This window comes from Bufo gargarizans, chromosome 1 (genome assembly GCF_014858855.1).
Source record: "Bufo gargarizans isolate SCDJY-AF-19 chromosome 1, ASM1485885v1, whole genome shotgun sequence".
NCBI classification, from domain to species: Eukaryota; Metazoa; Chordata; class Amphibia; order Anura; family Bufonidae; genus Bufo; species Bufo gargarizans.
In genome coordinates, this window is record NC_058080.1 from 507151429 (window position 1) to 507439786 (window position 288358).

Consider the following 288358-nt stretch of genomic DNA (forward strand, 5'->3'; position numbering starts at 1 on the left):
CTGGCATGCTGCGTCACTCAAGCGCCAGCACATAAAATGCCGGACCTTCGTGAACACATCAGCCAGCGTCACTGCACTTCTCCTTACCGCCATCTTACAGCAGGGCAATGTTTATGGCAACACATACTCTAACCGCAATTACGACCCCAGCAAGGATAGATAACAATGCTACCATGCAATTCACCCCCATACAGCATTATGGACACCCAATCAACCATGGTTATTAAAGGACAGATGTTAACTGACCATTCCCCCTGTTACCCTGAATTCGACATTTAACCCTTTCGGCTTCAGAGTATCAAGTCGAAAGATCCATCTGAGCTCTGCTTTTTTTAAAATATTAAGTCGATCCCCCCCTCTATCCAAAGGTTTAACATGATCCAAGATCATAAATCTTAGATCATTTTCTTTATGGTTTTTTACAAAAATCCTGAGATCCAATTTACGTTAACGGCATCGGTTGACCGGGTGCAGTATCTGGACACTCAGGTGTACATTGAGGAGGACCAGATACATATGGATTTAAATATCAAACCTACGGACAAGAACACATTGTTGCATTTTTCTAGTGGACATCCGAGAAGGATGGTTGATTCGCTTTCGTTCAGTCAAATGCTCAGAGTACGGAGAATAGTTGATAAAGATGAAAATATGAAGGCTGCATTGCGCAATATGGAACAATCATCCATTGACAGGGGTTACCCTAAAAGGTTAGTAAAAAAACATGCGGATAAAGCAGGAGGAATCCCTAGAGAAGATTTGTTGACCCCAAAAGTTAGACAGACTAGTGATAGGCTGCCCTTTGTGTCTTCTTACAGTGAGTTAAGTCCCGATATAGAAAAGATAGTGAGGCGACACTGGGGATTGCTCAGCAGTGGCCATCCTGGTATAGCTGCCTTTAAGCATCCACCCATGATGGCTTATAAGAGAGCAGGGAACATTAGGGACAAGGTTGTGCACTCCAGATTGCCTGAAAAGGGTCAACTTAGACAGACATTTCTCAAGACAAAGCGTACGGGTTCTTTTCCGTGTCTGGGATGTGTGAACTGTAAACTGATGAGCAAGGGATCGGTGTTCTCACATCCAGACACGGAGGAGACCTTTAAAATAAGACATTATCTCACCTGTGACTCGTCATAGGTGATATATGTATTGTGGTGCCCCTGCAGAAAGCTCTATGTGGGTGAAACCACATGCGATATGAAAACCAGGTTGAATAACCATAGACAATCTATTAGGAACAAGAGAAGGGACCTGCCTGTGTCAAAGCATTTTTTTTAAAAAAAACCATAAAGAAAATGATCTAAGATTTATGATCTTGGATCATGTTAAACCTTTGGATAGAGGGGGGGGGATCGACTTAATATTTTAAAAAAAGCAGAGCTCAGATGGATCTTTCGACTTGATACTCTGAAGCCGAAAGGGTTAAATGTCGAATTCAGGGTAACAGGGGGAATGGTCAGTTAACATCTGTCCTTTAATAACCATGGTTGATTGGGTGTCCATAATGCTGTATGGGGGTGAACCCTGTGGAAAGGTCTTGTGTTGATCTATAGTATCATGTTATTGATTTTGTTACTCATTGAATTGCATGGTAGCATTGTTATCTATCCTTGCTGGGGTCGTAATTGCGGTTAGAGTATGTGTTGCCATAAACATTGCCCTGCTGTAAGATGGCGGTAAGGAGAAGTGCAGTGACGCTGGCTGATGTGTTCACGAAGGTCCGGCATTTTATGTGCTGGCGCTTGAGTGACGCAGCATGCCAGAGGAGACGGCGCTTGAACTCCGCCTATCGGTGACGCATATAGCATGTGTGTGGCCGAACAGCTGGTGAGTGATTGGCACATGCGCAGTAGCGAGGACGAGACGCGCAGAAGTACCGCGGACCTACACGTGAGAAGACGCCAGTCATTCATTTAGCTACACCCCCAGCAAGGTATAGAAATTATGAATGTTTTTAATGCACTGAGCACTTTTGTATTGGTCACATTGTGATATGTATTATGGGGATGTAACACGGCTACAATCTTATGGCACATGCAACATCAGTTTGTTAGTCTGTCGACACTGGTAATTGAGACAGATGAGTGAAGCGTTATTCGTCCACAAGAGGGGAGTGTACCATGTTTGTATTGGTTGATGAAGTGATTGGGAACAATCTTACTATGTATTTATACTGGCACCATTGCACTTTATGTTTCACTTGACTTGAGAAAGGTTCTGCGAGAGAACCGAAACGTTGTCTATTTTTTGACATGTGTGAATAAACTGCACATTTTTTACTTCAAGGAGTGCTGCGGACTTTCTTTATTATTTATCCGTCCTGGATCGAGGGGATCAGCTGTGCACGTGAGGAGTGCTGCCTAATCTTTTTTATGGATATATATATATATATATATATATATATATATATATATATATATATATATATATATAGATATACAGTCATGTGAAAAAATTAGGACACCCTTTGAAAGCATGTGGTTTTTTGTAACATTTTTAATAAAAGGTTATTTCATCTCCGTTTCAACAATACAGAGAGATTAAAGTAATCCAACTAAACAAAGAAAACTGAAGAAAAGTCTTTTCAAGATCTTCTGTAAATGTCATTCTACAAAAATGCCTATTCTAACTGAGGAAAAAGATAGGACACCCTCACATGTATTCCCTCTTAAATTGGCTCAGATCTCACACAGGTATATCACACCAGGTGCACATAATTAGTAGATCGTTACTCTGCATGTTGAATGAGGCTTGCCCTATTTAAACCTCAGACATTTAGTTTGGTGTGCTCCTGACTGTTGAAGTGAGAGTGAGCACCATGGTGAGAGCAAAAGAGCTGTCAGAGGACTTCAGAAAAAAGATTGTAGCAGCCTATGAGTCTGGGAAGGGATTTAAAAAGATCTCAAAAGATTTTGAAATCAGCCATTCCACTGTCCGGAAGATAGTCTACAAGTGGAGGGCTTTCAAAACAACTGCCAACATGCCCAGGACTGGTCGCCCCAGCAAGTTCACCCCAAGAGCAGACCGCAAGATGCTAAAAGAGGTCTCCAAAAACCCTAAAGTGTCATCTCGAGAACTACAGCAGGCTCTGGCTACTGTTGATGTAGAAGTACATGCCTCTACAATCAGAAAGAGACTGTACAAGTTTAACTTGCATGGGAGGTGTGCAAGGAGGAAACCTTTGCTTTCCAAGAGAAACATCGAGGCCAGACTGACATTTGCCAGAGATAAAGTTGACAAAGACCAGGACTTCTGGAATAATGTTCTTTGGACAGATGAGTCCAAAATTGAATTATTTGGACACAACAGCAGAGGACATGTTTGGCGTAAACCAAACACAGCATTCCAAGAAAAGAACCTCATACCAACTGTGAAGCATGGAGGTGGAAGTGTCATGGTTTGGGGCTGCTTTGCTGCAGCAGGACCTGGTCAGCTCACCATCATAGAATCCACGATGAATTCTACTGTGTATCAGAAGGTGCTTGAAGAACATGTGAGACCATCAGTTAGAAAATTAAAGCTGAAGCGGAACTGGACCATGCAACATGACAATGACCCAAAACATACTAGTAAATCAACCAAAGATTGGCTGAAAAAGAAGAAATGGAGAGTCCTGGAATGGCCAAGTCAAAGTCCAGATTTGAATCCCATTGAGATGCTGTGGGGTGACTTGAAAAGGGCTGTACGTGCAAGAAACCCCTCAAACATCTCACAGCTGAAAAAGTTCTGCATTGAGGAGTGGGGTAAAATTTCCTCAGACCGATGTCGAAGACTGGTAGATGGCTACAAGAACCGTCTCACTGCAGTTATTTCAGCCAAAGGAGGTAACACTCGCTATTAGGGGCAAGGGTGTCCTATCCTTTTCCTCAGTTAGAATAGGCATTTTTGTAGAATGACATTTACAGAAGATCTTGAAAAGACTTTTCTTCAGTTTTCTTTGTTTAGTTGGATTACTTTAATCTCTCTGTATTGTTGAAACGGAGATGAAATAACCTTTTATTAAAAATGTTACAAAAAACCACATGCTTTCAAAGGGTGTCCTAATTTTTTCACATGACTGTAGATATATATATATATATATATATATATATATATATATATATCTATATGTAGTTAAGGCTGCGTGCAGCCTGTAATTGTGGGTGGAGCGACCTACCCTATTTAACCCCTCTGGTGCAAGCTGGAGGGCGCCCGTTCTTTGCATTTGCAGCACCTGCACCTGACGTCACTTCCGGTCGCGTCTTCTGTCTTGTAGTCACTCCGCATCTCGGTTCGTGCAGCCGGCCGCATCGCCTCCCGCAAGTATCACCGCTCTGCGGCCCGGGCAGGTGCGCCTGCCACCGGCACTTCGTGTTCCCCCGTTTCAGCCCGGTCTGTAGCTCCACGCTGACTCCCGGCATCGCGACTGCTGCCGCAGCGAGCATCGCCCTGACGCCTCCCCCCCTCCAGGTACCGGGCCCTCCGGCGCATGTGCCGCAGTTGGTGCGGCGCAGCTGGGCGAGAGCGAGGCGGCAGGCGGGGACGGCTCTACAGGTATGAATGCTGGGGTAATGGTTTTGGCGCTACCCGGCGATTCCTTGCAGGCGCCTGCAAGCCGATCTGAAGTCATGAAGCTTGCATGCAATTTATACGTATAATCATGTTGATATGTCAATCCTGTTTTCCACAACACTGGATGGATGTACTTTTGGTTTGGACCTTCCGATCAGTAGCTATCATCTGTCGGCCGGTTCTGGGTGGTGGTGCCTGCAAGGGTAGGTTAGCGTCATGCCGTTCATGCCGTCTTTCCTGCCTACTAGGACCAGCAGCACTACCGCCCGGTCTCCAGGGGGCACCGCTTCTCCGTGCGAACGTGTCGCCGGCTGACTGCCTACTGTTGGCATGCTGCCTGTTAACCCCCGCACTGCTGGGGGAGAAAAAAAAAAAAGGGGGGGGGGGATCTTGGATTAATGCCAGATGCAGGCCCGGTCACCCTGGGCTCCTGCCAATCACGCCATTGCGTTCATCATCTTCACCCCCTGGGTGTCTGGGGGCTGTCGTATTCCTTAAGTTTAGGGGTCAGGTTCCCTGAGGCCCTGCGGTGGTGCGGCAGCCTTAAGTCATCCAGGAGTTCCATCTTCCCTGAATCGCTCAGGTATAACGTTTTTCCTGATACCGCTCAAATATCTTAGGTTTCCCGATCCACTCAGATGTCATGTCATCCCTGTCACCTCCAGGTGTCACTGGTTCCCTGATTCGCTCAGGTGTAATGTCACCCGGAATTCGCTCAGATGTAATGTATTCCCTGAATCGCTCAGGTGTTAAGTCGTCCCTAAATCGCTCAGATGCAATGTTGTCCCTGAATCACTCAATGTGACGTTTTCCTGTATTGCCCAGGTGTCAGGTCTTCCCCGCATCACTCAGGTGTAAAGGTCTTTCTTGAATCGCTCAGGTGTAAATGGCTTCCCTGAATCGCTCAGGTGCAATGTATTCCCTGAATCGCTCAGGTGCAATGTCTTCCCTGAATCGCTCAGGTGCAATGTCTTCCCTGAATCGCTCAGGTGCAATGTCTTCCCTGAATCGCTCAGGTGTAATGTCTTCCCTGAATCGCTCAGGTGTAATGTCTTCTCTGGTTCACTCAGGTGGTATCTGCCCTGAATCGCTCAGATATCATGTTTTCCCTCAAGTCATTCAGGTGCGGTGTCCGCCCGGCTTCGTGTAATACCTGAGGTATTACGTGTTCACTGGGTCACTCGGGGGTCATGTGTCCCTTGTTCGTTCGGGGGACATGTGTTCCCTGTTCGCTCGGGTGTCATGGATCCCCTTGGTTGGCCGGGCGTCTTGTGTTTCCTGTGCGTTCAGGGGTCATGTGTTCCCCGTGTTGGTCAGGTGTCATGTGCAGTATAAACCCGGGTGCCATGTGTTCCCTGAGTCACTCGGGCACGGTTCCGGTCCAGGTTCGTATGGGTCAGGGTCACACACCCTTTCGCTGCATGAGGGACTAGCTGTTCGAATAGCGGCGTGACGCTTCTCCGCAGCTCAGAGCCTTCCTTCGTTCATCACGAGGTGCCATTCCTAGGTCTTCAGTATCGCTGGAGAGTTGGCAGCGCTGTCCGTTGATTCGGTTAGGTTGCAATCCTTTCTATACCATGTTCATTCCTGTTTCCTTCTGATTCTCAGGTTTCATGTATTCCCGGATTAGCTCAAAATTTCACATATTTACCCATTCACCCAGGTCTAATTCCCCGGAGTCGCGCGGGTTTTAAGTGTTCCCTGAATCGCTCGGGTTCATGCATTTCCCTGAATCGCTCGGGTTTAGGTATTTTCCTGTCTCTTTCAGGTTGGCAGTATTTCCAGGTTGTGTGTATTTGCCTGAATCGCTCAGGTCTTTTTCCCACATGTTGTACGTATTTGCCTGAATCGCTCAGGTCTTTTCCCCACATGTTGTACGCATTTGCCTGAATCGCTCAGGTCTTTTCCCCACATGTTGTACGCATTTGCCTGAATCACTCTGGATCCTTTTTATTTGCCTGAAACGCTCAGGGTTTTTTCCAGCAGTATCCAGTGGCTCCTGTTTATCCGGTTCGGGTTCCGCATGTTTGCATTGGATCCCTGATTGCGAGGTCACGTTTTCATGGCTTCTATAGCCCATTGCCACACGAATGGCCACCTGTCATTTAACACCATCAAGCTGTATTTGGCCGGCGTTCAACACCATCAGATGCTCGACGAACCCTCTGCCAAATCCATTTCGTATCAGGCCATCAAAGCCACCCTCAGGGTTAGCGCGGCGGTCCAGGTGCGCAGGCAACCCGTGTCAGGCAAGCTTTTCCGCAGCCCTAGACGGTCTCCCTTTTGGGCACTCAGCAAGCATCACCACTAAAGCAGCCATGTACCTAGGGTTCTATGGGTTCTTAGACCCGGGAAGTTCACCTGCGGCACGGTCAACCGAGCGACCCTGCTCAGGCGACATCTCGCCTGGCATTCGGTCCACCTTATACTGTCCATCCCAGCCACCAAGTCCAACCAGGCTGGTCCTCCCACCGAGGTAGAGTTCTTCCCTACGGCCAACTGTTGGTGTCCCGTCAAGGCGCTCCAAGAGCTTCTGGCCTCACTCCAGTCTCCCGCGTTAGACGACCCGTTGCTCCCGTTCAACGGTAGCCCCCCCCCCCCCCTTCAGCCCAGTTTGTCTCCAATATCCGCACCCTGTCGGCTGGGTTGGGTTTCAACCCTAGCACGTTATCCGTGCACGCCTCTCACGTAAGGGCCGCTTCCGCAGCATCCAGTCATCATGTACCGGCACACGTCATCCGCAAGGTGGTCGTTCTGCTACGCTCAGTACATTCCCAATCCGCGAGTTGAGATTGTCAGAGCCTTTCGTTCTTTGGGCTTTATGGGTTCCATGATGCTCCAATAATACATTGCACCCTACTCTGGGCCGGTTCTCTTTGCCCACTTATCTAGGCCTTACCTTGTCACTGGGCACACTTCAGCCAGTTGGTTCAGGGCTACACATACACACTGGAAAAAGGCTCCATAGAGAGCTGAAACATTGCTGATGAGTGAATAAACCATCCACTTTTTCATTATCATCTGCAGTGCTGCCTTCTTTGCTCTACTATGTATATATATCCTAGTCTCTGCGTAGTTAAGGTATTTTACAATCGTAGATCAGTCTTTGCATGGCCCCCTCCTCACACGAGTCCCTTTTAGGCAGCTCTAAGTCAGTGTTGTGAAGTATCCTGTTGTGCAAGTCATCCTGTGGGATTAGGACAGGTTTTGTCTGTACTTATAGGACGGCAGCCATTTTGTTTCTCCTAATAGTTTCCCAGACAAAACGAGCCATTATAACTAACAAAAAGGTATTTGGGAATATATTTATAATAAAGTAATATTTAAGTATTTAAAATTTTCTTAATTCCTGGAAAACCCCTTTAAGGTGGATTTAAACGTTCCTGCGAATGCTCATTCCTGACAATTAGCCAGTCTAAAGGTGCAGCAGAAACACTCATTCATCGGGTGAAACTTTTATTCGTGCAGGCACCTAAATATTATCTTTTCTGAGCAGCAGATTGTGCTGTCTACCCAGCAATCTGCAGCCCGGAAACAATGTAGATTTATGAGGATGAGCCATCACAATAGCGACTTCTCATACTGTGGAGGTGATCACTGCATGTAAATACAGCTCTTCACCCCCACTGAGCGAGCAGCTGACTGTTGGGAAGGAACGCTTACTTCCCGACAACCTGCTGCTCCTCGGCAGGTGTAAATGCACCTTTAGGATTGTTGTGCAGAGATACCAAAGAGAACTTGACATATCAGAAATCATGGCAGCAACAAAACTTTTTAAGGGGTTGGACACTTTCTGATTACTGTAAACCATTATGTAGGATGACTATACAGAATTTACTAATATAGCCTGGATGTTCTGTTCCATTTGCTGGGTTTCATAAACTATGTGCACTTTTGAGCTGTCTGCATACAGGTCCAGTTCATAAAATGGCTGCTGATGGAGGGTCATGTGACCAGACACTTCACTTAGCCTCTCCACTTCTAACACACTGCACCTGTACTAAACCCCCAATAAGTGCTGATGGCAGGTGCAGTGTATTTGAATGGAGAAGGTTGTGTGATATGACCTATAGAGACATATTACAAACAGAGTGACCAATCCCTTTAACATAAATGACTGCCGCAGCAGCTATTTATGAGAAAGTGACCAAAGGAAGTTTGAGATCATATTCAATCACTAACAACGTGAGAATCCGCTGCTGAAAAGCCAATTTAACATTACTTCCAGTCATTTTAGCAAAAACAACCACATAGAAATGTAAATACAGTACATTCAAAACCTTTCCAAAAGACAGCTCTCTTTTCAAGACCAGATTTGCTGTGACAAGATTTCAGTCCCCCATCCATGTATTATGAATACTGGCCATCTTATCTGAGAAGACCACTGCCCTAGATGAACACTGCAATCCCATTTTGGGTGGTTTCACCATTACTAAGTAAAGTTAATTTATTACCAAATGTTGGAAATTGTAAATGTTAGAGGTTTTGCTTCCGTGCCTCTCTCTGCATGCAGGACTTTTGTCCCCGCTTAAAAATCATCTTCTGAGCGGAAACATAACGGACCCCATTATAATCTATAGGGTCCTAAGGGCTCCGTTTGACTCAGTTTGGCGTCAGTTATGTGCCTTTTCCGTCCTTTCCGTTCTCCTGCTCCTAGACGGAGAAGGAGAACAGAAAGACAGAACGGTGATGTGAACGAAGCCTAAGGGTACTTTCACACTAGCGTTTTTCTTTTCCGGCGCCGAGTTCCGTCCTAGGGGCTCAAATCCGGAAAAGAACTGATCAGTTTTATCCCCATGCATTCTGAATGGAGAGTAATCCGTTCAGAATGCATCAGGATGTCTTCAGTTCAGTCTTTTTGACTGATCAGGCTTTTCAGAAAACCATAGCATGTTGTATTTTTACCTCCGGCCAAAAATCCGGAACACTTTGACTGAACGCCGGATCCGGCCTTTTTCCCATTGACTTGCATTAACGCCGAATCCGGCGCCGTGTGTTCCGTCAAATCGGATCCAGCTTTTGCATGTTAAACCCGAAAAATGTGAAAAAAAAGTTAGTCCATAAATGGCGGATCCGTTTTTGCCAATGCATTTTTTCATTGTGATCAAAATCCTGATCAGGATTCAAATGTAATCCGTTTTCACACATTTTTCTGGATCCGGCGGGCAGTTTGAGACGAAATTGAACGCCGGATTCATACAACGCTAGTGTGAAAGTGGCCTTAGGCTGGGTTCACATCATGTTTTTGCAATCAGTTTGACGTATACATCGGGGGAAGAAAAAAATTAATAAATACTAATTCGTAGCACACCACGCTTTTCCATTCTGCAGAGTCCAGTAAAAAAAGAAAAAATGGAACTCTATGGTGACGGATGCCACTGTACAGTATCCATTTAACGTATAGGTTTTTGTGTACAATAAACTGATGGCAAAAATGTGATGTGAATCCACCCTAATACAACCAGACTAGTGCTTGCACCTGACAATGTAGCACTGACATAGTAGAACACCCCCCCCCCCCCAATGTTTAGACAGTCATTGCATTTTCAAGAATTCTTTTAGTTTAGTAAAAAGATACAAAAGTATTTATACAACATTTATTATCAAGATATAATTTATACAAAGCAAACAAGACATGAGGTCAGATGCTGACCAGACTCCCTTCTAACAAAGTCCAAACTTCAATCGTCAAAGCACGGAACGGAGTCATGGGATCAGGTGAGAATTCTGTTGGATAAGCCAGTTGATGGTCTCCAAGAGATGAGGCATCTGGTAATGTTGAGCAATATTCCGGAAGGCATCCATCTGCTCCATGAGGACCTGCAATTTAGAAGTATAGTCAAATCCACATGTTAAATTCATGAGATTTCATCAACTGTATTACATACTTGTAGGCAAGTACCTTCATTGAAATGGTTAGGCTGAAGTCTCCTGCACAGCTGCAGTATACTGGCATGTTTGCTTCTTTCACTCCTTTACACTTCAAACAGATCTGGAAATAAGAATATATAGTTGGGCCCCATGTACACAACCATATCGGTTTTGCGGTCCGCAACACAAAGATTCTTCTTGTGTGCATGTCACCATTTTATTTTTATATTTTTTCAAACTCCTGTACAAATTTTCTTATCCATAAAACAAAACGGACAAGAATAGGACATGTTCTATGTTTTTTGCAGGGTCGCAGAACGGACATATTGATGCGGAAAACAAATAGCGTGCTGTCCGCATCTTCTGCAGCCCCAATGAAATACATTTGCCTGCATCAGATATGCAAAAAACGCAGATCGGATGTGAACCGAAAATGCAGTTGTGTGCATGAGCTCTTAAAAGGGTTTTTCATCATGCTGAGGGTGCAATAAACATCTCTTGGATCTTGACAATTCCCGTACAGAGGCCTACAGATTCCTTTTCCGCCACTCTCTGCTTCCTGGTTTAGCAATGACTGACACAGGGGCATGTGACTGCTGCAGCCAATCACATGCCCCTGTGTTGGAATGTCATGGCTGGACCAAGAAGAAGAAGTGGTGGATTTACAAGGATAGTACCTTTTTTCAGTGCTTTCAGCAGTTTAAGCCATCATTATTTTCTGCCAGAAAACCCCTTTAAAAAACTAAAAATTCTATAAATATGCCCGACAGTAAACAACCAAAATAAGATCACTGCAAGTCTCACCAAATCCTGTAGCATAAAAGCCATCATCTTCTTTTGCAGCGCTTCCACTAATGACATTTCAATGTTGTCTGTGTCATACTCCGTCTGGCAGTTTGAACAAACCCACTGCGGCAACACCGATCCATCCTGTAATGGCAGCAAAAAGCAATTATGATATAAAACCCCTATAGATTACAAAAGGCACTAAAGACTGATGCAGACCTATCGACAAACCTGACTGAGAGAAGGGTCCTTGCACAAGTCCAGATCTCGGCAGAAATTACAGCTTTTACAGATGATTTCAGGAAGTATATAGGAGCGGCACGGATCCTGAAACTGTGCATCTTCTGAGAACTCCCCAACGTCAATAAGGCGTAAGAGATCCCTCTTTAATTTGTTAACCTGGTTGGTTATGTTTGAATCCAGAGAGAGAACCTAAAGAATCAAGACCGTGATAATTCAGGCGAACCATCCAACATGAGCCTTTTCTCATTCAGTCATGTAAAATATAAAATTTCAAGTATGGTGATATTAGAGGATATTTTTTTAATAACCAAAGAACATTATCAAAACATCTGCAACTGAAGTGGAGTGGGGCAGCCTTCTTCATTAAGGTTCACAGAAGGGGATCTTAAGTGAGGGATCATCCTCTGATGGGCAAATTACCTTGTGGGGAAGATAAACAAGTGCAGCTCTAATGGGACAACCCTTTTAGGCTTCATTCACACGTCCGCAGAATGTGTCCGCATCCGTTCCGCAATTTTGCGGAACGGGTGCGGACCCATTCATTCTCTATGGGGACGGAATGGATGCGGACAGCACAGTGTGCTGTCTGCATCCGCAATTGCGGAGTGCGTCCCCGATCTTCGGGTCCGCAGCTCCGCAAAATATAGAACATGGCCTATTCTTGTCCGCAGCTTGCGGACAAGAATAGACATTTCTATGGGGGTGACGGGCTGGTGTGTTGCGGACTCGCAATTTGCGGGTCCGCAACACACCACGGACGTGTGAATGCAGCCTTAAAGAATACCAATCATACAACCCAGAAAAAAGACATTCCAAACGTCTGCAACCTTTAAGCCTCTAAAATGAATGGACCTGGAAAACAGGTTTCAAATGCTGCAGGCATGCGTGACCTCCACTATATCTTGATACAAGCTCTTTTACCAGAGATGAAGAAGCTACACACATGCCAAAGTTGGGGGAAAAACAAGAGGATTAAGCGCAAGAGACAGTACATAGTCTTGCTGCCTGCAATTTAGAAGCTGCTGGGGAGTTTTTCTTAAAAAAAAAACAGGCTATGTTCTACCAATAATCTTCTGGACAGATATGATATTTAAAGGGGTTGTCTAACTAGGCAAATGTTAGATTTCCAATTAACTCACTTTATCTCCAGTGGCTGGTTTCTCACACGACCTGTGATGTCAGCTTCTCTCCCTGCTCTGATAATGTTGGTGCACAAGACAGATCTGTACACCAGAGGCCACGCCCCCTTGCACTGCCAGCTGCTGCTTATTGCTCTCTCCCAGGATTCTTAACCCCTTCAGCTGCACAGACTCGGGGCTTAAAGGGGTTATCCCACTTTGCGTTTTTATACTTACCTGCTGCCACCGCGCGTTCACTTCCTGGATTCTGGCTGGGGGCGGGCTTCATCTTGATTGAAGTCTTCTCCCGGCCACGCTGCCGCGCATGCGCAACGGTGACTTATTTCTTGCCAGTATAGTACAGAGCCAGCGTGCGCATTCGCAGCTCTGTACTATTCTGGCCGGGAAGAAGTCACCGTCGCGCATGCGCGGCAGCGTGCGCATTCAGGACAGCGAGCGTACCGGCAGGAAGAAAAGGAGTCTTCTGGGCAAGTGCGACCATCGGGATTTTGGAGAAGAGCGGTGGTCGTAACCAGGGGAGACAGAGTCACAACAATAAGGTAAGTGGGGATGAATTTTATCCTAATCGGTGGGAATTTGTTAATAAAGTATATTTACAAAAATGATCACTGTCAAATCATTAACAGATTTAACAGTGATCATTATGATGGGATAACCCCTTTAAGTGTTTACTGTGTATCTGCAGGCAGCGAGGAGACAAATGCTGGGCACAGGAGCCGATAGAGAAGTTTTCTGCAGAGCATTGCAGGTAGGGGGAAGATCCTATGTGTACTAGAGTAATTGTACAGCTAGGACTTTTAGTTCTACACATACAACATGCTGCAGAGTCTCCCAGCAGGCAGACAGGTCACTCAGGGCAGCACTTGTATTCACTTCCCTTAGCAGTGTCATTATACATCTGGGACTTGTAGTCCTACACATACAACATACTCCTGAGTCTCCCAGCAGGCAGACATGTCACTCAGGGCAGCACTTGTATCCACTCTCTTAGCAGTGTCATTGTACAGCTGGGACTTGTAGTCCTACACATACAACATACTGCAGAGTCTCCCAGCAGGCAGACATGTCACTCAGGGCAGCTCTTGTATCCCCTCCCTTAGCAGTGTCATTATACAGCTGGGACTTGTAGTCCTACACATACAACATACTGCAGAGTCTCCCAGCAGGCAGACATGTCACTCAGGGCAGCTCTTGTATCCCCTCCCTTAGCAGTGTCATTATACAGCTGGGACTTGTAGTCCTACACATACAACATACTGCAGAGTCTCCCAGCAGGCAGACATGTCACTCAGGGCAGCACTTGTATTCACTCCCTTAGCAGTGTCATTATACAGCTGGGACTTTTAGTCCTACACATACAGCATGCTGCAGAGTCTCCCAGGAGGCAGACATGTCACTCAGGGCAGCACTTGTATTCACTCCCTTAGCAGAGCAGGGGGAGGGGCAGAGATTGTTTTTATTGCAAGTAAACAAAGGGCCAGAAGAGAACCAGGGAAATGAGGAAATAGATTTGATTTATTTTTTGCCTAAAACTTGCTTAGCTTAGTTATATATCGTTGACCATCAGATTTATAATGCTATATCTTTTTTTTTTTTTTTTTCATAACTCGGACAACCCCTTTAAGTGCCCACAGTCTGCCTCCTGAAACAGAAGATTCATGCTTACCTGCTCCGGTTCTCCAATCTATCTTCCAGTTCCCGCACAGTTTTCCTCAGGTGGTGCATGTGCACTGTCACATGCACAGCTCCAGCCAATGAATGGCTTTAGCAGTGACATGCTGCCTGTGTACACATCACCGATGAAGCCAGGGATTGGCTGGAGTGTGTGACCATGCAACACCGGAGGAAAACAGTGTGGGAACAGGAAAATGGAGACTGGGGGGACTGATGCAGCATGGAGCAGGCAAGTGTGAATTTTCTGTTTTAGGCTGTGGGGGCTTTAAAAGAGAAAGAAAAAAAATAAAGAAAAAAATCTTAAATTATCGGAAATCCCCTTCAAGAATCTTGGCACTTCCAAAATCATTTAGGCCATGTTTTCACTACAATTGAACCAGTGGGGGAAATTTAATAAGCCAAGTCCTCGAGAGTTCTGTCTCAGCTTGGGACCAAATATTATAGACTAGACATTAAGCCCGTTACAATAATGGGCGCTAGAACAGTAGTGCATAAACCTTAGTAGGAACAGTCTATATTAAATGTCGCCGAGACGGCTGGCAGCCACTGGTACAGTAATGGCGGCGCTCCAAAGTGGAGAGCACAGCATAACCTGCAAGCGGCAGCAATGATTGGCCAACGCGCAGGTGTGGACGGTGAGGGAGGTGTGTGGAGCGCCATTAGATGATTTGTCGGCGGGCCGCGCATGCGCAGTTTGTATGGGGGTCAGTGTGTCAGTCCCTCGGGATCTCTTATCTTTTGTTTACCCGGATGTTCTGGTGTGGGCGAACTGAAACGGCCCTCCGACCTGCTTGCCGGCGCGATGCAGCCGCGTGTGGAGCCCTGCCACGCATGCCCAGTGCAAAACTGGTGACACACACTGAAAACAGCGCACTCAAACAGGGATTTTATTATTATAGATGTTATATATCATTAAAGTTAGCTTAGCATGATTCTGGTTTATTGTAATTCGTTCCAAATGTATCAAATTTCACACAATGTTTGCTAAATTTGGCCTTTAAATCATACTTCTGCCTTGAGACGACCAATAGGCGATGTACAGTCAGACAAAAACATGTGTAACTTATGGCAAATATATCATACATACATCATAGGTAACTGTGGCACATCTTTGACTCCCTGATCTACATTTACACTGTCAAAATATTAGCATTATACTGCCCAAAAAGCAGAAATTAATGTCAAAAAGTGAATACCTGATTACTTGGGGAAAGAAAGATTATCAGCCTCACAATCTCACCTGACAAACGTATTTGATAAACTCTAAAGCCGGATTGTTGAGGGGCAGATGGGATCCGGGTAAAACAGGGAACATTTCAGATGGCTCTGTTACACGGCGTGCTCCGGTCACTTTTTTCTGTATCTTTTGTGTGATTGTGAAGAAGTTTTGTGTAAGCTCATTTGCCACGTAATCCTGAGAAAAGGTGATGAGTCCTAGAGGAAGAAACAGGAATATGAACGGCCATGTCTGTCCTACACGGTCAGTGGTACATGGTATGTTAAAGGGGTTGTCTCACCTCAGCAAATGGCATTTATCATGTAGAGTAAGTGAATACAAGGCACTTACTAATGTATTAAGATTGTCTATATTGTCTCCTTTGCTGGCTAGATTCATTTTTCCATCACATTATACACTGCTTTTTTCCATGGTTACGACCACCCTGCAATCCAGCATTGTTGGTCGTGCTTGCACAGTATAGGAAAAAGAGCTGGACTGTGCACACCCCCACAGTCCCAGCCACCAGAGAGGCCTGAGCTTTTCCCTATACTGTACAAGCACAACCACCACTGCTGGATTACAGGGTGGTCATCAACATGGATACAAGCAGTGTATAATGTGATGGAAAAATAAATCCAGCCAGCAAAGGAGCCAATATGGACAATCACAATATATTAGTAAGTGGCTTTCTCTACATAATAAATGCCATTTGCTGAAGTGAGACAATCCCTTTAAGTCCCCTCCCTCTACTCTTAGTATTGCGGACAAAATGCAAAAGAAAACCATAATAGAGCCACAGACTACAGGCTGTCATTACATGGACTGACCAACGAGCAATCATATGCTTGCCATCTAATGGGCAGCACATACTATTTATTAGATTTCTTCATGTTAACCTAAAAACTGTAGCCTTAATTTTTGTATTAAAAGGATTCTATTAAATCCAAGGTTTTGCACTACTAAGTCTATATTGCTCAACAACGTGATGAAGTGCACACTTCTAATGTAATTCATACTTTCCAAAGAGCTTGAAAATAAAATGTGAGGTCTCAGATGTGTTTCTTACCAGGCATGGCCCCAGATTCACCCACTGTCTCTTGTGATACTTGGCTGTCCTGCCGTCGTTTTATTGGCGTACTGCCAGGAGCGTTACGCCTCAACTCTTCACGCATACTATGATAAACGGCTACAATGTATGCTGCAGAAAGAGAATTATGTAAAGTGAATACAACACATTATGTATAATAAATCCTAAAAGCCCGCAGACTTCAGCCCTTACCAGAGACAATCATTAGGAAGTAGCTCTGACATGACGCCGCCTGGGGTAAATACTGAACTATGTTCCAGTTGTTCTCCAAGCTTTCTTCCACCTGATCCTCGGGCTGTTCACTGTCTGACTGAGCATGTGTGTCATCTTCCTCATCCTCCTCACTTTCCTCTCCTTCATCGTCCTCAGATTTCTTCTTCTTCTTACCGCTCTGTCCAAAAGGAAGCCATATTCTTATCATGTGTAGCGCAGCAGGAAGGAATCAATACTCCAATTTTATGCAAACTAACCTCTCCATAGTGCACACTGGAAGGTAGCTTTCCCTTGATCCCTCCATAGTTTGCAGGGTCCATCCACAACAAAAACTCCCAACAGCGTGAAAAGGAGATGGTAAGAGAGTGAAATATTTCCTTGGTGTGGATACTGCAAAATACATTATTGGAATTACATCACCAACAGAATGGACATAAATGTATTCAAGACATATGGGCAGGTACCTACCTCTGGGTAATATATTCAACGTAAGCAACGGCATCTTCCACTCGCCGCTTCTTAGTGCAGAGGATGATGCGATTAAAGTTAGCATACACAACAGATGAGCCAAGTCGCTTAAATTCAGCAACTAACCTATTAGAGATACAATATGGTGGAGTGGTTTAACATTAGGTGTACTTCATTACAGAGGAAAATATTCTGTCATAGCATTATACATGGGGTAGGCCAAACTAAAACGTCTTTGCTTAAAAAGAGAATGTTTAGGGCTCATGCACACAACTGTGTGCCAGCCAGGCCTGTATTTCGGCCTGCAAATAGCAGGCCCGCAATATACCGGCCCTGGACGTTTTTGCACCGCATCACAGGAGCGGACCCGTTCACTTGAATGGATCCGCAATCTGGAAGGTGTGGTGTGGAATGGAGGCACGGAACCCCAAGGAAGCACCTTATAGTGTTTTTTCTCCGTAAAAAAAAGTATTGCATGCACTACTTTTTGTGGTGCGGAAAGATTATGGACCCATGGCTGTGTTCATGACTACAACTCAACGTTCAAATAAAAAACAGAACACGATGATGAAAACATTGAAATGCATCCCTAGCTTCTCAGATTTTTAGGGTCATTTATCAAACTGGTGTAAAGTAGAACTGGCTTAGTTGCCCATAGCAACCAATCAAATTCCACCTTTCATTTTCCAAAGGAGCTGCCCAAAATAAAAAAAGTGGAATCGGATTGGTTGCTATGGGCAACTAAGCCAGTTCTACTTTACACCAGTTTGATCAAAGGCCCCATTTATTTTTGCGGCGCAACATTATATAGATATGTGAAGACCTCAGGAGGAGAACATTTCAATTTTTTTTTTTTTTTTGCAATTGTTACTGCTGGATGATACTTCTGTCCACACAGACAATCGAATAATTCAGCTTTTACATGTATACAGGGCCGGCGTCATAACCCGGCATCCCCGGGCAAGTGCCGGGGCCCAATGCTCCTGGGGGGGCCCACTGAGCTGCTATGAGCACTTCCATCAATACAGATGGGAGCTCTCACTGCTGTCATTTCAGTTACGCAGTACCCCTTTGGTGGGGCCCTCTGAGCTGCAGAGACTCAGACACGCCCCCTCTACACAGGACACACGCTGCCTGAGGAGAGAGACCGGAGGGCTGGAGCTGTGAGTGAGTCTGCACTGTGACTGTTTCTTGTCTGTGGGACAGAAGGGGGGGACTCTCCGATCGGCTGCTGCTTCATTCTATTTAGTTGTATTACTGTTTCATTAAGCAGTTTGCCTCCATGATACCTGCCCCCCCCCCCCCACATCTGCCCCCCCCCCATATCCTGTCCTATCTTATCCTCATGGGGCCCCTGCTGTCTCCTTTCCTCCCTCATGCATCCAGAGCTCCTGTTTCACCCTCCTATCTCCTGTTGCTGCCCTGCACAGACCTCCTGCCCCTACTTCTTGTATGAATCCCCCTCAGAGCCCCTTCAACCTACTTGCTGTGTCCACCCCTCCTGTCCATCCAGGGCCCCTGTCTCACTCCTCTGCCTCTCATTATGGTGGCGTATGAACCGCATTCACCATAAGGACCTTCTAACGTCACAGGGTCATGTGACTGTGCCCCCCACCCCGTACTGTGCCCACTTATACCCTGCATTCTGCCCTCTTACCACACCCTGTGCAGTGCCCGTAGTCATTCCCTGTACTGTGCCCTCTTATACCCTTTTATCCGGTCACTGTATGGTGGTTTTATCATTGTATGGCGGTGTTATCACTATATGGCGGTGGTATCCAATAAATGCATGGCCATAACTGTATCCCCTTCCCTGCCCACGCCATCCTTTTTTAGACCTGGCATGAGCGGGAAAAGATACAGATTGTGGTGCTAAGGACCTTTGTGCCACAATCTGTGTCAGAAATACGCCTAAGGCTACTTTCACACCTGCGTTTAGGTGCGGATCCGTCTGGTATCTGCACAGACGGATCCGCACCTATAATGCAAACGCTTACATCCGTTCAGAACGGATACGTTTGCATGATGATGCAAACGGATCCGTTAAGACTTTACATTGAAAGTCAATGGGGGACGGATCCATTTGAAAATTGAGCCAAATTGTGTCAACTTCAAACGGATCCGTCCCCATTGACTTACATTGTAAGTCTGGACGGATCCGTTTGCCTCCGCACGGCCAGGCGGACACCCGAACGCTTCAAGCAGCGTTCGGGTGTCCGCTTGCTGAGAGGAGCTGAGGACAAACGCTGCCAGACTGATGCATTCTGAGCGGATCCGCGTCCACTCAGAATGCATTGGGGCAGTACGGATGCGTTCGGGGCCGCTTGTGAGAGCCTTCAAACGGAACTCACAAGCGGAGCCCCGAACGCTAGTGTGAAAGTAGCCTAACATAGACGTATTTCTATATAATAAATGACCCCCTAATTGTATTATTATTCGGGGGTAGGGCTAATATCTTTATAGTATATAGATTCTAGTGTATTATACTGGGCCCTGTATTTCCCAGTAGAAAATGATCCTTGGGAAACACAGTCCTCACCCCTGACCACCAGGACCAGGCAGCGCTCTGTCAGTACATGGCGGCCTCCCCTCTCCGCCACGCTGCTCCGCTGTGTACTGGTGCTTATTCTGACACTGGGGCTGGGTTCACATCCCATTTGTGCCATCCATTTAATGTATACCAAAAATATATGCGTTACCAGATGCCTCAGACTGATGCCGTACAGTGGCGTCCGTTCACCATACAGTTCCATTGTAAAAAAACATATACGATAACGTATGCATTTTTTACTTGACTCTGCAGGATACAAAAACGTGGAGTGCTGCACATTTGTATACATCAAACCGATAGGAAAAACGTGATTTGGGGGGGGGGGGGGGGGAGAGGGGCGTACTAAAATTTGCTGTGGGGCCCTGTCAGTTCTAGCTACATCACTGCACATCTCCTTCTCTCCTCCAGGCCTGGCTCACTGCTGCAGTGGGCCGGAGGAGAGAAAGAGCGCAGGGAGCTGCGGTTAGTGAATGACAGGACCACCAGCTCCCCTGCTCTCCAGCAATGATAGGTATGTGAGGGGGCCACTGGGGGGGTCATTCACCACACTGTGAGGGCCCCTTACACAGTATAATGACTTCCAGTGCCCCCCATTTAGTATAATGATCCCCATTGACCCTCCACTTAGCATAATGACCACCAGAGCCCCCATTAAATATAATAACCCCTCGTGCCCCCTCCATACAGTATAACCCCCAGTGTGGGGGCGATTGGGGGTCATTATTCTGAATGGAGGGTCACTGTGGGGTCATTATACTGTGAGGGCCCTTTACATAGTATAATGACCCCCCAGTGTCCCCCATTTAGTATAATGACCCCCAGAGCCCCCTCCATACAGTATTCCCCCAGTGGGGGCTACTGGGGGTCATTATTCTGAATGGGTGCGACTGGGGGTTATTATTCTGAATGCAGGGCCACAGGTGGTCATAATACAGGGGGGGGGGGATTGGGGGTTCATTATACTGTGTGAAGGGCCACTAGTAGTCATTATACTGTGTGAAGGGCCACTAGTAGTCATTATACTGTATAGGGGCCACTGGGGGTCATTATACCGTGTAGGAGCCACAGGGGGACATGTCAATGTAAAATAATGCCTCATGGGGGCCCACTGGGATTTATCGCCCAAGGGCCCACATGAACCTGGAGCCGGCCCTGCATGTATAGATTGGTTAAATATTAGTTTATAAGAAATTGGACATTTTACCTCCAGTACACGGGAATCACAAGCAACATTTCATCACCAAGTCTAAATCTTTATCTTACTCACTGTAGAAAGAGCTTTTTCATCATATTGTGGAGAGTTCGATGAAGCGCAGGGTCATATAGCAGTGAGGATGGGCTTCGTAGCCACCGATAGAAGTGCATAACTTGGTTATCAGCATACACATTGTGGTACTGAGTAATTTCCTTCACCCAGCCTACCACCATACTCTTCAGAATCCTGTTGTGTAGAAAACAAATCTAAGCCAAGTCATTCCCAAATAACAGTACATCTTTCTGCATCATTTTAGGGTATTTCACATGTGAATTTTAGCGCTTATTCCGAGCCAAAATCCACGTGCGGTCAGAATCCCACTGATTTCAATGTAAATCCACACAGAACTGTAGCCACACATGGCTCCCTTCAATGGGGTAAATCCATATGGGGATCCATCGGCAGCATGGTGGCTCAGTGGTTAGCACTGGTACCTTGCAGCGCTGGGGGTCATGAATTTGGATCTGACCAAGGACAACATCTGCATGGAGTTTGTATGTTCTCCCTGTGTCCCACACAGAAAAAGACATACGGATAGGGAATTTAAAGTAAGTCCCACTTGGGACAGTCAGTGATGACAAGGTCTGTAAAGCGCTGCAGAATGGCTGCACTATATAAGCATGAGAAATAAAAACTAAATCTATGGAAGAAATCCAAGGATCAGCCTTCCATTTTAGCCACAGATACAACTGCAAACACGTCAGATTTTCCCGACATTTATTGTTGAATTAACATACCATAATATAGGACAATCAATGCCTGTCAATGTCAATTCCTTGTGGATATTCAGAAGCTATATTTTGTTTATTAGATTATAATACAAACTTCATATTTAATACAGTACCTGAATGTGTTAGAGCAAAGGGCAGTCTCATCATAACTGGCCACAGAATTGGCCTGATTCCCCGTAACCATGTCCTCAAGGGATGCCTGCTGTAATACATCAAAACTGATGCCAATGCTACCAGCCCCTTCCAGGTCGTTTATATGGTGTGACTGCAGGATACTGTTTACAGCCAGGCTCTGAATATCAAGCTCCACACAAACTGAAGCAAAGAAAGAAAATTTGACTGATCACCAATATAACATTCTCATTGATTAGTGATGCACGATATATTATATATTTATTATATACACACACCTCACATATACAAATCAATTCTGAGATGCCTAGACCAACCCCAGCTGACCAGATAAGTGGCAAGGTTCCAATGCATGAGTCCAGCAATCAGACAATCCAGTACAGGATATATCCAGCATGCAAGGAGTAAACCAAAATACTTTATTCCCTTAAAATCAGGGGTCGAGTGGAGGGGGAACGCGTGGGAACGGCGTTCCTGCACTTTTTTCATGGCAGGAACGCCGTTCCCTTTCAGCCTCAAGTCCGGAGAACACGGCTGAAATCAGATTCACTTTCACTTGGTTCACAGGGGGCGGAGGCGAGGCCCTGTGTGAAGCGCACTGTGCAGGGCAGGCAGAGGGAGGAGGAGCGGCTTCATTGAGGACGGAAGTAGAGGAAGCTGTGTGATCCATCCGGACACTACACTCAGACAGCGCTGCTGGACTCTGCGGGCTGCCGCCGGTGCCGCGCGGCAGCCGGCAGTAACGTAATTAAATTAATAAATTAAACTAAGTTACTCACTCTGCCGGGCGGCTGGTCTGCTCTGCAGTGAGCAGTCAAGTGTTGGAGAGGGGGCCCGCCCACCAGGCGCAGGCGGCTTTTGTTGATTAGAGACAACAGACAAGTGTCTCGTCTTCTCACTTACTACTTTACTAGTAGACTGCAGTGTGGTCTGGAGGGGCCCCCCTAGCCGGGCGCAGGTGGCTGCTGACTGTGGCTGCTCCCGTCTCTTTAATAGATTCAAGACTGTCTGGAGGCTGGAGCAGCAGCGGCATGCACAGCACAGGCAGGCAGGCATGTCTGCCACAGGCTCCGCCCCCTCGCCCAGAGCAGTACTTAAGGACAGGTGCACTGAGCAGGCGGCATTGGCAATGAGGAGCAACTAAAAAGAAAATAAAGCAAGCAACAAAATCAAGCAAGCGGATACAGATTGGCATTTGCCAGCCACAGCCCAGTGTGACAGCAGCGCCAGGGAAGGCCAGCCGCCCAGTCAGAAGGCCCGCCGCCCCCAGCCAAGTTCCAGACTGGTAGGTTCATAATTCATTGGTTCGGGTACTTTCACACTTGCGGCAGGATGGATCTGGCAGGCTGGTCTCCCTGTCGGATCCGTCCTTCCGCTGTTTCGCCGTATCGCTGCTCCGTCCCCATTGACTATAATGGGACGGGGGCTGAGCTCTGGCGCAGCACGGCGAAAGCCGCCAGACTAAAAAAGTCCTGCATGTCCGACTTTTTAGTCCGGCGGCTTTCGCCGTGCATCGCCGTGCTGCGCTGGAGCTCAGCCCCCATCCCCATTATAGTCAATAGGGACGGAGCAGCGAAACAGCGGAAGGACGGATCCGACAGGGAGACCAGCCTGCCGGATCCGTCCTGCCGCAAGTGTGAAACTAGCCTTGTTTTGTTGTTAATGAATCCATGATCCATCCATTCCCAGTGTTTCCCACTCACTGACTTACTTTGTCCAGCATCATCTCACCCGTCCGGGCCGTCCCAGTGTACTAATAGCCCGGCCTGCGGCCCTGGTTCTGTTTGTGTTTGGAGTCAGTTGGACTGGAGAAATGTGCATTTGGAAGGGGGGGGGGGGGGGCAGTTACTGGAACCACTCGTAACTACCCCCTCCCCAAATGCACAATTCTCCAGTCCAACTGCCCAAACAGAACCAGGGCGGGCTAGTATACTGGGAAGGGTGAGATGGTGCCTGGGATGGATGGATCCGATTTAATCAACCAACCTACCAGTAACTGGTTGATTTAAACTGGATTGTGATCCATCCCAGTCTGGTAGGTTGGTTGATTAAACTGGATCGGATCCATCCCAGGCACCATCTCACCAGTGCCAGTGTACTAGCCCGCCCTGGTTCTGTTTGGAGTCAGTTGGACTGGAGAAATGTGCATTTGGGGGGGGGGGGGCGGAGGATGGGAAGTGTGCTGCCATGATGAAGGGGGGGAATAATGTGACGCGAAGGGGGTCACGACGTGACATGGAGGGGGAGAAATTTGACATTTAGGCCCGGCGGGCCTCATTGGGGGCACTTTTTACTGGCACATTAGGTGGCACTATGGGGGCACTTCTTGCTGGCACATTATTGGTGGGTATCTACTGGGGCTACAAAGAAGTGGTATGTTATATGGAGGGCTCTACAGTGGCATTTTATACTGGGACTATGGTGGGTACTATGGGGGAGAGGAATACTATGGGGTCATCTACGGAGGGCACGAAGAGGGTATTTTATGCTTGCAAAATTATTTATGGAGGACACTGAGGGCATCTACTGGGGCACTATATAGGGGCATTTAATACTGGCACATTATGGGGGGCACTAGGAGGAAGGGGGAGAGGAGCACTATGCAGCATTTACAGGGGGCACTATATAGAGATATTTTAGACTGGTACATTATGGGGGCACTATGGGAACATTAGCTCAACTGGGGGCATTACAAGAGGGTATTTTTTGCACTGTCACATTATAAGGAGAACTATTTCTACTGGGGGGGGGGGGGGCATTATGGTGGGCTTTATTACTCCCCCATGGTATGACCCCCTAGTAGCAGCACCAGGCTCTCCCTGCTCTGCTATCCCTCTGCCCCTTCTCCAAATCCTTATTATGAAATCTTTCTCATTAGGATAAAGCACAACATCAGCTCCGCTGAGCCCGCGGCCAAAGTGTGGAAGTGGCGTCCGAGATCCTCAAGGGCCAAGCCAAGTAATTGTAAGTGTTCATGTGAAATATGTTTGTTATACACATATAGCCTACACTGTGCCCCACAATGTACAGTATACCGCTACAGTGCCCCACAATGTACAGTATACCGCTACACTGTGCCCCACAATGTACAGTATACCGCTACACTGTGCCCCACAATGTACAGTATACCGCTACACTGTGCCCCACAATGTACAGTATACCGCTACACTGTGCCCCACAATGTACAGTATACCGCTACACTGTGCCCCACAATGTACAGTATACCGCTACACTGTGCCCCACAATGTACAGTATACCGCTACACTGTGCCCCACAATGTACAGTATACCGCTACACTGTGCCCCACAATGTACAGTATACCGCTACACTGTGCCCCACAATGTACAGTATACCGCTACACTGTGCCCCACAATGTACAGTATACCGCTACACTGTGCCCCACAATGTACAGTATACCGCTACACTGTGCCCCACAATGTACAGTATACCGCTACACTGTGCCCCACAATGTACAGTAAATATTTTTTTTTTTCTGTATAAAAGTCCACAAATTAAATCTCCAGACCAATTGATGAACGAGATGTGTGGGCCAGCCACAATTAAACCTATTATTGTTTTTATTGATGACTGTTTTATGGTTTTATCGATATCACTGACATGACACTCCTAGTGAGGTAGGAGGGAGGAGCTGCAGCTAGCCACTGGTGTCTTCCTCCTGTACTCTTGGAGTGATATAGGGTTAACTTAAATTCTGTATTATTAAATTCACTTTAATACTTAAAGAGGACCTTTTCATTACAATAAAAAATCTAAACTAAGCATGCAGACATGGAGAGCGGCGCCCAGGGATAATAGTAAGTGCAGTGAGATCCCTGGGCGCCGCTCTCCATGTCAGCATACTTAGTTTAGATTTTTTATTGTAATGAAAGGTCCTCTTTGACCATCCCAGGACCGCCGCATGCAGGATTGCGCCCTGGCGGCGGCCCTGTTATAACTCCTAGACACGCCGAAGCACACAGGAGCGCGCGATATGCCCCCATTGTCTGAAATGGAAATACCCCTTTAAGGGTTTAAAAACACAGTCACTAAAGGGTGGCAAACAGAATCACAAACCATATGTAATTAAGGACAAAACTTCTGGAATAAAAGGGAATAATGACTGAATATTTCCATCGTGTGTCCTTAAGGGGTTAAAATAATAGATATCTGTGTCACATCCACTGGACTGGAGACTCGTATATTAGACTAATTGTTAGATCATTTAGGCTTTTTTTTAAAAATAATTTTTGGAATAATGATAGATTTTATTTCATACAAGTGTGCTGATTTGTGGCTTACCCTGCACCTCAGTGTCACCGGACCACCCCACCACTGCCACCAGAGACAACAAAGGAAAGTTTTTCATAATAAGAGGTAATGACAGAACGGATGGGGAATTCTCTGCCTAAAGAGGTCATTTTATCAGAATATTTAGTTGTTTTTTTTAAATCTGAAAATGATTTTACACTATTTTTTAAAATTTTTATTTGTACAGAAATGAGTAAGCGGAAAACCAGCATTACGGATTTCTTCACAAAGGCATCTAATAAAAAATCACATGCTGATTCTGCAAGTTGCTCCACTCAGTCTGAGCCTTTGCTTCAGGCGGCGGTGTCCGCTTCAGAAACTATACCAGTCAGTGAATCGGCTGTAGTGGACATGGTTACTGATGTGGCTGAAGATGCCGATGTCAGTGATAACATTCTTCCAGAATGTTGGGACCAGAATCAGTGGCTAGAATTAAAAAAAAAAAGTACCCTTGGCTGTTTGTAGACAATGGTCTTTTAGGGTGCAAAGTGTGTCAGGAGGTTAAACACCTTGGAGTGTCTGTTTCACAAGGTGTATCTATTTCTAAAGAATGGAGCACTGGTACAATTACTCCATATGGCAAAACAAAAAAAATATATGTTGACCTCACTACGTAAAAAAATCCACATACATAAGATTTCAGAAGCACATGTAAAGGCAGGAGATATCCAAGCAGTATCCAGAAAGGAGATTCTGCAATCCAATATTGCAGAACAGCAGAAGCATTAGTTTGCGTCCACCACTAAGGTATTTCGCACTGCCTACTTTTGTGCGAAAAAAATAAAAAAAAAAAAAAAAAAAAAAAAATAAAATAAAATCGCCCTTTCACAGACTTCAGAGATCTTATCAGCTTGCAAGTTGCAAATGGAGCTGACTTAGGATGTATTCTCCATAGTGAGTAAACAGCAGCACAAATAGATTGCATTGCTAGTGAAATGAGAAAAAAGCTTTGCAAAGCAATTGTTGAGCAGGCTCCAAAAATTTCTGTTTATATTGATGAGTCTACAACTGTTTCTACCCATTCAGTGTTAATCGTTTATATTCGTGCCTCTGTTAACGGAAAAGCCCCAGTCACTTTCTTTCTCGATTTGCTTGATTTGCCTAAAGCAGATGCACAGTCTATTGAAGCCACTCTTCTAGCTTGTTTTTCTAAATTTGGGTTCAGTAATGACTTTCTTGCCGAAAACTGGATTGGAGCTTGCAGTGATGGTGCAAGTGTAATGCTTGGAAGAAAGTCGGGTGTTCTGGAACGACTCAGTCAAAAATATCCACAGATTGTGAAATGGCACCGCTTGTGTCATAGGCTTGAATTGTGCATTTCAGATACAATTGATTCTGTTCCTGGTCTTCATCATGTCACATCATTTTTTGAGAAGTTGTATGCTGTGTATCATCAGTCACCAATAAAATCTAGCAGAGCTCTCAGAATGTGCAAAATAATTAGAAGTACAAATTCTTAAAATTGGAAAAGTTTTTTCAGTTAGATGGGTTGCTTCAAGCCAGAGAGCTATACGAGCAGTTTGGGAGTCATATCCTGCACTACACGGTCATTTCCTGAAAGCAAGCGTAAGCTCCGCTCATAACAGTAAGCAGAAATCTGTATTTAGTGGCCTTAACAAGGTCTTGACATCAGAAGATTATTTGTTAAACCTTGCAGGGGTTGTGGATGCAGTTCAGGAAATGGGACTTATCTGAAGCGCTACAAAGAGATGACATCACACTTCCACGAGCTTATCAGCTGATTAATCGTTCAGTTCGTGCAGTTGAAAAAATGAAAGACATGCCTGGCAAACATCTGAAAGAAGTCATGGAATCTCTGGAGAAAGGGAATTTCAAAGGTGTGACCATCAACCCAGAGAGTTCAAAAGGCCAAGTGAGGATAAACCTCCCTCAATTTTATCGAAGTTTGGTGGATAATTTACGCTCCAGACTCTTTGCTTTAACTGCAAGCAAAAGACCTGCCGCTTCATCACAGTCGGGTGAATTTGAAACTCTTGTTTCTGAAATTGACATCCTGAATTCACAACGCTGGCCAATCAATGTGGACAGTCCGTGGTTTGAAGGTGAAGTGAAGTTGGAGCAGCTATGCAAAAGATTCCGTCTCAACTATGCATCCATCTGTGAAGGTTTCAGAGACTACATTGATAATGGTGGTGTAGAGATTCCTGAAAATCTGAAACCAGTGGTGACAGCAGTTAACAGTCTTCCAGTGACATCCGGTGATTGTGAAAGGGGCTTCAGTACAATGAATTTGGTGATGTCACCCATTAGGAGTGGGCTTGGCATTGAACGCGTGTCTTCTCTTTTGTTTATCAGTCTCATTGGGCCTCCTGTGCATTTATGGGATCCTTTACCATACGTCACAAAATGGCTGACCACACATCGCAGCGCAGATAATAAATCTAGGAAAGTTGAAAATCTTGCACGGCAAGGGCAACGGTTATTCCAGTTTGTGGGATATTTTGTAATTGGCTGTGTCACTGTGTTAATTTAATTTGTTCCAACTGAACTATATATATTTGTTTCATGTTAATTTTGCACTTGATTGTGTAAACTGGCACTTTACAATAAATGTTGCACTGAATTGGTTGGCAGTGGATTGGGTGAGTTCCCACACTTTTTTTTCCAGGACTTGACCCCTGCTTAAAATACATCTTCACAATGCCATCAGACTCGCGTTTCAATCTGCACAATGAATTGATCTTAGTCATACTATGATTAAGAGCATTGTACTGACCGATATGAGTTGGAAGTGAATCTGATGCCATAGTAAAGCTGTATTTTAATAAATCAATGGAATGGAGTATTTGTGGTTTTACTACTTGTGCCCTGCACAAATCGTAGACTACAATCATGTCTACATGCCTTTTGTATCAGAACAAAGTGCAATGGCAATTGCAAAACCCAGACATTTCACTGGACGCAAATTTCTGTGAACGTTAACGCCTGTCCACAGGATAACTAATTGATCAGTGGGGGTCCTACAGGGACCCCCACCAATCCTGAGAACAGGAATTCCTTATTCCTGTCCTGATGGGGCAAAAGCATGTGCCCATAATCTCCATTCATCCTCTATGGGACTGCTGGAAAGAGCATAGTACAGCACTTGGCCATCTCCAGCAGTCCCATAGGGAATGAATAGATCGGACTGCTGGAAATAGCCAAGTGCTGTACTATGCCATCTCCAGATCGGACTGCTGCTTCATTAGGATGGGAACAAAGGGGTCCCTGTTCTCAGGATCGGTGGGGTCCTAGTGGTCGGACCCCACCGATCAGTTATGTAATCCTCTTTCCTGTGGATAGACTAAAACTTTTATACATTCACACTTAAGTATTTTGGAAATTATTTTGTATCAGCATGCTTAAGCCAAAACCAGGAGTGGAAGAGAAAAAGATTTGTACCTCTTCCTAAGAAGACTTACCCCTGGCTTTAACTTACAAAAACTCAAATATAATGAGGCCAAACCCTGAATACAAGCAATTATATGGCTACCCTGTGACAAGTCCTTGTAAAACTACTATTGTCACATAGATGCACGGCACAAATTGTACAAACTTATTGCAACTGCAAATAATCTTACCTGTATTGTAACAGCCAGGATTGTTGATTTCCACAGATGCCCTCTCATCAAACTCCATAACTAGTCGGTTATCATCTGCTTCTTTGCCTCCAAGGTCAGGTCGAGAGCTTGGAGACAGCCAGAAGAGATGGTTGTGTCGTCGAAGATGCCTTGCGAAGAACAGATCCGATCCAAATGTGGACACGTCATCTGGCAGGTTGCCAACAGGAAGGTGATAATACCTAAATAACCAAAACACAACCTCAACATGCAAAACCATGATCTACCAGATTCCAACAAGAAAGGGGTTTTCTGAGATTATGATACTGATTACCTATGCTCTAGATAGGTCATCAGTATCTGATCGTGGGGGTCCAACACCCCCGACCCTCACAGATGAGCCATTTGAGAAGGCACTGGCTCTCCTGTGAGCAGTTTTCTCAGTGCTCACCAAGCACAGCGCTGTACATTGTATAGCGGCTGTGCTTGGTATCACAGCTCAGACCCATAGAAGCGAATAGGGGTGAGCTGCAATACCAAGCACAGCCGCTATACAATGTACAACACTGCGCTTGGTAAGCATGGAGAAGGCCGTGGCGCTCACAACTGCTGATCGGCAGGGGGGTTCTGGGTGTTGGACCCCCACCGATCAGATACTGATAACCTATCCAGAGGATAGGTCCAGCAGTATCAAAATCCCAGAATACCCCTTTAAAGTATAAAGTTCAGTCTTTCTAGGATTTTCCAAGACAATTAAAACTTTGTTGGCAGCTTCTCACTGTCAGTCTGCAATCTGATGCCAAGGAGAAAGTGAGAGGCAGCCCCCAAATATAAGCATACAGAAAATATCAGCAAGTTTGAATATAGAATTTCAAGGTCTTATCAAAAAGGGGGAAAAAATATAAATAAATAAAAAAACATTTACATAAAACTCTAATTTGTTGCCATTTGCAATATTACCAGTTTCCTAATACTACTGGAATCACTTGCTGTAATTCAAAAAACTCTCATATTAACTCAATATTAAACTCCCAATTACAATACAGTTCACTGATGACCCCTCCTGAAACTAATAATTTACCCATGACATCTGAAATCTAGGCCTAAATTAACAGATTGGCGAGTGTTCTTTCATCAAGCAGCCATGGCAGTTGCTAGTAATATCTAGCTCCAATTAGCACAGCACATCTTCATGAATAATGTCGCATAGCTATTAACTCACAGTGTAGTATTAGATGTGACAACGAATTCTGACAAGTTACCTGGCCATCTCAAATGCCTGAGAAAGGCAGCTGTCCAAATTAAGATAGTGGCGAATCATACGGCGGGCTCCATGGCGCTGCCAGTCCAGGACATTATAACTGATATCATCCGTGACATGTACAGGCACGAGAGGGAATTCCTCTAGGACAGGCATCCCACTTGTTAGCCTTTTAGGGGACCAGTTAGACTGCAATGCAATCAGAGTTGGACCACGTCTCTCATCCTACAGAAAACAGTGAATATACAGACATTATCCTCCATTATCTATTACTTGTTCAGTTAACTCTTTCTTGGATCTACCTTACCTTGTAGCTCACAAGTAGTCTTTGAATTGCTCGATAAACAGTTTTTAAATCAGTCTCAGCTCGAACTTCAAACACATGTTTCTCAGGGGGCAAAAGCTCAGGGTCGACCCTTTCCTGCATCGCAGTGTGTTCACTTGTATACATACTGCTAAGGTTTGGCATCTGGTTACTGCGAACCTACATGGCAGGATAAATGTAAGGAAAACGTTGCACTAAATCTTTGAGTATTATACAAAATAAGTTTTAAAAAGAAATCTTGAAAAGTAAACCTACCGTGTCAACCACAAATATGGCAGCCTTTCTCTGTGACGGTATGAACAGACCAAAGAGAGCCTTGTTCCCCTGACAATTGTGGTACAAGTAAATGTGTCTGATGCTACCTGTAAAAGAAATAAAACTGGAATTATGGTCAACTTCCCGGCAGGTAAGAAACAAAACGTTTGTCAGGATGGAAATAAAGGGTGCAATTTTATTCATGGTACCTGGCTCCAAGTAGCTGAACTGGGCCAGGGACTTCATTTCCAAATGGTCCAATTCAAAAGTGTCGGCTTCTCTACCTGACAAATGGCGGACTATTTGTTTGTTCACCATGCATACGCAGCCAAGCTGGACCACGGACCGCAGTAGAAGAGGGACCTTAAGAAAACAAAGTAAAAATGATAAAAACGTGTGAAGTTTCAGAATTACATTTTGGCTACAAACTTCAAATAGGCAGATAAGTGGCAGATGAGGTTTAACACTGATAAAATGTACGGTTATGCACATGGGTAGGAATAATACATGTCACCAGTACATACTGAATGGTAAAACACTGGGTAACACTGACATGGAAAAGGAGTTTTAGTTGACAGTAAACAACCAGGGTCAGGCAGCTGGTGCCAAGGACAATAAGATAATGGGTTGCATCAAAAAGGGGCATAGATGCCCGTGATGAGAACATAGTCCTACCACTTTACAAATCATTAGTCAGACCACACATGGAGTACTGTGTACAGTTCTGGGCTCCTGTGAACAAGGCAGACAGAGCTGGAGAGGGTCCAGAGGAGGGCAACTAAAGTAATAACTGGAATGGGTGGACTACAGTACCCAGAAAGATTATCAAAATTAGGGTTATTCACTTTAGAAAAAAAGACTCAGGGGAGATCTAATAACTATGTATAAATATATTAAAAGGTCTATACTGAGAGCCTTCTCATTTATACCCAGGACTGTGACAAAGGGAACATCTAAGTTTGCACCCAAACGTAGGTGAGGTTTCTTTACAATAACAGCAGTGATACTATGGAACTCTGCCAGAGGAGGTGATGACGTTGAACTTACTAAAATTTAGTAACTAAAAACACGGAGATGGTTTATTGCTCAAGGGAGTTATTCTGATTCCAAGATTTGGAGTTGGGAAGAAATTATTTCCTCTTACATGATGAAATTTGGCTTCTACATTAGAGGTTTTTTTTTTTTTGCCTTCCTCAGGGTCAACTTTGTAGGATAATAGACTGAAATGGATGGACGCATGCCTTTTTCAGCCTTCAAAACTATGTTACTAGTCTCCAATATACAAAGGATATACCAAATCTGCCTGATAGGTGAGGTCCCTGAAGTGGGTATGTGTACAGTATGCACACCTATATAAGATACCGCAAGTGGCAAACAGCAATTGTTAACCTTGAAAGTGCTATTCTTGGCTACCTACTTGAGTTTCGTACACTCCCTCGATGTCTGGCGCAGACAGATCAGCATTAATCTCATTGATGTGTTCCTGGTACATGTCCTCTGGTACAGAATATTCATACAAATTATACACTGTGTTAGAGCGGGGCAAGATTCTATTGACCTGTAAAAACAAGAATACAAGTTTTAAAAATAGCAACTAAACAATACAAATGTACTGCTGAAAAATAATTAGGGCAAAAAATAAGTTAAAAAAAAGTTGTACGACTTGCTCATCTCACCAATCCCTGCTGCTGCTGTTCCTGCAGGAAATGGTTGGGACTGAGGAAGGTCATCGCTGCAGCATTCCCAGCCACTTCCTGCTGTGTTAGGATGTCAGCATAAGGCCTCTTTCACACTACAGTATGTCCATTTCAGTGTTTTGCGGTCCGTTTTTCACGGATCCGTTGTTCCGTTTTTTTGCTTCCATTGTGGTTCCGTTTCCGTTCCGTTTTTCCGTATGGCATATACAGTATACAGTAATTACATTTAAAAAATTGGGCTGGGCATAACATTTTCAATAGATGGTTCCGCAAAAACCGGAACGGATACGGAAGACATACGGATGCATTTCCGTATGTGTTCCGTTTTTTTTGCGGACCCATTGACTTGAATGGAGCCACGGACCGTGATTTGCGGCCAAATATAGGACATGTTCTATCTTTTCAACGGAACGGAAATACGGAAACGGAATGCATACGGAACACATTCCGTTTTTTTGCGGAACCATTGAAATGAATGGTTCCGTATACGGACCGCAAAAAACGGACCGCAAAATGGAAAAAAAAACGGTAGTGTGAAAGAGGCCTGAAGTGCAGAGCAATGGAGATCCAGCACCATTGGAAAGGCAGTGGCAGGGGATGACTGAGGCGAGTAAGAGTCCTGTTTTTTTTTTTTTTTTTTTTTTTTTTTTTTTACACCTTGTGCAGCCCTGCGAAAATTTTTTTGTTGTTGCTCTGGACGAATCCAGACTGAAGCAATACATAGCATATTATAGATTAAATTCACAATAGAAAAGTGGAAATCAGTGGCCTACATTTTCCTAATATGGCTGCATCACGACATTGCAAATTGGCGCAATTAGGTCATTTGTTTTAGAAGTCCACAGCACCTAGCTCGCCTAGAGGAACAAATTAACAGAAACCTGGGAGTGGTTTAGTGGAAAGAGGTGCAGCCTAACGTGATATTTTCTGCAAACATTCTGCCACAATTTTTGGTGCGGAAATTCACAAGGAAATCTGTGCCGATTTTATTTGTAAACCTGCACCCATGTGCAGGTAGCCTTAGGGCTGTTTCACACGAGCGAGTCCATTGCGGTAATCGCGCTCTGTGTGAGTGTGATCCTCCGCTCTGGACTTGCTGGAGCGCACGGCATTATCATGATTTATAATGCTGCGTGCCTCTGCATGGCCTTTTTTCCCACATAATCATAGTGACATAAAGCTGTTAGTATGATTCTGTAGAAATAAGTTCAAGCAGAGGCACATTGCATTATAAATCATGATAATGCCGTGCGCTCCTGCAAGTCCAGAGCGGAGGATCACACTTACACGGAGCGCGATTCCCGCAATGGACTCGCTCGTGTGAAACAGCCCTTAAGGTTCTTTGCTGCTTGTAAATTACATAGGGAGGTTGCTAATGAAACAGGAATAGACACTACAGGAACGTAAATTTAAGTGGTACAGCCCCAACCTTTTTGTACACCACTCCATCCTCTGTTTTGGGCACTCTCTGGTTGACATAGAAAATACGAGGTATGTTGAGCTTGATACAGTGCAAATCGCTGCCAATTACTGCCCACAAGCGGAAGATTCCAGGTTGACTGCTTTCCCCAATCTGCAAAAGTTACAAGTGCTTAATATAGAGCTCATAGGTCTTGTGGCACACAGTTTTTTTTATCATAAAGCCTAACCTGCACAATCTGCCAGGGCATGTCAAGGATACTGCGAGCCGTTCGACGCAGGAAACTGCCTAACCCAGCAGCTTGGGTTTCACGGACTACACCTCCCGCTCCAGGGACTGCATCCCCATCATCTAATCTCCGCTTCTTCTGTCTTTCTTTGCGCTGACGGGCCTGTATCTCCCACTTTTTCTTGTGATAACGCAACCAAAGAAGTCTCTCTTCCTATGAAGGATCATTAGAACAATGAAAAATGCAGAAAAGGTAACCAACTTCAGCCACTGATTCTAACACAGTGGCAAATCATTCAGTTAACAAGCCAAACTCACCTTTGTGGTGCCGAGTGGAGGTGGTGAACCCAAGACCTCCCTCCAAGACTGTGTAAGTGCTACATCTTGCGAGTCACCTTGACTCTCCTCTGCTGCTGGTACACGCTTTCTCTTTGTGCTGATAGGAATAGTGGGCTGCAGACGTTTCCCTACGCCAAAGTCCTCAATATCTGCAGTTTGTGAGGAATCTGGTTGCTGCAGTTGGGCGGTGACCTAAAACATAAAAGGTAATATATAAACTGCAGCAAAATATTACATAAAACTAGTTATTCAATCTGGAAAATGTATAGCATTATTAAGAGGACATGCAAAAAAAGTCAGACAGGTGCAGATCCCATGTCTTCTCTCAATGGGGTCTCGCCATGAACATGCAACTTTGTCTATTCACTGTTATGGCATTGCCAAAATAGCTACTTGCTGCTCTCCATTCATGGTGGGGCATTGTTCTTCAGATAAGAGTGGTCCCAGGAGGTGGGAACCACACTCACAGGACTTTGATGTCATATGATAATATTATGCCATAAATGCCTCGATAGGTATAACCTTCTAATGCAAATAAATCAGAAAATAATACTTCTTTGGAGTTTAAGCAACGACCGTAGCCGGGTAAGATGTTGTCCAAGGGCTACAGTAGACTATTGCACACATTCATAAAGACTATTGTCTATACTGCTTATTGAAACAGTTTCATTACAGTTTTTATTTTTTGTTATTTACAATGTTCATCTGACAGGCTAGATCATGTGGTATTTTTATAGAGCAGGTGATTACGGACGTGACAATTCCAAATATGACAATTTTTTGGGCTGTTTCAGTTTTACATAAAAAAGCATTAAAAAAAATCCATATTCTAAAAGCCGTATTTTTTTTTTTTTTGAGCGACTGTCTTATGTAGGGGGGTCATTTTTTTGGTATTAGAGGACGGTTTGATTGGTACTATTGTGAGGTGCGTATGACTTTTTGATCGCTTGGTATTACGCTTTTTGTGATGCAAGGTGATGGCTTTTTTGACACTTTTTTTACGGCGTTCACCTGAGGGGTTAGGTCATGTCATTTTTATACAGCAGGTTCTTACGGACGCGTCGATACCTAAAATGTATACTTATTTATTTAAGTTTTACACAATATTTTTGAAACAAAAAAATAAAAAAAATTATCTTTTGTACTCACCGTAAAATCCTTTTCTTGTAGTAGGCATTGGGGGACACAGCACCATGGGTATATGTCCAACTACCACTAGGAGGCGACACTAGACATAAAAAAGTGTTGGCTCCTCCCCGTTGGGTTATACCCTCTCCACAGGCACTAGACAGATCAGTTTGTACCAAAAGCAGTAGGAGAGAGAAGGTAAGGAACCAACAACTACCGTACCGGGAAAGATCAAGAGACCAGCCCGGAGAAGCGGAAGTAAAAAGAAAAAGAAAAAAAAAAAAAAAAAAAAAAAAAACAGGGTGCTATCTCTGTCCCCCAATGCCTACTACGAGAAAAGGATTTTACGTCCCAAAGCAGTGCCTGAGGGTGGGAAAAGTACAGCCACGCCACCTGTTGGGCATACAGGTGCAGGAGAACTACGTGACCCAACAGGAGAAAAGCACGAAATAGGCAGGAAGCCTCATAACAAGGGAGCAACCCCAACGAAGCCACAGTGACGACTGCCAGCACCCCAGGACAAATGCCTGGGAGAACGACCCTGCAAGAAGGCGGCAAAGAGGAACACCCAGCTCAGTTGAAGGCTGGAGAGAAAAATAGCAGCATCGCGATTGGAGCTACCTAATATTCTAATTGTCTCAGGCGAAAGCACAAACACCCTGAGGCCAACCCCTGACGGGCCAGGGGAGCAAGGGTGAGGGAAGCCATAGCAAGGCTCACTGTGAAAAAAGCAGGACTCCCCTCACCGCAAAGCAGGTGAAGAAGTTGAAGCGCCCTATTGAGAGGAAAAGAAAAAATATAAAAGACCTGCATCCCCAAACCAAGAGACGACGAACGAGCCTCTGAACACAAAATATCGCCGAGAAGCGCAAGACCGGAGAAACTCCGGCCAAATGCAGTATAAGGGAGATGCAGGCCCAGGAAAGCCCAGCAGGGACACACTGGACTGAGGGACATGGGAGGAGAGAGTACTCCCAACAGTCTAAGGAGAAAGGTTCTACAAGCAGGAGTAAGTCCCTCCCGGAGGAGACCGTACGGTGGAAATGCAAACCATGGCACTAAACCACTCAACACCAGGCACTTGACGTGGGAGGATGGGAAGATAGAACCGAATCCCAAGAGGTCCACAAGGCTATTGAAACCCACAAGGGGAACAATCAACCAGGCCACACCCAAACAACGATCATACAGAATCTGTGTGGTCAAATGAACGGGGACAAGGAATCCAGAAAGGAGTACCCGCTATGGCCTCACAAGGAACCAGGAACTGAACCACCAGAGGGCAACGAAAACCAGAATATCCAAGAAAAAAATTAAAAGAACCACCATATAGGAAAGAATTGGCCATGGACAACTAGCCATTCTAAGAATATTGGCCAGCAATCTGCATACATTGTCCCGGGGAGGGCAAGTACAGTGGCTTGGGTTGTACCACTAAAACAGACACCCATATCATCCATATGCATAAGGAAAGGCGAAGTCGCTAGAAAAAAAGCGGGAGTGACTACACGAAATGTAGAAACCAGCTGCGACAGACATACAGAAGCCTCCCAGGGGGAGAGAGTTCCAGACAGGCGCAGACAACAGCAAGGTCCCAGGGGACTGCCCTCTGTTAGATAGTACAACTAAGCAGAGAATATAAAGGAACACCTGGACCCCAAAGGATATACGGAACCGCGTCCAATGCCAGAGCAATCAGACCCCAGAAGGATTCCACGTGGCGGAGGACATCCACCGATGGCCAAAAACTGCTGCAGCGGTCGGTACTCACTAAGCTACGTACTCCAAGAAGGAGAGGATCCAGTGGAGAACACTGTACTCCACCAGGAATGGTCCGCCCTGTAATAGAAAACAATGCGGGTACTCCTTTATAATATGGGGAACGCGGAGTGCAGCAGACCGTAGTATTTGATAGGGATGGCAATAGCAACCCTAGCACAAAAGCCCACAACACCTGGCCATGGTGTAGGGAGCGTGGTTGTATGTGCACCAGATCAGAACAGATCAGCCATTTACTGGGTACACCAGAAGGAGCACTAGACTGACAAGGTGGAGGTCGGGCTGGCCCACCCCTGCCAGATATGGTTACCATGTACTTTCCGAACCAGGATGGCCGTTGTGGACAGTGCCTTGAGAAGTACAAGGAGCACGACCGTAACGGAGTGGCAGATGTATGGAAGAACCAAAAAGGGAAGTAGCCAACATCCGCAGCACAGATTAGAGCCCGGGGAAGGAAGCACCCAGTAATACAGAAACTGTATGGGCCCCAGATTGCACCATAGGGCCCAGCACGTGGGTACTAAAAATACACGCCTAAAACCAAGGAGGGTGGAACAAAGCCACAGCATCCGGGAATGCGAACGCATTTGGAGGGAACAGGTCCTCAACCTGTAAGGTAGAAATACGGCTGTGTAGTGTAGAGATACGACCAGAGGTGCAATGGGTACAGCATCTGGAGATGGTAGAGGTACTAGATTTAAGATCAGAGTGATGTGGCTGCATGGTGCACTCTAGGACCAGAGAAGTGCAACGGCTGCCACGTTAGCAATGGTACCTATATTCCGCTCGGGAAGGGGAAAATAAGGCCGCACGGTACCACAAAGAACGACAGGTGCACACCACAATTAAGTGCAATGGCAACTGAAAGAGGCCCTCTATATCACCTGGAAAGAGGGAAACAGGGCCGCACAGTACACCACAGAGCCAGACAGGTGTAACAGCTGCAGCATCAGAGACTGTGCAGGAACTCTACCTAAGAAGGTAGTAAGATGGCTGTTTGGTGATGAGGTAGGTGCAGTGGCCACGGCAATACAAGGTGGCCTCAAAATCTCGTCCGGTAAGGGAAAAATAGTGCCGCAAGGTACACCATAAGGCCAGACAGGAGCAACGGCAACAGCCTCTGAAGATAGTGAAGGTACTCTCTACCTATAAAGGGAGCAAGGTGGCAGCCTGGTGCCCACTAGAACCAAACAGAGGCAATTGCGACAGCAATTGAGTGGCCTCTATATCTCGCCGGAAAGGGAGAAATAGTGCCGCACGGAACACAATAGAGCCCGCCAGGGATATTGGATATAGCATCAGGAGATGGTGTAGGCACTCTACCCATGAAGGGAGCAAGGTGGCTGGAAACAGACAGGTGCAATTGCTACGGCACTTGAAGGCGGCCTGTATATCTCGCCCGGTAGGGGAAAATAGTGCCGCATGGAACACCATAAAGCCAGCCAGCAATAATGGCTACAGCATCTGGAGTAGGTGTAGGAACTCTACCTATTAAAGTAACAAGGCGGCTGGAAACAGACAGACAGATTTAAATCGCCACGGCAATAGAAGCCGGTCTGTGTTCTATGGTACAGGCACTACAAAAGAACCTTTAGAGGCCGAGAAGGGTTACCAACCCTACAAGAGGCGTTTGCCTGAATTATCAGCTTGCCTAGAACATAGCCCCTGGATAGGGGAACCAGGAAGGTCAGGAAGAGGAGACCGCAATTTGTAGGTAGCGCTCCAGCGACTCCGCCAGGGATTGGGAGAGTCAGGCAAGGTTCCCATGGTTCGACAGGGAGGGAGCCCATTCAGGGGGGACCTACACAAAACGGTGGGAGGGTGGACAAGGCGACCACGTGGAAACCTCCATAGACAACGGACGCCTGTGAAATACGTGGCGATCCGATAGGGAGGCTGGGAGAGGAGGCCCTCATAGAGCAGCAGGGCTGCCCCTAGCAGGAGAGCAGAAGATGGCGACGCGGAGATAGCAGGAGCCGACAGCCGGAGGAAGAACCGCCCCTCAGAGAGCAGGGAACCTGGAGCTGGATTGGCAGGCAGGAGAGGCCCCTCCCATGCTCCCCCCACGGAGGGGAGGTGACGGAGCAAGCCCGGGAAGGTCAGAAAGTGGGCGGGGAGTTGCGGCCTAGTAGGCCCGAAAAGCCGGGGCCTAAATTAGTGGAGCGCGGCCGATCGCAGAGGTGCTCCAGAGCTGCCGCGACGAACGGGGGCCAGGTGGGGGAGAGAACTGAAGAAGCGACCCCCAGAGGGAAAAACAGAATGCCAGGGGGCTTCTGGGGCAAGGATACAGCTGAGAGATGTAGGTATCCGGGAAGGAAGGAGAGGGGGGGGGGGAAACGATGACCCTAATCTAACATACTCACCCTCAGACGTCTTCAGGCGCAGCAGTAACCACCCCCCTCGGCGGACTCAACACGGGAACCGTGGGACTGCCGGAATTCCACTGCGGAAGCAGATTTGGGGACTGGGTGGCTGCCAGGTACCGGAGTACGCGCCCGCAGGGGGGCAACTAAAGTGGAACACGATGGAGCCACCCCTGCAGCAGGCTGGAACCCGCAGAGAAGAAAAATTAAAAATAAAATAAAAAAAGTAGCAGGATGATCTGCGCAAAAAGGGCAGGTCAGGTCTGCCTCCTACGGACACTAGAACAAGACTGATCTGCCTAGTGCCTGTGGAGAGGATATAGCCCAACGGGGAGGAGCCAACACTTTATGTCTAGTGTCGCCTCCTAGTGGTAGTTGGACATATACCCATGGTGCTGTGTCCCCCAATGCCATGCACGAGAAAGAGAGAGTCTTCCATAAGGGATCCACTGATGCTTGTAGGCTGGCTGGGCTCCTTCTGACCGCGCGCTGAATAATATTAAATACCATAGGTCGGGTCCATGCCGCTGCTCCCATACGGCCTCAGTAGGAGAAGTCCCTCCCCCACTTCCGGAACGCTCACCGCATGCGTTCCAAATACCGGAAGTCAGGCTGATGCAACTTTCGGTTCGCGCGGAACAAAACTCTCCCCCCGCCTCTGTAAGTTACCAGGCAGCCAGAGAAAGGCCCCGGACTTCCTGAACACCGCCAGGAAGATCCGGCGTGACAGCATCACCTCCCGGTAATGCTGGTACTTGCCCAGGAACACCGGCTCGATACTGAATCCAGGACCCAGAAGGAGGACCCCAAATTTTGCAGGCGGCATCTAAGTGGAGACTTACGCTGCACCAGGTAACCTCTATTAAGAATGTCTTCAGGGGCTCCTGCAGCCTAAAATCTTGCTCTCCACAAAATACATACTATCCATAGGACAGGAAACAGGAACTGGTGGTATAGGGGCAGTGCCCCTCCTTAAGAGCTCTCCACAAAAGTTCCCGTTTCCTGTCCTGGATGGAGGCGGTCTCTCAAGGGTGCTGTCATGGGCGTAAGGGAAAAGTCCATTACAAATGTTTGTCATTGGATAACTGATCTGAGAAAGTTGGAACTTGATAGGTTAACAAAAGACATAAGTCTATGTCCCTATGTACTGGGGAGCTCAGTACACATGTGTTTATACAGCTCCAATAGCACTCATAAACGGAGCTGTACAAGTCCCTATGCAGTGAACCCTAACTAGTGGACCCTGCAGAAAGTTCATTGGACTGTCAGGAAGTAAAAGCAGCTCAGTGCCGGGCCCTCCATTGACCACAGGCCTCGCAGTAGCAGACACATGGTCTGTCGCTGTTCACCAGTTACTATGAGAACATCAGAATATACTCATCCCCGATTTCAGAGGGGTCTGATACTCACTTGCTTTTTTCCTTGAATTGTGAACAGTTCATTAATTCTTTTTTGTTTGTAGACATCATTCTTCTCAAGTAATTTCTTATGTAGCCAATCTGGGTGCCTTACACGGGGGACTGGATTCTTCACCTAAAACACACAAGATAGGTTGACTCCATGTCATATTGAAATAAAGACTCACATGACACAGTAACCAATAGCCAGACTGGTTTTGTAGGACACATCCAGACGCAAATTTACAAATACTGTAAAAAAGATAAATTGTCACATAATGAAGAGTTATGCAACTTTCTAGTATATTTAGCGTTCCCATTATTCACCATTTTCAAAATGCTTACTGTAAATGGGAGCATGTATATACAAAGATGAAAATCCACACAGAGCCATTCCAGGCATGCAGCTGAAAAGTGGATACGCGTTTCGCCACTCTAGGCAACGTTTGAGCTATGGTACATCCAGGAAAACTATATCCTCAGGACAAATTGATCTCTACTTTTTAAAACAGGATATAATACAATTTCCATACCTGCTGTAATGCTGCTGGAATTGTTATAATTTTTTGAATAGCGCTACCCAGACGCTCTATGTAGTAATCCCAGTCTAGAATCTGGAGAAAAAAAAACAAAAAACAATGAAATAAACCTTTCAAATAGTTTAAGAAAAAATAAATAAAAATACTAATACAACAGACTGGTAACATACCGAGCGTATGTCCAAATCCTGCAAAGATGGGTTTTTCAGCCACTTGCGTAGATAATGTCGCTTTACTCCCAACTCCGCTTGAAAAATCGCCAAAGGAATAGCTCTAGAATTAATAAAAACAAAGACCAAGATTTACATGGAAACTTAAAGAAGCTAGCAGTCCGCCATACATCACTCCTTATGTTTAGGAGTCCTTTGAATAGCAATTTGCCTTTATAGTGTTCATCAATGTAGGTCCAGATCTAAAGCCATGTTTGATGGGAAGATAACTGGGAGGGTTAACACAGTAAGATTTCCTGGTTGACTGCATCATTGCCTACATTACATCTACATTATACATGATGACGAATAACATTTAAGAAGAATGCTGGACTTTTCATGTCTTCTACTTAAAATCTAAAGCCCACATTTAAAAAAGGAGGAGATTTATCACACCCAAATGCCAAAAACTGGTGTTAAAATAGTCACATATCTGGGACTTGCAACATTTTAAATGCTATTTGAGCAAATGGCGTTTTACCGCCACCCTTGCCACTTCCAGAAAAGGGGTTATGGCAAGGGTGTGGTGTGGGCAGCAGGGCTGTAGAGTGGGAGTTGCTAAATCAGAGTCAGTAGAAATGTACCGACTTTTTTCCTTTAAGCTGCAGTCGGTACATTTCTACCGACTCTGATTTAGCAACTCCCACTCTACAGCCCTGCTGCCCACACCACACCCTTGGGAAACTGATTGGAGAGAAAGGGGAAAACAGAGGCCATCGACAATTACATCGAGATTTAAAATAAAGTCATTACAACAATGTGGGGGGGGGGCAGGGGAACAACCCTGGATTCTGGGAGTTGTAATTTTAGAACAGCTGGAGTGCCGGAAGTTGCCGATCCCTAGCTTACTGACTTATTGCCCTCACCTTTCAGTAACTGGGGATCCATCAGGCTTGCGAGATATAACGTATCGGCAACTAAGTCCAGCATCCTTAACCATCTGATCGCCAAGAAACTCCGCTAAGCGTTTGGCAGTACTAATAGATGTAGATTTTTGCTCCCCGTAATCCTCAAGTCGTCTAGACATGTTACGATTTTCAGAGATCAATTCAAACAGCTCAGAATCTGGCATGTTGGCAGCCTTACAAAAAAAACAAAAAACAAAAAGGGGGTATCAGAATATATAGAAAAATGACAAAAAGGTATGAAAACTCAAATCTTGTACATGATAAACCCACATTTTTAACCATGATGCATATTAGGTCTATGTTATGCATACAGGACTTTAGTCTCTGCTCAAAAATCATGTTCTGAGCGGACACTGAACGGACCCCATTATAGTCTATGGGGTCTTTAAGCTCTGTTACGCTCAGTTAGGTCTCAGTTATCTGCAGAATCCGTCCTTTCCGTTCTCCTGCTCCTCAACGGAGCCGGAGAACGGAAAGGAGAAACGGTGACGTGAAAGGATCCTTAGACTGTTCTGAATAATTTGGCACTTTCAAACTCTGATGTGATAAACTAACAATTCAACACAAGTTTCCAATCACCTTGCTGTAAAGCACATCCAGCCAGTAGTCCGCCACTTTGGCTACAGATGCATAGACCTCCTCCAACGTACTTCCCTTTAGGAAAGCCTCAAACACAGAGGACTGGAAAATCTTGATCAGCTGCAGTTCCCCTCTTCTCTTTATTTCAAATCCTTTAAGCTCAGCAAGTGAGCCATCCTCATTAAACACAGCATATCTAAGGGAGGAGAGGGAAGATTCCAAGCAGTCATTCACAAGACAAGCACACCTACAGCTCTAGCGCAAACTGCATAGGAAGAATGATCGCCACCACAGAGAACTTATTACTGCAGGTGACGAGCAGGGACCATCATGCCGTTATCATTGATCAGCATTTGTTACCAGGGGAATACCTGGCCATGAAAAGTGACATTTAAAGCTATGCCACGACCATAAGTGCAAGATTCCTCAAAATTTTAGCAAATTGAACTCTGAAGGTCACCAACCTTTTCTTCAACTTCTTCCCCTCTTCCTTTGATGCTGGAAGGATCATGGCAAGATATGGCCCATCCACTTCAAAAAATATACTATTTTCAGAGCGTGTTACGTATGTTAGTGTTGAGGGATCAACAAGCTCCTGGTACTGATGGTTCGTAAAGCCTTCCTAGAAAATTGCAAAATAACAAAACTCAGCAGGATATTCTCGTAAGTACTCTACCTGTTATACAGTTAGAGAGCTAATTTAGTGCAAGTACTACACAGGACATTTCTGCATTCTTGTTGCATGCTTTAGCATTGTCAGTCACAGGAGTGACCCCGCTTAGCCTATATTGATGACTTATCGGATAGGTCATTATATAGTTACATCAGCGGGGGTCCGATTCTCAGCACTCCCTCGATCAGCTGTTAGAAGAGAAAGCAGAGCTCCTGCAAGTACTGCTATCTCTTCACTGTTTACTTGCTAGCCGTTGGCACTGCAGCAGTGAGCAGGTGCAATTACAGCTCCTGTCCCATTCGCCTTAAGAAGGAGCAGTTGTAGTTACATTCCATCCCATTCAAGTGAATGGGACGTAGGAGCGGTAATTACACCTGCACATGGCTCCAAAGCCGATGGCGACCAGGTAAACAGAGAAGAGAATGCAGCACTAGCATGAGCGCTGCGTTCTCTTCAAACGGTGAAAGGCAGAGGTGCCGGGTGTCTGACCCCGCCGATCTGATATTGATGACCTGTACTGAAACCGGACAGCCCCTTTAAAGAAGTGCGACTGTGAAGGAGTTTTATAAAGGAATACCATGACCATACAAGAATTTTAGGCTGCCTGCCCGTGGCCACATCCTTTCTGCCTCCCATACGTCTCAGCAGCGCTGAGGATTGCGTAGCAGCTGTGAGAAAGAAAATAGCTGCTCACACCAAAATTACGCTGTAAAACCCGCCATGTGAATGGGCCCTTAGCCAATTTATACTGATAAGACACAGGGGAAACCACCACCTCACTGTTCCATAGTAACTATAATTAATCTCTTACTTTCACCAAGATATTGAGCATTGCGCCTGGATAGGATATGGTCACTTTTGGCTTCTTTGCATTATTGGATTTGATTACAAAATTTTCTGGAAAGCTATTTGGAAGAACACACCATATCCCATCCGTGTCCAATTCCAGAGGCCTCCTATCAAAAGAGAAGAGATGCTATGTCAAGTATAATAACTTGGGCCCAGTTCACACATCAGGCATTTAGTCAGTTATTTCCATCAGTTTTTGTGAGTCAAAACCAGGAGTGGAGGCTACTCAGAGATAAGGTTTTTGACCCGCATCTAGTTTTGGCTCTCAATAACTGGTGGAAATAACTGATCAAATAACTGAAGTGTAACCAAGGCCTTACCCTTACTCCTGTTATCTATAAGTGTGAAACAAATAAAATACTGTATGTAGTTGCGTTTCGGTCACTGATTAATAAAGCATTAGGCTATGTTTACATTGGCAAAATATACATTGGAATGATCCAACAAGCATTTGTTGTGGAATCAATGACCGAACCTCAGGTTTCCGCCGTGGTATCGCATGGTTTACATGGTGCAGATCAGCCCCATTCAATACTAATCCTTGTATGGACACTTGACAGTCTGTCAAGAATGAACATGCACACTCTTTCTTGAAGCAGTTACATTAGGCAGTTTGTTGGCATGGATTTTGGCAAAGACAGTGTGAACAAGCCTCAGTAGTCATGTGGCACTACAAACGGTAATTAAGAGCTGGCCACTTCCATATTGTGGGTTAATGATCCTTCAACGATAATGATGAAATCAGCGCCAGTTTTTTGTGTAAAATTAAAAATGATGTAACACAATTTGAACAAGAGAACAGCAGATGAACATGTTTCCCATTACGCACCCTATCTGTTCCACCAGCTCCCTTGCCTGAGTGATAATGTTGGCTCCTGTATAGCATACAATTCCAGCCATCTCCATCGAATACCAGCGAGCTCTGCAAGTAAAGGAGCACAAATGACCCTCAACACATAAGTGGCATAACATGCACTACGTCTCAACGTGTAAGAAATTGCGTTAACCGAGCCAGCTATATGCCGTTTATGCATAGAGATTTATGGCTGTAATACACTTTTATTCTGGGGTCCATATTATGGCCAAAACACCTTAAAAATCAATGGCCCCGATTTATCATTCCATTACTCCAGAATTCCAGCTTCATAAAAGTAGGGCTTTTGTGACTTTTTGCATTTGTACACCACTTTTTAAATTTATCAAACATGCCACATTGGATGGATTTGGCATAAAAGTAAGCCAAAGCATACTCAAGCAAAACTGACTTCAAATATTATTACCCTCATGATAACTTCCCCCTAATGTCTACGAATAGAACATTGTAGGGTCTTCCCACGGTGGTTGTTCTACAGTCTCTGAACTTGTGTGGTATAATCATCGGAAATAGGCCCTTAGGGTCAAGATTATCAAGTTAAAAAAAAATTGAGGTTATTCCGATTTAAACTGATGATTTATCATCTGAACGGTGGGGGTCCCGGGTGTCAGTTGTCTGAGAATGTTCCAGTGCTCCTGTAAGTTCCACAGCCTTGTCACTGATTAGGCTACTTTCACACTAGCGTTCGGGGCTCCGCTTGCGAGTTCCGTTTGAAGGCTCTCACAAGCGGCCCCGAACAGATCCGTCCAGCCCTAATGCATCTGAATGGATGCGGATCCGCCCAGAATGCATCAGTCTGGCACTGTTTGTCCTCCGCTCCGCTCAGCAGACGGACACCCGAAGGCTGCTTGCAGCGTTTGGGTGTCCGCCTGGCTGTGCGGAGGCAAACGGATCCGTCCAGACTTACAATGTACGTCAATGGGGACGGATCCGTTTGAAGTTGACACAATATGGCTCAATTTTCAAACGGATCCGTCCCCCGTTGACTTTCAATGTAAAGTCAAAACGGATCCGTTTGCATTATCATTAACAAAAAAAAAATATATATATTTTTTTTTTTGTTCATGGTAATGCAAACGGCTCCGTTCTGAACGGATCTAAGCGTTTGCATTATAGGTGCAGATCCGTCTGTGCTCCGAACGCAAGTGTGAAAGTAGCCTTACCCTAAGCCAGTGACATCAGGACCATCGGCCTTATGGCCTAGTCGTGACAACACTGGCATAGGGTAAGCAATGAGAAGGTCACCGCACTTACAGGAGCGCCAGGCCGTCTCAAACTGCTGATCCTGGATGGGTCCTGGGTGTCGGACCGTCGCTGATCAGATGCTGGTGATCTATCCATAGAATAGGTCATCAGTGTGAAAGAGCTGGATAACAGGCAGATTATAAATATGTGGATATCTGGACACGGCAGTCCATCTCACTTATTCTACAAAGAAGTTTTTGGACATTCTAGATAAAACAAATCATTCGTTCTCAAATACAACAGTATACGGTATTCTACAATGATTTTAAGGTGAAGATGGCCAAAAGATTTGGGTTATAAAAGGTTATCAAGGTTTTGCAAAGGAGGGGTTCTTAGAAAGAATATTTTAGTTCTTACACCATAGTTATAAAAACCACGTACCCCTTGCGCATGACATATCCATAGAAGGAATTCAGGATGCACTTGTGAGCCAGCTGCAGGGATTCATACAAAATCTCCATGTTCTTGCATCGCTTTATCTCGGCAGCATCTCCACTTTCAAATGCTGCAGACAATTTCTTCTTCCAAACCTGGGAAGAATGTGAAAAAGTTCAAATGTGAATGAAAGACCATACACTTGTATCAACGCTGCAAAATCATCTGGAAACGCGCAAAACCAGAAGATTTGGGAGTGTATTCTAGGGTCTCTCTGATCTTTCAGGTTCATTTTATATACTTTTCTAGAATTGAGTGATAAGTTATGTCAATTTAAATTAAGTCATATTAATGCTAGACTAAAGAAATTGTAGTGTAAATTTTCAAATTGATTTATTTTATGCATTAATAAAACCAACTAAGTTACAGAAACCAGAAAAGAAGCATTATCAAGAAGGAAAAAAAAAAGCACCTCACGCAGGAGACGTTTCCAGAATATGCATATAGTTTAATGAACTTAACACCAACTGTCACCAACTTCAAGAAACAGAAACATTGTTTTCTTATGGGTGCAGAGTTTGGATTTTACAGACATGTGAAGGGTAGGTGCTGGGGCATAAAATGATTCAGACACCATGAATTAGACTAAAAAAGGAAGCTACTGACTTCTCAAAGTTACATGGACAGGTACGGAATCCCATGAGATGTGTAGGAGGCCAGCCACGGCTGCCAGAGTTTTAAGTATGATTCAATCGTTTCTCCTACAGTAGCTGGGATTTTTTCATAGCCAGCCATTTTATCCATTCTTTGCACAACTTCAGCCAGGTTAAGAGTGTTGGACCGCCATTTAGCTGCAATGTGTATACGTGCTGCTAGCAAAAAATATTGGGCCAGCTTAAATGGGCGTATTTTAAGCTAATAAGCTCATCTCCAAGGAGACAAACTGATGGGGTCTTAGGAAAGGTGGAACCCAAAACATTAGACAAGATTGTGCATTATTTCTGACCAATATGAGCTGACTTTAGGGCATGCCCACCATATACGATATATTGATCCCACAGCATTACATCCTCGAAAACAAAGGGGTGAGACCGATGGATAGATGCGGTGTAGTCTTTTAGGTACTAAATAAGTCCTATGAAGGATCTTAAGAGAAGTCTACACCAGAGAGACTTGCCAGCTGCCTCTGGTGACAGCTTCACAGCATGTATGCCATTTAGCAATAGACCATGAGCAGTGGATGTCCTCCTCCCACTTAGTCATAAAGGGTATTTTTTTTTTTTTTTATTGTTTTATTGACAGAAATACAACAGCATCATACATTTTTGTTGCCAAATACAATGTACAAATGGAGGTTCTAAGACCTTTATGGTCCAAATCTCTTAATACAGAAGACATTGTAACCAATAACACAGTAACTGTCAGTCCCATCTCTAGCCAGCCATTGCAATGCTACCCGCCCCCTATGACATAATTTAAAGCATAGCAATGTTGATGTATACAAATGTCCCGGTACACCTACTGAGCCATGTCTCCTCGAGCCACTGATATTGCTCATCGCAATCTCAAGGTTGAATAAATAGTTTGTGCTGCCCCACACCACAATCCGCAAACTTTATCAAATTTCTGTAGTTTATTGCGATGTTTGTATACCAGTACTATGTAGGGTAGGATCTGATTTATTAGCCATTTCCACATGGTCAAGTTCGGTGTATTGGGACTGTTTCATCTCAGTGCTACAGTGTTACGTGCCAGAAACAGGGATTCCCTTAGGAATATTGTTGTATAGTGATCCCAATTATCATTCAGTATTCCTAGCAGGCAGACCTCAGGAGTGCTGTTGTGCATTTTCATACGTATACAATATCATCTAATGACATTATAACCAAAAACGAGATTTTTGTATAACTTACCAGTAAAATCTCTTTCTCGCTCTTTCCTTGGGGGACACAGAAGACCTTGGGTATAGCTCATCTCCATAGGAGGCGTGACACTAAGTGAAAACTGTTAAGCCCCTCCTCCACAGCTATACCCTCAGCCTGGAGAGAGAGACTGCCAGTTGCGTGTCCAAGCAGTGAGAAAAGGCAAAGCCCAACAAGGAACCAACAAGCCAACTACCCAACGGGTAACAAAAAACTCGGAAACTGTACAGAGAAAAACAATGAATGGGTGGGTGCTGTGTACCCCAAGGAAAGAGCGAGAAAGAGATTTTACTGGTAAGTTATACAAAAATCTCGTTTTCTCGCCCAGTTTCCTTGGGGGACACAGAAGACCTTGGGACGTTCAAAAGCAGTCCAAAAGGGGGAGGGACCACAGCACCAAGGTGAAGCACCCGAAAGGCATCAATGAACCGCCGCCCGCAAACCCAGGCGGGGCAGGCAGCATCTGCCAAAGTCAGAGTATGCACCCTGTAGAACTTGTCAAGGCGTGCAAGGTAGACCTGTGGCCGCCTTGCCCAAATGCATGGCCGAAGCCCAATGCCTCCGGCCCAGGAGGCACCGACCGCTCTGGTGAAATGAACGGTGACACCAAGACAGAATCCTGCCCTAGGTGCGGAAACCTCAGCAATAGCCAATCTGAGCAAGCGGAGGACAACCACCCTGGAGTCCGTCAACCCTATGCACAGACCTCCTGGAAACCCAAGAGGCCGAACATCTACAAGAGTCGGAGATCTCCAAGTAAAAAAAAAAACGGCAAGGCCCAAACAACGTCCAAATAGGTGAGGTGTTGAAGCGAAAGGCAAACACCACCTTCAGAAGGAAGGAAGGAAGGAAGGAAGGAACGAAGAAAAACGGGATGTAGAACAGCCCTGTCCTGGAAAAGACAGAAGGCTCGTAACAAAAAAAGGGCCATTCCGGCACCCGTCAGAGACACGACTGATACAGAGCACAACCGTACCGGACAGAAGGGGTAGAGAGAACCTCTGTAACGGCCCCAAGGACAAGATTGGAGCGCCGAGAGCTCAGTATATAGTCCCAGGGCGGTACCGAAGGACAGTACAGAGGAACCAAAGAGCCACTCCGAGGAAGAAGGTCTTGGCAGGCCCAGAGGGCCGGGAACGCTGGAAGAGGAAGAACAGCGCCGACACTTGACACCTCAAGTAAAAGACAGAACCATGGGGAGAGAAATTCAGAGTGGGGAATGCACAGCTTCCCACAGAACCCCATACAAAAAACCCTAAGCCTTACGACAGATCCTGGACGAAACACAGCCAGGAGTGGACAGTAGCGAACCCGCTGGAGTCGCCTGGCAAGCGGGCGAAAACCCAATGTGATCAGGCGCAGACCAGTAACACGGGCAGAAGGGTCGACAAAACTAGCCCCGTCGGCCCTCGAACAACGTTGTCCCGTATCCACCCGAGTGGGGGAGCAGAGGACAGATGGAAAGAACCCAAAGGATCCGCCAGATACCAGGAGAAGACAGGCAAAAGTCCATGCTGATGTAACCACGTTGTACAGCCCCGGTGTGGGAGATCAAAGGACAATCTGGATCGAAAAAGGTAGTCCCCCCAAGTTATCAAGAAGGCAAGTCTACAGCAGGACCATGCAATCTGCACTCAGCGGGAGGACAGCACGCGGTAGACTCGGTAAATAGGCACACAGCTAATACAGCCAGTGTGAACCAGGGAGACAGCACGAGGCCAAAAGGAACACCGGAACCATCCACATGAACAACCATGCTCTCCCCAGAGGGGAGGACAGTGAAAGAACAGCCTCTGAAGTCCGGCGGGAAGCCACATCGGAGTGATCCGTACCGAGCGGGAGCCAAACAAAGCCGGCGAGATAAGGCAGTGGAGACAGAGGCCGGCATAACACCCTCCAACCGAAAGGAGGAGGGGTGGGCAACAGGGAAGCCATAGGCCAGCTGAAAAGCAGAACCCGCTACACTGAGAGACGCCCGGTCCACCGCCTCGCAGAAGGCGAATACCTTGGAGAACCCAAGGCGGAGGTCCTCCGGACCTGGGTAATCGAGCACCCAAGAGAAGTTGGGTGACCTTCCAGAGAATAGCAGCCCGAACCTGGCAGCAGATCAGACAGAAGCGCAGAGGCGCCAAGAGGAAGGACTCATACCACACTGCATCCGAAGAGGAGGAAATTGCAGCAGGCAAGGGAATCGCAGTCCTGCACGAGCCAACGAAGAATTCGAGAGGCGCTGCAGACAACAGCACTCTCGAGCATGTGACCACTAGCGCAGGGGAACAATGCCGCGGGAGGACGAATGGGTACGTATCTAGGGACCACGAACACACCCCGGGCGGAAGGGCCACGAAAGGAATGAGTACCACCCAGCTAGGTGCAGTAGCGAACAAGTAGAGCCCGTCTACTTATAAAAAAGGTATATACCTTGAATACATTGGGCATTCATCTGCTGTTTGTTGGACACCACCTCAGGCCCACACAGTTGGACCGAATGAGCTCTTTAGAGAATAGTGCAAGGCTTGCTGGAAGCACCATATCCCAAGAGAAAAAAGTACATCTCAGGATAAAGGGGGGCATACGGACGAGTAGCCCCGTAAGCAGTGAGAAGGCCAACCCACCTATGGGAGGAGAAGGCATACACGGCCCAAACAACGGATAGAGCGCACAAGAAAGTCCGCCCACTGCAAAAAATAGTCACTCAGCGAAGAATCAGCCAGAGTCCAACCGTAACAATGGAAGTGCAAAGTGCAACCCGAAAGGTAGTCATGCACAAGACTAGTACGGCATGCGATGGAACGCAAACAGTCCGCCCAGAAAAGGGGGAAAATGTACCTGGCAACCACTGCAGAGGCCTGCCCAAAAAAAAAGGGGGGGATGCCAAGGCCAGTACCTACTCCGGAAAGGTATGGCATACCATACTCCGCCCAGAAGGGGGCCATGCCCATGGCCGCACATATCCAGCAGAACGCAGGAAGGTCCACTTTAGTGAAAGGGGGCATGCACAGGTTATTCTATCATTAAGTGATTGTGCAAAAATCCACCCAACACCGAATGTCGTGAGAGTGCACCACTCCGCCAATGAAGGGGGACGTGTACCAGTCCAGCACAGCATAAACAAGGACAGCCGTGAATCGTGTGAGCGTGCAAAATGCCGCCCATGGAATAATGGGGGGTCATGCACAAGACCAGCACCGTATCCAATGGAAGTGCCAGCATTCCACCCAAGTTAGAGGGCATGCTCATGACGGGCAACGCATCCAGTGAGTGCAGTATTCCGCCCAGAAATGGGGGTCATGCACATGGCCAGCCACGCATCCAGTGAGAGCGCCGCCATGGATGAGAGTGCACGTATGTCGCCTGAGGAAAGGAGACATGTCCATGGCCGGCAGCGAATCCAGTGAGAGTGCGGCACACCGCCCACGGAAGGGGGGGGGGGGGGGTGGTGGTCATGCAGATGGCCTGCAACGGATCCAGTGAGAGTGCAGTGTACCTATGAAAGGGGTTCACGCACACGGCCGGCACCGTATCCGGTGAAAGTGCAGTATTCCGCCTAAGGAAGGTTTCATGCACATGGCCGGCAGCGAATCCAGTGTTCCGCCTATGGAAGGGGAACGTGCACATGGCCGGCACCGTAACCGGGGAAAGTGCAGTATACCTCCTTATCCGGGGAGAGTGCAGTATACCTCTCATGGAAGGGGTTCATGCACATGGCCAGCACCGTATCCGGTAAGAGTGCAATATTCCACCTATGGAAGGGTTCATGCACATAGCCGGCAGCGAATCCAGTGAGTGCAGCGTCCCGCCTGTGGAAGGGGGTCGTGCATATGGCCAACACAGCATCCGGCGAGAGTGCAGCAGTCCGCCTAGAAAAGGGGGATCATGCACGAGGCCAGGCCGCAGCCAGGGAGAGTGCAGTATTCCGCCTAGGAAGGAGGGTCATGCACCTGCAGCCACCAGAACTGGAGTGGGTGACGAAGTCTGGTCAGAAAAAAATCTGCATGCACTTGGCCAGCGCCGAATCCCGGGAGAGGGCAAGAAAAAACGCCTGGGAGGCGCCGCGGCCGGGGAACACGACACACCGCCTAAGAGAGGGGGGCATGCATACAGACAGCAGTACTGAATGATGAGGCTGCCGCGTCCTGCGCAGCCCACAAGTCCAGTTATTTAAAACAAAATAATAGTATTTTTTTTTTTTTTTATTATTATTTTTATTATTATTATTTATTTATTAATATTACAGCCTCCCTGAGGCAGAAAGGGGGCCACCATACAGGGGCACAGGCCGTACAGGCCCTCAGGAGCCGGCCAGTACCCAAAGGGTTAACAGGCATCTGGCCTGGGGGCGGCGCAGCGAACCCCTGGGGGTGGGGGAACCTCCAGGCGGGAAGAATCCGCGCCTGGAGAGTTCCCGCCCCCCCCCCCCCCCCCAGAGGCCAGAATGTTGCGGCCTAGTAGGCCGTGAAGCCGGGGCCTAAATTTTAGCGTCGCCCGGCTGACCGGGGCCGCAAGTATTTAAAGTATCGGCCGGGCCTAAGCCGGCCGCGGGAGCCCCCGTACCGGTCGCGGGTGCCCAACCCGAGCGCCGGAAGTGCGCAGCAGGCCGCGAAGCCTGAACAAACTATGCAGCGCCCCGGCCGGCCGGAATGCACCGACGGCCGGCTGGGACCTGTTGGAACGCAGCGCTATCCAATGCCGGCTGCGGGAGCCCACCCGGCAGCCAGGAGAATCAGGGACCCGAGAGGAGCGTGGAGGTGCGGCCCAGTAGGCCGCGATGTCTGGGCCCAAAGTTGCGGCGTCCGGCCAACCGGACGGATGGTCGGCCGGCCTAGTTAGAGCATAGTGCGCACATGCAATGCAGACCGCGGGTGCCCACCCCGCGGCCCGGAAGAGTCAGGGGCCCGAGGAAGGAGCACCGGATGGTGCGGGCCAGCAGGCCGCGAAGCCTGGACTAAATTTTGGCGGCGCCCAGGATTACCCATGCCGTCAGGAGCGGCAGCAGGTCCTGAGCAGCGCACCGGTAAGCGCCCCCTCTTTGCGCGCGTCCTGCACCAGCGGTATGATCTATGGCGGGGAAGAGAGGAGCAGATTGCCGCCTTGCGGCACCCCAGGGACCACCCTAGGTCCAGCAGGGCCACCCTATAGCCACTCTGCTATAAGAGACAAACATTTTAAATCTGTCTTTGGTAAAGCAATGGGTAATGCCTAAACCTTGCACCTCTCCGCTCTCGGATAGGCTACCAGTATGGGGGTCAGTCACGCAGGAGACCGGGGAGGGAGGGGACGTAGGGCTGGAGAAGCCACTCTCTCACCACAGATGTCTTCACCCTCGGTCCGTTCCAGCAGGGTCGCCCCTTCAGCTACTGGCACCGTAGTGGCAGGACGCTGGAAGAGGGGCTTGGCGTGCGGGCGACCCTTGCGCTGGCGGGATGCAGGGGAGCTGGGCTGCCCTGGTCCACCTTGCCTTCTGTGGGGGAGGCAGCAGTGCGGATGACCGGCACTGGCGCAGCTCAACCCCGGGAGAAACAGAGAGGTCTAGTGCGTCTCTGTTGTCCCGTATTCTGGAACAAAAAGAAAAGAAAAAGTAAAAATCAAAAATTTTAAAACAACAAAGGAGAAAACAGCCCTGCAGTAGCAGGGAGTGTCTTGCCTCCTTGGACACTAAGCAAAAACTGGCAGTCTCTCTCTCCAGGCTGAGGGTATAGCTGTGGAGGAGGGGCTTAACAGTTTTCACTTAGTGTCACGCCTCCTATGGAGATGAGCTATACCCAAGGTCTTCTGTGTCCCCCAAGGAAACTGGGCGAGAAATGAATTTTCATTGCCTTTAAGAGGAAATCAACTTGAACTAAAGTTCTGTTATGTGTCTGAGGAAGCCAAGATGAGCTCATGGCAAGTTCAGTTTACATAAAAATAATTGTGAACATGAACGGACATTGTATTTAAACGTTATTGCTAAGGATATGGGTTTATCTATGGGGAGACACTAGCTTCCTCAGACTTCCTTCATGTCTGTCTGAAGGGAACAAGGTTGTTTCATGGATAAGCCATGACGAGATAAGAATTCATATCCTTGAGGCACACCTGCTATATGAGCTTTAATTCATATATTCATAATTATATTATATTATTTTTTTTCTGTATGGTATATTCAGTTTACAACATATTTTAACTAATTCATATAATGTGTTGTCTATGTGTAACAATGTATATCTGGTCTCCATTGACCAGAATCCTACTTATCGGGTTGCTATACAGGATACTAATCCATCTAAAAGGAACTGAGGTCCAAAGCCAAAGCTTCGGAGATAGCCAGATAGATATGACTATTCTATGGAATCAAATGCTTTGGCTGCGTCTTGTGATGCTAGTGTCCAGTCTGCATTCATGGAATATCCCAGCTGTGTAACCACCTGTACCCTTCTTATGTTCTCTGCGGTGGACTTCCCTGGCATAGAGCCTGTTTGGTCCTCATGGATTAATGATAGAATTACGGTTAAGATGAGTGGCTAAAATTCTGGCTAAGATTTTGTAGTCCACATTTAGCAGTGCTATGGGTCTATACGATCCGCAAATCGAGAGAATCCTTGTCAGGTTTGAGCAGGAGTATTACGGTGGCTTCCTTAAACGACTTCGGTAAGTGTCCAGTTTCTAGAGCTGAATGACAGGTGGTCAACACCTCGGCATATCTGGCGTATACTATTTGGGGAGCCCATCTGGGCCCGGGGATTTCCCATTATTTAGATGTGCTATTGCCTGCAGTATCTCAAAGCAAATAGGGTGATCCAATTGGGCACTTTGTGATGTGGTGAGTTTGGGGAGAGAAAAGTCTTCTAAATAATAGGTAGCCATCTCCGTTTTGGATACGGTTATATTGGATCTATACAAGTCTTGATAAAAGTGTGGGAAGGCGCTGAGAATGGTTTCTTGAGTGCTGAGTACTTGTCCCATGTGATCCCTAACTGCTAGGATCGCCGCAGAGGGCGAGTCATGCCGGAATAATTGGGCCAGCAGCTTAGCTGATTGATTTCCCAGTTCAAAAGCAGTTTGTTTCATAAAGAACAGTTTCCTATCAGCTTTAGGCCGAATGCACACGGCCGTGAGCAGTCCGTGGAACCGCGACCTGGATTCCTGTTGAGAGCAGGAGCGCACAACGTCATTGGTTGCCGACGCCGCGCGCTCCCTGCTGCCGCCACAGTACAGTAATACACTGGTATAGATCTATACCACTGAACAGGGGCGTACATACAGGGGTCGCAGGGGTCGCAGTTGCGACCGGGCCCGGCACTCCAGGGGGCCCGGCCGCCTGTGGACCCCTGGCCCCGCCCTGCAGAAGTGCTGTGCCTGCCTGTTTAACCCGGGGCCCGCCGCCCAGTGTTGCGTTTCTGCGCTGCAGTCAGTACCAGGCCAGCCCTACCCTCCTTGAGTCTCCACCCCCTGATTCTCCTCCCCGTGTGGGTGCGGCAAGCCTCTTCATTTCCTGTTACCGGACAAGACGCCGAGACGCAGCAGGGAGAAGGCACTTTCAGGAGAGCGCGAAGAAGCCGGTGCCAGTGCCTGTCCGGAAGTTAAGATAAGATTAGATTTGTAAAAAATAAAAATAAAAAAAAAAAAGTCTTCCTAATTGCTCACGACATTTATAAGTGAGTGAGTTCAGAGTAGGGTCTGCTGCTGTAGCCTAACTCTGCTATATTTCTGTAGCCTGCAACCTCTAACTGCCCAGTTGGGCTGAAACTACTACACCCAACATGTTTTGGCAGTAATAGTAAATGGATATTGGTGCAATTCTGAGCTACTAGTCTATATAATACATATGTATTATATAGACTAATAGCTCAGAATTGCACCAATATCCATTTACTATTACTGCCAAAACATGTTGGGTGTAGTAGTTTCAGCCCAACTGGGCAGTTAGAGGTTGCAGGCTACAGAAATATAGCAGAGTTAGGCTACTTTCACACCTGCGTTAGGTGCGGATCCGTCTGGTACCTGCACAGACGGATCCGCACCTATAATGCAAATGCTTGTATCCGTTCAGAACGGATCCGTTTGGCTGCAAGCAGGGTTTTGGTGTCCGCCTCCAGAGCGGAATGGAGGCTGAACGGAGGCAAACTGATGCATTCTGAACGGATCCTTATCCATTTAGAATGCATTGGGGCTAAACTGATCTGTTTTGCACTGTTTGTGAGAGCCCTGAAACGGATCTCACAAGCGGATTCAGATGATTCAGATGATGATTCAGTTTTGCACCGGGGCCCCATGGAATGTGTGTACGCCACTGCCACTGAATTACTGTATTGCGGCGGCAGCAGGGAGCGCACGGCATCATAGCAACCAATGACGCCGTGCGCTCCTGCTCTCAGCGCGAATCCAGGTCGCGGTTCCACAGACTGCTCACGGCCGTGTGCATTCGGCCTTACCTTTAAGTATTACTAAGTATTTTCTCCCTGCTTGCAGCCACTCACTTCTGTTAGCGTTCTAGAGCGGTGCACCGAGACTCCAGTTCTAGTTCTGATCTTTTAGTGTCTCTTTTGATGTAGGCTATATTAGAGTGTAGCGCCCCACGTAAAAAAAGCTTTTAATGCGTCTTATACCAGCCCGATGTTGGATTTGTTTACATGTGCTCTAATGAACTCCTGTATTTGATATGGCATCCCATCTGATGCGCCCATGAGGTTCAACCAGAATGGGTGTATATTCATTCTGGACATTACTGAGGGGACACTTCTGATCAATTTGCCAAGTACTGGTGAATGATCTGAAATTCCCCACAGCAAGTATGTTATGGACCTCAAATTTAACAATGTTGATTAATTTCCTAGTATTTAGTCTATCCTGGTTAGGGAGTTGTGGCTGCTACTTTGACATGAACATACTCTAAGACCTGGGATATCCAAACCTCCAGAGGTCATGCCATCTAAATTCTGTTAAGAATCTGCTTAGCCGTAAGGGGTTCCATGTAATGAATGGGCTTGCCACATCATTGTGGCGATCCAACAAGGGATCTAATATCATGTTCAAGTCTCCCATGCAAATTATTTTAGTGTGTGGGTGTGCCGTAGCAAAGGTGGCTGCTAGGTGTAAAATCTGCATGGAGCCAGGAGGAGGGTTATAAACGCTCAGTAAAACATAATGTACATTGTCAATAAGAGCGTGTACAAATACATATCTGCCTTCCGCATCAATAGCTAGTTCTTTCGCCTCCCATCTTAGCTGTTTATGTATTAATAGAGACACCCCCCTTGAGGAAGAGGAAATGGTAGGAGTGTTCACCATTGTACCCAAGGCTTCTTCAGAACCAGAGATGTGATAGGTGTGAGATGAGTTTCTAATAAAAGAGTGCACCATTGATCGTTTTTGTGGAGTCCCTAATCCCCTAACATTCCATGAAATAAATTTTCTACTCCGCCATGGTATCCTGGGTGTGAATATGTTGTCAGGAGCTAGACATATGTACTCCTTGACTGTAAAGTATTCGCTGAGTAAATGTTGAGTCTAGTGTGGCTCCTTTCAATACGAGACTCTAGGCCAGTGAAGCCAGGATGCCTCCATCATTGTTGATGGTTTGACAGAGGCATGCAGTAACTACTTTAATACCTCTAGTCAAGCATAAAGATATGGTAGAGGCGACCCTTAGTCAGTAGCTAAAACATGTAACAGAATGACCAGGAAGCTATATTTGAACATATTGAAAACATTTCAACTTAGCCTAGCCAGTCCGATTGCGCCATCTGGTGACCAGTCCTTAGAGGGGTTCAAGGACTCTTTCTCATCTTTGTGAGCTTCGCCTTAAGGCTAGCCATTCAGCAACTTCCCCAGGGGAGATGAAGAAAACCGCTATCTTCGTCTACCACTCTTAATTTCGCAGGATATCCCATGGAGTAGGGTATGTTGGTTTCTCTCAGCCGCTTTTTGACATCCATAAAAGGTGGCACTTTTTTTATTTTTTTTTCCAGCTCCATGGAAAGTTCTGGGAAGATGGAAACTCTGGAATCATCATATTTGATTTCTTGTCGTCTTCTGGCTAAAGCCAATATCCTCTATCTTTGCAATTAAGAAATCTTGCAAGCATGGGTCCAGGTGGGGCTCCAGGTGGCAGAGGTCTTGCTGGCACCCTGTGAGCCCTTTCAACTGCAAATGCCAAAGAGAAGTTTGCATCCGGGAAAAAAGGAGATTTTTGTATAACCTACCAGTTAAATCTCTTTCTCGCTCTTCCTTGGGGGACACAGACCTTGGGTATAGCTCAGCTCCCTAGGAGGCGTGACACTAAGTAAAACTGTTAAGCCCCTCCTCCATCAGCTATACCCTCAGCCTGGAGATAGAGGCTACCAGTTGCGTGTCCAAGTAGTGAAAGGATAACAACCAATAACGGAAACAACCAGCCAGCAACCCAACGGGGCGCCAGACCATAACCCTGTAACCAAACACAGAAGGGTGGGTGCTGTGTCCCCCAAGGAAGAGCGAGAAAGAGATTTAACTGGTAGGTTATACAAAAATCTCCTTTTCTCGCCCATTTTCCTTGGGGGACACAGACCTTGGGACGTTCAAGAGCAGTCCAAGAAGGGAGGGACCACAAACCCAAGGCGGAACACCACCAGAGCATCAGGAAACCGCTGCCTGCAAAACCAGGCGGCCCAACGCAGCATCCGCTGATGCATGCGTATGCACCCTATAGAACTTTGTGAAAGTGTGCAGAGAGGACCAAGTGGCTGCTTTGCACAACTGTTCAGCCGAGGCCCGATGCCTCTGCGCCCAGGAAGCTCCGACTGCTCTGGTGGAATGAGCAGTGACGCCAAAAGGCGGAGGTCTGCCCTTGGCTCGATAAGCCTCAGACACCGCCAGTTTAATGAAACGGGCAATAGCCACCTTGGAGACCGCCAACCCTTTGCGCGAACCCTCCGGAACCACAAACAGGGAGTCCGTGCGCCGAAAGGACCCGGTGACCTCCAAGTAAATCCTCAACGCCCTGACCACATCCAGACGGTGCAGTTCCGTTCTCTGGGGTGGGAAGGAGAGGGACAGAGCGACGGAAGGACGATGTCCTCATTGATGTGAAAGGCGGAGACCACCTTTGGCAGGAAAGTCGGGACAGGCCGAAGCACAACCTTATCCTGGTGGAAGATCAGGAAAGGTTCGGAGCAAGAAAGAGCCGCTAACTCCGACACCCGTCGGAGAGACGTGACGGCCACAAGAAAGATGACCTTGCAGGACAGAAGGCGAAGGGAGACCTCCCGTAAAGGCTCGAAGGGGGCTGATTGGAGCGCCGAGAGCACCACATTCAGGTCCCAGGAAGGAACTGGAGGGCGGTACGGCGGAACAGAGTGAGCCACCCCTTGTAAAAAGGTCTTAATTGGCCCTAGAGGGGCCAGGGGACGCTGGAGAAGAATAGACAGCGCCGAAATCTGACCCTTCAGAGAACTGAGGCACAGCCCCAGGTCCAGACCCGACTGGAGGAAGGACAGGATTGTGGGAAGAGAAAACCGGAGAGGTGGGATGCTCCGGGACTCACAGAACCCCAGATAGGACCTCCAAACCCGATAGTAGATCCTAGAGGATACGGGCTTACGAGCCCGGATCATGGTGCGGACTACGTCCGCGGAGAAACCCCGTCGCGTTAAGACGGCGGTCTCAATAGCCACGCCGTCAAACGTAGCGAGCCTAAATGCTCGTGGAAGATCGGTCCCTGAGAGAGAAGGTCTTCCCTGGAGGGCAGTGGCCACGGTGCGTCTGCCAACAGCAACATTAGGTCGGCGTACCAAGACCGGCGGGGCCAATCCGGGGCGATTAGAATCGCGGGGACGCCCTCTGCCGCGATCCTCCGAAGAACCCGTGGCAGGAGGGGAAAAGGAGGAAAGACGTACAGAAGGGAGAATTCGCGCCACGGAAGGACGAGCGCGTCGGCGCCGTATGCCTTCGGGTCCCGTGCCCTGGCCAGGTATAGGGGGACCTTGTGGTTGAATTTGGAGGCCATGAGGTCCACGTCGGGGCGACCCCAGCGAAGACAAAGGGCTTCGAACACCTCTGGGTGCAGGGACCATTCTCCCGGGTCGATGGTGGACCGGCTGAGGAAATCCGCCGCCCAGTTGTCCACCCCCGGGATGTAAATCGCAGATAAGGCCGGCACGTGCGTCTCCGCCCAGAGGAGAATGAGGGTCACCTCTTGCATCGCTGCAGCGCTGCGAGTGCCTCCCTGATGGTTTATGTATGCCACAGCCGTGGCATTGTCCGATTGGATCCGAACAGGGTGGCCCTCAGCAGATGGGTCCAGTGTCTGAGGGACAGAAGAATCGCCCTCAGTTCCAGAATATTGATTGGAAGTCTGGACTCCGATAGAGACCAAACGCCCTGGACGGACCGGGGAGGGAAAACCCCACCCCCACCCCCGTAAGCTGGCATCTGTGGTAATCACCAGCCAGTTCAGTGGAAGGAAGGACTTCCCCCTTAGAGGGATATGCAACCACCAGCCGAGGGAAGCTCGAGCCAGGGGAGGCAGAAGAAAGGTCCTGTCCAGACTCCTCAGTGATTTGTCCCAGGCCGACAGAATTGCCCTCTGAAAGGTGCGGGATCGGAATTGTGCGAACGGCACCGCTTCGAAACAGGCAACCATCTTTCCCAACAACCGCATGCTGGATCTGAGGGAAGGGCGGTGATGACGGAGGAGACTGCGAACCGACCCGCGAAGGGCCAGACGCTTGTCCGACGGAAGGCGGACCTCCGCCAACTCTGTATCCAGGAGCATCCCCAGGAAGATCAGCCGTCTGGAGGGGGTAAGGGAAGATTTGGGGTGGTTGATAATCCAACCGAACCGCGTCAGGGTCTCCAGAGTGAGTTCCACACTGCGGGATGTCTGAGAGAAGGAGGGTGCCTTGACCAGGATGTCGTCCAAGTATGGGAGAAGAAAAACACTTCTTGAACGTAGAAGGGCCAAGACAGGGGCCAGGACCTTGGTGAACACTCGAGGAGCAGTCGCCAGACCAAAGGGAAGGGCGACGAATTGGAAGTGATCGTCCCCCACCGCAAAGCGCAGGAAGCGGTGATGACATGGAGCAACCGGAACGTGGAGGTATGCATCCTGAATGTCGATTGAGGCCATGAAATCCCCTCTTTCCAGGGAGGCCACTGCGGACCTGAGAGACTCCATCCGGAATCTCTGCAGTCGGAGAAAACGGTTCAGGCGTTTTAGGTCCAAGATCGGACGCACTGAGCCTTCCTTCTTGGGAACCACAAAGAGGTTCGAGTAGAACCCCCTGAACCTTTCCGTCGGAGGCACGGGGGCGACGACACCCTTGTCCATTAGAGAGTGAATGGCCGCGAAGAAGGCGGCCACTCGTACGGGATCTCGCGGAGGACGGGATCGGAAGAAACGGTCTGGCGGAATGGACGCAATTTCGATTTTGTATCCGCAAGATACAATCTTGAGCGCCCATGCGTCTGAGATGTGGGCCCGCCATACGTTCCTGAATAGGAGAAGGCGGCCCCCCACCCGGGTGGGTGGGGGCGCACCTTCAGGCAGAGGGCTGCTGGCCTGTGGGAGCCCGTGCAGGCTGGGACTTGCGCCAGGTAGGTTGCGTCCGAAAAAACGGCTTCTTGCGTCTATCCTGGGCTGGGCCAGAGGAAGAAGAACTGGCCGCGGGTCTAGACCCGGTGGGCTTGCGAAAGGACCGAAAACGGGACGAACCAGCGCGACCACGGGGGGCGCCCATTGGCCTGGACTGGGGGAGGTGAGTACTCTTCCCACCCGTGGCCTCTGATATAAGTTCGTCCAGACGGGTTCCGAACAGGCGGGAACCCGTGAATGGTAGGCCGGCCAAAGAGCGTTTGGAAGCGGCGTCCGCCGCCCAAACCTTCAGCCAGAGTTCCCTCCTGACAGAAACTGCCAGGGCAGAGGAACGGGCAATGAGGGCACCCGCATCAAGGGAGGCCTCACAGACGAATTTTCCGGCCTGAACAATTAGTTGGGCTAAGGAACGGAGGTCCTGAACAGGGACGTCCGACCCTAACTCCCGTTCCAGTTGCAAACCCCATTCAGAGACCGCTTTGCCAACCCAGGCGGAGGCAAAGACCGGTCTAAGGGCCGAACCAGAGGCAGTAAATATGGCCTTGGAGAGGGATTCCGTACGACGGTCCTCAACAGACTGGAGGGAAGATCCGTCCTGTACAGGAATAGTAGTGCTTTTGGACAGGCGAGCCACGGGAGGATCAACCTTAGGCGGGGATGTCCACGTGGTCACAGAATCCGCTGGAAAGGGATAACAAATGTCCAGCTTTTTGGGTGTAATAAAGCGGACGTTAGGCCGAGTCCAAGCCTTGGATACCACAGAAGAAAAATCAGCGTGTATGGGAAAAACCTTGGAGGCCTGTTTGGGGCGGAGAAAGGACACGCCGGCCTGTTCAGAGCTGGGGGGGTCATCGTGTAGCTGAAAGGTATCACGGATGCTAGTGACAAGATGCCCCACCGCGGACGCCAATTTGGACGGAAGCTCTGAGTCCATGTCCACGTCCGAATCCGCCAGTTCTCCCTCAGAAAGCGTATCCCTTTGAGAGGATAGACTTGATTGAGCTCGCACGCATGGCGGAGAGAGCGAAGCATCTGGAGAAGATGTGCGCTCAACCCTTGAACGTTTCTGAGTATGCCGGGCCCTGGAAGATTCGCTGGGAGGCAGGGAACCAGTGGGGGCGGCAGAAACTGTAGTCCCAGCGGGTGCGACAGGGATTGTGGCAGCCTGCGGGAGAGGCGGTCTATCCACGAGACGGCCCACTACGTGTGTAAGGCTTTCAACCGCCTGAGACAGAGACCTAGCCCAGTCAGGGGGTTCAGAGGCACCGGGGGGCGCAGCGGGAAGCGGGCCCTGCACCGGGGCCTGACATGCAAGGCAATGCGGCTCAGATTGCCCACGCGGAAAAAGTTCCTTACAGGCGGTACAGGCATGGTACCAGGGTTTGGGGGCACCTGTGGGATCTGACATGCTGAAGTGTGGTTGTACTCTAATATAGAGACCACAAAGGGTTATAGCAGCTATGACCAGGAGGGTTAGGAGAGGGTTAACTGTCCTACCAGTGCCTCAGAAGAACGTCAGGAGATGGCCCAGATCAGCAGCAGCAGAGAAGCAGTGAACAGCAGTGAGCAGCAGAGAGCAGCAGAGAGCGCCCACAGAAGCCGAGCGATGTACACAGGAGGTTAGAGTCCCCCACCGTGTCCCAGCTTCCTGTCAGGAGTGAGGAAGCGCGGGAAACCTCAGCAGAAAGCGCGGGGAACAAGCTCCGCCCCCTCCAGCGCTTGAAATGTCTCCTGTGAAGGAGAACGTAGCTCCGCCCCCAAAATGACGCGCGGAAGCCCCGCCCCCTGCCGGGACCGCTAAGCCCCGCCCCCCGTTCTCGGCGGGAAGGGGGAGAGAGAGAAGAGAAAAATGGAGTCAGCCCCGAATGAGGGGGAGGGGGGGGAGAAAGATAGCAGCGTGGGGGGGAAAAGCGTGGGGGTGCTGAGGATGCTGCTGTGCTGCATTGTCCTGCAGATGAGCGCTCAGAATGAGCGACCACGGGTGCCCCCCTTACCCAGAGGGGTAGATGCTGCAGATAGGGACGGGGTATGGGCTGGAATAGCCATCTCACCGTGCGACGTCTTCACCCTCAGTCCTTTCCAGCAGGGTCGCCCCTTCAGCCACTGGCACCGCAGTGGCAGGAAGCTGGAAGAGGGGCTTGGCGTGCGGGCGACCCCCTAGCTGGCGGGATGTAGGGGAGCCATTGCTGCCCAGATCCTCCTATTGCTTCTGTGGGGGAGGCAGCAGTGCAGATAAGTTGGCACTGGCGCAGCTCAACCCCGGGAGAGCAGAGAGGTCAAATGCGTCTCTGGTATCCCTAGGAAAAAATAAAATAACAAAATTAGAAGAAAAAGTAAAAATAACAAGGAGAAAACAGCCCTGCAGTAGCAGGGAGTGTCTTGCCTCCTTGGACACTAAGCTAAAACTGGTAGCCTCTATCTCCAGGCTGAGGGTATAGCTGATGGAGGAGGGGCTTAACAGTTTTACTTAGTGTCACGCCTCCTAGGGAGCTGAGCTATACCCAAGGTCTGTGTCCCCCAAGGAAAATGGGCGAGAAAGTTATTTAATCCACTTATCTATAAACTTATCTGGGAGTACGACCCTCTGCTCTTTCAGGCAAGCCAATGATTCTTATATTATTTCTCCAGAGTCTATTTTCCAAGTCAACCGCTTTCTGTTTCCAGAGTTCTGCTTTGGTGTTCAGCTAGGAAATGGATCTGAGAACAGCTGCCGTTGCATCTTTAATGTGCGATATACGTTCTTCAGCATGTTGGACAAATTATGCATATCTTGACGCAGGAGGCCTAGATCAATCTTAACTTCATCCAGGTTTCCCTGTAAGGGCTGTTTCACACAAGCGGATGCCGTGCGTGGCATCCGCTCCGTGAAAGAGTGCCAAAACCCGATGCAGACTGCAGAGGCACGGAGCATTAACATGACTGATAATGCTCCGCGCCACTGTGATTTCGTAGTAAAGAGATCACAGAGAGGCACGGAGCATTATCCTGTAATGTCAGGATCTGTGAAAGGTCCTCTTTAAGGGTGGGTGCTGTTACTTGCTTAAGGGCGGGTTCATCCTGAGTGTCCACAGGAGCTGTTGCAGGGACTATAGTGTCAGATGCAGTGCTAGCTCTTGTGTGCACATTTTGCTGCGGTAGAGGAGACTGCGACGCCTCCTCTGGTTGTCTTGCGAATGCTTTCAGTTTGTCTGCTGCACTTTGTGCTGCTCACTTCAGGGTAATTCGGATACGTGTCGGCTTCCTGATGATGTCGGGGTTCCTCCAAGGATTCTGTTATGTTGGTGCTGGCTGGTAGTAGTAAGGATTTGCCCTGTAGTTCTGCGCTGGCCGCGGAGCTCAGCTCACACACATTCAGCATGGATTTCAGAGCAAGTTATGTTTTTTCGAATTTGGACGACTATTATTTTGTGGATTTCACCTTTGGAATCTATGGTAAATCTACATGCGTCTCTGAACACAACCTTTTGCTGCACTCAGCAATAGCCTCATTGACAATCACATTAACCATTCCCTGATATTATTATTTATTTTTATTAAAACCAGGGATGGCCAACCTGCGGCCCTCCAGCTGTTGCAAAACTACAACTCCCAGCATTCCTGCACAGGCTATTACTAATCGGCCTGCAGCAGAGCATGGTGGGAGTTGTAGTTTTACAACAGCTGGAGGGCAGTAGGTTGAACATCCCTGATTTAAACCAAACAAGGGATATGTTGGCCACAATTTTCCAGTCTTGAAGGACACGTATATGCTCAAGCATCCAAAATTTAGAAACAAATCAGGGTCCAGTAGAAAAGTCCTATCAGAAAATGAAGAGTATATTTCCAGGTCCGTAAATAGCTTTTCTATTACTAGCAGTCACATCTCATCATTGGGAAGAAAAAAAAATGATTAGGCCCATCTTTTCAGGGAAGGGGGCTCTGGTCAAATGATTTACAAAAGTAATAGACGAGTTATAAGGTACCTATTAATTCATGAAATTATACCTTGTGCAGTCCTTTGAACTCATATCTACGATCTCTGAAAGCGCGCACCGTATCTACATAGAAAGAGTTCTCCCGCTGACATATGGTAGTGACACGGTCTTCCAGTCTGGTGATACGAATCTTCTTGTAAGCTTTTCTACAATAATCTGCGGAAAAGAATTTGTAGATAGACCAATTTTAACTCTTTTATAAAAGTGTTAAAAGGAATGTCACAGAAAACAGCCTATTGTTTAAATCAAAATTTTATGTTAAAGGGCTTATTCCATGGCTACATGCCCATGAACGTATTTTTTGTCAGTGTCCGTTCAGTTTTTTTTTAGTGGCCCATATGCAGAAACATTCATTTCATTTCAATGGGTCCGCAAAAAAAAAAAAACACGGAAAGGACTCTGTGTGCATTTTGTTGTCGTATATGTCCGTAAGTCCTCTCCGCAAAAAGATAGAACATGTCCTATTCTTAGTTTTACGGAGAAGGATAGGCATGGTTACAATGGATCCCCCCCCCCCCCCCCCCCAAAAAAAAAAAAAAAAAAAAAAAAAAAAACACTGATGCAAAACAGATGTCAAATGGACGTTGTCCGTATTTGCGTATTCGTGTTTTGCAGACTGCAAAATAGATATGGTCGTGTGCATAACCCCTAATGCTCACGGTGCTCAGCTGAGCGCCTCTGCCCTTTTGGCTACAAAATGAGTGTTACATGTTAAGCTTTGCTCACCTGCCAGTCGCTTCTTTTCATATTTTGCTTGCTCCTCTCTTGTTAGCTCATGAAATGCTCTTGGGGGCTTCCCAGGGAACAGAGGGGGAAACTTCTCAGATTCTAACTGTTGCTGAATACGATGATATTCACTGCGGCTGGCTGGCACTGTGCAAGAAGGAAAAAAAGGAATTAAAGTGTGTATACATCTGCTTCGCATGTTTAATATAGATCGGTGTGTAGCATGAAATATAGTACACAAGGCTTTTCCATCTTTTTTCCCTCAATGGAAAACTATGGTGACAAATGCCACTGTATGGCATCTGAGGTGGCTGTTTTAACCTCAAAGCATAACACTGTACGTGTATGGAATTAGTATGCATGGGATGCGAGCTCACATGCTGACCTAGCTCCACACATGGCGGGTGTCAGCTGTATAATATGGCAGACACCAGTGAGCAGTGACCAGGATTGTCAAAGAGAGACCACTCCTTCACAGGCTCCATTTGCCTTCTGATCAGAGCCCGCTGCCTTCTGCACACGATGACGCCTATGCGCACTTCCATGGCCCCAGCCACCAGAGAGGCTGGCACTTTTTCCTATAGTGTACAAGCACGGCCACCGCTCCTGGATTGTAGGGTGGTCGTAAGCCCTGGAAACGAGTAGTGTATAATTATATAATTAGATGGAAAGATGAATGAAGCCAGCAAAGAAGGCAATATGGACAATCACAATACATTAGTAAGTGCCTTGGATTAAAAGGGGGTTGTCTCACCTCAGACAATAGGGGTATATCGCTAGGATATGCCTCCAATGTCTGATAGGTGCGGGACTCAGGAGGTACAACCCCCATTTATCTTTAGAATGAAGCCCACAAAGTGAAAGAGGGAGCATCACGCATGGGTGGCTGCCCTCCATTCATTCCTATGGGAGCGTCGAAAATAGCCGAGCGGTGCACTCTGCTATTTTCTATAGCAGTGCTCCAGACTAAAAAATAAATAACTGAACAATTTAGGAGCCAAAATTTAAATTGTCGCCAAATCGAAACCGAATCAAAATTTGGGTATCGTGACAATGCTATGCTGATCAGATCGGCGCAGGGTTGTTTCGATACCAAAATTTTGATTCGCTTTAGTCACCATAAAAAAGTATTGCTATACTCAAAAAACAAAACAGAAAACCAAAAAAAGCTGTGTGCATTCCGCATTTTATGAAACGTTTGGCCCATAATAGAACAGTCCTATCCTTTTTTTTGGGGGGTGACAAAAAAACGAGATTTTTGTATAACTTACCAGTAAAATCTCTTTCTCGCTCTTTCCTTGGGGGACACAGAAGACCTTGGGTATAGCTCATCTCCATAGGAGGCGTGACACCAAGTGAGAACTGTTAAGCCCCTCCTCCACAGCTATACCCTCAGCCTGGAGAGAGAGACTGCCAGTTGCGTGTCCAAGTAGTGAGAAAAGGCAAAGTCCAAAAGTGGAACCAACAAGCCAACTACCCAACGGGTAAAACAAACTCGGAAACAGTGTAGAGAAAAACAAAAGAATGGGTGGGTGCTGTGTCCCCCAAGGAAAGAGCGAGAACGATTATACTGGTAAGTTATACAAAAATCTTGTTTTCTCGCCCAATTTCCTTGGGGGACACAGAAGACCTTGGGACGTTCAATAGCAGTCCAAGAGGGGAGGGACCACAGCACCAAGGCAAAGCACCCGAAGGCATCAAGAAACTGCCGCCTGCAGACCAGGCGGCCCAAGGCAGCATACGCCGAAGCCCGAGTGCGCACCCTGTAGAACTCGGTAAGGTGTGCAAGGAAGACCAGTGACCGCCTTGCACAAATGCATGGCCGAAGCCTTATGCCTCCGGCCCAGGAGGCACCGACCGCTCTGGTGAAATGAACGGTGACACCAAAAGCAGAACCCTGCCCTTGGTGCGGTAACCACAGCAATAGACACTCAGAGAGCGAAGGAAAGCCACCCTGGAGGCCATCAACCCTTTGCGCGGACATCCTGGAAACACAAGAGACCGAACGCCGACAAGAGTCGGAGATCTCCAAGTAACAACTGCAAACCCAAACAATCTCCAAGCGGTGAAGCGCCCGTTCCCGGAGACGGGAAGGGGATGACCAAAGCCTCGTAGATAAGAAGGCAGATACCACCCTCAGAAGGAAGGAAGGGACGGGATGGAGAAACAGCCCTGTCCTGGAAAAGGACAGAAGGCACAGAACACGAAGGGCCACCAATCAGGCACCCGTCAGACATGATGGCAACAGAAAACACAACTACACAGGCCAGAAGGAGTAGGGAGAACTTCTACAACGGCACAAAGGGAAAGAGTGGAGCGCCAAGAGCTCAGTGTGTAGTACCCAGGGCGGTACCAGGGAACGGTACAGAGGAACCAAAGAGCCACTCTGTGGAAGAAGGTCATGACAGGCCCAGGAGGGCCAGAAAACGCTGGAAGGGGAAGGACAGCGCCGACACTTGACACTTCAAGTAACAGAGTCCCAGTCCCAGGGTCAGGCCGGACTAGAGAAAGACAGAACCAAGGGAGAGAAAAGCAGAGTGGGGGAATGCCCCGCTCACCACAAAACCCAGGCAAGAACCCTAAGTCCAACAACCGAACCTGAACGAAGCACAGTCGGGAGCGAACACTAGCGTGCTCGAAGGAATCGCCTGGCAAGCGGGAGAAAACCCAATGTGATCAGGTGCAGACCAGTAACACGGCACAAGGGTCGGAAAAAAACTCGTCTCGTCGGCCCCCGAACAACATAGTCCCGTATCCAACCGGAGTGGGGAGCAGAAGGACAGACGGAAGAAACCGGAAGGGTCCGCCCAGCAGCCGACAGATGCCAGGACAAGACAGGCCAAAGTCCAAGTCGACGTAGCCACCACAGAAAGGAGTTCTACAGTCCTGGTGAGGGAGATCCAAGGACAATCGTGACCGAAGGGTAGTCCTCCCAAGTTACCGAAAAGTCCAGCAGGACCATATGCCCAGAATGGAAAGGCAATCTGCACCCAGCGGGAGGACAGAACAAATAGGTCCGGCAAACAGGCACACAGCTAGTACTGCCAGCGAAAACGAGGGAGACTGTACGAGACCACAAGTAACACCGGAACCATCCAAGTGAACAACCATGCTCACCCCCGAGGGAGGGGGCAATGACAAAACAGCCTCTGAGGCCTGGCCGGTGCAGAAGCCACCTCGGAGTGACAAACTCAGAGAGGAAGCCAAAAAACCGAGCCGGCGAGGAAAAGCAGTCTAGACAGAGGCCGGCATAACACCCTCCAAACCGAAAGGAGGAATGGCAAACAGGGAAGCCACAGGACCGTTCAAAAGCCGAATACCTGCTACTCTGTGAGACGACCTGCACATCGCCTCGCAGAAGGCGAATACCCTGAAGAACCCAAAGTGGAGGTCCCCCAGACCTGGATAGACGAGCACCCAAGAGAAGTTGGGTGACCTACCCGAGAGGAGCGGTCTGTTCCTGGTAGCAGATCAGACTGAAGTGCAGAAGGCGCCAAAGACAACACTCTCGACCCCGACGGCTTGCGCGGGGAAGCAATGTCACGGGAGGACGAACGGGTACGCATCAAGGGACCCCGAACACTCCCCAGGTGGAAGGGCCAATGAACATGGCTGGTGCCGTCACAACGGGACCACACCAGAGAATGAGTACCACCCAGCTCGGTGCAGTAGCGAGCCAGCAGAGCCCGTCTACATATATACAAGGTATACAGCGGTGAATACATTGGGCATTCATTTGTTGTGTGTTGGACAACACATTAGGCTCATACAGGTGGACAGAATGACCTCTTCAGAGAAGAGTGCAAAGCTAGCGACAAGCAGCCTCACCCCAAGAGAAAAAAGTATGTCGCAGGAGGAAGGGAGGCATACATACTAGCAAACCGCAGGCAGCGAGAAGGCCAACCCACCCACGGGAGGAGAAGGCAAACACGGCCCAAACAACGCACAGAGCGCACAGCCACAGCATCCCACAGTATCCATGGAAGTGCAAAGTGCAACCCGAAAGGGAGTTATGCACAAGGCTAGTACAGGAGGCATGCTATGGAACGCAAGCAGTCCGTCCAGAAAAGGGGGGAGAAAGGTACCTGGCAAACTCTGCAGACGGCAAGAGTGCAAAGGCCCGCACCAAAAGGACCTAGTGAAGGGGGAAGGGGGGGCATGCACAGGATTATCCTAGCATTAAATAATTGTGCAATAATCCACCCAACACCGAATTTTGTGAGAGTGCAACGAGTAGTTAGCCAATGAAAGGGGAACGTCCAGTACAGCATGAAGGACAGCCGTGAATCTCATGAGCGCGCAAATTACTGTCCATGGAATGAGAAGTGGTCATGCACAAGGCCAGCACAGTTTCCAAAGGGAGTGCAAGCAGCGCACCCATGTTTAGAGGGCCATGCTCCTGGCCAGCAACGTATTCGGTGAGAGTGCAATGAACCGCACACGGCAGCATCGCATCCAAGGAGAGCGCGAGCACCCCGCCACGGATGGGGCCATGCACATGGCCAGCAACGTACTGGCGCAAGAACAAACACAGTCAGTGAAGGTGCATGTATGTCGCCTGTGGAGAGGAGGCATGCCCACGCCGGCAGCAAAGCCAGCGAGAGTGCGGTACACCGCCCAAGGAAGGGGGGCCATGCATATGGCCGGCAGCGGATCCGGTGAGAGTGCAAGCACCCCGCCATGGAAGGGGGTCAAGCACGTGGCCAGCAACCTACCGCGAGAGAACAACCCCAGCCAGGAAGAGTATGTATGCCGCCTGAGAGAAGGAGGCATGCTCAAGGCCGGCAGCGAAACCAATGAGAGTGCAGCCTACCGCTTACGGAAGGGAGTCATGCACAAGGCCGGCAGCGAATCCAGTGAGAGTGCAGCGTTCCGCTTATGGAAGGGGGACGTGCACATGGCCGGCAGTGAATCCAGTGAGAGTGCAGTGTTCCGCATATGAAAGGGGGACGTGCACGTGTTTCATACCCATGGCCGACAGCGAACCCAGTGAGAGTGCAGCGTACCGCCATAGAAGGGGGTTACACACATGGCCGGCAGGAATCCAGTGAGAGTGCCGCGCTCCCCAAGGAGGGGGGTCGGGCACATGGCCAGCACCGTATCAGGTGAGAGTGCAATTATTCTGCCCCAGAAGAGTGTCATGCACCTGTCCGGCATTAAATCCAGTGAGAGTGCAGCGTTCCGCCTATGGAAGGAGGGTCGAGCACATGGTCAGCACCGATCCGGTGAATGTAGCACTCCGCCTAAAGAAGGGGGTCATGCACATGGCCAGCCTGTAACTGGAGAGGCGACGTTCTGCCTATAGACGGGGCGACTACCTTTGGCCAGCACCGTATCCCGGGAGATGGCAAGGGTCCGCCTAGAAGGGGAACATGTAGCTGGCCAGAACCGCAGCCGAGGAGCGCAACATGCCGCCTACGGAAGGGGGGCATAGCGTGCGGCCAGCACTACTGCATCAGGCTGCAGCGTCCTGCGCAGCCATTCCGTTATTTATTAACTCCGCCCTGGAAGCCCTTTTTTTTTCTTTTAAAAACAGAGCCACTCTGAGGCAAGAAAGGGGCCACCATACAGGGGCACAGTCTCGTACAGGCCTACTAGGAAGCCCAGAACATAGAGGGTGTCCTCTAGATGGGAGCCGGCCCCTGGAGATGGCCGGTACCCAACAGGTTAACAAAAATCCGGCCTGGGGGGCAGCGCTGCGATCCCCTGGGGGCGGGGGACCTCCAGGCGGGAAGAATTCGCGCCGCGAGAAGTTCCCGCCCCCTCCAACCGAGGCTGGAAGTTTGCGGCCTAGTAGGCCGTGAAGCCGGGGCCTAGATTTTTGCGGCGCCCGGCCGACCGGGAGGGAGCCGGGCTGACGCATGTACTAACGGCCGCGGGTGCCCACCCCGCGGGCCGGCAGAGACAAAGGGCCGGATTGTGGCCGAAGCCTGGGTCAAAAGTTTGCGGCACCCGGCCGACCGGAAGCCTCAACAGTCAGCCGGGGCCTGCTGGAGCATCGCGCTCAGTACATGCAGGCCGTGAGGGCCTTGCGTCCGGCAGCGTCTGGAGCAGGCCCCTGGCCCTAGACACCGGTAAGGAGGGCGGGGGGGGGGGGGGGGGGGGGGGACCCTGAAGTCCAGCACTGCACCCCCTGCCCTAACGGACCAGGCGCCCGTAGAGGAGGGACAGGGCAGCCAGCGCGGGCCCCCTGTACTGAATCTGCGACCGGTAAGGGGGAGGGCCGGCATAACCCCTGTGTCAGGGGCAGCTAGGAGCGGGTCTCCGGCCCTAAAGCAGAATTCCTCCACAGCAATCCCATCCCATGCTCACCCCTGTGCAATGTCCTATGGAGGGGCAGTGTATAGTCGCCCCGCGGTCACCAGTATGGTGGTGGTGTGGGGCTATAGGATTATTGGGCAACAGCTGGATATGAGAGACAGCCCTGGAGCCAGAAAAATGGCTGTTCACCAACGACACCTCAGGGGCCAGCCTAGGTCCAGCAGGGACCAGTATGGGGGTCCAGCACGCAGGAAACCGGGGAGGGAATGAGGGGAACGTAGGGCTGGAGAAGCCTCTCTCTTACCACAGCCGTCTTCACCCTCGGTCCGTTCCAGCAGGGTCGCCCCTTCCGCTACTGGCACCGTAGTGGCAGAACGCTGGAAGAGGGACTTGGCGTGCGGACGACCCTTGCGCTGGCGGGATGCAGGGGAGCTGGGCTGCCCTGGTCCACCTTGCCTTCTGTGGGGGAGGCAGCAGTGCGGGTGACCGGCACTGGCGCAGCTCAACCCCGGGAGAAGCAGAGAGGTCTAGTGCGTCTCTGTTGTCCCTGATTATCTGAAGAAAAAGAAAAGACAAAAGCAAAAATCAAAACTAAAAACCAAACAGGAGAAAACAGAGCAGGGAGTGTCTTGCCTCCTTGGACACTAAGTAAAAAAAAAACTGGCAGTCTCTCTCTCTCCAGGCTGAGGGTATAGCTGTGGAGGAGGGGCTTAACAGTTATCACTTAGTGTCACGCCTCATATGGAGATGAGCTATACCCAAGGTCTTCTGTGTCCCCCAAGGAAATTGGGCGAGAAAAATGGCGAATCGCATGGTTTTTATTTATTTACGGTATTTGTTACGGCGCTCCACACATAGGAGATATTTTTTGAATAATTTAATAGTTTGGACTTTTCGGACACAGCGCTATGTAATATTTTTATTTATTTAATTGTTTTATTTATTTTGTTTATATATAAAATTTGGAAAGGGAGGATTTAAACTTAATATTTTAGGGTTTGTGTTTTTTTTACTGCTGGGGCTCTGATCGGAACTGCCACTGAACCACCAATGACTAATACTGAGGTGTTGGGGGCGTGGGGGGGGGGGGGGGGTTGGCACTGCGCCATCAATGAGGATAACTGACCTGTTAATACAAAATACAGGAGGCAGGTGCTGGAATCAAATAGCCGGCACCCGACCTCTATGACAGGGAGCTGCGATCGGCTGCAGTTAACCCCCGAGTTTAACCCCCCCCCCCCCCCCGTGTCTCTTCCTATTGGCGGCAGCAGCAGCACAGGGGGAGGGAGAGACTCATTCTCCACTGCGCTGCTGAGAAGAACAACAGCGCTGTATTCAACTGCAGAACTGCGGGTCTAGTCGCAAATGGCGACAAGACTAAAAAGTCTTGTCACCTTTTGTAAAGTCTAAGTCGCATTGGCGACCATTTGAGCTCACCAATGCGTTCCTTCTTTTTAAGGATGTTCCAAACAGTTGTTTTGGCCACGCCTAATGTTTTTGCCATCTCTCTGATGGGTTTGTTTTGTTTTTTCAGCCTAATGATGGCTTGCTTCAGTGATAGTGACCGCTCTTTGGATCGCATCTTGAGACTTGACAGCAACAGATTCCAAATGCAAATTGCACACTTGAAATTAACTCTGGACCTTTTATCTGCTCATTGTAATTGGGATAATGAGGGAATAACACACACCTGGCCATAGAACAGCTAAGAAGCCAATTGTCCCATTACTTTTGGTCCCTTAAGTGGGAGGCACATATGCAAACTGTTGTAATTCCTGCACCGTTCACCTGATTTGGATGTAAATACCCTCAAATTAAAGCTGACAGTCTGCAGTTAAAGCACATCTTGTTCATTACATTTCAAATCCATTGTGGTGGTGTATAGAGCCAAACATATTAGAATTGTGTCGATGTCCCAATATTTATGGTCCTGACTGTATGGCAAATGATAAGATAAGATATCTCCCATCTTTTGCGGTGTAGAGGCACAGATTGGAAGCCCATGGAAACCCTTCCATGGGCTTTCGGGTCCTTGCCTCGGCACCGCAAAAGATAGGACATATCCTATCATTTGCTGTATGTTGCAGATCACACCCATTCAAGTCAACGGGTCCGCACCACAGCAGGGAGTATGTATTGCGGCCCGCTATTTGCAATCCCCAACAAGGGCCTGGCGGTCATACAATTGTCTGTCTGAATGAGCCCTTCCTCTGACATGTCTCTTAGTAACTACTTGCATCCTTCATGTAATAATTCTGGAGCATCCATTCTTATGACTAGGTTGTGCAATTTTTATTATTGCCGCATTACAGAGGAATTGCCGGTATTCTGCAATAAAAGGTTCAACTTAAGGTCTGCCTCTGCCCAGTCTGCAGCAAGTGTCAGACTGTGCAGGGACACCCCCCCCCCCCCCCCAATTGGTGACACCCATCTGGATCTTTATTACAGAAAGCTGGAAATTAATTCTTCAACTTCTAGAAGTAATAACAGATAAAACGGCACAATGTACCAAAAACAAGTGTCACACTGTTAAAGGGTTGCAGTCACTATATTGTGATAGCAGATTGTATAATAGAATAAAGCCTTATTTAACTGTGATTATATAAAGACAGCCTAAATGTAGTTAATCTGGGAAGTTGTAGGGACTTTATAAATTACATTTACAAGAAAGCTCAGACACATAATGTGATAGTCATCTGAAATCCATGTCTCTAATGGCCAGTTTACTTCAGTCTATTACATCTCCTGTCGGCAGACACAAACACAAATTGCTTCTATTAAGGCAGACAATAAAAATCTAAACCTTCATTAAGAGAAGATGTTCCTGGTAGTTAAAAATATAATTGAAACAAATAAAATTACATCTGGGAATACCATATAGTAAATACATTAAGCGTACAGAACATAATATTGGCTTTCCAACCTGTAATTATGATGTGTAATGGCTACTGAAAAAAACAATGACCATAGAGCGTTGGCTGCTGTACATTATGACGAAACTGGAAAGTAAAGGTGTCCCTTGTAGGATTAAATCTCCCTTTACATAGACTTTTCATACATCAAAAATGCTAAAGAAAACCAGAATTTGCCTTCTAGATCTCCAGCTTGTGCTTAGGATTGCTGAGATAACCGCAGTCTAGAGATGAATTGGCGACAGGCTGATACAAGGCATCCCATTATAAAAAAAAAAAAAAAAAAAGTGCTTTGACCAATTGGATAGAACAGACAAGCTCCTACATATTCTCTTCTTATGGGGGCACTGTGGCATCTTTGTAGGAATCCAACTGGCAAATATGACCTCCACAACAATCTAAATAGTTGCAAATAGCTAAGTTTGCCAATATGTTTCAGCTGAAAATGCTATAAGAAAAAACAAAGAACCACTTACTGAACTCTCCCCTCCACTGCCAAGTCATCTTGCGTTGGCATGTGGCTCCTGGCTTGTTGAAGTCACAAGCTGCACACGTCACTTCATCAACCATGGCAGAAGGCTAGAGAGACAAGGAGGCGATACAACAGGACGTTTTACGATAAATCAGAATACAGTAAAAAAAAAAAAAAAAATAAAAATCATGAGATGTGGTGACTTATTACTAACCTGCAAACGATTGGTCAGAATGATATTGGGATACATGGCCCCGACATCCAGATGGTAAATGAGTGGGCACTCAATTCTATTTGGCACTTCTTTCAGAGAATTCAACTTTCTTTTAATCTCATCACAAACCTAAAAATAAAAAATAAAAATCTTGGTATTAAAAGGGGTTTTCTGGAGTGGCATAATGATGACTGACCCTCAGTATATCTTATTGTTGGCATCCTTCCTAACCCTGATCATCTGCACTCTGGTGAGCACTGCTGCCACTTCCTAGGCCAGTAACGTCCGGCTCATTGGTAACATGACCTAGGTACAGTTCAGTCCTATTCAAGAAAATGACCTGGGCTGCAATACCGAGCACAGCCACTGCACAATGTATAGCGCTGTGCTTGGTATGCTGTGAGGAGGCTGCAGTGCTCTAAGTACAGCGGCCACTTCAGACAGCTGATTGGTGGCAGCGCTGGGTCTTGGTCATTAGTTTCTATTCTGTAAAGATCAATGAGGATAGGTCATTGGTGTGACATTTTTAGAAAAAACAGGTACCTCCTGGAAGTTGGTGATTTCCTCCAATGGGACTTTCTCCTCCTCTTCTATAGCATGACGGATGGTCAACTCAACGCGTTGCAGAAGGAAATCAAAGGCAGCAGGGTTCTGAAAAGGACACAAATTAGGTCTTCCACCATGTATTGCCCATCATGCCTGCTCAATGACCAGCTAGTCACCCTTATAAGGCTACTTCCACATTAGCGTTTACAGTTTTGTCCCCGTTCATTATCTGGGGGGACAAAACTGAACGGAACGAAACTGAATGCACCAAAATGCATTCCGTTCCGTTTGGTTGCGTCCCCATCGCGGACAGAAAAACGCTGTAAGCAGCTTTTTTTTGTCCGCGATGTTGTGTGGAGCAAGATGGATCAGTCATGACTCACAATGTAAGTCAATGGGGACGGATCCGTTTTCTCTGACAATAGAAAAACGAGATTTTTGTATAACTTACCAGTAAAATCTCTTTCTCGCTCTTTCCTTGGGGGACACAGGAACTCTTGGGTATAGCTCATCTCCATAGGAGGCGTGACACCAAGTGAGAACTGTTAAGCCCCTCCTCCACAGCTATACCCTCAGCCTGGAGAGAGAGACTGCCAGTTGCGTGTCCAAGCAGTGAGAAAAGGCAAAGTCCAACAAGGAACCAACAAGCCAACTACCCAACGGGTAACAAAACTCGGAAAACGCACAGAGAAAAAACAATGAATGGGTGGGTGCTGTGTCCCCCAAGGAAAGAGCGAGAAAGAGATTTTACTGGTAAGTTATACAAAAATCTCGTTTTCTCGCCCAGTTTCCTTGGGGGACACAGGAACTCTTGGGACGTTCAAAAGCAGTCCAAAAGGGGGAGGGACCACAGCTCCAAGGTGAAGCACCCGAAAAGCATCAATGAACCGCCGCCTGTAAACCCAGGCGGGGTAAGGCAGCATCTGCCAAAGTCAGAGTATGCACCCTGTAGAACTCAGTAAGGCGTGCAAGGCAGACCTGTGGCCGCCGTGCCCAAATGCACGGCCGAAGCCCAATGCCTCCGGCCCAGGAGGCACCGACCGCTCTGGTGAAAGGAACGGTGACACCAAAGACAGAATCCTGCCCTAGGTGCGGTAACCTCAGCAATAGCCAATCTGATCAAGCGGAGGAAAACCACCCAGGAGTCTGTCAACCCTATGCACAGACCTCCTGGAAACCCAAGAGGCCGAACGTCTGCAAGAATCGGAGATCTCCAAGTAAAAAAACGGCCAGGCCCAAACAACGTCCAAATAGGTGAGGTGTTGAAGCGAAAGGCAACACCACCTTCAGAAGGAAGGAACAAACGAGATGCAGAACAGCCCTGTCCTGGAAAAGACAGAAAGCTCGTAACAAAAAAAGGGGCCATTCCGGCACCCGTCAGAGACACGACTGATACGGAACACAACCGTACAGGACAGAAGGATAGAGAGAACTCCTGTAACGGCTCCAAGGGCAAGATTGGAGCGCCGAGAGCTCAGGATATAGTCCCCAGGGCGGTACCGAAGGACAGTACAGAGGAACCAAAGAGCCACTCCGAGGAAGAAGGTCTTGGCAGGCCCAGAGGGCCGGGAACGCTGGAAGAGGAAGAACAGCGCCGACACTTGACACCTCAAGTAAAAGACAGAACCATGGGGAAAGAACTTCAGAGTGGGGAATGCACAGCTTCCCACAGAACCCCCAGACAAAAAAACCCTAAGTCTTACGACAGATCCTGGACGAGACACAGCCAGGAGTGGACAGCAGCGAACCCGCTGGAGTCGCCTGGCAAGCAGGCAAAAACCCAATGAGAACAGGCGCAGACCAGTAACACGGGCAGAAGGGTCGACAAAACTAGCCCCGTCGGCCCTCGAACAACGTTGTCCCGCATCCACCCGAATGGGGGAGCAGAAGGACAGATGGAAAGAACCCAAAGGATCCGCCAGATGCCAGGAGAAGGCAGGCTAAAGTCCATGCTGATGTAACCACGTTGTACAGCCCCTGTGTGGGATCAAAGGACAATCTGAACCGAAAAGGTAGTCCCCCCAAGTTATCGAGAAGGTAAGTCTACATCAGGACCATCGTCTTAGAACGGGCCACGCAATCTGCACTCAGCGGGAGGACAGAACGCGGTAGACTCGGTAAATAGGCACACAGCTAATACAGCCAGCGTGAACAAGGGAGACAGTACGAAAAGGAACACCGGAACCATCCACATGAACAACCATGCTCACCCCAGAGGGGAGGACAGTGAAAATACAGCCTCCGAAGTCTGGCGGGAAGCCACATCGGAGTGATCTGTATAGAGCGGGAGCCAAACAAAGCCGGCGAGAAGAGGCAGTCGAGACAGAGGCCGACATAACACCCTCCAACCGAAAGGAGGAGGAGTGGGCAACAGGGAAGCCATAGGACAGCTCAAAAGCAGAACCCGCTACACTGTGAGACGCCCGGTCCACCGCCTTGCAGAAGGCGAATACCTTGAAGAACCCAAGGCGGAGGTCCTCCGGACCTGGGTAATCCAGCACCCAAGAGAAGTTGGGTGACCGTCCCGAGAAGAGCAGCCCGAACCCGGTAGCAGATCAGACAGAAGCGTAGAGGCGCCAAGAGGAAGGACTCATACCACACTGCATCCGAAGAGGAGGAAATTGCGGCAGGCAAGGGAACCGCAGTCCTGCCAGAGCCAATGAAGAATTCGAGAGGCGCTGCAGACAACAGCACTCTCGACCATGTGACCACTAGCGCAGGGAAGCAATGCTGCAGAAGGACGCAAAGGGCATGCATCTAGGACCCACGAACACTCCCTGGAATGAAAGGCCAACTAAATGAATGAGCACCACCCAGCTCGGTGCAGCAGAGAGAAATAGAGCCTGTCCGGTCAGGAGGACAGAATGAACTCCCTAGGGACGAGTGCAAGGCTGGCGGCAAGCATCGTCTCCCAAGAAACAAAGGTATGCCGCAGGAAGCAGGTGAGGCATACGAACGAGCAGCCCCGTAAGCAGCGAGAAGGCCAACCCACCTAGAAAAAAGGGGGGCTCGTCCCAGAGCACCACAGCATGTACGGAATTGCAAAGTGCAACCTGAAAGGGAGTTATGCACAAAACCAGTATAGCATGCGATGGAACGCAATCAGTCCACCCCGAAAGGGGGGAAATTGTACCTGGCCAACTGCAGTCGGCAAGAGTGCAAAGACCCGTCCCAAAAGGAAGTGATGCCTAAGGCCGTACCTACTTCAGAGAAGCAGGACATACCCTATAAACCAGCAGGAACGCAGGAGGTCCACCTAGTGAAAGGGGAACATGCACAGGGGTATCCTAGCATTAAATGAGTGTGCAATAATACACCCAACACTGAACTCAGCGAGAGAGTAACTACTCTGCCAATGAAGGGGGACATGTACAAGTCCAGCCCAGCCATATAAGGACAGCCGTGAATCCCATGAGCGTGCCAAATTCTGCCCTTGAAGTGAGAGGTGGTCACGCACAAGGCCAGCACCGTATCCAATGGAAGTGCAAGCGTTCCACCCATGTTAGAGGGCCATTCTCATGGCCAGCAATGTATCCGGTGAGAGTGTAGCACACCGCCCAGGAAAAAGGGGGTAAAGCACATGGCCAGCATCTCCTCCAGGGAGAGTGCGAGCACACCGCCATGCATGGGAGTCATACACATGGCCAGCAACGTACTGGCGAGAGACAAACACAGTCACTAAGAATGCGTGCATGTCGCCTGAGGAAGGAAGGCATGCCCCTGGCTGGCAGCGAATCCAGCAAGAGTGCGTACACCGCCTACGGAAGAGGGGTCATGCATATGGCCGACAGCGGATCCAGCGAGAGTGCAAGCACCCTGCCATGTATGGGGTACATGCACGTGGCCAGCAACGTACCTGCGAGGAAACACCCAAAGACAGAGGGATGTATGTATGCTGCCTGAGGGAAGGAGGCATACCTAAGGCCGGCAGGGAAACCAATGAGAGTGCAGCATACCGCCTAAGAAATGGCCGGCAGCGCAACCAGTGAGAGTGCAGCATAATAACATAGTACATAAGTACATCATAGCACATCAGCGAGAGTGCAGCATTCCGCCTATGGAAGGGGGTCGTGCACATAGCCAGTACCGTATCCGGTGAAAGTGCAGTATTCCGCCTAAAAAAGGGGGTCATGCACATGATCGGCAACAGATCCAGTGAGAGTGCTGCGTTCCGCCCAGGAAGGGGGTCACGCACATGGCCGGCAGCGAATCCAGAGAGTGCAGCGTTCCGCTTATGGAAGGGGGTCGTGCACAAGGCCAGCACCGTATCCGGTGAAGGTGCAGCATTCCGCCTAGGAGGGGGGAGATGCACATGGCAGGCACCATAACTGGAGAGATGATGAATGCTGCCTACAGAAGGGCCGAATGCACTTGGCCAGCGCCGTATCCTGGAAGAGGCAAGAAAACCGCCTAAAAGGGGAAATGCCCTAGCAGCGACGCAGGCTGGGAGCGCAACACCATGGCGCCCGTGGAAAGAGATCATGCAGACATGCAGCATTACTGATGAGGCTGCAGCGTCAAGCGCAGCCCAATAGAAATCATGATCTATTATTATTTTATTTTTTTTTATTTTTTTTTTCATTATTTAAACTCAGCCTCTGAGGCTAAAGGGGAGCCACCATATAGGGGCCCTGAGAGACAGGAGAAAAAAGGGGGGCCAACTATACAGACCCATTTTTGGGAGCCGGCCTGCACCCAAAGGGTTAACAGGGATCCGGCCTGGAGGGCGGCGTGCGATCCCCTGGGGGCGGAGGAACCTCCAGGCGGGAAAAATTCGCGCCTGGAGAAGTTCCCGCCCCCTCCACCAGAGGCCGGAATATTGCGGCCTAGTAGGCCGCGAAGCCGGGGGCTAAATTGCGGCGCCCGGCCCGTCATACCGCCGGGACCTGAGGCGGAACGGCGCTTCAAACCGGCCGCGGGAGCCCACCCCGCGGGCCGGTCGGGATTGCGGCCGAGCAGGCCGAAGCCTGGGACCAAATTAGCGGAGCCCCGCCGACTGGCACCTGCTGGGGCATAGCCCAATGCCGGCCGCGGGAGCCCACCCCGCCGGCCAGAAGAGACAGGGGCCCGGAATGGCGGTTTGCCGGCGCGGGAGCCCACCCGGCCGGCCGGAAGAGACAGGGACCCGGAATGGAGACAGGGGCCGGAATGCGGGTTTGCCGGCCGCAGGAGCCCACCCCGCCGCCAGAAGAGACAGGAGGGCCGGAATGGTGGCTCGCTGGCCGTGGGAGCCCACCCCGCCGGCCGGAAGTAAGGGGGCCTGGAATGGCGGCCCGCCGCGGGAGCCGCGGAGCCTAAAATCTTTTGCGGCGCCCGGCCGCACCGGAATATTAGTGCTGACCGGACCGGTGCCCGTGATGGGTCAGGGGCAGCAAGGCGCGGGCCCTCTGGCCCTGAAGCAGTGGCCGGTAAGAGGGAGGGGGACCCTGAGACCGGGTCTGTGAGTGAATGCTGCCTACCTAGGTGCGAACCTCTGCAGCTCCCCAGGCATTCTTCTTGCAGGGAGAAGGGTGCCAATGTCCAATGGGAGCAGAATGTCGCCCTGTGGCAGCCAGGGGCCAGCCTAGGGCTAGCAGGGACAAAAGGGTCCAGAGGCCCTGTCAGTATGGGGGTCAGGCACGCAGGAGACCGGGGGTGGTGGGGTGGTGGGGTGGGGGACGTAGGGCTGGAGAAGCCAATCTCTCACCATAGCCGTCTTCACCCTCGGTCCGTTCCAGCAGGGTCGCCCCTTCAGCTACTGGCACCGTAGTGGCAGGACGCTGGAAGAGGGACTTGGCGTGCGGGCGACCCTTGTGCTGGCGGGATGTAGGGGAGCTGGGCTGCCCTGATCCACCTTGCCTTCTGTGGGGGAGGCAGCAGTGCGGAAGACCGGCACTGGCGCAGCTCGACCCCGGGAGAAACAGAGAGGTCTAGTGCGTCTCTGTTGTCCCTGATGTTCTGGAACAAAAAGAAAAGAAAAAAGTAAAAATCAAAAATTAAAACAAGGAGAAAAAACAGCCCTGCAGAGCAGGGAGTGTCTTGCCTCCTTGGACACTAAGCAAAAACTGGCAGTCTCTCTCTCCAGGCTGAGGGTATAGCTGTGGAGGAGGGGCTTAACAGTTTTCACTTAGTGTCACGCCTCCTATGGAGATGAGCTATACCCAAGAGTTCCTGTGTCCCCCAAGGAAACTGGGCGAGAAACTGATCCGTCGCCTTTTGACTTTCAATGGTGTTTAAGACAGATCTGTCAAGGCTATAGAAGACATAATACAACCGGAACCGTTCATGACGGATGGATGCGGTTGTATTATTATAACAGAAGCGTTAACAAATTCACAAACGTCCATGTAAAAGTGCACAAAATGTTATGTTACCAGTTACATAATGCATCTTGGAATATTATAAAGTGCAGTCCCATGTAAACGTGATGTATTTGCATCGCTTCCTATAAGAGACACTCACCATTTTGAAACGGCAAGGAATGTCACTACGGAAGACGCCAGACTCCAAAGCTTCCACATGGCCACCCACATACGTCTCAGAGTCCAGCACGTGGCCATCATTAGTCAGCTTGTTAAACACGGTTTCTTGTTTGTTAGGGAAGATTATATTGGCATGATAAGCCTGGACCATCAGCAATGCCTCACACAGAGTTCCAGAGCCTTTCCTTAACACCTAAGTGCAAGCAGAGGAAACAGGGTGGAATGCAACAATATAGCAAATGAAAATTACATTTGCATTAAAGCAACACAGTAAACAATGTAAATACATTACCTCATCTGGCTCCATAGGGATAATGGTGCAGAGCGCAAAGATAAAGGGATGAACATACTTCATGTACATGTAATACGTCGCAACAGCATCAGATACTGAGTATGTGGCCAGCACCTACAAAGCAGTCAGAGCACAAGACAAGAAAGGCTTTATTACACACTGCAAATAATAAAGCACCAGCTCAAGTAGCAGTTTCACCCAGACTACAGGGGGGAGGAAAAAAAAAACAAAAAAAAAATAAAAATTATAATAAAGAGAGATAGATAGATAGATATATCTCTGCTTACTGGGACCTTTTTCAAGCAATACATCATACCAAACTGTGGGTTTTTATGTGGTCATCAGTAATTAACATACATAAGTGACAATTAATAATTTGTACAAAAATGTGCAAGAAAATCTTATATGAATCTATATTTAAAAAAAAAGACACCATACCTAGAAGACAATATATCCAATGCAAATACTCATCAGAAACATCCAGGTATAGCGATTGTTCAGTAACATGATAAATTACATAAGTGGCAATCAATAAAGTACAGTCATCACCTGTGCAAGTGCAATTATAGACAGACCTGGTGTGGAATCGGGCGGGCTCAATAGTAGGCTGATACAGTGTTGCGGATATCACCGCATGAAAACGGCATCCCGGAACTAAAGCTGCGCATGTCCATGATGTCACAACAGGGGCAATCACGTGATCCCATGTGAAACATGGAACTGAAGCTGCGCTTGTCCGTGACGTCACCTAAGGGATAATCACATGACCCCATATGGAAACATCACGTGACAAGCCGCATAGTAATTCACTATAAGATAAAAGTAAGCATCTTTATCGATGTATAAATTGAAAGCGACGGCTAATAAAGCAGGATGGAACACCCCGGGTATGGTGCCGGGTGACATGCTATCTTGCGATGTACTGTCATCCGAAAAATATAAGTGAAGGAGGGGACCGGCGGCAGCCGTTGCCCTCCCATCTCACTCATGTAACCCTATCAGGTGAGAAACATCCAATATAGCCATAAAGTAACACTTATAAAAGTTAATTCAGAAAAATCTAATATGTATACAGCTGTCGCGGGATAAGCCGTGTAGATTCAAAAGTATCCAGCTTCCTATTGAGCAAAGCCCTTCCATCCAAAGGTCCTATAGGCGACAAAAATAAACTTTCTTACTTTATACACTCTTTGTAAAGAACATGTATAAGTGGCAATTAAAATACTTCTTAAAGAGAAAGCCACTTTAAAGAGATTCTTTTATGTTAGAAGGGTCTGTAACCAGCTGCTCACAAGGAGTCCAGTTACCCGGACCTCCAAGAATCAGCTGGAATCTTTGAGGGAACCAGAAGGTAAATGTTCAGTCTCCATGAAATTCAATGAGCTGTCCAAACACGCACATGTGCCAGGGTCCTCTATTGCAAAGTGTCAGTGTTTCTTAGGCTTCGTTCACATCACCGTTCAGCTTTTCCATTCTCCTGGCGTTTTAGGGCAGGAAAACGGAAAGGACGGATTCAGCACATAGCCGAGCCAAACGTAGCCCACGGGCGCCATAGACTATAATGGGGTCTGTTAGGGTTCCGCTCAGAAGAGGATTTTGGAGCGGAGACAGCAGTTGTGCATGCAGAACTTTTGTCTCCGCTTCAAAAATCTTCTTCTGAGCGGACACCTAACAGACCCCATTATAGTCTATGCGGCCCGTGGGCTCCGTTCTGCTCAGCTATGTGCCAAATCTGTCCTTTTCGGAAAGGCTGAACGGTGTTGTGAACGAAGCCTAAGCCATGTATACCGCAATTATGTAAATTACACCAACATACCCGCAAACTTGTAATCATGCACTGTGCAGTTTACTAAAAATGCACAGCACACGTACCACAGGGTGATAACCCCCAGCACTCCAGCTGTTGTGAAACTACACTCCCAGCATGGTTCATTCCCTTGTATGGGAGTTCCAAGCAGTGATGGCCTGCACCCGGAGACAACATTTCATTTCAGACCGTCTCTAAGGACTTACCTGTGCATAGCTGGACTTGTGAGTTAAGATGGCAGCTCGCATGTGTTCGCGGGCGAACACGGCGAACTGGCCATCACTGGTTCCGAGGACAGCTTAGTACTTGTGCATGATGGGTGATGTAGTGTCAAAGCAGATGAGTGTTGGAGGTTGTTGACCCTTGACCTAAGCTCAAACCTTTAACAAAGCACTGACATAGTCCCTAAAACTAGATTTACACAAAGCCCGAACAAGGAGCTATGTCCCAAAAGTATCCTCTCCCGATGTTGGCTTGAGGAGAAAAATAAAAACAAAAAAAGGACACCAAGAATCTGACCATACACTAGCATAATTTAAAGTTTGCCACTCTCATCCAAGAGAAAACTGACAAATTCATCAAATAGGAGGAAGTGAAGGTCACATGGATGGGACAATAAGAGACCCTGAGAATGCATGTCCTCAAGTATGGAATACAGTTTAAGATGCTCGCCAACAATATAAATATATATATATATATATATATATATATATATATATATATATATATATATATATATATATATATATATACACACACACATACACATACATACAGGCAGAATTATTAGGCAAATGAGTATTTTGACCACATCATCCTCTTTATGCATGTTGTCTTACTCCAAGCTGTATAGGCTCGAAAGCCTACTACCAATTAAGCACATTAGGTGATGTGCATCTCTGTAATGAGAAGGGGTGTGGTCTAATGACATCAACACCCTATATCAGGTGTGCATAATTATTAGGCAACTTCCTTTCCTTTGGCAAAATGGGTCAAAAGAAGGACTTGACAGGCTCAGAAAAGTCAAAAACAGTGAGATATCTTGCAGAGGGATGCAGCACTCTTAAAATTGCAAAGCTTCTGAAGCGTGATCAAACAATCAAGCGTTTCATTCAAAATAGTCATAAGGGGCGCAAGAAGCGTGTGGAAAAACCAAGGCGCAAAATAACTGCCCATGAACTGAGAAAAGTCAAGCGTGCAGCTGCCAAGATGCCACTTGCCACCAGTTTGGCCATATTTCAGAGCTGCAACATCACTGGAGTGCCCAAAAGCACAAGGTGTGCAATACTCAAAGACATGGCCAAGGTAAGAAAGGCTGAAAGACAACCACCACTGAACAAGACACACAAGCTGAAACGTCAAGACTGGGCCAAGAAATATCTCAAGACTGATTTTTCTAAGGTTTTATGGACTGATGAAATGAGAGTGAGTCTTGATGGGCCAGATGGATGGGCCCGTGGCTGGATTGGTAAAGGGCAGAGAGCTCCAGTCCGACTCAGGCGCCAGCAAGGTGGAGGTGGAGTACTGGTTTGGGCTGGTATCAAAGATGAGCTTGTGGGGCCTTTTCGGGTTGAGGATGGAGTCAAGCTCAACTCCCAGTCCTACTGACAGTTTCTGGAAGAAACCTTCTTCAAGCAGTGGTACAGGAAGAAGTCTGCATCCTTCAAGAAAAACATGATTTTCATGCAGGACAATGCTCCATCACACGCGTCCAAGTACTCCACAGCGTGGCTGGCAAGAAAGGGTATAAAAGAAGAAAATCTAATGACATGGCCTCCTTGTTCACCTGGTCTGAACCCCATTGAGAACCTGTGGTCCATCATCAAATGTGAGATTTACAAGGAGGGAAAACAGTACACCTCTCTGAACAGTGTCTGGGAGGCTGTGGTTGCTGCTGCACGCAATGTTGATGGTGAACAGATCAAAACACTGACAGAATCCATGGATGGCAGGCTTTTGAGTGTCCTTGCAAAGAAAGGTGGCTATATTGGTCACTGATTTGTTTTTGAATGTCAGAAATGTATATTTGTGAATGTTGAGATGTTATATTGGTTTCCCTGGTAAAAATAAATAATTGAAATGGGTATATATATATTTGTTTTTTGTTAAGTTGCCTAATAATTATGCACAGTAATAGTCACCTGCACACACAGATATCCCCCTAAAATAGCTAAAACTAAAAACAAACTAAAAACTACTTCCAAAAATATTCAGCTTTGATATTAATGAGTTTTTGGGGTTCATTGAGAACATGGTTGTTGTTCAATAATAAAATTAATCCTCAAAAATACAACTTGCCTAATAATTCTGTAATATAAAATAAATATATATATATATATACACACACACACACACACACCTGTTCTCTTTTCTGCTGTTGCTCACCAAAACCAATAACTCATTTCCTTTGCACGAATGCAGGTTTTACCTGTGGTTCTTCTGTAGCCATACGACACATCTCCTCTGGGTCCAGCTCTACTGGGTCATAGCCCAGCTTAGCCTTGGCAGCTGCCTTTAGGTTATGGCTTCCAACAGGAAGGTAACTATCTCTCTTCACCCACCTACATATAAAAAAATTTTTAAAAAAAGAACACACACTACTTTACTCATACAGCCAACAACATGTACTTTAACTAAAACAAACCAGTTTAAAACAGTTTGAAGAGACAGGAGAATGTCAACTCAAGGCACGTGTGACAAATTTAAGAGGAATTAAGACATGTACCTGAGACAATCCATATGAATACAAGAGGGAGACTTGTATTCCCCTTGGCTATCTTTTTGAAAGCCAATCTCTTGGAGCATGCTCATCTCATGAATTGTGGCACGGGTCTCCACAAAAGGCCTGGAAGAGATGTCAAAGATTAGTCTCCACAGAACATCCATATATCCCACTTCAAATATAAAATAATGCAGATGAGGAGTTACCAGTCAAAGAAGTCTCCATTGTAGGTCACGATTATATTTGGCTTTGTTTCTTGAACGTGCTCAAACCAACGCTGAATCAGATGTGCCTGGTAACAGAAGAGGATAGATACTTTTTTTTCTGTTGGACACTGCTGCATCAGTATGTTCCATAAGGCTTCTGAATTTTATTTAAAGTGACCCTCCGATTGGAGAGAGAGAGGGGGGGGGGGGGGGGGGGGGAAACAACAAAAAAAAAAAAAACACATTAACTGGGGAACGAAAAGAAATGTTTGCATGGTAACCTGCTTCTTATCTTTTTAGCTGCAGATCCAATGATTCCCAGGATCCTCTTACGTCACCAGATTATATGATGCACACTGTGCATTTGGTAGCCCAAGACACTTCCTGATTGTCCAGATGTGCCCTCAGAGGTCTGGGGGCAGCAGGAAGCGTCTTAGACTATCAAATGCACAGTATGGATCAGGTGGTCTGAGATTACAGAAGAGGGGAATTAATGGACCTACAGCTAAAAAGATGAAAAGGAGGTTATGTACTGTAAGTATTCTGTTAGTTCCCCAGTTGTGTTGGTTTATTTTTTGCTTTAACATAAAAAAATAATTTGGATTTTTGTACTTACCGTAAAAATCACTCTCTCTTTCAATTAATTGGGGGACACAGCACCGTGGGTAGATGCCCAGCTACCACTAGGAGGCGACACTAGATATCAAAAAGGTTGGCTCCGCCCAGGTGGGCTATACCCTCTCCACAGCCACTAGGCTAATCAGTTTGTACCAAAAGCATTAGGAGAGAGAAACAAAAGCGAAGAACCAACATGACCTGGACCAGGAAAGGAAACGAGAACAGCAGCCCGGTAACAGAAAAGAAGTGAAAACAAAGGGTGGGATCTGTGTCCCCCAATTAATTGAACGAGAAAGGGATTTTACGTTAAGTACAAAAACTGGATTTTGTACTCACTGTAAAATGCTTATCTCGTAGGATGCATTGGGTGACACAGCACCATCGGTATATGCCCAGCTGCCACTGGGAGGCTGACACTAGAAGTAAAAAGTGTTGGCTCCTCCTACCTGGGCTATACCCACTGCAGATGCAGGAGCAAACCAGTAGGTAGAAAAGCAGTAGGAGCACAAGAAAAAACTGTAAGCCAACAAGTCCTAAACCAGACAGGACCAACAGAAAACTTAGCCAAAAGGGGTGGGATCTGTGTCCCCCAATGCATCCTACAACAAAAGGATTTTACAGGGAGTACAAAAATCCAGTTCTCTCTTGAATGCATTGGGGGACAGCACCATGGGACGTCCTAAAGCAGTCCACAAGGGAGGGCAGCAATAAAACAGCGATGCAACGCAACTAACTCACGGTTGCTTGCAGAACCCTGCGACCCAAACTGCATCAGCAGAAGCAAAGGAGTGGATGTGATAACATTTTTAAAACTTATGGACAGAGCCTTGCAGACCTGGGAAGCTGAGGCCACTGCGTCTCAGAGCCACTACCTTGTCCTGGGGAAGGAACACTTAACAGAGGCGAGTGTCTAAGGTCATGCCCAAGAAATCCATTCGCTGGCGGGGAACCAGGGAGGACTTGGGGAAGTTGACCAACCACCCGAACTGAGACAGGACATACAGGGTGATACGGAGGCTGGCCAGGTTGTCCTCCAAAGACGGAGCCTTCACCAACAGGTCGTCCAGGTAGGGAATTTTTGGACCTCGAAGTCGCCAAGTGAGGGAGATGGCGGTTCTGGGGGAGGAGGGAGCTTTTTCCTCACTTGGCTTCTGAAATAAGCTCCACCAGGCGTTTCAGAAACAGCTTTTCGCCCTGAAAGAGGAGAGAGATTAGAGCCTTTTTTGAAGCTACATCTGCCGCCCATGAACGGAGCCAGACCGTACAGCTGATGGCCACAGAGTTAGCAGTCGCCCTGCTAGATCGGCGAGCCGATTCCAGGGAGACATCAAATAGGAACCGGGAATCTTTGAGAAGCTGAGAGGCAAGAATGGAAACCTTACTTGGAGCATAGTACGGCAGCAAACGGATGAGCTGCTTTGCCCAGACCACGCAGGCTTTGGCAACCCAGGAGGAGTTAAAAGCGGGCTGAACGGCGGAGCCTGCCGCTACAAAAACAGCCTTAGCCAAGGAATCAATCTTCTTGTCAGCGGGATCCAACAAGGAAGCCGCATCGGCCAAGGGAAGGGTGGTGGCCTTGGCCAAACAGGCCACCTGAGGATCAACCAGAGGTGGGACTGACCAGAGGTTCACGGATTCTGCACTGAATGTAAACAGAGCGTCCGAACCTTTAGACATCTGCAGGCGCTTATCAGGCTGACTCCATTCTTTGGCAGGGAGTGCGTCAAGGTTAGGAAAAACCAACACGGAACGCCTGGAACGGCGGAAGGACACAGGGTCCCGAGAAGAGGAGGGAGTACCCTCCTGCACATTAAGGGAGTCTTTAACCGCCTTAATGAGGTCCTGCATCGCCGCAGATAAAGTAGAACTCTGCTCCGATACAGAATCGGAGTCAAAGGTGTCGCCAGGAGCGGCAGAAGACGAGACTTCGCTTGTCTCAGACTTATCCAAAGGAGTGACCCGAGGACGCTGTGGAGCGGGATGCGGCTGAGATCACTCGAGGTCTTTTACGGGACCTAGTGTCAGAGCGAGAGTGAGCCCCTTCAGCAACATGGTCCCTGTGAGGGGCAGAGACTGCCGCAATTTGAGCAGGCAAGCGGTCCAGCGACTGCACCATGGACCGGGACAGGCTGGCAAGGTCGCCTATGGCCTGGGACAGTGAGGCGACCTAATCAGGAGGAACCGCTACCGCGGGGGGGGGGGGGGGGGGGGGGGGAGCAGGGAGTCGGAAGGCGGCATGGGAGCAACGCACTGCTCGCAGAGCAAGTTAGGTTGCAGGGGAAAAGCTTTACTGCACTTAAGAGCAAGCATAGAAAGTAGGTACCCCAATAGGCACCCGGGCTTTAGGGTCCGTACTAGCAGAGGACATGATGGCAAAGAGAAAAGAATTGTACCAGGCCCAGGTATTGTGCCCCATGATGCAGAAGAAGCAGCGAAGAAGATGCAGGAACAGTCAGAATGGCAATCGCAAAATGGAGATTCTTCTCCCCCCAGAGCTCAGCTTAAAGAGACTGCCCCTAGAAGAAAAAAAAAAAAAAACAGCGCCTAGGAGCGATAGGAGCAGGCAAAGAGGTCCCTCCCAGAGTGAGGAGGAGTCAAGCCGAAGCCCAGGAAGAAGAGGGGCGGAGCCAGGTCACAGCCTAGCGGGCCAAAAAGCCGGGGGCTAAAGTAGAAAAAACAGCCGGACCGGACCCTCGGCGACCGCACAAGTAAGTGGGGGGAGGGAGGGAGGGAGGGAGGGAGAGAAGAGCTTCTCCCTCAGACTCAGAAAAGAGGGCCCACCAGGGAAGAAATAAGCTCTGGGATAGAGGATGTCCTTCAGAACAAATACCCTCTGCCCCCCTGCAGAGCCTATAGCGCCCCTGAGAAGCGGCCCCCATGAAGGATGGCTCCCTAGGATGAGAAGCAGACGCCCTGGCCAAGGAACCAGAAGATCAGTGGTCCAGATTGGGGAGAGGGGAGAACCAGTACTTACCCTCTGACGTCCTCAGGCGCAGCAGGGTCACCCCATCAGCAGACTCGACACGGCGCCCGTGGGAATGCTGGCAATCCACTGCGGCGGCAGTAATGGGGACCGGGTGACCAGCGGTACTGAAGTACGCACCCGCTGAGGGTGCAACTAAAGTGGAAGCCCACGATGGAGCACTCCCTGCAGCAGGAGATAACCTGCATAAAGAGAAAAAGAAAAAAAAAAAAAAAAAAAAAAAGCAGCAAGAACTACAGAGAAGCAGGTGGTGTCTGCCTCCTAAAGACACTAGAAAAAAGACCGCAATTTGTAGGTAGCGCTCCAGCGACTCCGCCAGGGATTGGGCAAGTCAGGCAATGTTCCCATGGTTCGACAGGGAGGGAGCCCATTCAGGGGGGACCTACACAAAAGGGTGGGAGAGGGGGGACAAGGCGACCACATGGAAACCTCCATAGACAACGGACACACGTGAAATACGTGGCGATCCGATAGGGAGGCTGAGAGAGGAGGCCCTCATAGAGGAGCAGGGCTGTCCCATCTGTCCCTGGATGCCACATTCCCAAGAGGGATGGGGGGGGGGGGCCTTCAGGGAAATTCAGCCAGAGGCTGCCTACCAGACCCCAGGAGAAGTGCAGCGCACCCCAAGCAGGAGAGCAGAAGATGGTAACCCTGGGATAGCAGGAGCCGGCAGCCGGAGGAAGAACGGAGAGCAGGGAACCTGGAGCTGGATTGGCAGGCAGGAGAGGCCCCTCCCAGGCTCCCCCCCACTGAGGGGAGGTGAGGGAGCAAGCCCAGGAAGTCAGAAAGCGGGCGGGGAGTTGCAGCCTAGTAGGCCCGAAAAGCCGAGGCCTAAATTAGTGGAGCGCGGCCGAAGACGAACGGGGGCCAGGCTCCAGAGCTGCCGCGACGAACGGGGGCCAGGCGGGGGAGAGATCTGGAGAAGCGACCCCCAGAGAGGAAAAACTGAAGGCCATGGATGGGGCCAGGATACAGCTGAGAGAAGTAGGTAATCCGGGAAGGAAGGAGAGGGGGGGGGGGGGGCGCGCCTAGGCCCGGAGAGGAGGGTGGGAGACCCTAATCTAACATACTCACCCTCAGACGTCTTCAGGCGCAGCAGTAACCACCCCCTCGGCGGACTCAACACGGGAACCGTGGAACTGCCGGAATTCCACTGCGGAAGCAGATTTGGGGACTGGGTGGCTGCCAGGTACCGGAGTACGCGCCCGCAGGGGGGCAACTAAAGTGGAACACGATGGAGCCACCCCTGCAGAGAAGAAAAATAATAAATAAAATAAAAAAGTAGCAGGATGACCTGCACAAAAAGCAGGTCAGGTCTGCCTCCTACGGACACTGGAGCAAGACTGATCTGCCTAGTGTCTGTGGAGAGGGTATAGCCCAACAGGGAGGAGCCAACACTTTTTTATATCTAGTGTCGCCTCCTAGTGGTAGTTGGACATATACCCATGGTGCTGTGTCCCCCAATGCCATAAACGAGAAAAACTAACTTGTCACAGACCAAAAACATGGCCTGTTTGTGGCCAACCGCCTGTAAATCGAGCCTCCTTCCACAGCAAGGCATGTGGGCAAATAGAAACACCCTATCAGAAGGTGGAAACCCCATCCTGCTAGAGAAAGCAGCCAACCCCTGGTGGAGGAGGGGGTCCTAGGCCAGGAGAAGCGAACGTAAAGAACCGCTTCCCATAAAAAAAAAAAAAGAAGCTAGGATCGAGCCTCAGAAAAACTAACAAAATATCGCTGTGAAATGCAAGACCAGAGATATCTCTCGCCCCATGAAGTCTCAGGGAAAAAGGAAACAGTAGCAGGCCCTGGTAATACAAGTCAGAAATATTGGAGTAGAAGGGAGGGGACTCCAAACAGCCTAAGGCTGGGTTCAGACCTGAGCGTTTTACAGCGCGTTCCTACACGCTGTAAAACGCTCAACAGGCAAGAACCAATGATTCCCTATGGGAATGGTTCTCACCTGAGCGTTTTACAGCGCGTACGATCGCGCTGTAAAACGCCCGACGCCCCAAGAAGTACATTAGCTTCTTTGGGGCGTCTTGTCGCGCGTTCCCGTACATAGACTTCAGCGGGAACGCGCGACAATGGGCGTTCGCTTGTCTCTGTATCGCGCATACAGAGCGCTCCATCGCGAACACTCAGGTCTGAACCCAGTGTTAGGAGGAACAGTTCTCAAAATGAGGGAAAGCTCCATTCCGAAAGTGACCAATATGATCCAAATTGAAAACCGTAGCATTAAACTCCCAGATACCAGGTACTTGACCTGGGGAGAACAGCAGCCATGGTTAACCAGCCATCCCAAGTGTAGTGGCTAGCATACTGTATAACTGCTCTGGAATGGGAAAGTACAGCAGCCTGAATCTTGTAAAAGTAAGGCCAGATATCCATGTGTCAGTAGAGGATGCAGAATTCGCCAGGGGAAGCCAGGAGAGACTACACTGACATGTAGAAACCAGCTACCAGCAGAGCACAATGAAACACCCAAGGAAGGGGAAAGAAACTGACAGGTGCAGAAAATGGCAAGGCACTACTGTCATGTAGCACCACTAATCCACGAATCTAAGGGTGTACAAGAACACCCGGACCATGGAAGAGCTACGGGACCATATCCGATACCAGGGCAAGCAGTGGAAAATCCCACCCACCAAGTAGGTGTGTGGCGCTCACTAGTCCTGTCACAGCCATAACAGCGAGGACGTCTAGCGATGACCGGAAAACTGCAGTAGCAGCTGGTGCTCACAATGCTTTGCATCCCTGCAGGATAGATCATTCAGTGGAGATCCAGGAACTGTTAGGGATGGACTGCGTAACTCTGAGAACAAAGCAGTAAAAACAACGCAAGTACTCCATCATGAAATGGGGTAACGCTACTGTGCGGAATATAGTCGCAGTTGAAAATCTAGCACAACAGCCAACAACATGCGCACGCGAGGGGAGTGTGGTTGTCTGGTGCAAGCAATAAAGTAAAAATCATGCCTAGTACAGGGGCAATGAGAAGACTTCGGATCTGACACCTGGTGCAGTACCTCGAAGAGGCCAGCCATGTACTGGATCTAAGAATTGCAACTCTACTCCGCCCAATAAGGGGGGAGAACATATGGTTGCCACCCTCAGACCTGTCCTGGGGGTGACCAGAAGATGGGAAGGAGGAACGGGAGTTAGTTGTGACAACCCGAGGTAGTCTGCGAGACCTGGTGTCCAAATGTGAGCGTGCCGTCTGTGGACAAGTCCCTGGGAGGGGCAGAGGCGACCGCAATTTGGGCAGGCAAGTGGTCCAGCGACTCCACCATGGATTGGGAGAGTCTGACAAGGTTCCCTATGGCTTGGGACAGGGAAGAGACCAATTCGGGAGGGACTGACACAGAAGGGGTGGTCAGAGAGACATGAAGGGCCTGGGAGCAAGGTACTGCACACAAACAGGGAAGGCTGACCCCATGGCAACTTTTTATCGCAACGTGCGCATGTAATACGTGGCGACCAGGAGCGGGAGCTGGGAATGATAGTGCTCTCTGGAGGCTGCTAGGGAGAAGCGGCCTAGGCGAGAAAGAAGGCCGGAAAAGGTGCGCCGTTGGTGGACCGGAACCACGGGAGACCTGGGGCCCTCTGGAATGAAAAATAAAAAATAAAAAACACGGGTGAGAGGGGCTCCTGAGGAGGAGCGATGCTCAGGAAGGGTAAAAACAGGGCAAGAGGAGCACAAGGGGCCCGAGGACAGGCCGGGGAAGATGCGGCCTAGTCCCGGCAGGAGCCGGGAACTAAAGTAGAGGGAAAGGCCGCGAGAGGCATGGGTGGCTAGGGAGGAGAAGGATACCCAAAAGGGGGGGGGGGGGGGGGGGGGAGGAAAAGGCAAAGGAGGGACCTAGCCAGGCCCCACAAATAAAATGAATCCCATCCCTTGGCCAGAAAGGGGGGGGAAGGGGGGGGGGGTGGTTTAACCCAGGGGGACCTCTCGGGGCAGGGACGCAGGGGAGAATACTTACCGTCTGGCGTCTTCAAGAGCCGCAGGGTCACCCCTTCGGCAAACTCAACACTTACGTGGGAATGCCGGCATGTCACTGCAGATGCAGTAATGGGGGACTGGGTGACCGGCGTAGGTACATCAAGTACGCGCCCGCAGAGGGTGCAACTAAAGTGGTAATCCACGATGGAGTCCCATTCTGCAGCAGGCAGACCTGCAGAAAAAAAAAAAATATATAAAAAAATTAATAAAATCTAGTGTCGCCTCCTAGTGGTAGCTGGGCACATACCCATGGTGCTGTGTCCCCCAATGACATTAACAAGAAGGGATATTTAAAAAAAAAACACCCCACACACACACAACTCATTAACACTGCTTTACAAGTGCCAACTTTTGATGCATTTTTCACAATTTCTTGTTAAGTCTTAAAACTGTATGTGAAAATGCAAGTGTAGTATTGTAGCCTCATTTTTCCCCATCTTGGTGGACAAAGACAATTCTAGTACAAAAAAAAGATCCAATACAAAGTCTTAAATAATTTTCTTGAGTGCACCCTCAATGTATAAGAATTTCTCAGTGGGTGGAATGCATCAATGTTATTTACAATCACATTAACACCACCCAGCCCAGAGACATTTATATAAGTGGACAACCAAGCAAAAATAAGGGCGGCTTTAAAGAGAGCCTGAGGAGTTTATTCTAGCAACGAGGTTGGAACTCAGCTAACAAACTCTAAATGAAGAAAAGGTCACGGATCAACATGATAAAGCTAGATAAATGAATTATAAGGTACCCAGATTAAGACAAAAGACACTCACCTCGTCTGGCTCATTGAAAATACAAAAAGGGCCCTCATAGTCCGGTTTTGGGGTGAACTCAAAATCTTCAATGTCTTCAGAGACAATCTCCCGATTTGTGATCAGATAGCCCTAAAATAAAAGTAATAGTGATTTATGGTACAGTTACAAGGTAAAAACACTTGTTGGACCTAAGAAAAATAATTATATTCACCTGCTACCCAGCTATCTCTGGAACTTCCATAGAAATGAATTGAGTGGCTGCCACGAATGCCCGACCGGCCGCTCTGTTCATTTCACGGAGGCTCCACAGGGTATGGGACCCCTGTTCTCATGATTGGTGAGGGTTCCACCACCAATCTAATAGTTTTCCACCATCCTGTGGATTTGGGAACAACTTAATATAACCAGTTGCCATACATATTAGCTGACTGAGCGTTCAGCTGAAAGCCATCTATTGCTGAAGTATTAGGACAAAAGCACCATATCAACACATTCTAATGCTAGAGTTAGACAGCCCCATGGAGCAGGCAATTATTGGGAAGGAAGCATGCTACTCTGTGGAGGTGAGAGCTGCATTCACATGTAGCAATCACCTCCACTGTATGGGGATGAGCAATGGCTACTGCAATCTCTCGTCTTCATACAGTCATTGTTTCTGGGCAGCAGAGTGCTATTTAGACAGCACTATCTGATCTAAACAATGACTAAGGTGTCCACATGAAGGACTGTTCATCGGGTGATCTGCGGCACCTTTACAAGGGCAGTGTAAGGCCTCTTTCAAACGGGTGTCATGTTTTTTGCCCAGATAAGTTGCGAGTGAATTGTAATGCGTTTTGCACGCGCGTGAGAAAAATCTGCATGTTTGGTACCCAGACCCAAACATCTTCACTGAAGTTCGGGTTAGGTATTCTGTAGATTGTTACAAGGATACATACATACATGCATACATACAAGGATGCATGGATACAAGGATGCATGGATACAAGGATGCATGGATACAAGGATGCATGGATACAAGGATGCATGGATACAAGGATGCATGGATACAAGGATGCATGGATACAAGGATACATACATACATACATACAAGGATACATACATAGATACATACATACAAGGATACATACATAGATACATACATACATAGATACAAGGATACATACATACATACAAGGATACATACAAGGATACATACATACAAGGATACATACATACATACAAGGATACATACAAGGATACATACATACATACAAGGATACATACAAGGATACATACATACATACATACAAGGATACATACAAGGATACATACATACATACAAGGATACATACATACAAGGATACATACATACAAGGATACATACATACATACAAGGATACATACATACAAGGATACATACATACAAGGATACATACATACAAGGATACATACATACAAGGATACATACATACAAGGATACATACATACAAGGATACATACATACAAGGATACATACATACAAGGATACATACATACAAGGATACATACATACAAGGATACATACATACAAGGATACATACATACATACATACATACAAGGATACATACATACATACATAGTCTGCTTGATCCCGCAGCCGACATCTCTTCTGTCTTCAGGACCTGGGTAAAGGACCTGTGATGACGTCACTGTGCTCATCACATGATCCATCACCATGGTCATGTGATCGCCACAAGTCCTTTACCCAGGTCCTGAAGAAAGACAGAAGAGATGCCGGCTGCGCGATCAAGTGGATTAAAGGGACACTGACAGGCCCAACAAGCATATTTAGGCATCTATATGACAGTACAGTTTTTTTTAGGGGTATTAAAATCATCTAAGTATCCCCCCTGTCCACATTCTAAATACAGTAAACTGAAGTTTTATAACTTGCTTGAACCGTCTTCAATCTGCCCAAGGGGCGGCGTTTCACCTCCACTTGCAGAGGCGTGCGGATCCGTCCAGACTTACAATGTAAGTCAATGGGAACGGATCCGCTTGAAGATGACACCATATGGCTCAATCTTCAAGCGGATCCGTCCCCCATTGACTTTACATTGAAAGTCTGAACGGATCCGCTCAGGCTACTTTCACACTTAGAAATTTTTCTAAGTTATTAATGCAGACGGATCCGTACTGAATGGAGCCTCCGTCTGCATTAATATGATCGGATCCGTTCAGAACGGATCCGATCAAGCGCAAGTGTGAAAGTAGCCTGAAAGAGGCCTAAGTCCAGCTTGAGTGACCAATGTAGAATTTCTAATGAATACAAGCATGCTATCTTCTCTCTGCTAATACTTTAAGCAATTCTAGCTTCAACCCAAGTGTGACTAGTGTTGCAATATATGATTATTGGGGGTGGGAACTCCCACTCTAAAGGTCTGGAATTTCAGAACAATGCCCAGAGGGAGTTGGAATTGGGATTTAGCACAAAAAAGACTTGCCTGTCCATCAATCATGTAGGAAATCATCATAATCTGGTCAGTTTCAGCATCTGGAAACTTCAGTGGCAGCTTTGTAGTTTCAATGTCAAAAGCTAAAACCACTGGATCCTAAACAGATATAAAAGAAATTAAGGCTTTCTGGAAGGGACATTTTATAAAGACCCCATCATTTGAATTATGATGCATGGAATCCATGTGTAAGAACAATGCTAGCAGTCAAACACTTACTGGTCTTTCCACAAGGTCATCTCTTCTTATGATTTCTGGGGGTGAAGCGATTCCGCGATATCTAATGTTATACCAGTGAGCCTGATGGCAGAAAAAGCAGCTATTATAAAGTGTTCATGTCCAAAACATAAATTAGGATTCCATTCTTAAAAAGGTATAAAGCAAGGCTGGCCACTTAGGTGACAGCTAATATAGCAAAGTGTATGATCGAAACCATTTACAAATGCAATTTATTATTTGCCAAATATCACAAAATTGCTTTAAAAAGCAAATGTCCTTAATTATGGACCATGACAAAGCTGGTGGTATACAGTCCAAGTTTTGCCATGGGGCCTTTTAATGAGACATTAAATGGACTGGTGACAATATTACACTTACCACGTGTATTTTAAGATCAATAGAAAGCCGCACGTGGTAGGGGACATCATATTCTCTCATATCAATTATGTTCTCCATCTGATCAGATATCTTTTTAGAGGGCCCATCCTCCTCAGGAGCAAAGCTGTTCCCAGTCAAAGCACTGCAAAAATGTAATACATTAGGTGAAAAGACCAAATCTACCTAAGGCTAGGTTAACTTCTCCGTTGTGTACGCCGGTAGTCTGTTCCGTCACAGGAAAAGACTACCGGAGTACACCATTTTCGGTATAACCAGATGCCGCCAGATCTCCATTCCCTATAAACATCCAGATCTTCCTGCACAATATCAGTTGTATTTAATTCACCAGATTCCAGATTAATAGTTCTGAATGTTCCCAAGCCAAAAGCCAATGTAATTTATCATGTAGACAAAGCGAATACTAGGCACTTACTAATGTATTCCGATTGTCCATATTGCCTCTTTTGCTGGCTTGATTCATTTTTACATCACATTCTACACTGCTCCTTTCCAGGGGTTATGGCCACCGCAGCAGCAGCTGCTGCTCATGCGTGCTCCCATATTCTAGGCCACCAGAGACTGGTGCTTTTTCTTATGGTGTGCAAGCACGACCACTGGTCAATTGCAGGATGGTCGTAACCACTGGATAAGAGCAGTGTATAATGCAATGGAAAAATGAATCAAGCCAGTAAAGGAAGCAATATGGAGAATCACAATACATCAGTAAGTGCCTTGTGTATTGACTTTCTCTACATGATAAATGCCATTTACTGAAGTGAAACAACCCCTTTAGGCCCCTTTCACACGGGCGAGTTTTCCGTGCGGGTGCGATCCGTGCGGCGAACGTATGGCACCCGCACTAAATCCTGACCCATTCATTTCTATGGGGCTGTGCACATGAGCGTTGTTTTTAACGCATCACTTGTGCGTTCAGTTGAAATCGCAGCATGCTCTATATTGTCCGATTTCGACGTGACGCAGGCCCCATAGAAATGAATGGGGTGTGTGAAAATCGGATGGCATCTGCAAGCAAGTACGGATGCCGTGCGATTTGCACGCACGGTTGCTAGGAGACGATCGGGATGGAGACCAGATCATTATTATTTTCCCTTATAACATGGTTATAAGGGAAAATAATAGCATTCTGAATACAGAATGCATAGTAAACCAGCGCTAGAGGGGTTTAAAAAAAAAAAAAAAAAATTTAACTCACCTTAGTCCACTTGATCGCGAAGCTGGCATCTCCTTGTGTCTCCTCTGCACTGAGCGGCTGAACAGGACCTGGGGTGAGCTGCTCCATTAAATATCGGTTAAGGACCTTCGATGACGTCACTCCGGTCATCACATGGTCTTTTACCATGGTGAATCACCATGGTAAAAGATCATGTGACATACCATGTGATGACCGGAGTGACGTCATCGAAGGTCCTTAACCTGTATTTAATGGAGCAACTCACCCCAGGTCCTGTTCAGCCGCTCAGCGCAGAGGAGACACAAGGAGATGCCGGGCTTCGCGATCAAGTGGACTAAGGTGAGTTAAAAAAAAAAAAAAAAAAAAATGTAACCCCTCTAGCGCTGGTTTACTATGCATTCTGTATTCAGAATGCTATTATTTTCCCTTATAACCATGTTATAAGGGAAAATAATACAATCTTCAGAACATCAATCCCAAGCCCGAACTTCTATGAAGAAGTTCGGGTTTGGGTACCAAACATGCGCGATTTTTCTCACGCGAGTGCAACGCATGACAATGTTTTGCACTCGCGCGGGAAAATCGCGCATTTTCCCGCAACGCACCCGGCTCTTATCCGGGCAAAAAAACTGACGCCCGTGTGTGAAAGAGGCCTTAATGTTACACCAAATTACCCCCACAGTTATATCAAATGAAGTATGTGTGTGTGTGTACTCTGCAGACCGTAACCCTGGACTGGCTTACATATCAGTTTGGAATACTAGATGCCAATACCTAGAAAGCATAGCAGTGTACGTATCGCTGGCATTGTCCCGCTCTTTGTTCTTCCGCACAGCTGGGGAGATCTCTTTCCTAACTTTAATAAGATCATCCACAGAATGAAAAGATAATTTGATATAGTTTCGTTTTAGTCCCACCAGATGGTTTGGCTGCAAAATTAAAATGGGAAATCAAGATGTAAAATCCAACCACTTCAACAGGCAGCATTGGTACGGGAGAGGTAGGGGATCCATGAGGGAATTGTTGTTTATGTAAGGGCTCTTTCACACTTGCGTTGTCCGGATCCGTCGTGTACTCCATTTGCCGGAATTACACGCCGGATCCGGAAAAACGCAAGTGAACTGAAAGCATTTGAAGATGGATCTGTCTTCAAAATGCGTTCAGTGTTACTATGGCAGCCAGGACGCTATTAAAGTCCTGGTTGCCATAGTAGTAGTGGGGAGAGGGGGAGCGGTATACTTACAGTCCGTGCAGCTCCCGAGGCGCTCCAGAATGACGTCAGAGCGCCCCATGCGCATGGATGACATGCCATGCGATCACGTGATCCATGCGCCTGGGGCGCCCTGACGTCACTCTGAAACGCCCCGGGAGCCGCACGGACGGTAAATATACTGCTCCCCCACTCCCCACTACACTTTACCATGACTTTAGCGTCCCGGCAGCCATGGTAACCATTCAGAAAAAGCTAAACGTCGGATCCGGCAATGCGCCGAAACGACGTTTAGCTTAAGGCCGGAACCGGATTAATGCCTTTCAATGGGCATTAATTCTGGATCCGGCCTTGCGGCAAGTGTTCAGGATGTTTGGCCGGAGCAAAAAGCGCAGCATGCTGCGGTATTTTCTCTGGCCAAAATACGTTCCGGTCCTGAACTGAAGACATCCTGATGCATCCTGAACGGATTTCTCTCCATTCAGAATGCATTAGGATAAAACTGATCAGGATTCTTCCGGCATAGAGCCCCGACGACAGAACTCTATGCCGGAAGAAAAGAACGCAAGTGTGAAAGAGCCCTTAGAACAGCACCCTAAGCAGTGTCTATCAACATCATATACAGTATATCAAATTGAGACCTTTTGCTTAAAATCTGACCAAAGCAGAGCCTTAAGCACACCTGCTAAAAATATAATCATATGTTCATAAGTGCCATTTACACTTATGTCAACATTTTTTATTTATTGTTTTACATTTGTCTGTGTTAAATAACATGCCCCCAAAAGGATATTAAAATAATTGTGTTCCTCAGCAGTCTTGTGTGTTGTTTAATTGTGCAGTATAAATTGGTGGGTACAAGGCACGGCTGATCAGGGTCTGCTGAAACCCTTGAAGCTCTCCTATGCCAGAGACACCCAATCACCAGATGCAATAGAGGAAGTGACATAGGAGCTCCTCTATTCACTGCATAGCACTCAGTGGGCAGAAAGGAACCAATCTCTGAGGAGAAGGTAGAAGTAGTAAGGGCTCTTTCATACGAGCGGACCCCGTGCGTGGAATCCACTGCGTGAAAGAGTGCCAAGCCCCGTTCCGAAGGGCAGAGACACGGAGAGTTAACATGATTGATAATGCTCTTTGCCTCCCTGTGACCTTTTTACTACAAAATCACAGTGACAACTTTATCTCACTGTGATTTTGTATTAAAAAGATCACAGAGAGGTACGGAGCATTATTAATCATGTTAATGCTCAGTGCCTCTGCTGTCCAGAACGGGGCTTGGCTCTCTTTCATGCAGCGGATTACCTGCACCGCATCTGCTTGTGTGAAAGAGCCCTAATAGACCACACTTCTGTCTTTTCCACTGGGACACCAATCATCACTAACAGCTGGGGACCCAACCTGCTGGAGGTCAGAAACACAGCTAAATACACAGGCAGACAATCAGCTGCGTTTCTGTCCAGGAGAGCGGGGGCTGCAAACCATGGCTCTGCGGGCCGTGCACCCCTTTAAGAGAGAATGCCAGAAGCAGTTTTAAACCTCTTATCTTCTCATCAGGGTCTGCCAGGGGCCTGGCTTTTTCCTTCAAGATTGGAGGAGCACGTTCGTTTCTGCAGTAACACCAAAAGATGTAGCTGCAAGATTGAGTACATGCTGTGCAATGTAAAGGTGCTTTCACATCAAAAATATTTATTTCAGTTCTTTTCAGTTATAGGAGCAGAAAAATGAGAATATGGAAGTGCCAGATTCGGCACATAACTGACAGGAATGGAGTCTAACAGATCCCATTGACTGTCACTGTGATTCTGTAGAACTACAGTCAAGGGATAATTTAGACATATCCAGTATAATTAGCCATATTTGTAGCACAGGAAGTATGTAAAAGAAGAGTGTTCCAGGATCTCTTCAGTGTTGCTGCCAATGTGAGTAAAGCTGGTCATGCACAATACCCCCAACAAACTAATGTCTATGAAGGCAGCATGACTCTCCAAACAAACTGCATTTTCACGCTAAGTTTTTAAATTACTGACCAAATCCAGATCTTCCTTGGGTACAGTTTCCAACTTTGCTATCTTTCCTTGGAACTTTTTGGAAAGAAAAGAGGAGACTTCCCTCTCACATCCCTGGAAGAATATCAAAAGAAGGTCAGTCTAACATGACGGGAATACAGAAGCAGATGGACAATGTGGGAGGAAGAACAGAAGAGAAACTGGACTTACCTTTTTGGTGGCCACATAGAAATACGGCTTATATGGTAGAGCAACCTGCAGAAAAGTAAAAATGATTGGGGATGCCAAAGCTTAATTGATAGGGAGGGGAAAAGTTTACACATTGATGCAATTTATTTAAGACATTTTCCCAAAAATGCCCCCAAAAAGCCCTTATGTGTTACAGGACATTGAAAGCTCTAATTAAAATAAGTGTCGGCTATCCAGTGGTCCCATAGAAAATGAATTGCGTGGTAGTGCACATGTTAGACCTGCCATGCCATCAGATCAGAGGACTATACTCCCGTTCTTGGGATCAGTGAAGGTCCCAGTGGTTAGACCTCCACCAATTAGTCAGCCGTATTTGAAATTTTCACCCAATGGTCAGACAGATTTTTCTTTGAAAGAACGTTTTCAGAAAGATCTTTCATCCCTCGCTCGGTTTCATTGAACGTGTACAGCCAGTCTGAACAAGTGCAATGGTCAATATGTACTCGTGAGTATGGCCATGTCTGTGAAATGATCGTGCAGATGTTTGTTCAACCATCAACCAACGTCTATCTAATTTGTATGAATGCCTTAAACCTTCACATAACACAGAAAACACATGTTAATTCTTTTATCCTGCAAAGTGCATCTAGACTCCTAGAGGAAGGCAAAAGCCCTCATGAGGTACAAGGCAATTTTCCTAATCTGAAAATTTAGGATTCAGGATAAACTCCTGGGTCACTAACATTTCCGTATACAACCAGTTGTATATGAAAGGGCTAGCTAAAGGGGGTTAAGGATGAGCACTGAACCAGGCCTCACGCTTAAGGGGCCAACAGACCCTTTATCACATTATTTTAAAGGAAATGTGTCACCTATCATTCTTTTCTGCTAGTTAACACGATAGTGACGTATATCCTTTTTATTTTCCAATTGTACATTTATTTCCAGAGCATGAATATGGGGGCTGCCATCTTGCCTGTGCTTTATAGCACCCATAGGGACCATAGACCAATGGTCTGAAGGGGACCTCATTACCTTCGAGCCATGATCTGTGCAGAGGTCAGAAGAGAGTAGATAAAATGTGGCATTAGCTGTTGTGAATGGTGAATCCTGTGTTATCTGTCATTCTAATCCTGCATGTGATAACAGGACTGCTGAAAAGTGATCTCTACAGACCTGGAAGTGATGACTATTAGGCTACAGCCACACATTGCAGATTGTGTATTATTATTTTATATATATTTATATTTTAGCAGATTCTAGGGTGCACGGGAACCAACCGTGCAGGCACTACTTTTTTTTGCAGTGCGGAGGCATGGACAGAAAACCAGGGAAGCACTTTGTAGTGCTTCCTTTTCGCACCTTCCGATTGCGGACCAATTAAAGGGAAAGGGTCAAACGGCCAGTGCCCATATATTGTGGACTGACCGGTCGACCACGGTTGTGTGCATCAGCCTTGAGAGTAAAAGCAAAGTGTGTATTAGACAAGGTAAGCCTCTTTAGGCCTGTGGTAAAACTGCAGGATTTCATTTTTTATTTTATTTTTTGTATAGGTGGTAACATTTTATTAAAATTTTTATTTTATTTTATTTAAAATTTTAAATATCAATGTTTCTTTTAAAATATGTTTAAAATACAAAAAAACAAAATTTGAATAGGTCATTTTCTTATGATGCATTCCTTACAATAAAAAATTATAACATTGTGGAGGTGCCCGATACATATTCTGCATTGGGGACCAGGAATGTCAAGTAACTATATGGTTCCCCATTTTTTCAGGATCCCCTTATAATGAAAAGCTCAGTCTACAACACTTTTCAATACAGTAAAGAATAAATAAAACAAAGCCATATATCTGGATAAGTAAAGATTCCAGTGTGTCAACTTATGTGTTGGGAAGTGCTTCCAGTGTATACACCAAAATTATGTCACAAGCAATGTAAAGTGATGGTAGAGGGAATATGCGTCTCACATCACATGGATCACCCCTTCATCTAACCCTACCTGTCTGTGGATCTGCTGTACTGTACTCACATAATGCTATGGGTACAGGACAGTAGACCTGCAGTCAGGCAAACACTCACAGCAACATAAATGACGATGATGAATTGATCTCAGGTCAGAAGGGCTGCGGTGGGTCCTGGGGATGTGGCCATCACACAGGATGGCTCCAAGACTGTCTATGTAACTGAAATGCTTCAATTTACACTAAGAGGCTTGACTGCTCACCTTGAACCGACTCCCATCTTCTTGTATAAAGTAATAATCTACAGCACTGACAAGACGCTTGTCCTCATCAAGAATTTCAGTCTTAAAAAACAAAAACAGGATGGAACATTAATATCCATTGTAAATGGCTAAAAGGTGTTTTTCCCCAAAAGTTGTAATGTGGGGGTGAAGGGGTTGGAATGACAGGGGAAGAATTGGAGAGTATACGTTTTTTATTACTAGTTTAAAACAATTCCAACCCCCTTAAAGAGGACCTGTCACCACTACTGACATGTCTGTTTTAATACCGCCATAAATCCCCCATGTAATTCATGTATAACTTCTAGTAGAAATAATAAAGGCACGGCACAACATACAGACATAAGTCATCATATGGGGGATGCATGTAGCTATTAAAACAGGCAGGTCAGGAGTGGTGACTGGTCCTCTTTAAAAGGGAACCTGTGACAGTGACATTTCAATGTAATCTGCAGGCAGAAGATCTCTCTCTCTCTCATTATATATAGAAAAACACTGTGGTGTAAGTGGCTCACCAGTCGTCCTAATGGGTAGGTGCACTCCCCTTAGCACTCCAGGGCTGTGGCAAGGTAAAATTGAATGTATAACTGGCTGGGGGGCACTCTATATTTGGCGACACGTGAGTTGGTTGGAGAATTGTTTTATCTGAATAAACCATAGACAGCAAGTAATATACAATTAAAACAATGAGACAAAAAAACTGAATCAGCACCAGGCTGAAATCCACGGTTGAGTATAACTTTTACCAGTCTGAATGGAGGCAATATAGCAGCAGTATTCTCTATAAAGTATTATATTATAGTAAGGTCCTCTATGTCCCGGTGGTCAGAATCACTCTGGCAGATGGAATATAGGTATAAGGACCCCAGGGTGATATGCAATGTGCGGGTCTCAAACTGTTATAGGATATACCAGCTCCGTGATCAGTTACACAATGACCGCCACATTCCAAATAAAGCCAGCCTTGCAGTGAGCGACACCATTAGTGTTATAGGATACAGCTTACCCCTCGAGGGCTCATCATATGTCCAGGTTTCCTCACTGGAAATGGGTACGGAGATCTGGGATCCAGCCGTTGACTTGACTTATAGATCTAGTCGGGTAACACCAGCTTTTTTCTTTTGCCTCCATTCAGACTACAATGGTACAATTCAAACTCAACCGTGGATTTCAGCCTGATGCTGATTCAGTTTTTATTTTATTTTTATGTCCCATTGTTTTTATTGTACATTACTTATTGTCTATTGTTGTATCTGAATAAACCATTCTCCAACTAACTCACGTGTCGCCAAATATAGAGTCCCCCCCCCACCCAGTTATACGTTCAGATTGATATATAGTTTTATGTGGAAAGACTCAGTATAACTTGAAATTTATACATTTATATCTCTGCTCATTCTGGGCTGTGAAGTCAGACGGTCCTATCAGTGAGTGACAGCCTTCTCCCTATGACTGTGTCTACAGAGACAACTGTCAGTCACTGATAGGACCGACTCCTGGACTTCAAAGCTCAGAAAGAGCAGGGATATAAATTACTATATTACAGTTGCATTTACCTATATGATACAAGACTTCTTTAGGCAGATTTGCATTGGTGTGAGATACCGCAGCTATTCTATATCAGAAAATATGGTTTGAAGAATTAAGAACAGGCCGCACTTACCGGATGCATGTTTAGCAGCCATCCCGTTTTCTCCCCGGGCTCCTTAATCCGCTCAAAGCCATACTGAGTATCAATCTTATCCGTCCACTGGCTGCGTTCCAGTCTCTTAGCAGCTGAATTTGCTGAAACATCATCTCTAAAAGCAAGATTCAAAGAAGAAAAAAAAAATTAAATTAAAAAAAAAAAAAAAAAAAAACACATCACAAAAGGGACAAAATGGATCAAAACGTGTTGAACATTATAAAACTATGAGATGGGGAAGAACCAATGTGGACCTGTGACAAGAATATCAGCGTGTTCACACCAGGATACACACTGTTTGAGAAGTATTTCCTGGACTGAACTCACTGCATCGCGAGTTATTACCGTCTCACCGAGGTCTACTGAACTAATCACAGCCTTAGGCGAGTACAGTTTAGTAGACCTGAGGTCAGATGGAATTCACAGCATCACATTTAGAGGAGCAGCGTTCAGTGCGGGAAATACTGCAGCCACACGGAGTGCTTTTCCTGCACTGCATACACTTGAATGAAACTGGCCAAAATGCTGCCAGGAGCCATGGATCTGTGCGGCTTATAAGTTTTGTCTGCTTGGTCTTCAGTAACGGGCACGCCATTTTAAAGTTGTTGTCTCACTTCAGCAAACAGCATTTATCCTGTAGAAAAAGTTAATACAAGACACTAATGTATTGTGATTGTCCATATTGTCTCCCTTACTGGCTGGATTTACCCCCGCCCCCCCCCCCCCAACCACATTATACACTGCTCGTTTCCAAGGTTACGACCACCCTGCAATCCAGCACCGGTGGTCATGCTTGCACACTACAGGAGAAAGAACCAGCCTATGTGCACTCTCACAGTCTCAGTCACCAGAGGCCGGTACTTTTTCCTATAGTGTGCAAGCACAACCACCGCTGATGGATTGCAGGGTGGTCGTAACCATGGAAACAAGAAACGTATAATGTGATCGAAAAAATGAATCCAGCCAGCAAAGGAAGCAATATAGGTAATGACAATTCATCAGTAAGTGCCTTGTATTCACTTTCTCTACATGATAAATGCCATTTACTGAAGTGAGACAACCCCTGTAAGAACAGCACAAGGATTAATAGAAGCAGACAGCGCTTCCTTCATTACTATGCCACCGGGACCTGAAGACTGGACACAGTGTGCAGGCAACTGCCCATTTTCATTTTATTCATATATTTCCAGGTAGAATAACAGAGGAAAAGCCCAATGTACAGTTTCAAGAAAACCATGAAAGTCCCGTATTTACTAAAATAGCTCAGTGAATGGGAGCGGCACTGCAGCCCACCGGCCTGGAAACTACACCGTATACTGTACAGTGTCCGGCATCAAAGCCGCCCCAAACCGCTGCCTAATGGGGGTGCAAGATGTAGGACCCCACTGATCTGAAATCAATCATGTACCCTGAGGATCGGTACCCCGGACAACCCCTTTAAATCAGGGAAGCTGTTCAACCCCACACTGATGATTCTATAGGACAATCCATGCGGAAATACATGGCACATAAGACCTACATCAGGGCCGACACCCCTCTACAAGTATGGCACCTGGGGGCGGTGTATTGCATGCGCGTATTTGGCTAACTAGATGAGATTTTAAATATCTCGCCTATACGACGCAAAAGTTTTCCGCACATACATTTATTTTATTTTTTCTTAAAATCCACATCATGTCAACATGTGTGTGTGAAATCTACTGTAAATCTAAAACCAAGGCTACTTTCACACTTACGGCAGAGTGATCCGGCAAGCAGTTCCGTCGCAGGAACTGCCTGACGGATCCGGCAAAACGTATGCCAACTGATGGCATTTGAAGACTGATCAGGATCCTGATCAGTCTTAAAAATACCTTATCAGTCAGAAAAATGCATTGAAATGCCAGATCCGTCTTTCCGGTGTCATCCGGCAAAACGTATCCAGCATTTTTTTTTTTTCAGTCTGCGCAGGAAGGACAGATCCGGCATTTTTAATGCAGATCCGGCACCAAGGGTACTTTCACACTAGCGTTATTCTTTTCCGGCATAGAGTTCCGTCAAAAGGTCTCTATGCCGGAAAAGAACTGATCAGGCATATCCCAATGCATTCTGAATGGATAGAAATCCGTTCAGTTTGCATCAGTATGCCTTCCGTTCAGTCACTGTCAGGCATTTTGGCCGCACATAATACCGCAGAATGATGCTGTATTATGTCCGTCCAAAATGCCTGATCAGTCGCCAGAATGCCAGATCCGGCATTAATTCCCATTCACTTCCATTAGTGCAGGATCCGACATTGCAAAACAACTGAAGGACGGATCCATCCTTCTGGTCTGCGCAAACCGGAAAAACTGTGAAAAAGACTGCAAGACTGATCTGTCTATCCACATGACAAGCAGAGAGACGGATCCGTTCTTACAATGAATTGTAGACGGATCCGCACCCAGATCAGTCTACAAATGCTGTCAGTTGTCACACTGAGCGGCGGATCCGGCAGGCAGCTCCAATGACGGAACTGCCTGCCGGATCACACTAACGCTAGTGTGAAGGTACCCTAATACATTCCTATGGCATTCAGGCAAGTCTTCAGGTTTTTTTTTGAACGGAGATAAAACCGTAGCATGCTGCGGTTTTATCTTTTGCCTGATCAGTCAAAATTACTGTACGGAAGACATCCTGAACGGATTACTCTCCATTCAGAAAGCATAGGGATATGCCTGATCAGTTCTTTTCCAGCATTGAGCCCTTTTGACGGAACTCTATGCCAGAAAAGAAAAATGCTAGTGTGAAAGTAGCCTAAACCTGCATGTGGTGAACATTCATCACAGAAACGCAGCAAAAGCCGCATCAAATACAGCTAGGTGTGCAGGAAGCCTACACCAGCATCCAGGGGTTAATTACCAGATGGCCTAGTAGTAGAGCAGACTGGAGCCAACCTCCCAAAACTGATTATACGCAGCTTTGGCTTTGTTTTCATTCACTGACAGCAAAGGGGAGACCTTAAAACCGGTGAAGAGCCGGAACTCCTCTGACTAACGATTGCGAACACCCCCTGACCCCGGTTACTCACTGCTGGCCGTCCCCGTCACCCCGAGGTTCGGTTCTAAGCTTCCCGCTGTTCTGCAGCACCATTCCGGCTCCAGACTGTACTTCCCGCGCCGTCCAACTCCCGCCAGCAGCAGCCTATAGCTCCGCCCACCTCTCCCCTTCACCGGGTACGGCCAATCAGAGGAGAGCTCATTCTGCCTCCGACCAATGAGCGTAGCACACCAGTCCACCAATCAAGTCTGAGGTACTCGAGTAACAGCCAATCATCGCAGGACTTTGTTAGGGGCTGTCAATAATTTGTCACTACGGGATGGACCCGAAAACCCGTGGAACGTTCTCCATACGTATATAATGTCCCCATGCCGAGGTGTCCGGGGTCAGCTGTCCTAGTTGCGCGGTCTACATAGGAGTAGCCAAGGGCTTCCTCGTTCCCACCGCCTTGACAGCAGGTGGATCTGCAGTAATGCCGCTAGCTTCCAAACCGATCCCGGATCCTGACAATGTCCCCTTACACACAGCCCTGCTGCGGACCTACTTACAGCTGCTGCACAGCCGCCCTATACTTACCAAAGCGGTGACCAGGTAACCAGCTGCAGCTTGTCGCGCCGATACGCCGGGGCATTCTGGGATTTGTAGTTCTACCCGGTTGGTCAGTAGGGATCAGCTTCATCCTATCTGGATGTTTGTGCCCAGTATTGGTAAATCTATAGCAGAAATGTCCAGACATATAAGGAGCTGTGGAAATCCAGGAGATCTACCAGGCTGAAGGTGGCTTCTTAACATCTTTTATATTTTTCCTTGTTTTTACAGAATTTTGAGGAGAACTTATGGACAGTAATGAGATAAGTGGCAGAGAGGTCTCCTATAGTGAATTCAGTAGAAAGCAGCAGGAAAACACAAATGATGGGCATCAAAGTGAGCATGAGTGTAATTTAAAGGGTTAAATAAACTTGGGCCAGTGATCCTGCACTGCCAACATACAGAGGATGTTACCCTGCAACATATGCAACTGAGTTCAGCCTGGTACCAACACATTCTTGGCACAAGAGCTGGCACCAAAGTGGGCAGGTGGACCGTTTCATTGATTTGGTGTTTTTAAAGGGTTAAGTGAATTTGGGCCGTTGATCTTACCTTGCTAACGTACAAATGGCGTTAACCCACATCGTATGCAGATGAGCTCAGCCTGGGCTACTTTCACCCCAGCGGCAGCCTTCACCGGCAGGCTGTTCACCTGCCGGATCCGTGCTGCCGCTAGGGCACACGTGCCGCCGGAGGTCCGGACGCAGCATGGCAAACGTGCCGAGAGGCGGCTGGAATAAAACTACGACATGTCGGAGAAGGCTGCTGCTAGTGTGAAACTAGCCTTACACGTTCTTGGCACAAGAACTGGCATCAAAGTAGAGAGCACCTAATCTGTACGAGGAGACGTATAGGCCGTACATGCTCCTCTGGAATACTGGGAGGAAAGGGGCGCAAATGAGCTTTTAACAAGCTCTGCCACTAACTCCACCAGATACTTTCTACCATAAATCTGCTGGCATTAGAGGCAGAGCTTGCTAAGAGCTCATTTGCAAGGCATCAAAGTAGACAGATGGACACTTTTCACTGATTTAAATAAGCAGCTGGTGTTTTTAAAGGGTTAAATACATTCGGTTCACTGATCTCGCACTGCCGACCTACAGAGGGCGTTACCCCGCATCATATGCCGCTGTGTTCAGCCTTGCCCGAACAAGTTCTGAATACAAGTACTAGGATCAGACACTACTTTTTTTTTTTTTTTCAATTTTGAATAAGTAACGGATCAGTTTAGCCCCAATGCATTCTGAATGGAAAAGGATCCGCTCAGAAGGCATCAGTTTGGCTCCAATCTGGAGGTGGACACCAAAACACTGCCTGCAGCGTTTTGCTGTCTGCCTGACGAAGCGGAGCAAAACGGATCCGTCCTGTTACACAATGTAAGTCAATGGGGACTGAGACGTTTTCTCTGACACAATCTGGCACAATAGAAAACTGATCCGTCTCCAATTGACTTTCTTATTTTTATTTTTTTTTAAGTCATTTTTATTAGCATTTTTTTTTTTTTAACTTCTCTTTATTGAAAAGCAAAGGTAAAAACAGCGGTCAGGTAGAACAGACATACATCTCAACGCAAATTATGATAACATGTATGGCAAGTACCTAACAGTTTCCATCCTTTTGTTGATAACAACATACATGTCAACAGTTATCTTTTTCCACCAGACCTTTTCTTCTCATTTCTCTTTCTTACTTTTTATTAGCATTTTAATAATACAAACATAAGGCCCCAACCCCCACATACCCTCTCCCCACAAACCATCATTATGATGCCCTCCATCTTCCATATCTTCAACCTTCGGTTACACCATTACTACCGCATGATAATTACACAGACACAAGCCGCTTCCCTACAACAATCCCACAAAATATTGATAGAAAAGCTGTGATCTTATAATTGGAATATACATTTTTTATCGGCCATAACCTCCCCACTTTACATTACATATCGTAGAAACATTCCATGCCTCCTGTAAGAAATCTCCAATCACCGAGCCATATATGTACAATAAGCGATAGTACCCTCACACTAATCCCAGGCGGTATCTCTGAAGTTCCCCTGGATGCCAGACCAGGGGCATCAATCCAAGGAGTCCAGAGCTTTTCAAATTTGGCCATGGCACCCCTCTTCCTATAAACCCCTCGTTCCAAATTAAGTAACCAATTAATCTTGGCTATACATTCGGTTTTACTAGGACTATGCTCAACATTGGCTGGATGAGGGATCAGCTTACGAGCCATATACAACATTCTGGCCACTGCTATCGTCCTGGGTTCAGTGATTGGCAAGTCCTCCACATACCCCAATATACAGACAAATGGGGTCACATCCAGCGTAACTTCATACAGAGAGTTAATGAGATGCAGCACCGCGCGCCAAAAACCTTCTAGTGCCGAGCATGACCACAGCATGTGCAGCATACCCGCATCCTCCTCCCCGCATCGTGGGCATTTGGAGTCCAACCGAAGTCCAATATTAAACAGAAACTGAGGAGTTCTATAAACCCTATGTATTAGATATAGGTGCGACAGCCTATGGGCCTCGCTGAGAGAGAGCTGCGGAATCCTCTCCAATATCTCCTGCCACTGAGTTTTCTCTAACGGCCCCATCTCCGCTTCCCATTTTGTCCTACTATTCACTGGATGGTCTTGCAGAAATAGATCCAGCAAAGTCTAATAGAGCAAAGAAATAACTCCAGAGGAGGAATCCCTCTTCTCTACAAGTGCAATAATCTTGTTTTGAATTACCGTGCTCAACATACCGCCGTCATGGTCAGCCCAGAAGGCATGGTGCAGCTGCAAGTACCTATAGAAATCGGAGGACTGTAATCCAGTTTCCGTCTGAAGTTGCTCAAAAGATTTGAGACCAGTATTATCAATAAGTTGGTGGATTCTAATAATGCCCCTGTTACGCCAACCCCCCATTCCCTGCAAAGAGCCTAAATGAAGCAACCACGGAGTGTCCCATATAGAAGTATACTGCGTTACGCCCTTAATGCCCTGCATGTCCCTCACTTTCCACCACGTTTTATGCAAGAGGCGCAGCAGTAGGGAACACCACATCCGACAGTTTTAGCTTATCTGCATCTAACGCCTCATAGAGATTTGATACCACCAAAAAGTCGCTCAGTAGCCTATGTTGGGTATCTCCCTCTCCCCTTTCCCAGTCTCTCATATGCTGAAGTTGGGAAGCTAGGAAATACACCCACGGGTTTGGAAGAGCCAATCCCCCATCAGTTTTACCTCTCTGCAGTGTCTCCAGCCGCAATCGTGCTGAGCCCCTCCTCCATATAAGCTCCCTAAACAGCATATTAATTGAGTGAAAAAACCTGAGCGGTAACCATATGGGGGAATTATGTAATAAGTAAAGCAGCTGCGGCATCCAGATCATCTTGATAAGATGAATCCGTCCTACTACTGACAGCGGCAGCTTAGACCAGACATGAAGTTTTTGTTTGAATCTACCCATGAGGGGAGACAAATTTAGTTTCTCATAATCAGTAAGCTTCCTAGACACCACCACCCCCAGATACTTGAATTCACTCAACATCTGTAATCCCGACTGAGCATAATCCGCAGGGTGATCTACCTGATCTATAGGAAGGAGGGACGACTTGCTCCAATTGATAGCCAGGCCAGCGTACCGCCCAAAAGTGCCAATCACATCCATAACTACTGGAAGGGATTCTCTAGCCTCAGCCAAGAACAGTAAGGCATCGTCCGCATACAATGCTATTTTCTCCTGAGACCCGCCTCGATTAAACCCTATGATGTCAGCATGACTCCGAACCATAGCCGCTAATGGCTCGATAGCTAGGGCAAATGGCAACGGAGTTAGGGGGCAGCCCTGCCTAGTTCCCCAATAAAGCCGAAATCCTTCTGATAGACATCCATTCACCCGTACTCGAGCTGTAGGCCCACCATATAACAACCGTACCCATGCTATGAAGTTATCCCCCAAACCAAACCTATCCAGTACCTCCTACATATACTCCCACTCTATACTATCAAACGCCTTAGCGGCATCTAAGGAACAGATGACTCTATCCCCTGGGTTATCTACCGGGATCTGCATATTAAGGTAAAGGCGTCGGCTGTTAATCGCTGTAGATCTGTTCGGTAAAAATCCTGACTGATCCATATGTACAATGGAAGAGAGAACCTTAGAAAGGCGCAAAGCTAGCACCTAGGCCAGTATCTTTATATCTGTGGGTAACAATGAGATTGGCCGGTAGGAATCCGGAAGAAGTGGATTCTTCCCAGGTTTAGGAAGAACCACAATAATGGCCTCTTGCATTGACGCAGGAAGCGACCAAGTCTCTGAGGCCTCCTGGTAAACCTTCTACAGCTGGGGCAGCAAGATGTCTCCAAACTTCTTATAGATTTTCACTGGCAGCCCATCAGCACCTGGTGATTTATTATTTGCCATAAAGGCCACCGCTTCTTCGATTTCCAGTAATTGTATCGGGCCATTTAGATATGCACTATCCGAGTCTGACAACTTAGGCAGGGATACCCCCTGCAAATACATTGATATATCTTCCCTATTATAATCTAGACGCGATTGGTACAGATCAGCATAAAAGGCACGAAACACCGACACTATGGCCTGGCTTAGGGGTGGGCGATATGGCCTAAAATCTATATTGCGATATAATTTTAAGCATGTGCGATATGCAATATATATCGCAATATATTGTTTTCTATATTTGGGGGGGCGTGTTTAAACTTTTTTTTTTACTTTTTATTTAACCCCTTAAGGACCAGGCTCATTTTCACCTTAAGGACCAGGCCATTTTTTGCAAATCTGACCAGTGTCACTTTAAGTGCTCATAACTTTAAAACGCTTCGACTTACCCAGGCCGTTCTGAGATTGTTTTTTCGTCACATATTGTACTTCATGACACTGCTAAAATTGGGTCAAAAAAGTTAATTTTTTTGCATAAAAAAATACATTTTTTACCAAAAATTTTGAAAAATTAGCAAATTTCAAAGTTTCAGTTTCTCTACTTCTGTAATACATAGTAATACCCCCAAAAATTGTGATGACTTTACATTCCCCATATGTCTACTTCATGTTTGTAGCATTTTGGGAATGATATTTTATTTTTTGGGGATGTTACAAGGCTTAGAAGTTTAGAAGCAAATTTTGAAATTTTTGAGAAATCTTCAAAATCCCACTTTTTATGGACCAGTTCAGGTTTGCAGTCATATTGTGAGGCTTAGATAATAGAAACCTCCCAAAAATGACCCCATTCTAGAAACTACACCCCTCAAGGTATTCAAAACTGTTTTTTCAAACTTTATTAACCCTTTAGGTCTTCCACAAGAGTTGATGGCAGATGGAGAAACAATTTTGACATTTCTATTTTTTGGAAAATTTTCCAATATAATCAATTTTTTCCAGTAGTAAAACAAGGGTTAACTGCCAAACAACACTCAAAATGGGTTGCCCTGATTCTGTAGTTTGCAGAAACACCCCATATGTGGTCGTAAACTACTGTTTGGCCGAACGGTAGCACATAGAAGGAGGGGAACACCATATGGGTTTTGGAAGGCAGATTTTGCAGGACTGGTTTTGTTTATACCATGTCCCATTTGAAGCCCCCTGTTGCACCCCTAGAATAGAAATTTCAAAAAAGTGACTACATCTAAGAAAGTACACCCCTCAAGGTATTCAAAACTGGGTTTACAAACTTTGTTAACCCTTTAGGTGTTCCACAAGAGTTAATGGCAGATGGAGAAACAATTTAGAAATTTCTATTTTTTGGAAAATTTTCCAATATAATCAATTTTTTCCAGGAGTAAAACAAGGGTTAACTGCCAAACAACACTCAAAATGGGTTGCCCTGATTCTGTAGTTTGCAAAAACACCCCATATGTGGTCGTAAACTACTGTTTGGCCGAACGGTAGCACATAGAAGGAGGGGAACACCATATGGGTTTTGGAAGGCAGATTTTGCAGGACTGGTTTTGTTTATACCATGTCCCATTTGAAGCCCCCTGTTGCACCCCTAGAATAGAAATTTCAAAAAAGTGACTCCATCTAAGAAAGTACACCCCTCAAGGTATTCAAAACTGGGTTTACAAACTTTGTTAACCCTTTAGGTGTTCCACAAGAGTTAATGGCAGATGGAGAAACAATTTTGAAATTTCTATTTTTTGGAAAATTTTCCAATATAATCAATTTTTTCCAGGAGTAAAACAAGGGTTAACTGCCAAACAACACTCAAAATGGGTTGCCCTGATTCTGTAGTTTGCAGAAACACCCCATATGTGGTCGTAAACTACTGTTTGGCCAAACGGCAGGACATAGAAGGAGGGGAACGTCATATGGTTTTTGGAAGGCAGATTTTGCTGGACTGGTTTATTTACACCATGTACCCTTTCAAGCCCCCTGATGCACCCCTAGAGTAGAAACTCCATAAAAGTGACCCCATCTAGGAAACTACAGGATAAGGTGGTTGTTGTTTTGGGACTATTTTAGGGGTAAATATGATTTTTGGTTGCTCTATATTACTCTTTTTTGAGGCAATGTAACAAAAAAATTAAATTCTAAAAATGTTTCTACATTCGCTATTTAGTTTTGTGGAACACCTAAAGGGTTAACATAGTTTGTAAAGTAACTTTTGAATACCTTGAGGGGTGTAGTTTCTTAGATGGGGTCACTTTTTTGGAGTTTCTAGTCTAGGCTACATCAGGGGGGGCTTCTAATGGGACATGGTGTCAAAAAAAAAACTGTCCATCAAAATCTGCCTTCCAGAAACCGTATGGAGTTCCCTTCGTTCTATGCCCTGCCGTGCGGCTATATAGCCATTTACGACCACATATGGGGTGTTTCTGCAAACTACAGAATTGGGGCAATAAATGTTTAGTTTTGTTTGGCTGTTAACCCTTGCTTTATTACCGGCAAAATGGATTTAAATTTAAATTTTACCCAAAAATAGGTGTTTTGGCACCGTTTTTATTTTATATTTTTAACACCGTTCATCCGAGGCGTTTGGTAAAAAGTTATTTTTATAGCGACGACTTTTACGCACGCGACGATGCCCAATATGTATGGCTCTCAGACTTTGGAGACACTAAGCAGGCATCCTAAAACTGCGGCCCTCCAGATGTTGTAAAACTACAATTCCCACCATGCCCTGATGATGGCTGTAGGTTGTCTGGGCATGCTGGGAGTTATAGTTTTACAACATCTGGAGGGCCGCAGTTTGAGGATGCCTGCACTAAAACTAATATTTTTGGGGGAAAGAAAAATTGTTTTCGTGTCTCCAAAGTCTGAGAGCCATAGTGTTTTATGTTCTCTAGTGAACTGTTGGGGATTATAAAAATTTAGTACTCCATGGAAGTGTGATACTCCCTGAAGCAATCGATAATGCAGAGGCCCGGATGATCGGGGCACGTGTCACATTGAGTTGTGGTGTCCTTCCGTATCCCCCTCTTGTGACACACTCTGCACTTTTTTTTGGGTTCGTCCCTTCTTTCCAGTATGGGGGACCACACCTGGAAAGTGTTGGCCAGGGACGATCCGGGCGCCTCCAGTTCCCGAGGTACTCCGGCCTGCTCTTTCCCGGTCCGAAAAGATCAGGTCTTTGAGGACTGCCTCATAGAATTGGAGGAATGTCCCTGTGCTGCCAGCGCTTCGGGATAGTACAAAAGAGTTGTACATGGCAACCTGCACCATGTAGACCGCAACTTTTTTGTACCATGCCCGGGTTTTGCGCATGGCGTTATATGGCGTGAGGACTTGATCAGAGAGATCAACTCCTCCCATATACCGATTGTAGTCGACGATACAATCGGGCTTGAGGACCGTTGCCGCGGTACCTCGCACAGGGACTGGGGTGGTGCTGTTACCGTGGATTGTGGACAGCATAAGGACATCCCTCTTGTCCTTATACCTGACCAGCAACAGGTTTCCACTGGTAAGTGCACGGGTCTCACCCCTGGGGATAGGTACCTGGAGGGGGTAGGCAGGGAGGCCGCGTTGATTTTTCCGCACGGTCCCACAAGCGAACGTGGATCTGGCGGCAAGGGACCTGAACAAGGGAATGCTGGTATAAAAGTTGTCCACGTACAAGTGGTAACCCTTATCCAGCAGTGGGTACATAAGGTCCCACACGAGTTTCCCGGTAACACCCAGAGTGGGGGGACATTCTGGTGGTTGAATCCGGGAATCTCGCCCCTCGTACACACGAAATTTGTAAGTGTACCCTGAGGTACTCTCACAAATTTTGTATAGCTTCACGCCATACCTCGCCCGCTTTGTGGGAATGTATTGGCGGAAACTGAGTCTCCCCTTGAACGCAACGAGAGACTCATCAACCGCGACCTCCCTTCCAGGTACGTAGGCCTGCTGAAATGTGGCCCCAAAGTGATCGATGACCGGCCGTATCTTGTACAGCCGGTCATAGGCAGGATCACCTCGGGGTGGACATGCTGCATTATCGGAATAATGCAGACATTTCCGGATGGCCTCAAACCGGTGACGTATCATGACCATACTGTACAGTGGGGTCTGGTACAGGACGTCCCCACTCCAGTATTGCCTGACACTGGGTTTTTGGACTAGACCCATATGCAGCACGAGGCCCCAAAATGTCCTCATTTCGGCTGCACTGACCGGCGTCCAGCCACCGGGTCTAGCCAAAACTGAGCCTGGGTTTTGAGCGACGAACTGTTGGGCGTACAGATTCGTCTGCTCCACCATCAAATTCACCAGTGGGTTACTGAAAAAAAAACTAAAAAAGTCTATTTCAGTAAACCCCACTGTGGGAATCTGGATTCCAGGATTGCCAGCGAAATCCGGAATCTCAGGCTCAAAGTCCACTGGGGGACACCAGCTAAGTTCATCGGCAGGGGACTCCGGTGAACTTATTTGGTGGGCCGGGAAACCAGTACGAACCCCAGGGCGGCTCGTACTAGGGTGGGCCACAGGATCCCTAGCATGTGTGGCCCCTGGCTCCGCCTGGCGGCGTCTCCGCTGCCTTGGTGGCTCATCGTCATCCGATGATGATGAGGAGGATGCGGATGACAAAAGGAACGTGGGGTCATCCTCATCCTCACTGGGGCTCTCAGAGTCTGAGGCAATCTGGGCATATGCCTCCTCGGCCGAGAACACCCGGCGGGCCATGGGTGTGTGTGTGTGCGTGTGTATGTGCGTGCGTGTAAACCTTTATTCTATGTGCGTGTGTGTGGGGGCACGGGTGTTCACGTACTAAAAAGTCCAGGCAAAAAAAAGTGTTAGGAAAAAAAAAAAAAAAAAGTTCAAACTTGCTGATCTGCGGTTCAACGCTGATCAGCGGTCGGTGGGGTGGTGGGGCGGGCGATGCGCTAACAGTGGACGGACGCTAAAAAGTGCCGGCCAGTCAGCGCACGCAAAAAAAAAAAAAAAGTGGTGGTGGGGGAAGGGTCTGGTGGTGGGGGGAGGGGGTTGGTGGGGGGGCTGGTGGTGGGGGGGATGCGGGGGGGGCAAGTGGCAGGGGGGGTCTGGGGTCTGAAAGTTGAAAAAAAAAAGTTTGGAATAAATGTGCTTTTTTTTTTTTTTTTTTTTTTTCTAACTTTTCCCTTCTATCCCTGCCTAAAGGTGCCTCTCCCTCACTGACCCTAACCTACCTGGGTGGCGATGGGTGCAGGAGGGTGATGGATGCCGATTTAGGGGGACACAGGAGCTGGTGCTGGACGATGCTGCACGGTCAGGGTGCTGGACAGGAAGAGGAGGGGAGAGAGGAGCGCAGGAAGTTTGAATCTCGCGCCTCTCTCCCCTGCACCAATCAGCACCCTGGACAGCGGCGTTCAGCACCAGGGCCAGCTCCGCCTCTGCAAATCCTCGGACTGCGATTGGTGGTGTAAAATTACGCCACCGATCACAGTCTTTTTCCGGTTCATCGGGTCACAGGACACCCGAATGGACCGGAAACGCAGAAAACCGCAGGTCTGAATTGACCTGCGGTTTTCTGCGATCGCCGATACGGGGGGGTCCAATGACCCCCCCCTGCGTTGTTACGGGATGCCGGCTGAATGATTTCAGCCGAAATCCCGTTTCGATTAACCCCCGCGGCGCCGGAATTCAGATTTTAAGTCAGGACGTACCGGTACGTCCTCGGTCCTTAAGGACTCGGGAAATAGGGCGTACCGGTACGTCCTCGGTCCTTAAGGGGTTAATAACTATTAGCCTCCTTAAGGGCTAGAACGTAGAACCCTTGTCATATTCACCCTAATAGAGAGCTCTATTAGGGTGAATAGGACTTTACACTCTCCCTGCTGCCCTGTGCTTTGTGCACGCAACAGCAGGGAGCTGAGTCCCCTCCCCTAAACGGTGCCATCCACAGATCCCCCCCCCCCCTCCCCTAAACGGTGCCATCCACAGATCCCCCCCCCCCTCCCCTAAACGGTGCCATCCACAGATCCCCCCCCCCCTCCCCTAAACGGTGCCATCCACAGATCCCCCCCCCTCCCCTAAACGGTGCCATCCACAGATCCCCCTCCCCTAAACAGTGCCATCCACAGATCCCACCCCCCTCCCCTAAACAGTGCCATCCACAGATCCCACCCCCCTCCCCTAAACGGTGCCATCCACAGATCCCCCCCCCCCCCCTCCCCTAAACGGTGCCATCCACAGATCCCCCCCCCTCCCCTAAACGGTGCCATCCACAGATCCCACCCCCCTCCCCTAAACGGTGCCATCCACAGATCCCCCTCCCCTAAACGGTGCCATCCACAGATCCCACCCCCCCTCCCCTAAACGGTGCCATCCACAGATTCCCCCCCCCTCCCCTAAACAGTGCCATCCACAGATCCCCCGACGCTCACAGGAATACATTTAAAAACTAATCAGTAACTTTAACTTTATTAATTGGTGATCTCTTTACTGGATACCTTACTAGGTCTTAGCTCCGGTAACAGCAGGCAGTGCGGGGGCGGCGCTCACTCACTGACGTCACGCGCCTGCGCCGCCTAGTGGGAGGAGCAGGCGCGTGACGTCAGTGAGTGAGCGCCGCCCGCCCGCACTGCCTGCTGTTACCGGAGCTAAGACCTAGTAAGGTATACAGTAAAGACATCACCAATTAATAAAGTTAAAGTTACTGATTCGTTTTTAAATGTTCTACTGTCAGCGGCGTGGCCCTGTATATTCTAACCTCCAGGCAAGCGTCCCTGTCACCATGGGAACGCCTGGGGGTTAGAATATACCATCGGATTTGAGTTTTCACGCGCTCACTGAGATCGTGAAAACTCAATGATTTACTGTCAGTCCCTCCCCTCCTCCTCCTCTTTTGTCATTGGTGGTCAGCGGCAGCCGCGCACAGTGGGGAGGGAGGGACTCTCTCCTTGTCCACTCTGTGCCGGCTCAGGAGAAGATGGTGCGCACAGAGAGCGCCATCATATCGCGATCCGGCGATATGCTCAAAATCCATATCGTGGCACAAATTTATATCGCCTATATCGTCTATATCGCCCACCCCTAGCCTGGCTATTCACTATTTCTCTCCCATCCTCCCCCTGTAAAGCTGAAACATAAGCCGACGCGGTCTGCGCCCTAGCCACAATTGCCAGTAGGTGGCCCGCCTTCTCTCCCTCATCATAATACTTCTGTCGTTGAAAAGATTGTTTTGTGTGTGCAAGTTCCACAACGTGCGAGTTATATGCATCCTGTGCCCCCTTCCAGAGGGATAGAGATAACTGATCCCCCTTCTCGACATACTGCGCCTCCGTCACCCCCACCCGATCCCTCAAAAACTCTCCAAATTGTCTGCTTTTAAGTTTGGCCCTACTAATCCCTTGAATAAGCGTGCCCCTTAGACAGGCCTTCATGGTGTCCCACACCACCCCGCTTGCAGCTGAACCTACATTTAAAGTAAAATATTCCTGTATAGTGGAGCTAACATGGGAACAATCAATCACCTGTAGCCAAAAATAATTAAATGTCCACACCCGTTGAGAGAACGGAACCACGGGTGCGGTGGACAATCGCAAAAGCAGAGGGGTATGGTCAGACAGAGCCCTAGCCAGGTATTTCACCTCCTCCACCTGCCTACACACCAACTCAGACCCCAGCGCCAGATCAATGCTTGACAAGGCCTCATGTGATCTGGTATAGCAAGAAAACTGACGCACCTTGGGATGACGGACACGCCACAAATCTATCAGGGCCACTTCCTCCAGCAATCTACCAAAGGATGAAACGGGACCCTCAGCTTCCACCTGCGCCCCTCCATGTCTATCCCTGTAGGGGTGTATAGTGTTATTGAAGTCCCCCACCATAATAACTGGAATGTCAGGGTTACTATTAACAAATGTCAGGGCGCCTCTCAACGCCACACTACTATAAGGTGGAGGTATATATAGTGATACCAGCAGGTACTCCTGCGTGTAGATAGTGCAGTGTATACATACAAAGTGGCCGTCAGGGTCGACACTGGACGACTGAACCTGGAAAGGGATTGACTTATGAACCAGGATACTAATCCCGCGGGAATAGGTAGAGAACACTGAATGAAATGTATGGCTCAACCATGACCTATGGAATGCCTGTGCCCCTTCCTGCAGAAAATAGGTTTCCTGCAAACATACAGTACAGACCAAAAGTTTGGACACACCTTCTCATTCAAAGAGTTTTCTTTATTTTCATGACTATGACAATTGTAGATTCACACTGAAGGCATCAAAACTATGAATTAACACATGTGGAATTATATACATAACAAAAAAGTGTGAAACAACTGAAAATATGTCATATTCTAGGTTCTTCAAAGTAGCCACCTTTTGCTTTGATTACTGCTTTGCACACTCTTGGCATTCTCTTGATGAGCTTCAAGAGGTAGTCATCTGAAATGGTCTTCCAACAGTGTTGAAGGAGTTCCCAGAGATGCTTAGCACTTGTTGGCCCTTTTGCCTTCACTCCTGCGGTCCAGCTCACCCCAAACCATCTCGATTGGGTTCAGGTCCGGTGACTGTGGAGGCCAGGTCATCTGGCGCAGCACCCCATCACACTCCTTCATGGTCAAATAGCCCTTACACAGCCTGGAGGTGTGTTTGGGGTCATTGTCCTGTTGAAAAATAAATGATGGTCCAACTAAACGCAAACCGGATGGAATAGCATGCCGCTGCAAGATGCTGTGGTAGCCATGCTGGTTCAGTATGCCTTCAATTTTGAATAAATATCCGACAGTGTCACCAGCAAAGCACCATCACACCTCCTCCTCCATGCTTCACGGTGGGAACCAGGCATGTAGAGTCCATCCGTTCACCTTTTCTGCGTTGCACAAAGACACGGTGGTTGGAACCAAAGATCTCAAATTTGGACTCCTCAGACCAAAGCACAGATTTCCACTGGTCTAATGTCCATTCCTTGTGTTCTTTAGCCCAAACAAGTCTCTTCTGCTTGTTGCCTGTCCTTAGCAGTGGTTTCCTAGCAGATATTCTACCATGAAGGCCTGATTCACACAGTCTCCTCTTAAGGCCTCTTTCACACGACCGTTTTTTTTTTCCGTTTTGCGGGCCGTTTTTTGCGGTCCGTATACGGTCCGTATACGGAACCATTCATTTCAATGGTTCCGCAAAAAAAACGGAATGTACTCCGTGTGCATTCCGTTTCCGTATTTCCGTTTTTCCGTTCCGTTTAAAGATAGAACATGTCCTATATTTGGCCGCAAATCACGTTCCGTGGCTCCATTAAAGTCTATGGGTCCGCAAAAAAACGGAATGCATACGGAAATGCATCCGTATGTCTTCCGTATCCGTTCCGTTTTTTGCGGAACCATCTATTGAAAATGTTATGCCCAGCCCAATTTTTAATATGAAATTACTGTATACTGTATTTGCCATACGGAAAAACGGAACGGAACAACGGAACGGAAACGGAACCACAACGGAAGCAAAAAACGGAACAACGGATCCGTGAAAAACGGACCGCAAAACACTGAAATGGACATACTGTCGTGTGAAAGAGGCCTAACAGTTGTTCTAGAGATGTGTCTGCTGCTAGAACTCTGTGTGGCATTGACCTGGTCTCTAATCTGAGCTGCTGTTAACCTGCGATTTCTGAGGCTGGTGACTCGGATGAACTTATCCTCCACAGCAGAGGTGACTCTTGGTCTTCCTTTCCTGGGGCGGTCTGCATGTGAGCCAGTTTCTTTGTAGCGCTTGATGGTTTTTGTGACTGCACTTGGGGACACTTTCAAAGTTTTCCCAATTTTTCGGACTGACTGAAGTGACTTCTTAAAGTAATGAGGGCCACTAGTTTTTCTTTACTTAGCTGCTTTTTTCTTGCCATAATACAAATTCTAACAGTCTATTCAGGAGGACTATCAGCTGTGTATCCACCTGACTTTTCCACAACGCAACTGATGGTCCCAACCCCATTTATAAGGCAAGAAATTTCTTCTTTGAAGAACCTAGAATATGACATATTTTCTGTTTCACACTTTTTTGTTATGTATATAATTCCACATGTGTTAATTCATAGTTTTGATGCCTTCAGTGTGAATCTACAATTTTCATAGTCATGAAAATAAAGAAAACTCTTTGCATGAGAAGGTGTGTCCAAACTTTTGGTCTGTACTGTATAATAGCGGGAAAGTACGGGCGTAGATAATCCAGCACGGCAAATCGCTTTGACGGATCACCCAGGCCGCCACCGCGTTGCAGCCCAGGCAGCTCTGCCTCTTCGGCTCTTATCACCGCCCAGCCTCTTCCTCTGCCCGCCCATCATTTTTTTTCTCCCCCCTCTTCCTCAGTGAGATCCCGCACCTACGCGATAACTTCCTTGGCCGGGGCATGCGTACTGCGATGCCCATTGCTGGCACGGCATCGCAGTAGCTTATGCGCATGCCCCAACCAAGGAAGTCATCGCGTAGGCACGGGATCTCGCTGAGGGAGAGAGAAAACTGATGGGCGGGCAGAGGAAGAGGCTGGGCGGGGATAAGAGCCGAAGAGGCAGAGCTGCCTGGGCTGCAACGCGGTGGACGCCGCCCTGGGCACTTGCGAGCCCTCATTTACATATGCATCAAAGTTCGTTTTTGGCAGTTTTAAAAGTCCACAAAAGCATATAAAGGTACCGTTTTAATCATCTGTGTTGCGGCTACAGTGCTATGGGAACTGTTAAAAAGGGGTAAATGTGCTGACAGACTCCCTTTTAAATACTAGGAACATGACCCAGCTAATAACATAACGTGAGTGTTGTAGGTACAAACAGTACTATGGCAGTAGTGCACCGATAGGCAAGCATGATATCACAGATACAGAGCATCAACACAGATATACTGTAAATAATCCCCAAAACAAAAAAATAGTAAAAACAAAAACTGGAACCAAAAAATAAAGGGATACACGTGCTCCGTGGGCAGTTCAGTAGTAGAACAGTAGAGGGATAACCTTCCAACAGGTCACCTAGTAAAAACTAAGGATGGAAACTTGTAGTAAACGGACGACCATCATCTCTCCTCCTGTCGCAGCTGACGTTTATGCTGGTCGATCCACATGGCCGCATCTCTCGGTGCATTGAAGACTTTTTCAGGGATCCCCAGAAGTCGCACATTATTGCGTCTAAGACGATTCTCTAAGTCATTGACGATTAGTGCTGAAATTTGCTGATCATGGATGCGGGACGCCCTGGACGCAACAGGAGTCGCCCCAGAAGATTGGAAATTAGCAAATGTGCCCATTCACAAGAAAGGTAGTAGGGAGGAATCTGGCAACTATAGGCCAGTAAGCTTGACATCAATAGTGGGGAAATTAATGGAAACCATACTTAAGGAGAGTATTGTGGAACATCTGAAATCCCATGGATTGAAAGATGAAAAAAAGCATGGGTTTACTTCAGGGAGATCATGTCAAACTAATCTTATTTTTTTATTGGGTGACTAAAATAATAGATGGAGGAGGTGCAGTTGACATCGCTTATCTAGACTTTAGTAGTAAGGCTTTTGATACTGTACCACATAGAAGGCTTATCAATAAAGTGCAGTCTTTGGGCTTGGACTCCCATATTGTTGAATGGATTAGGCAGTGGCTGAGGGACAGACAACAGAGGGTTGTAGTCAATGGAGTATATTCAGACCACGGTCTTGTTACCAGTGGGGTACCTCAGGGATCTGTTCTGGGACCCATATTGTTTAATATCTTTATCGGTGAAATTGCAGAAGGCCTGAATGGTAAGGTGTGTCTTTTTGCTGATGACACAAAGATTTGTAACAGGGTTGATGTTCCTGGAGGGATACACCAAATGGAAAAGGATTTAGGAAAACTAGAGGAATGGTCAAAAATCTGGCAACTAAAATTTTATGTTGATAAGTGCAAGATAATGCACCTGGGGCGTAAAAACCCAAGGACAGAATATAAAATCAGTGATACAGTCCTAACCTCAGTATCTGAGGAAAGGGATTTAGGGGTCATTATTTCAGAAGACTTAAAGGTAGGCAGACAATGTCATAGAGCAGCAGGAAATGCTAGCAGAATGCTTGGGTGTATAGGGAGAGGAATTACCAGTAGAAAGAGGGAGGTGCTCATGCCGCTCTACAGAGCACTAGTGAGACCTCATTTGGAGTATTGTGCTCAGTACTGGAGACCATATCTCCAGAAGGATATTGATACTTTGGAGAGAGTTCAGAGGAGAGCTACTAAACTGGTACATGGATTGCAGGATAAAACTTACCAGGAAAGATTAAAGGACCTTAACATGTATAGCTTGGAAGAAAGACAAGACAGAGGGGATATGATAGAAACTTTTAAATACATAAAGGGAATCAACAAGGTAAAAGAGGAGAGAATATTTAAAAGAAGAAAAACTGCTACAAGAGGACATAGTTTTAAATTAGAGGGGCAAAGGTTTAAAAGTAATATCAGGAAGTATTACTTTACTGAGAGAGTAGTGGATGCATGGAATAGCCTTCCTGCAGAAGTGGTAGCTGCAAATACAGTGACGGAGTTTAAGCATGCATGGGATAGGCATAAGGCCATCCTTCATATAAGATAGGGACAGGGGCTATCCATAGTACTTAGTATATTGGGCAGACTAGATGGGCCAAATGTTTCTTATCTGCCGACACATTCTATGTTTCTATGTATGTTTCTATGGATAGAGGGGGTAGCTTATCCTCCACCTCCCCCATTCTTTCATTAACTTTTTGTAGATCATGGTGTATAAAGGACAGTTCTTGCTTTAGGGACCCCACTTGCTGTTGTAGTGCAGTCAGGGTCACTCCACATCTAGTAACAGCCTGGAGAACATCTTTCAATGTGGGCTCTGCACTGTGGGTAGACATGTCCCCCTCCTCCTCAGCCGTCACAACCCCCGCTTCACCAACCTCCATATCAGAGTGATCTCCCCCTGTAGAAGCTATCTCCGGGTCAGGGATCCTCTCCGCCTCCTCCATATACGGCCCCTTCAGCTCCGGCATTTGATGTGGAGCCCTGGATGTCATTGCGCTCCGTGCTGCAGCCGGAGTACCTCCCGCCCTGCCATGCCTCTTCACTGGAAGCGTGCCGGCGCCATCTTGTGTCTCCCACTCAGCACCACCAGCCGTCTCCTTGTGCGTCTTGCCGGCTCCACCAGCCATGGGGCTTCTTTAAGATGCGGACAGGGGTAAGAAGTCTTTCAAGGGATAACTTTTTAATAAGCTTGTGCCGCCACTAAAGCCCACGGAGCAGGCTATTTAAGCAGTATTAGCGGGAGCAGACACACACTGCAGCTGCTCACATCCCCGGTCAGGTCACGCCCCTCCAATTGACTTTCACTGGAGTTCATGACGGATCCGTCTTGGCTGTGTTACAGATTATACAAACGGATCCGTTAATAACGGATGCAGACGGTTGTATTATTGTAACGGATACATTTTTGAAGATGCATGACGGATCCGCCCAAAACGCGAGTGTGAAAGTAGCCTTTAATGAATTCGGGCCACTGATCTCGCACTGCCAACAAAGTGAGTGCCGTTTCCTGATATGAATAGGTTTGGCTGGGTTCATATTTACGTTTTTCTTTTCCACTAAAGGAACAGTGTGATGGTGCCTTTTTGTCCAGTTATTGACAGAATCGGGCAGTGTAAATGTCATCATGCCCTGTCAGTAAAAGTGCAGAGGACACAGCAGTTACAGTGAAAGTAGAGGTGTAATGGTAATGGGCTCATTTGCATATATTAAACATCATTGTTCTCAGCAATACGGGTACTTATGACCATGGGATCAACACAGATGCCTTCAGCTGCCAAGTGCACATGTAACAGGTCAGTCAGTGTCATAGGTACAAATCTGCTGGCAGATGCCCTTCAACCCTTTAAATCACACTTTTGTGTTCACTTTGATGTCCTTTTGCATGCCTCTCCTTTCTGTTTTCATGCCGCGTTCAACTGATTTTGCTCCAGGACAACTTACTGCAACTTATTTTACTACTGTTAAGTTCTCCTAAAAATGCATTTTAAAAAACCCCGAAAAATACAAATGATGTGAATAAGAAACCAACTTCACCCCCTAATAAGAAAATGGCTGAGTAAGAAACTAACTCCTCGTAAGAGATTTGCGGATCTGACCATTGTTGGCACATAACATTTGCGAGTACGAGACTCTAAAGTTGTCATCTGCAAATCTTTACAGATGGAGTCCATTGCTATTAATATTAGAAGTTGTCAAGGTTAGATCAGTGTAACGGTGAACCCGAACAATCTTGTATGAACCCCAACAAACTGCATGATGTAGGTATTTTTCCAGGACGCCCCTCCATGACAGCACCACTGAAAGATGTCCTATTGATCTCTGTAGGGACAGGAAGCGAGAGAGATTAAAAGGCCCCCTTCCCTGCCCCCACTCTCCAGTGTTCTTCCTGTCCCTACAGGGATAGGGAAGCAGAGAGTCCATGCTTAGGGATGAAGAGGAGTAGTACCCTTTAGGGAAGAAGGCTGGGTCGGGGGGTTTATGCCTATCCTCTCAGTCTCCGGTAGCCTAAGCTAACACCTCTCTGGCAAGGGGTCCCCTAGCTCTTCCCCGATACCTGAAGGGAGTTGGTGAGGTGTAATCCAAAACTCCTGCATCATCTCTGTGAAAAAGCTGCGGTATTGGGGAGGCCAATGCCGCTTCTCCTGAGGGAGCTCTGGGCTCGGTTGCGACTCCCCTGGGCGCGCGATTGCCTATCGGTTGACCGCACGCTGGAAGAAGATGGCGGCGCCCATCGGTACATGCTGGAGGCCTTGTGTTTGTGAGGCCTCGCATGGGGGTCTTCCTTGGAATGAGGAGGAGGAGTGGTGCGGTGGGGTGTGTACCTAATAGGGTAAGTCCATTTATATGACGGCAGCTGAGAGGTCAGTCTGTGCATCATGGAGGTCCAGGTATCTGGAAAGCAGGAGGCTAGTACAGATTCCCCTGCCCAGGGTTGTGTAAGTTACTTTCCCTGTCCTGTTTGTCCAGCATAATGTATGAACTATTGGAATCTCTTGTTCTCTCTCTTCTCCCCCTCCCCCTTTAGGTTGAGAAAGAGATAGGACACAAGTCCCATGTAGAAACAAAAAAGGCTAGAGGGTGTGCGACCTGTTCTAAAATACTTCTGGAGTCTTACAAAAAAAAAAAAATTATGCCCTGACTCCTTTCTAAAATTCTTAAAGTGGAGCAGTCTTTTTTTTTCTGACTTGAGAGTTATGATAAAAGAGGAAGTTCAGGCGTCTGTGTCCACCCTGGTTCCATCCCCAGTCACCTCTCCGCCACCGTCTAAGAGACCCAGGGTTCAAATGGGGTCTGACTGAAGATGATGTCTTATATTATTCAGAGGGAGAATTGGAGGAAGATGATCAACGTTTCCCTTCCTCCTTTTCGGAAGAATCGAGGAGGTACCTCTTTTCTTGTGAAGATCTAGACCCCCTTCTAACCGCAGTAAGACAAACTATGGTGGTAGAAGATGAGGAACAGGCCCGGACTATTAGGATGAGATGTTCGGGGGCCTGAGAGCAAAAAAGAAGAAACTAATTCCAGTAAACTCAAATTTGAAAGAATTAATAAAGGAGGAGTGGGAAGATGCAGAAAAGAAACTGTATTTACCGCGTGAATTTAAATATAGACTTGTATTCAATCCAGAAGAGTGGAGTCTCTACCACTGTTGAAGAAGGCTACAGCCTTAATAGCAGATGCTTCAGCTGAGTCTATCCGATTTTCGGCTCTGAATGAGACATTAACAAATACGGCAAGGCGGGCTCTTTGGCTTAAGTCATGGTCAGGGGACATAGCTTCCAAGAATAAATTATGTGCAATCCCCTTCTCCGGATCTTATCTGTTTGGACCAGTCCTGGATACTATTTGAGAAAGAGCAGCGGATAAGAAAGGCTTTCCGGAGGAGAAGTCAAGGAAGCTGCAGCCATTTCGGAAACCCTCTAGACAGTTTCAATATACAACACCTAGAGGTAAAGGCAAGACGGGGAGATGGAGCTATCAAAACGGAGGAAGATGATTTCTCCTCAATCCGAATTCCAATAATCCAGGAAAACAATGATGCCAGGCTGGTGGGGGGAAGGCTTTGTTACTTCTGGCAGAGGTGGCTGTGAATCGCGCACAACCAGTGGATTCTATATTCTATCTGCAAGGGGTTCAGACTAGAATTCCGTTGTCCTCCCCACAAATTTCAAATTATGGAATTACAGACCACGTCTGCAGGAACAGCTTCTAGCAGACATACAGAAACTTGCCAGTTTAGGAGCAATAATCACGGTGCCTTATCCACAGGAATTCAAGGGACATTATTCAAAACTGTTCTTCATTAAAAAAAAAAACGCCAGACTGGTCATTCAGGACGATATTAAATTTAAAGTTCCTGAACAAATGGATTATATACCACAAATTCAAGATGGAGTCAATAAGATCTACAACTCCACTTATCACTCCGGGAGCATTCTTGTGCACCATATACTTAAAGGATGCATACTATCACATCCCCATTCACCAACAATAGCTGAGATTTGAAATCAGAATCAAAGGAAGAATCTGCCACTACCAGTTCCAATATCTTCAGTTTAGAACATCATCAGTTCCATGTATATTTACAAAATAATGGCAGAGATAATGGCCTATTTAAGACAAAATCATATAATGATAGTGCCATACATGGACGATTTTCTACTCTTAGCAAAATCGGAACAGCTTCTGGAGAAGACCCTATCCCTTTTAAAAGAATTGGGATGGATAGTAAATTACAGGAAATTGGACCTGCACCCAGATACCAGGAAAATTATTTCTGGGAACTCTTCTAGACTCAGAGTAGCAGCGTTCTTATCTCCCTCCTTTGAAACAAGAAAAGATAAGAGAAAGGATCGACTCCTTCAGAAGAAAGGGAAGTTGTAGTCAATGGAGTATATTCAGACCAAGGTCTTGTTACCAGTGGGGTACCTCAGGGATCTGTTCTGGGACCCATACTGTTTAATATCTTTATCAGCGAAATTGCAGAAGGCCTCAATGGTAAGGTGTGTCTTTTTGCTGATGACACAAAGATTTGTAACAGGGTTGATGTTCCTGGAGGGATACACCAAATGAAAAAGGACTTGGGAAAACTAGAGGAATGGTCAAAAATCTGGCAACTAAAATTTAATGTTGATAAGTGCAAGATAATGCACCTGGGGCGTAAAAACCCAAGAGCAGAATATAAAATCAGTGATACAGTCCTAACCTCAGTATCTGAGGAAAGGGATTTAGGGATCATTATTTCAGAAGACTTAAAGGTAGGCAGACAATGTCATAGAGCAGCAGGAAATGCTAGCAGAATGCTTGGGTGTATAGGGAGAGGCATTACCAGTAGAAAGAGGGAGGTGCTCATGCCGCTCTACAGAGCACTAGTGAAACCTCATTTGGAGTATTGTGCTCAGTACTGGAGACCATATCTCCAGAAGGATATTGATACTTTGGAGAGAGTTCAGAGAAGAGCTACTAAACTAGTACATGGATTGCAGGATAAAACTTACCAGGAAAAATTAAAGGACCTTAACATTTATAGCTTGGAAGTAAGACGGGACAGAGGGGATATGATAGAAACTTTTAAATACATAAAGGGAATCAACAAGGTAAAAGAGGAGAGAATATTTTAAAGAAAAACTGCTACAAGAGGACATACTTTTAAACCTTTGCCCCTCTAATTTAAAACTAATATCAGGAAGTATTACTTTACTGAGAGAGTAGTGAATGCATGGAATAGCCTTCCTGCAGATGTGGTAGCTGCAAATACAGTGAAGGAGTTTAAGCATGCATGGGATAGGCATAAGGCCATCCTTCATATAAGATAGGGCCAGGGGCTATTCATAGTATTCAGTATATTGGGCAGACTAGATGGGCCAAATGGTTCTTATCTGCCGACACATTCTATGTTTCTATGTGTCTTTTTAACTAACATTGGTATTCACCGTTAAATGTATCTGTAAGGTTCCCAGCTCCTACGGGTCCCCGAAGCTGCGCTCAGTATTGTTTACATTGCAGCGCTCCCTCTGTCATTTCCTGCCGCACTGCCTTATGGGTCCGTCAGTGTGACTCTGTAGATTGATGTCTCAATCCCAACCACTCCCTCTATCTAATCAATATTCCTTTTCCTGCCATTCCTCCCCCTCATCTGTAAGGACATAGGAGGCATGACCATAGCACTTGAATATGCATAATCCATGCGGCCCCATTGAGTGTAGATGCAGATAAGAGGTGTGCACTATGCTAAACAGCAATGTTCCCTGCCTCCAAATGAAACTCCTTCAGCCCAGAATAACGGCCCTCTGTGCCTGGTGACGTAACCATCACAGAGGGGCGTTCTCTAGCGATGCCAGTTCCCTCCTACAAAACAGCCTCCTTGAGCGCTCCAGACCGCTTCTCTGTGCCGGTGACGTCACTGGGCTCTTTGCTAAGCGGAAGATGAGGCTTAGCACACCAGTAAGGAGCCCGTTACATCACCAGCTGAGCAAAAAAAATCACACTTCCAGTCCGCAAATCCATTCTGAGGAATGGGGGCATCAGAATAAAGAAATAAAGGTAGAACCCACATATATGTAGGCTGTTAGTGAAAAGCAGCCTATTTACTAATAATCACCGAACCCGGGCAACCCCTTTAAGGGAATCCATGCAAATTTTGGGACTAATGACCTCTTGCATCCCAATGGTCCCTTGGGCACAATTCTATTTAAGGACTTTACAGGAGACAGTGGGACAGAGACAACCGCCCCCTCAATTCCAAAATGATCCTTCCAGAGAAAGTAAGGAGCTCACTATCCTGGTGGTTGGATCTGGAGAACCTACAGAAGGGTGTTCCCTGGAATATGTCTCCAGCGGCGGTAATCAGCACAGACGCAAGTCGGAAAGGTTGGGGCACCCATTGGAAAGACTGCTTCTTTCAAGGAAAATTGTCCATCCAGGACAGTCAAAGGTCATCAAATTTCAGAGAACTGAAAGCAGTTCTGGAAACTTTGAAGACGGCAGGGCATTTGTTTCAGGACCAACATCTCAAGATACTTTCGGACAACGTGACCACAATCTGCTAACTCAAACGTCAGGGAGGAACAAGAAGCCCTCTTCAGGGTCTAGCGGACCAGATATTTACATGGACAGAAAAGAACGTTCTCTCCATTTCGGCTATTCACCTAAAAGGCGTATACAACACAACAGACTGTCATGGAACCATGAACCAGACGTACACAAGAGATGAGTGGAAATAAGAAGGCTTTATTGAAAATAAAGCTGTAAGGCAAAAGTCCAAACGGATGGCTAAACCGAAGCAGGGTCTTGCGAAACCAGAGATCAGGAACCAGAAGGGTAGTCAGACGAAGCCAGGATCAGGAACCAGCAGGGTAGTCAGACGAAGCCAGGATCAGGAACCAGCAGGGTAGTCAGACGAAGCCAGGATCAGGAACCAGCAGGGTAGTCAGACGAGGCCAGGATCAGGAACCAGAAGCAGCAGCAGTCTTAGAAGCATGTGAGCACAGGAGGACCAAGCAAGGAACTGAAGCCACAGACCTCCTATATATATGAGCCAGGCATCCAGCTCCTCCCAGTGGGAAGGAGAAGCCGCAGGGTGGGAGGCTACAAGAAACCCAGAAACCAAGATGGCCGCCAGCACATGTCAAACGAAGGAGAACAGCAGGAAGGTAAGACCATGACAGTACCTGCCCCTCAAGGGCCCTCCTCGCGGAGTAAGGAACGGTTTCTGAGGGAAGCGTGCGTGGAAGGCTCGGAGCAAGGCAGGAGCATGGACATCTGCGGAGGGAACCCAGGAACGCTCCTCTGGACCATAACCACGCCAATGGACCAAAAACTGCACCCGGCCGCGGACCAGGCGTGAGTCCAGGATATTGCTCACCTCATACTCCTCACGATTGCCCACTTGGACCGGACGAGGCCGAGGAATTGAGGAAGTGAAACGATTACACACCAGTGGCTTCAACAGGGAGACATGAAACACGTTGGAGATCCGCATGCCAGGAGGAAGCGCAAGGGCATAGGCTACCGGGTTTACCCTGCGAAGCACTCGGAAGGGACCAACAAAGCGAGGCGCCAGCTTGGGAGTGGGCACTCGAAGGTTGAGGTTGCGGGTGGACAACCATACGCGGTCTCCGACCTGGTAGGAAGGAGCGGGCGCTCGTCTGCGATCAGCCTGGAGTCTCTGGCGCTGCGCAGAGACCTCAAGGGACCTCTGGATCTGTACCCAAGAAGCACGTAGGACGGAAAGGTGATCCTCCACAGCCGGAATATCCTGGGGAGAGAATACCTCCGGTAACACAGCAGGTTGGAACCCATAATTGGCCATGAAGGGAGACGTCCCAGAGGAAGAGTTCACCGCCGTGTTCCTGGCAAACTCAGCCCAAGGCAGGAGGTCAACCCAATTGTCTTGGTGATCGGAGACATAGCAACGAAGGAATTGCTCCAAGGCCTGATTGGATCGTTCTGCGGCCCCATTGGACTGAGGGTGGTAGGCCGAGGAGAAAGAGAGATGAATCCCCAACTGGGAGCAAAAGGCGCGCCAGAACCTGGACACAAACTGACTCCCCCGATCCGACACAATCTCCTTGGGCAAACCGTGCAACCGGAAGACCTCCCTGGCAAAAATCGAGGCCAACTCTTGTGCAGAGGGTAACTTCTTGAGAGGAACACAGTGGCACATTTTGGAAAACCGATCCACAATCAGGAGAATGACCGTATGGCCTCGGGATGCAGGGAGGTCCACAATGAAATCCATCCCCAGGTGTGACCATGGACGCTCCCCGGTGGCTATGGGTTGCAAAAGGCCCAACGGAAGGTGCCGAGGGGACTTACTCTGGGCACAAACGGAGCATGCCGCTACATATGCGGCGATGTCGGAACGTAGAGAAGGCCACCAGAACAGACGTGAAACAGCCCAGGACAGCTGATTCTTTCCAGGATGCCCCGCGGCCTTGGAGTTATGGTAGGTTCGCAACAACCGGGTGCGCAACTCCTCAGGCACAAAACATCTGCCGTTGGGTCTCCCAGAGGGAGCACCAGATTGAGCCGCCAAAATCTGCTCACCCAGGGGAGAGGTCAGGCTGGTGCGAATGGCGGCCAGGATCTGATTCGGAGGTATGACCGAAGTCGGAATCGACTCCTCCCCGGACAGCTCGGAGTACTGCCGTGATAAGGCATCCGCTCTGATGTTCTTGGAACCGGGTAGGTAGGAGACCACGTAATTAAAACGTGACAAGAACAGAGCCCATCTGGCCTGACGTGGTGTCAATCTCTTGGCCTCAGAGAGGTAGGTCAGATTCTTGTGGTCCGTCAGGATGAGAACCGGAACCACCGAGCCCTCGAGCAAGTGCCTCCATTCTTTAAGGGCCTGCACGATGGCCAATAACTCCCTGTCACCAATCTGATAGTTGCACTCCGCGGAAGACAGTTTCCGGGAGTAAAACCCACAAGGAAGCAGAGGACCCTCTGGTGTTCTACGCTGAGACAGGAGGGCGCCTACTCCCGTCTCAGACGCGTCCACCTCGAGGACAAAAGGCAACCCAGGGTTGGGATGCGACAGAATCGGAGCCGACACAAAGGCGGACTTTAGAGCCTCAAAAGCTCGGATGGCCTCGAGCGACCAGACCTGTGGATTACTGCCCTTCCTGGTCAGATCCGTGAGAGGCTTGGCTAGCATGGAAAAGTCCCTGATGAACTTCCGATAATAATTGGCGAAGCCCAAAAAGCGCTGCAGGGCACGAAGACCACTGGGCTGGGGCCACTGTACGACAGCCGAAACCTTCTCAGGGTCCATGGAGAACCCCTCAGCGGAAATGATGTAACCTAAGAAGGTTACCTGGGATCGGTGAAATTCGCATTTCTCAAGCTTACCGAACAGCTTGTTCTCTCGTAACCGTTGCAACACTCTTCTGACATCCAGAATGTGGGCCTCCATGGATTCAGAATATACCAAGATGTCATCCAAATAGACCACCACACACTGCTGCAACAGGTCACGGAAAACATCGTTGATGAATTCCTGGAAGACTGCGGGCGCATTGCACAACCCAAAGGGCATAACCAAGGATTCATAATGACCGGTCCTGGTGTTAAACGCGGTCTTCCACTCATCGCCCGCCTTGATCCTTACCAGGTTATATGCCGCCCTCAGGTCGAGTTTGGTAAAGACCGTGGCCCCTTTGAGGCGATCGAACAGCTCGGAAATCAAGGGTATCGGGTAAGCGTTCTTGATCGTGATGCGATTGAGACCCCTGTAGTCGATGCAAGGCCTCAACTCACCGCCCTTCTTTTTCACAAAGAAAAATCCAGCCCCTGCCGGGGACGAGGATTTGCGAATGTGTCCGCGTGAAAGCGCCTCCCTCACGTACTCCTCCATGGCCTCATTCTCCGCTACCGACAGTGGATAGACTTTGCCACGAGGAGGAACGGCACCAGATTGTAACTCTATGGCACAATCGTATGGGCGGTGCGGAGGTAGGGCAACCGCACGCACCTTATCGAATACATCCCGGTACTCCTCGTATTCAGGAGGCAACAGAGAGTCCGAGGAAGTACACAGCAACTTGACAGGCCCATGGATGCAACTAGCCCCACACTGCGGTGACCACGAGAGGATCTCGGCCGATCTCCAATCGAAAGTCGGATTATGCTTCTGGAGCCAGGGGTACCCCAAGACCACCGAGTAGTGTGGAGACAAAATAACCTGGAGACAGACCGACTCTCTGTGAACGGCACCAATGGCCATCCCCACTGGAAGGGTCTCCTGAGTCACGTGTGGCGGCAAAAGGGGTCTGCCGTCTATCGCCTCAAGAGCCAGTGGGGAACCTCGAGGCTGCAGAGGAATGGAATTGGCGGCAGCGAACACACTATCAATGAACAAACCACCAGCACCAGAGTCCACCAACGCCTGGGTCGTCACCGAGCCCCCGACCCAGGAGAGGACAACAGTAATCAGTGGTTTGTCAACACGGGAAACCGGGGACGCGGAGACTCCACCCAAGATCTGCCCCCGACAGGATCTCAGGTGCGAGCGTTTCCCGGACGGTTCGGGCATGCCAACCGAAAATGCCCACCGAGACCACAGTACATGCATCGGCCCTCGCGTCTCCGGAGTACCCTCTCCCCCTCGGACAGGCGAGCAAACCCCAGCTGCATGGGTTCACCCCCAGACAAGTCATCCCCAGGAGGCGTGGGAGGAGAGGGAGGCACGGGTGGGACAGCAAACGTAGGCGCCAATCTGTTAGAAGACCTCCGCAGGCTCTCCTTAAAGGAAGGTCTCTCCCTGAGTCTGGTGTCAATCAAAATCAGGAAAGAAATAAGAGACTCGAGCTCCACTGGTAGGTCCTTAGCTGCAACCTCATCCTTCAAGGCATCCGAGAGACCATGAGAGAAAGCAGCGACCAGAGCCTCATTATTCCAGCCCACCTCTGCTGCCAGGGTACGAAACTCAATGGCGTATTCAGCTACGGATCGTGAACCCTGTCTGATGGACATAAGGAGCTTCGCAGCAGAGGCAGCACGAGCCGGCACATCGAATACTTTCCGAAGAGAAGCAACAAAACCGGAAAACTCGGCAACCACCGGATTGTTGCTCTCCCATAAAGGGCTGGCCCAGGCCAAGGCCTTGTCCGAGAGCAGCGAGATCAAGAAGCCCACCTTTGATCTCTCAGTAGGAAAGGCATGTGGCAGCAACTCAAAATAAATGCCCACCTGGTTAAGGAAACCTCGGCACTGAGTTGGCTCTCCCCCAAAGCGCTGTGGAAGGGGGGCAGAACCGGTCATACCCCGAAACACCGCAGGCGCAGCAACAGGTGTCGGGGTAGACTCTGGCGCAACAACCGGAGCGGCAGTAGGAGCGGGCCCAGGAGCGACAACCGACCCATCGGCAACGGAAGCTAAATGAGCCGTGCGTTCAAGCAGGGTTTGCAACGCCACAGCGAACCGACCCAACAGGTGATCCTGCTGATCAAGTCTGGCAACCAGCGTAGGTAGCGAGGATGGCCCTGTACCGTCAGAATTCATGGCTTGGTCCTAATGTCATGGAACCATGAACCAGACGTACACAAGAGATGAGTGGAAATAAGAAGGCTTTATTGAAAATAAAGCTGTAAGGCAAAAGTCCAAACGGATGGCTAAACCGAAGCAGGGTCTTGCGAAACCAGAGATCAGGAACCAGAAGGGTAGTCAGACGAAGCCAGGATCAGGAACCAGCAGGGTAGTCAGACGAAGCCAGGATCAGGAACCAGCAGGGTAGTCAGACGAAGCCAGGATCAGGAACCAGCAGGGTAGTCAGACGAGGCCAGGATCAGGAACCAGAAGCAGCAGCAGTCTTAGAAGCATGTGAGCACAGGAGGACCAAGCAAGGAACTGAAGCCACAGACCTCCTATATATATATGAGCCAGGCATCCAGCTCCTCCCAGTGGGAAGGAGAAGCCGCAGGGTGGGAGGCTACAAGAAACCCAGAAACCAAGATGGCCGCCAGCACATGTCAAACGAAGGAGAACAGCAGGAAGGTAAGACCATGACACAGACTTCCTGAGCCATCACAAATTCAACCCAGGATAGTGGATGCTCAACAAGGAAGTATTCCAACTGATTTGTCTCAAATAGGGCAGTCCACAAGTAGACCTCATTGCATCAAGGGAGAATTCTCAAGTGGATTATTTCTACTTTCTAAATCCAAGAGACAAACCGGCGGGAGTGGATGCACTTTCTCAAGATTGGAATATGGATTTAGGATATGCGTTCCCGCCTTTACCACTAATCCCTGCGGTATTGAGGAAATTAAGAGCGAGTTCAACAACTCTAATTTTGATAGCTCCAGCATAGCCCAAGAGGTGTTGGTTACCAATTCTGAAGGACATGTCTATTGCAGATCCAATATCCCTTCCAAAAAGACAGGATCTCCTTCTACAAGGTCCTTTAAAACACCCGGACCTCGAGAAGCTGAATCTGACAGCCTGGATCCTGAGAGGCAGGCATTAACAAGTTAGGGCCTCTCAGACAAGGTAATATCGACTTTACAGAACAGTTGTAAACCAATAACTTCGGCCATATACAACAAGATATGGAAGAAGTTTAAATCATGGTTGTCTCTTAATCATCCATATAATGCTTTCCCCTCAATAGGTAACATTCTGTATTTTCTTCAGATGGGATTTGATTTAGGGTACTAGGTTTTAGCCCCATAAGTCCAAATTTCGGCATTAGCCGGTTTTCTGGACACTCCGTTGGCGGAACATGGATGGATAAAAAGATTTGTAAAGGCAGTGTCTAGGATGAGACCTACATTCAGACAGACCGTTTCAGAATGGGATTTAAATGTAGTCCTAAATGCCCTTTGTAATACACAGTTTGAACCATTAGAAAATATATCTGATAAGCTTTTGTCCCTCAAAGCCTCGTTCCTGGTAGCTATAACTACACCCCGTAGAATGGGAGAGATTCAGGCCTTGTCGATTTGCTGAACCATACTTGAAAATCTTAGCCGACCGTATAATACTAAGGCTGGATCCGTCTTTCTTACCAAAGATGGTCTCTCCTTTTCATAGAGAACAGGAAATAATTCTTCCTTCCTTTTGTACCTCCCCCCCAAAAAGGTGCAGGAGGAGCGTTTCCATTGTCTAGATGTCAGAAGAATAATTCTGGCATATCTTCAGTGAACAGATTCCTTGAGAAAATTGGCTAATCTTTTCGTTCAGTTCGGAGGAAGGAACAGAGGCAGCAAGGCCTCAAAATAGACCTTGGCTAGATGGATTAAAGAGACGATCATGGAATCCTACAGACTGAGAGCCCATTCGACCAGGGCCAAGGCCGCCTCGTGGGCAGAGAAAGCTGAGGCCTCTGACCAAATTTTCAAGGCAGCTACTTGATCTAGTTTCTTATATTCACTAAACATTATAGGCTAGACGTACTAGCCAAACAAGACCTGGCATTTGGACGGAAAGTCCCCCAGGCATTGCCGCCCCCCTTCCCCCCCTAGTTCTGTCTAATTTAATAGTTCTCCAGTGGTGCTGTCATGGAGGGACTTCCTGGAAACTAAGATTTTGTCTTACTGGTAAATGGTTTTCCAGGAGTCCGACATGACTGCAGTATTCCCCCCCCCCCCCCCTTGTTTCTTTTGTTCTGACTTTATGTCCCCCCCCCCCCTTGTTTCTTTTGTTCTGACTTTATGTATCAATGTAATGTTAAACATTGTGAGTTAAAATAGATAAGTTTGAGTCTATCTGGTGTAGTAATTTGGAAAACACTGGAGAATGGGGGCGAGGAGGGGCCTTTTAATCTCTCTCTTCCTGTCCCTTAAGAGATAAATAGGACATCCTCCAGTGGTGCTGTCATGTTGGACTCCTGGAAAACCATTTACCAGTAAGACTAAATCTTAGTTTTTGACCACTCTTCCTTCCCCCCCCCCCTCCTTATTGTTATAAAGCATACCTAATAATAGTTTCATATTTTAAAAAAGTTAAGTGATTTCCCATAATGTACTTTAGTGGCTCTTAGATTAAATATGCCACAAGTTTCTGATCAAAGGTGATAAGGGCAAACCTCTAATCTTTGGCTGTACCTGTTATGGGGGCACTGTGGCTGTCATTTGGAAGGCACCAGTGGTCAAAGTTTTTAAAAAGTTGACCTTTCACATGAAAAAAATGATGCAGCATAATTTTTTCCTATGTATGCCGCAATGAGCAGACATTGCTGTATTGGGCTGCTCATGTATATGAGCGTGTTCGTTGTCCGTGTGATGCACATGTATTTTTGACCAAATGCTTCTCCTCTGACCTGAACTCGCAGCACCTTTTGTGATGCTGTGAGTTCCTGCCTGACCATGGGTCTTCTGTACTGTACTCTGTAAAGTACAGGCCATGCAGGAATTCACTGCATCGTTAATCATGATGATGCTGTGAGTTCAGGTGAGAGGAGCGATGTTCTATTTGAAAAATGTGGCCATCATGCAGATGGCGTTTCCCGGACCGAGCACGTTCATGTGTAATTAACCTAAGGCCACATACACATGGTGTGTATTGCTTGCAGATTTTCTTACAGAAAATCCATAGCGTAATTTAGTACCAGCTAAGCAGGTGGGATTTCAAAATCTCATTCACACAGTGTGGAAATGGACTGGCGGTGCCAGTTTAAGAAATCTGCGCCATGTTAATTGTTTGTGCAGATTTTGACGTTGGCAATGCAAAGGGTGAGGTCTTTCTACATCAAAATCCACAAGTAACACAGGCAGATTTTGGAGCATATTTGATGTGGAAATGCATATTTCCCTATAGGACGTTCACGCATCGCTCCCGGGCATGAGGCACAGAGATATGCAGTGCGCATGTGCAGATTTCACGCCAGTAATTGGCACACAGTGGGCAGAACACTGCGCATGCCCGGGCCCGGCAGCGATCTGCAAACGGCCTATAGCAGTGGTGGCGAACCTATGGCACGGGTGCCAGAGGCGGCACTCAGAGCCCTCCCTGTGGGCACCCACACCCTGGAAAAAGGTGTACCAATATGCCTTAGACTTTTCCTGCCATTCATCAGCACAGGGGTCACTATGAACAGCACAGGCAGCGCACTGAATGTAGGCAGGCTATTATAGCTAAGTTATAAAGTACAAGGAAGATATACTATATTGGACTGTAGTATTCAGGGCAAATTGCCATGTTGGCACCTTGTAATAAATAAGTGGGTTTTGGGTTGCAGTTTGGGCACGCGATCTCTAAAAGGTTCGCCATCACTGGCCTATAGGGAAATATGATGTCACAGAGCCACAGGGCTGGCCAGAGTTTACTGAGGGGTGGAGTTAGGCGCGAGTCAGGCAGGGGAACTTGGGCACTTTCAGCAAACTCTCCGCCCCTGGACACTTGCAATGACTCATTAGCATATCATGCAAACTACTTTTTGGGCGATTTTGGATGATCTGAAAAACGAAACAAAGGTACCATCTGTGCCATGTCTGTGACCCACTGAATCATGTGATCGGTTTAAAACCGGTCAGGTTGGTGACACTCACTTTAATTTAAATCCCAGGCCAATTTTTGCAAATCTGACATGCGTCACTTTATGTGGTAATAACTTTAAAACACTTTTACTTATCCAGGCCATTCTGAGTTTTTCTCATCACATATTGTACTTCATGACACTGGTAAAATTGAGTCAATTTTTTTTTATTTATAAAAAAAATATCAAATTTACCAAACATTTAGAAAAAATAGAAAATTTCAATTTCTCTAATTTTACAATGGATAGTAATAACTCCAAAAAATAGTTACTACTTTATATTCCCCATATGTCTACTTCATGTTTGGATCATTTTGTGAATGACATTTTATTTTTTGGGGACGTTAGAAGGCTTAGAAATTTAGAAGCAAATCTTGAAATTTTTCAGAAAATTTCCAAAACCCACTTTTTAATGACCAGTTCAGGTCTGAAGTCACTTTGTGAGGGTTACAAAATAGAAACCACCCCAAAATGACCCCATTTTAGAAACTATACCCCTCAAGGTATTCAAAACTGATTTTACAAATGTTGTTAACCCTTTAGATGTTCCAGAAGAATTAATGGAAAATGGAGATGAAATTTCAGAATTTCAAATTTTTTGGCAAATTTTCAATTTTAATAAAATTTTTGGGGAAAGCAGATTTCACTGGGTTCATTTTAAGCTGCCATGTCACATTTAAAGACCCCCTGATGCACCCCTAGAGTAGAAACTCAAAAAAAAGACCCCATTTTCGGAAACTACGGCATAAGGTGGCAGTTTTGTTGATGCATATGATTTTTGGTTGCTTTTCTATTACACGTTTTTATTTTTTGTTATTTACAACGTTCATCTGACTGGTTAGATCATAAGCTATTTTTATAGAGCAGGTTGTTATGGACACGATAATACCAAATATGATTTTTTTTTTGCATAATTAAGCATTTAAAAAAAAATTACATTTTATTTTTTGTCGACTGTCTTATTTTTTGCGGTATGAGATGATTAGTACTATTTTAGGGTGCATATGACTTTTTGATCGCTTTCTATTGCACTTTTTGTGATGTAAGGTAACAACTGGCTTTATTTTTTTTTTTTTTATTTTTTTTTTTACGGTGTTCATCTGACGGGTTAGTTCATGTGATATTTTTATACAGCAGGTTCTTACAGACTCAGCACTACCTAATATGTATACTATTTATTTATGTTTTACACAATTTTTTTACTTGTTGGGCGATTGTCTTAGTTAGGGTATCATTTTTGTGGGATGAGATGAATAGTTTGGCACTATTTTGGGATGCATATAACTTTTTGATTGCTCGGTGTTACACTTTTTGTGATATAAGGTGACAAAAAATGGCTTTTTGACACCGTGTTTTTTTTGTTTGTTTTTTACGGTATTCACCTGAGGTGTTAGGTCATGTGGTACTTTTATAGAACAGGTTGTTACGGACGCGGCGATACGTAATATGTCAAATTTTTTAATTTTATTTTTTTCCCGTTTAACACAAGCATTTTTAAAAAAAAAAAAAATCATATTTTGGTGTCTCCATAGTCTGAGAGCCATAGTTTATTTTTAATTTTTTGGTTGATTGTCTTAGGAATTTTTTTTTTTTTTTTACGGTGTTCACCTGAGGGGCTGACAAGCGCAGCTCTGATTCCCTCCAGCAGCGCGATCTACACTTACACATCGTACTGCTGTGAAGGAAGACGAGCGGTGTGGATTGCCTCCAGCAGCACGATGTGTATAATGCATTTTCACTTAGGTTATGTTATTAATATGCCATACCTCTTTAAAATAAGATATAGGGGTAGGCATCACAGACTCCTTGCAGGCGTGAAGGCTGGGAGGAGGAGCCAGTGTCATACAACACTGTGAACGCGCATCCAGGGCTGAGCTTCTCCTCTCAGAGCTGATCCGTCTCTTATTTGGAAGCTAGAGAAGACGGACTGCACATGGCAACGCACAATGGTAAAGTGGCACACATTTGTGGGAGTTTTTATCATGTAAAATTATTAAATTTTAAAACACAAATGCACATATACTGTAGGGTACACTATACCATTACAGTATAAAAAATGAAACTGTAGTTACACTTAAATTTTTTTTTGCAAACTTTTATTTTTTTTATTATTTTTTTGTCCCACTCTGGGACTTCAACTTTTGGGGGCCTGATCCCCTTTACAATGCATTACAATACTTCTGTATTGTAATTCATTGGCTGTAAATGTATTACACACTAATACGCTTACAGGCTCTCCCGGAAGGCAGCCACGATGCCTAAGGAAGGCATTGGGCTGCCTTTCCTGCCAGGAGGTCCCTATCACAGCAGCGCGGGGACCCCATGAGGATACCACTGTGCTGCGGTCAGCGCTGACCACGGCCGTGCAAGGGTTAATGCGCCGGTATCTGTGTTTTCACTGATGCCGGAGCATACAGCAGGGGTTCGACTATCAGTGACAGCCATACCCCTGCCTCTGATCGGGCGGGCGCAGCACCTGCACCCGCCCGATCAGCACACCGTACCTGTACTGCACTGGGGTTTTTGTCCCGCATTTCTGCGCCGTACATGTACGGCGCTCGTAGCGAACGGGTTAATGTAAAAAATTTAAATGACACATCATATAGGACATGACAATCTCTTTCTAATAAAGCGAGAACCAGCTCTGCATCTCACATGGCATCTCCCCATTCATTTCTCTGCTAGATTTATATCCAGCTGAAAGCTCAAGGGGAGTGTCTTTTCTGCTGCAGCTAAGGGGCGTGTCCATGCTCTCCCTATCACAGCTCAGGAGGCAGTTGCAGGATAAAACTGAGCATGTGCGGCCTTCTTAGTGAGCAGGACAAGGAAATAAGAAAAAAAAACTGCAGGTGGCGCTATACAGATACATTTTATTGAATAACTCACTGGCTATGCTAAATTTTTAATTATATACAATTACAAAAGTATTCAGATCCAGGTGCTGGTTTGAAAAATGTATAATATTTTTGGTGGGACAACCCCTTTAAGTGTCTGAGTTGTTTCTTACATAGTTTGTAGTCATATGAAGTGTGGACTTCTCTGTAGCACCTAAGAATCCACTTTTGTGAGCGTGGTTGCATTCAATAATTGTTTTTATCCACAGCGCCATTCTGTCTGCATTGGGGAATCTCTTATCGCAGCGCATAGAAAGGAGGCACCAGAGTAAATCGAAAAATGTCGACCTGGTGGCACCGCTTCGATTTGCTGCGTATGGGTAAGCATCTCGAGTAATAGGTTGGATCTATTGCACCTAATCTGAAGGAAAATAAGCGAGCAGTAAAAACATGAAAACCAGTTCTTTACACTGGAATAGGATATGTATATGGTTTAGGCTACATTCACACGACCGTAAGTGCTCCGCATTGTGCAGGGCCGCGGAATGGAACTATGGATGCTGTCCGCATCTTTTGCGGGCCTATTGAAATGAATGGTTTTGCACTCATTCAGCAAAAGTGCGGAACGGATGCAGACCCATTCATATAGTCGTGTGAATGCACCACCCTCATGTGGATTGGCAGCAGCATGAAATGGTGGTGTACCAGCCAAACAGTCTGTTAAAGCAGTGCAACACATCATATTCCACTAAGGCTTCTCTAGCATTTTATTTTTAAAAAATTTCAGTTTCTGAACGCAAAGGTGATGCATGAAAAGCCCCCCCCCCGTGTAAAGGGGCTTTAGGGCTCTTTCACACAAGCGGACAGCCAAGCCCCGCTCCGGACAGCAGCGACACGGAGCAGTAACATGACTGATAATGCTCCCTGCCTCTCTGTGATCCCTTTACTACAAAATCACAGTGAGATAAAGTTGTCACAGTGAGATAAAGTTGTCACCGTGGTTTTGTAAAAAGATCACAGAGAGGCACGGAGCATTATCAGTCATGTTACTGCTCCGTGTCTCTGCTGTCCGGAGCGGGGCTTGGCTGTCTTTCACGCAGTGGATTACCCGCACGGGATCCGCTCATGTGAAAGAGCCCTTAGTGTTTAAGATTCTTACACTTAAACTCGTATGGGTTTGGGTCATTTATTGTAGCTCTGTACCAGATTTCTGGCATAGAAAAGTCGCATATTTTGTTGCAGGTGCCAGTTTGGTGGGAGGAGTTGGATCGCGGGCTGGAGCCGCATGTCTTGACTCATTATACAGTACTCTAGATTCTGGCGCATGAACAGCAGAAGATGCAAGATTTATTTGGAGGCGTTCCTCCAGTGGGATTTTTACCAAGACCAGCCCGTGTTTAGTAAATGACCCCAATTGCATCTGTGTTCAGAGCTTTTGCCACAGATTCCGTCACTTTTGCTGGAAAGAGTTGCTCAGCCTGCATTTTTTTATTTTATTTTTTGCTCCTTTGACAAGACAGAAAAGTGGACTACCTGGATGCAAATGTGAACATGGCCTAATAAAAACTATTTGTCTTCTCCAAGCATGCTTTTCATCATTCCAGCAGTGAGCTAGTGACTAGGTGACCTATCTGCCCAGTTGACCTTCTACAGGCTGATGTTTGCTTGTAGGTTTCACATGGCTTCACAGCTTTAGTTAACATTAGTCCAAAGTACAATGCACCCCTGGGCCTTCGTCGCTAGTGACCCTTTTCTCTCCCAGCGGGTTTTAAAGCGGCTGTCGGGTCCTCTGTACTCCCCTGTCTGAGAATAGCGTCCCCTCTCATATGCTGTCCTACAGTTTATGATTTGATTCAGTATTTTGTAGATAGCTGTCTGTAACCATGGCAACACAGGGGTCTGCATAAGAGACGTATACAGCAAATGGTAGTAGATGTATCATTAAGACTGCAAATTTGCAACTTTTTTTAAAAAAAAATCAGATTATTTGGGGCAATAAAAATGATTGCAAATCTGCATATAGCCTTGATCGTTCCACCCTGATGTATTACTACTGTACAGTCCCTGTTCAATCCACATTGTTCTTGATAATTCATTATGCCAAATGTTTTGGTTATCCCTTCCTTTAAAATTAACCCCTTAGTGACCACCCATAAGCCTTTTTTTTATGGCAGTCACTAAGGGGCCTTAGGCTTGGCTGCCGCCTCTTCACTGCAGCCCAGTCTAAGCGCCGCACAGGTCCCCCGTGCAAAGGAGAGCGGAGGCTCAAGAGTGCCGATCCGTGCTGTTTAACCCCTTACATGCCGCCTGTCACACATAAGCAGTGACAGAGGGAGCAGACGCCCTCTGTCTCCCATCTGGGGTGCCAATGTATGTGTATAGGCTGGATGGGACCTGGTGTAGGCCCCAAGCATGCCTTGAGTGTTCCCCAGCAGGCTTCATCTCTCTGGTCAGTGTCAGTATAGCACTGACATTAAAATGAAATGCACTATAGGGACAGTGCTTTGTATTTTAGAAGCAATCAAAAGATTGCCAGTTATAGCCCCCTTGTAGAACTGGTTAGAAGTGGTTAAAAAAAAAAGTAAATAAAAATCCAATAAAAAAAACAATGCTCTTTTTTTTTCCAATTGAAAATACGCTTTTCAATGAAAAAAAAACTTTCCACATGTTTGGTATAGTCATGTCCGTAACGACCTGCACTAAACAAGTATGTAAATTATCCCCTACGGTGAACGTCGTTAAAAAATGCCCAAATTGCTAATTTATTCTTTGTTGCCACCGAAAAAAAAGTAATAACAAGCGAACAAAAAGTGTTATTTAACACAAAATGATACCATTGAAAACTATAAGTTGTCCCACAAAAATCAAGCCCTCACACAACTCCATAGAAAGAAAAATAAAAGGGGGTTTATTGCACAAAAGTAGTAAAACATAAAAATAAAAAAACGAATATGTATTTAGTATTGCTGTAACTGTACTGATCCAGAGAATAAAGATATTATGTTATTTATGCCGAAAAATGAACGCTGCATGGGGATGGGGTGGGTCACAGCAATACTGCTACTGAGTTGTTGCGTTATAAGTTTTGCAGCATTCATTTTTCCAGAGGATAGGTCATCTGTAAAAAAAAAAAAAAAAAAAAAAACACTTGGAAAACCCCTTTAACTGATCTCTCCCACAGACTTTTCTTCACCGGGCCGCTGTCTCATTACTTCTACATGTTTCTGGAGCACTGGATCCCGTCTTCTGTGCCACTGGCCGGACTACGTCGCCTCCTTCTTGACCGAATAATTATTGCTCCTGGTTTTCTGCTTCTTTTCTTTATTGTGATGAATTTTCTTGAAGTAAGTGTTTTGTTCTTCTTTTCCAGTCTTGTATGTATTTCTACATACCTGTTTCTGGTGACTGTTCCAAATACGTCCTCGTGTATGTATATGAGGAATAACACTATATGACTTGGGTCTGGCATTTCTCAGCAGTTGTCCCTGAGCTAGTAGGAGGAGACCAGCTGCTATGATGTCTTCCATACCCAGCACACACACAGAAGAGGAGATCCTGCTCCCCATCTCTCTGTAGCACACCCTAAGAAGGAGCGGCATGGCGGACATTATGTAGTGGTATCAGAACGTGCTAGAGCAAGCAGCAGTGTCTCTTCACTGCTCTCCAGCATTTTCTGCTTTTTCTTCCCCCTCCCACCTCTATAGACTTCTATGGGCTATAGCTGTAACCCAATCTGTCAGTGAGCTGCAAACGGATTTTAGAAGTGAACTGAGAGTGAATGCTGAGTGCAGGCATGGAGTAGAAACAGTTACTCTTTATAAGTAATGTAATAACCACACGTCTCCCAACCTTAATGTATTCATATTTGCACTTGTCTGTCATTCAAGCTGCAAGCTGGCCAAGAATCAAACCTGTTTACAGCAGACACCCGTGTAATTCACTCGCATGAGAGAAAAAGAAGCATAACTCGTAGAGTAGTGCCTGCAGGGGTTGTAGAGTAGTGTCAGCACATATTTATATGTTTTCTGCTCCTTACCTGAACGTCCAGGACCACAGGGGTGCTGCCTAGACTTGTATTTCCAAAAGTCAAGCGGCTAAGGCTACTTTCACATCTGCGCTTTCCCTTTCCGCTATTGAGATCCGTCATAGGATCTCAATAGCTGGGGGAAAAACGCTTCCGTTTTGTCCCAATTCATTGTCAATGGGGACAAAACGTAACCGAACAGGGGGGTGTGGCCTGCAGCTCGATGGTGATGGCTGCACTGTGAAAGAGCTCCGGTACAGTTCCCTCTAAAGCGACCCTAGAGGATCTACCCCAACTCAAAACTTCTCAACAGTACCTGCTGGAGATATGATGACCCGAAAGAGGTCCGTTCGCCCGGGGTTCCGTCGCCTCACTGACTTTTTTGCCACACAAGAGACGAGGCGAGGTTCTCGCGGTGTCCGACAGATTCTATGAGGAGAAGCCCGACTCGCTTAGTGGGGAGCGCTGATTCTCTGCTGCCTTCGTTACATACAGGAGCCCCCTCTCCATCCGGATCACATCGAAGCCGGAACAAAGCGCAGAAACCCCAGTGCGGGGAGAGCAGTGAGACGGCGCAGAGCAGGGTCCGGTCTGGTGAGGGAGGAAAGATGACACTTGTCCACGCGGTGAGTGATCCAGCGTCTAAGCCACCTTTTAGTCCCCCACACCAGAACCCCAGCACACCTACCTAGTCTGCCAATGCCATACTTACTGGGTTAGATATAACGGCAGATCCCCTCCAAGACTTCCCCACCTTTTCTTCAAGCAGCTTCAGAGGACATTATAAAATCCATGATATCTGCCTTTCATCGCTCTCTCACATCCCAATTACAACAAGTTGCCTCAGCCATTACTGCCTCAATAGATGATATAGGATCAAGAGTGGATCATATTGAAAATAAGATGGGAGAGCTTACAAAATCTTATAATGAACTGATTGATGTACACTACTCTCTTGAAGATGAAGTCACTGCCTTGAAAGCCAAGATGGCTGACTTGGAGGATAGAAACAGGCGGAATAACTTAAAATTCAGAGGTATTCCTTATTCGGTCGCCTCTCATGATCTTACTCATACCTCCAAGATCTATTAAAGGTAGCCCTACCTGACACAGACCCTCAGTTTTTTTTCTCATAGATCGCGCCCACCGTCTTCCTAAACCAAAGCATCTATCAGAATCTCTTCCTGAAGACTCTATTGCCAGGTTTCACTTTTATCATATTAAAGAAGCCTTGGTCTCTGTGGCCCAAAAAAACTAAGGTTTGCCACATCCATACCAGAAAATCCAAATCTACTCTGATTTATCCCAGGCGACCTTACAAGCGAAAAAACTTTCTCCAATCACAAAACTGAGAGAGATGAAAATCCCATATAGATGGGGATTCCCGCTTAAACTCCTAGTTTAAAAAGAGAAGATCCATGTTCTAAAAACCCTGGAAGACTGTGAAGCCCTTCTGAGCTCCTGGAAGATCTTTGACTCTTCAGTGATGAAACAGCCCAGCAAGAAAAATCCTTCACACTTACCACCGGACTGGTCCACTGTAGGCGACTGACTTTCAGCTCATGCAACAGATCCCTAGAACTTCACCCATTTGGAGGATAGAAGCTGCACGGTTAAACTGTTTTGACCCCATAAGTTATTTAGGACCCAGAGTTTACAGGTCCCCAATTTATTACCAGGAACAGCAAATGTTGGTTCCGATAAGTTTTCTCAATGTTTCTATGTTCATGTTCACTTATGTTCTTCCTGATCTCCAAGCTTTTGAGAACTCTCAATCAAAAACACCAATTAGTTTATATAAGTCACTAAAAACTCATACCCCATTGCCCCAACATGGTGGTTAAGGTGATGTCTATAAATGACAAGGGCTTAAACTCTCCTTAGCCTCGCTGTGAGAAGGATGCCCGTTCAGCTCAAGCCGATATAGTCTGCTTTCAAGAGACAAACTCAAACATCCCACATTCTCACACCGGGGATTCTCCCACGTTTTTTTTTAGCTAAGTCCGATAAGAAAAAAGCTAGTGTGGCCATAGCAGTAAGAGATACCTTACAAATCCAGATAAAAAATATACTGATAGATGATGGGGGCAGGTTCCTGGTTCTAGTGTGTACTATAGAGCCTACTACCATGACGATAGCAAATATCTGTGCTCCTAACAAATCCCAAATCCGATTTTTGAACAAAACAATGAAAAAAATACAATAAGTGTCACTATTGCTATGTGGAGACTAATTTGGACTCCACAGGTAGCAGTAGAACACCTCCTCCAACTTTGGGAAAATGGCTGGGAAATAATTATTTATATGACACATTCCGCTTCCTAAATGCATGTTCTTGGGAATACAACTTTTTTTCCTCCCGTCATAGGTCATTTTCTCGTATAGACCTTGACATTGTTGATAGACCTTTTGTTATCAAAGGTGAGTGCAGCTAAGATCGGTGTCGCCTCGTGGTCAGACCATGCCCCAATTTTTTGCACGCTCTCATTAGCCCCGAGATTCTTTCCACATAGATCCTGGAAAATCAATGTGTATTTACTTAAACACCCCAAATATAAAGGCCAAACGGAATCCCATTTGATATAGTATTTCTCTATCAACAACACCGATAACATCAATCCTTTTCTTCTTTGGCAGGCACACAAAGCTACACTTGGAGGTATTTTCCGTCCTGGGATGCGGAGCAAAACGGATCCGTCATGACCCACAATGCAAGTCAATGGGGATTGATCCGTTTTCTCTGACACAATAGAAAACGTATCTGTCCCCATTGACTTTCAATGGAGTTCATGACGGATCTGTCTTGGCTATGTTATAGATAATACAACCGGATCCGTTAATAACGGATGCAAATGGTTGTATTATCAGAAATGGAAACGTTTTTGCTGAACCCTGCCGAATTCAGCAAAAACGCTCGTGTGAAAGTAGCCTAAGCTGTTTTATGTTCAAAATTATTATTATTTTTTTAGCTGGAATCTGTTAGCAGTTTTGACCCCCTCAAAACTGCTGACAGCACTAGATAGGTGATGGGGGGGGGGGGGGGGGGAAGCATTGTTTTAATCCCCCCCAACAATGTGATCACAAGATTTTCATATGCAGTGCCCTCTGCCCATATAGGTGGCTGATCTGTCCTGCCCTAAAGGGAATCTGTCACCAGTTTAGTCTTAACCTAACTAAAGACAACATAAACTAGTGACAGATCCCCTTCACAAAATGCTGGGTCACTTTCTTCAATTGACTCCATTTTGCGAAAATCTTGTATTGAACAGCTCCAGCACATGCTGATGAGTCCTGATTTTCTCCGCCTTTTGCTGCTGATTCAGTTGGAAAAAACTGTCACTCAGTGGCGGAGAAAGCGAGGAGCTCATGAATATCAGGACTCGGCATGCCTTGGAACCTAGCAGCATAAAACTGACAGATTCCCGTTACAGGGGTTGTCACACAAAATTCTAAAAAAAATTCAAATCAGCACCTGGATCCGAATACTTTTGTAATAGCATGTAATTAAAAGCTGTAGTATAGCCAGTCAGCTATCCAATAACATGTATCTGTATAGCGCCACCTGCTGTACATACATCTTCAACTGCCACCAGTCATATGTTCTGTTAAATGCTGCAGCAGAGAAAAAACACGAGGACACGCCCCTTGAATTGCCAGGCTGAAGATGGAGCAGAGCACTAGGGCTGGTTCTGGCTGTGTTAGAAAGAGGTTGTCCTGTACTATATGATGTCAGATTTTAATTTTTTACATCAATCATGGCATAACCTCCTTTAACCCCTTAGTAACCACTAAAACGCCTTTTTACTGACCTAAACATAGGGGGCTTTAGCTAAACAGCTGGATTTAATCAATCACTACAAGTACCCAAAATGGTGCATTAAAAACTATAACTTGTCCTGCAAAAAAAAGACCTCATACAAGTAAATTGCTGAAAAAACAAAAAAAAGTTATAGCTCTTGAAATGCGATTAAAAAATAAATAAATAAATGAGAGGAGGACCCCAGCCTTCACTGCAATGTTTATGAAGACTGGAGCCACCATGGGTACAGAGAATTTCTGTGAAATGAGTGACTTAGGATCAGACTAGGCCAGAGTATGCAAAGAAATCGCACTTGTCATATAGTCAGTGCAGGAAGATACATTTGTTCGTTCCTGCATTAGTATCCTGTTGATTGTATGATTTTATTTTCACTATTTTGTCCACCAGGGCAAAAACCTGAAGTCATTAAATCGGACGCTGAATGATAGCTACTGGTCAGCGCTAAAGATGAACTGGAAAGTTTGGACGCCATTTCAGTTTATCAATGTAAACTATGTTCCAGTGCAGGTAAGAGCAGTGTGTTAAGGTTTTCCCCAGTGGGAAAAAAATAAAAAATAAAGGGGTCGTCCAATGAAAAAATATTAGCATTTTTAAAGGGGACCTGTCACCTCAAAATGCAGTGCAATCTGAAAGCACCAAGGGAAAAGATTCAGTAAAACTTGTATTTTATACATTTATATCTCTACCTTTTCCACCTTTACTATCGGTACAGGAGGGAGGGGTTATCAGTGACGGACAGCTGTCTCTTTATGTATGCATACCCAATATGCTATCAATCACTGATAACCTCTCCCTCCTGTACCGATAGTTATTAGAACAAGCAAAGATATAAATGTATCAGTTACAGGTTTTACTGGATCTTTTCCCACAAAATTATGAATCGATCTGCTCGGCTTCCCCTGCTCTGACATTCTGCCTCCAGATTGCACTGCATTTTCTGGTGACAGGTCCTCCTTAAACTAGCAACTACAGCTGAATACTTTTCTAATTGCATGTAATTAAAATTTAGTATAGCCAGTGATACATTCAATAAAATGTATCTGTACAGAGCCAACTGCTGTTTGTTCTTTTACTTATTTCTCTGTCCACCTCACTGATTTGAAGGCTCATGCTTAGTTCCGTCCTACTCCTGCCACTAGACCTAGAGGCTGTTACAGGGAGAGAGCTGCAGTAGATAGGACACACCCCTACAGCTGTGATGGGGAGAGCAGCAATGGATGGGGATTCCCCCCCCACACACACAGCTGTTACAGGGAGAGAGCCGCAGTAGATAGGACACACCCATTGAGCTATGACGGCGAGAGCAGCAATAGATGGGACACACCCACAGCTGTTACAGGGAGAGAGCTGCAGTAGATAGGACCCACCCGTTGAGCTGTGACGGGGAGAGCAACAATAGATAGGACACCCCCCCCCCCCCCCCCCCCCCCCCACAGCTGTTACAGGGAGAGAGCTGCAGTAGATAGGACTCACCCCACCCCCTCATGAGCTGTGACACAGAGAGCAATGAATGGGAAGATCTCTTGATCCATGTGAGGTACAGTTCTGGTTTTAGCTTTCTTAGAAATTCATGTACTATATGATGCCTGATTTTCACTTTTTACATTAATCGTGACGAAAACCCCTCTAAGTGCTCTTATGAGCAGACCAATACTGTACTTATGTGGAGACTTTCTCTGCCAAGCTCAGATATTTGCGCTCCTGCTTTCTAATTTACTGTCATGACATTATTATATACCAGTCCGCTAGCCAGTAATAAGTGGTCACTCTTTCTGCTTTATACATTTCTCTATAGGGATATTATAGCCTGAAGTATCTCCTGCTACCAGTGCAAATTATGTCTGCAGGAATCCCAAAAGTCCCACTCTACTACTGCTGCCTGACTGTTATTATATGATAACCTTATGTGTTGTTGTTGTTGTGTGTGTGTTTTTTTTTTTTTATAATTTTCAACAGCAAGGCATATAATAGCCTCAAAACAACTCTCCTTGGAAAGACGGTCAAGTTATTCTATTATTGATGACCTAACCTCAGGATAGGCCATCTATATCGGATCGGCGGGGGTCTGACACCTGGCCTCCCCACCGATCAGCTGGTTGAAGAGAAGACCACGCTCTGTGCCAGCCCTGCCTTCCCTTCATAGTTTACCTGCTCGCTGTCGACATCGCAGCGCTGAGCAGGTGTAATTACAAGATGCCGTCCTATTCCCTTCTATAGGACAGCTCTGTAGTAGTCAAATGTATAGGAAGGAGCCATCCCATTGAAGGGATTACACAGCTCACCGCTGCTGTTGCAACGGCAAGCAGGTAAACAATGAAGAGGAGGCAGAGCAGGCACGGCATGCACCTTCTCTTCAGCCAGCTGATTGGCGGGGGTGCCGGGTGTCGGACCCCTGCCGATTTTAATATTGATGGCCTATCCTGAGGATAGGTCATAAATTAAAAAAATAACTTAAACAAACTGTCATGGTCTTACCTCCTTGCTGTTCCCTTCGTTTGACATGTGCTGGCGGCCATCTTGGTTTCTGGGTTTTCTTGTAGCCTCCCACCCTGCGGCTCCTCCTTCCCACTGGGAGGAGCTGGATGCCCAGCTCATATATATAGGAGGTCTGTGGCTTCAGTTCCTTGCTTGGTCCTCCTGTGTTCACATGCTTCCAAGACTGCTGCTGCTTCTGGTTCCTGATCCTGGCCTCGTCTGACTACCCCGTTGGTTCCTGATTCCGGCTTCGTCTGACTACCCCGTTGGTTCCTGATTCCGGCTTCGTCTGACTACCCCGTTGGTTCCTGTTCCTGGCTTCGTCTGACTACCCTTCTGGTTCCTGACCTCTGTCTCCGCAAGACCCTGCTTCGGTTTAGCCATCCGTTCGGACTTTGCTTACGGCTTGCTCTTCAATAAAACCTTCTTATTTTCCACTTATCTCTGTTGTACGTCTGGTTCATGGTTCCATGACATTAGGACCAAGCCATGAATTCTGACGGTACAGGGCCACCCTCGCTACCTACGCTGGTTGCCAGACTTGATCAGCAGGATCACCTGTTGGGTCGGTTCGCTGTGGCGTTGCAAACCCTGCTTGAACGCACGGCTCATTTAGCTTCCGTTGCCGATGGGTCGGTTGTCGCTCCTGGGCCCGCTCCTACTGCCGCTCCGGTTGTTGCGCCAGAGTCTACCCTGACACCCGTTGCTGCGCCTGTGGGGTTTCAGGGTATGACCGGTTCTGCCCCCCTTCCACAGCGCTTTGGGGGAGAGCCAACTCAGTGCCGAGGTTTCCTTAACCAGGTGGGCATTTACTTCGAGTTGCTGCCACATGCCTTTCCTACTGAGAGATCAAGGGTGGGCTTCTTGATCTCGCTGCTCTCGGACAAGGCCTTGGCCTGGGCCAGCCCTTTATGGGAGAACAACAATCCGGTGGTTGCCGAGTTTTCCGGTTTTGTTGCTTCCCTTCGGAAGGTATTCGATGTGCCGGCTCGTGCTGCCTCTGCTGCGAAGCTCCTTATGTCCATCAGACAGGGTTCACGATCCGTAGCTGAATACGCCATTGAGTTTCGTACCCTGGCAGCAGAGGTGGGCTGGAATAATGAGGCTCTGGTCGCTGCTTTCTCTCATGGTCTCTCGGATGCCTTGAAGGATGAGGTTGCAGCTAAGGACCTACCAGTGGAGCTCGAGTCTCTTATTTCTTTCCTGATTTTGATTGACACCAGACTCAGGGAGAGACCTTCCTTTAAGGAGAGCCTGCGGAGGTCTCCTAACAGATTGGCGCCTACGTTTGCTGTCCCACCCGTGCCTCCCTCTCCTCCCACGCCTCCTGGGGATGACTTGTCTGGGGGTGAACCCATGCAGCGGGGGTTTGCTCGCCTGTCTGAGGGGGAGAGGGTACTCCGGAGACGCGAGGGCCGATGCATGTACTGTGGTCTCGGTGGGCATTTTCGGTTGGCATGTCCGAACCGTCCGGGAGAACGCTCGCACCTGAGATCCTGTCGGGGGCAGATCTTGGGTGGAGTCTCCTCGTCCCCGGTTTCCCGTGTTGACAAACCACTGATCACGGTTGTCCTCTCCTGGGTCGGGGGCTCGGTGACGACCCAGGCGTTGGTGGACTCTGGTGCTGGTGGTTTGTTCATTGATAGAGTGTTCGTTGCCGCCAATTCCATTCCTCTGCAGCCTCGAGGTTCCCCACTGGCTCTTGAGGCGATAGACGGCAGACCCCTTCTGCCGCCACACGTGACTCATGAGACCCTTCCAGTGGGGATAGCCATTGGTGCCGTTCACAGAGAGTCGGTCTGTCTCCAGGTTATTTCGTCTCCACACTACTCGGTGGTCTTGGGGTACCCCTGGCTCCAGAAGCATAATCCGACTTTCGATTGGAGATCGGTCGAGATCCTCTCGTGGTCACCGCAGTGTGGGGCTAGTTGCATCCATGGGCCTGTCAAGTTGCTGTGTACTTCCTCGGACTCTCTGTTGCCTCCTGAATACGAAGAGTACCGGGATGTATTCGATAAGGTGCGCGCGGTTGCCCTACCTCCGCACCGCCCATACGATTGTGCCATAGAGTTACAATCCGGTGCCGTTCCTCCTCGTGGCAAAGTCTATCCACTGTCGGTAGCGGAGAACGAGGCCATGGAGGAGTACGTGAGGGAGGCGCTTTCACGCGGACACATTCGCAAATCCTCGTCCCCGGCAGGGGCTGGATTTTTCTTTGTGAAAAAGAAGGGCGGCGAGTTGAGGCCTTGCATCGATTACAGGGGTCTCAATCGCATCACGATCAAGAACGCTTACCCGATACCCTTGATTTCCGAGCTGTTCGATCGCCTCAAAGGGGCCACGGTCTTTACCAAACTCGACCTGAGGGCGGCATATAACCTGGTAAGGATCAAGGCGGGCGATGAGTGGAAGACCGCGTTTAACACCAGGACCGGTCATTATGAATCCTTGGTTATGCCCTTTGGGTTGTGCAATGCGCCCGCAGTCTTCCAGGAATTCATCAACGATGTTTTCCGTGACCTGTTGCAGCAGTGTGTGGTGGTCTATTTGGATGACATCTTGGTATATTCTGCATCCATGGAGGCCCACATTCTGGATGTCAGACGAGTGTTGCAACGCTTACGAGAGAACAAGCTGTTCGGTAAGCTTGAGAAATGCGAATTTCACCGATCCCAGGTAACCTTCTTAGGTTACATCATTTCCGCTGAGGGGTTCTCCATGGATCCTGAGAAGGTTTCGGCTGTCTTACAGTGGCCCCAGCCCAGTGGGCTTCGTGCCCTGCAGCGCTTTTTGGGCTTCGCCAATTATTATCGGAAGTTCATCAGGGACTTTTCCATGCTAGCCAAGCCTCTCACGGATCTGACCAGGAAGGGCAGTAATCCTCAGGTCTGGCCGCTCGAGGCCATCCGAGCTTTTGAGGCTCTAAAGTCCGCCTTTGTGTCGGCTCCGATTCTGTCGCATCCCAACCCTGGGTTGCCTTTTGTCCTCGAGGTGGACGCGTCTGAGACGGGAGTAGGCGCCCTCCTGTCTCAGCGTAGAACACCAGAGGGCCCTCTGCTTCCTTGTGGGTTTTACTCCCGGAAACTGTCTTCCGCTGAGTGCAACTATCAGATTGGTGACAGGGAGTTATTGGCCATCGTGCAGGCCCTTAAAGAATGGAGGCACTTGCTCGAGGGCTCGGTGGTTCCGGTTCTCATCCTGACGGACCACAAGAATCTGACCTACCTCTCTGAGGCCAAGAGATTGACACCACGTCAGGCCAGATGGGCTCTGTTCTTGTCACGTTTTAATTACGTGGTCTCCTACCTACCCGGCTCCAAGAACATCAGAGCGGATGCCTTATCACGGCAGTACTCCGAGCTGTCCGGGGAGGAGTCGATTCCGACTACGGTCATACCCCCGAATCAGATCCTGGCCGCTATTCGCACCAGCCTGACTTCTCCTCTGGGTGAGCAGATTTTGGCGGCTCAATCTGGTGCTCCCTCCGGGAGACCCAACGGCAGATGTTTTGTGCCTGAGGAGTTACGCACTCGGTTGTTGCGAACCTACCATAACTCCAAGGCCGCGGGGCACCCTGGAAAGAATCAGCTGTCCTGGGCGGTTTCACGTCTGTTCTGGTGGCCTTCTCTACGTTCCGACATCGCCGCATATGTAGCGGCATGCTCCGTTTGTGCCCAGAGTAAGTCCCCTCGGCACCTTCCGTTGGGCCTTTTGCAACCCATAGCCACCGGGGAGCGTCCATGGTCACACCTGGGGATGGATTTCATTGTGGACCTCCCTGCATCCCGAGGCCATACGGTCATTCTCATGATTGTGGATCGGTTTTCCAAAATGTGCCACTGTGTTCCTCTCAAGAAGTTACCCTCTGCACAAGAGTTGGCCTCGATTTTTGCCAGGGAGGTCTTCCGGTTGCACGGTTTGCCCAAGGAGATTGTGTCGGATCGGGGGAGTCAGTTTGTGTCCAGGTTCTGGCGCGCCTTTTGCTCCCAGTTGGGGATCCATCTCTCTTTCTCCTCGGCCTACCACCCTCAGTCCAATGGGGCCGCAGAACGATCCAATCAGGCCTTGGAGCAATTCCTTCGTTGCTATGTCTCCGATCACCAAGACAATTGGGTTGACCTCCTGCCTTGGGCTGAGTTTGCCAGGAACACGGCGGTGAACTCTTCCTCTGGGACGTCTCCCTTCATGGCCAATTATGGGTTCCAACCTGCCGTGTTACCGGAGGTATTCTCTCCCCAGGATACTCCGGCTGTGGAGGATCACCTTTCCGTCCTACGTGCTTCTTGGGTACAGATCCAGAGGTCCCTTGAGGTCTCTGCGCAGCGCCAGAAACTCCAGGCTGATCGCAGACGAGCGCCCGCTCCTTCCTACCAGGTCGGAGACCGCGTATGGTTGTCCACCCGCAACCTCAACCTTCGAGTGCCCACTCCCAAGCTGGCGCCTCGCTTTGTTGGTCCCTTCCGAGTGCTTCGCAGGGTAAACCCGGTAGCCTATGCCCTTGCGCTTCCTCCTGGCATGCGGATCTCCAACGTGTTTCATGTCTCCCTGTTGAAGCCACTGGTGTGTAATCGTTTCACTTCCTCGATTCCTCGGCCTCGTCCGGTCCAAGTGGGCAATCGTGAGGAGTATGAGGTGAGCAATATCCTGGACTCACGCCTGGTCCGCGGCCGGGTGCAGTTTTTGGTCCATTGGCGTGGTTATGGTCCAGAGGAGCGTTCCTGGGTTCCCTCCGCAGATGTCCATGCTCCTGTCTTGCTCCGAGCCTTCCACGCACGCTTCCCTCAGAAACCGTTCCTTACTCCGCGGAGGAGGGGCCCTTGAGGGGGAGGTACTGTCATGGTCTTACCTCCTTGCTGTTCCCTTCGTTTGACATGTGCTGGCGGCCATCTTGGTTTCTGGGTTTTCTTGTAGCCTCCCACCCTGCGGCTCCTCCTTCCCACTGGGAGGAGCTGGATGCCCAGCTCATATATATAGGAGGTCTGTGGCTTCAGTTCCTTGCTTGGTCCTCCTGTGTTCACATGCTTCCAAGACTGCTGCTGCTTCTGGTTCCTGATCCTGGCCTCGTCTGACTACCCCGTTGATTCCTGATTCCGGCTTCGTCTGACTACCCCGTTGGTTCCTGATTCCGGCTTCGTCTGACTACCCCGTTGGTTCCTGTTCCTGGCTTCGTCTGACTACCCTTCTGGTTCCTGACCTCTGTCTCCGCAAGACCCTGCTTCGGTTTAGCCATCCGTTCGGACTTTGCTTACGGCTTGCTCTTCAATAAAACCTTCTTATTTTCCACTTATCTCTGTTGTACGTCTGGTTCATGGTTCCATGACACAAACCCTTTAAGGTCAGTCATATTCTATATTAGTGGTCAGCAACCTTCGGCACTCCAGATGTGGTGAAATTCCCAGCATGCTCCATTCACTTCTATGGGAGTTCTAAAAACAGCTAAGCAAGTGTGCATTCCAGGAGTAGTAGTTTCACCACCAGCTGAAGTGCTGAAGGTTGCTCATCCCTGTTCTATATGATTAAAAAGCTGAGAAACCTAGCAGTCATATAGAGATAGACAGTATCAATATACAGGCAAAATAGTGGAAACCAGTTTGGATATAATGGCATAGCCAGGCATCATACTGATGAGGCTGAGGACCAGAAGGCCCCAACATCCTGACACTAATACAGTAACCGAGCTCGGGTATATGCTATCTCCCCAGAGGTGAGATCTCCCCACCAACATTTTAAAGCCTCTACACCTGTGATTATGCTTCTCTAGATCTATCGTCCAGGAAACCTTGGGGTTTGCAGTGCCAAGACATTAATCCAACTGTTCCATGAGGCCTCAAATTTAGTAAAAAATGTCCTTTTTAGATATACAGTGGCGGAAATAATTATTTGACCCCTCACTGATTTTGTAAGTTTGTCCAATGACAAAGAAATGAAAAGTCTCAGAACAGTATCATTTCAATGGTAGGTTTATTGTAACAGTGGCAGATAGCACATCAAAAGGAAAATCGAAAAAATAACTTTAAATAAAAGATAGCAACTGATTTGCATTTCATTGAGTGAAATAAGTATTTGAACCCCTACCAACCATTAAGAGTTCTGGCTCCCACAGAGTGGTTAGACACTTCTACTCAATTAGTCACCCTCATTAAGGACACCTGTCTTAACTAGTCACCTGTATAAAAGACACCTGTCCACAGAATCAATCAATCAAGCAGACTCCAAACTCTCCAACATGGGAAAGACCAAAGAGCTGTCCAAGGATGTCAGAGACAAAATTGTAGACCTGCACAAGGCTGGAATGGGCTACAAAACCATTAGCAAGAAGCTGGGAGAGAAGGTGACAACTGTTGGTGCGATTGTTCGAAAATGGAAGGAGCACAAAATGACCATCAATCGACCTCGCTCTGGGGCTCCACGCAAGATCTCACCTCGTGGGGTGTCAATGGTTCTGAGAAAGGTGAAAAAGCATCCTAGAACTACACGGGAGGAGTTAGTTAATGACCTCAAATTAGCAGGGACCACAGTCACCAAGAAAATCATTGGAAACACATTACACCGCAATGGATTAAAATCCTGCAGGGCTCGCAAGGTCCCCCTGCTCAGGAAGGCACATGTGCAGGCCCGTCTGAAGTTTGCCAATGAACACCTGAATGATTCAGAGAGTGACTGGGAGAAGGTGCTGTGGTCTGATGAGACCAAAATAGAGCTCTTTGGCATTAACTCAACTCGCTGTGTTTGGAGGAAGAAAAATGCTGCCTATGACCCCCAAAACACCGTCCCCACCGTCAAGCATGGGGGTGGAAACATTTTGCTTTGGGGGTGTTTTTCTGCTAAGGGCACAGGACAACTTATTCGCATAAACGGGAAAATGGACGGAGCCATGTATCGTGAAATCCTGAGCGACAACCTCCTTCCCTCTGCCAGGAAACTGAAAATGGGTCGTGGATGGGTGTTCCAGCACGACAATGACCCAAAACATACAGCAAAGGCAACAAAGGAGTGGCTCAAGAAGAAGCACATTAAGGTCATGGAGTGGCCTAGTCAGTCTCCGGACCTTAATCCAATCGAAAACCTATGGAGGGAGCTCAAGCTCAGAGTTGCACAGAGACAGCCTCGAAACCTTAGGGATTTAGAGATGATCTGCAAAGAGGAGTGGACCAACATTCCTCCTAAAATGTGCGCAAACTTGGTCATCAATTACAAGAAACGTTTGACCTCTGTGCTTGCAAACAAGGGTTTTTCCACCAAGTATTAAGTCTTTTTTTGTTAGAGGGTTCAAATACTTATTTCACTCAATGAAATGCAAATCAGTTGCTATCTTTTATTTAAAGTTATTTTTTCGATTTTCCTTTTGATGTGCTATCTGCCACTGTTACAATAAACCTACCATTGAAATGATACTGTTCTGAGACTTTTCATTTCTTTGTCATTGGACAAACTTACAAAATCAGTGAGGGGTCAAATAATTATTTCCTCCACTGTATCACCATTTCCAACCTAATGATGATGTCCATTGTAAATAATAATACATTCACACTTGGTGGGGGGAGTAGTAGTAGCCAGGGAATCGCCCTGCATTCAGATATCTTGAATCACCTCTGAATGTTAATAAATAGACGCCTAAGGATTACTGATGTGAAATTTTTGGGCCTAAACCCAGATTGGTCCTTGTGAATGATAGTTCAGATAACTGCGTTAAACCTGTTTGCCAAAACTTTGGCTAAAATCTCAATGTCTGATATTAGTAGCGAAATTGGCCTATAAGAATCGGGAAGTGTTGGATTCTTTCCAGGTTTGTGCAACACCATCCCCACCGCTTCCCTCAACAAGTCAGGCAGTAGCCCCATACTTTGGACAGTCTGAAACTTGGACAACATCTCAGGCAATAATATCTCTTGATCTCTTTTAAGAACTCTATAGGCAAGCCACCCACGCCTGGCGCTTTCTCAGTTGGCAGTCAGAAAGGACCTAAGCGCACCTCTGACTCAAAGTGTTTTCGCTCTTCAGAGAGCGTGGGCAGAGTTATCCCAGCAACGTAGGCCTCGATGTAATTTCTGTCTGCCTTCAATTTTGAGCTATACAGTTTATAGGCTCTATCTTCCATGACTAGGCGACCCACTCACTAGGAGCACTCCCCAACAGTCCAGCACTTTTCCTGGCCTATTCTTTTTCCATTCTACAGACAAGGATAGGACTGTTCTATTATGAGCCAGCCATAACGTTCCGTGGAATGCACACAGCCAGTATCCGTGTTTTGCAGACCACAAAAACGGCCATGTGCATGAGCGCTTAGAGCTCAATATATTGTATCTACATTTCAAATATAAGAAATTTGTAGCAAAGATTTTATTTGTTGAATAATTTTATTTATTTCTGTTTTTGTCTCTTCAGTTCCGAGTACTATTTGCCAACCTGGTAGCCTTCTTCTGGTATACATATCTGGCTTCCACAAGGAAATGACCCAGACAACCAGCTTCAGTGCCAGTGATGAAACAGGCTGAGGACTCCATGACAGCAGCACTAACTTGAGGACTAATTTTTATCAGCAAAAATTATGCAAAGACTTAATTTTACTGTAACATTTAGAAATATGATTAATTCTGATTTTTCAAAGGAGCAGTTAGGAAATTATATGCCAAGATACAATATCCTAAATTAGAAAAAAAAATTCTAATAGTTAAAGGGGTTTTCCAAGAGTAAAAAAAAACTGGCATGGGGCATTATAAGATAAATAAACATTTCCTTTTATATATCTGAGCCTGCAGCAGTCACATGCTTTTCACCTGCAGCCAATCGCTGACCACAGCAGTCACGTGTCATTCATGCACACATGACTGCTGATGTCAGTGATCGGCTGCAGCGCTCATGTGAACAGTGGTCATAATGTCATCGCTGCAGGACTTTTATAGGGTCACTAATGCTGTGTTGACCTTACATTTGTAATGTCAATTTAGCATGGGCATCGGGAAAGCTCCTAATGTACAGGCTAACCATGGCCATAGGGTTACTGTAGCCAGACAGAGGCCAAAAGAGTGTCCTTTTTGCCTCTGTCTACATCATAAAAACCAGTGTAGCATAGTGTAGTAGTCTGCACTACTCCATACAGCAGTATCCAGTAAAAGTGTACAAGTTTTTCTTACAGTGGAACCCTATGGGGGACTGATATTGTATGGAATCCCTCTGGGGTTTCCACTTAACATATAGTCTGACTTTTTGATTTATTTATACTACCCCTCTGTGCCCATTCTCAAAAATCACAAAAAAAACTTTTAAGATTGAATCGTGTCACATTAGTCATATAGCTTGACTAGTCATTTCACAGTTTACATCAGTTTAGCCATCTAGGCTGTGCAAACCCAGCAGCACACTTTTTTAGACCTAGCCTATGCATCCAATGCAAAAGCTGTTCATAAACCTTAGGGCTCATGCACACGACCGTATGTATTTTGCGGTCCACTAAAAAATGCGGATGACGTATGTGTCCATTCCGTCTTTTGCGGAATTGAACAGCTGGCCCCTAATAAAACAGTCCTATTCTTGTCTGTAATGTGGACAATAATAGGACATGTTTTGTTTTTATTTTTTTATTGCGGAACAGACATACGGAATGCACGCGGAGTAACTTCTGTGTTTTTGTTTTTTTTCCTCCCTTTTTGTGGACACGTTGAAATGAATGGTTCCGCATACGGTCCGCAAAAAAAAACGGAACGGACACGGAAAGAAAATACTTTGTTTGCATGAGCCCTTAGGCTGGACGCACTTAGTTCTTGATACAGTCTCTTTTTGGCAAAGTCAGGACTGGATCCCATAAGGAAGATATGGTATAAGGAAAGGACATATGCCTCTCCTATATATTGTATCCACTCCTAGCTTTTGCCTGTCTTAATCCAGCCTTGTATACCGGTTTTATTTGCTGTTTATCATTGTCTTCCATCTTGGTTCCTTCTTCCTTTTTGATGTGGTTTTCTTAATGCAGCCTACATTTCCCATTATGCCACTGACTTTGCAGAGAAGGCACAGTCTTATCACACTGAACTTGCTCTGCTGGGAGCCTATCTAAAGGCTGTATTAGACATCCAGATCAGGCAGGAAGCGTTCCTTCCCGACAATCGCCTGCTCGTCAGTGGAGGAGACCGCTGCTATTACATGCATAGATGTGGAGGAGTGATCGTTATGCCATTGCTCGTCCCCATGCTGTCCAGTTGTTTGCCGGCAGCAGATCATGATTCAACAGCACGATCTGCCTCAGGCAAAAAATTTTTTTTTTTTTAAACACGCTTAAAAATCTAGATTGCTTGATGAACGAGTGTTTGCGGGAGTATTAGACTGTAAGATCAGCGCTAACGAGAGTTTGCAGTTAACGATGAACTGGCTGACAATTGGCCAGTCTAATACAGGCTTTAGGGCAGCAAGTGATAGATCAGTGGCACAGAACCTCAGCCCGGTAAGGCCTCATGCACACGACCGTGCGGTTTTTTGCGGTCCGCAAACTGCGGATCCGCAAAAAACGGAAGGCGCCCGTGTTGCCTTCCGCAATTTGCGGAACGGAAGGGGCGCCGGCAATATAAATGCCTATTCTTGTCCGCAAATCGCGGACAAGAATAGGAAATGTTATATTATTTTTTTTTGCGGGGCTGCGGAACGGAGCCACTGATGCGGACAGCACACAGAGTGCTGTCCGCATCTTTTGCAGCTCAATTGAAATGAATGGGTCCGCATCCGAGCCGCCAAAACGGCGGCTCGGATGCGGACCCAAACAACGGCCGTGTGCATGAGGCCTAACCCAGAGTCTCAGTGTTTGTGTGATGCAGCTTCAGCCTGTCTCCCCTGCCTCCTGCTTGAGATTCTACACATAGCACTCAGTTACTATAGATTGTTTGTGTGAGTCGGCTAATGGTTGTGTAGACTCCTCTACTATATCGCTTTACTTGTGTTATGTTACTTCTGGTAGAAATGATCTATTCCAGTGATGCCCAACCTACGGCCCGCGAAGCCGCGTCATGCGGCCCGCGCAGTGACCGGACTTTATCAGCACTGGGCGCGCTGCGAGTGGCAAAGCGATGCTGCCTGTGCCTGCAATCTCCCCGCCCAGCGCCGCCTCCTAGCTAATTTATTCACTGCACTTGCCTCTGTGAAATTGAAGAGAAGCACCGTAATCTCGCACAGGCGCACTGGCAGAGGCATCGAAGTGCGCATGCACCGTCTTCCTGGCCTCTGCCAATTTCACAGAGGCAAGTGCAGTGAATAAATTAGCTAGGAAGCGGCTCTGGGTGGGGGGGATATCTGTGGACGGCACTGAAGGGGGGGATATCTGTGGACGGCACTGAAGGGGGGGGGATATCTGTGGACGGCACTGAAGGGGGGGGGATATCTGTGGACGGCACTGAAGGGGGGGGGATATCTGTGGACGGCACTGAAGGGGGGGGGATATCTGTGGACGGCACTGAAGGGGGGGGGATATCTGTGGACGACACTGAAGGGGATCTAGGGAGGGCTGTGGGGATGTTGGGGTGTGAGGTCCAGGAGGCGTGTTTGGGTGGGAGCTCTGGAAGGGGTGGGAGGTCCGATAGGTATGTGGGGGTGGGAGATCCGGGAGGGGGGGGGGGCATACATTTTTTTTTGCTATGGGGCCTAGTCATTTCTAGCTATGCCCCTGATTGTTAAGATTGGGCGGGCACTGGAGAGATAGAGCGCCCTGCTGTAGGAGAAGCCGGCGGGAGATGAAAGGAGGCGCAAGCATGGCGGTGGAGGATCTGACTGAAGCCTAAAGACCAGACATCAAGGTAGACCTGCAGAAGAAGGTGACAGCGCAGTATGTGATGTATACATGTGTGTAATGTGTGTAGTGCAGTGTGTGATCATCACATAATGCACTACATACATTACACACATGTATACATCACATGCCCCCTCACAGTAATAATGCCAAGATATGTGCCCTCTTCAGACGTAATGCTCACACATGCCCCCTCACAGTAGTTATGCCTAGATATGTGCCCCCTCACAGTCGTTATGCTCACTTGTGCCCCCTCACAGTAGTTATGCCTGGATATGTGCCCTCCTCACAGCTCACAGTACTTATACCCTGATATGTGCCCTCCTCACAGCTCACAGTAGTTATACCCTGATATGTGCCCTCCTCACAGTAGTTATACCCTGATATGTGCCCTCCTCACAGTAGTTATGCACCGATATGTGCCCTCTTCACAGTAGTAATGCTCACACATGCCCCCTCACAGCGTTTGCATTTCTTTCTGGCAAAGCTACCTGGTTCCGGCCCGCAAAATTTATACCAAGTCTAGTGCGGCCCTCAGATGAAAAATGGTTGGGCACCACTGATCTATTCTATGCATGAAGGGACATGCAGAGAGACAAATAGAGGAAGGAGAGGTGTCTGAGGGCTGCCATGAGGGATTTCATGAACGATGGTGTAGTTCTGTCGTTTACAGAAAGTCGGCCATACAAGACAGCCTGATCTTCTGTCTACACAGAAACTCTGGAATAGTTGTCGTACTAGGGTCATGTAATACAGTTGTCCATAATGAAACGGTTCAAAATGTATGGATGCAAACACATTGAATGAAAGAATATACACTGCTAGAATAATGCTGGTGAGTTAGCATTATATGTTACAATAAAATGGGGTAGAACAAGATGTTGCTTCCAGACATCTCCAGTAAAACCAAGGATCAGGTAGTTGAAATACAACTCCCTCAACTCTAGTCTGCGACCATTGCCTGTATATGGCTGGCTTAGTTACTGATGGTGTATGCATGCAGTACATAGTAGACTATCAAACCCAGATGTTCACTGATATACAGGTGAAACTCCAAAAATTAGAATATCGTGCAAAGCTCATTTATTTCAGTAATGCAACTTAAAGGTGAAACTAACACATGAGAGACTCATTACATGCAAAGCGAGATATCTCAAGCTTTTATTTGTTATAATTTGGATGATTATGGCTTATAGCTTATGAAACCCCAAAGTCACAATTATGAGGTACCCTTTGCTCAGGGGGTATGGATTAATTAGCTGACTAGGGTGTGACACTGAGTCTAGAATATTGAACCTTTTCACAAAATTCTAATTTTAAGCTGCATTAATGCAATTCCTTTTAATTTGCATTACTGAAATAAATGGACTTTTGTACAATATTAAAATTTTTCAAGTTTCACCTGTATAAAGAAGATGAGATCAGCTGATAGACTTGTGTATAGGAATCTCCAGACTTCCTGTCAATGGATGCCTATGGTGAAAAGAAGGACTAGGCTGCTAGGCATATTGTATTTCAGAAAATGTGTAGGGAAGAGTGGCTGCACCTGCTAGGAGAACAATGGTGTGGTGCTCACTCCTTGCAACTCGCCACGATGGCGCAGAATATAATTGGTACGGCAAAGCTAAATCAGGGTGGAGGGCACTCCACTATCTGGGATGTTTGTATGTATACAATAAGGTGGATTAGTGCAGGTGTGAATGAATCAAATAGATACAGTTGTATATTTAAAAAGGGGTAGTTTATTAGTATTAGTTTAAAAATGAGTGGATGTTACCAAAGGATGTATATAAAAATATTTGGTGTATATAAAAATAAATGTAGAAAAAAAAATATTAAAATAAAAAGATGAAAAATATTAAAGATGTGTATTCCAATAAATAATAGTAAGTTATTTATAGAGGCAGCACATACCCTGTTGCAACATTTACCTACAAGCAGGAGGATCCCTTGGTATATACCAAGAACGCTGCCACCCAACAGGAAAATAAGAAGAAATAACATCATTACAGGCAGCACTACAAGTGCCAGCAATCACAATAACTTTCGATCCCGTACTGGATCTTATATAGACATTTGGAATAACTTTCTCTGAAGCCAATTTTTTTTCTACATTTATTTTTATATACATCAAATATTTTTATATACATCCTTTGGTACCATCCACTCATTTTTATACTAATAAACTACCCCTTTTTAAATATACAACTGTATCTATTTGATTCATTCACACCTGCACTAATCCACCTTATTGTGTACATACGAACATCCCAGATAGTTGAGTGCCCTCCAACCTGATTTAGCTTTGCCGTACCAATTATATCATATTTCAGTATGCCTGATCTTTTGTTCCAGGCGGTTCTGACAGCAGCTTATTACCCTCTCTTCATTGAATAACCATACTTGCTGAGCATGGCTGAACACATGTTATCTTTAGGTTGTGCCTTATCCCCTTTTTTTGTAATGCCTTTCCATGGGAGAAATATGTTTAAAATGTCTGAATATGACAGACTGGCTGCTCATAACTCAGAAGCTATAGCCATGTCAGCAGTGACCAGGAGGTAGGCCTGCTGGTTTAGAAAGAACTTCTCACTGAAGTGATACAAAAAGGTTGCCAAGAAGTCCAGCAGTTAAACCCCCTAAGAGAAAGCCTTCTATATGTGGTCAGGCCTTTCTCCTGTAATGGTTAATGCATATGCTGTGTAATTTTTTTTTCCGTTATTTTTTCTTTTTTTTTCTTTTAATAAACCTTGATAAGACTACTTACAGATTATTGCTGTTTTATGCTTTTTGCAGTTGTCCACTCTTTTTTTTATTTTCATGGCCTATCCTCAGAATAGGCCATCAATATCTGATAGTCAGATCTGACACCCTACACTGCTCCATCCATTGCATAGTGAGCGGAGCTGCTTACTGTAGCACTACTCCTATTGAAATGAATAGGCCTTGGATTGCAGTAAGCAGCCCTGTCCACTGCAAAATGGATGGAACATATCATGAGGGGAATACTTTAAGTCAGTTTTGCTTGAGTCTGCATTGGCGTACTCTGCACCAGGGTATCTGTGACGAGGGGACACCCTCTGCATCTGGAGGAAAGAAGGTTTGTACACAAACATAGAAGAGGATTCTTTACGGTAAGAGCAGTGAGACTATGGAACTCTCTGCCTGAGGAGGTGGTGATGGTGAGTACAATAAAGGAATTCAAGAGGGGCCTGGATGTATTTCTGGAGTGTAATAATATTACAGGCTATAGCTACTAGAGAGGGGTCGTTGATCCAGGGAGTTATTCTGATTGGAGTTGGGAAGGAATTTTTTCCCCTGAAATGAGAAAAATTGGCTTCTACCTCACAGGGTGTTTTTTTTTCTACTGAGTCAGATTCTGAGGAAGAAGGGTTAATAGAGGATTCTGATTCTTCCTCCGAAGATGTTGCTGGGAAGCCACTGTTTAAAGTAGAAGATACAGACCATTTATTAAGGGTGGTAAGGTCTACTGTGGAAGTAGAAGAAGAAAAAGAATCCAGATCAAGACAGGATTCAATGTTTGAAAGCCTGAGACCGAGGAAGGCGAGAGTGTTCCCTATACAGGACTGTGTTAAAGAATTGATAAAAAGAATGGAGCAAACCTGAATAAAAATATATACCGATATATACTTTATTCCTAGATCAGAGAAAAGAAAATCCCCATTAAATGATCAGGAAGTGTCACCTTGGCAAGATGTACCTTGGGTTGATGCCCCTGTAGAAAAGGTTAATAAAAAATCAGCCCTCCCATTTGAGAATCTATGTTCCCCGAAGGACCCAATGGATAAAAGAGCTGACAGCTATCTTAGGAAAAATTGGGAAGCGTCCACTTCCTCTTTTAAACCTAATATTGCTACTACATCAGTAGCTAGTAGCTACAGTAGATCACTTAAAGTTTGGTTTGGGGAATTAGAGTCCCATATTGCTAATAAATCCCAGAGGGAACAATTGCTAGAAGAGATTCCTACTATGCTGAAGGCAGTTGATTTTATTTCGGATGCGTCTGCTGAGGCTTAGATTGTCTGCTAGAGCAGCAGCTTTGTCTAATTCTGCCAGGAAATCCCTTTAGTTAAAAGGGTAGAAAGGAGACATTGCATCTAAGTCCAAATTATCTGCCCTGCCAGGGTAATTTTTTATTTGGTCCTGCACTGGATGATATTTTAGACAAAGCTTCTGACAGAAAGAATGGGTTTCCTGTACCATTCTTTCCTAGACAAAGAAAGCCATTTCGGTTTATTACGGATTCAACTAGATTCTACACCCCAAAGATCTTTTCTTCCAGAAAAGGAGCTTGTAAATCAACAAAAGATTCTGAAATTCAGCAATTATGACTAATAATCCCATAATCATAACCACCCAAGGGGTGGGGAGCTCACAGACATTTTGGGTTTTCCCAAGGCTAATAGTCACCTGCCCAAAGTCAACAGTCTCAGAATTACAGGGAGCTAAGGGCAATATTTTGTGCTCTGAGAGAATACCTTTCCTTTTTAATAATCAGGCACCTGAAGATCTTTTCCGACAGCGCGACAGCAGTAGCCTATGTCAACGGACAGAGGGGAACAAAGTCTCCTCAGTTATTAAATTTGACTTTTATGATCTTCCGCTGATTGAAAGGAAAAGTTCTTTCTCTTTCAGCAGTCCATTTGAAAGGTATAGAAAATATTCAGGCAGACTTCCTAAGCAGGCACAGGATCAAACGGGGATTGGTGCCTTTGTCAAGAAGTCTTCAACCAAATAGTGCATCTATAGGAGGTCCCCTCAATAGACCTGTTTGCTTCCAGAGAGAACAAGAAATGCAAAAGGTTTTCTTCCCTCAACTCAGGGGTTAGATGCTCTGTATGCATTCCCCCCCTCTGGGCCTGTTACCCAGAGTGATTCAAAAGATCAGGAGAGAGGAAGCAATGGTAATTTTGATAGCCCTCTATTGGCTGAAAAGAGTATGGTTCATGTGGCTGAGAAAACTGTCCCTTTCAGACCCTTGAGTGCTGCCAGAAAGGGAGGATTTCTATATCAGGGCCCTCTACTTCATCCAGAGATAGTAAAACTACACCTAACGGCCTGGATATTGAAAGGGAATTCCTTAGATCTAGAGGCTTGTCAGAGCAGATGATCAATACGCTTCAAGCTAGCAGAAAAATAATTACTTCAGATATATACGTGAGAATCTGGAAAGCATTTATCCATTTTTACAGATCAGATTTGGATTTATCCTCACCTCCAGATAGTCGATTGATCCTAAACTTTCTGCAGGAAGGGCTAAATAAGAGATTAAAGAGGACCTTTCATCAGTTTTGGCATAGGCTAATTATGGTATTACCTTGTAGGGCAGCCCCCACAGATGCCATGGGTGTATATATTTTTTTCTCGCTGGCTGTGAGCGGTCTGCTCTGATTGGATCGCGCTCACAGCCAGGGAGAAGGAGACGCCCACAGCAGAAGACTGCGTCTCCTCCCCGTTGCGAGTTTAATGCTCATTATAATACAGCGCGCCAAATCATCGGGGGGCCATAGCGGACAAACGGGGGGGGGGGGGGCGGTTGAAATAAAAAATACACCTATGGCATCAATGGGGGCCGCCCTACAAGGTAATACCATAATTAGCCTATGTCAAAATTGATGTAAGGTCCTCTTTAAGACCTAGTACCCTAATTACCCTAAAAGTTCAGGTTTCACCACTTAGTGCCTTGTTTGACGTTAGATTGGCGATTCAACCCTGGATTAAAAAGCTTATAAGAGCATCCTTCAGATTGAATCCAACCCTTATGCCCAAATCGTGTCCTTGGGATCTCAATGTGGTTCTTTCTACTGTAACCCAAAGTCCATTTGAATCCATAGATTCCATTTCTATTAAGCCGTTGTCATACAAAACAGCCTTTTTGGTGGCCATCACTTCGGCTATAAGGGTGGGGGAGATTTCCGCTTTATCTGCTTCACCTCCTTATACCTCCATCTTACATGACAGAATTGTGTTTAAACCAGATCCTGCCTTCTTTCCAAAAGTAGTCTCAGATTTCCATAGATCCCAAGAAATCATTTTACCTTTCTTCTGTCAGAAACCCCAAAATGAAGGTGAAGAAAAGTTCCACACGCTAGATGTAAGGAGATATACTAAAGATTGGTGGAAGGCCTCTCAGTTCATTCAATTTCAGGGTACAAATAGAGGTCTGAAAGTCACAAGTCGTTTTATTGCTAGTTGGATTGTTAGAGAAATAGGTTTAGCATATTCTTTTGCGGGTCTCCAGGTTCCTACTGGATTTTTTAGCACACTCCACAAGAGCCTTAGCGACATCGTGGCCGGAGAGAGGCTGTGCCTCTATTGACCAAATTTGTAGAGCTGCTACCTAGAGCTCTCCAAATACTTTTTATAAGCATTACAGACTGGACCTTTTCACTAGTCATGACTTAGCTCAGGGTTCCCCAACTCCATGCCTCAGGGCCCACTTGCCGGTCAGGATTTAGGAGTATCCCACAGAATGAATACCTGTGGTAAATCCTGATGGATGGACACTAATTATATCAGCTGCCCAATACTGAAAACATGACCAGCAGGTGGGCCCTGAGGACTGGAGTTGAGGACCACTGACTTGGCTTTCGGGAGAAAAGTTCTGCAGGCTGTGGTTCCCCCCCCCCCCCCCCCTTCCCCCCCGAGTTTCATCTACTTTAGTATCACACAGGTGCTGTCATGGGACGTAATGGAAATACATAGATTACTCTTACCGGTAATACGTTTTCCATGAGCCCATGACAGCACCTACATTATTCCCCACCCTAAATAAATAAAAAAAATCTTCAGATAAAGATTTTGTATACGGCTATATATAAGAGTGTTTCACTGTATATGGAAATATTTCAGTCCTATGGATCGTGTCAAAAACTGAGGAATGGAGAGAGGAGGATCCTTTTAAAGATCTGGGAACTTCCTGTTTCCGATCCAGGTGGGAGAGGATCTGTCACAGGTGCTGTCATGGGCTCATGGAAAACGGATTACCAGTAAGAGTATTTTTGTCTAGAAAAGCTTCTCCACTTGAGTGAGTTTCTGATGAATCTAGAGTGAAATTCAGTAACATAGCTAACAACATCCACTTTCCCACTTTTTTTTTTTTATATATAAAAACTGATAGTGTAAAAATGCAAAGTACCAAGATTTTTACGCCAGTGACCCTAAAAAGTTGCAAAAGTCCTATTTTGAGACTTCTTGAAAACAAGAATTCTGGAGTGGAGGTCATGATAAATACCTCCCCAGTAAACTGAGCTGTGTCGGTCTAGAGCAGGGATGGCCAACCTGCGGCTCTCCAGCTGTTGTAAAACTACAACTCCCACCATGCCCTGCTGTAGGCTGATAGCTGTAGGCAGTGTGAGCATGCTGGGAGTTGTGGTTTTGCAACAGCTGGAGAGCCTCAGGTTTGCCACCCCTGGTCTAGAGTCACAGCTACTCCCAAACAGCTGCCCGGCAGGGTGTCAGACCCCTGCTAATCAGATGTTGATAGCCTATTCTGAGGATCGGACGTCAACATAATAGTAGTGGACACTACATTTTATTTGGGAATCTGATGGAGTGCTGCAAGAATCTCAGTAGCCCTGATCACCAGGCAATTCATGCATGTCCTGTGTTATGCCTTATTCACACATCAGTGTTTGGTCAGTGATTTCCATCAGTGATTTTGAGCCAAAACCAGGTGTGGATCTAAACACAAAGCAGGTACAGATCTTTCCCTTATACCTCATGTCTGTGGAGGCTCCAGTCCTAGTTTTGGCTCACAATCACTGATGGAAACCACTGACCAAAACACTGACGTGTGAATGAGGCTTTACCATAAGGTATGATTTACATCACTGCTCATCTGAACAATAGACACATGTAGACATTAGGATCAGCAGGGCATGGTCCAGTCAATTGTCTACTCAACAAAAACTGGCGTGACACATCCGTGTCCGTGCTCAAACCTGTGAAAAGGTGGTCAGTGATGCCCCCGTGAAGATATCTGTGAAGGATCCATGTGTGGACACTGCAGCTGAAAAATAATTTTTAAAGCATCTCTTCCTAATGATCCATGAAACACGGATGGTATCTGTGCTGCATCCGTGGTTTTCACGGACCGATAGACTATAATGGACGTGATAGATCAGTAAACACGGACAAAAAAGAGCATGCATCCGTGCTAAAATCACAGAACCTGGTAAAACTCTGATGTGTGAATACACACGCTAAATGAATGGGTACATGTGCTGCCAGTGGAGAACACGTACAGCACACGTATGTGGAGCACCGACGTGTGAATGAGGCTTAAGGCTCCATTCACACGTTGCAATTTCGTTCCGCATTTTGCGGAACGGAATTGCGGACCCATTCATTCCTATGGGGCAGCACTTCTGTTCCGCAAGAAAATAGAACATGTCCTTTTGGACAAGAACAGGCATATTCTATTAGTGCCGGCAATGTGCGGTCCGCAAAATGCGAAACACACATTGCCGCTTTCAGTGTTTTGCGGCTCCGTGGATCCGCAAAACACGTTGCGGACGTGTGAATGGAGCCTAAATCTGCTAAGCCAACTGCTCCCCGTCCCCACCATGACCTCTTTTCTAACCACTTCTAAAAAGTGGCAAGGAGGGGGAAAAGGGTGCAGATTTTGATGCAAAAATGGCGTGTGACAAAATATGCAGCTTTAAGGAGGATCTTTCATGGGATTTGTTTTAACTTATTTAATGAAGTAGTCTGCTTGCTGCAGATGCTAAACTTCTTCTTTTCCAGATATACCCCTCCGTTGCGCCGCTATTCCCCCCTTTGTTTTCTGGCACCAGATAGGCTAATTAGGATCATCTGTACAGGGAGGAGACATCAGGTTTTCTCAGTGGCCGTCTTCTCCCCGGTTGTGATGATGTCCAATAGCAGCAGATTGCTTGATAGCCAGGGAGAAGTGAGAGGTTCTCATGAGAGTTGCTAAATCTCCTGAGATCAGGCCATGTAAGCAAGTACTATACTGGCCTACATAGTGCGACTCTCATGAGAACAACTCCCCTTCTCCCTGGCTGTGAAGCAATCTGCTGCGATTGGACAGCGTTGAAGAAGGAGACACCCACTGACGAAAGCTGAGGTCTCCTCCTCCCTGTACTGATAGAACCCTCCGTTGCACCACATTTGCTAATTAGGACTATCTGGGAGGATAAAAAAATAAAAAAGTTTAGCATCTGCATAAAGCAGACTACTTCATAAGGTAGTAAGAGTAAAAATAAACTCCCATGAAACTGCCTTTTTAATAAAAATCACTTGATAAATGTTCCCCTTATAGGGCTGTTTCACACGAGTGGATCCCATGCGTGTCATCTGCAGCGTGAATGAGAGCCAAGCCCGCTCTGGACAGCAGAGACACGATTGATAATGCTCCGTGCCTCTCTGTGATCTCTTTACTACGAAATCACAGTGAGATAAAGTTGTCACCGTGATTTTGTAGTAAAAAGATCACAGAGAGGCAACGGAGCATTATCAGTCATGTCAATGCTCCGTGCTTCTGCTGTCCGGAGCGGGGCTTCACGCTGCGGATGACACGCGTGGGATCTGCTCGTGTGAAACAGCCCTTAGTGTCTACTATTTCCAGACGCAGTTATACTATTTTAAGCTGGGCTCAAGGCAGTATTTTTGATCAATGTTGGTCTCAGAAAAATCGTTGCAACAATGTACAACCTGTTATCCCAGCTTGCTAACATACATTTGGTAGGTTAGAAAGAAGTAGGGGACAGATAGAAGAGTACGACTTTAGGATCTATGATTGGTTTGTAGTTTGCTGTGGAGACCCACCTGGGCATAGGAGCTGTAGACACAAAGCGGCAGATGGGAAACCTGGAGTGTATACAGGTTTATTTTTTTTTCATTTTAGATATTTGAGCCGTAAAACAAATATTTTCAAAAGGTGGACGTTACCCTTTGGACAGGATTGGGTCACAGCAGAGTTGGCAGGATGTATTATTGTTTTGGCAAAAAAACATTGACAGAATGTACAGCTGCATATTGGAACCAGAGGGATTTTAAGGCTACATGCACACATTGCAGGTTCGTTCCACACTTCTTTTTTTTTTTCCAAGTGGATTCTCCTGCGGCAAAAACGCAGTGTAATGCAGCGCTAACAAAGTGAATGAGATCAGACAAACCTCATGTACACTTTTCTTTTTCTTTCTGAGTTTACATTGCAAATCCACAAGGCAGGTCAATTTAAAGGGTGAAATCTGCAGCAAAAACCACAAGTAACACATGCTGAGTTTGGGATGGGATTCCATAGAAATCCACTTTCTTCCACTGACTCATTGGCTTGAAGGGGCTAATCTTGCGTTAAAATGTAAATAAGAATATGCTTCTTTTTTGTCACATAGACCAAAAACAGCTATGTACAACAACCCACTAGGGGGATTTTTATCAAGCCCTGTACTCCAGAATTGCCTTAACACAGAGATGCTCAACCTGCAGCCCTCCAGCTGTTGTAAAACTACAACTCCCACCATGCCCTGCTGCAGGCTAACAGCAGTAGGCTGTCCAGGGATGCTGGGAGTTGTAGTTTTGTAACAGCTGGAGGGCCACAGGTTGGGCATCCCTGCCTTAACAAATTCACAAAACAGGGTGTTTGCAACTTTTTGAGGTAATTTTCATTAAAAAAAAGTTCCAAAGTTAGTCCCGTAGGGGGAAGCATAAAAAACTGGAGTAGTATTTCTAGACCAAAGTGTTACGTTTAAAGATGCTCCAAGTTTAACAAACATGCACCATTTGATACATTTTGCATAAAGTGCTTCAACATAAACTAAGCAAAACTGACTTCAAATATTTCCCTCATGATAAGTTCCCCCCTTTGACTTTAAAGGGTTTCTACCACCTCATTTGGACCCAATTAGCTGTCAGACACTGGCGATCAGCTAGTGTCTACTCTACCTAACCATGCTATTCTAAGACCTTTGTGTGCAGCCGTTACACTAAAAACGGCAAATGAGCCTCTAGGTGCCATGGGGGCGTCTTTTCTGCACCTAGAGGCTCCGTCTAATCACCCTGTATTCCACCCGCCCATCTCCTCTAGATTGCTAGCCTCCATCTCATCCATCGGCCGAATTCTCGCGCCTGCGCTGTGTGCGTCTGTATTCAGCGCAGGCGCAATGATTGTCTGAACGCTCCCTGCGCCGGCATCTCCACTGCGCCTGCACTGATTACGTCAGAGTGCTCAGAGGAACAGACGGCGCAGGCGCAGTGGAGATGCCGGCGCAGGGAGAATAAAGTTTGTAAAATCAGTTTTGAATACCTTGAGGGGTGTAGTTTCTTAGATGGGGTCTTTTAGGGAGTTTCTACCCTAGGGGTGCATCAGGGGGGCTTCAAAAAGGACATGGTGTCAATAAAAAAAAGGCCATCAAAATCGGCCTTCCAGAAACCATGTCGGTCCTTTCCTTTTGCGCCCTGGCTTTTAGTGATGCAGCAGTTTACGACCACAAATGTGGCGTTTCTGTAATCTGCAGTTTCAGGGTAATAAATATTAAGTTTTGTTTGGTTGTTAACCCTTGCTTTGTTACCGGAAAAAAACGGATTGAAATGGAAAAGTGCCAAAAATAGCTGTTTTGGCACCGTTTAAAATATATTTTTTTGTACCGTGTTAATCTGGGTGGTTAGGTCATGGGGTATTTTTATAGAGGAGATTTTTACCGACGCGGCGATACCTAATAAGTCTACTTTTTTACTATTCTTTAGGTTTTAGACTATATTATCCTTTTTGATCCCAAAATTATTTTTTTGTATCTCTAAAGTCCGAGTCATTTTTTTGTTTTGTTTTTAGCCGATTGTATTAGGTAGGGGCTCATTTTTTGTGGGATGAGGGGGGCGGGTTTAATGGCACTATTGTTGGGGGCATATGACTTTTTGATCGCTTGCTATTAAACTTTTTGTTATGTAAGGGGACAAAAAAATTTTTTTTTTCATTTTTTTTTTTTTGGGGACCATGTTAATCTGGGTGGTTAGGTCATGGGGTATTTTTATAGAGGAGATTATTACCGACGCGGCGACACCTAATTTGTCAACTTTTTTTAAAATTATTTTAGTTTTACAAATCTTTTAAACAAATTTGTTTGGGTGTCAAGTCTGAGAACCATAGTTTTTATCGATTGTCAGTGGCTAAATGGAAAAGGGGATTATAGATTTAGTACTCCATGGAAGTGTGGTACTCCCTGAAGCAACTGTTAATGCAGAGGACCGGATGATCGGGGCACGTGTCCCACTGAGTAGTGGTGTCCTTCCGTATCCCCCTCCTGTGACACACTCTGCACTTTTATTTGTGTCCGTCCCTTCTTTCCAGTATAGGGGACCACACCTGGAAAGTGTTGGCCAGGGATAATCTAGGCGCCTCCAATTCCTGAGGTACTCCGGCCTGCTCTTTCCTGGTCAGAAAAGATCAGGGCCTTGAGGACTGCCTCATAGAACTGCAGGAATTTCCCTGTGTTGCCAGCGCACTGGAACAGTACAAAAGAGTTGTACAAGGCAACCTGCACCAAGTAGACAGCAACTTTTTTTGTACCATGTCCGCGTTTTGCGCATGGCGTTATATGGCTTGAGCACTTGATCAGAGAGATCAACTCCTCCCATATACCGATTGTAGTCGACGATACAATCGGGCTTGAGGACCGGTGCCACGGTACCTCGCACAGGGACAGGGGTGATGCCGTTGCCATGAATTGTGGACAGTAAAAGGACAACCCTCTTGTCCTTATATCTGACCAGCAGCAGGTTTCCACTGGTAAGGGCACGGGTCTCACCCCTGGGGATAGGTACCTGGAGGGGGTGGGCAGGGAGGCTTTGTTGATTTTTCCGCACGGTCCCACAAGCGGACGTGAATCTGGCAGTGAGGGACCTGAACAAGGGGATACTAGTATAAAAGTTATCCACGTAAAGGTGGTAACCCTTATCTAGCAGTGGGTGCATAAGGTCCCACACAAGTTTCCCGCTAACACCCAGAGTTGGGGGACATTCTGGGGGTTCAATACGGGAATCTCGCCCCTCGTACACACGAAGCTTGTGAGTGTACCCTGAGGTACTCTCACAAAGTTTGTACAGCTTCACGCCATACCTCGCCCGCTTTGAGGAAACATACTGGCGGAAAATGAGTCTCCCCTTGAAAGCAATGAGAGACTCCTCAACAGCGACCTCCCTTCCAGGTACGTAGGCCTCCAAAAATTTGGCCCCGAAGTGATCGATGACCGGACTCATTTTGTACAGGCGGTCATAGGCAGGATCACCTCTGGGGGGGACATGATGCATTATCTGCAGGCATTTCCGGATGGCCTCAAACCGGGGGCGTGTCATGGCTGTACTGTAGAGTGGGATCTGGTAGAGGACATCCCCACTCCAGTACAGCCTGGCACTAGGTTTTTTGACTAGGCCCATGTGCAGCACGAGGCCCCAAAACGTCCTCTTCTCGGCTGCACTGACTGGAGTCTAGCCACCGGCTCTAGCCAAAAAGGAGCTCGGGTTTTGAGCGACGAACTGTTGGGCGTACAGGTTTGTCTGCTCCACCATTAGATTTACCAGTTGGTCACTGAAAAAATGACTAAAAAAGTCGTATACAGTGAAGCCCACTGTGTAAATCTGGATTCCTGGTTGTCCAACAAAATCAGGAATCGCGGGCTTAAAGTTCTCTGGGGGTAAACCAGCCAAGTTCACCTGCAGGGGGCTCAGGTGAACTGACCTGGTGGGTTGGAAAACTAGTACAAGCCCCTGAGCTGCTCGTACTAGGGTGGGCCACAGGGTCCCTAGCATGGGGGTCCCCTCGATCCGCCTGGCGGAGTCTCCACCGCCTTGGGGGCTCATCATCGCTTGATGAGGAGGACGCGGATGATAAAGGGAATGTGGGGTCATCCCCGTCCTCACAGGCAAGGAGGGCGTATGCCTCCTCGGCCGAAAAAGTCAGGCGGGCCATAGGGAAGTGTGTGTGTGTGCGCGTGTAAATCTTTATTAGGTGTGCGTGTGGGCACGGGTGTTCCCGGACTTTTCCCTAAACCTAACAGGGAAAAATAAAAATTCAAAAACTAACAAACAAAAAAAGCCCCCAAAAAAATGTGAAAAAGAAAACAAAATTCTAACTCGCTGATCAGCTGGGGTGGGCGATTCACTAACAGTGGCCAGACGCTAAAGAGTGCTGGCCACTGTCAGCGTACGCAAAAAAAAAAAAAGCTGTGCTGTGGACCCCAGACACCCTAAGAGGATGATGCAACACAAAAAAACTCAACTATCCCTAAAGTCTCCCTGCCTGGACTAAACCTTTCCCTACCCTGTCCCTAACCTACCTTTTAGTGCCAGATGGCACTGTGGAGGATCAAAAGAGGGGGTGCTGGGCACAAATCAGGGGTGCAGGATCTGGAGATCGGGCAGCAGGCTCCTCTATCTGCGTAATCCAACGGCCGAATGGAGGAGGAGAGCACGGGGGTGTTAAACCCCGCCCGCCCGTGCAGCCAATCAGAAGAGATCGGGCGGGAGACCCGAATAACCCAGAAACACAGCAAACCGCAGGTCTGAATTGACCTGCGGTTTGTTGCGATCGCCGATGCGGGGGGTCTTCCCTAGGCATTGTGCCAGAGTGCCTGCCGAATGATTTCGGCAGGCACTCTGTTCCGATCACCGCTCACCGCGCGGCGGTGATTGGAACTACACAGGCCGTACAGGTACGCCCTGTGTCCTTAAGAGGTTAATGGGTTAGATTTTAACACTGTCAGCACCTCAGCATGAAAATCGCTTATGTACATGAGCAACCAAGCAGGCTTTCTCATCCGTTTCAAAGGTTCCATTGAATAGATGGATAGATAAAATGCGGCTACCTTTCCATTCGCAGCAGATAGGTGTCGGGGGGCCCCTGTTCTGGAGATAGATGCAAACAGTAGGGACAGTTATTGCTAGATGGGAGAGGAGCCACTGGTGTGTTTTGGGGAAGAAGGGGGGGGGGGGGAGGGTATTTGTATATTGGGTGGGGAGAGTAATATTTATAAAATGTGGGTTTTTATAGTGTTTTGTAGTGTGCAGATGCAGTGTTATATACAGACACACACACAGTATATATAACAACACTGACTGTAAAAGACATTATGGTGCATAATAAATATTTTTTTAGTAAAACAACATGTAGAGCCTCAGGGAACAACGTTAATAGGGAAGCAGAGACAGCCCCCATCCTTTTACAACAATACATTAGTAAATGTCTTGTATTAACTTTGTCTACATAATAAATGCCATTTGCCAACGTGAGACAATCCCTCTAATGCGACTGGGCCAGATTTACTTTGTAAACATGGTGGGGTTGGGCATCAACAGAGGGTGTCATACAAATAACCAAAATTATTGGGGTATTTGAGGTATATGAAGTCAGGGACTCGGTCCTATCCGTGATTGACAGCTTGCCCTCTATGACTGTATATACAGAGAGAGCTGTCAATCACAGATAGGACCGCCTCCTGGACTTCACAGCCCAGAATGAGCAGCAATATAAATGAATAAAATATAAGTTTTACTGAATCTTTTCCTATAAACCTAAATATCATTGTGCTCAGCACCTCCTGCTCTAGAACATGCTGCCTGCAGCTCATACACCATGTTCAATGTGAGGGGCTCCCTTACAAGGGGTTCCCTGGTTTCATAGTGAAGTTTTATCTGCACAGAGTACCCCCAACCCGGCATGTGCCTGTTTTTCATGTCAGCACTTTCTTTCCCCTTTCCTCAGCATAACTGCATCCTGCAGGAACATGCAAATATTTTCACTGCTCTTTTCACTATCTACAGCAAGCCCTTGTCCACTAACTTACTATTTTCGCTACCAGCGCCGTATGTGTGTCTTTAATAACATGATGACCGCTTGTGCGTGCAGGGGCTGCCATAGCCAGCGGGTCTCTGCTGTTTCTAACAGCAGAGGCCCACAGCTAGTGTCCGTGACCGGACATTACAGCCTTTAGATGCCGTGATCAAGAGTTATTACAGGATCGAAAGGGTGAAAAACCCAGAACCGTGCTTCCGAGTTAATACCGGCATCCCTGTGCGGCGATCAGGGATGCTGGTAATTAATTATACTAGGCTGGGTCTCTCTGAAGAGACCCAGCGTATTAGAGCTGCAATTCCTATGTTGGCCAGCAGGTGACAGGCCAACATAAATCAGCAAACCACATATTACTATACTGCTTTTTGCAGTATGGTAATATTCAGTAAAATAATATAAAAAAAATAAATAAATATGTAAATCAACCCCCTTTCCTTAGAATAAAAAAATAAATACATAAGTAATAAACATCATGGGCATAACTGCGACCAAAAACGCCCATACCATTAAAATGTTTTTCCAATATGGCAAAGTATTAGAAAGAAGTTTTATGCAAATCGACTTCGGATGTTTCATTTAAAGTTTATTCGCTGATCCCTTATTGTTACATATGATGGTACTGCTACTGCGGCCAGACAGATATACATCTAAATATTGGGCCACCATGAGAATAAACCCAGAGATCAATGACATAATTAATTGCCACAGATCACCTTTAGACACGGTAAAAGTCTGAGACGGTGGTACTCAACCACTGCATTCAAATACCAGCAAAGAGTACCTGGCTGCAAAGGAAATTTCGTTTATTCGGTGCAGTGGCTGCATAGTGTGCACATTCCTGAAAGTGGAAACGCCTTCACCAGCTTAGCCATAGGGCAGAAGAACTAAATTCTCGATTTCATCAGCTGTTGGTTAAAGAAGAGATCTATGGGGCCACCTGTATGTGCGGTATGGAATGTGTCAGTAACACAAGCTGCGAGTTTCGCAGACTGATAAGGGAGGATATAGGTGATGTATAAAAAAAACAATGGATCTTTAGACTCTCCCAGTGGTCTAGACAAACAGCTTAGTTTTAGCTGCTTTATATGAGGCAGTAATGCCTCATGCACATGACCGTATCAGTTTTTGCATTTTCCAAAACACTGATACCGGACATGTGCTTTCAACGTTTTGTTAGAAATGCCTAGTCTTCTCCAAAACAGACAAGAATAGGACATGTTCTACTTTTTTGCGGGGCATGGAACGGACATCACACAGTGTTGCTTCCACATTTTTTGCGGCCCCATTGAAATGATGTGTTTTCTATTGTGCCAGAGAAAACTGATCCGTCCCCATTGACTTACATTGTGTGCCAGGACGGATCAGTTTGGCTCAGTTTCGTCAAGTGGACAGAAAAACGCTGCAGGCAGTGTTTTAGTGTCCGCTTCCATAGTGGAATAGAGACAGATCGGAGGCAAACTGATGCATTCTGAGCGGATCCTTTTCCATTCAGAATGCATTAGGGCAAAACAGATCCATTTTGGACCGCTTGTGAGAGCCCAACGGATCTCACAAACGGAAAGCCAAAACGCCAGTGTGAAAGTAGCCTAAAGCCTATGTCTGACCATGTACTATATAACCTTCAAAACATGCGCCAATTATCCATAACTGGCACCCACATGTATCTGACTATGTATGTATAGTGGGTCATGTGCAGTGACCGACAGACTTTGTGCCACTTATCTCAGCAGTGTTTCAGTGTAGATATTATTAAACACTTACCAGCAGTACATTACTACTGTACCTTTACCTGCTTACCATTATAGGACGGTATGCATAGAATTCTAGTACACTGATATACTGATGTTTGGCACCACTTAACAGTGCTGTGAATATATCAGCATCCTGTGGGATTACAATATATGGAGTGTGACCAATTACATACAGGTGAAACTCGAATAATTAGAATATTGTGCAAAAGTCCATTTATTTCAGTAATGCAAATTAAAAGGAATCGCATTAATGCAGCTTAAAATTAGAATTTCGTGAAAAGGTTCAATATTCTAGGCTCAAAGTGTCACACTCTAGTCAGCTAATTACTCCATACCACCTGAGCAAAGGGTACCTCATAATTGTGACTTTGGGGTTTCATAAGCTGTAAGCCATAATTAGGGATGTCCCGATACCGATACCTGGACATTTGCAGAGTAGCAGTTTGGCGTGGGGGAAGGAATTCTGTGACTCGCATTACCAGTGTTCTATGAAAAAGCCTTAAGTCACGTGGTGTGTCGGGGGGGGGGGGGGCGCTCCCGCGCATGCGCAGTGCACTGCTAAAGAGAAATTACAGCCAGCGCTCGCTCAGCAAAAACCCTTAACCCACGTGACGTAGTGGGTGTGTCGCCCCCTCCACGCAAGTGCAGTAACATCGTGCAGGTTAAAGTAAAATTACAGTCAGCGCTGGCTAACTCGTGCAGGCGCTCGCGAGTGCGTGCGCCCAACCGCCCTCTGGTGTAAGAAGATCTTTTGTTGTCTCACACTGCAATGCCCCCCAATATGCTGCACCACCACCCCTGATCAAAGCCAGCAATGCCCCCCAATATGCTGCAGCCCCCCGGATCAAAGCCAGCAATGCCTCCCAATATGCTGCACCACCCCCCTGATCAAAGCCAGCAATGCCCCCCAATGTGCTGCATCCCCCCTGATCAAAGCCAGCAATGCTCCTGTTGAGGAAGGGTTGAGATGTATGCATATATATATCCATACATGCATGCAAATACGTGCGTGCATGTGTGATATATATGCATGCACTGACTGCCACATCATAGGATGATGTGCGCAGGTGTGCCCAGCATCTGCGCACGTCTGCCTCTAGTGGTCCACAGGGACTCATTGTGGCCCCTGTGGAAAATATGTGCCCTCAAATAAGTGTATATATATATATATATATATATCTCTATCTATCTATATATATATATATATATATATATATCCAGAAAAACGGGCGGCACTCCAAAGGATAAAAGTAAGTGAACCTTTATTCACCCAGGTGGTGCAACGTTTCGGCTCTGCACTTGAGCCTTTTTCAAGCAAAGATACAACTCAAATCACAGCATTATATACAAGTGAATCAATTAGTATATTCAACATGTGATCACACTCCACCCAGTTGGTGTGTTACAGGGGGTTCAGACCTGAGCGTTCTGAAACGAGCGCTCTGTATGCGCGATTGTACGGGCGTTTACAATCGCGCATACAGAGACAGGCGTGCACACATTGTCGCGCGTTCCCGAATATCTATGTGCGGGAACGCGCGACAAACACCCAAAAAAAAGCTCAAGAACTTGTTTGAGCGTCGGGCGTTTTACAGCGCGATCGTACACGCTGTAAAACGCCCAGGTGAGAACCATTCCCATAGGGAATCATTGGTTTCTCCTTGTTGAGCGTTTTACAGCGCGTAGGAACGCGCTGTAAAACGCTCAGGTCTGAACTTAGGGTTACAAATCATGACAGTCATTGGTGGAAACAATGTGAACATTACATAAAAAACAATGAACAAAGTGCGGATCAGGTAGAAAATACATGTAACATACATGTCATATACAATGTGACTAGGAATACATAACACGAGTATCAGTTAAAACAATCGATCTATCCGATCGGTGCGCTTTAGTATAATATACTTTACAGGAGGGAGGAACAGAGAGGAGGGGCGATCAAGCAGACATACCAAGAAGGCGAGGTGATTCCTGTCATGCCGCTGTTCGGCGTTGTTTACCATTCATTGCGCAGACGTAGCGCAGCACCAATCAGGGATATACATGCAGAAGGCGTCCGGTGTCGTCAGACCAGGTTGCAACGTCATCTTCCTGAGTCTGGACGTCTACCCCCAGGCGCATGCTCAGTAATGAAAACCTACTATCGGCGCCATCTTACTTTATGGAAAAAGACCACTGTATCAAAGCACTCAGTATAACGCAAGGGTGCACAACCTGCGGCCCGGGGGCCACATGCAGCCCTTAATACCATTCTGTGCGGCCCCCAACCATCTGGTAAAAGACATGTATGTCTATGTCTTGTGGCTGCTCACATGTATTTTTCATGTATTTCTCCCATTAGATGGGAGTCCTGGAAGTGTAACTAGACATTAATGGTATATAATGTGTGTTCAATATGCCATATGTACAATATTTCAGTTGTTAATACACCTTTAAATTTAATTTTCGGCTCTCGTCATTGGTTTAGTCTGGCAATGTGGCCCCCAATTGGGAAACGTTGTGCACCCCTGGTATAACGCATCCAACCCACATTATAACGGGTATGAGCAGCTCAGAAAGACAGGGACTCCCTAGAAACCAGGGTGTCCATCTGTACTATCCAAGTGAAGCCATGTCATGACCACGGAAACCGCGGTCCATGCAGAGACATCATTAGGATTACTGAATGCCATCCTACCCGAGAGGGATCTCCTCTTGTGGGCACACAGATGCCACAGAGTGCAGATAGCATATAGGTATCGTATCGCTCAGGATTTCTATCTTGATCGACCAATCCCACCGTGCTTGTCAAATTAAGCAACATGCAGTATATACAGAAATATAGTACAAACATCATAAATAAAATAAAAATAAAAGGACAGAGCGTCCAAAATGACCCTCTCCTATACGGTATGCTGCGATCACTCCGACCAGATCGGTCATTCCTCCTGTAGTGAAGTGTAGGTGATCTGTGTGAAAAACAGAAAAAACATTATTATATTATTGAAGCAAGAAAAATATATTCTTTGAGTTATATAACTCTCTTAGTGTATACATGTAACACCTAATGGCATCCATCCTGACACAGGAGGCAAGCCATCCCTACAGAACATCCCCAAAATTATATTCTACATTTAAACCATAAGGTTTCAAACTGCCCAACCTGTGAATCCAGTTAAGCTTTCTACGCCTCAGTGCCCTCGATCTGTCCCCACCTCGTCTGGGTTGGGGAATATGGTCCACTATCCAGCATCTCAGGTCGCATTCCCTGTGCTTAACTTCCGTAAAGTGCTTGGATACCGGTAAATCCGACCGTTTTTTCCGGATACTCAAGCGATGGTTATTTAGGCGAGTCTTGAGTTCAGTAGTCGTCTCGCCTACATATAGTAGATTGCATGGACAGGATAATACATAGACAACATAACTGGAGTCGCAGGTTAGGTGAAATAAAATTTGAAAAGATTCCCCAGTACCGGGATGTATAAAATTCCTCCCCTTGCGGATGTATTTGCAGTTAATGCAATTGAGGCAGGGATAACAACCCAAATCCGATTGCGTTAGCGTGATCTGTCTCAAAGATCCTTTTGAGCCAATATCCGCCTTGACTAACTGATCCTTCAAATTTCTGGATCGACGGTAGGAGAGAAGAGGTGGACGCTGAAATTCTGGGATATCACTGAAGCATGAGCCTAGTAGGCCCCAATGCTTCTTCAGGATCCTATTGACTGAGGGGCTATGCTCACCATATACAGAAATGAACGGAATCCTGTCCGCCTTGCAGACAGCTTTCCGTTTTGTCAGTAAGTCCACCCTTTCCAAATGATACACTCTGTTGATATGTTCTTTTAACAACCGTTTTGGATAACCCCTATCCTGAAATTTCAGGGCCATAGAACCCAAGGTCTCATCTAATTTGGTCTCATCCGACACTACTCGCTTGACCCTGAGGAACTGGGAGAAAGGCAATGATTGAATCATTTTCCTTGGATGAGAGCTATTAAAGCAAAGCAAAGGGTTGGTATCAGTGGGTTTCATATATAATTCAGTATATAGCACTCCTTCTTTAAGCACCACTTTAGTGTCTAAAAACTGGATCTCAGTCGTGGAGTGAATAAAGGTAAACTGCAGATCCGGATCATGGCTATTAAGAAAGCTATGGAAATCGACCAATTCAGCCTCAGAACCTGTCCGTATGAGGAAGATGTCGTCGATGTATCGCCACCACCTCAGTACATGTCTGAAGTGGTGGGATAAATAGACGACATCTTCCTCATAACAACGCATAAAAATATTTGCGTAGGTGGGGGCCACGTGAGACCCCATTGCCACACCACGCTGTTGCAAATAAAATGTATCTCTGAACAAAAAAATAATTGTGTTGCAATACAATCTTGAGCAAATCAATAATGAATTCAGAGGCCTGTGGGGTATATGTGGACACCATTAACATTTTCTCCACTGCCTGGATGCCCCTCTCATGCACTATTGAAGTGTATAATGACGTGACATCGAATGATGCAAGTAATACTGAAGGCACCTGTGATAGATCAATACCCTGAAGCTTGATGAGAAAATCTGATGTATCTTGTATGTAGGAAGACCCACCTACCGTCGATCCAGAAATTTGAAGGATCAGTTACTCAAGGCGGATATTGGCTCAAACGGATCTTTGAGACAGATCACGCTACCGCAATCGGATTTGGGTTGTTATCCCTGCCTCAATTGCGTTCACTGCAAATACATCCGCAAGGGGAGGAATTTTATACATCCCGGTACTAGAGAATCTTTTCAAATTTTATTTCACCTAACCTGCGACTCCAGTTATGTTGTCTATGTATTATCCTGTCCATGCAATCTACTATATGTAGGCGAGACGACTACTGAACTCAAGACTCGCCTAAATAACCATTGCTTGAGTATCCGGAAAAAACGGTCGGATTTACCGGTATCCAAGCACTTTACGGAAGTTAAGCACAGGGAATGCGACCTGAGATGCTGGATAGTGGACCATATTCCCCAACCCAGACGAGGCTTAACTGGATTCACAGGTTGGGCAGTTTGAAACCTTATGGTTTAAATGTAGAATATAATTTTGGGGATGTTCTGTAGGGATGGCTTGCCTCCTGTGTCAGGATGAATGCCATTAGGTGTTACATGTATACACTAAGAGAGTTATATAACTCAAAGAATATATTTTTCTTGCTTCAATAATATAATAATGTTTTTTCTGTTTTTCACACAGATCACCTACACTTCACTACAGGAGGAATGACAGATCTGGTCGGAGTGATCGCAGCATACCGTATAGGAGAGGGAAATTTTTGAACGCTCTGTCCTTTATTTTTAATGTTTGTACTATATTTCTGTATATACTGCATGTTGCTTAATTTCACAAGCACCGTGGGATTGGTCGATCAAGATAGAAAGCCGTGGCTATGTTAAAGATAATACAAACTGATCCGTTCTGAATGGATGCAGACGTTTGTATTATCTGAACGGATCCGCACCAAACGCGAGTGTGAAAGCAGCCCAAGACGGATCTGCATCCGGATCAGTTTACAAATGCTGTCTGTTTGCATGCAGATTGCTGGATCCGGCAGGCAGTTTCGGCGACGGAACGGCTTGCCGGATCACTCTGCCGCAAGTGTGAAAGTACCCTTAGTGCACTTAGCAGCTACAGGGTAAGACTCCTGACCAGGCGGACACTCTATATGTTAGAGCATAGTAGGGGCAGAAAACATCCCAATATATGCAGATTACAAACAATCAGGAAACAACCAATACATTATACGAACCAGTGATTTCTAGAGTGCCGAGTAAGGGTTCATGCACACGAACGTGTGTGTGCCCGTATTGCAGACCGTAAAGGGCACTGGCCGTGTTTGCTCTGCATCACAGATGCAGACCCATTCACTTGAATGGGCCCGTGATCCACAAGATACAGAGCGGAAGCGCATGGAAGCACTATTGAGTGCTTCCCTTGAATTTCGGTCCCTGCTTTCGCACCACAAAAATATAGTGCAAGTTCTCATTTTTTTTGTGGTGTGGGCTGAATCTTGTGGATCGCAGACCCATTCAAGTCAATGGGTCCGCAAATGGCAGGCACACAGCCGATGCCCATGCACTGTGGACCGCTATTTGTGGTTTCGCAGCACCAGAGGAGAACTGCAGTTTCATATTGTTGTATCAGATATTCTGGTGTTGGCCATGATTAATATGATAGAATAAAAGCCAAGTTTTAGCAGTTGATCACTTATTCCCCTTCGGGTCATCTCTAGAGATCCACAGTATTGTATATAACCATGAGAACTAAAACCACAGTTGCATTACTACTGAAGCAAATATGAAAACCAGAGACTACTTTAATATAAAACTTGTATAGCAGTGAAGAGTCCTGAGGAAGTTACAAAATGGTAAAAAAAACATCATTCTAAAGATGCAGCATACACATATTAGAAGTAGCTTTAAAGGGGTGCACCCAAATAAAGGGGTGCAGTGAAATAGAAATGATGTAAAATACTGATCTCCTAATCCCCCACCTCTGCAGTTCTCTCGCAGCCCAGGTCCCTGCTGTGCTCCACTTTCTGCTGATGTCCTGACATGGTAGGAAATGCCACTCAGCCAATCACTGGCTGCAGTAATGACCCGCTTCAGCCTGTGATTGGCTGAGCAGCAGTCCTTGCTGTGTCAGAACATCAGCAGAAGTGGAGCACATTGGGAACTTAACACATAGAAATAGTAGCCACAGTGAAAGGGAGGGCGGCTGCAGTCCATCTTCCTCAGCCTGTGGGCATCATGCTGTACGAGGGCGACACATCTGAAGAGTCCTGCCACTCAGCACTTATGGAGCAAGAAAATGAACATGGGTAATAAAGGGAATATGCTGCTGCTCCCAGACATCTTATTGTGGCTTATCTTCCTTTAAAACAAAAGGATTGAGCATGCTTAAAGTAAACATGCCCAATCCTGTCTTCCCTTGACACCTGCCGAACAAACTGTCAGCAGAGCATTTCACACACATTAGAAGGTCTGCCGGTTCTGTGAAGGCAGCAGGTTCTTCTAACCTATGTCTACTGTGTATGGTCACTGAGGGCCAGGTCACCTGACTGGTTTTGAAAAACAAGCTTTAAAAAAAAAAAAAAAAATAAAAAAAAAAATAATAATATTATAAAAATATCTGTGCAATTCACATTTTTTTTCCCAGTGAGAAAAAGTACATATTTTTTGTGCATTTTTTCTGTTTTATCAGGACATCTGATAGATGACAAACAGGTCACTCCAACATGTTTTATACTAAAAATTAACAAAATGTTGAAATTTAGCTTACAGATTCATCTTGAAATGAGGACCAACAATATAAAATAGTGTTTTACATAACAAATATGTATTCACAAACGTATGACATGTCCATCCTGGCCCTGGACACAGATGTACAAAAAACCCAATTGAAATGTCAGTTCAGCAGCAAGCACAAACGTTCCTGTTTACTTCTTTTTTGGTGGTGCCTGATCCGACACAGCGTCCTCATTTTCCTTGGCAACTTTCTTCACTTTTGCCTTGCTCTTGGAAGAAGTAAAAGTCAGTGTGGACTTGTTGAATTCCAGTGCAAAAACCCCAACGTCTCCATCAAAGCGGTTTTTCGACAACTGTAAATGTCTCTTCCCTGGGCCACTGACCAGTTTCCTATCTTGAAGTATGAGAACGTTATCTGCCTCTTGGCTGGCCTGTGGGCATGAGAGAAAGAGCAAATGAAAAACAAAAAGTCTCATAATCTGGCTTATCACAACATCCAATCAATTTACAGCTAAATGTCCAAAGTTTATGACAATGTATGTTAGACATGATTGTTTTATTCTGCTCCTCTAACTCAATGTTAAAGGGCTTGTCCCACAAAATATCCTACATTTTTCAAACCAACACCTGGATCTGAATACTTCTGTAATTGCATGCAATTATAAATTTACTACAGCAGTTAGGATCACGACTTAGACTCAAATGGGAGCGTAAAGGGTCACCCAGATTTTAATGTGAACCTCCCACTGTGCTACTTTGAGCCACAGGGTTACGCCAAATCTTCCCCCTTTAGCTATCTGATATCCACATCTAAGGGATATTGGCTGCCAATATTTGTCATATTAAGCGGACAAGACGCATTAAACTAGGTAACTCACAATTACCCACTCCAACCCACTAAACTCTCTGGTAGGGAGGAGCGAACTTGTGTTTTCAAGTTCGCCATACAAGGTTTGGGATATCCAAAAATTCCGTTATGGATTCTGCTACCACCCACCATAACTTACAGTCCGTGGTAGCGGAATACATAACGGAATTCTTAGATAACCCGAACCTGTTACGATGAACTTGAAAACAGAAGTTGGCTCCACACACTACTCTCTAGCATTCACAGGGTTACTACACCAGGGTTTAGAACAGGGATGCTCAACTTGCGGTCCTCCAGCTGTTGTAAAACTACAATTCCCACAATGCCCTGCTGTAGGCTGTCAGAGAATGCTGGGAGTTGTAGTTTTGCAACAGCTGGAGGGCCGCAGGTTGAGCATGCCTGGTTTAGAACATAAGAAGGCTCCTATTAAAGTGAGTTTCAATATCTACAATTATCACCCAGTTATCAAAATGTAAAAATACAATGCAAAAAGTATAAAAGAAAGGGAACTTAATATGTTACGAGACGGTAGAAGTCCAGTTGCCTCGGGGTAGCAGAAAAGTCAGCCAGTAGATCAAACGAGTTGCCCCCCAAAGAAATGACAAAGCTAAAAGGGACACACACCCCTTAAAGAGGGCATCTCACCAAAAATACAATGCAAAGCCGAGCAGATAGATAGATATTTTTGTGGGAAAAGATTAGGTAAAACCTGGAATTTATACATTTGTATAGCTGCTTTTTCCACCTCCTGTGAACAGCTATCAGTACCGAAGGGAAGGGGTATCAGTAGTTGATAGCACTGTGTGCATAAGAGTACAGAGACATAGCTGTCAGTCACTGATAGCTCCTCCCTCCTGTACCGATAGCACTTCACAGGGCTGCAGATTTATCGGTACAGGAGGGAGGAGCCAAGTGTAAAAATTACAAGTTTTACAGAATCTTTTTCCCACAAAAATATACATCAATCCGCTCAGCTTCTCCTGCTCTATAACATGGTGGTTTCAGATTGCACTGCACTTTTTGGTGACAGGTCCTCTTTAAGAAGGCCTGCAGATTCCACCCATTCAATCCAACCCCCCACCCCGCCTCCTCTGTCAGGAAAGGCTAGGGTGTATACTAATGGCCTTTTACAATCAAGTTTAGGAGGTCAGTGCTTGGCTCAGAATCTGTCCACCAAGATAAATTTTCTTGTGGGCGTCATAGCGACTTCAATACCACTTTCATCCAACTCGTCATAATTATCCGCACACAGGCATATTAAACACAGAGGGGTTAGAGACAGTTCGGAGTGCGTTCTTTAACTGCCACATTCTTCAGAACACCGATGAAGGCGACGTTAACATAGGTGATGCCGGTGGATGGCCCAATTCCAAACCTGACCATCATACGGCCAAGTTATATATTAGGTCCAGCAGAACCGTTACGCCCCATTACTGATACGGAGCAGTCCGCTGAGAAATCTAAGCAACATATCATGTACTAAGTATAAGTGGGAGCGATTATCCAGGTCAGGTATGGATTCTCCACCTACTTTTGCAGAGCCGAAAATTGAGGATGTTTGCAATTCCTTGTCATCATCTTCTTTCCTGGGATGAATGACTAAAGTCACATGACAGTCATTTTCAGTTGCGAATTTCCTGAATGCCCCAACTATGTAGTCCTGTACTGAAAATCTAAAAAACAAAAAAAAATCAAATAAAATACATATCCGAGAACAGGATGGCGACTCAAAACATACGTGTGCAAAATGTCAGGACCAAAGAAAGAAAACTGGAGCTTTGAAATAGTACAAAACGATGCTTTTATTCAGTGCTTAGGTCATATAATGCCTAGCAAGAAGGTCAGAATAGCTTCAGGGAAAATAAAAGCACTCCATTATTCTTCCATCAGATGGCTAACAATTATAGGAATCATTGTCCCTTCCATATTATCAGAAGGACAATCGGAGGAATTTTTACAATGATATGAAGAGCTTTCTCAGCTTTTCTGACATTTTAGGAAATGGAAACAGCCAGTAGTGAATGCATTCAGATATTTCCAGGAGGAATAACCTAGAAACATCACAATGCAGAATATTTAAATAAAAAAAAAAAAAAAAAAAAGGCTCAGAATTATCTTATGGTCAAAGCAAGAGATTAGCAGTTTGCTAAGCAGACGCAAGAGCTGACACTCCTTTTCTAGACTACTAAAGCGTGCAGTCTACCAGGACTGATAACTGCTATACCTCCTCAGCCATCAGCTACAGCCTAACTTTACTCTCCAGCCTCCCCTCATGCCCCCCACAACACTGCAAACAGCTGGCATTTACAGCATTTAAAGGGGTCATTCCATAACTAATGTGAAAAAAAAGTCATATAGTCCATGGCAATCTCTTTCCAACAAAGCTAGAACCAGCCCCATAACATCACGTAGATCCAGAGATCTCCCCATTCATTGCTCAGCTAGATTCTCTTCAGGTGATGACAAGAGGATAGGTCATCAGTACTAAAGTCTCAGAAAAACGGTTGCGGTTGTATTATTGTAACGGATGCGTTTTTTGCAGATCCATTACAGATCCGCCCAAAACGCGAGTGTGAAAGTCGTCTTACATCTAAACTTACAGAAGTTCCGATAACCCATCAGAAGTTTATATGGGGCATTTTCCAATCACGCAATTAAAATACAGCAAGTGACAACGAGTTCTTACTTATCTGAAGAGAGATGCTCCTGGCCCATCATGAACTGCAGGTTATCAATGAGGACGTGGTTAATATCATGCATGTACACAGCGTGCTTCATGGTGTCAATCACAGACCTGAACGGGGTGAAAAAGAAACGGTTACACAGAAAAGCTGAGAATAGACAATGTGGAGGTAATAAACTGGCCTAAGCAGGTACTGCAGACACACTGAGTGTCATTGTAAGGATACCTGCACAGTGGGGATTGGTATGCAAGGCGTGAGCATGAAAACAGCATAAAAATTTTTTGATAAAAAACACAAAAATCCACACTATCTTTTGTTTATGTTAACAACCCCATTGAGGTCTATGGGGAAAACCACTCTTCATAAGGCTACATGCACACGAACGTATTTTGTTTCCGTGTCCGTAAAAAATGCGGACAGCACACTGTGTGCTCTGCGCCTCAGTATGTCCGTTCCGTAGCCCCGCAAGCAAGTTCCTTCAGTTTTGTCTGCAATTAAGTTTACCGGTTCTGTTTTTTCCGTGCGGGTGCGATCAATTTTGATTTTTAAATTTTGATTGCGCATGAAAAAATAAATTAAAAAAAATGAAGATTTACAAACAACATCTTCTATCAGCCTTCAGTGAAAAAACGAAGCCCCATTCACTTCTATGGGGTCAGAGCTGCGTGAAAAACGCTGAATATAGAACATACTGAAATGATGAGTGAAAAAACGAGATTTTTGTATTACTAACCAGTAAAATCTCTTTCTCGCTCTTTCCTTGGGGGACACAGAAGACCTTGGGTATAGCTCATCTCCATAGGAGGCGTGACACTAAGTGAAGACTGTTAAGCCCCTCCTCCACAGCTATACCCTCAGCCTGGAGAGAGAGACTGCCAGTTGCGTGTCCAAGCAGTGAGAAAAGGCAAAGTCCAACAAGGAACCAACAAGCCAATGACCCGACGGGCAACAAAAAACTCGGAAACCGTACAGAGAAAAAACAATGAATGGGTGGGTGCTGTGTCCCCCAAGGAAAGAGCGAGAAAGAGATTTTACTGGTAAGTAATACAAAAATCTCGTTTTCTCGCCCAGTTTCCTTGGGGGACACAGAAGACCTTGGGACGTTCAAAAGCAGTCCAAAAGAGGGAGGGACCACAGCCCAAGGTGAAGCACCCGAAAGGCATCAATGAACCGCCGCCCGCAACCCCAGGCGGGGCAAGGCAGCATCTGCCAAAGTCAGAGTATGCACCCTGTAGAACACGGCAAGGCGCAAGGTAGACCCGTGGCCGCCTTGCCCAAATGCATGGCCGAAGCCAATGCCTCCGGCCCAGGAGGCACCAACCGCTCTGGCGAAATGAACGGTGACACCAAAGACAGAATCCTGCCCTAGGTGCGGTAACCTCAGCAATAGCCAAACTGATCAAGCGGAGGAAAAACCACCCTGGAGTCAGTCAACCCTATGCACAGACCTCCTGGAAACCCAAGAGGCCGAACGGCTACAAGAGTCGGAGATCCCCAAATAAAAGCGGCAAGGCCCAAACAGGTGAGGTGTTGAAGCGAAAGGCAAACCACCTTCAGAAGGAAGGAAGAAACTGAACGTAGAACAGCCCTGTCCTGGAAAAGACAGAAGGCTTGGAACAAAAAAGGACCATTCCGGCACCCGTCAGAGACACGACTGATACGGAACACAACCGTACAGGACAGAAGGGGTAGAGAGAACTTCTGTAACGGCTCCAAGGACAAGATTGGAGCACCGAGAGCTCAGTATAAAGTCCCCAGGGCGGTACCGAAGGACAGCACAGAGGAACCAAAGAGCCACTCCGAGGAAGAAGGTCTTGGCAGGCCCAGGGGGCCGAGAACGCTGGAACAAAAAGAAAAGAAAAAAGTAAAAATCAAAAATTTAAACAAGGAGAAAAGAGCCCTGCAGAGCAGGGAGTGTCTTGCCTCCTTGGACACTAAGCAAAAACTGGCAGCCTCTCTCTCCAGGCTGAGGGTATAGCTGTGGAGGAGGGGCTTAACAGTCTTCACTTAGTGTCACGCCTCCTATGGAGATGAGCTATACCCAAGGTCTTCTGTGTCCCCCAAGGAAACTGGGCGAGAAACTACTGTCATGTGCACAGACCCATTGAAATGAATGGGTCAGGATTCAGTGCGGGCGCTATGCGTTCCCTTCACACATTGCACCCGCATGGAAAACGCGCTTGTGTGAAAGGGGTCTAAAAGCCCTAGGAACAGGAAAGCTGGACTCCAGATTGGTTGCTATAGGTTTTCTCAGAACAGGTTTACTATTAATAACACTGCAGTCGGTAAATTAGGGAAAAGTAGACCCCACGGGCTGTCCTGGGCCCATCTTCAGCGCAAATTTTAAGGGTCTGTCTCTGAAAATTAGGGACAGTCCCAGCAAATTCAGGACTGTTGGTAACTATGCATATGTCCAGTCTCCAGTGACTTACTTTATATTTTGCTCTCCGTGGAAAGTCATGAAGTAAAGTGGCAGCTCTTCGAATCGATCGGCCCACTCGTCGTACTGGTCTAGCCTCTCCTCCAGTCGCTGCAGGGAGAACTGGGTCAGCATAACTTTTGCCAAGCGAACGTTGCTGAGTTCAAAACTCCCCCATAAAGTGTTAACCCCTTGCATGCAGAGGTCCAGAGCATATTCACTGATGAATGTCGTTTTTCCACTACCAGTTGGGCCTAAATGAAAGAAAAAGAAAGACGTATTAAACCTTTATGCCTTACCTGTCCACACCTGATGTACCTGCCTATGCAATAAAGAGACGTAAGGTGAGTGCCCTGCATTCTGCTTTCTCTGATTGACTGTTCATTTGTACTTCTCATTGAGCACCACTGAAGACAGCAGCTGAGTCTCAGCACCCAAGTTATATATGGGCAGTACATTGTAATATGAAGCCACAGTAGTGCTGGCCTCTACTTCTGCAGTTGCATGGCCATTAACAATAAAGACTGATTAAAAGCCTGGTACTTGGCCGCTCCATGTGGTCGTTGGTATAAGAGTGTGTTCACACGCTGCAGATTTTGCGGCAGAAAATTCAGCCAGTGAATCATTTCATTTGAATGGGTTTGATTTCTGCAAGTTCCGTTAAAGGGGTTTTGCCATTATAGATACAATGGGGACATATCGTTAGGACATGCCCCCATTGTCTGATAGGTGCGGGTCCCAGAGAACAGAGCAGGTAAAGTAGTGGAGGATGCACTGCGCAGCTGCCCTCCATTTATTTCTATGGGGCAGCCGAAAATAGAGCACTGGCTCGGCTATTTCTGTCAGCCCCATAGAAATGAATGGGAGCAAGGGCCGCGAATGCGCGGTGCACTTCTATTCACTTCTATGGGAGCAGCGCTTGGTGATAGACGAACCCCGGGAAATCCGGGGTCCTCCAGCCACAGCTCTCCCTGATCTGTTCCTGTTGTAGGTGCGGGTCCCGCGGTGCACTCCCATTCACGTGTATGAGAGCAGCGCTTGGTGGTGGCCACAACTCTCCCCGGGGGGGGTGGGGGGGGGGGGATTACCTAGCGATATGCCCCCATTGTCTGTGATGGAAATACCCCTTTAAGGTGAATGGAACTTTTCACAGAATTTTCGACCACAAAATGTGCCACGTGTGAAGGCACCCTAATTAGTGAAAAGTATACAGCAAGACGTGCCAGAATTATCATATAGTGTGCACCGCTGTGAACGATTTGGTGCGTCCTGTGACTGCCTGGTTTAAAGAGTAACTAAATGTTTAAATAAAATTTTAATAAAGATGTTCCTAATGCCATAGTAACACTTTTTCTATTATACTTTATTAAGGCTTTTTTATATTTTTGTTACACTTTTACCCCCCTAAAACGCACCATTACCTGTGCGCTTAGAATTCACTTCTCCGCCGAATGCTCAGCTGTGTACGGACGTCACATTTTATGAATGGGGCCGCAGCACAGGGAGTACGGGCACATTCCTGCTCCTGCCCGTAGACCCTGGAGGTTTACTAACGCCTGGCATAGCACATGGGTATCCTGTACTCATGTGCTATGCCAGAATAAGCTGAGCTGAGTGGGCTCCTGCTTCGCTAAGCTAAGAGTCCTGCATGTCAGCTTTTAGCTTACCGGAGCAGCCACAGGTAGGAGCCCGCTCCGAATCCTGGCATATTACAGGGTACCAGGTTAGTAAACCTCTGGGGGACATGGGCAGGAGCAGTAAGTGTGCACTTCTGCCCGTACTTACAGCGCTGCGGCCCCATTCATAAAAGGTCATGTCCATTACTGCAAAACAAAGAGGACTATAGCTTTACCTGTAAATATTGTCAGTTCCCCTTTGCGGTGGCCTTTAAGCAGCTTGTTCAGTTCAGGAAATCTTGCCCATTTCACCCCAGCCACTTGCTCTGTATTCTCCAACTGACTGAAGACATCACTCCTCAGCTGACGGAATGAGATGATAGACTTGTGGCTAGCTGGAAGAGAAGCCTTGATGAGTTTATTTAGGTTAAGCCCCAGATTGAAGGCTTTCAGTGGACTCGGCTGTGTATCCCCGGGCCGTATCAGAGAGCACCTCTTGATACTTAGTTTCCGAGAGAACAATTTGGAAGCCTCCCAGGCGCGCAGATCATCACCAAGCCATAGGGTGACGCGCTTAAACTGCTCAAGAAACGGCAAAAGAACAGGTGGGAAACAATTTATCCCACGTGGTAAAGATACTGTGGTGATCCCCGTGGCCTGATGGACAGCTAAACTATCCACTTCTTGGCTGGTGATCACCACCTCCGTGTCCTTCTTCCCCATCACTGTAATTCCAAACAGGTTATGGTAACGAGAAGGTACGGGGTAAACCGTCTCAATGTAATTCACCACATCAGCCTGACACACAGCGGACAGCAACTTTAACCCTTTCATGGTGAGATCTCGTGGGTTGTACCATGGGAACACTAGACTTTTGGTAGGTTGGAAACACTTGACTCCGAACTTGTTCAGGGTAGTGTTGGTTATTTTTGAGATGTTAAACATGGCTTTGATCAGCTGGGCATCCTCCTCCTCCAGGTCATGGAACCACAGGGCTTTATTCCAGATCCTGCTGATCTCCGTGTGGTTCAGCTGCCGCTCTCCATCCTCAGAGTCGCTGTCCTGCAGGTAGCTTCTCAGGGTCTCAGGACTGAGGAAGGAGGAGCCCTCCTTGGTGAGCAGATCCATGCTGTCCTTAAAGTCCTCCCAGGTGCCCTCCAGCAAGGTGTCCTTGCAGAGAAACCTCCCTGTAGTCTTGTCAATGAAGAGCAGGTGGTCTTTGTTAGGGGTGAAGGGGCTGGGGACATGCAGGCAGCTGTAGCCATCATGGAAGGAGATCATGTTGTCTCTGAGATACTGGCGGATCTCTGTGACAGTCACTGGGGAAACAGAGCCATCCAGGATGGATAAGAGGTCCTTCTTGAAATGTCGGCGAGAAACTCCAGCGGAAGCAAAGCCATGCTTCAGCAGAGCTGGTGTGAGGACACGTGGGAGCAGAGGCTGTCCTCTACCGGCGATCACCCTGTGAAACACACATCGCATCATCGTGTTCGGCCAGTCAGCACTCTGCGCCAATGTACCAGGCGCCCACCCCGTCCACTCACATTATAATGCATGTACAATAGAGGGCAAGCCACATGTACCTGGAGGGCGCCATCATGTCAGCTGTCATATGAAAAACATTGGCGCCTTCACGTCACTTCCGGTTACTGAACAAGGCCCGCCTTCTCACGCTGTAATGTCACAGGAAGTACAAAGGCCCTATTATGGCTGTCTACGTAGTGCCTGTTATGCGTTCTGAGAGGCCTTGTCCTAGCTGTCTGTGAAAAGGCCTGCGTTAGGTTTCTGCAGGCATTGCTGTGGTCACGTGTAGGGGTCCTTAGCCCATCGTGCGGAATACACGTGTGGAGTTTCGGAGGGGTCTGTGATTATAAGCAGTGATGGGGGGCTTGGAGAAGAAAAAGGTATGACGACTTTAACCCTGTTTGTATGTTGAGAGCTGAAGAAGCAGTTTATGTCACATGTAGGCCCAGGCTGCGCTTGACAAGCCGGTGGTCTTCATGTGAGACACCGTGTTATAGGCTGCATGAGGGGCAGGATAAACATATACTGAACACAATCCCATATGTGTATAGTGATGCCAGCCTGACCACTTCCATGAGGTGACGTCATCTGCGTGTAACTAAACCAGAGACTTGGAGGTTGTGCCAACTTTAAAACTTTTCCTACAGAATATAGGGATCAGGAGCCTGATAGTTGGGGGCTCAGCTTATGGGACCACCACTGATCTCTAGAGCAAGGATCCTGCGTCTCCACATGAATGGAGTGGTGGTCGCATGCTGTCCCTCCATTCATCTTAGGAAGACTGACCGGGAATGCCTAGCGCTGTATTGCAAAGGGTTTAAAGGGGCACTCCTAGTTAGAAAAATGTTTAACAGCAAAGAAAGTTATACTCTAATCCAGGGATGCCCAACCTGCGGCCCTCCAGCTGCTGTAAAACTACAGCTCCCAGTACGCCTGGACAGCTATTAGAGCATGCCAGGAATTGTAGTAGCTAGAGGGCCGCAGGTTGAGGGTCCCTTCGTTCCACTGCTGCTGCTCCAGTCTTCCTGGTCTGGCTTTGTTACGTGACTGCTGCGGTGACATGCACGTATACCGCACATGAACAGTGCAGCCAATTACTGAGAGCTGTCTTGTCCATTTACCACTGAGGCCAGTGATTGCCTGCAGCTGTCATGTGCAGTATATGGGGTGTCACTGCTGCCGCCAAGTACATGACGTTAATGGTTACACTGTATCCCTACATTTTGAAGGGGTTTTCAAGGATTACTCAAGCAGCTGATTGGCGGGGGCCATTGTGTTGGACCCCTACTGATCAGATACTGATGAGCTGGCGTTCCAAAAAAGAAAGTGTTAAAGGGGTTTGCCAAGATTTTGATACTGATGACCTATCCTTGAGGATTGGTCATCGTATCAAAATCTTTAATGCTTTTTTTTATTTTTTGCAGGATAAATATGGAGTAGACACATGTGGCATTTTCCAGCTGTGTAATATAGCAGACACTAATGCAGTCACCATCTCAGATGCTATGGTTAATAGGTACCATGGCACCTACGTGGCTAGATGGGGAAGGTTCTCTGTCCTCTGATTGGACCCTCTGTGGCAAAATTGCAGGGTTCCGAAAAGTTGCTATAGCAGACTGGGACAAAGCTTAATAGGAAACCAGCAGAACTCCCACAGCCTGAAATAGTAAACTGTTACAGTCTATGGTATAAATGTGCATGTTCAAGTCCCCTAATGGGACTAAAAATAAAAGTTGAAAAAAAGTTTTTTTTAAAATATTGAGAAAATGATTGTTTAATATTTTTATCATCCACCCTCCTTCCCACTTTTACATATAAACAAATTAATTGGTACCACTGCATCCAAAAATGTCCAAACTATTAACCCCTTCCTGATGTGTACTGAACACATGTGGCGCATCAGGAAGGGAGTTAAAGGGGTATTCCAGTTTTTTGACGTTATCCCCTATCCACAGGGTAGGGGATAATTATTAGATTGGTAGGAGTCCTACTGCTGGGATCACCACAGATCACGAAAAAGGGTGACCCAATACCCCCTGCAGCCCCCCCTGAAAAGAATGGAGCGACCAGTCGCACACATACGTGGCCGCTCCATTAATTTCTATGGGAGTTCTGGAAATAACTGAGTACGGTGCTTGACTATCTCTGGAATTCCCATAGAGATGCCGCACGCATGCCTGACCGGCCACTCCGTTCTTCTTAGGGGAGCTGCAGGGGGTACAGGGTCCCCGTTCTTGTGGTCAGTGGGGGTCCCAGTGGTAGGATTAGGGGATAGTGTTAACCAAACTGAGATACCCCTGTAGGTAAGCCCTTCAAATTTCACTTCAGAACTGAATTGGTCCTTAAAAAAATTTGGAGAATGCGGACATTTTCTGGAAAATTTGAAGAAATTGCTTATAAAATTCTAAGCCTAAAAAAATAAATGACATTTGCTAAATGATGCAAACTTAAAGGGGTTCTGCAGTTTTTTTAAACTGATGATCAGCGGGGTTTCGACACCCGGGACCCCCGCCGATCAGCTGTTTGAGAAGTCGGCAGCCTTCTCACTGTTTACTGCTGGCCCAGTGAGGTATCACTATCATTATAAAAAAATTTTTAAAGTAGTAAAACGTAAAAAAAAACTATTATTAGCATGGTGAACTTCGTAAAAACAACCATTTTGATTGGTGCCATTAAAAATGTATCGTGCCCTGCAAAACCAAGCCCTCGTATAGCTATTGCTATGTGAATGGAAAAGTAGGAAAGTTATGGCCCTTAAAAAGCAGGGAGGAAAAACAAAACATTGTCCTGGCCCTTAAAGGGTTAATAATTCAGCAATTTTCACCATTCTGTTTTGCGCAAGTCTACCTTGGAATAGTACATCAGGATTAAAGGGATTGTCTGAGATTTGGATATCGATGGTCTCTCTGCAGGATAGGTAATCAGCATCTGATTGATGGAAAAGAAACACGGGTTCCACGCCATAAGCGTATGCAGATCCTTCCCATTGATTTGTATGGCGGATCCACACTGTTTTAAAAAGTGACCCGTTTATTCAGGACTCAGAATACGTGTCCAGAATTTCTATTGACAATGGACAGGATAAAAAATTGCATCCAAAAACCGCGGCATAGAAAAAAGACGCACTCCGAAAACTGTGAAGAATGCTCAAGCAGATGTGCATTCATTTTTTTTTTTCCAGTCTATAAATAAACTCCACGTGACATATTCTTAAGGGGATCTGTCAGCTCTCCTGACTTGTATATTTTAATATTTATAGTACTTTCACATTAAAGGGGTTTTCCGAGATTTGTTTTAGGTCTCATGCACACGACCGCTGTTTTGGTCCGCATCCGAGCAGCAGTTTTTGCGGCTTGGATGCGGATCCATTCACTTCAATGGGGCCGCAAAAGATGCGGACAGGACTCCGTGTGATGTCTGCATCCGTTGCTCCGTTCCATGGTCCGTTTTGCGGACAAGAATAGGCAGTTTTATTAATGGCTGTCCGTGCCGTTCCGCAAGTAGTGGAACGCAATTTGAGGTTATCAGTATCTGATCAGTGGGGGTCCGACACCCGCCAGTCAGCAATTTGAGAGGAGGATAGGTTATTCGTATAAAAGTCTCAGGTTCCCTTTAAAGGGGATTTCCATCACATTGAATGTGGTGTCTGAGCTGCAGGCAGCATGTTATGGAGCAGGAGGAGCTGAGCAGACTGATGTGTAGGTTTATGTGGAAAGATTCAGTAAAACTTGTAATTTTATACATTTATATCTCTGCTCATTCTGGGCTGTGAAGTTAGACGGTCCTATCAGTGAATTAGAGCCTTCCCTATGACTGTCTACAGAGATAGCTGTCAGTCACTGATAGGACCAACTCCTAGACTTCACAGCCAGGAATGAGCAGAGATTTACATGGATAAAATAAAGGTTATACTGAATCTTTTCCCATAAAACTATACATCAATCTGCTCAGCTCCTCCTGCTCTAAAATCTGCTGCCTGCAGCTCAGACACCACGTTCAATGTGACAGGTTCCCTTTAAATAACAGTTAGACTTCTTTCACATGAGCAGTACAGAATGTGTCTGGGTCTGTTCTGATGGTTTTGCAGGCAGATTTAATCAGCTTTGTCTACGATTGCGTTCAGTGTGTGCATTTTCGAGTTTTTGCAGTATTTTTCACGTAAAGAAAAATAACCATCTACCGTATTTTTCGTCCTATAAGACGCACCAGCACAAAGGTGCACCTAGGTTTTAGAGGAGAACAATAAATAAAATAAAAAATTCCATTACACCTCAGATCAACCCCCCACACATGTCAGTCAGCCCCCGCGCAGAAAAAAATTAACACAAAAAAAAATTACCGCTCCTGGACGCCACCGCTCCTCACCATCGCAATCCTCTTCATCCTGCTGTCGGCTGTGTATCGTGGCGCACAGTGTGAGATCAAAGAACGCCCTCACGCTGTGCGCAGCCCTGCACAGCTGATAGCCGAGCTGAGGACTAGGAAGCGGTGAGTACAGAGCCTTCCTGTCCTCCGGTACTAATGAAGCACTTCCGTAATGGAATGGGGGTGTGTCTTAGGCTACTTTCACACCTGCGTTAGGTGCGGATCCGTCTGGTATCTGCACAGACGGATCCGCACCTATAAATGCAAACGATGGTATTCGCTCAGTACGGATCCGTCTGCATAACTTAGTCAAAAAATGTCTAAGTGTAAGGGCTCTTTCACACTTGCGTTCTTTTCTTCCGGCATAGAGTTCAGTCGTCGGGGCTCTATGCCGGAAGAATCCTGATCAGTTTTATCCTAATGCATTCTGAATGGAAAGAAATCCGTTCAGGATGCATCAGGAGGTCTTCAGTTCCGGACCGGAACGTTTTTTGGCCGGAGAAAATACCGCAGCATGCTGCGCTTTTTGCTCCGGCCAAAAACCCTGAAGACTTGCCGCAAGGCCGGATCCGGAATTAATGCCCATTGAAAGGCATTGATCCGGATCCGGCCTTAAGCTAAACGTTGTTTCGGCGCATTGCCGGATCCGACGTTTAGCTTTTTTAGAGTGGTTACCATGGCTGCCGGGACGCTAAAGTCCTGGCAGCCATGGTAAAGTGTAGTGGGGAGCGGGGGAGCAGTATACTTACCGTCCGTGCGGCTCCCTGGGCGCTTCTGAGTGACGTCAGGGCGCCCCACGCGCATGGATGACGTGATCGCATGGCACGTCATCCATGCGCATGGGGCGCTCTGACGTCATTCTGGAGCGCCCCGGGAGCCGCACGGATGGTAAGTATACTGCTCCCCCGCTCCCCACTACTACTATGACAACCAGGACTTTAATAGCATCCTGGCTGCCATAGTAACACTGAACGCATTTTGAAGACGGATCCGTCTTCAAATGCTTTCAGTTCACTTGCATTTTTCCGGATCCGGCGTGTAATTCCGGCAAATGGAGTACACGCCGGATCCGGACAACGCAAGTGTGAAAGAGCCCTAAGTCAAACGGATCCGTCCTGACTTTACATTGAAAGTCAATGGGGGACGGATCCATTTACAATTGCACCAATATTGTCAATGTAAACTGATCCATCCCTATTGACTTATATTGTAAGTCAAGACGGATCCGTTTGGCTCCGCACCGCCAGGCGGACACCAAAGCGCTGCAAGCAGCGTTTTGGTGTCTGCCTCCAGAGCGCAATGGAGGCAGAACGGAGCCAAACTGATGCATTCTGAATGGATCTGCATCCATTCAGAATGCATTGGGGCTAAACTGGTTTGGGACCACTTGTGAGAGCCTTGAAACGGATCTCACAGACGGACCCTGAAACGGCAGCGTGAAAGTAGCCTAATGGGGTGATAAATACTGTACATCTCCTGGCAGCCATCAGGGAAAAAAGGATTGCATCCGGATTCCTTCCGGTTTTCGTGCAGCCCCATTCACTTCTAAGAAGCCAGGGCTGCGTGAAAAACCCACAATTTCGAACATGCTGCGATTTATTATTTTTTTTATTATAAGAGCAAGCAATCCGTGATAAACAATTCTTATGTGTATATACCCATTGAAATGAATATTGTCAGGATTCAGTCCAGATGCTGTCCGTTCAGAGAACTGATCAAATCAGGACAAAAAATGCGCTTGTGGGAAATTAGCCTAATGGAGCACCACTATCTCTTAGAAGAAAATTAAGGCCCCTTTCACACGGGCGAGATTTCCGTGCGGGTGCGATGCGTGAGTTGAACGCATTGCACCCGCACTGAATCCTGACCCATTCATTTCTATGGGGCTGTTCACATGAGCGGTGATTTTCACGCAACACTTATGCGTTGCGTGAAAATCGCAGCATGTTCTATATTCTGCGTTTTTCACGTAACGCAGGTCCCATAGAAATGAATGGGGTTGCGTGAAAATCGCAAGCATCCGCAAGCAAGTGCGGATGCGGTGCGATTTTCACGCATGGGTTCTAGGTGACAGTCTATTCACTGTATTATTTTCCCTTATAACATGGTTATAAGGGAAAATAATAGCATTCTGAATACAGAATGCATATTATAATAGTGCTGGGAGGGTTAAAAAAAATAAAAAAGTTAACTCACCTTATCCCCATGATCGCCTATTTCAAGGTCGTTCTCTTCTTTATCTTTGGCTAAAGTACCTGTGGTGATGTCAGATCACATGCTCCATCACCATGGTGATGGACCATGTGATTGGAGCATGTGATCTGACATCACCAAAGGTCATTCAGCCCAAGCCCACAGCTAAAGAAGAGACCGACCGGGAACTACACGATCATGGGGATAAGGTGAGTTAACGTTTTTATTTTTTTTTAACCCTTCCAGCGCTATTATACTAAGCATTCTGTATTCAGAATGCTATTATTTTCCCTTATAACCATGTTATAAGGGAAAATAATAGAATCTTCAGAACATCAATCCCAAGCCCGAACTTCTGTGAAGAAGTTCGGGTTTGGGTACCAAACATGCGCGATTTTTCTCACGCGAGTGCAAAACGCATTACAATGTTTTGCACTCGCGCGGAAAAATCGCGGGTGTTTCCGCAACGCACCCGCACATTTTTCCGCAACGCCCGTGTGAAACCAGCCTAAGAAAATCGTAAATTAAGAACATCTGTGCTGTTCCTGGGAAAGTAGAAATGAATTAGGACTGTGCAGGCATTACCATTCCCCCTGCACAGCGACACCGTCGAGTGTGCTGATGATGCATGTACATGTGCCCTGCTATCATCTTGGTAATGAGTTGACAGTTGCACGTTCCCGGTATATAGCATTGCATGACTGTTCTGTCTCTTTCAGTATGAGCGAGGTGCAGCCACTAACTACATCACAAGAAACAAGGCTCGGAAGAAGCTGCAGTTGAGCCTGCCAGATTTCAGGTAAATTGTATAGTCCTTACACTGTGACCTTACCGCATTTCTGCTGCCTCCTCGCAGCATACCAGGCACAGCGCCATCCATTGTATAATGGCTGTGCTTGGTATTGCAGCCCAGCCCCATTTACTTGAATGGAACTTGGCTGCTCATAGGCCATGTGAAAGATGAACATGAGGTCACTTTCCTAGGAAGAGGCTGCAATGTTCACCGGAGCACAGCGTCCTCTTCAAACAGCTGATCCGTCATCAGTATGAAAAGCCCATTAAGGTGGTTTTTCTCCTCCTGTTTCTTTCTTTAGACGTCTCTGCATCTTGAAAGGAATCTATCCTCATGAACCCAAACACAAGAAAAAAGTCAACAAGGGCTCCACAGCCCCCCGGACCTTCTATCTGTTAAAGGACATAAAGTTTCTTCTGCATGAACCCATTGTGGGAAAGTTCAGAGAGTACAAGGTATGTACAGTCCTGGTTTAAAGAATTCTCCATTCACATTTAAAAAGATATATACATATACACACACACGCTGTATAGACAAAGGTATTCGGACATCAGCACATTACAACTTCAGTGGCTTTTAACACATCCAGTTCTTCATCCATAGACCTTAATATAGAGTTGGTTCCCACTTCAGAGCCCAAACAGCTTCCGTTTTTCTGTGAAGGCTTACTACAACATTTTGGAGTCTCTGTGGAAATTATAGTCCATTCATCCAGAACAGCGTTTGTGAGGTCAGACACTGATGTTGGAGATGGCCTTGTTTGCAATCTTAGCTCTAGTTCATCCCAAAGGTGTTAATTGAGGTTGAGGTCAAGTCTTTCTGCGGCCAGACAAGTTCTTCTATATTAAACTCCTCCGACCAAGCCTTTATGGACCTTGCTTTGTGCACAATCATGCCGGAACAGAAAATGGCCTTCCCCACACTTTTATGTTCCCAAAGAGTTGAGGGCATAAAAGTGTCCAAAATGTCTTGGTATGCTGTAGCATTAACATTTCCCTTCACTGGAAATAAGGGGCCTAGGTTTCCCCCACCCACCAAAAACAAAATAAAAACAAGCCCATAGCATTAACCCTCCTCCCCCAAACTTTTACAGTTTGCACAGTGCAGGCTGGTAACGTTCTCCTGGCATTCCCCAAACCCAGACTCCTCCACCAGAGTCCAGTGGCAGTGCTTTACATCACTCCATCTGATGCTATACATTACGTTTGATATAAGACTTGCATGCAGCTGTTCTGCCTTGGAAACCCACTCCATGAAGCTTTGAGGGCACAGTTTTTGTGCTGATGTTAATGCCAGGGGAACTATTGGGTTAGCGGAGCATTGGTGTCTCTTACAGACTATTCTCCTCAGCACTTTGTGGTTGAGTTACTGTGGTTCCTAAATACTTCTACTTTGCAATAATACCACTCACGAGTGATGGTAGAATAGCTAGGAGGGAAGACATTTCACAGACTGACTTGTCCTACTACAGTACCACACTGGAATTCAGTGACTTCTTTAGAATGAGTCATTCTTTCACAACTGTCTGTGAAGGTAGACTGCATGGCTAGGGGCTGGATTTTATACACCTGTGGTAATGGGATTGAGCGAAACACCTGATTCAGAGGTGTGATCCAGTACTATAGTCCTTTATAGTTTTTATGTTCTGGAGTGTGTGTTGGCACACATGCTGAGCTGGGCAATACCTGACCATCGACCTATAAAAGGCCACTATAGGTTAGACAGATGTGCACTGTTTTGCAGAAGGACTGTATATTATACACTTATTCAGATATGCAGCATTAAGTAGCGATCACATGGGTAGAAGTCCCGATTTCGGTCGGTGCTCTAGCAATGATGGTTTCCACAAAAGAAACAAATGGACAAAGATGCGCCACCAACCAACAGCTGATTCTGGCAGGGGGGCCGCTGGCGGCTGCAGTAGAGGTGTAGAATTACCTAATGGCCATGTATTACGTAAGCGGCTTGAGTTCAGCAGATATGGAGAGGCTCGGTAACCAGCCAGAAACCCCCATCTAATAAGTCTTATGGACTTCATAAGACAAGCCCTGTAAATATAGCGTTAAATATCTTAACCCTTTCTTCACTTGAATATTATAAAGCAATGCTTGCCTAATTGTTGTTAAGATTACACAGATAGTACAAACAGAATATAAAGAATCTTCCAATTTTTCATTTTTCTCCCTTGACTGTCAGGTATTTGTGCGTCGTCTGCGCAAGGCATATGGAAAACAGGAATGGGATGCCGTAGACCGCATTAGAGACAACAAACCAACCTACAAACTTGATCACATCATCAAGGAAAGGTATGATGTCTACTAGCTAGATATTGAGGTAAATGGGTAGCTGACGGGAAAGCATTGAAGACAAGTATATGATGCCATATGGAAGTTGTAATGTAAGACGCGTGCCCCCCCCCCCCCCCCCCCCCACTCACTTTGTGCCTAGGTCGTTATCTGATAGAGAGCTTCTGTATGTCAAAGCTGCTTCTATTTCTAGAAGAACACAAACTAACTGAAAGACCAATTTCACAAGAGCATGTGCAGCCCAGGGAACATGCGCAGTGTGATGCTCCTCTGATGTAAACTCTATGTATCTTAATAACTTATGATGCTGTGGGTCTACTGATCTGTATGCACAGCATTATGAGGGTACACCTCAGTAGAGCCGAGGTCAGACAGGAACACGCTACTACATAAAGCACGATGATACTGGGGGAGGAGCAGTGTTCAGTCTGGGAAATACAGCCCTCATACTGAGCGTGTTTCCCAGACTGAATGGGCTATGGGGAAATCGGCAAAAGAAAGGATCGTCTTTCTGATTATTATTATAATTATTATTATTATTATTATAAGAAATGTTCTGCCAAGATTTGTTTTTCCTCAATTGACAAAATTTTAATGTACAGTAATTTTTCATGGGCCGTGTTACCTGAAACCACATTAAAAATACAACTTCCACATTCGCTGCTGATTTGATAGCTTCTCTCAACTCTGACTTGTAATTTCTATTAATATTATACTTTATCTTTAAATGGGTTGTCAGGCCTAGGAGCCGACCAAACAAATCTCCATTTCCAATTAAAAAAGATAAATACTTGCCTGTCTGCAGCCCTGTTCCTGGCTTCAGGCACGTATGACCATTGAGGCCAGTGATTGGCCACATCGATCACGAGACCAAGCCACTTCCGATCTAGCAAGGACCCAAAGCGGTCACGGACGTTGGGCAATTGAGTGTTTTTGATTTTTTTTTTTTTTTTTTCTCCCCCCCATATGGCTCTGAGAATTGTTTGGTCAGCTCCAACGCCTTTATTTATTATTTTTATTACATTTTTTACTTATTTTGTGATGTTTGGCGCTTTGGAAGCAATGACTAGTTTTGCCTAGCGTTATGGTCTCGGGAATTCATCCGTGCTGCACATCAGTTTCTGGTGTACAAAAGTCACAGATCTTTCTTCTGTGCAAGTTAGTCTGAAGAAATGGATCAGCAAAAACTATTTTTACTGTATTGCTATAAGCAAAATACCGGCAGATGTGACGCTTTTCAGCTGAACAGCCTTTTTCATACAGGCATGTTTATGCAAAAATTAATATAATTATTTTTTTTTTTTTTAAGTATTTATCTTTTTAATACAGAAAACTTTCTGCAGCTCACATCACTGGATGGGGCTTAGCAGAAGCTGCCCCAGCACATTTACTATACTTTATGCCAGGACACCGAAACCCACAATAGCCTATGACTGTGGTGCACCTCTTCTTGTTTTATAGACTGTGGCGTTTATTACGCCTATCATAATTTTGTCCCATTTTTTTTTTTTTATTACTTGTATAGCACTGACATATTCCGCAGCGCTTTACAGACATTATCGTTACTCGCTGTCCCCTAAGGAGCTCACAATCTAAGTTTCCTATCCTTATGTCTTTGAAGTGTGGGAGGAAACCCACGTAAACACGAGGAGAACATACAAACTCAATGCAGATGTTGTCCATGGTCGGATACAAACCTAGGACCCCAGTGCTAACCACTGAGCCGCCGTACTGTGCCGTGTCTTGTGTCCTATATACTGCTTGTAATTCAGCAAAGTGTTAATCTTTATTTGCAGGTACCCAACCTTTATTGATGCTCTCCGTGACTTGGATGATGCGCTATCCATGTGCTTTCTTTTTGCCACCTTTCGACGTACTGGAAAGTGTCATGTTCAGACCATACAGCTTTGTCGTCGCCTTAGTGTTGAATTCCTTAATTATGTAATTACTTCCCGATCTCTGCGCAAGGTGAGTTCATTGTAGAACATGTGATATGTGTCATGCTCAATGAGAACCTACCACAGCACTTGTTAAAAAGTCAGGGTTGTCAGACATGGAATTTCTGTGTATGAGCATACAGTTTATGATTATATCCTCAGCGGTGTCATTTTACATAGTAACATAGTTTAAAAGGCTGAAAAAAGACATCTGCCCATCCAGGTCAGACTGTTATGCTGCATGTTCATGCTTTCTAATGGCTCTCATGTGTATTTCTGTTGATCTCCCACCAGGTGGCACTGATGTAAAGTATACCTCTTTGACACGCAAATATTAGGTTGCAATTTTTTGTATAAAAGCTTAAGGCTGGTCTCACACAGGTTTTTTCTTTGTTTTTGTTAAGGCAAAAATGCCAGCTCCAGGTTTTGCATGGTAATCTTTGGGAAATATTAAAAGCAAACAGGCATTTTATTGTAATAATAGCCCTTTTGACACTTGATGTGTTTTTTCAGTGGCGTGGAACATAAGCTATGCAAAAAAATAAAATAAAATGCTAAGCGCTCAAGCACTATATGGGCAGAAATGCCTAAAAACATATGCATAAGTCAGGCGTTTTTATTCACTTCGTTGGACCAAAAAAATACACCATTACAAAAACCTAGTGTAGTAGCAGGCCATGCCACTTAACTGTTTGCAAGTCATTGAGCCTACAGCTGACTCCCCTAGTTTTTCCATAACCATGCATGTTCAGACTGGCAATATGGGGGCAGACAATTGCCACAGTCCATTGGGCGAGTTATCTTCCAGACGAAGGAAGGATCAGACAGTTTAAAGAGGCTCTGTCTCCACTCCTGACATGCCTGTTTTAATAGCTTCATGCATTCCCCGTGTAATAATGATTCAGGAGCAGCTGTTCTTATGTCTCTGTTGTACCGTTCCTTTATTATTTCTACTAGAAGTTATGAATGAATTTCTATTAGCCTTCAGTAAGGGTACAGAGGGGAGGTAACCAGTTGGGGGGGTGTACCTGCACAGTCTCACTCTATCCAATCAGTGCTGCCATAATCAGACTGTGCAGGTACACACCCCCAACTTGTTACCACCCCTCTGTACCCTTACTGCAGACTGCTAGCAATTCAGTCATAACTTCTAGTAGAAATAATAAAGCAATGATCCAACCTACAGATATAAGAATAGATTCTCCAGAATTGTTATTACATGGGGAATGCATGAAGCTATTAAAACAGGCAGGTCAGGAGAGGTAACTGGTCCTCTTTAAACAACAGGCATTGGGGGATAGTCAGGCAGAAGGTTACAATTCTGTAATGTGTATGCCCAACTACACTGCTAACATTTAAGGTGAACTTGTTTGACCCCCAAACCAAGACTAATATCTTGACAGTTCTGGTCATCTATTCTCCCAACTATTTCTTATTATCCCAAAGAGGTGTCTTATTATAATAAAAACAACTTTGATATGTAAAGTAGGTCCTTGAAGTCAAGGGGATAGAAACGCAGCCGAAAGAAGTCAAGGTATCCATGCCCAAATCCAGCACCTCGCACGCAAAATCGCACATACCTTATGACAGGTTCAGCCTGCCACTTGAAACAGAACCACTTGAAACTTACCTGCTCCCTGCCTCTCCAGTCCCCCATGCTGCCTATAGTGTGGCGGGAAGCAGGTAAGTATGAATTTTCTGTTTCAGGAGGCAGCCTGCGAACATTAGCTAAAAAGTCATTATATATATTACATAACTATGTAAGGTTGGATCCTATATTTATTTATTTATATGTTTGTGTGTGTGTGTGTTTTTTTTTATTTATTTTTTTAACATATGTTTTGCAATATCTGACTGCATTAAAAAAAATGCTAAATATTATTACTAAATACTTCCCTTGGGTGTGTGTGTATTTTATCAAATGCTTATGATGTATTGTAGGTTGAATTAATTTTACAATGTTTTACAAAAATTTTGTTGCACAAGAACTGAATAATGTATATCTGCATACTGAGCATGAAAACTTCAGGGCGTGCGTAGGGGCGATGTTTTATAAAAAAAACTGGTGGCAGCATCAACCCTGCAAGTATAGGTATTTAGCTCCTATAAGTAAAACAGATGAAAGGTCCTCCTTAATAGCCCTCCTAGCCTGGACTTTTGGGAAATAAAGCTTCCGACTAGTGAAGCATGTCAGATCTTGTTGGCATTACCTTCCCTTTTTTAGCTACGGATGTAGCAGTGCTGAGTTTGTCTTTGGACACGCTGTGTTATCTGATGTTTTCCATAAGGATGTAGATAACATGGCAGGTTTATCTTCATTCTGCTATTACATCACCACAAAAATCCTTTTATACTTAGTAGTTTGAAAATAACAAGTTTGCATTTTCGTGATAACAAATCCTTGTTAATCCAGAAGGCAGTTCCCTTGATCAACAATTTGCGCAGTTTGTTCAAATAGACCAACTAATGTTAGAAGCAAGCTTTATCTTGCATGCCTTTTTCTTAGTGTTTTTTTTTTTTTTCAGTTTTCTTAAAGGGGTTGTCCGGGTTCAGAGCTGAACATATATCCCCATTTTCAGCAAGGCAACCTCCCTGATATGAGTATCGTAGCATTTCATGAATAGCACAGAGCAAAGGCTTTTTTTGAAGATCCGGTGACATATCGGGCTCTCCATGGGTAAGCTAGCGCGGAGCTAGCAGTGAGCCCCTTGACAACACCGGTACTAATGGGCCGGCTTTAGTGCTGCCGTAGCCTGTAAAACGGCCAGGGCAGCGCTAAAACCCGCCCATCGGTGCCAGTGTTGTCACTGGCAACACTGCTAGGTGGAAGCCTCCGCCTAGCAGTGTGCAAAATCTAAGCAAACAGCCCTTGCCCTGTTCTATACAGTGCAGGGCAAGGGAGAGCCTCGGAGGGGTGAAAATGGGGATATGTCCGGGTTCAGCTCTTAACCTGGACAACCCCTTTAAGGCGCATTTACACTTGGAGCAGTCATTATGAGTTTAAGCTTTCATATAACGAGTGTAAGTGCAGAAATCGGTTGTTCTTAGGATGGCAGGTCATTTGTATTTTCTCAGTAAGATTAAATATTTGCTTACATTTTCCTCTTAGGTGTTCTTATCAATCAAAGGAATCTATTACCAGGCCGAAATCCTAGGACAGACAGTGACATGGATTACTCCATATGCCTTTTCTCATGATGTAAGTGATGAATGGGATTTTGTATCATGTGTTTTGTTGTTTGGGTGACAGTCCGATATTCTCAATACAAGTTCTTCTCACCAACTACCTACTGGCTGATTGGCAGGGGGCAAGAGGAGGAATCCTGCCTTCAATATATCAGCCACTAGCCCATATTTGGGGTCATATGAAAATTAGAGTAAGTGTACACAGGAGGTTGCAGCTGATTGGTACAGTAGAAAAATAACGCACTATAACCTAGTATCATTCTGATTTGAGACACTTAGCCATATATTTTGATCAAAACACATCTGTGCCCGCCTACCCGCTCCAAGGTGGGCTCAGTCAGGCAGGACCTAAGCTAAACCTACTTATGCCGTTGGGCATCTACATTCAGGAGAGCAGACTCTGCACATATAGTGTGCTGCTCCTAGTTACCTCTGAATGCATCAAGCAACCAATGAGAGGAGTACACACACCTATATGTACCACCTAATCAGTCACATGTGGCATAGGTTGGGCAAAAAGTGCACAAGAATCCTACTCCCCAGATAATAGGAGCGCATTCATACTTGAAGGTGCCACTCCTTCATGCACATAAATTTATCAAAAATCACAGAAAAAGATACAAAACATCCTGCACGATATGATCACTAAATATGTGGATGTACATGGCTGAGAGCCTCCGATTTTATCATATCTGGGTGAAGGCTTAGTCCATATATAATGTTTGCATCTATTATTATTTCTCGCCCATTTTCCTTGGGGGACACAGACCTTGGGTATAGCTCAGCTCCCTAGGAGGCGTGACACTAAGTAAAACTGTTAAGCCCCTCCTCCATCAGCTATACCCTCAGCCTGGAGATAGAGGCTACCAGTTTTAGCTTAGTGTCCAAGGAGGCAAGACACTCCCTGCTCTGCAGGGCTGTTTTCTCCTTGTTATTTTTACTTTTTCTTCTAATTTTGTTATTTTATTTTTTCCTAGGGATACCAGAGACGCATTAGACCTCTCTGCTCTCCCGGGGTTGAGCTGCGCCAGTGCCAACTTATCTGCACTGCTGCCTCCCCCACAGAAGCAATAGGAGGATCTGGGCAGCAATGGCTCCCCTACATCCCGCCAGCTAGGGGGTCGCCCGCACGCCAAGCCCCTCTTCCAGCTTCCTGCCACTGCGGTGCCAGTGGCTGAAGGGGCGACCCTGCTGGAAAGGACTGAGGGTGAAGACGTCGGACGGTGAGATGGCTATTCCAGCCCATACCCCGTCCCTATCTGCAGCATCTACCCCTCTGGGTAAGGGGGGCACCCGTGGTCGCTCATTCTGAGCGCTCATCTGCAGGACAATGCAGCACAGCAGCATCCTCAGCACCCCCACGCCGTTCCCCCCCACGCTGCTATCTTTCTCCCCCCCCTCCCCCTCATTCGGGGCTGACTCCATTTTTCTCTTCTCTCTCTCCCCCTTCCCGCCGCCGCCCGCTCCGTTCCGAGAACGGGGGCGGGGCTTAGCGGTCCCGGCAGGGGGCGGGGCTTACGCGCGCGCGTCATTTTGGGGGCGGAGCTACGTTCTCCTTCACAGGAGACATTTCAAGCGCTGGAGGGGGCGGAGCTTGTTCCCCGCGCTTTCTGCTGAGGTTTCCCGCGCTTCCTCACTCCTGACAGGAAGCTGGGACACGGTGGGGGACTCTAACCTCCTGTGTACATCGCTCGGCTTCTGTGGGCGCTCTCTGCTGCTTCTCTGCTGCTGCTGATCTGGGCCATCTCCTGACGTTCTTCTGAGGCACTGGTAGGACAGTTAACCCTCTCCTAACCCTCCTTGTCATAGCTGCTATAACCCTTTGTGGTCTCTATATTAGAGTACAACCACACTTCAGCATGTCAGATCCCACAGGTGCCCCCAAACCCTGGTACCATGCCTGTACCGCCTGTAAGGAACTTTTTCCGCATGGGCAATCTGAGCCGCATTGCCTTGCATGTCAGGCCCCGGTGCAGGGCCCGCTTCCCGCTGCGCCCCCCGGTGCCTCTGAACCCCCTGACTGGGCTAGGTCTCTGTCTCAGGCGGTTGAAAGACTTACACACGTAGTGGGCCGTCTCGTGGATAGACCGCCTCTCCCGCAGGCTGCCACAATCCCTGTCGCACCCGCTGGGACTACCGTTTCTGCCGCCCCCACTGGTTCCCTGCCTCCCAGCGAATCTTCCAGGGCCCGGCATACTCAGAAACGTTCAAGGGTTGAGCGCACATCTTCTCCAGATGCTTCGCTCTCTCCGCCATGCGTGCGAGCTCAGTCAAGTCTATCTTCTCAAAGGGATACGCTTTCTGAGGGAGAACTGGCGGATTCGGACGTGGACATGGACTCAGAGCTTCCGTCCAAATTGGCGTCCGCGGTGGGGCATCTTGTCACTAGCATCCGTGATACCTTTCAGCTACACGATGACCCCCCCCAGCTCTGAACAGGCCGGCGTGTCCTTTCTCCGCCCCAAACAGGCCTCCAAGGTTTTTCCCATACACGCTGATTTTTCTTCTGTGGTATCCAAGGCTAGGCCTAACGTCCGCTTTATTACACCCAAAAAGCTGGACATTTGTTATCCCTTTCCAGCGGATTCTGTGACCACGTGGACATCCCCGCCTAAGGTTGATCCTCCCGTGGCTCGCCTGTCCAAAAGCACTACTATTCCTGTACAGGACGGATCTTCCCTCCAGTCTGTTGAGGACCGTCGTACGGAATCCCTCTCCAAGGCCATATTTACTGCCTCTGGTTCGGCCCTTAGACCGGTCTTTGCCTCCGCCTGGGTTGGCAAAGCGGTCTCTGAATGGGGTTTGCAACTGGAACGGGAGTTAGGGTCGGACGTCCCTGTTCAGGACCTCCGTTCCTTAGCCCAACTAATTGTTCAGGCCGGAAAATTCGTCTGTGAGGCCTCCCTTGATGCGGGTGCCCTCATTGCCCGTTCCTCTGCCCTGGCAGTTTCTGTCAGGAGGGAACTCTGGCTGAAGGTTTGGGCGGCGGACGCCGCTTCCAAACGCTCTTTGGCCGGCCTACCATTCACGGGTTCCCGCCTGTTCGGAACCCGTCTGGACGAACTTATATCAGAGGCCACGGGTGGGAAGAGTACTCTCCTCCCCCAGTCCAGGCCAATGGGCGCCCCCCGTGGTCGCGCTGGTTCGTCCCGTTTTCGGTCCTTTCGCAAGCCCACCGGGTCTAGACCCGCGGCCAGTTCTTCTTCCTCTGGCCCAGCCCAGGATAGACGCAAGAAGCCGTTTTTTCGGACGCAATCTACCTGGCGCAAGTCCCAGCCTGCACGGGCTCCCACAGGCCAGCAGCCCTCTGCCTGAAGGTGCGCCCCCACCCACCCGGGTGGGGGGCCGCCTTCTCCTATTCAGGAACGTATGGCGGGCCCACATCTCAGACGCATGGGCGCTCGAGATTGTATCTTGCGGATACAAAATCGAATTTGCGTCCATTCCGCCAGACCGTTTCTTCCGATCCCGTCCTCCGCGAGATCCCGTACGAGTGGCCGCCTTCTTCGCGGCCATTCACTCTCTAATGGACAAGGGTGTCGTCGCCCCCGTGCCTCCGACGGAAAGGTTCAGGGGGTTCTACTCGAACCTCTTTGTGGTTCCCAAGAAGGAAGGCTCAGTGCGTCCGATCTTGGACCTAAAACGCCTGAACCGTTTTCTCCGACTGCAGAGATTCCGGATGGAGTCTCTCAGGTCCGCAGTGGCCTCCCTGGAAAGAGGGGATTTCATGGCCTCAATCGACATTCAGGATGCATACCTCCACGTTCCGGTTGCTCCATGTCATCACCGCTTCCTGCGCTTCGCGGTGGGGGACGATCACTTCCAATTCGTCGCCCTTCCCTTTGGTCTGGCGACGGCTCCTCGAGTGTTCACCAAGGTCCTGGCCCCTGTCTTGGCCCTTCTACGTTCAAGAAGTGTTTTTCTTCTCCCATACTTGGACGACATCCTGGTCAAGGCACCCTCCTTCTCTCAGACATCCCGCAGTGTGGAACTCACTCTGGAGACCCTGACGCGGTTCGGTTGGATTATCAACCACCCCAAATCTTCCCTTACCCCCTCCAGACGGCTGATCTTCCTGGGGATGCTCCTGGATACAGAGTTGGCGGAGGTCCGCCTTCCGTCGGACAAGCGTCTGGCCCTTCGCGGGTCGGTTCGCAGTCTCCTCCGTCATCACCGCCCTTCCCTCAGATCCAGCATGCGGTTGTTGGGAAAGATGGTTGCCTGTTTCGAAGCGGTGCCATTCGCACAATTCCAATCCCGCACCTTTCAGAGGGCAATTCTGTCGGCCTGGGACAAATCACCGAGGAGTCTGGACAGGACCTTTCTTCTGCCTCCCCTGGCTCGGGCTTCCCTCGGCTGGTGGTTGCATATCCCTCTAAGGGGGAAGTCCTTCCTTCCACTGAACTGGCTGGTGATTACCACAGATGCCAGCTTACGGGGGTGGGGGGGGGTTTTCCCTCCCCGGTCCGTCCAGGGCGTTTGGTCTCTATCGGAGTCCAGACTTCCAATCAATATTCTGGAACTGAGGGCGATTCTTCTGTCCCTCAGACACTGGACCCATCTGCTGGGGGGCCACCCTGTTCGGATCCAATCGGACAATGCCACGGCTGTGGCATACATAAACCATCAGGGAGGCACTCGCAGCGATGCAAGAGGTGACCCTCATTCTCCTCTGGGCAGAGACGCACGTGCCGGCCTTATCTGCGATTTACATCCCGGGGGTGGACAACTGGGCGGCGGATTTCCTCAGCCGGTCCACCATCGACCCGGGAGAATGGTCCCTGCACCCAGAGGTGTTCGAAGCCCTTTGTCTTCGCTGGGGTCGCCCCGACATGGACCTCATGGCCTCCAAATTCAACCACAAGGTCCCCCTATACCTGTTCAGGGCACGGGACCCGAAGGCATACGGCGCCGACGCGCTCGTCCTTCCGTGGTGCGAATTCTCCCTTCTGTACGTCTTTCCTCCTTTTCCCCTCCTGCCACGGGTTCTTCGGAGGATCGCGGCAGAGGGCGTCCCCGCGATTCTAATCGCCCCGGATTGGCCCCGCCGGTCTTGGTACGCCGACCTAATGTTGCTGTTGGCAGACGCACCGTGGCCACTGCCCTCCAGGGAAGACCTTCTCTCTCAGGGACCGATCTTCCACGAGCATTTAGGCTCGCTACGTTTGACGGCGTGGCTATTGAGACCGCCGTCTTAATGCGACGGGGTTTCTCCGCGGACGTAGTCCGCACCATGATCCGTGCTCGTAAGCCCGTATCCTCTAGGATCTACTATCGGGTTTGGAGGTCCTATCTGGGGTTCTGTGAGTCCCGGAGCATCCCACCTCTCCGGTTTTCTCTTCCCACAATCCTGTCCTTCCTCCAGTCGGGTCTGGACCTGGGGCTGTGCCTCAGTTCTCTGAAGGGTCAGATTTCGGCGCTGTCTATTCTTCTCCAGCGTCCCCTGGCCCCTCTAGGGCCAATTAAGACCTTCTTACAAGGGGTGGCTCACTCTGTTCCGCCGTACCGCCCTCCAGTTCCTTCCTGGGACCTGAATGTGGTGCTCTCGGCGCTCCAATCAGCCCCCTTCGAGCCTTTACGGGAGGTCTCCCTTCGCCTTCTGTCCTGCAAGGTCATCTTTCTTGTGGCCGTCACGTCTCTCCGACGGGTGTCTGAGTTAGCGGCTCTTTCTTGCTCCGAACCTTTCCTGATCTTCCACCAGGATAAGGTTGTGCTTCGGCCTGTCCCGACTTTCCTGCCAAAGGTGGTCTCCGCCTTTCACATCAATGAGGACATCGTCCTTCCGTCGCTCTGTCCCTCTCCTTCCCACCCCAGAGAACGGGAACTGCACCGTCTGGATGTGGTCAGGGCGTTGAGGATTTACTTGGAGGTCACCGGGTCCTTTCGGCGCACGGACTCCCTGTTTGTGGTTCCGGAGGGTTCGCGCAAAGGGTTGGCGGTCTCCAAGGTGGCTATTGCCCGTTTCATTAAACTGGCGGTGTCTGAGGCTTATCGAGCCAAGGGCAGACCTCCGCCTTTCGGCGTCACTGCTCATTCCACCAGAGCAGTCGGAGCTTCCTGGGCGCAGAGGCATCGGGCCTCGGCTGAACAGTTGTGCAAAGCAGCCACTTGGTCCTCTCTGCACACTTTCACAAAGTTCTATAGGGTGCATACGCATGCATCAGCGGATGCTGCTTTGGGCCGCCTGGTTTTGCAGGCAGCGGTTTCCTGATGCTCTGGTGGTGTTCCGCCTTGGGTTTGTGGTCCCTCCCTTCTTGGACTGCTCTTGAACGTCCCAAGGTCTGTGTCCCCCAAGGAAAATGGGCGAGAAAAGGAGATTTTTGTATAACTTACCAGTTAAATCTCTTTCTCGCTCTTCCTTGGGGGACACAGCACCCACCCTTCTGTGTTTGGTTACAGGGTTATGGTCTGGCGCCCCGTTGGGTTGCTGGCTGGTTGTTTCCGTTATTGGTTGTTATCCTTTCACTACTTGGACACGCAACTGGTAGCCTCTATCTCCAGGCTGAGGGTATAGCTGATGGAGGAGGGGCTTAACAGTTTTACTTAGTGTCACGCCTCCTAGGGAGCTGAGCTATACCCAAGGTCTGTGTCCCCCAAGGAAGAGCGAGAAAGAGATTTAACTGGTAAGTTATACAAAAATCTCCTTTTTCAGTGAGTTGTCTTTTACAAATGTAGCCATGTACATCCGCATATTTATCACATCGTGCAGGATATTTTTCTTTTTTGGTGATTTTTTTTTTTAGTCTGATTATTACGGTATGACTGTATTAGGTGATGATTAGGGCATGCCTGACACTCCCAACAATCAGAAAAACAGCTACTAATGAATGCATCTTTTTACTTTTATAATCTGTCTGCTGCTATTATCTTTGTTCCTGTTTTTTTGACCTGCTATTAAGTGTCATTACTGTTTTATGATTAATTAAAGCTAATGGTTTTGACGTGCAACTTTATATCCAAGCCAGCTCTGGATGTGCGGTTCTTTTTGTGTACTGCATGGACTTTTTATTTTATTTTATAGTCAAAACCAACTGTAGTGCAACATATTTAGAAATGCAGCTCAATAGAGTATGTGTGTCTCTTCATTTTTAATGATTTTGTGAAGACGTGCGTGTAGACACAGGCATACCTGGCATGTATAAAATGTGCATGTTTCGTATATTGTAATGTTCAGCTTGAGTCTGAATTGTTGCTGTAAACAATTTCTTTTGCATGTTGCATAAAATGTTATGGTTTGATACAAAATTGCATGAAGGTATGAGTTTTAATAGAAAATTGTCCTCGGCAGTGATTTGGGAATGAACCTGGCAACGCTGATTGGATAGTGTCAGATTGTGCAGGGACACGCACCCAACCGGTAACACCCGGATGGACCTTCATTGTAAACTTCAATTCATTCATAACTTCTATGAGAAATAATAATTTGAATAGCCCATCATAGTCAGAAGAATAGATGTTCCAGAGTTACATGGGGACTACAAGTGGTTACTAAAATACACATCACAAAAGGGGTTAGTCAATTTATGATGTATTTTGTCAAAATCCCATATACAGTCCATATATTTTCCATACAATCATATATGACTGTATTCTGTGCCCCAGCTGTCCTAATGGAGGCCCCATGAAGTAACGTACTCACCTGTCATGGGCTGCAAAATGACTGTGACTGCTTACCCTGGCTGTTCCTGGTTTCCTTCTCTGTTGAACGGCAAATGGACATGTCTGGCACATGTGCAGACACCGGCAGCAGAACCCCCTGTATCTGCATACATGCCAGACGTGTCCGCTTACTGTACGGCGCCTGTGCAGAATAGAAGGTACCCAGGAACAGCCAGAGGAAGTGGTCACGACTGTCTTTGCGGCACATGGATGCATAAGATTGAAGGTGAGTGTGTTTACTTTAATGGAACCAGGGCAGCCTGGGGCCTCCATTAGGACAGCTTGGGGATGGCATGCATGCTTATGTGGTGCATACATGACTGTATTTAGCATTTTGACAAATGATATTGGGAATTGGCCAAACCCATTAAAATGTACCCCTTTGACCCCATAACGCATAATTTTGTCCATGCATGTACATCATTTCAGTGCCTTTCTAGTGAATGGGGGGGTCCTACTGCAGGGACGGGACGCCTTCCAATCTAATAGTTATCCTCTATCAACGTGATAGGGCATAACTTCAAACTACTAGAATACCCCTTTAAGTCATGCCTCCAAAGGATGTTTCACTCAGCATGATGTTCACCATGGTGTCTCCAGACTCTTTTGCGTCTGTCACATGTGCACAAGTCCAACTACAGGACATCCCCCTCCCCATTTAGTCTGTTTCTGACAGCTTGGTCATAAACCTGTCCTGATGCCGAGTTGATGCCCAACCATGACCCTGTCCAGCCCTCCTTGTGTAACTGACCATGTCCTGCTTTTTAGATTGTGCTGGGAGACTTTTCTCTTTTTGGGGTTGTCTTGTTGTTGCCCCTTGACTCCTCCTTTTGGCCCTTTCATCTGCACCAAAGCAGGTGACTTTGATTTACAATCGCTTATTCTTCCTAAGGGCGCTGCCACACTTCGTGGATGTGCTGCGTTTTTTAGTGCGGCAAAAAAATGCATACGGTGTTAGCAACAACATGTCTGGGTTTTTTATTTATGCAACTCTCAACAAAATTGAGTTACATTAATGTAATTTCTGCCTGATGTGCTTGCTGAAGAAAAAAAATTTATAAAAACGCACCATAAATGCAGGTATGTTGCATGTGTAATTTGCTGTACACCATTCCTAAGTTTATGTCAAACAATATTACTACTTATGCATGTGAAATAACATTAATTAGAAATAGAGCCCTGAAGAGGAGTACTAGAATAGGAAGAAAATAAGGCTATTGTATGTATCGTGAAATATTCTGTTGTATGGGTGACCATATGGAACATTTAAAAAATATACATTGTCTATAAATGATATTGTCTTCTACAGCACCCTACAGATGTGGACTACAGAGTTATGGCCACTTTCACTGAGTTTTATACAACTCTTCTGGGATTTGTGAACTTCCGCCTCTACCAGGCTCTTAATCTTCAGTATCCTCCTAAGGTAATGACTGTGAAATTGAGTATTTTTTTTCTATTAGTGTTTAAAAGAAAGAGAGGGAAAAAAATATTTGCTTACCCACCCACGTCCCCACACTGAGTCTGCATTTTGGGGGAAGAAGAAACTGAGATGTAGCACACCTTTTTTTTAAAGTTTCACTTCCATCAGCAGCTTCATCTTCAGCCTGCCAGTTAAAGACAGTGAGTCATCACTATGAGCCTTGCTGTTTGTTCCACTGCATAGTGCCTTGCCTCTAATACAGAAGGTTGTGAGTTCGAATCCAGGCAGAAACTTTATGAAATGGAGGCTAAATTAGATTTGGGGTGTCCCCAAGCGCTGACTCCGTATATGGACATGGCTATATGTAAAGTCAGAGCAGGGACTCCTAAGCCGAGCTAGAGTCCCAACACCCTCCCCTCTGGGGTTCTCTCATTGACTTCCATTGTGCTCGGTAGAACACCTGAGCATTGCGAAGTGTTCTACTCGAGCGCACAAGCACTTTGGTGCTCAATCAACACTAGCGATTAGTTTTTGTGTAGTTTTTCCTTATATTATGAAAAGTGAGAAATATGTAAGTGACCATGCACTGAAATCAGGGTCTCTGTCACTTCTTTATGCCGCCCTCAGGGAGGCATACACCTGCTGATAGATTTCCTATAATATTCTTTTTCATTAAAAAAAATACAATTGGAAACATTAAAAAGTTAGCAAATGGATTGAAGTATTGTTTTGTGTCAAGAGCTCTTTTAGTTCTATTCTGTTCTTTGTAGCCACACTGTGTTCATGATTTAGTTAATAACTTTGTGGTCCTCTTCCCTCAACCAGCTGGATTCTCGTTCAGAGGCAGAACTGAAGATGGACGATGAAGAGAAATATGCTCTGGAGTCTGAGACATACATGGAGGTATAGGGCTTGTGTATTATATATTTTGCCATTTCATGCCTTTTACTCTGGTGCCACAGTCTCGGCTAAGTACTCTTGATGACCACTTGTGGTGTATCTGCTCGTTTTTCTTTCCTGCAGAAATTGGCAGCTCTCAGTGCCAGTCTGTCCCGTGTGATTCCATCCGAGCCCGAAGAGGAAGTAGAGGTTGACGAGTTCCCTGCAGAGGCTGTGAGTGATCCTTTGTATCAAGCCTTAAGAGGTTTGGGGCTAATTTCCAATAGTGACAGCAGAATGCAAACGCTTGAGCTTGACAGATCTTGTTTTATTAAAATGCAGTTTGGTAAATCGGCCATAGAAAGAGTAGTTATTTTGATTGAAAAAGAAAAACGCTACAATATTTTATCAGTAAATTGACCATAGTGAGTGTTGCGTATAGGGGTTGAGCACCTATATGGCAGCCACTGACTCCCCAAGGAGTCGCCCCAGCTACACAACTACTTATGCTTTGTTGGTCATTTCTATCTAAGCTCCTGACCTGAAACTGTTTATTAGAACAAAAAAATGTTAAAATCCAAAGAACCGGAACTGTTCTTTGTGATGTTTCAGCCTCTGTCAAGCCAAAAAATCATATACGAGCACATATTCTTTAAATTCCTGCGACTAAAATGACAACATAGGTTATAAATAAGGCCTCTTTCACACTTGCGTTGTCCGGATCCGGCGTGTGCTCCACTTGCCGGAATTACACGCCGGATCCGGAAAAACGCAAGTGTACTGAAAGCATTTGAAGACGGATCCGTCTTCAAAATGCTTTCAGTGTTACTATGGCAGCCAGGACGCTATTAAAGTCCTGGTTGCCATAGTAGGAGCGAAGAGCGGTATACTTACAGTCCGCGCGGCTCCCAGGGCGCTCCAGAATGACGTCAGAGCGCCCCATGCGCATGGATGACATGCCATGCGATCACGTGATCCATGTGCTTGGGGCTCCCTGACGTCACTCTGGAGCGCCCCGGGAGCCGCACGGACGGTAAGTATGCTGCTACCCCGCTCCCCGCTACACTTTACCATGGCTGCCAGGACTTTAGCGTCCCGGCAGCCATGGTAACCATTCAGAAAAAGCTAAACGTCGGATCCGGCAATGCGCCGAAACGACGTTTAGCTTACGGCCGGATCCGAATCAATGCCTTTCAATGGGCATTAATTCCGGATCCGGCCTTGCGGCAAGTCTTCAGGATTTTTGGCCAGAGCAAAAAGCGCAGCATGCTGCGGTATTTTCTCCGGCCAAAAAACTTTCCGTTCCGGAACTGAAGACATCCTGATGCATCCTGAACGGATTTCACTCCATTCAGAATGCATTAGGATAAAACTGATCAGGATTCTTCCGGCATAGAGCCCCGACGACGGAACTCTATGCCGGAAGACAAGAACGCAGGAGTGAAAGAGCCCTAAGAAAAAAATCAAAGTACATATAATACAATAACAATCATGATTCTGTGTGTATATATCTTTCTCTCTCCTATCTAACTTAGCTTGACAAAGGCAGATTGTGGCCAAAACATCACACAGAGAGAGAGAGAGAGAGAGAGAGTAGGGTTTTTTTTTATTATATAAATTGATTGTTTAATTAAAGTGCTTTTTTTGTGATTATGGCTTGTGGGAGGCTGTTCAAGTTATGCATTAACATTTGGAGGTGGTTTAGAGTGATAATGCAGTTTATGTTGTATGTTACAGCAGTGACGATGCACTTTGGGACTGGTTTTATAATTATTATTATATATTTTTTTTCTTATGCTGTTTTTGGGGTGCAGGAGAACTCGGGTGTGCAAGAAGAGAGAAAAAGGCAGCAGCAGGAAGAGGAAAAACACAAGTCTTTATTTGTAGGCCTTAAGTTTTTCTTGAACCGGGAAGTACCAAGAGAAGCTCTTGCATTTGTCATTCGGTGAGTGTGAATGAGTCATGCAAAGCTGCTGAAAGCACTTGGAGGGAGCTGGGGAGAGCAGTACAAACATACCCTTTGTGGAGCTTTTGTTACAGAGCTGTGAATATGAAGTTTTATTCTGCCAGGTTCTGCTCCAGTGCCCTGAAGGCAGAGCCTCACTGTGAAATGCTCCCTGCTCGGCTGTGTGCGACATTTGTAGTCATCTCCCAGATAATACTTCTGTCAGGAGAATGGATGTGAAGCAGATCAATACAGAGAGCACTTCACGGTGAAGCTCTGTTTCCTGGATACTTGCAGTAGAAGAACTAGGGGGAAAAAGGGGGTTATCCGAGGTTGGAAATGGGCCCCCCATACGCCCGGGCCCCTCACACTGATTCTACTTGCCTGGCTTCCTGCTCCCTGCGCTGCTCATGGTCTTGCGCGGCCGCAGCTGCTTCTCCCCGTGTGCGGATGAAATGGCGATGCTAGGGAGGCTCTTCCCCGTCACCGCCTGTCATTGGTTGCTCGTTCCGTCACCGGATGTTTTCATCCGCGCACAGGGAGAAGCAGCTGCGGCCGTGCGTGGGACCAGGAGCTGCACAGGGAGCTGGAAGCCAGGTAAGTAGAATTGGTGTGAGGGGCCCGGGCATATGGGGTGCCATTTCCAACCTCTGATAACAGCTTTAATTCGCACTACTCCTGATGATAAAAACTCTGCTCTGCAAGATATGTTTTGTGCTGCTCTTCCCAGCTCGTACCTAGTGCTGTGAGCAGTTTAGCATGTTCAGAAGTGCTGAAAGATTCCCTTTTCAATCAAATGTTTATTTAGAGCAAATTGATGTAATTTAGATGTTTTTTTTATGGATTTCTTTTTAAGACCCCATGCATACAACTATGCCCTTAAGTCCTTACCTGTGCCTGCGCTGCGAGCTGCTCTGAAACACATGCGGTCACCGGGAGCAGGCAGTTCCGAGAACAGCCTTCACCGGGCTGCTCCCGGTGACCGCATGTGTTTCATAGCGGCTCGCGGCACAGGTAAGGACTTACCTCTGCATCGCTGGGCTTGGGAATAAAGATGGCAGATCGCATGTGTTCGTCGGCGAACACTGTGAACTGGCCATCACTGGTCCCCAAACCTCAAAGCCGCTAAATATGGATACCTTCTGTGTTCAATCTGCATTTTTCTCACCCCCATCACAAGGAAATGACTATTCTTGTCCACATTATGGACAGAAAAAGGATATGTTCTACTGTTTGCAACATGCACATACAGATGCATATGGCACACTGATGCCATCCAATTTTGTGGACCTATTAAAATGAATGGGCCCATGTGCAATCTACAAAAATTGTGGATTAGACACAATGCAATATACAGTTGTGTCCCAACTAGTTATTAATTACATACTTTTATTTCTCTAGGAGTTTTGGAGGACAGGTCTCATGGGACAGCTCCGTCTGTATTGGAGCAACGTATGACAGCTCAGACACCTCCATTACACATCACATTGTAGACAGGCCGAATGTAGGACCACAGATCATCAACAGGTAATTCTACCCCGACACGTTTTTTTTTGAGTTTTTTATGCAAATAAATTAACGTGTTTTTTTTCGCTTTATAAGATGCACACGATGATAAGACGCACCTAGGTTTGAGAGGAGGAAAACAGGAAAAAAATATTTTGAACCAATTTCACACTGTTATGGGGGATCTGCGGATGACACACTGTTATGAGGATAATTGGGTGATGATGGGATGATGCAATGTTGTGTGACTATAATCGCTCTCATCCTAAAGAATACAACCATGTACTGCAGTACATGGGTCTTTTCTGAAGGATGAGGGGGGTTATGGTCCCATTTTAATATAAACACCGTCCAGAGACTTTACTGAAATATTAAATGTGACTATAACCCCCCTCATCCTTAAGAATACACCCATGTACTGCAGTACATGGGTCCATTCCTATGGCTGAGGAGGTTATAGTCCTATTTAACACACAATAAATTTTTAAGTCTGCCCCTGAGCTGTTACAGTGCAGGGGGTAGCACAGGGCGACAGAGGCCACTAAAATGTCTTCCTTCCTGCTATCTCACATGAGCGGCGCTCGGTAGCCAGGCTGGAGGGAGTAGGCTTATTGGTGGAGGCGGCAGTTCCTGCCTGTGCTTACCACCAATCAGCAGTATAAGTGGATGGCAGAGGAGAAGGAGAACTGCTCTACTCTCGCCTTCAAAGATCTTTAGGGGGTGAGATATTTGCTATATATGTGCATTAACACATCTTCCTGGATTTTAGGCTACCTCATTGCTCCAATAGACAGTACAGGTAAACTGTACTCGCTGATTATAGTTCTGCCCTAATGGAGCAGAGCTAAAATTCTGGGCCATTTGCTAAAATGTTTCTCTTACACGTTTTGCAGTACATGCTGCCTGATATCCTTTGTGTCTGCCATTCATAAAGTGAAATGCAGCCTGTACTTTAGGTTTACTAATCCCTTACTTGTGTTTTATCTACAGGTATTATGTACAACCACAGTGGGTATTTGACAGTGTGAACGCCCGTTTGCGCCTTCCTGTTGAAGATTACTTTCCGGGTGTGCTGTTGCCTCCACATCTCTCACCTTTTGTCGAGGAGAAGGAAGGAGACTATGTTCCTCCAGAGAAACAGAGACTGCTTGCTTTGCAGAGAGGAGAGATAATTGGTAATTTACAGCGTTATTTAGGAACTGTTTTTATTTATTGCTTAGTTAGCATCCTAGCTTAGCTAAAATGGACCTTTATCCTTTTGGATAGAGCAGAGAGCTACTACAAAAGGGAGTTTCTTCTCTGGAGGACTTGATCGACAATGTATTGTTTGTTTCTCCACTCATTTGAAAGGGTGCTATATAATGGCTGCTGCAGGAGTAATGTGCAGTTATCCCAGCTTCACCCTTGTGGTGGATCATTGCATGGATTTGCACTGCTAGACCTGTAGGATCAGCTAATGACCAGCAAAGTTGTCATCTAGAAAGGTAGTTGTCCTAATTGGAGAACAACTTTAACCGCCTCCGGACCGCCTAACGCAGATGTGCGGTCCGGAGGCGGCAGCCCTGCGCAGAGTGACGCATATACGCGTCATCTCACGAGGGCCGAGATTTCCTGTGAACACGCGCGCGCTCACAGGAACAGAAGGTAAGCGAGTGGATCTCCAGCCTGCCAGCGGCGATCGCTCGCTGGCAGGCTGGAGATGTGATTTTTTTTTTTTTTAACCACTAACAGGTATATTAGACGCTGTTTTGATAACAGCTTCTAATATACCTGGTCCTCTGGTGGTCCCTTTTGTTTGGATCGACCACCAGAGGACACAGGTAGCTCAGTAAAGTCGCACCAAACACCACACTACACTAAAACCCCCCCCCCCCCCCAACCTGAGGCGAGTCTCCTGTCCCTGAGAGGAGCCAGGGAAAGGACTCGTCTCAGGTTAATTTGCGGGTTTTTTACACAATAAAAGCACACAGAGCTATGGGGACTGGGTATTGCGGATGTGCTAGCGGCCATCTAGCAACCCATGTCCTCAGCTCTATACACAAAATCCCGGTGACAGGTTCCCTTTAACTGTTCTCTAGTATGTTGGCAGTTGAAAGGCCAGGAATTAGAAAATAACTGCAGCAGCGTAGGCTTATTATACTATTACTTCTGCCTGTAGAGGGGGCATTCCTGAAAATAGTAGTATATTTGTTAATTGCTAGTCAGAAGATTCCTAAATCATTAAAATGACTCAAACAAAACTTATTGTTAATTTTGTTTGAACATATCACTAACTTAAAGCCCATGTAATAAAAAAGTAAAGGTGGCCATCTATAGTCAGTAGCTGTGGGACGAATGATTGTTTGTCCAAGGCCATCTTTCTCTACTCCCCCATACAGATGCACATTAAGTTTAGGTGAGCATGTATGTGTTGGCAATGTGAGAAGGGGGGCGTATCCCTTGTGTGAAAGAAATTCAGTTTGCCTTTTTGCTGTATACGGAACCATACATTTCAATGGATCCGCCAAAAAAAAAACGGAAGGTATTCCGTATGCCTTCTGTTTCCGTATTTCCATTCAAAGATAGAACATGTCCTATTATTGTCTGCATAACGGACAAGGATAGTACTGTTCTATCAGCCAGCTGTTCCGTTCTGCAAAAACGGAATGCGCACGGACCATTCATTTCAACTGGTCCGCAAAAAAATGGAAGGTACTCCGTGTTCATGTCCGTTGCGCAAAAAAAAAAACATGTCCTATTGTCTGCATTACGGACAAGGATAGGACTGTTCTATTAGGGGCCAGCAGTTCCGTTCCACAAAATACGGAATGCACACGTATGTCATCCGTAGTTTTTTGCAGATCCGTTTTTTGCGGACCGCAAAATACATACGGTCGTGTGCATTAGGGTACATTCACACGACCGTATAATTTTATCCGCGTCTGATCCGCATTTTGCGGAATAGATGTGGATCCATTCATTCCTATAGGTGAATAAAATATGTGGGCAACGTTCAGTATGTTGTCCGCATATGTAGTCCGCAAAAATATAAAGCTTGTACTACTATTGTCCGCACAGATCGGTCCGCGGCCCTATTCAAGTCAATTAATCCGCAAATTGCGGATGACATACGGAATTGTTTCAGTATGTCATCTGTTTTTTTGTGGATCAGTTTCCATATTATTCTTTCTTCCTTTTTTTTTTTTTTTCGCTTTTTTTTTTTTTTTCCCTCAGTTTTTTGCGGACCGTATGTCTTCCATTTTTTACGGAAGTCCTTTGTCCACAAAATGCAGACACACAGTTCTGTTATTTGCGGACAGCAAAATGGAAAGGATTACACACGGTCGGTGTGAATGTACCCTAAAAACAATGCAGCCACCATAACCTAATACGTTTTGGTAGTGCTGTCCATCATTTTGTGGCATATTACTACATTTATAAAGGTCTGTCCTACATTGGCATGATGTTTTTGTGTTTGTATCTCTGTTTGGAGTCCTCAATGAACCTTCATCTGTGGGGGATTCTACAGGGTACAGCAGGATTAGGTTCCTATACAGGGTCTCCTTTTTTTCTTTGGTATCTCTCCTTGTTATTCTCGCTCGTACCATTGGGGGACACAGAATACCATTGGTATAGGTGCTGCCACTAGGAGGCGACACTAAGCAAAAAAAAAGTGTTAGCGCCTCATCTCAGCTATACCCCTCCTGCAGACACTGAGCTAATCAGTTTTAGCTTGGTGTCCGTAGGAGGCAGACCTCCCTGCTTTGCAGGTCTGCTGATTTCATTTTTCTTTCTCTTTCCTTTAGCTGGGCTGCTGGCAGTCTCCAAGCTGCCTGCGTTCCCACCCAAGAGACTGGAGTCCAGGGGGTCCCCAAGCTGGCTGCTCGTTCCCGGTCTCCAGAAGGCAAGGAGGAGGTTCCTAAAGCCTCTGTATCCCGCCAGCCTTTCGGGTCACAAGGTTCGGCCTCCGCTAAGTCCCCTCTGTTACCGGTGTAGCTACCCTCACAAGGGATAACACACCGAAGCTGGTGACCCGGCTGGAGCTAGGGAGACAGAAAACGCTTGATGGGCGAGTATTCTCTCAGTCCCCAAGGGCCCATTTCCATTCCTCCTCGCTCCGCCTGCTCAGGTTTTTCCATGTCAATATTCCCCACTGAGACCTGCTTACCTTCTCCTGAGGCCTCAGTTTTGGGGGGGTGGGGGTTTGGTCGAGGGGACAATTATGTCAGGCCACCTTCTGCTTATTCCCAGCATTCCGGTCCATGTCTTCCGCCGGGGCTGTTGTTGATCAAGGCCCCGGCTTCTCTGCAGCCTAACCCCATCCAGCTCCCCATGGCAGTTCCGTAGCTCGACAATAAGCCAGCCCGGGGTATATCGCATGTTTGCTCTTCCGCTCCTTCCCTACATTGTCACCCCAACCGGAAGTTCTTCCGGTCGGCCCCACCTGTACTCAAGGCCCCTGCTCTGCGGCCTACATAGGCCACATCTTCAAAACTGTTTCGGGGGCTGGAACTGTTCTACAGGGCGCAACATTTTTGTGTCATTTCTTCCTCCCACCAGCGGCCAATAAGCTCTGCCCTGGGTTTAACCCTTTCCTTGCCTTCAGTACTACTGTGCTGGGCAAAATGCTTCCTGAACTCGAGACAGCTGGGGGTTTAGATTTGAGCTGTATGTAATTAAAAACTATATATATTATTAACCCTCGGAGCTATTTGGTCCTGTTCTGGACCTAGTTCCCACTGCCATTCCATAGTCAGAGTTCTTACCACTACAGCTGGATGCACGCACTACCGCTGGATACATACGTCCGGTAGCGCTACTTTCCTTCCATAAGCGGCAGTCTTGCACTACCGCTAAATACCGCATCCCCTGTAGTTCCATAGGCGAAGTCGTTTCACTACTACTGGATTCTGTAGGTCCTGTCACATTCCCCTCCTTCCTTGGGCGGAATATGTGCGCTTACCACTGGACCCTGTAGCATTACCCTCCTTCCATAGCCGGATTAATTGCACTTGCACTGGATACTGTACAGCCTGTAGCATTACCCTTCTTTCTTAGGCGGAGTAATTGCACTTGCACTGGATACCGTACATTCTGTAGCATTACACTCCTTCCATAGGCAGAGTAATTCCACTTACACTGGAAGCTGTGCTGCCTGTCGCATTGCCCTCCTTCTTTAGACTGAGTAATTGCATTTGCACTGGATACCGTACATTCTGTAGCATTACCCTCCTTCCATAGGTGTAATAGCACTACCACTGGATACAGTACAACCTGTAGCTTTACCCTCCTTCCATGGGCGGAATACTTGCACTTCCATTGAGTTTCGTTCAGCCTGTAGCATTACCCTCCTTTTTCAGTTGGCAGAGTGTTTGCACTTGCCTCTCGATTCTTTTCATTCTGTATCATCACTCTCTCGCATTGTCCTCTTTCCATAGGTGGACTATTTACACCAGCACTGGATACCTGACGTCCTGTAGCATTACTCTCCTTCCATAGGCGGAGTAGTTGCACTATCACTGGATCCTATACTTCCGCTAGCATTCCTCTCCTTCTGTAGTAGGAGTATTTGCACTTACTCTGGATACTGTACATTTTGTAGTATTATCCTCTTTCCATAGAGTAGTTGCTCTACAACTGGATACTATACAGACTATCTCATTACCCTCCTTCATTAAGTGGGTAATTGCACTTCCACGGATACCATACGTCATGTTGCATAACCCCCTCCGCAGGCGGAGTAATTGCACTAATACTGGTTATCTGTCCTTTCGGATTCCCCCCTTCTATAGGTGGATTAGTGGCACCACAATTGCACACTGTAGATCCTGTAGCATTTCCCTCCTTCCATTAGCGGAGTAGTTGCACAACTAGTAGTGCTTGCACTACCAGTGGACCCGGTACATTTTGTCTGGTTCTTCTCTTTCCATCAGCGGAGTAATTCCCTACCTCTGGAAGCTGTCCATCCTATCGCATTTTCCGTCTTTCTTAGGTGGGGTAATCGCTTGAATCTTGACTACCGCGACTACTCTCACTTCTTGTCACATTGCATCCTGTTCCATGGATGGCCTATTGCTAGACTCAGTCCCTACAGTCGCCTTATCCCCTGTCATAGGTGGTATTTTGGCACTACTACTAGATACTGTGACTACACCACACTATCCCCTTCCTCAGGTAGTCATTGATTGGATTGGATTGGTGTTGGGCGCCAACGTGGCAGCCTCTGTCTTCCAGGTAGGACTGTAGCTGACAGGCTCTTGACTCAATACGCTCGGCGTCCATTCTGTTAGTAGGTGGAACGTCTGCACTGCTTGCCAGTTAGTGTTTACCGCATCCCCTTTGTCCATGTGGAGTATCGTCCCCGGTGCTTTGTGCGGTATCTGCGCGCTATTCCTCCTTCTAGGGGTGGAACCTCCTCGCTAGTTGTAGCTGTGATGCTCCCTACATTTCCTTCTCACAGGTGGCACTGTGCTCATGTTCTGCCAGCACCAGGTGCGATAGATCCTCCAGGCCTTATATGTATGGTGTTCCTCAGGCGCTGGCTGACGGGTACTCTTATTCCTTATAGTGCTATCATCTGTCCATACCATGACATGCTGCAGCTGGTGGGTTTGCTCACTTCTCGTGGGTATTAGTACGGTTTTCTGTGCATGGTATAACCTGCTGATTTCTATGGTGCTGGCTTCGCACCTTCTTCCCTTAAGATGTAGTGCATTGCCTCTATCATCTACTATGGTGACAGCGTTGCCTCCTTGTGGTTTTGGGTATGCACTTATTCAATTTGCATATGTGAATTGTTTCTATGGGTCCCCTCCCCGTGTAGACCGTCGTACTGTCCTTGTTGTCACCCCTAGATGCTGGTTCCCTACTGAGCCGCATCAACCTCTTCTACTTCTCCCATTCTGCAGGGTGAGTAGTTGCACTTTCTCCAGATACTGTTTCTGCCTGCTCGGCCAGTTTCCATAACCATTGAGTTCTCGTATGCTCTCTTCTTCTGTAGAGTGCCTGCGTGGGTGGTATTGGTTCTGTTACCAGTTTTTTTTTCTGGGACTTGTGGCGTTCGGTATCCACACTCCCTTCCTGGTGCAGTATTTATGCTATCTCTGGTTCCTTTAGGCCCATTTTGTGCATTCCTCAGAGAACCCCATTCTTTTCTTCTTTAGGCAGGGTTGTTCTGCAGTGACGGTCAACAGTGTCTGATGAGTTTACACCACCTTCATATTTTTAGCCCTTTGGCCTAGGTGTTTTTTTTCTTCAGCTTCCGTTTAGATCCTCCAGTTCAGGCAGCTTTCCATGGCGTATCTGATTGCTTCTCTCCTCTCTCTTGTTCTGGAATTTAAGGTCCTCATCTACCTACCTCTACTTATCACATTGGCGTTCCCTTTGGGGAACACTTTTGTGCAGCAAACCTATTGACAATAGGTCTGAAGCTGAAGGTTACCCCCTCCTTTTTTGTGGCTTGGGTCAGTTTCACTGCCTTGTTTCCATTAACTTTCTTCATTCCCTCAAGAACTTTCTTGTGGGCCATTTTCATGCCTTTCATCCAGGTCCTCTAGCCTTGCCTTGTTCGTCATGGTAACGCTGGAGTGGTTTTCTCTTCTGGCAGCCTTTTATTGTTTTGGGACCTTGCCTTCTGGCACCCCTACTTTGTCCCCCGTGGGGGGCAACATTTTTGTCACATCTGCACTTCTCTGTCCCTTGCTATCCAGATGCCATTTTTAGTGTTTCTTCTTCCAATCAGTTATTCACTGAGTGGTTCCCTTTTTCTTCACACCATGTTGTCTGTTGATGGCACTAGCTTGTTTTTTTCCTGGGGTTCTGACCCATGGATATCACTTCCTCCGAAGTCTCCTTTATCTTCTGCAGTCTCCTAAGCCGTGACTTATATTCCCTAGACTGTTGTTCTTCTGCCCAGCCGGAGCCTCTGCGTGTTCAGCCGCTATCTGGCTGGCCTTCCTGGGAATGATTCTTCCTGTCCCTTTTCAGGGTTCTGGGTGTGTCCTCCCCCACATTTCTATTCGGGGCATTATGACTGCCCGTGGATTCGTTCTGGTCATTGGGGGACACAGCTCCCACCCCGTAAGTACATTGCTTACTGACCCATCTGCGCCTTTCTTACTTTTTTATTTTTTGTTGGCTTCTCCTGGCTGCACCTACTGCTTTTGGACAAACTGATTAGCTCAGTATCTGCAGGAGGGATATAGCTGAGAGGAGGAGCTAACACTTTTTTTTGCTTAGTGTCACCTCCTAGTGGCAACAGCTATACACATGGGCTTCTGTGTCCCCCAATGAACTCAGCGAGAAAAGGATTTTACAGGTAAGCACAAAAAATAATATTTTTTATTTACATATATGTGTAAGCATAAAACCACTAAAAATCTTAAATATGGCAATGATTGAGTAAACTGAAGGCAACAGAACAGCATGTTTATTTGATGAGCAAAAAGCAGAATGTGTGAAGCTAATGGGAATGGTAATGAAGCCCTGCTAAACAAATAAAGCTACCCATGCACCTCCTGCGAACAGTCGATCCTGACAATCTGGCTATGTAAATGTGCCGCCGATCATCCGAAACGCTCATTCATCGGGTGATCCTGTCGTTCATGCAGGCACCACTGATCGTGGCTTTCTGGGCAGCAGGTTGTTGTGTCTAAACAGCGATCTGCTGCTCAAAAACCATGATTCTGTATGAGGATGAGGGATCGCAATAGCCATCCCTCATCCTCCTAGTGTGAAGGAGATCGTTGCATATAAATACAGCGGTCTCCTTCATTGTATGAGCAGCCGACTTTCGGCCTTCCTTGCTGTTCAAACTTTGCATGTTTACTGGTGGGCCATTGGGGGAGATGGCAGAGGGTCTTGGCGACTGTTACCTAGTGTGTATAGTCAGCTTAACACACAACAGCAGTAGTGTTGTCACTGACGTCAATTAAGAGCAAGATTAATATTTGTTTTTAAACATTTTCCCCATTTACAGATGATGATGAAGAAGAAGATGACGATGATGATGATGAGGAAGAAGAGGAGGATGAAGATGAGGAGGAGGAAAAGAAAGAAGATGAAGTTAAGAGCAAAAAAGTTAAAGGGAAGAAGCAAAAAACATCTGGACAAAAGGTATCTTCTGTTTACAAACGGTTTTGACCTTAATTATTATAATTTTTTTCTTACTATATTAAAGCTTTGATTTACTTTTTCATATACAGAAGTTGAATGTGAAAGTTACTGCTGGTACTGTCAAAGTGGTGAACAAAGCACAAGTTGCTGAGCAAGAGAAAAACGAGGAAAAACGCTTGGCCATCATGATGATGAAGAAAAAAGAGAAGTATCTCTACAACAAGATAATGTTTGGCAAGAAACGGAAAGTCAGAGAGGTGAGGATGGGTTTACATACATTTGCCAGAACCCACAGTTCACAATACATCATGGTAGTATCTAAATAAAAAGCCTTTCATGCTGCTAAGTAAGAAAAGGAGCATGTGTTGAGACATTACATGGAAACTGCTAGGGAGTCATGTACTGCACATGTAGCTTAGCAATTCCAAAGAGGTAGATTTGTCTTGGTGACCAATTCCATTTAATATTTCACAGAAGACTCATTAGGTGTGGAAAATCTACTTGTGTATGTTCAGTGCCTGGTAAACGAACACCAGAGTGCTTGAAAATAGCGCATTGCATGTGTTAATGAAGAACTTTTCTTTTTTTCAGGCCAATAAGCTGGCATCAAAGAGGAAAGCCCATGATGACGCCAGTAAATCTGAACGCAAGGGAAAGAAGTCAAAAAAGCAATGATTAGCATCTCTAACAATGTATTCCAGTTGAGACCACCCAGTGTCTAATGAAATTCTGAGACTATTTCGATGTATAACTTATATGAACTGTCTGCAGACCATGATCCTTCTGCTATTTCCACAGGAGCATGAGATACAGTTTATCATGGTTTTATTTCCTCTGGGCTGTAAGAGACAGGGTGAATGGAGACTCCACTAAGTGTCATTACCGTTTACAGCATGCTGTATTGAAAAATCCAGATTGAACCCCCTGGGAACAGACTGTACCGTGTGTAAATAAAGGTTGTTTAGACACCTTTCACGTCAAAAAATATTAATATGAATGCATACGGTGTCATGTTGAGGCTTATGGCTTCCATCTAGATTTCTTATTGACAGGTAGCCCCTTCTTACTGGACATTTACTCCTTCCTTATAATGTTATGCTAAAAGTAACACATTTTGTGGAATATAAATGTTTTTATGTTTGTACAAATGTAGAAAAGCATTGTTTGCACCATCTGGCTCCTGTTTATTAAAAGTCTTCAAAATTTTTATTGATTATAACGTGTTCTTCTACTTTATATACACTGTAGCTACAGCCCTGCACATACATACATACATACATACATACATACATACATATTACAGAAAGGGCCATCTCCCATCTCTGTAACAAACTCTGCATATGTTACTTGCAGATTTTGTCATGGATTGTGACAGATTTGTCCCAGATCTCACCCCTTGCATTGCAGGGGCTATGAAAATAGGAAATGCCCCATTTTTTGCACCCATACACTGTCATTGTTGCTCTGCCTTTTATTAAACAATGTTTTGGGTGTTTTTTTTTTTTTGTAGTTTTTTCTTTAGGTGTTTGCACAAAACGATTAGAAGAAAACATTATTCCCCCCCCCCCCCCTGAAAACCAGTGTCATGTCTGTATAGGCTATGTCTAGAATTGCAGTTTAGTCCATTTGAGGTACAGGGATCGACCGATTTTTATATATTATTATTTTTATTTATTTTTTTTTAGAACCGATAATCAGAACTTTCAGGCCGATAGCCGATAATTTAATACCGATATTCTGTGCATTTTCATTTTTGAAAAAAATAAAATAAATAAATCTTACACAAATCTGCTGAAAATGAACATGTTTATTGTTAACGTTTAGCTTTTTTTTTTTTTTTACTTACCGATCAGAGCCCCAGGATTACACTGCTGGGGCTCCGATCAGAGGCGTCCACTGTCACCAATGACGAGGGAGAGAGGGACCCTGTGGCCACTGCCACCAATGACTAATACTGGGGGGCACTGCAAGATAACTCGCCCATTAATTCTAATACAGGAGGCGGGTGCTGGCTGCAAAATCTTATGGCCGCACCCGACCTCTATAAACGGTAGCTGCAATCCTTGACAGTTAACCCCTGCTGCACCTGAGGGGTTAACTGCTGTGGATCGCAGCTACTTGTCATAGAGGTCAGGTGCGGCTATATGATTCTGCAGCCAGGTCCCGCCTCCTGTTGAATTTGAATCAATGAGTGAGTTAACATAATTAGTGACGCAGTGACCACAACCCCTCCCATCCTCTCATTGGCGGCAGCGGGGAGGGAGACACTGCTTCCTTCTCCCCTGTGCTGCTGAGGGAACATGGATCGCGCTGACAGCAGCGCAATCCATGTTCGCGATTTGTTATCGGCAAGGTTAGATACCGATAACTTTGAAAATCCTGAATATCGCTCGATAATATTGTTAAAACTGATAATTGGTCGATCCCTAATGAGGTGCAATACCAGACCTGAACCTGGACAGATGTGCAGAGGTTTTCTAGTACTGGACAAGCACTTTAAATTCTTGTTTATTTTATCAAGCAGAGGATTTCAATAAGACACATGAAGTGGCTGAGTTCGTGGTGGCCCCAATGGTACACTGGGTCCCCCGGACACCGCCGTGGTGTCACCACATGTTGCTGCTCTCTGGAAGGAATGGTAAGGTGTGGTGCACGCCAATAGGAAGTAAGTCCAGAGAGTCAGCGTCTGCAGTAAACCAGGGTCTTTCTTTACTGGAGGAATTCAGGTACAAAACAATACAGGCGAGGCATTGGGCTGGCTTCTCCAGTCTCCTCCCTGGCAGAAGAAGGGTTTGATGCTGAGGAAAGGCCTGAGCTAGCTGTTCCTCTCTCTCAGAAGGCTATTACCCTGGTGAAAGGCTGGAGGCCCATGCTCCGTAGCTCAGTAGTCCCGGTTGCTCCTTGGATAAAGGGCTAGTGACCCATGGTCTGTGGCTCAGCATTCCTATTTCAGTATATTCTTCTGGTCACTGATGTAGACTTGGCAGAGTCTTCCCCTCCAAGCACCGGTCCCTAACTGCAGAACACTAGGGGCTCTGACTGCTCTCCTTTTTATACAGTTTGTATTCCTGGTTATTCTGGTCTGTTAAGTCAAGGAGATGGTCCAATCAGTGACAGCCCTGCCTCTGAATGTATGCACAGCTGTCAATCACAGATAGGACCTTGACTTCAAAGACCAGAATAAGCAGGAATTTAAATGAATAAAACATAAATTATACAGATTTTTTTTCCCCTTAAAAATATATACTGTATCTGCTCAGCCTCTCCTGCTCTATAACGTGCTGCCTGTAGCTTACATTGCTTTTTCATGGTGACTGGTTCCCTGTAATTCGTCCTATTGAGATCCTCTGATTAAAAAAATAAAATAAAATTTAAAGGGCTAGCTAGTCCATTAGAAAACCTCTGCACATCATGTCCTGGTTCATGTCTGGTATTGCACCCCATTCAAAGGACAAAAATTTCTCAACATTGCTTAATACGGTCAAAAGTCAATATATTGACACCTGCACTCCAATAAAGTGATTGAAAGCCAAATTGTCATAAAAGGATTGCACCACAGAACTCTATGTATTCCATTCAAGAAATTCATTCATTATTGTATGTTAATTCCATAAAGTCCAGAGCAGAGCATCGTTGTATCTTACAGCAATACTCATACAGGTTAGTTGAAGGTTTTGGTCTAATCAGACCTTCTTTAGCTTTAGGAGTCTGAACAGCAATGTGGAAGTCCTGACTGTCAACATGGTTTCCGCTCACTGTTCAGGCTCATAGCTGAAGAAGGTCTGAATAGAACGAAAGGTTCAGCTAATCTGCATGAAATTTCACTGGATAATACAATCGTCCTCTTGTCTGGATTTTATGGAATTAACATGCAATAATAAAATTATTTCTTGAACTGAATACATTGAGTGCCATGGTTCAATCCTTTTATAATAATATGGTAATGTCACTTTTTTTTTTTTGCAGAACTGCTGACATTAAAATGATTGCCACCTTCGGTTCATGTCAATCCTCCATCTCCATATTCCTAGAGCAACTTGTCAGTATGGGTTAAAGGGGTTGACCACGGTGTATTACTAACTGCACATGTGCAAGTGATCCTAACCTATTTATTTCAATGGAGGCCACGAAAATGTGCACACTGCAAGGTGTGCAAATCCGCATCTGTATATCCATTCTATAGGCTGGCAAAAAAAAAAAAAGGTAGAACATGTCCTATTCTTGTCCGTTTTGTAGACCAGTATAGGACATTTCTACAGAAGTGAGAACAAAATGGCTGCATTCACACAGCTGGTATACATGTTTTGCGAATCCAGAGTTTTCAGACTGCAAAAAATGCATACGGTTGTGTGCATGAGGCATTAGACTGAGGCTTGACCACATTGTCTAGTTGCCCTGCTGTCCCTAATGTAAATGAATGGAGGCCACTGATCCATTTAGCAGCTATTTTGGAAGCAGGTGAGCAGACCTTCACGAAAACTTAAAGGGAACCTGTCACCAGTTTTATGGTGTCCTAACTAAGGGCAACATAAATAAGTGACTGATTCTCTTAGCAAAATGCTGGGTCACTTTCTTTTATTGACCCAGTCAATCTGCCAACATCTTGTATTGAAAAGCTCCAGCTGATAATGTTGAGTCCTGAATATTCATGAGCTCCTGACTCTCCCTGCCTACCTGCTGCTGAATGACAGTTATTTCCCATATGAATCAGCAGGGGAGTGGCTATAGCTGTTAATTAAATAAACGCTGGACTCAATGACATCATGCTGGACTCAAATCAGCTCATTAGCATGCGGCATCTTTGTGTGTATATTATGAAGTAACAATCTGTCACACCAGTAAGTGAATACATCTAAGGTACTTTTTAGTAGTTAATGATTGTATATAATTAGATTATAATCAAATATCCACATGACAGGTTCCCTTTAAATGAGGCACAGTAAACCACTGGACATTGGAGCCAATGGTTTAATAACGCCTATTACTAGCTGCATGCATGTGCTTGTTTTCAGCACATGTGAAGGTTGTAATAGTGGCCCAACCCCTTTTTATATCCATTAATACCCATTTACATAAATCAAGCTTGATCAGACCTTTGGATTGTAAGATACCAACAAAAGCTCTGTTTTTCATTTAAAAATTTGTCATTTGATTTAAAACCTGTAAATATGGAAAGGTCAACAAAAACACTGTGTTTTAGCCCCCAGGTGGACCTTCTGTCATAGATATACATTTGAATACCTGAAATCATGGGCGTAGCTCTAGGGGGTGCAGAGGTAGCAGTCGCTACGGGGCCCAGGAGCCTGAGGGGCCCAAAGACCCTTGTGCCACATAAGAAGACACCGGTATTATAGAAAGTGCATGTTGGTAAAGTTTTAATTTTTGCCTTGCACTGCATGAAGACCATGTGCTTCCCTGCCCCTTATGGTTTTCACACAAGGTTCTTCATGTGGGGATACCTAATTCCCCATTATTGTGCTGCTGGTTAGAATTTAAGTAATCGTTGATCTCTATTGTTAATCTGTTGAGACAGAGATCGGAAATGTCGGACACTAATTGCGTCAGTTTAAAGAATAAATTTGCGAGACAGAGTAATAGTGCATCAGAACTATCCAGGACACAAGTGCAATGTGGACAATACCTCAATAAAATAATAATGCCATTAAAGGATTTTCCAGTAGTGTACCATCCCCAGGACACTACTGGTGGCCGGTGTCCTTTATCCTAGTATTATTTCTTCTTAGCTACACTTTGCATTACATGCGGATTCCTCCTAGTTTTATGCGATTAGCGGAATTTTCCGCTTTGGATATATTCTGCTCTGTTTAGGCTTTGAGCAATTTATATATGTAATTTGCTTGGCATGTTAATCAGGAAGTGGTTCCACATTTTGTCCATCGGGTGTCCCTGTTGTTTTATTTTTATTTTTTTTACTTGTATACATATTATACTTTCAATAAAGATCTTTGTAATTTTTCATAATTCATTGGTTTACATGGCTTTTTCAGTTCTCTTCTGTATCAAAGGCAGAAGTGTTACCGTTAGGCCTCATGCACACAAATGTTGTTCTGTTCCGCATCCGAGCCGCAGTTTTTGCGGCTCGTGTGCGGACCTATTCACTTAAATGGGGCCGCAAAAGATGCGGACAGCACTCCGTGTGCTGTCTGCATCTGTTGCTCCGTTCCGAGGCCCCGCAAAAAAATATAACCTGTCCTATTCTTGTCCGTTTTGCGGACAAGAATAGGCATTTCTACAATGGGCCGTCTGTTCCGTTCCGCAAATTACGGAAGGCACACGGGCGGCTTCTGTGTTTTGCGGACACTGTAGACCTGCCCTGTTAAGAAAGCTAGGATTAAAAAAGTAGTATTACTGTTTTATTTTCAGGCATAATTTCAACCCAGCCAATTTTCTTTCTTTTGCACTTCTATTTTTTACTCCCTGCCTTCCCAGGGCCTTAACTTTTTATTTTTCTGTTCACATAGACACATCAGGGCTTGTTTTTTGCGGGACTAGTTGTATTTTCTAATTGACCCATTGATTATTGCATATGACGTAGTGGGAACCTGGAAAAAAATATCCAAATGGATTGGAATTGAAATAAACACAGATTTTCCATGGTTTTTAAGGAGTTCCCTATGCAGTAAAACTGACCTTTTAACTTAATTCTCTGGGTCAGTATGATTACAATGATTCCACATATTTATAGTTTTAATACTTAAAATTTTGAAAAGAAATCAGTAATGATTTAATATTGCGGTTTAGGGAATATTCTGTATGCTCTTATGTTGCTATGACAGGCTTCGGAGCCTTCAGAGGGCCAGAGACTGTCATGGCAACAGAACGGCTCCTGCGATCTAGGCATGAAGGAGCCATCCGATTCCCAGGAGAGCAGCGTTCCCATGAAAAGACCTCTCAGATTCCATGGTCCCAATTGACCACACCATGTGGAGGGGTTAAACATCTGTGATACTGTTATGGAATAAAATGGACACTTGCTTGTCACTTACAAAATGGTGTCTGTCCGAGAGACAACCCCAGTATGCATTCTATGATTGAAACTATTTGCAGCAAAAACTTGAAACTGTCAGGAATTCCTCTATCATACATATGCCTTAAACTTAATTCCTGTTTACATTCCTTCTTGATAAAAAACCAATCATGTGAGCCCACTCCTCCCACTTATATGTGTGAAGCCCCCACCTAATAAATTAGAGTTATGCTTTCACCTTATATAGAGTGTCAGTGTTATTTCTCTCGCTGTGCATGCACATATCTAATTTGGAGCAGTGTATCAACCTACCTGACCATTGATCAGAACCAAAACAATTTTGGCGCCCAACGTGGGGCTCGAAGGTTGGACCCCCTGTTCCCGTACTCCCGGAGATCAGACGTAGGAGGGGCGCACCAACGGACACCGGGATCGCTACCCATGATATGAGGTAAGAAAACAGAGTAATCTTGCCTATACGGTGTCCCCTGGTGTAGCCTCTTATTATCTGTCTGAGGAAGGGGTGCGGCGTCAGTTTGGGCGCCTTTGAGGGCAAGTAAGAACCCCAGAGTAATTGATGAGATTTTGATACACTGTGTTTCATGTGTTGTTCTGACGTCGTTATGACCTTGAGCACCTGTGTATAAACTACCGAGTTTCAAAATAAGGAAGCCTACCTCATTTGCTTACATCACAGTACAGCCAGAGGCGTCTGTCTGGATAGTAGTAGGGGAGGTGGCGATCAGAACCGGTCCAAAGGTGTACTACGTGTCTGACTCAAAGAAGAACACGGGGTGCAAGCACAGGTTACGGACTAGACGGCTCCAGGAGATATTATATCATGGGAAATGTTGAAAGTGTCCCGAAAGGATGCTGCTCACCGGAGCAGTATGTTTTGGACAAGAGAGGGAAACACTTCGTAAAGTGTTTACCCAGGTTGGAGAAACATTATGAAATGTGTAAAGGTGGCACTCTTTGTGTTGATACATGGAGAGCATTGTTAAAAATTAGAAGAAAGGTAAACTTACTGATGAAAAAATAGTAAGTGCAGTGAAGGTGTGGCTTGACTGCAGCAAAGAATTTGAACGGGCGGGGGGAGAACAGACATATAATGAAAAGACAAAAAGATATTACTTTATGCCCGGGCAGCCACCTTATAATAATGGTGTCATCAAGAAGAAGGGGGGATGCTTTACGCTCTGCATGAGACACCGTCATATTCCCAGCCGACGCCCACGGCTGGACTGTTCACACCAAATCAGCTGTATTCAATTGTCAGTCAGTTGCCGGACCCCGAGACCCACCCCATGCCGTTTTACCGTAAATTAGATTAAATATGCAAGACATATGTGTGTATTTGGTTAGATCTACAAAGTAGAACAAAACTGGAGAATACTCAGCCCTCATTCTGGAGAAACTCAAGAAGCAGTGTGTGCCTGTGTGCCCCGCAACGTGCATGTCTCTGTTGATCGGTGAATATAGAGAGAGACAGGGGGCCATAGCTGGAAGGGGGGAGTGACGTCATGACATTGGCATGTGTGATAAGCGAGAACACTGCAAGGCCAAAGAGATAATTAAAACAAGATGGTCGCATTCACACATGCAGGCAAGCAATACACTTGGACTGTGATGCCTCAGGAAGCACAGAATAGCCCCTCATGCTTTAGCAAAGCCATGTCCTCCGTGCTCCAACCATGGCAGGCAGACAACCAGGAGGTCGAACTCCTACAATACGTGGATGGCCTCCTCCTTTGTGCTTCAAGCTTTCAGGAATGTATGGCCAGCAAAATATCTCTCCTACAGTTCCTGGCCGAATCGGGCTGCAAAGTATCTCAAACCAAACGCCATTTGTGTTTACCCAAGGTAGTCTTTCTTGGCCACTGTATTGCCCAAAGTAGTAAACACTTGACGGATTCCCTTCAGGCTGTATGTCATGGAACGTCAAGGTCACGCTACTGGAGTTCTTACCCAAACTCATGGTGGACGCAACAGACCGCTGTGCTACTACTCTAAGCGCCTTGACCCTGTAGACAGAGCTGCCCCTTCCTATGTCAGAGCTGTCCATGTTGCCAGCTCTCTTCTGGACATCACATCTGACGTTGTGCTTGAGCACCCCCTCACTATTATGGCTCCGCATGACATCTCTGCCATCCTCCAGCAAACACAATCCAAACACCTCACTGCACAACGCCACCTCCGGCTGCAGTGTAGTCTGCTCCTGCCAGATAATGTCACCATTCAGAAATATCACATCCTTAACCCTGCTGCACTTCTTCCTCTTCCAAGATTCAGGAGAAGCTTCTGTAGATTTTATTGATCTGCATGCTCAAGAAGATCTTCAGGAAAAAGAACTATGGACCTCAACTGACTCTCTTTACCAGAAACAGGATCATGATTGCATCACAATGATGGAAGCTGAAGTAGGGACACCATCATCGGTCCAAGACACTCTTCTGACAAACCCTTATTGGATTCTCTTTGTGGACGGCTCAAGGTACGCCTATGACAAAGGGAAATTCCATACAGGCATGGCAGTCACTAATTAGCATGAAGTGCTGTGTGCAAGACAATTGTGCTCAGACCAGTCAGCACAGGAGGCTGAACTCATTGCCCTCACTGAAGCCTGCCTCATGGCAAAAGATTCCACCGCTAATATTTACACGGATTCCAGATATGCCTTTGGAGTGGTTCATGACTTTGGACTATATGGAAGGCATGGGATTACATCACACTCGCAGGAACCCCAATCAAAAATGCCTCAGCAGTAGCGGCCCTAATGGCAGCAGTACTCCTGCTCACTCAAGTGGCAGTGATCAAGGTAAAGGCCCATTCACAAAATGACACTCCTGAGGCCAGAGGAAATGCCCTAGCTGATTAAACAGCGAAGAAAGCAGCAATGGAAGAGGAAGGAGCCCAGACAGAACTGATTCTGACAGTACAAGAAGATCTGGAGCAAGAAGAAGTCACATGGGACCTACTGAAACAAATGCAGAAACAGGCCATTCCCAGGGAAAAGGAAACCTGGTTGAAACTAGAGTCAGCCCTCGAAGAAGAATCCGGACTCTAGACACAGGGAAAGAGAGTATGCCTACCCAGAACTCTCTATCCCCTAATAGCCGCAATAGCTTATGGGCCCACCCAAACCATCATGAAAGAGCTAATTGATAAAATATGGGTGGCCCCAGGGATCACCCCCATCCTGTTGAGACATACTCAAGCGTGCCTCATCTGCGCAGAGTGTAATCCAGGTAGAACTGAGCCCACGCCCCGGAAATGTCTCCCAAAGGCCTTATATCCCTTTAAGAGGATACAAATCGACCACATCCAGATGCCAATGTGTCAAGGGTTCCAATATGTGCTGGTAGTGATAGACTTGTTCTCTGGGTGGACAGAAAAAATAAATTTTTATACAAAATGTACCAAAAATTTAGTAAAATTTGCAAATTTCAAAGTTTCTATTTCTCTACTTCTATAATACATAGTAATACCTACAAAAATAGTTATTAATTTATAGTCCCCATATGTCTCCTTCATGTTTGGATTATTTGGGAATGCCATTTTTTTTTTTGGGGGACGTTACAAGGCTTAGAAGTTTAGAAGTAAATCTTGAAATATTTCAGAAAGTTTCCAAAACCCACTTTTTAAGTACCAGTTCAGGTCTGAAGTCACTTTGTGAGGCTTACATAATAGAAACCACCCACAAATTACCCCATTTTGGAAACTACACCCCTCAAGGTATTTAAAACTGATTTTACAAACTTTGTTAACCCTTTAGGTGTTCAACAAGAGTTATTGGCAAATGGAGATGAAATTTCCGAATTAAAATTTTCCATTTTTTCCAGTAATAAAGCAAGGGTTAACAGCCAAACAAAACTCAATATTTATGGCCCTGATTCTGTAGTTTACTGCTGTACGGGCACATGGCAGGGCGCAGAAGGAACGGAACACCATATGGCTGATTTTGCTGGATTGGTTTTTAGACACCATGTCCCATTTGAAGCCCCTTGATGCACCCCTAGTGTAGAAACTCCATCAAAAGTGACCCCATTTTATAAACTGCGGGATAAGGTGGCAGTTTTGTTGGTACTATTTTGGGGTACATATGATTTTTGGTTGCTCTATATTACGCTTTTTGTGGGGCAAGGTAACAAAAAATAGAAATTCAGAAATTTCATCTCCATTTGCGATTAACTCTTGTGGAACACTTAAAGGGTTAACAAAGTTTGTAGAATCAGTTTTGAATACCTTGAGGGGTATAGTTTCTTAAATGGGGTAACTTTTTTGGAGTTTTTACTCTAGGCGTGCATCAGGGAGGGCTTCAAATGGGACATGGTGTCAAAAAACCAGTCCAGCAAAAACTGCCTTCCAAAAATACCTATGGCGTTCCTTTCCTTCTGCGCCCTGCCATGTGGCCATACAGCAGTTTGCGACCACATATGGGGCATTTCTGTAAACTACAGAATCAGGGCAAAAAATCTTGAGTTTTGTTTGGCTGTTAATCCTTGCTTTGTTACAGGAAAAAATTTATTAAAATGGAAAATGTGCTAAAAAATAGCTGTTTTGGCATCATTCTTATTTTTTATTATTTACACCGTTCATCTGACAGGTTAGATCATGTGCTATTTTTATAGAGCAGGTTCTTACGGACACGGCAATACCTAATATATATACTTTTTTAAATTTATTTAGGTTTTACACAATAATATCATTTTTGAAACAAAAGAAAATCATGTTTTAGTGTCTCCATAGTCTGAGAGCCATAGTTTTTTTTTTTTTAAACTCGTTTTATTGAGAATAACAACCAAATTGGTACAGTTATACATATGTCAGTATCCTTGAATTACAAATTATCGTATATTCATACATTGCCACAAATTTGTACAGTGTAAACGGAGCGTAATGCAATCCAATCTCGATGACATTAAAGCAGGTGAAACAAAGCACGTGACGTCACTTAGCAAATTATGTTTACCATTCTACCCCTCCCACCCAACATGCAACCTGACACATTTAAGCACGCAATTCTATGCATTTCGTACTGAGTACATGTGAGAGGGCACAGCTGTAATTGGTGAAGAGCACCAAGATCCCCACACCCTCTCAAATTTCTGAGGACATTTCCTATTCCCATACATCACTTTCTCATAGGGCAAAACTTGGTTCACCAGGGCCTTCCATTGGCCTATTGTCGGCGGTCTGTCCGCCATCCAACGCAGAGCTATAGCTTAGCCATAGTTTTTTAAGTTTTTAGGTTGGGTATTATTTTTGCAGGATAATATGACGGTTAGATTGGCACTTTTTTGGGGTGCATATGACTTTTTGATCGCTTGCTGTCACACTTTTTGTGATGTAAGGTAACCAAAAAATGTTTTTTTGACACTTTTTTTAATATTTTTTTTTACAGTGTTCACCTGAGGGGTTAGGTCATGTGGTATTTTTATAGAGCAGGTTCTTACAGACGTGGAAATACATAATATGTATACCTTTTTTTTATTTATTTAGGTTTTACACAATAATATCATTTTTGAAACAAAAAAACAAACATGTTTTAGTGTCTCCATAGTCTGAGAGACATATTTTTATTTATTTTTTGGGCGATTGTCTTATGTAGTGTATAATTTTTTGCGGGATGAGGTGACAGATTAGCACCATTGTGGGGGGCATACGCCTTTTTGATCGCTTGGTGTTGACACTTTTAGTGACGTAGGGTGACAAAACGAATGTTTTTTTAGCACAGTTTTTATTTTATTTTTTTGACAGTGTTCATCTGAGGGGTTATGTGATATGATATTTTTATAGAGCCGGTCGTTACGGTCGTGGCGATACCTAATATGTATACTTTCTTTTATTTTTTTAAGTTTCACACAATATCATTTTTGAAACAAAACAAAAAATTGCTTTTTGACACCGTTTTTATTATTTTATTTTTTTACGGTGTTCACCTCAGGGTTTAGGTAATGTGGTATTTTTATAGAGCAGGTTCTTACGGATGCGGCGATACCTAATATGTCAACTTAAAAAAAAAAAATTGGCGTTTAACATAAAAAAGCATTTTTGAAACAAAAAAAATCATGTTTTAGTCTGAGAGCCATAGTTTTTTAATTTTTTTGGGCCATTGTCTTATGTAGGGGCTCATTTTTTGTGGGATGAGGTGATGGTTTGATTGGTACTATTTTGGCGTACATACGACTTTTTTGATCACTTTTATTATATTTTTGGAGAAGTAAGGTGGGCAAAATTTCTATTTCATCATAGTTTTTATTTTTATTTTTTATGGCGTTCACTGTGCGGGGAAAGTAACATGACCGTTTTATAGATCAGGTCGTTATGGACACAGTGATATCAAACATGTGTAGGGAATTTTATTTTTTAAATTTTTAATCAGTGATAAATGTGTTTGGTTTTTTTTACTTTTTTTTCACTATTTTTTTACTTTTTTTTTTACCCAAACCCACTTGGTTCTTGAAGATCCAGTGGGTACTGATGTCTGTATAATACAGTACAGTACAATATATAGTGTACTGTACTGTATTTTCACTTTACAAAGTCTGATCAGACTTCTGCAAGGCGTCCGGTTGCCATGGTAACCATCACTCGCTGCCACAACAGAGCAGCGGGTGATGGGGAGGGAGGGGCCCCTCCCTCTTAACCTCTTCCATACAGTGGTCCCTACGGACCGCGGCATGGATGGGGTTAAATGGCTGACATCTTTGTGATGTCAGCCATTTCAAGCAGAGTGTCAGCAATGTGCTGACACTCTGCTTGCTAACCCCTCGGCCACCCTGAAAATGCCGCACCGAGCTGCGGGGGTGGGGGTGGGGGTGTTAAACATTAAAATAAGGCATTTTGAAGTTTCCGAAACTTCAGTAAGCGCTGAAAACCGCAGGTTTGAATTGACCTGCGGTTTGCAGCGATCGCCGGTACGGGGGAGGTCACTGGACCCCCCTCAGCATTGAGCCAGGGTGCCTGCTGATTGATTTCAGCAGGCATCCAGTTCCGATCACCGCCGGCCAGTGATTGGAACTATACAGGACGTACCTGTACGCCCTTTGTCCTTAAGTACCAGGACATCAGGGCCTACAGCGCGGCCGGCGGCCTCCATCCTCTAGGCATGACCAATATGAGTCAGTGCTCAGGGTTTTGGCTGGGGCTGACCCAGGGTCTCGTGAGGCTGGCCATGTCACGTGATCATTCAGTCTGGCCTATTTAACAGGCAACTTGCTGGCCACAAGTTGCCTATGATTGGTCTTACAACTCCACTAGCATTTTCCTGCATATGTGATTTTGTTAACTCGACCTCGGCTTGTATTTGACTCTTGATCCTGTGTAATCCCTTTGTACTAACGTGATCTCCTGGCTCCTAACCTCGGCTTGTATTTGACCTTGATCCTGTGTTATTCCTTTGTACTGACGTGACCTCCTGGTACTTGACCGTGGCTTCCATTTTATTCTGGCTTTGCTTATGGTTGGTTATTTGCTAGTTTGGTTACTATCCAGCCTGGTAGCTTACGTTTCTGTCTTAGTCTTTTGTTTTCTCCCACCTTGTTTCCTCCCTGTAGACCCCTGCACGTACTGCCATCCAGTTGCGCACCGTTAGTTAGGACGGACCGTGCAAGTAGGTAGGGATAGTGGAGTGGGTGGAGCTTAGGGCTGCACTATCCCTATTGAATCGTGACACACTACTACACAAAGCATCTACCACAATAGTATACTGAACTGAGCGAGCGCTCTGGACAGTATGAGAATGTAGTGGCTCAGATGAGCTGAAGTCATTACTTTGCAAAGTCTTGCTAGAGTTCATGTAATAACTTACAATAAATTAAAAACCGAAACCGAGTTCGGTAAAAGGTTTTTAAAGTTCATGTAATAACTTACAATAAATTAATTTCAACTGTAAAAAAAACATTTACCGAACTCTGGTACAGTTCCAAGGTACAACTTGGAATCGAAACCGAGTTCGGTAAAAGGTTTTTAAAGGGGTTCTCCAGGAATTAAGAAAATGAAAATATTTAAATATTACTTTATGATATATTCCCAAATACCTTTAATTAGTTATAATGGCTTGTTTTCTCAAGGGAGCAATTATTAGGAGAAATAAAATGTCCGCCATCCTATTAGTACAGACAGAACCTGTCCTAATCATACAGAAAGAGAAGTTACTTCACAGCACTGAGCTAAAGAGTTGCCTCATCCTCCTCTCTGCTCTACTTGTCAGGGATTATGAACCTGAATACTGGTGAATCCCTGGGGGAATGGAGATGATGAAGAGACATAAGAGGATTGTGGGGTGTGGCTAATGAGCAGCAGCATTTGCATGCAGTCTCAATTACCACAGCCACAGTCTGCCCTGTCCATCCTCTCTGTACTAAATTCCCCAGAGATTCGGCTAAAGTTCTTATCCGCTGTATTCAGGATTATAATTCCTGATCAGTAGGGCAGAGAGGAGGATGAGACAGCGCTTTAGCTCAGTGTTGTGAAGTAACTTGTCCTGCTGTGTGATTAGGACAGGTTTTGGGTGTACTAATAGGATGGTGGCCATTTTGTTTCCCCTGATGATTGCTCCCTAAATACCCCTAGGGTATTTGGGAATATATTTATTATAAAGTAATATATTCGTTTTCTTAAATCCTTTTAACAGTAGAAATTAATTTCAGAATTTATTACCCGAAATCTCGCGAGACTTCGCAAAGTAATAACTTCTCCTCATCGGTGCCAATACATTTTTTTCTTTTTACTTTTTACTATTTATACAATTCATATGACTGCAAAACAAATAGGTACAGAGGGAGTAAGAGAGATATCAAACTGCCATATTACGAAGTCTAGAAGTCATCTGATCGCATACATTGTTTGAACAATATAAAGTAGCATCATGTCACTCTGTCAACAATTCGGGGATGAGCAACAGGTACATCCAAAAAAGTAATACAATACATTATCCCTAGAGTAAATTGTCAATGTAGAAGTAATAATAATGAGGAAGGGGGGGGGGAAGTGGTAGGAAAGAGGAGGAAGGGGAGTTAAGGAAGAGCCCCTTTAGCTATTTTCCTTCTTGCAGTGATCTATTATTCTGTCACTCCTTTGTGTAACGCAGAGGAGATATATTATGAGCAATACATTATATGTGAGAAAGGCTAAGGATGTGTAACAGAGAAAGGGGAGGAGATACCTGCAGGTGAGTATCCTGAGAAATCGGGGTGTTTCACATAACCACTTATCAAGTGGAGAAGTTCCTATACTTCTTCCAGGGGGACCAGATGGTCTGGAACAGAGTATGCGATCTAGTCTCCCAACTAGCCAACTCTTCTAAGCAATATAGAGAATCTACCTTCTCTATCCAGTGGCAGTTGGAGGAGAATCTGATTTCCAGTATGTTGGGATCAGTATTCTAGCGGCTGCTAATAAGTGTCTTGTTAGCCTTAGAGAACGATTTGGTATCTTCTCTGGAAATAGGTGTAGTAAACAAATCTCTGGTGACATGGGTAGATTCAGCTCAGTGATCAGATTTATCCTAGATATAACCGACGTCCAATATGGGACAATGAGCAAGCATGTCCACCATAAATGGAAATACGTGCCCAGCTGCTGTCTACATCTCCAGCAGCAGAGGTTATAGTGAGAGTCATATTTATTTAGTAGCGCTGGGATTAAATGCCACCTAGTTAGTAGTTAGTGTTTTATAATCACTCTCTTGCATTAATAAATTTAGAAGATTGTTTAGGTGTTAGGAAAACCTTAAGTAAGTTATCTTCTGAGAATGATATATTGAGATCCTTTTCCCCTGCTTTAATGAAAGAGTGCGCTGTGTTGGCCGAATTAGAAGATAGCAGTCTGCTAAAAGTCGACACAACTTTTTTGGGGGTTTTAAGCTGGTTAAGGATAGTTTTAAAGGTTGTCACTGGTCTATGTAGGTTTCCTGCATGTATTAATTGTTTGAAAGATGAGGTGAATTTATTGCAAAGTAGTGGCGACAAAGATGGACATTTTAGTTGTTCAGAGAGTGATGCCAGGGTGGGGATTGTGCCTGCATTTACCAGGTCATCAATAGTGGAGTGATTTAAGTTTAATCTCTTTAGGCATAGTGTTGTTATAATCTGTGTCTGAGCTGCAGATTAAATCTCTCATTTGGGAAGGGAATGAGACTACTGGTTCCATCCAAGATGAAGGAACCAGCGTCTCCCAGAGGCCTAGAAAACAACAAACACAAGCGAACAACAAAATGCACTTAGCTTAAAGGGGTTATCCCATCTTAGACAATGGGGGAATATTGCTAGGATATTCCCCCATTGTCTGATAGGTGCTGGTCCCACCTCTGGGACCCACACCTACAAGAAGAACGGAGCCGGGGGAGTTGTGGTTGGAGGACCCCGGGGTCCGTCCACCACCAGGCGCAGCTCCCCGCCTCTCCGAATGAAGTGAATGGGAACGCACTGCGCATGCGCGGCCACTGCTCCCATTAATTTCTATGGGGCTGACGGAAATAGCTGAGCCAGCGCTCTGCTATTTTCGGCGGCTCCATAGAAATGAATAGAGGGCGGCTGCGCATGCACAGTGCGCCCTCCTCAACTTTCTCCACTCCGTTCTCTATGCCCCCATTGTCTAAGATGGGATAACCCCTTTAAAGAAGAATGGAGGAGCAGGAGATCCAAAGGAACAACACACCAGCCCAACTCCAGCAGAAAATATCAACCGCATTGTAAGCAGTGTGAGTCAGAACTAAATAGAGCCTCAGTATTCACCACAAGCTGCACCTGACAAGAGGTGTGGTCATTACCAAACAACAACACTGCAAGGAGAAAACAGAGAGACTGTCAGATACCCTCACGTGCCACCAGTCTCTCAGATCTTCTCACCTCTGTCATGGGAGGGACAGTGACATAACCCCCCCCCTCTACGGGTGACCTCCGGACACCCAGGGCCGACTTCATCAGTATGCGCCCTGTGAAAGGCCTTCACAAGGCGGCTGGCATTAACGTCGGGTCGCAGGAACCCACATTATTTCCTCTGGAACGTAACCTTTCCAGTGCATGAGATACTGAAGAGATTGACTGAGAATTTGTGAGTTCACTAACCTGGCAATTCAAGATTACCGTCCACCAAGACAGGAGCAGGAGGTAAGGAGGACGGTTCAGCAGGTTCGACATCTTTTCAGTAATGATTTGTGAAAAACATTAATTTTTAAAGCCTGCGGAAGTTCAAGACGAAAAGCAACTGGATTAATAATGGCAGAGATTTTATATGACCCAATAAACCTTGGCCCCAACTTCCAAGAAGGTACCTTCAACTTAATGTTTCTTGTGGACAGTCACACAATCACCCAATCTTAGGTCCAGACCACTCATACGTCTCTTGTCAGCCATACGTTTGTTTTGCCCATTTTTTTTTTATTGTTTTGAATTTTTGGCCAAATAGATGACAACAAAGAGGAAAATCTTTCCTCTTCCGGTATACCAGAAGTCTCAGTACCAGAAAATGTGCTAAACTGCAGATGGAACCCATATGCTCTGAAAAACAGCGACTTATCAGTGGACTCCTGCCTACGGTTATTTATGGCAAACTCAGCCTCCTGATTCTCCGAGACAAAACATCTGAAATAAGTCTCCAGATTCCGGTTAGTGCGCTCAGTCTGTCCGTTCGACTGAAGATGAAAAGCCGAAGAGAAGAACAATTGGACCCCCAGGCGAGTACAGAACGCCTTCCAGAATCTGAAAACAAACTGAGTCCCCCTATCAGACACCACATCAGAGGGGATACCATGTAGTTTCACAATGTTATCGACAAACACTCGTGCGAGAGTTTTAGCATTAGGTAGACCTGATAATGCTATAAAGTGCGACATCTTGCTTAAGCGATAACAACCACCAGAATCACAGTTTTCCCTGAGGAATTAGGCAAATTTGTGATAAAGTCCATGGACAAATGAGTCCACGGTCGCGACGGGATAGACAAAGGAAGTAGAGATCCTGAAGGCCGAGTATGTGTCACCTTGGCACGCGCACAAATCTCACAAGCTGACACATAGCTCTCAATACATTTACGCAATCCTGGCCACCATAATCTAAGTGGATATCAACCGTGGATCTGCTCCCAGGGTGTCCCGTAAGAACAGTACTGTGATGTTCTTGAAACACCTTGTGCCGTAGTACAACTTCCCTGGAGGACAAGAATCAGGTACATCCCCCCCCCCCGGGAAAGCTACACGACAAAGCATCCGATTTGACGTTCTTAACCCCAGGGCGATAGGTGACAACAAAATTAAATCGGGTAAAAAACAACGACCATGTGGCCTGCCTTGGGTTCAGACGTTAGCCGACTCCAGATAAGCCAGATTTTTGTGATCAGTAATTACCGTAATGGGCAGGGACGTAGCTAGAACTGACTGGGCTCCACAGCTAATTTTTGTGCAGGGCCCCTCCCCAACTTAATGGACACACTCAGAAAGGCATTCACCACATACATGGATGCACTCATACACACACTCACCACATACATGGATGCACTAATACACGCACTCACCACATACATGGATGCACTCATACAGGTACTTACAACAAAAATGGACGCACTCATACAGGCACTCACCACATACATGGATGCACTCATACAGGTACTTACAACAAAAATGGACGCACTCATACAGGCACTCACCACATACATGGACTCACTTATACAGGCACTCATCACATACATGGACGCACTCATACAGACACTCACCACATACATGTACACACTCATACACGCACTGACCACTTACATGAATGCACTTATACAGGCACTCACCGCATACATGGACCCACTCATACAGACACTCACCACATACATGGCCACACTCATACAGGCACTCACCACATACATGGACGCACTCATACACGCACTCACCACATACAGTACAGACCAAAAGTTTGGACACACCTTCTCATTGAAAGAGTTTTCTTTATTTTCATGACTATGAAAATTGTAGAGTCACACTGAAGGCATCAAAACTATGAATTAACACATGTGGAATTATATACATAACAAAAAAGTGTGATACAACTGAAAATATGTCATATTCTAGGTTCTTCAAAGTAGTCACCTTTTGCTTTGATTACTGCTTTGCACACTCTTGGCATTCTCTTGATGAGCTTCAAGGGGTAGTCACCTGAAATGGTCTTCCAACAGTCTTAAAGGAGTTCCCAGAGATGCTTAGCACTTGTTGGCCCTTTTGCCTTCACTCTGCGGTCCAGCTCACCCCAAACCATCTCGATTGGGTTCAGGTCCGGTGTGGAGGCCAGGTCATCTGGCGCAGCACCCCATCACTCTCCTTCATGGTCAAATAGCCCTTACACAGCCTGGAGGTGTGTTTGGGGTCATTGTCCTGTTGAAAAATAAATGATAGTCCAACTAAACACAAACCGGATGGAATAGCATGCCGCTGCAAGATGCTGTGGTAGCCATGCTGGTTCAGTATGCCTTCAATTTTAAATAAATCCCCAACAGTGTCACCAGCAAAGCACCCCCACACCATCACAACTCCTCCTCCATGCTTCACGGTGGGAACCAGGCATGTAGAGCCCATCCGTTCACCTTTTCTGCGTCGCACAAAGACACGGTGGTTGGAACCAAAGATCTCAAATTTGGACTCATCAGACCAAAGCACAGATTTCCACTGGTCTAATGTCCATTCCTTGTGTTCTTTAGCCCAAACAAGTCTCTTCTGCTTGTTGCCTGTCCTTAGCAGTGGTTTCTTAGCAGATATTCTGCCATGAAGGCCTAATTCACACAGTCTCCTCTTAAAAGTTGTTCTAGAAATGTGTCTGCTGCTAGAACTCTGTGTGACATTGACCTGGTCTCTAATCTGAGCTGCTGTTAACCTGCGATTTCTGAGGCTGGTGACTCGGATGAACTTATCCTCCGCAGCAGAGGTTACTCTTGGTCTTCCTTTCCTGGGGAGGTCCGCATGTGAGCCAGTTTCTTTGTAGCGCTTGATGGTTTTTGTGACTGCACTTGGGGACACTTTCAAAGTTTTCCCAATTTTTCGGACTGACTGACCTTCATTTCTTAAAGTAATGATGGCCACTAGTTTTTCTTTACTTAGCTGCTTTTTTCTTGCCATAATACAAATTCTAACAGTCTATTCAGTAGGACTATCAGCTGTGTATCCACCTGACTTCTCCACAACGCAACTGATGGTCTCAACCCCATTTATAAGGCAAGAAATCCCACTTATTAAACCTGACAGGGCACACCTGTGAAGTGAAAACCATTTCAGGTGACTACCTCTTGAAGCTCATCAAGAGAATGCCAAGAGTGTGCAAAGCAGTTATCAAAGCAAAAGGTGGCTACTTTGAAGAACCTAGAATATGACATATTTTCAGTTGTTTCACACTTTTTTGTTATGTATATAATTCCACATGTGTTAATTCATAGTTGTGATGCCTTCAGTGTGAATCTACAATTTTCATAGTCATGAAAATGAAGAAAACTCTTTGAATGAGAAGGTGTGTCCAAACTTTTGGTCTGTACTGTACATGGACGCACTCATACAAGCCCTCACCGCATACATGAACACACTCACACGCACTCACCACATACATGGACACACTCATACACGCACTCACCACATACATGAACGCACTCGCAACATATATCGACAGACTTACATCCGCACTCACCACATATATGGACATTTATAATATATTGTAGGAAGGCGCAAGGGTCTGTCATTGACGGAAGGAATATGTCACCGAGATTCCTGGCCTCGGTGAGGTAAGAGCCGGTAATTTCATGTGTCAGCGGCAGCTAGTGCTGGCTGACATGGTTTTGCTATTTAATATGGCTGTAAAGCCGATCTGGGCTGGTTCTTACTGGGAGCAGCCAAAGTGCAGGGTGGGTTGCTGCTCCCACGTTCCAGGCCGGGTCTTGGTTTGGGCTATAAAACATAGGCAGCACTGTCGGGTGGTAGGAATTTACTCCTCTCTGACAGTGAAGCTCTGTCAGTCTCTGTGTTGGGACCTGGGAGTTTGGGCATGGGTAAAGGTCTGCTACCTTGTTGGCATGAGAGCAGGTGGTTTCTGCTATGTCCATAGACTTCTGCATTGCTGCATGGTGTGAACGAACACCAGACTCAAGGTGACTGTTTTCCTTGAAACTGACTTTTTGTTTTGCGTATCTTTATGTGTGAATAAACACTGAACTGTTTAAGTTAAAGACGTTGTCGTTGCATCTATACTGCGTCCGCAAGCCTGTCTACCAGAGAGCAAATCCCCACAATTGGTGGAGGATGCGGCAAATGCACTGAGGAAGGCCTGAAGGCCAAAAAGTTTTTGTTTTCCCTGGCACAAGTGCATGTCTTACATTAAGCCGGCAAGGTTAGGACCTGTGTCCCCTGACAAAATGGAGGCGGTCGTGAAGGCCCTCGTGGAGGCTAACTTGCAGCAGCGGGAGGCTAACAAGCAGCAGCAGAAAACTAACCAGCTGCTATTGCAACATGTGATGGCATTGCAAGCGGCAGGAGCATCCCTGAACGTCCACGAGATGACCCCCTCAGATGACGTCGAGACCTATCTGGCGGTGTTCGAAAAGGTGGCCGTGAGGGAAAAGTTACCCCGAGACCAGTGGGCTGAGGTCGTCGCTCCGTTCCTGGCATCTGGACCCCAGCAAGTTTTTTTCAATCTCCCTGATGATCAAGTGGCCGACTACCTGACCGTAAAAGGTGAGATCCTGGCGAGACTGGGGGTGAATGTGTTGGTCCGGGCCCAGCGAGTGCACCAGTGGGAATTTAACCTGGTTGAACCCGCTAGACCGCAGTATTATGACATGTTACACCATTTGCAAAAATGGCTGCAGCCTGACGTACTGACCCCCACTGCTATGCTGGACCGTCTCTTGGCGGATGTCTTCTGGAGAACTTTGCCGTACCCCCACCAGCACTGGATCCGTCAGGTGTCTCCGGGTAAGGCCTTGGAAATGTCGACATGGCGGAGCGCTATGAGGCCACCAGAAATCTACAGGGGGGTTCTTTTAGGAGGGGGCCAGTCAAACCCCAGAAATCTCCACCCCAGATAGACCCAGCCCCGGTGGTCTGCTTGCGATGTCAGGAGCCTGGACACATAAGGGGCGACTGTCCCCATCGGGGTGAAGCCATGGACACCAACTATGGCTAACGCCACTCATTATATGCCAGGAAGTTGTGTGCCACAGGAACCTCCGAGACTATAGACAAAAGTCACTGCAGCGTCCCACTACATGTGTGTGGGCACTGCTTAAAAGCACTTTTTATCTTGTCAATTGCATTATGTTGTATTGTGGTACTTTGTATTAATGTATCTGCAAAATCCCTGTTACCAGCCAGATTAGGTGTAATTTATACATCCCACCACTAGATGGGGATAAAGCTTAGGTTCTATATATACCTAGGTCAGGCCTAGTTAGTCAGTTGAGACAAGAGTGAGTTGAGAGTAGTTCAGAATGGATGCAGATCTGAGGAGGTCAGATTAGATTAGTGGGAAAAAATGTAGAGTGAAGACTCCATGACACAGATTAGTGAGTGGAGCCAACTTCGCTATGAGGTGATACCAAGATGTGAGGCGCAGAAGAGCGTTTTCCTTCTGTGGCCGGACTATACACTTGCATCCCTGACCAGTAGGAGAGAGTTTGCCTCCCTGGAATAGAAGCTTCCTAAGGAATCATTGGTAATAAGAGCCATTATTGAGGGCCACAGACACCTTTGCATGGTGGAGGACTTATAGCTTCTAGCAACCACACCATACCTCTGAGAGACAGTTGAGTTTTCCTGTCCAAATGTTCAGCTTGTAGGGAAAAGGACAAGGAATAGGACTGAGCACATCAATAGGAACCAGGTACACCTAACCCACAGCTCCAAGTCAAGCCTAAAAAGCCTAGAAACAGTGGCTTTGCAGAATCAACTCTAACATCAAGAGACTGCATTTTTGTACTGCTGAAACCAAAGTCATCTACAGTAAAAGTTGTGAGTTGCATTTCACCAATGTCTACCTCATTATTACCACTATTGGTACCATTAACGGTACTGGCGTCACGACAAAAACCATCAAGGGACTCAGCCGCAAAAAGCACCCTAAGCACCCCTAACATCAAGGGCACCTCAACCACCATCTTGGCTGATGCTTCCCTACCACAGAGTGTGCCCCGGAGGATTTCTTGCTGTCTACCTCAACACTGTGATGCCAGCCCAGGGAGGCTTTCTGCTAACCGTGAGTAAACTGATGAACTGTGTGTTATAATTTGGCCCCTCATCGGTACACCGTGCACCTCATGTGTTGCCCCTGCGCTACTGGCTGGCTGCACCACCTGTGCCAGGTGGAAGTGGGGGTGTGACGAAACCAACCTCGCCACGGTGTTTTGGAGGGGGCTGGTTGCCAGCCTCCTGCCTCAGGATTATGGCCCATACTAACTTTAAAGAAGATAGGCCGGCCGCACAGCTTAAATCTGTCTTTGGAATTGTATTTTGTTATGTGAGGGTACCCAGATGGCTAGTTTAATTGTATTCGTGTGGTCTGAGTGCCATTCGCCTAATGATATGCACTCAGACTTGAGCTCTGGGAATATGTTAAATGTCTGTGGTTGCTGGAAGGGTGTGACATTGTGTGTTTAAATAGTGATGTCTGTCCTGTTGTCTCCACATGTGTATTGGCAATCTCCCCTTTGTCCTGAGAGATAATTGGCTTATTCCTCGGTTGTCTCTGGGGCAGAGAGGAGGAAACCATGATGCATTGTGGGGATGTGTTGTATCTGTTCGGTGTGTCGCAGTCTCCATTCTGGTCCCCTGGGGGCGTGTCCACCAGATGGGGACCTGCATAAATACGGGCGGGTAGCCCTCAATAAAGTGTTCCTGTTTTATCCTTCATCATGTTGAGACTGGTGTTTGGATAACTGATCAAAACTGGGGGATTGCTATACGCTGATGATTTGCTATACTCCCCTGGCATAACTACTAGCTCTTGTAAGAGCTGTTCCTGCTCTCTGGCTGTAGGAGAGGTTCACCCACTGGAGCCTGGAGCCTTGTCGTAGGTCCAGCGTGGGTGGAGGACGGTGAGACCCCAACCAAGCTGCGGCGGTTCGTGGGGTCTGCAGGGCGTACGGTGTCAAGTGGAGTGCTTGGAGTCCTCGGAAAGCACTAGGAGCATCTATCGACGGAGGTACCCGGTCGGGGTGCTAGGAGATCCGTTACATTGGTGGCAAGCAGTGGGATGGCGTCCTAGTGTGAGGAGAAGCAGCTCGGAGACACCGTTCGTGGAGTATATTGAGGGCAACGCTAGTGTCCGTACAGCGCCCCTGGCTACAGCAGGATGGAATCGGCTAGTCTTCGAACAGCGTTCCACTACGAGGAGAATGATGACCCGGACTGGAGGGATGCAGTCCGGAAAGGCGTCTGGCACAAGGCCCTGGAAGATGTACAGCGTCGGCGGGGCGAGTGTCTCCCCAGTGAGGAGCAGCAGTTGCGGATGCGAGTGGCCCTGCGAATGCCCCTTCTGGGAGAGGAGCCCCTGAATGAGTGGGTGACAGAACTGGAGAGCCTGGTATGGAAGGATCTTTGGCTAGATGACGCCTACCAGGCACTCTGGTGGTATGTGATTCGGCACTCTCCCTGGATGGCTGAGCACGACAGACCCGAGGGTGAGGATTATGATGGCCCTGGCCTGTTGTTTGAGGCCTTCACAGAACCGGAGTTCGGAGATGCTGGAGGGTCCCGGTTCTGGGATATCTATGACTACAGAGAGGCTATGCATGATTGGGCTACAGCGAGAGAGGTGAGACAAGACCTGGCATCTCTAGTGACAAAGGAGTGGGAGCTGGAGCAGGACTACCAATACTTCTTCAGCTCAATTCGGTCCCAATATACACTGCCAGAGAGCTGGGTGGCAGTCCCAGACCTACAACCCTACAGCTGGGAAGACCCGACTGAAGTATCCACTGCTTCAGTACCAGCTACAGAGGTAGGGGTCCTCATAGACTGGTCCTGTGAGGAACCACAACAGGCAGGTGGAGACGGGACCGAGGGCTCTCCACCGGGATGCTGGGATGCTGGCCCAGACCCTCAGCAGCAGCCGGAGTTGCCAGGTGTGGACGCAGGTGATCTGGCACGAGGCCCTGGAAGATGTACAGCGTCGGCGGGGCGAGTGTCTCCCCAGTGAGGAGCAGCAGTTGCGGATGCGAGTGGCCCTGCGAATGCCCCTTCTGGGAGAGGAGCCCCTGAATGAGTGGGTGACAGAACTGGAGAGCCTGGTATGGAAGGATCTTTGGCTAGATGACGCCTACCAGGCACTCTGGTGGTATGTGATTCGGCACTCTCCCTGGATGGCTGAGCACGACAGACCCGAGGGTGAGGATTATGATGGCCCTGGCCTGTTGTTTGAGGCCTTCACAGAACCGGAGTTCGGAGATGCTGGAGGGTCCCGGTTCTGGGATATCTATGACTACAGAGAGGCTATGCATGATTGGGCTACAGCGAGAGAGGTGAGACAAGACCTGGCATCTCTAGTGACAAAGGAGTGGGAGCTGGAGCAGGACTACCAATACTTCTTCAGCTCAATTCGGTCCCAATATACACTGCCAGAGAGCTGGGTGGCAGTCCCAGACCTACAACCCTACAGCTGGGAAGACCCGACTGAAGTATCCACTGCTTCAGTACCAGCTACAGAGGTAGGGGTCCTCATAGACTGGTCCTGTGAGGAACCACAACAGGCAGGTGGAGACGGGACCGAGGGCTCTCCACCGGGATGCTGGGATGCTGGCCCAGACCCTCAGCAGCAGCCGGAGTTGCCAGGTGTGGACGCAGGTGATCCTGACTCGCAAATGTTGAGGGACCTCACAGACTGGTCCTGGGAGGACCCACAGATGGCAGGTGGAGATGGGACCGAGGTCTCTCTACTGGCCCTACAGGGATGCTGGGCCGCCTGCCCAGATCTCCAGCAGCAGTGCATATCACAGGGAGAGGAGACAACCGGTCTCTCTCCCCAGCGGCAACCTGAGTTCCAGGGGGAGGAGATGCGGGGTCCCTCTGCCTTACAGCAACCAGAGTCCTGGGGAGGAGAGGCAACCGGCCTCACCTTCCACCAGCAGCCAGAGATACCGGGAAAAGGGGAACACAAGCCCCTCTGCATGGGCGCAGATGAGACCGCGGGCTCGGTGCCAGTCCTACAGGGATGCTGGACAGTCGGTCCAGATCCCCATCCATCTCCGCAAGGATACCAGGAGGAGGAGGTAAGCGAGCCCTCCCCTTCCCAGCTACTTCCCAACAGAGTTCTGGGGGCAGGGGATGAGCCTGCGCTACCCACTGATTTCTTCCCAGCGGAAGAGCTGGCATCAGGGCAGAGCGCAGTCGGCCTCTGCCCTCCTCTATCCTCTTCTCCAGAGCCGGACATCCCACAGGCTACCCCAGCGGAAGTGCTGGCATCTGGGCAGAGTGCAGTCGGCCTCTGCCCTCCCCTATCCTCTTCTCCAGAGCCGGACTCCCCACCGGCTACCCCAGCGGAAGAGCTGGCATCTGGGCAGAGCGCAGTCGGCCTCTGCCTTCCCCTACCCTCTTCTTCAGAGCCGGACTTTCCACAGGCTACCCCCGCGGAAGAGCTGGCATCTGGGCAGAGCGCAGTCGGCCTCTGCCCACCAAGTACCTACAGCTCCAAGCTGGAGAACCACAAGGCAGCAAGGAGTCGCAGATGCCCACTCAACAGCTGGGGACATACAGAACAGAGCCAGGCCCCAAAATTCAACAGGTCCAGTATGGGGTTGTAGTTGGACTGCCAGACTAACTCAGGTACTGACCGTGAGGTCAGGTATCTGGTTAGTCTTCCCTGGAAGGGGGAGATGTGTGACGAAACCAACCGCGCCACGGTGTTTTGGAGGGGGCTGGTTGCCAGCCTCCTGCCTCAGGATTATGGCCCATACTAACTTTAAAGAAGATAGGCCGGCCGCACAGCTTAAATCTGTCTTTGGAATTGTATTTTGTTATGTGAGGGTACCCAGATGGCTAGTTTAATTGTATTCGTGTGGTCTGAGTGCCATTCGCCTAATGATATGCACTCAGACTTGAGCTATCTGGGAATATGTTAAATGTCTGTGGTTGCTGGGAGGGTGTGACATTGTGTGTTTAAATGGTGATGTCTGTCCTGTTGTCTCCACATGTTTTGGCGATCTCCCCTTTGTCCTGAGAGATAATTGGCTTATTCCTCGGTTGTCTCTGGGGCAGAGAGGAGGAAACCATGATGCATTGTGGGGATGTGTTGTATCTGTTTGGTGTGTCGCAGTCTCCATTCTGGTCCCCTGGGGGCGTGTCCACCAGATGGGGACCTGCATAAATACGGGCGGGTAGCCCTCAATAAAGTGTTCCTGTTTTATCCTTCATCATGTTGAGACTGGTGTTTGGATAACTGATCAAAACTGGGGGATTGCTATACGCTGATGATTTGCTATACTCCCCTGGCATAACTACTAGCTCTTGTAAGAGCTGTTCCTGCTCTCTGGCTGTAGAAGAGGTTCACCCACTGGAGCCTGGAGCCTTGTCGTAGGTCCAGCGTGGGTGGAGGACGGTGAGACCCCAACCAAGCTGCGGCGGTTCGTGGGGTCTGCAGGGCGTACGGTGTCAAGTGGAGTGCTTGGAGTCCTCGGAAATCCCACCGCCCTGGTCTCTCTATCAACGGTGGCTGGCAGTTGGACTCATGAGGTGGCTGTCGCCACAAAATTACAGTATGAACTCATAATTGGGAGAGACTTCCCCAGTTTCCCGGCACTATGGCCGGATACAAAAGTTACCGCTAAGCGAGAGACAGACGTAACCCTAGCAGAGTGGCCCAGCTAAGGTGGGAGACCAGAAACCTGGGCACCTGAGTCCAAACAGCCAGTGGTAGGGGTGACTGCCACTTCGGTGGAAGAGGGGGAGACAACCCCACTAAGTGTGATGGTGGGAGACGTGGAGGATTTGCCGCCGGGTCCGGAGTTGGCAGACCTCAACATCTCCGGAGATAATTTTTGTACAGCACAGCACCAGGACCCAACTCTATCCGGAGCCTGGGAGAATGTGGTAGTAGTTGAGGGCGAGCCGCAACAACCGGGGGCCAAGTCTATGTTCCCCCTTTTTGTGGTTCAACAGGAGATGCTGTACCGGGTAAATCAACTACGGGGTGAGCATATTGAACAGCTGGTGGTGCCCAAGGCGTATCGCAAGCTCGTGTTGGAGTTAGCCCACCAACATGTTTTTGGGGGACACCTGGGCCAGCAGAAAACGCAGGACCGGATTCTACAGCGGTTATACTGGCCCAGTGTATTCAGAGAGGTGGAAGAGTATTGCAAATCTTGCCCAACCTGCCAGATAACCAGCCCCCAGCCACAATTCCGTAGTCCTCTGGTCCCTCTCCTGATTATTGAGGTTCCATTCAAGCTGATCACTATGGATCTCATAGGCACAGTACCAAAGTCCGCTAGAGGGCACCAACACATCTTGGTCATCCTCGACTATGCCACTCGGTACCCGGAGGCGATGCCACTGCGTCATACATCAGCCAAACTCATAGCTAAGGAGTTAATGGAGATGTTTTCTCGAGTGGGTTTGCCAAAGGAGGTTCTGACTGACCAAGGGACCCCGTTTATGTCCAAGGTCATGAGGGAACTCTGTAAGTTGCTCCACATAAAACAGTTATGGACGTCCGTGTATCATCCGCAAACGGATGGCCTGGTAGAGAGGTTTAATCAAACATTAAAAAATATGTTAAAAAGAGAGGAATTCTCGGGTCACCAGATGTTTCTTGTCGTTACAGAACTTCAAGTTCTCAGTGGAACACAGGGCAGGCCGCTTACAGGGAATTGTGAATGCCCTGTCCCGGGTACACTGTCTGGCAAGTGTTCACCCCCTCAGGGTTGAACAAAGGGGGGATCTATGTAGGAAGGCGCATGGGTCTGTCATTGACGGAAGGTATGTGTCACCGAGATTCCTGGTCTCGGTGAGTTAAGAGCCGGTAATTTCATGTGTCAGCGGCAGCTAGGTCTGGCTGACATACTTTTGCTATTTAGTATGGCTGTAAAGCCGATCCGGGCCGGCTCTTACTGGGAGCAGCCAAAGTGCAGGGTGGGTGGCTGCTCCCCACGTTCCAGGCCAGGACTTGGATTGTGCTATAAAACACAGGCAGCACTGTCAGGTGGTAGGAATTTACTCCTGTCTGACAGTGAAGCTCTGTCAGTCTCTGTGTTGGGACCTGGGAGTTTGGGCCTGGGTAAAGGCCTGCTACCTTGTTGGCATGAGAGCAGGTGGTTTCTACTATGTCCAAGGACTTTTGCATTGCTGCATGGTGTGAACAAACACCAGACTCAAAATGACTGTTTTCCTTAAAACTGACTTTTTGTTTTGCTTATACTTATGTGTGAATAAACACCGAACTGTTTAAGTTAAAGACGTTGTCGTTGCCTCTATACTGCATCCGCAAGCCTGTCGACCAGAGCAAATCCCCACTATATATATATATATATATATACACACACACATGAACATACCAGTAGTTATACACCTATTTCTACACACAGACCCTGGAAAGCTCTAGGAGTGGTGGGAGGGAATGAGACTACTGGTCCCTTCCAAGATGACGGAACCAGCGTCTCTCTGAGGCTTAGAAAACAACAAACACAAGCGAACAACAAAATGCAAAACAAAATGCACTTAGCTGAAAGAATGGAGGAGCAGGAGATTCAAAGGAATAACACACCAGCTCAACCAACTCCAGCAGAAAATATCAACCGCTTGGTAAGCAGTGTGAGTCAAAACTAAATAGAGCCTCAGTAATGACCACAAGCTGCACCTGACAAGAGGTGTGGTCATTACCAAACAACAACACTGCAAGGAGCAAACAGAGAGACTGTCAGATACCCTCATGTGCCGCCAGTCTCTCAGATCTTCTCACCTCTGTCATGGGAGGGACCATGACAGTGTCTCAGCGGGTACCCTAGAATATCTTTTTCAATAGGGACCCAAAGTTTATGTATGGGTCTTCTTATCCAATCCACTATCCTATTCAAGTGGACCGCTTGGACATATGTCTGTGGGGCAGGTAGATCAATACCTCCAAATTTTCTAGGAATTTGGAGTGTAGTGTATTTAATTCTTGGCCTTTTGAAGTTCCATTTGTATTTGGAGAAGATCCTAGACAGCTTGGTATAGAAGATGTTGGGGATGCGTATAGCTATAGCTTGGAGTAGGTAAGTAATTTTTGGCCATATGAGGCATTTAGCTATATTTTTCCGGCTGAACCAAGATATGTATGGCATTGGCCAGGACGTAAGGATTTTGGAAATTTCTTGTAGTGAAGGTAAGAAATTATTCTTATATAGTTGAGCGCTGTCTGTAGAAATTTTTATCCCCAGGAACTTGATAGAGGATTGGGTCCAATCGAATGGCAATGTATTAGCCAGTAAGGAGGACTGACGTTTAGGAAGGGATATGTTTAAAACTTGAGACTTACTCATATTTACTTTAAAATTAGATACTGTACCAAAATAGTTAAATAAGAGCTCTATTATTGGAAGTGAGGTGGTAGGATCGGTTAGCATTAGTAATTGATCGTCAGCATATGCTGCGGCCTTGTGCTCTCTACCTCCACAGCTGATCCCAAATATGCAGGTATCTTGTCTTACTTTCTGCAACAATGTCTCCATACAAAGAGCAGAGGGGATAGCGGGCAACCTTGTCTAGTGCCGTTAGAAATAGGGAACACAGGCGACAGAACCTCATTCACCATTACTCTGGCAGTAGGGTTTTTATACATAGTGAAAATTGTTTCAATGAAGGCGTGTGGAATACCGAAGGCCGCTAAGAAGGTTTCGCAAATAGGACCAATCAACGTGGTCAAAGGCCTTTTCGGCATCTGTACTTAGCGGTTTAGCCGATGTTTTAGCATTGTTACGACCAGAGGATGTGGATCCTCTGTGTCAGCTGATAGAGGACTGGGAATTAGTCCAATATTGCTGACTGCTGACTCTCAGAGTCAGGACCCTGGTGTCTGCACCTGTTACATTGAATGCAGCTACCTGCAGTAGTGTGAACAGTCCAACAAAGGCAGAATAAAGGAACAGATGGTCTTTACTGGCAGACAGTATTCAAAAGTCACTTGACAGATACAGGCAGATACAGGCAACACAAAGTTCAGAGCAATATAGCGTGCAGATATAAGCAGTCTCATAGGCAGTGCAGGGTCTGTATCCAGGCAGACTTACAGGAGGAGATGGGCAGATGCATAGTCAGGCAGTGCAGATATGAGAGGTCTCATTGTCAGGCAGTGCAGGTTCTGGATCCAGGCAGACTTACAGGAGGAGATGGGCAGACGCGTAGTCAGGCAGTGCAGAGGTCTATAATCCAGGTGATCCAATAAACAGACAGCAGGCAGATGCGTAGTCAAATGAAGCGGAGGTCAGAATCCAGGAAATCCAATAAACAGACACAGTGGGAGTCAAGAGGTACAACAACCATGCTTGGGCACTTCATGATGAGTGAAGCTGCCTTAAATACAAATAGTCCCGCCTCCGGGTGGGAATGGTAATCAGGAACCAGCTGCCTACTCCTATAAGAAAGGGAGAGGTGCGCGCGCGCGTGCTATAGCGCATCAGATGACACCTGGCAGAGAGGACGGATGCAGCGGTATCCTGGCGGGCACCTGCGTCTCCTACAAGGTAAGCCAGTACTCGGACCCATAGCGCTGCGATGTGCAGACATCGATCTTCCACCCTGCAGTGGAGACGCAGATCCCATACTGACAAGCATATTTAATGAGTTGTAGTACCCTGGAGATGTTATCTTTGCCCTCTCTGCCGGGAACAAATCCGACCTGATCGGGTGAGATCAGAGAGGGGAGGGTGGTTTGTAATCTATGGGCCAATATTTTTGCGAACAGTTTGAGGTCCACGTTAAGTAAGGAAATGGGCTGATAATTCCCGCATAGAGTCTGGTCCTTCCCTTCTTTATGAATAGTAGAAATTTGGGCCATTAGGGTTTGTTTGTGAAAAGGGGTGCGGTCTAGTGCTGTGTTATATAGTTTCCTAAGGTATGGAAGTAAGGTGTCCGATTAAGTATCATAGTAGAATGGAGACAAACCATCCGGGCCAGGGCATTTATTTTTAGGTGTAGGGGCAATTGCTTCCTTAATTTCTTGAATGGAAATAGTAGAACAGAGTTTTTGGGATTGAGCCTCAGTTAATTCAGAGAGAGACAATGTAGAGAGGAAACAGTCCATCTTTTCTTTTTTAGTCATGAGATCTGCGGGTTCTTGAGATTTGTGTAGATTGTACATCTGTGTGTAGAACTTGCTGAATTCTTGTGCAATATCCTCTGTTTTGTGTAATAAGGCGCCGAGGAGCTTTTAAGACTAGCGATTAATGATTTGTTTTCCCTATTTTTATTCTGAGCCAGCATAAATCTGGTTGGCTTATCGCCATGTGCGTAATGTTTGTATTTTGCATACAGGTAAAAGCTACATTAAAGTCTTCTGAGAAGCGAGAGACATTTTTTAAAACCTTGATAAGCCAAGGAATTTGGTCCTTATTGGGGGCAGAAACATTTCCTATTGTGAACATAGTTACCTATTTTCCCTTTAATAAAAAGGTAGCGGCCTTCAGTATCAATACATGAAAAGATAATATGTTTGCTAATTCCTATACTTATGCCCTTTGACGCGCCACTGTCTGAGCCAGTGTGATACCATGTAAAAAAATGGAGTCTGTTCATAGTGGGAATGTTCTTTTTCTTAAAGTGCATTTCCTGTATCAAATTTGTAGAACTGTCGAGTGAAGAGCTGTTGGTAAAACAGATTCTGGGAGGTCTTTTATTCGCAGGTTGTTTCTGCGACTTCTGTTCTCCTGTTCTTCAATAACTTCAAAAGCCCCATTGAGGTAATTGTGGCAGGACGTCAAACTAGCCATGACAGCTGTACTGTAACTGCATATAGCTGTTTGTGTCACTTCCAATTGCTCAACTCTTGCTCCTATATGTTTCACATATTGTTTTATATCGTGTAGGTCCTTTGATAGGGGATCTAGAGTTTTAGCAAGGGCTTTGTCCAAGGACTTTTGCAGAAAGGAGTGAGAGATTGGGAGATAGTCTTGATGGGAAGGTATATCTAATTCACTGTCTGATTTTTCTCCAGTGTCAACGTGAGCCAAGGGTAGAACATCTTTCGACGGTGCACTGTGAAGCGCTGTCCAATGAGTTCTGAATAATTTGGCAGAATATGAGCAAATAATATTGCCCGAAACACTTCAGAATTCATCCTGCTGCTTTTGTCAGCAGTCGCATCATCAATAAATACAAGAGAACCAGTTCCATTGGCAGCCATACATGCCCACGCCATGACACTACCACCACCATGCTTCACTGACGAGGCGGTATGCTTAGGATCATGAGCAGTTCCTTTTCTTCTCCATACTCTTCTCTTCCCATCACTCTGGTTCAAGTTGATCTTGGTCTCATCTGTCTATAGGATGTTGTTCCAGAACTGTGAAGGCTTTTTTAGATGTCATTTGGCAAACTCTAATCTGGCCTTCCTGTTTTTGAGGCTCACCAATGGTTTACATCTTGTGGTAAACCCTCTGTATTCACTCTGGTGAAGTCTTCTCTTGATTGTTGACTTTTACACACATACACCTACCTCCTGGAGAGTGTTTTTGATCTGGCCAACTGTTGTGAAGGGTGTTTTCTTCACCAGGGAAAGAATTCTTCGGTCATCCACCACAGTTGTTTTCCGTGGTCTTTCGGGTCTTTTGGTGTTGCTGAGCTCACCGGTGCATTCCTTCTTTTTAAGAATGTTCCAAACTGTTGTTTTGGCCACGCCTAATGTTTTTGCTATCTCTCTGATGGGTTTGTTTAGTTTTTTCAGCCTAATGATGGCTTGCTTCACTGATCTTGAGAGTTGACAGCAACAGATTCCAAATGCAAATAGCACACTTGAAATTAACTCTGGACCTTTTATCTACTCATTGTAATTGGGATAATGAGGGAATAACACACACCTGGCCATGGAACAGTTGAGAAGCCAATTGTCCCATTACTTTTGCTCCCATAACAAGTGGGAGGCAAATATGCAAACTGTTGTAATTCCTATACCGTTCACCTGATTTGGATGTAAATACCCTCAAATTAAAGCTGACAGTCTGCAGTTAAAGCACATATTGTTTGTTTCATTTAAAATCCATTGTGGTGGGGGGAGGCCTGGCTGGCGATGTAGGAGGACGTGCGCGCTTGAGCTCCCGGGCAGCGCCTGCTAAAATCCAACTTCATCCTGTGGCTGCGGTAATATAAACAGCCAAGCACCATCACAATACCAAGGGAGATCTCCCCACTATCTCTGGCCAACATGACTTGGTCGGGCAGGAAGGATAAGGAGGCGGCGGGACCGACCCCAGCGAAGCAACATGGCGCGTCCGCTTCGCTTAAGGCAGTGGAGGTAGCGGCGCGCCTGGAACAGTATGCTCATTTCACCCCTCTAAAGAGACCCCCATACTGGAGCATTGTTTACCTGGAGTCCTGGTGGCACAAGCTGTGACTTCGGCCGCTCATGATGCAGAGGGAGACTCCTGCTCCCAAGATGGCAGATCCCACGTGGAGGAGCTGAAGGCAAGTGACGGGGGGCCCCCTACCGAATATAATTCACTATGTAGGGCCCAAATGCAGCCCCCTGCCCCCATGCTTCCACTGCTGTCTGATCCTACCACTAAGGACATTTATGCAGCCGTGCACCAATGTAGTGAGCCTTGATGACCCTTAATACATCTATTGGGTCCCTCCAAGAGAATGTGTCCCTTATTAGACAGGACATCAGGAAAGTTAATGAGAGAATTGCTGAAGCAGAGGGACACATATCCCGCCTTGAAGACCAGGTCCCCCCTATGAAACCTGATTTGGCTAAAGTAATCCATAACATCACCCTTCTAATAAATAAAACGGAGGACTTGGAAAATAGATCACGCCAAAACAATCTTCGCATAGTGGGAGTCCCTGAAAATTCCGTAGGATCCAATGCTGTCCATTTCTTTGAGGACTGGTTCAGAAAGATATTTGGAAAGGACTCTCTTTCCCCTTCTTCGCTATAGAGAGGGAGCACAGAGTACCGTCTCGCCCACCACCACCGGGAGGTCCTGCTAGACCAATGCTAATGAGGATTCTACACTTTCAAGATAGAGATGCCATTCTCCGCAAAGCAAGGGAAAACCAGAATCTATTTATAGATGGACAAGGAGTCTCCATATTTCCTGACTTCTCAGCGGAGGTGCAGAAACGCGAGCACAGTTCCTGGATGTTAAAAAGCGACTACGCTCACAAAATATACAATATTCCATGCTATACCCCTTAAAGCTGCAGAATATGTTTAAAGGAAAGACTCATTTTTTCGAATCCTCGGAGGAAGCCAGCCACTGGGTTGAACAAATGGAATCCTTGTCTTCTAAAAGCTATAAGAATGACTGATAGAAGAGTGGGAAATGCCATGCCTGGGACTATTCCGGAGATCTCATGGAAGACTCTGGGGATGGGCGGATAAGTATAATGTTTAATGCTTGTTATGTGCCTGTTCTTGCATGATCACTACCGTGCCCCGGAGTAGCATTTTGGTGCTATCCAATAACACTGACTTTAATATTCATACCTGTACTATTGTTAATTGTTTTGCTGACATGCCAAGAGTTAACTATGTCACTATGCTACTTGCTGCCCTCTTTTATTGCTGCCCGGGTCTCTACTATAGAGATCTTGTCCGTAAATGCGGATGTGTTACCACTTCCTCTGTTGCGGGTTACAGGAACCTTTCCTTTGCCTTTAGGTCCTGCTCGGGGACCATCAAAAGTTTGTTCCTTTGTAGGACTTATTATGTTTACGGTTTATTGGGGGTTATGATCCACAGAGAGACAATATATGTTATTACTCTTATGCTATACAGTGATTGCTTTATATGGGTGCCTGTACCACCCTTTCTCTTATGCTTTTTAAGTGATGGCGGATAAGACTCACGTTTTGGCATGGAATGTTAGAGGCCTGGGAGATCCCTCTAAACGCCAGGCGGTTTTATGGCTGTCCAGAAGTACCAGCCAGCCATAGTGTGCCTCACTGAGACCCACTTGTCTAAACAATCCCATAGGCTGCTTCATAAACCATGGATCTCACAGGCATTTCATTCACCTTTTTCTACGCACGCTAGGGGGGTTTGTGTCCTGGTTCATAGAGCCATTCCCTTTGAGTGCCACTCTAGAAAAAAATTGATACTGAAGGCCGATATGTCTGTCTGCACTGTTCTTTTTTTGGGGTACAATTTCTTCTAATTGCCATATATATACCACCACCATAGTCCACCAGTGTAATAAAAGAGGTAATGACATGGATAGTGCAGGGCCCCCAGGCGCTGGTTCTGATGTTGGGTGACTTTAATAAATATCTGGACCCTTCTATGGATAAGTTTCCGCCACCTAATAATCTAACACATGCTGGGGAAACCACATTGGCAAAGTTACTCAGAGAACTGGACCTGCACGACCTGTGGAGAATTAGATTCCCTCAGGAACAGCAGTACTCCTGCTTCTCTGCGGTCCACAATTCTTTGTCCAGAATAGATTTACCCATTGGATCCCTGGAGGCATTGCCATATACCTCTGTTATTGAATATTTACCACGGTGCCTCTCGGATCATTCTCCCATACACATAGAATTGAGATTTGAAAATGACAGGTGGCATTGTGGTCCAGCGCTCTGGAAACTCAACCCTTTTTGGATACATTTGTTAGACAAGGAAGATCCCATGACAGAATACATAAGGGAATTTTTCAATCTTAACATAGGGTCAACACCCATGGGAATAGTTTGGGACACCATGAAAGCATACGTGAGAGGTCTTTAAATCCAGAAAATTAACAGACGTAAAATTAAAACTAGGGAACTCACTAAAGCTATACAGCAGGAAGTGACAAGGAGTGAACAGGTATATGTAAGCACGCCCTCCCAGCGGACTGCCGCCGCATGGAAAGAGGCGCAATCCAAACTTACAGATCATCTGCTACATATAGCGGACAATAAACGGTTCTTCACCAACCAAAAATACTTTGAGGCAGGAGAGAAGACGGGTAGTCTGCTGGCTAGGGTGGTCCGGTCACAGGAGGGTTAATCCAGAATAGCAGCAATCAGAACCTCAGATGGAGAACTTTCTGTGGAAAGTTCAGTAATCCTGGATACATTTCACAACTTTTATAAGGATTTATACTCCTCCAAATTGCTCATGGAAAGAGATGATATTAAAAAATATATTAGCCAAATATCTATTCCTAAATTATCCCTAGAATCGGCTGCATATCTGGATGAGCCCATTACACTGGAGGAACTTGAAATAGCTTTAAGCTCTCTTCCTAATGAAAAGGCCCCGGGGTCGGACGGATTACTGGGGGAATTCTTTAAACAATACAGGGACTGTCTCCTTCCACACCTCCTAGAGACCTTTAATGATGCGCTACGAATCGGAAAGCTTCCTGCTTCTATGAGAGAGGCTATAGTGGTGGTTATCCCAAAGCCCAATAAGGACCCAGTTAAACCTGACTCGTACAGACCTATTTCTCTCCTACCTACTGATGTGAAATTGCTAGCTAAATTACTGGCCAACCGGCTTAATAAGGTAATCACTCCTTTAATACATAAGGATCAGGCTGGATTTATGCCAGATAGAAGCACAGCTAATAATCTCCGTTCTCTGTTTATGAATCTCCAGAGAATGCTAAATACGGGGGCATGCCGCGCAATAATATCCTTAGACGCAGCCAAGGATTTTGACAGCGTGGATTGGGAATACTTGTGGGAAGTCTTGGAGTCCATGGGATTTGGGCGGGGTTTTATCTCCTGGGTCAAATTACTGTATAACTCCCCATTAGCAAGGATTAGAGCGAACAGGCTACTCTCCAAACATTTTCCTTTACATAGAGGCACACGGCAGGGTTGCCCCTTGTCCCCCCCTCCTATTTGTGGTAGCAATCGAGCTCCTGGCCTGCCTTCTACGAAATTCTCCATATTGGAAGGGATTTCCAATAGGTCCCCGGAAAGAAAGAGTCTTGTTATACACAGATGATCTATTATTATATGTGGGACACCTGCAGAAGTCCATAGATCCAATAATGAAGCAGATTTGGGACATATTCTGGGCTTAAAATAAACTGGGACAAGTCCACAATTCTCCCATTAGATCCCACCCCAACACAATTAGATCTCGCCCGTATACCCCTGCAACTGACCACCCACTTCAAATATTTAGGCGTAATGATATCACCAGTACCAGACGAATACATAAAACTGAATTTAGAGCCACTAATCGCTAAATTTGAAGTCAAAACTAATGTTTGGTGTAAGCTGCCCCTTACGGTAATTGGCCGCTGTAATTTAATTAAAATTATATTCATGCCACAACTATCATATATATTACACAACTCCCCGTTATGGGTCCCACAGAGGATAGTCTACAAAATTCAGGTGATTTTTAGATCACTGATTTGGAAAAAAAAGCAACCGAGAATTCGCATAGAGACACTCCAAAAATGTAAGGAAGAAGGCGGTTTGTCCCTCCCGAACCCATGGTCCTACTTTATAGCTGCACAATTGCAACATGTTAGGGGTTGGATTAGAACACGTGATGCAGACTGCTCGGCTGAGATAGTTGCTCACAGTATGAAGCACCTATTGTTTCGATTGAAGTGAGCGGGCAACACCCTGTAGGTAGGAAACTTCCCACAATTTCCCTTCTAACCAAAGTTTTGTCAAAATTAAAGGAACTGGCAAATTTAACAAGTTTTATCGAGAATACGCCATTATGGCAGAATCCCCAACTGCCAGAGATATTCAGACTAGAAGGCTTTTTCCCATGGGAGGAGAGGGGCATACTATTTTTGGGCCAAATTCTATCTCAAGGACTGTTCAAATCTTTTACTCAGCTTCAGGAAGAGTTTGGCCTACCCAAAACGGCATTTTTTTCAATTTCTACAATTAAGACATGCTTGTCATACACAATTTCCGAAGTGTATGGTGGTTGTCACCCCCCCCCCCCCCTCCTCCTGTGGTGAAACAGCTACTGCAGGTCCACAAAAGGTCTGATATCACAACTATATAAGTAATTGCTAAATACTGGATAAGAAGTAATCCACCCAACAAACAGGAATATATAAATAGGCTAAATACAGTCTTACGCCTTGCAAGAGGAGTCTATGTCAAGAGAAAATGTCCCAACAAATTCCTGTCGATATGGAGGGGTTGGGTGGAGAACGGGAGTTTGGTTTCTGCGGCTCTATCAATAGATTGCATACAAGGGCAATTTTCTCTACTGAGCCAGATATCTTAGCACATGCTGTCGAATGGGGGATGTTGTTAGATCACTTTAATTTCAGCTCTCATTGAAATGACCTTCCTGAGACGTAATTAATAGAGAAATAAAGGTACTGCAACTGTCTCTCTGCTGGATCAAGTAAAGGGGGGGGGGGGGGGGGGGAGTTGGTTAGTTGTTATACAATAATCTCACATTAATTCTGCAATGTCCTGGATCCTTATAATAACATGTATCTGGTTTTCTATTCTGTACTACGATGCTTTCATGTTAATATGGTGACAGTCTCATTATATTGGAAAGACTCTGATGAATGGACTGACAAGATATTTGTTGTTGTATACAACATCTTTATTTTGTTAATACCTTTATTAAAAATCAATAAACACGGCATCCAGCTCTGTAACTACAGCGGGCCCGGTGCAGTCACTGTATTCTGCTACACCGGGCCCGCTCACTGTAGGAATCCTAACTGCAGGCAATGCTAACAGTAGTCTTTTATGCAGCCTGTACTTACGATACTAACTTTACGGCAGCCAGCAGGCAGGAGGCTGAGCTGGCGGGCGGGTGCTGACAACGTAACTCACTATGTCACACGCCGGCTCCGCCCACTTTATGAATGAAGAAGGGAGAGCCGGCGCGTGACATAGTGAGTTACGTTTTCATCGCCCGCCCGCCAGCTCAGCCTCCTGCCTGCTGCCTGCCGGAAAGTTAGTATCGGAAGTACAGGCTGCATAAAAGACTACTGTTACGGTACCTTAATCAGCATACAGCATTGTCTGCTGTTAGGATTCCTACAGTGAGCGGGCCCGGTGTAGCAGAATACAGTGACTGCACCGGGCCCGCTGTAATTACAGAGCTAGATGCCGGCTCCTCCTCCCTATTGGGGGTCATTCTATGAATAGCACTGTTATGGGGATTTGTGGATGGCACTGTTATGGGGGTCTGTGGATGACACATAGCGTAAAATGCTATTTATGTGTCATCAACAGATCCCCCATAACAGTGCCATCCACAGTCCCCAATAACAGTGCCATCCACAGTGCCCCCATAACAGTGCCATCCACAGTCCCCAATAACAGTGCCATCCACAGTGCCCCCCATAACCGTGCCATCCACAGATCCCCATAACCGTGCCATCCACAGATCCCCATAACCGTGCCATCCACAGACCCCCATAACAATGCCATCCACGGGCCCCCATAACAATGCCATCCACGGACCCCCCATAACAGTGCCATCCACAGATCCCCATAACAGTGCCATCCACAGATCCCCATAACCGTGCCATCCACAGACCCCCATAACCGTGCCATCCACAGACCCCCATAACAATGCCATCCACGGACCCCCATAACAATGCCATCCACCGACCCCCCATAACAGTGCCATCCACAGATCCCCATAACAGTGCCATCCACAGATCCCCATAACAGTGCCATCCACAGATCCCCATAACCGTGCCATCCACAGACCCCCATAACAATGCCATCCACCGACCCCCCATAACAGTGCCATCCTCAGATCCCACATAACACCATTAGGCACACCTTTTGGTTCAAATTTTTATTTTTCCTCCTTAAAAACCTAGGTGCGTCTTATAAGGCGAAAAATACGGTATATAAAAATTAGGACAGGGTCCTGAAGTTAACAGTAATGCACCAATAAAACCACGTTGACAGTTTAGATCATTAGGGCAATCCCAGAAAATTAGAGCAATGCTCTTATATGTGAGGAGGGTGGGCGAGAAGCCCTTATCTGTTGTGTAATAAGGTGCCTGTATTAAAGGGCAGTGAAGCCAGCAACTATATATCAGAACAGAGAGCAGGCCGCGGAGCCTGATCTTTCAGGGAGATTCCGATACAGTCCCGTTGGGGAAACAGAGCCATTGGTTATACGCCCTGGGTGTTTTTTTTTTTTTTGGTGCTAATAGATAGTAGTGTCCCCTGACCACTATGTCAGAGAGGGGTCCGCAGTTTCCCAATTTGTCCTACGGCAGCACAGAATGGGTTAACTTTGTTCTCATCCGATCCCCGGACCGCCCACCTAGATAATAGGTACAGATTAAAACAATTAAATCATTAGTAGTGACCTATAAAGGCTGCTTCCTGCAGAACCTCCTTGTGTTTTTTTATTGTCCTCATCGGAGGATGAAGCCCACCTATGGATCCACCTTGGAGAAGGTCGTTTGTACCTTGTTTTTTCCAGGCCAGGCCGGAGAGTGGTTACAGCCATGTATGGTTCCCTGGCTCCACTCTCGTCCCGCTTACCTCCCACCTGCGTCCCTTCAGCGTCCGGCCATTGGTTTGGCTGTTAAGCGCTGTGCCGCTCAGGTATGCCGGCTATCTTCCACTTTCGGTCTCTCGCATGTGGAACGCATCGTGGAACGCAGACGCGGCGGCGTCTGACGTCATAGGCGCACGCCCACTCCTTTGGGCGCCAAATTCAAATCTCAGGTATATAAAGCGGGACTATGCAGAGCTCAAATGCCCTGGTGCCTAGGCAGCTGAGCTCTAGCGATTTGAAGGTATTTGCCTGTCCTATTGTCAGGCAGTTAACCCCTGATTGCCCTGCTGTTATTTTGAATGATCTATACCTTTATTTTTTATTGCAGATGTCCTCCACATCCAGCAAGAGGGCTCGCAAGAGCAAACACAGATTGTGTCAGGGTTGTGACCAACCCCTTCCTGATGACTTCCTGCAGGATCTCTGCCTCAGGTGTTTCCAGGACACACAGGGAACTATACCTTCTAAAAAGAAACAGAGAGCTGAACCTGCACTCTGCATCTCCTGTCTGCAGCCCTTACTGGAAGACCATACCTCTAACATCTGTGAGCAGTGCTCCCATCCAGATGAAACATCAGATGACGACACCACCAAGATGATGTCTCTGTTCAAGTCTTTCCTCAAACAAACTAAATCCAAAAAGTCATCAAAAAAGAGGAGACGTCGGTCTCCATCTTCTTCTTCTGTGGATTCACGGTCAGAAGGCGAAGTTTTCCTCTAGTTCGGAGTCGCCGGTTCTAGAAGATAACTTTCTATTTAATAAATCTGATACGAATCATCTTATTAAAGAGGTAAAGAGTATCATGGAGACCAGTAAGGAAAAGGCCAGTAGCCATGACGAGGATAATCTCTTCTACTTTCCGAAGAAGATGGCGTCGGTGTTTCCAGGTCACCCTGTTCTTGATGCAGTTATGCGTAAAGAGTGGGAACATCCAGTGGCAAGGCTGAACTTAGGCTCCAGATTTAGAGCAGTTTATAAAACAGATCCAGCGGAATCCTCGAGCTGGGAAGGCCCTGCTAGGGTAGACCCAGCAGTGACGAGATTAGCCAGGAAATCATTCTTTCCATCAGATGACTCGGCCTTATTGAAGGACCCTATGGAGAGGAAGGCGGATGGCCTCCTTAAGAGGTCTCACACCTATCTAGCGTCCCTTAATAAAGCGGCCATGGCGTCAGTCCCAGTGGCGCGAGCTCTTAGAGTATGGTTAAGCCATCTTGGCAGGGACATTGAGGACGGTGTCCCCAGAGAAGACCTCCTGAAACAAATACCTAACCTGAAGCTGGCGGCGGAATTCCTCTGTGATTTCCCAGTAGACACGATAAGGTTTACGGCGAAGAACATGGCTCTCACGAACTCCATACGAAGATCTCTCTGGTTTAAGCTCTGGTCTGGGGATCCATCTTCTAAGAACAATTTATGTTCCCTCCCTTTTGAACCAGGAGAATTGTTCGGGTCTCACCTGGATAAACTCTTGAAGGCGAATATGGAGGATAAAGTATTAAGTTTTCCTCAAACCAAGCGGAAGGATAAACCCAGGAATTTTCGTTCCTACAGACAGGATCCCAGAAGATCAGGCTATAGAGGTCGCTCAAGCCGAGGTAGAGCTGACCGTAGAACTTGGGGTTCGTCAGAGAAATCTAAAGGGAAAACGGAAGAGAATAGGCCTCAGAAGCAGGAATTCTGACACCAGAATTGTAAGGGTAGGAGGTCGATTACCCCTTTTTCACCGGAGCTGGCGTCAAATTACATCAGACAGCTGGGCTCTGGACATCATACGAAATGGCTACAATCTGGAGTTCAATCGCGCACCAAGAGACAGGTTTACTGTAAACAAACCAAGAGATCCACAGATCTTTCTTTTGTTAAGAGAGTTCATAGAAAAGGGAGCTTTGGAACCAGTTCCAAACGATTCAAAGAACTCTGGAATCTACTCCAGAATTTTCTGCGTACCCAAGGGGAATGGGAAGAGTCGGCTGATCATAGACCTGCGCCACTTAAACCGTCATCTAAAGAAGATCCATTTCAAAATGGAGACAATGAGATCCATCGCTGCTGTCCTCAGGAAGAACCTGTTCATGGCTTCTTTAGATCTCAAAGACGCCTATCTGCATATTCCTATAAATCCACAGTCAAGAAGATTCCTGAGAATTGCCATCAAAAGAGGGGGAGAAATTCTGCATTACCAGTTCAGAGCTCTTCCCTTCGGGTTATGTTCAGCCCCGAGGATCTTCACAAAGATAGCAGTACTTATTGCAGTAGAACTTCGCCTGAGGGGGATCCAAATCTTCCCATACCTAGACGACTGGTTGCTGGTAGCTGGTACGGAGAAGCTCCTGCATCAACATCTGGAACAGACGGTGGACCTCTTACAGTCTGTGGGTTTCCTAATAAATTGGGAAAAATCAGACACGGTCCCAGCAACATCCAAGATCTTCCTAGGGTTCCTGGTAAATACTGTCACCATGAAGCTCTATCTTCCTATGCCAAAGGTGGAAGCACTGAAGAAGGAGATGAAAACTCTGATGTCCCTCCACTCCCCTTCAGTACGAAGGGTTATGAAAACTCTGGGTCATATGACTTCAGTTTCGGAAGCTGTCCCTTGGGCAAATATCCACAGCAGGGATCTTCAGATGAACATGCTGCGAGCTTGGCGATTCTCCAGACTAAGTTTGGACGCGAGAATAAGGCTGAATCCAGCGACAATTCAGTCCCTCAGATGGTGGTTATGCACAGAAAATTTAGTCAAAGGGAAGAGCTTCCAGTTCCGGTCTCCGGTGATCATAACTACGGATGCCTCCGGCCAAGGATGGAGAGCCCTTCTTCTGAACAAGTGGGTGCAAGGCCTCTGGACACACGAGGACAGAATGAAATTCTCGAACTACAAGGAGCTGAAGGCGGTTCTGTTGGCTCTGCGCCACTTCAAGTCCGATATAGTAGGGAGATCCGTGCTGATCCGTTCGGACAACTTGACTACCGTATTCTACCTGAACAAGCAGGGAGGTACGAGGAGCGGACTTCTTCTGGAGCTGTGCAAAACTATTTTCAGCTGGGCGGAATCACACCTGCTGGAACTAAAAGCAGCGCATATCAGGGGCTGCTGCAATACGCAAGCGGATCATCTGAGCAGGAAGACGGTGAACCAAGCCGAATGGGAGCTCAATCAGTCCGTTTTTCACCAAATTACAGAGAAGTGGGGCTCTCCTGCATGGGATCTGATGGCGACAGCAGAGAACAGAAAATTGAGCAAGTTTTGTTCGCTGAACAGCTTCGACAATCCAACAGTGGTGGACGCCTTCTCCATGAGCTG

At 46.6% G+C, this 288358-nt stretch overlaps 4 protein-coding genes across 4 annotated transcripts; 2 read left to right on the forward strand and 2 right to left on the reverse strand.

The window, feature by feature from the left end:
- Positions 1-10139: 10139 nt before the first annotated feature.
- On the reverse strand, positions 10140-113433 carry POLE (DNA polymerase epsilon, catalytic subunit). The gene is made up of 49 exons (XM_044275264.1): positions 113310-113433; positions 110240-110375; positions 108559-108639; positions 106351-106395; positions 106162-106254; positions 103696-103850; positions 101730-101871; positions 101352-101432; positions 101124-101231; positions 98679-98789; positions 90299-90384; positions 90096-90215; positions 89799-89931; positions 85564-85677; positions 85252-85464; positions 78808-78915; positions 78265-78393; positions 78055-78157; positions 68406-68552; positions 67690-67835; positions 48241-48389; positions 46570-46662; positions 45703-45847; positions 44683-44840; positions 44219-44414; positions 43598-43812; positions 42693-42795; positions 42517-42597; positions 41997-42119; positions 35296-35508; positions 34979-35191; positions 34759-34902; positions 33050-33190; positions 31842-31995; positions 31633-31739; positions 31360-31536; positions 31054-31277; positions 29813-30033; positions 21905-22106; positions 21073-21246; positions 17255-17380; positions 17044-17176; positions 16766-16964; positions 16553-16684; positions 15508-15701; positions 11443-11643; positions 11230-11355; positions 10457-10546; positions 10140-10374 (listed from the first exon to the last, which is right to left on the reverse strand). The coding sequence occupies exons 1-49, from the start codon at positions 113369-113371 to the stop codon at positions 10261-10263; spliced, it is 6861 nt and encodes a 2286-aa protein (XP_044131199.1). The 5' UTR covers positions 113372-113433; the 3' UTR covers positions 10140-10260.
- A 175-nt stretch (positions 113434-113608) lies between these two features.
- On the forward strand, positions 113609-169049 carry PXMP2 (peroxisomal membrane protein 2). Its single transcript, XM_044288442.1, has 5 exons — positions 113609-113869; positions 149377-149487; positions 152289-152451; positions 157339-157458; positions 167812-169049. Exons 1-5 carry the CDS (start codon positions 113751-113753, stop codon positions 167878-167880), a joined length of 582 nt encoding a protein of 193 aa, XP_044144377.1. The 5' UTR covers positions 113609-113750; the 3' UTR covers positions 167881-169049.
- Positions 169050-194346: 25297 nt separating this feature from the next.
- Positions 194347-205268, reverse strand: TWNK (twinkle mtDNA helicase). The gene is made up of 5 exons (XM_044288452.1): positions 203878-205268; positions 202039-202279; positions 199609-199716; positions 198454-198595; positions 194347-196485 (listed from the first exon to the last, which is right to left on the reverse strand). The coding sequence occupies exons 1-5, from the start codon at positions 205124-205126 to the stop codon at positions 196246-196248; spliced, it is 1980 nt and encodes a 659-aa protein (XP_044144387.1). The 5' UTR covers positions 205127-205268; the 3' UTR covers positions 194347-196245.
- A 131-nt stretch (positions 205269-205399) lies between these two features.
- On the forward strand, positions 205400-243664 carry PES1 (pescadillo ribosomal biogenesis factor 1). The gene is made up of 15 exons (XM_044288463.1): positions 205400-205545; positions 212443-212522; positions 212818-212971; positions 214713-214822; positions 216619-216790; positions 219869-219958; positions 228914-229030; positions 229853-229930; positions 230051-230140; positions 231721-231851; positions 233253-233378; positions 234348-234532; positions 242314-242450; positions 242540-242707; positions 243042-243664. The coding sequence occupies exons 1-15, from the start codon at positions 205522-205524 to the stop codon at positions 243123-243125; spliced, it is 1746 nt and encodes a 581-aa protein (XP_044144398.1). The 5' UTR covers positions 205400-205521; the 3' UTR covers positions 243126-243664.
- Positions 243665-288358: the final 44694 nt, after the last annotated feature.

What these genes read in the sequence shown, in the direction of transcription:
- PES1 (XM_044288463.1), top strand. Translation starts at nt 205,522, where the DNA reads ATGGGGGGCTTGGAGAAGAAAAAG. An exon ending in TTGAGCCTGCCAGATTTCAG is followed by an intron (nt 212,523 to 212,817) that starts GTAAATTGTATA and finishes TTCTTTCTTTAG; the next exon opens with ACGTCTCTGCATCTTGAAAG. An exon ending in AGTCTGAGACATACATGGAG is followed by an intron (nt 229,931 to 230,050) that starts GTATAGGGCTTG and finishes TCTTTCCTGCAG; the next exon opens with AAATTGGCAGCTCTCAGTGC.
- TWNK (XM_044288452.1), bottom strand. Translation starts at nt 205,126, where the DNA reads ATGATGCGATGTGTGTTTCACAGGGTGATCGCCGGTAGAGGACAGCCT. An exon ending in GGAACTGACAATATTTACAG is followed by an intron (nt 202,280 to 203,877) that starts GTAAAGCTATAG and finishes TCTTTCATTTAG; the next exon opens with GCCCAACTGGTAGTGGAAAA. An exon ending in GAGCATCTCTCTTCAGATAA is followed by an intron (nt 198,596 to 199,608) that starts GTAAGAACTCGT and finishes TTTGTTTTTTAG; the next exon opens with ATTTTCAGTACAGGACTACA.
- POLE (XM_044275264.1), bottom strand. Translation starts at nt 113,371, where the DNA reads ATGGTGCTGCAGAACAGCGGGAAGCTTAGAACCGAACCTCGGGGTGAC. An exon ending in TCCCTATGGAGCCAGATGAG is followed by an intron (nt 85,465 to 85,563) that starts GTAATGTATTTA and finishes GCTTGCACTTAG; the next exon opens with GTGTTAAGGAAAGGCTCTGG. An exon ending in GCCTAACCATTTCAATGAAG is followed by an intron (nt 10,375 to 10,456) that starts GTACTTGCCTAC and finishes TCTAAATTGCAG; the next exon opens with GTCCTCATGGAGCAGATGGA.
- PXMP2 (XM_044288442.1), top strand. Translation starts at nt 113,751, where the DNA reads ATGCCGCTAGCTTCCAAACCGATCCCGGATCCTGACAATGTCCCCTTA. An exon ending in CTTACCAAAGCGGTGACCAG is followed by an intron (nt 113,870 to 149,376) that starts GTAACCAGCTGC and finishes TTTTATCCACAG; the next exon opens with CGCCATTCTGTCTGCATTGG. An exon ending in TTGTGATGAATTTTCTTGAA is followed by an intron (nt 152,452 to 157,338) that starts GTAAGTGTTTTG and finishes TTTGTCCACCAG; the next exon opens with GGCAAAAACCTGAAGTCATT.